Here is a 277052-nt window from a genome sequence, read left to right as displayed (position 1 = left end):
GTTGTATTGCTAACGATGACTTGAAAGACGTTAAATTGTTCCTGGTTTTTGTCGGAGCCCGCTAGAAAATCTCCGATGGATGACACTTTGTTATGAAGGACCGGAACCCGGGTGTCAGGCCAACCCGCCTCTTTTCGATCGGCGCTTCCGGTTCTAGAATTTAATCAGAAACGGCACGTGAGGAAACAAGAAATCGGGAAATTTCCAAGGAAGGCAGAGGCGACCTGCGGCAGGGGCGACCTGCGGCAGGGGCAAACCTGCGGCAGGGGCAAACCTGCGGCAGGGGCAAACCTGCGGCAGGGGCAAACCTGCGGCAGGGGCAAACCTGCGGCAGGGGCAAACCTGCGGCAGCGGCGACCTGCGGCAGGTGATTGGAAGACCTGCGGCAGGCAGATACATCAGGAGAATGTTCAACAAAAAGTTTTAAATTTAGATTTCGCGTTCTTATGTCGGTAGTTCACACACATGTAAAGATGATCCAAGTATGCAACCCGCTATAGTGTCACATGATCTCCTTGGCCAAACCGTCGGCGCTAAAAGCTATGTTTCATCTGGTTAGAAGGCGAACGTTGGACCTAAAATTCACTCAGCCTATCCATAGCCGACGTTATTGAATATATTGGACATAAAACTCTCCATTGGTTCCCGAGGGCACGTGACGCGATTTGACGATGGTCAGACATGCGCACTCCCATGGGAAACTAAAATGGTCATGCGAGAGAGGGGAGAAAAAATGCTGGAGCATTGATAAGCAATAAACACTGAGAAGAGCAACTAGGATAGTCACAGTGGTAGAGGCTGGAGTAGGTTGGTTTTTACAGCAAGATCAAGGAATACATCAATATTAGGCTGGAATAGAAGTTTCTTCCAGGCATCTCTTCGGGGGGTGGGCCCCCCGAAATTTTTTACCCCCCCCCCCCCCTAACGAAATGAAATTTATATAATTTATATAGAAAATATATACTTTTAACAGTGTCCGCCCCCCCCCCCCCCCCGGAGAAAGTCTACCGCCCCCCCCCCCCGAAAATGTCAAGTGCCCCCCCCCCCCCGGAGAAAAAAGTCTGGAAGAAACACTGAATAGAAAACCGTAGATTAGAAAATTTGGAGTTCATTCAACACGATGGCAAGGCGACGGCATTTTCAAAGACATACATATACGGTTTGCAATGGTTTAGTATATGATGTCCATACCCACACTGATGTGGTCTATAGCCCACAGACGGTAAACGGAAAAAAAGTCACAGAAATAAAGTCACAGGAAAAAGTCACAAAAATCTTATAAGAAATATTTTGATTTAATCGTAGAGAATTGTAAAACTTTGGGTATTTATTAATGTGGGTGTTGTTGTTTTTGGTAGCATAATCATACACTTTAAAAGCATTATGGTTTATAACAATAAGTAAAAATACTATAACATATTTTGCACAGCAATCTCCACTTTTGTTACGTATTTAGTTGATTACGCGGTAGAAAAAAATTATTGTTAGGAAAATTTGGGCACATTATTGCATAGGTTTTTTGTCGTAGACAATTCCTTGGGTGGCTTCTTCTCAGTAGGCCTTGTCCGTCCATAGTGTGTGTTGTTGACGTTTCTCGCCAATCACAGCCTTTGAATCGTGTCGGCTTTCTGTTTTTATCCCATGCTTTGTTATGTAATGAGCATGATAAATGTGGGCACGAAAGGTGGTTGAACTATTCCCTCTACGCCATTTCACGCTAATTTAAATTTGGTATAAAAAAACACGAAGAAAACCAAAAAGGTTGTAACATTCTATTAAATATTATAAGTATAACGGAATTAAAACCTACATACTTTATACTAAATATTTTTACGGGGCTCATACATATCTATACAACATACGCAGATAGATTCTATATCTTACGACTAAAATCTTTACATTACATTTGAATCGTATGATAATTTGCACTTTCTGAAAATTTAATACATAAAAGTATTAAATTGCGTATAAATACTTATTTGTGACTTTTTTCCCTGAGACTTTTTTTCCTAAAATCCCACACACATGCCTATAGCCCAAACCCTTGTCTATACCCCCACACATGATGTCTATACCCCCACACATGATGTCTATACCCCCACACATGATGTCTATACCCACACACATGATGTCTATACCCACACACTGATGATGTCAATCCCCCCCACATCTGATGTATCCCCCCCCCCCCCAGATCGCCAACTGACCACTGCAGCTAAGAGAACCCTTCAAGCCAGGCCATGTTTCCTGTAATCAGCAAGACATTCACAACAGGGAGGTCAAACTAGGGATTGAAGTGGTAGGGGTGGGGGAAGGGGTGGGGGTGGGGGGGTGGGGTGGTGTTTGTAGGGGTGGGGGAAGGGGTGGGGTTGGTTGGGTTTGGGTTGGTTGGTGACAAAATTTCCTGGTGTTCTGTAGGGTGGGGGATGGAGACATAGTGATAAAAAATGCTATGAGAATAAACCGGGAGTGATCTCCCCTAAACTTTCTCGAATATTCTTATAACTCGGAATATAGACATGATTTTAAGTTACTTAAACTTTTAAAAATAGAAAAGAATCTCGTAGAAAAAAGAATTGCGCACCAAGCGAACGCCAAAAGAAAATGTGCATAATATTGCGCCATATTATTAGTACTTTTAAAATTTACATGCGTTTTTTGAGAAATCGGAAATAGCGTAAATTTCTTCTTCCGGTCAACAGAAATTACTCAAAATTTGACAGAAGGTAGAGAATTAGATTTTTTACTTACATGTGAAATTTCATTTATCTATCTGAAATAGTACTCAAGTTATAGGCTTTTGAAAAATTCAAAGAAGAAAAAGTACCACTTCCGGTTATCGGAAATCGCTCAAAAGTTGATACGGATCTACGATTTTGATAAAATACTTATATATGAAATTTCATCAACCTAGCTGTAACGGTACTCAAGTAATCGTGTTTACACACAGACACACAGACACACAGACACACACACAGACACACAGACATACGGACAAGATTGCAAAATTATGTTTTTCCTTATCAGTGAGGTGTAAAACGTCGAGATTTCTAAAAATCTCGATTTTTTTTTGCACGATTACAATACTTTCTCTATACTTCGTATATACGAGAAAGTAAAAAAGGTGTGTAGACGTACATATATCTGACATGAATAACTGGGTGGTGACTTATTGGTTGTACACCATCTGGTGGTGATTGCTATGTAGAGATAAATTAGAGAAGAGCCAGACTAGAGCCAAACTAGTCAGACTAGAGCCAGACTAGAGCCAGACTAGAGCCAGACCAGAGCCAGACTACAGACTAGAGCCAGACTAGAGTCAGACTAGAGCCAAACTAGTCAGACTAGAGCCAGACTAGAGCCAGACTAGAGCCAGACCAGAGCCAGACTAGAGCCAGACTAGAGCCAGACCAGAGCCAGACTACAGACTAGAGCGAGACTAGAGTCAGACTAGAGCCAAACTAGTCAGACTAGAGCCAGACTAGAGCCAGACTACAGACTAGAACCAGACTAGAGCCAGACTAGAACCAGACTAGAGCCAGACTAGAACCAGACTAGAGCCAAACTAGAACCAGACTAGAGCCAAACTAGAACCAGACTAGAGCCAAACTAGAACCAGACTACAGACTAGAGCCAGACTAGAACCAGACTAGAGCCAAACTAGAACCAGACTAGAGCCAAACTAGAGCCAGACTAGAGCCAAACTAGAACCAGACTACAGACTAGAGCCAGACTAGAGCCAGACTAGAGCCAGACTACAGACTAGAACCAGACTAGAGCCAGACTAGAGCCAGACTAGAGCCAGAATAGAGCCAGACTACAGACTAGAGCCAGACTACAGACTAGAGCCAGACTAGAGCCAGACTAGAGCCAGACTAGAGCCAGACTACAGACTAGAGCCAGACTAGAGCCAGACTACAGACTAGAGCCAGACTAGAACCAGACTACAGACTAGAGCCAGACTACAGACTAGAGCCAGACTAGAGCCAGACTACAGACTAGAGCCAGACTAGAGCCAGACTACAGAATAGAGCCAGACTAGAGCCAGACTAGAGCCAGACTAGAGCCAGACTAGAGCCAGACTAGAGCCAGACTAGAGCCAGACTAGAGTCAGACTAGAGCCAGACTAGAACCAGACTAGAGCAAGACTAGAGCCAGACTAGAGCCAGACTAGAGCCAGACTAGAGCCAGATTAGAGCCAGACTAGAGCCATAATTCTGCAATGCCGGGAGAACAAAGGGAAAGTGTAAGCATAGGTTCCCCAATGATTATTGATTTTGTTTTAACCACTGGTTAATGTGTGGCTGGGTGTCTTGAGAAAATCGATGACAACTTAAGAACTGACCCCCAATGTCAAACGGTTCTGGGGATAAAACCTAGGCTTACATGGGTCGAGCTTGGCATTAGGGTAGGGGGGGGGGGGGGGGGTTAGAGGTGGAAGGGGTTTACTTTTAAATCTACGTTATTGGGTGGTGTTTTAAATTTTTGCGATTTCGTTGTATGCAAAGTAGAAGAGCATATGTAGGACATGTATGACATGTATGACATGTATGACATGTAGGACATGTAGGACATGTCGGAGTTTATTAGGACAACTGACCACGTTTAGGACATCGTGCTGATATCTTACCGGAAGTTGTCAATTTATCTTTCTGGTAATCCAACCCTTTCGTCTAGGTCACGGTTCAGTCTGTTTTCGTTTTTACAATCGTCATAATCTATTTCACGATCTATTTACCATCTATTTTATCTAGGTTTATTATAATCTACTTCAAAATCTATTGTTGCGAGCTATAATCTAGATCTACGTCACAGGCTATCGCTTCCAGCCATTAACAACTCTTCTACTTTAGGGGCAGGGGCGTAGCGGCGGGGGAGGGGGGTGCGGACCGCACCGGGTGACACCATTTAGGGGGGTGACACCAAGGCAAAAAATAGCAAAATATATAGAGTAAAACTTGAGGGGGGGGGGGTGTAAATCGAAAGTTTAAGGGGGGGGGGGTGCAAATCAAAAACTTGAAAGTTTGTCCCCGGGAAGGGTCGCTACGCCTCTGGGGGGTTACACCATTGATTGTAGGAAAAAAAGTCACAGGAAAAAAAAACACAGGAAAAAAAAACACAGAAAAAAAGTCACAGGAAAAAAAGTCACAGGAAAAAAAGTCACAGGAAAAAAAGTCACAAATATATATTTGCATGATACTTGTTAATACTTTTATGTATTAAATATTCAGAGAGTGCTAATTAACTTAGGATTAATTAAATGTAATGTAATGTGTGTAGGCTGTATACGCATAGGAATTTTTATAATTCATCTAAAAATATTTAGTATGAAGTATGTAGATTGTAATTATTTTAAACTTAAGATTAGTAGCATTTAATAGAATGCTCCAAAGTCCACGGTTTTAATCCTGTTTTTTTTTTAAATACCAACATTAAATTACCGTGAAATGGTAAGTTCGCCCTCAACTCATGGCCACAATAGTTATGTTTAGATGTTTAGTTCAACCACCTTTACTTCCCACATTTATCACGCTCATTACATAACAAAACTTAGGATCAAAACAGAAAGCCGACAAGGTTCAAAGGCTGTCATTGACGCATGACGTCAACAACACAAAATATGTTCGGACAATGCCTACTGAGGAGAGGCCGACCAGAGAATAGCCTACGGCGAAATGTGCCTAAATTTTTTTATAGTTAAATTTTCTACCGCGTTTTTAACTAAATACGTAACAAAAGTTGAGATTGTTGTGTAAATTATATTAGAGTATTTTTACTTACAATTGTTATAAACCATAATGCTTTTAACGTCTATAAATAATTTATGCTATAAAAATATACAACCCACAACAAGAAACATACAAAATTTTACAATTCTAAACAAATAAAAAAAATATTTCTAAAAATATTTTTGTGACTTTTTTTCTGTGACTTTATTTCTGTGACTTTTTTTCCAAAAAATTTTTTCCACTGTGACTTTTTTTCTGTGACTTCTTTTCCTAGCAAAAACTGTGACTTTTTTTCTGTTTTTTTTTTCCTGTGACTTTTTTTCCGTTTACCGACACCATTAAGTGCCGCACCGGGTAACACCCGACCTCGCTACGCCACTGTTTAGGGGCACAATGTTAACAAATGATTTCGAGTCACAATGTCAAATTTTGTTTTAGAGTCAACATGTTAACAAATATTTCAGAGCCACAATGTTAACAAATATATGAAACAAGGGAAGTGAAAGCTGGCGAAAGGGAAATAACTCACACACAAGTGTTTTCTACAGGGGAATGGCCAGCGAAATATCTGCCTAGAGGGGAATAATCGAGACATGGACGGGAGACAACTCACATAATGACCCACAACAAGTTAAGTCCCCTACACTCGCGTCCTGCCTAGAGCGTCTTCAGCTGACGTCTGCATCTGTCACGGCAAAGTCTGTCTGTCAAAGTCCGTCTGTCTCAGATGCACCCGTCTGTCAGAATCAGAAACTATGTGCGTGTATGTATGTGTGTGTGAATGTGTGTATGTATGTGTGTGTCAAACAAATTACCGGGCGGAGGGAGAGGGTCTTCGACTCAACAAATCCCCCCCCCCCCCCGGCCTTACACCCCAAAATCACACACTAACACCTACACTTAGTTCCTAACCCCTCCCCCCCAACCCGTAACACCCCTAACCCGCAAACCTCTAGCCTCTAAACCCCCCCCCCCCCCCCTACCTCCCCCCCCCAACACCCCCCTAACACTTCTCCAATTATTGGTCTGTACCCCAGTTATAGATTTGAACCCAACCCCCGCCCTCCCGCCCTCACCGTGATGTAAGTCTTTCGTCGAGTGACTCATCTTGTAAGTCATCTATACTTAGCTTATCTATAGGACAAACTTAGCTCATCTATAGGACAAACTTAGCTCATCTATAGGACAAACTTAGCTCATCTATAGGACAAACTTAGCTCATCTATAGGACACTTAGCTCATCTATAGGACAAACTTAGCTCATATATAGGACAAACTTAGCTCATCTATAGGACAAACTTAGCTCATCTATAGGACACTTAGCTCATCTATAGGACAAACTTAGCTCATATATAGGACAAACTTAGCTCATCTATAGGACAAACTTAGCTCATCTATAGGACCAACTTAGCTCATCTATAGGACAAACTTAGCTCATCTATAGGACCAACTTAGCTCATCTATAGGACAAACTTAGCTCATCTATAGGACAAACTTAGCTCATCTATAGGACACTTAGCTCATCTATAGGACAAACTTAGCTCATCTATAGGACAAACTTAGCTCATCTATAGGACCAACTTAGCTCATCTATAGGACAAACTTAGCTCATCTATAGGACAAACTTAGCTCATCTATAGGACACTTAGCTCATCTATAGGACAAACTTAGCTCATATATAGGACAAACTTAGCTCATCTATAGGACAAACTTAGCTCATCTATAGGACCAACTTAGCTCATATGTAGGACAAACTTAGCTCATCTATAGGACCAACTTAGCTCATCTATAGGACAAACTTAGCTCATCTATAGGACAAACTTAGCTCATCTATAGGACACTTAGCTCATCTATAGGACAAACTTAGCTCATCTATAGGACAAACTTAGCTCATTTATAGGATAAACTTAGCTCATCTATAGGACAAACTTAGCTCATCTATAGGACAAACTTAGCTCATCTATAGGATACTTAGCTCATCTATAGGACAAACTTAGCTCATATATAGGACAAACTTAGCTCATCTATAGGACAAACTTAGCTCATCTATAGGACCAACTTAGCTCATCTATAGGACAAACTTAGCTCATCTATAGGACCAACTTAGCTCATCTATAGGACAAACTTAGCTCATCTATAGGACAAACTTAGCTCATCTATAGGACAAACTTAGCTCATCTATAGGACAAACTTAGCTCATCTATAGGACAAACTTAGCTCATCTATAGGACAAACTTAGCTCATCTATAGGACTAACTTAGCTCATCTATAGGACCAACTTAGCTCATCTATAGGACAAACTTAGCTCGTCTATAGGACAAACTTAGCTCATCTATAGGACAAACTTAGCTCATCTATAGGACCAACTTAGCTCATCTGTAGGACAAACTTAGCCCATCTATAGGACCAACTTAGCTCATCTATAGGACAAACTTAGCTCATCTATAGGACAAACTTAGCTCATCTATAGGACACTTAGCTCATCTATAGGACAAACTTAGCTCATCTATAGGACAAACTTAGCTCATTTATAGGATAAACTTAGCTCATCTATAGGACAAACTTAGCTCATCTATAGGACAAACTTAGCTAATCTATAGGACACTTAGCTCATCTATAGGACAAACTTAGCTCATATATAGGACAAACTTAGCTCATCTATAGGACAAACTTAGCTCATCTATAGGACCAACTTAGCTCATCTATAGGACAAACTTAGCTCATCTATAGGACCAACTTAGCTCATCTATAGGACAAACTTAGCTCATCTATAGGACAAACTTAGCTCATCTATAGGACAAACTTAGCTCATCTATAGGACAAACTTAGCTCATCTATAGGACAAACTTAGCTCATCTATAGGACAAACTTAGCTCATCTATAGGACTAACTTAGCTCATCTATAGGACCAACTTAGCTCATCTATAGGACAAACTTAGCTCGTCTATAGGACAAACTTAGCTCGTCTATAGGACAAACTTAGCTCATCTATAGGACCAACTTAGCTCATCTATAGGACAAACTTAGCTCATCTATAGGACAAACTTAGCTCATCTATAGGACTAACTTAGCTCATCTATAGGACCAACTTAGCTCATCTATAGGACAAACTTAGCTCATCTATAGGACCAACTTAGCTCATCAATAGGACAAACTTAGCTCATCTATAGGACAAACTTAGCTCATCTATAGGACCAACTTAGCTCATCTATAGGACAAACTTAGCTCATCTATAGGACAAACTTAGCTCATCTATAGGACAAACTTAGCTCATCTATAGGACAAACTTAGCTCATCTATAGGACAAACTTAGCTCATCTATAGGACAAACTTAGCTCATCTATAGGACCAACTTAGCTCATCTATAGGACAAACTTAGCTCATCTATAGGACAAACCTAGCTCATCTATAGGACAAACTTAGCTCATCTATAGGACAAACTTAGCTCATCTATAGGACAAACTTAGCTCATCTATAGGACAAACTTAGCTCATCTATAGGACAAACTTAGCTCATCTATAGGACAAACTTAGCTCATCTATAGGACAAACTTAGCTCATCTATAGGACAAACTTAGCTCATCTATAGGACAAACTTAGCTCATCTATAGGACAAACTTAGCTCATCTATAGGACAATCTCAGATTAGACACGATAGGAGATGGTAGATAAGACAGAGGATGGTAGATAAGACAGAGGATGGTAGATAAGTCAGAGGATTTTAGATAAGACAAAGGATGGTAGATAAGTCAGAGGATGGTAGATAAGTCAGAGGATGGTAGATAAGACAAAGGATGGTAGATAAGACAGAGGATGGTAGATAAGACACAGGATGGTAGATAAGACAAAGGATGGTAGATAAGTCAGAGGATGGTAGATAAGACACAGGATGGTAGATAAGACAAAGGATGGTAGATAAGTCAGAGGATGGTAGATAAGACACAGGATGGTAGATAAGACACAGGATGGTAGATAAGTCAGAGGATGGTAGATAAGACACAGGATGGTAGATAAGACACAGGATGGTAGATAAGTCAGAGGATGGTAGATAAGACACAGGATGGTAGATAAGACACAGGATGGTAGATAAGACACAGGATGGTAGATAAGACAAAGGATGGTAGATAAGACAAAGGATGGTAGATAAGACAGAGGATAGTAGGTCAGACTACCATCAGACATAGAGGATGGTAGATAAGACAGAGGATGGTAGATAAGACAAAGGATGGTAGATAAGACAAAGGATGGTAGATAAGACAGAGGATGGTAGATAAGACAGAGGATGGTAGATAAGACAGAGGATGGTAGCTCAAACACATAGGGTGGTGGTCAGACACGACAGGGGATGTGAGGTCAGGTACGGTTATTCAGACCGTCAGATGAACAGACAGGCAGTGGGATAAATGAACAAACACAACCAAAACTAACGAATGAACAGATAGGCAGATAAGTGGACAGACTAAAGACATAGACATCCAACATCTTTAAGCTAGATCCAACAAATAGATGTGATGCATGTATCGAAAAAATAGAAAATTCTATTTATTAATAGACCACTTTTCCCTACCATCACAGTATCCATCTCCCCCCCCCTTAAATCGCCAACTACATGTCCCCACCCCACCACTCTCCCCACCCCACGTCTCCACCCCGCCTCCCGTCCCCACCCACCCAATGAAGTTATCTTTATTGTTGGACGGACGAAGGGCATTGTGGGATTGAATCGTCTTTATTGATTGGCTAGATTTGATTGTGTACAGTAGGGCTCTTTATAAACATTGCCCCTCCCCCTACGCCCCCCCCTGCCCCCACAACTTATAGGCCAGTTCTAGAGCTTTCTTGTTAACTTTCTGTTGACTTTCTTGTTAACTTTCTGTTGACTTTCGAGTTTCTGTCAATAATTCAACTTTTGCCTGTCAGTCAATACCTGCCTGTCAGTTAAGACCAACCTGTAAGTCAATACCTGCCTGTCAGTCAATATCTGCCTGTCAGTCAATATCTGCCTGTAAGTCAATATCTGCCTGTCAGTCAATATCTGTCTGTAAGTCAATATCTGCCTGTAAGTCAATACCTGCCTGTAAGTCAATACCTGCTTGTAAGTCAATACCTGCCTGTCAGTCAATATCTGCCTGTAAGTCAATATCTGCCTGTCAGTCAATATCTGCCTGTAAGTCAATATCTGCCTGTAAGTCAATACCTGCCTGTAAGTCAATACCTGCTTGTAAGTCAATACCTGCCTGTCAGTCAGTACCTGCACGTTTGCGACAACTGGCGGGGTTCACTGTGACACAGTTGAGGGTGATGTGGCAGACTGACTTAAGCAGGAGGACAAATACCCAGACATTTTGGGGTGGGGGGGGGGGAGGGGGGAAAGGGGGGATAGTATCACAGACATAGACAGACAATAGATGTCAGACCGGGCTAGACATTCAACATCTAAAGCTAGACATCCGACATCCAACATCTAAAGCTAGACATCCAACATCTAAAGCTAGACATCCAACATCTAAAGCTAGACATCCAACATCTAAAGCTAGACATCCAACATCTAAAGCTAGCATCCAACATCTAAAGCTAGACATCCAACATCCAACATCTAAAGCTAGACATCCAACATCTTTTCCCGCCGATAACTCAGCGGACGTGTCACGTGACATCACCAGATGTTGGTGGCGGGAAAATTCCCGCGCTTGTCTCTAAAGCTGGGAGTTATCGCTCAGGTGACGTCACCAGCTAAAAATAGATTCATCAAATATTCAACAACCATGCTGAGAAATGTTTTCTCCGCTTGATTCCCCCACCCCCACCCCCACCCCCACCCCTGCGTCCCCCACCCCTGCCACTTCTCAATCCCCCCCCCCCAACCACAAATGACCTCACTCAAACAATTACTCCGAAAATTTTCTTAAGACGAAAATTGCCAGTCTGCTAGCTCGAGCTAAACAGTAACCGGTTTAAGCTCTGTAGTAGCAGGTCTAAGCTCTGTAGTAGCAGGTCTAAGCTCTGTAGTAGCAGGTCTAAAATCTGTAGCAGCCTGTCTAAACTCTGTAGCAGGTCTAAACTCTGTAGCAGGTCTAATCTCTGTAGCAGGTCTAAACTCTGTTGCAGCCTGTCTAAACTCTGTAGCAGCCTGTCTAAACTCTGTAGCAGCCTGTCTAAACTCTGTAGCAGCCTGTCTAAACTCTGTAGCAGCCTGTCTAAACTCTGTAGCAGCCTGTCTAAACTCTGTAGCAGCCTGTCTAAACTCTGTAGCAGCCTGTCTAAACTCTGTAGCAGGTCTAAACTCTGTAGCAGGTCTAAACTCTGTAGCAGCCTGTCTAATCTCTGTAGCAGCCTGTCTAAACTCTGTAGCAGGTCTTAACTCTGTAGCAGCCTGTCTAAACTCTGTAGCAGCCTGTCTAAACTCTGTAGCAGCCTGTCTAAACTCTGTAGCAGGTCTAAACTCTGTAGCAGGTCTAAACTCTGTAGCAGGTCTAAACTCTGTAGCAGGTCTAAACTCAGTAGCAGCCTGTCTAAACTCTGTAGCAGGTCTAAACTCTGTAGCAGGTCTAAACTCTGTAGCAGCCTGTCTAAACTCTGTAGCAGCCTGTCTAAACTCTGTAGCAGCCTGTCTAAACTCTGTAGCAGCCTGTCTAAACTCTGTAGCAGGTCTAAACTCTGTAGCAGCCTGTCTAAACTCTGTAGCAGCCTGTCTAAACTCTGTTGCAGGTCTAAACTCTGTAGCAGCCTGTCTAAACTCTGTAGCAGGTCTAAACTCTGTAGCAGCCTGTCTAAACTCTGTAGCAGCCTGTCTAAACTCTGTAGCAGGTCTAAACTCTGTAGCAGCCTGTCTAAACTCTGTAGCAGGTCTAAACTCTGTAGCAGCCTGTCTAAACTCTGTAGCAGCCTGTCTAAACTCTGTAGCAGGTCTAAACTCTGTAGCAGCCTGTCTAAACTCTGTAGCAGGTCTAAACTCTGTAGCAGCCTGTCTAAACTCTGTAGCAGCCTGTCTAAACTCTGTAGCAGCCTGTCTAAACTCTGTAGCAGCCTGTCTAAACTCTGTAGCAGCCTGTCTAAACTCTGTAGCAGCCTGTCTAAACTCTATAGCAGCCTGTCTAAACTCTGTAGCAGGTCTAAGCTCTGTAGCAGCCTGTCTAAGCTCTGTAGCAGGTCTAAACTCTGTAGCAGCCTATCTAAACTCTGTAGCAGCCTGTCTAAACTCTGTAGCAGCCTGTCTAAACTCTGTAGCAGCCTGTCTAACCTCTGTAGCAGCCTGTCTAAGCTCTGTAGCAGCCTGTCTAAGCTCTGTAGCAGGTCTAAACTCTGTAGCAGCCTGTCTAAACTTTGAAGCAGCCTGTCTAAACTCTGTAGCAGCCTGTCTAAACTCTGTAGCAGCCTGTCTAAGCTCTGTAGCAGCCTGTCTAAACTCTGTAGCAGCCTGTCTAAACTTTAAAGCAGCCTGTCTAAACTCTGTAGCAGCCTGTCTAAACTCTGTAGCAGCCTGTCTAAGCTCTGTAGCAGCCTGTCTAAACTCTGTAGCAGGTCTAAACTCTGTAGCAGCCTGTCTAAACTCTGTAGCAGGTCTAAACTCTGTAGCAGGTCTAAACTCTGTAGCAGCCTGTCTAAACTCTGTAGCAGGTCTAAACTCTGTAGCAGCCTGTCTAAACTCTGTAGCAGCCTGTCTAAACTCTGTAGCAGGTCTAAGCTCTGTAGCAGCCTGTCTAAACTCTGTAGCAGGTCTAAACTCTGTAGCAGGTCTAAACTCTGTAGCAGGTCTAAACTCTGTAGCAGCCTGTCTAAGCTCTGTAGCAGCCTGTCTAAACTCTGTAGCAGGTCTAAACTCTGTAGCAGCCTGTCTAAACTCTGTAGCAGGTCTAAACTCTGTAGCAGGTCTAAACTCTGTAGCAGCCTGTCTAAACTCTGTAGCAGGTCTAAACTCTGTAGCAGCCTGTCTAAACTCTGTAGCAGCCTGTCTAAACTCTGTAGCAGGTCTAAGCTCTGTAGCAGCCTGTCTAAACTCTGTAGCAGGTCTAAACTCTGTAGCAGGTCTAAACTCTGTAGCAGGTCTAAACTCTGTAGCAGCCTGTCTAAACTCCGTAGCAGCCTGTCTAAACTCTGTAGCAGGTCTAAACTCTGTAGCAGCCTGTCTAAACTCTGTAGCAGCCTGTCTAAACTCTGTAGCAGGTCTAAACTCTGTAGCAGCCTGTCTAAACTCTGTAGCAGGTCTAAACTGTGTAGCAGCCTGTCTAAACTCTGTAGCAGCCTGTCTAAACTCTGTAGCAGGTCTAAACTCTGTAGCAGCCTGTCTAAACTCTGTAGCAGCCTGTCTAAAATCTGTAGCAGCCTGTCTAAACTCTGTAGCAGGTCTAAACTCTGTAGCAGCCTGTCTAAACTCTGTAGCAGGTCTAAGCTCTGTAGCAGGTCTAAACTCTGTAGCAGGTCTAAACTCTGTAGCAGGTCTAAACTCTGTAGCAGGTCTAAACTCTGTAGCAGCCTGTCTAAACTCTGTAGCAGCCTGTCTAAACTCTGTAGCAGCCTGTCTAAACTCTGTAGCAGGTCTAAACTCTGTAGCAGGTCTAAACTCTGTAGCAGCCTGTCTAAACTCTGTAGCAGCCTGTCTAAACTCTGTAGCAGCCTGTCTAAGCTCTGTAGCAGCCTGTCTAAACTCTGTAGCAGCCTGTCTAAACTCTGTAGCAGCCTGTCTAAACTCTGTAGCAGGTCTAAACTCTGTAGCAGGTCTAAACTCTGTAGAAGCCTGTCTAAACTCTGTAGCAGCCTGTCTAAACTCTGTAGCAGCCTGTCTAAACTCTGTAGCAGCCTGTCTAAACTCTGTAGCAGGTCTAAACTCTGTAGCAGCCTGTCTAAACTCTGTAGCAGGTCTAAACTCTGTAGCAGGTCTAAACTCTGTAGCAGGTCTAAACTCTGTAGCAGCCTGTCTAAACTCTGTAGCAGCCTGTCTAAACTCTGTAGCAGCCTGTCTAAACTCTGTAGCAGCCTGTCTAAACTCTGTAGCAGGTCTAAACTCTGTAGCAGCCTGTCTAAACTCTGTAGCAGCCTGTCTAAACTCTGTAGCAGCCTGTCTAAACTCTGTAGCAGCCTGTCTAAACTCTGTAGCAGCCTGTCTAAACTCTGTAGCAGGTCTAAACTGTGTAGCAGCCTGTCTAAACTCTGTAGCAGCCTGTCTAAACTCTGTAGCAGCCTGTCTAAACTCTGTAGCAGCCTGTCTAAACTCTGTAGCAGGTCTAAACTCTGTAGCAGCCTGTCTAAACTCTGTAGCAGCCTGTCTAAACTATGTAGCAGGTCTAAACTCTGTAGCAGCCTGTCTAAACTCTGTAGCAGCCTGTCTAAACTCTGTAGCAGGTCTAAGCTCTGTAGCAGCCTGTCTAAACTCTGTAGCAGCCTGTCTAAACTCTGTAGCAGGTCTAAACTCTGTAGCAGCCTGTCTAAACTCTGTAGCAGCCTGTCTAAACTCTGTAGCAGCCTGTCTAAACTCTGTAGCAGCCTGTCTAAACTCTGTAGCAGCCTGTCTAAACTCTGTAGCAGGTCTAAACTCTGTAGCCGCCTGTCTAAACTCTGTAGCAGCCTGTCTAAACTCTGTAGCAGGTCTAAACTCTGTAGCAGCCTGTCTAAACTCTGTAGCAGCCTGTCTAAACTCTGTAGCAGGTCTAAACTCTGTAGCAGCCTGTCTAAACTCTGTAGCAGGTCTAAACTCTGTAGCAGCCTGTCTAAACTCTGTAGCAGGTCTAAACTCTGTAGCAGCCTGTCTAAACTCTGTAGCAGGTCTAAACTCTGTAGCAGGTCTAAACTCTGTAGCAGGTCTAAACTCTGTAGCAGGTCTAAACTCTGTAGCAGGTCTAAACTCTGTAGCAGCCTGTCTAAACTCTGTAGCAGCCTGTCTAAACTCTGTAGCAGCCTGTCTAAACTCTGTAGCAGCCTGTCTAAACTCTGTAGCAGCCTGTCTAAACTTTGAAGCAGCCTGTCTAAACTCTGTAGCAGCCTGTCTAAACTCTGTAGCAGCCTGTCTAAACTCTGTAGCAGCCTGTCTAAACTCTGTAGCAGCCTGTCTAAACTCTGTAGCAGCCTGTCTAAACTCTGTAGCAGCCTGTCTAAGCTCTGTAGCAGCCTGTCTAAACTCTGTAGCAGGTCTAAACTCTGTAGCAGCCTGTCTAAACTCTGTAGCAGCCTGTCTAAACTCTGTAGCAGGTCTAAACTCTGTAGCAGCCTGTCTAAACTCTGTAGCAGGTCTAAACTCTGTAGCAGCCTGTCTAAACTCTGTAGCAGCCTGTCTAAACTCTGTAGCAGGTCTAAACTCTGTAGCAGCCTGTCTAAACTCTGTAGCAGCCTGTCTAAACTCTGTAGCAGCCTGTCTAAACTCTGTAGCAGGTCTAAACTCTGTAGCAGCCTGTCTAAACTCTGTAGCAGCCTGTCTAAACTCTGTAGCAGCCTGTCTAAACTCTGTAGCAGGTCTAAACTCTGTAGCAGCCTGTCTAAACTCTGTAGCAGCCTGTCTAAGCTCTGTAGCAGCCTGTCTAAACTCTGTAGCAGCCTGTCTAAACTCTGTAGCAGCCTGTCTAAACTCTGTAGCAGCCTGTCTAAACTCTGTAGCAGGTCTAAACTCTGTAGCAGCCTGTCTAAACTCTGTAGCAGCCTGTCTAAACTCTGTAGCAGCCTGTCTAAACTCTGTTGCAGCCTGTCTAAACTCTGTAGCAGGTCTAAACTCTGTAGCAGCCTGTCTAAGCTCTGTAGCAGGTCTAAACTCTGTAGCAGCCTGTCTAAACTCTGTAGCAGCCTGTCTAAACTCTGTAGCAGCCTGTCTAAACTCTGTAGCAGCCTGTCTAAACTCTGTAGCAGGTCTAAACTCTGTAGCAGGTCTAAACTCTGTAGCAGCCTGTCTAAACTCTGTAGCAGCCTGTCTAAACTCTGTAGCAGCCTGTCTAAACTCTGTAGCAGGTCTAAACTCTGTAGCAGGTCTAAACTCTGTAGCAGCCTGTCTAAACTCTGTAGCAGCCTGTCTAAACTCTGTAGCAGCCTGTCTAAACTCTGTAGCAGGTCTAAACTCTGTAGCAGCCTGTCTAAACTCTGTAGCAGCCTGTCTAAACTCTGTAGCAGGTCTAAACTCTGTAGCAGGTCTAAACTCTGTAGCAGGTCTAAACTCTGTAGCAGGTCTAAACTCTGTAGCAGGTCTAAACTCTGTAGCACGTCTAAACTCTGTAGCAGGTCTAAACTCTGTAGCAGGGCTAAACTCTGTAGCAGGTCTAAACTCTGTAGCAGGTCTAAACTCTGTAGCAGCCTGTCTAAACTCTGTAGCAGCCTGTCTAAACTCTGTAGCAGGTCTAAACTCTGTAGCAGGTCTAAACTCTGTAGCAGGTCTAAACTCTGTAGCAGGTCTAAACTCTGTAGCAGCCTGTCTAAACTCTGTAGCAGCCGTTCTAAGCTCTGCAGTAGCAAGTCTAAGCTCTAAGCTCTATAGGATCCGGGTAAGCTCTAAACGTGCCTAAACACAGCCGATGGTCGAGTGACAATTTTGGCGCCACTTTATTTTCTTTCGAATCAAACATAGGATACAGAGCAGAAGTTGTGAGATGGCGTCAGACACTAGTCACGTGACGCCCATATCCTGACCTGCTGAGTAGAGGTCATTAGTCCACCCTACCACCCCTCCCCCCCCCCCCCCGACTATTATGATGACCGCGTTCGCGCATCCCCCTCCCCATCTTTCACTTCCTGTTTGTCAACTTCTTGTTGCCGGAAGTCGGCCATGTTGTCGTGTCAGCCCAGTGGTCCCCACAAAACCTGGCAATGTCTTCCATTTTTTCCAGCAATATTCCACCAATCTGCTTCTCTCCCCAGTCCCGGCACATTACATAATCAATAAGATTTCTTTTGATACATCCTGCTAATGCAAATCTACGCTCATCAATCAGGCTGCGGGGTCAGGCAAGGAATGCGCAGGGGAGGGCAACACACAAAAACAGCCTCAATAAATAAGAAATTTAACGAATGCGAGTTTTTTTTCAAAATGTCAGTTTTTTGTATGTTTTAGTTTACAGAATGATATGTATATGATCAATGGGTAGTTATATGTCTATGTTGTGGTGTAGGTAGGTGGTGGTGTGGGTAGGTGGTGGTGTGGGTAGGTGGTGATGTGGGTAGGTGGTGGTGTGGGTAGGTAGTGGTGTGGGTAGGTGGTGGTGTGGGTAGGTGGTGGTGTGGGTAGGTGGTGATGTGGGTAGGTGGTGGTGTGGGTAGGTGGTGGTGTGGGTAGGTGGTGGTGTGGGTAGGTGGTGGTGTGGGTAGGTGGTGGTGTGGGTAGGTGGTGGTGTGGGTAGGTGGTGTGGGTAGGTGGTGTGGGTAGGTGATCGTGTGGGTAGGTGGTGGTGTGGGTAGGTGGTGGTGTGGGTAGGTGGTGGTGTGGGTAGGTGGTGGTGTGGGTAGGTGGTGTGGGTAGGTGATGGTGTGGGTAGGTGGTGGTGTGGGTAGGTGGTGGTGTGGGTGGTAGTGGCATGGGTAGGTTGTGGTGTGGGTAGGTGGTGGTGTGGGTAGGTGGTGTGGGTAGGTGGTGGTGTGGGTAGGTGGTGTGGGTAGGTGATGGTGTGGGTAGGTGGTGGTGTGGGTAGGTGGTGGTGTGGGTAGGTGGTGTGGATAGGTGATGGTGTGGGTAGGTGGTGGTGTGGGTAGGTGGTGGTGTGGGTAGGTGGTGGTGTGGGTAGGTGGTGTGGGTAGGTGGTGGTGTGGGTAGGTGGTGTGGGTAGGTGGTGGTGTGGGTAGGTGGTGGTGTGGGTAGGTGGTGGTGTGGGTAGGTGGTGGTGTGGGTAGGTGGTGTGGGTAGGTGATGGTGTGGGTAGGCGGTGGTGTGGGTAGGCGGTGGTGTGGGTAGGTGGTGGTGTGGGTAGGTGGTGGTGTGGGTAGGTGGTGGTGTGTGTAGGCGGTGGTGTGGGTAGGCGGTGGTGTGGGTAGGCGGTGGTGTGGGTAGGTGGTGGTGTGGGTGGTAGTGGTGTGGGTAGGTGGTGGTGTGGGTAGGTGGTGGTGTGGGTAGGTGGTGGTGTGGGTAGGTGGTGGTGTGGGTAGGTGGTGGTGTGGGTAGGTGGTGGTGTGGGTGGTAGTGGTGTGGGTAGGTGGTGGTGTGGGTAGGTGGTGGTGTGGGTGGTAGTGGTGTGGGTAGGTGGTGGTGTGGGTAGGTGGTGGTGTGGGTAGGTGGTGTGTGGGTAGGTGGTGGTGTGTGGGTAGGTGGTGGTATGGGTAGGTGGTGGCTGTGTAGGTGGTGGTGTGGGTAGGTGGTGGTGTGGGTAGGTGGTGGTGTGGGTAGGTGGTGGTGTGGGTAGGTGGTGGTATGGGTAGGTGGTGGCTGTGTAGGTGGTGGTGTGGGTAGGTGGTGGTGTGCGTAGGTGGTGGTGTGCGTAGGTGGTGGTGTGGGTAGGTGTTGTTGTGGGTAGGTGGTGGTGTGGGTGGTAGTGGTGTGGGTAGGTGGTGGTGTGGGTAGGTGGTGGTGTGGGTAGGTGGTGGTGTGGGTAGGTGGTGATGTGGGTAGGTGGTGGTGTGGGTAGGTGGTGGTGTGGGTAGGTGGTGGTGTGGGTAGGTAGTGGTGTGGGTAGGTGGTGGTGTGGGTAGGTGGTGGTGTGGGTAGGTGGTGGTGTGGGTAGGTGGTGGTGTGGGTAGGTGGTGGTGTGGGTAGGTGGTGGTGTGGGTAGGTGGTGGTGTGGGTAGGTGGTGGTGTGGGTAGGTGGTGGTGTGGGTAGGTGGTGGTGTGGGTAGGTGGTGTGGGTAGGTGATGGTGTGGGTAGGTGGTGGTGTGGGTAGGTGGTGGTGTGGGTAGGTGGTGGTGTGGGTAGGTGGTGGTGTGGGTAGGTGGTGTGGGTAGGTGATGGTGTGGGTTGGTGGTGGTGTGGGTAGGTGGTGGTGTGGGTGGTAGTGGTGTGGGTAGGTGGTGGTGTGGGTAGGTGGTGGTGTGGGTAGGTGGTGGTGTGGGTAGGTGGTGTGGGTAGGTGGTGGTGTGGGTAGGTGGTGTGGGTAGGTGATGGTGTGGGTAGGTGGTGGTGTGGGTAGGTGGTGGTGTGGGTAGGTGGTGTGGGTAGGTGATGGTGTGGGTAGGTGGTGGTGTGGGTAGGTGGTGGTGTGGGTGGTAGTGGTGTGGGTAGGTGGTGGTGTGGGTAGGTGGTGGTGTGGGTAGGTGGTGGTGTGGGTAGGTGATGGTGTGGGTAGGTGGTGTGGGTAGGTGATGGTGTGGGTAGGCGGTGGTGTGGGTAGGTGGTGGTGTGGGTAGGTGGTGGTGTGGGTAGGTGGTGGTGTGGGTAGGTGGTGGTGTAGGGAGTGTGGGTTGGCTGGTGGTGTGGGTAGGTGGTGGATGTGGGTAGGTGGGTGGTGTGGGTAGGTGGTGGAGGTGGGTAGGTGGTGGTGTGGGTAGGTGGTGGTGTAGGGTAGGTGGTGTGTGGGTAGGTGGTGGTGTGGGTAGGTGGTGGTGTGTGGGTAGGTGGTGGTGTGGGTAGGTGGAGGGTGTGGGTAGGTGGTAGGTGTGTGCGGAGTGAGGTCGGTGGTGCTGGGTAGGTGGTGTGTGGGTACGGTGGTGGTGTGTGGTAGGTGGTGGTGTGCGGTGGTGGTGTGTGTCTGGTGGTAGTGTGGTAGGCGGTGGAGTGTGGGTAGGTGTGTGGTGGTGTGGGTAGGGGTGGTGGTGTGTGGTAGGTGGTGGTGTGGGTAGGGTGGTGTGTGGTAGGAGGTGGTGTGGGTAGGCGTGTGTGGTAGTGGGTGGTGTAGGGAGGGTGGTGGTGTGGGTAAGGTGGTGGTGTAGTGGGTAGGTGGTGGTGTGGTAAGGAGGTGGTGTGGGGTAGGTGGTGTGGGTCGGGGTGGTTGGTAGGATGGTGGTGTGGGTAGGTGGTGGTGTGGGTAGGAGGTGGTGTGGGTAGGTTGTGGGTGTGGGTAGGTGGGGTGGGAGGGGTTGGTGTGAGGTGGGTGGTGTGGGTAGGTGGGTGGTGTGGGTAGGTGGAGGTGTGGGTAGGGGTGGTTAGTGGGTAGGTGGTGGTGTGGGTAGGTGGTGGTGTGGTGGTAGGTGGTGTGGGAGGGTGTTGTGGGAGGTGGTGGTGTGGTAAGGTGGTTGGTGTGGGTAGGTGTGGTGTGGGAGGGGTGGGACGGTTGGTGGGAGTGTGGGTAGGTGGTGGTGTGGGTGGTAGTGGTGTGGGTAGGCGGTGGTGTGGGTAGGTGGTGGTGTGGGTAGGTGGTGGTGTGGGTAGGTGGTGGTGTGGGTAGGTGGTGTGGGTAGGTGATGGTGTGGGTAGGCGGTGGTGTGGGTAGGTGGTGGTGTGGGTAGGTGGTGGTGTGGGTAGGTGGTGGTGTGGGTAGGTGGTGGTGTGGGTAGGCGGTGGTGTGGGTAGGCGGTGGTGTGGGTAGGTGGTGGTGTGGGTAGGTGGTGGTGTGGGTGGTAGTGGTGTGGGTAGGTGGTGGTGTGGGTAGGTGGTGGTGTGGGTAGGTGGTGGTGTGGGTAGGTGGTGGTGTGGGTGGTAGTGGTGTGGGTAGGTGGTGGGTGGGGGTAGGTGGGTGGGTGGTGGGTGGGGTGGTGGTGTGGGTGGTAGGTGGTGGGGTGGGGTGGTGTGGGTGGTGGTGGTGTGGGTAGGTGGTGGTGTGGTGGGTGGGGTGGTTGGTGGGGTGGTGGTGGTTTGGGTAGGTGGTGGGTGGGTAGGTGGTGGTGTGGGTAGGTGGTGGGTGTGGGTAGGGTGGTGGTGTGTGGGTAGGTGGTGGATGGGTAGGTGGGTGGGGGTGGTGGGGTGTGGGTAGGTGGTGGTGTGGGTAGGTGGTGGTGTGGGTAGGTGGTGGTGTGGGTAGGTGGTGGTGTGGTAGGTGGTGGGTGTGGGTAGGTGGTGGTGTGGTAGGTGGTGGTGTGCGTAGGTGGTGGTGTGGGTAGGTGGTGGTGTGGGTAGGTGGTGGTGTGGTGTGGGTGGGTGGTGTGGTGGGTAGGTGGTGGTGTGGGTGTAGGTGGTGTGGGTAGGTGGGTGGTGTGGGTAGGTGGTGGTGTGGGTAGGTGGTGGTGTGGGTAGGTGGTGTGTGGGTAGGTGGTGGTGTGGGTAGGTGGTGGTGTGGGTAGGTGGTGGTGTGGGTAGGTGGTGGTGTGGGTAGGTGGTGGTGTGGGTAGGTGGTGGTGTGGGTAGGTGGTGGTGTGGGTAGGTGGTGGTGTGGGTAGGTGGTGGTGTGGGTAGGTGGTGGTGTGGGTAGGTGGTGGTGTGGGTAGGTGGTGGGTGGGTGGGTGGTGGTGGTGGTGTGGTGTGGGTAGGTGGTGGTGTGGGTAGGTGGTGGTGTGGGTAGGTGGTGGTGGTGGGTAGGTGGTGGGGGGTAGTGTGTGGGTAGGTGGTGGTGTGGGTAGGTGGTGGTGTGGGTAGGTCTGGTGTGGGTAGGTGATGGTGTGGGTAGGTGTGGTGTGGGTAGGTGATGGTGTGGGTAGGTGGTGGTGTGGGTAGGTGGTGTAGGTGATGGTGTGGGTAGGTGGTGGTGTGGGTAGGTGGTGGTGTGGGTAGGTGGTGTGGGTAGGTGATGGTGTGGGTAGGTGGTGGTGTGGGTAGGTGGTGTTGTGGGTGGTAGTGGTGTGGGTAGGTGGTGGTGTGGGTAGGTGGTGGTGTGGGTAGGTGGTGGTGTGGGTAGGTGATGGTGTGGGTAGGTGGTGTGGGTAGGTGATGGTGTGGGTAGGCGGTGGTGTGGGTAGGTGGTGGTGTGGGTAGGTGGTGGTGTGGGTAGGTGGTGGTGTGGGTAGGTGGTGGTGTGGGTAGGCGGTGGTGTGGGTAGGCGGTGGTGTGGGTAGGTGGTGGTGTGGGTAGGTGGTGGTGTGGGTAGGTGGTGGTGTGGGTAGGTGGTGGTGTGGGTAGGTGGTGGTGTGGGTAGGTGGTGGTGTGGGTAGGTGGTGGTGTGGGTAGGTGGTGGTGTGGGTAGGTGGTGGTGTGGGTAGGTGGTGTGGGTAGGTGATGGTGTGGGTAGGCGGTGGTGTGGGTAGGCGGTGGTGTGGGTAGGTGGTGGTGTGGGTAGGTGGTGGTGTGGGTAGGTGGTGGTGTGGGTAGGCGGTGGTGTGGGTAGGCGGTGGTGTGGGTAGGCGGTGGTGTGGGTAGGTGGTGGTGTGGGTGGTAGTGGTGTGGGTAGGTGGTGGTGTGGGTAGGTGGTGGTGTGGGTAGGTGGTGGTGTGGGTAGGTGGTGGTGTGGGTAGGTGGTGGTGTGGGTAGGTGGTGGTGTGGGTGGTAGTGGTGTGGGTAGGTGGTGGTGTGGGTAGGTGGTGGTGTGGGTGGTAGTGGTGTGGGTAGGTGGTGGTGTGGGTAGGTGGTGGTGTGGGTAGGTGGTGGTGTGGGTAGGTGGTGGTGTGGGTAGGTGGTGGTGTGGGTAGGTGGTGGTGTGGGTAGGTGGTGGTGTGGGTAGGTGGTGTGGGTAGGTGATGGTGTGGGTAGGTGGTGGTGTGGGTAGGTGGTGGTGTGGGTAGGTGGTGGTGTGGGTAGGTGGTGGTGTGGGTAGGTGGTGTGGGTAGGTGATGGTGTGGGTAGGTGCTGGTGTGGGTAGGTGCTGGTGTGGGTGGTAGTGGTGTGGGTAGGTGGTGGTGTGGGTAGGTGGTGGTGTGGGTAGGTGGTGTGGGTAGGTGATGGTGTGGGTAGGTTGTGTGGGTAGGTGATGGTGTGGGTAGGTGGTGGTGTGGGTAGGTGGTGGTGTGGGTAGGTGGTGTGGGTAGGTGATGGTGTGGGTAGGTGGTGGTGTGGGTAGGTGGTGTTGTGGGTGGTAGTGGTGTGGGTAGGTGGTGGTGTGGGTAGGTGGTGGTGTGGGTAGGTGGTGGTGTGGGTAGGTGATGGTGTGGGTAGGTGGTGTGGGTAGGTGATGGTGTGGGTAGGCGGTGGTGTGGGTAGGTGGTGGTGTGGGTAGGTGGTGGTGTGGGTAGGTGGTGGTGTGGGTAGGTGGTGGTGTGGGTAGGCGGTGGTGTGGGTAGGCGGTGGTGTGGGTAGGTGGTGGTGTGGGTAGGTGGTGGTGTGGGTAGGTGGTGGTGTGGGTAGGTGGTGGTGTGGGTAGGTGGTGGTGTGGGTAGGTGGTGGTGTGGGTAGGTGGTGGTGTGGGTAGGTGGTGGTGTGGGTAGGTGGTGGTGTGGGTAGGTGGTGGTGTGGGTAGGCGGTGGTGTGGGTAGGCGGTGGTGTGGGTAGGCGGTGGTGTGGGTAGGTGGTGGTGTGGGTGGTAGTGGTGTGGGTAGGTGGTGGTGTGGGTAGGTGGTGGTGTGGGTAGGTGGTGGTGTGGGTAGGTGGTGGTGTGGGTAGGTGGTGGTGTGGGTAGGTGGTGGTGTGGGTGGTAGTGGTGTGGGTAGGTGGTGGTGTGGGTAGGTGGTGGTGTGGGTGGTAGTGGTGTGGGTAGGTGGTGGTGTGGGTAGGTGGTGGTGTGGGTAGGTGGTGTGTGGGTAGGTGGTGGTGTGTGGGTAGGTGGTGGTATGGGTAGGTGGTGGCTGTGTAGGTGGTGGTGTGGGTAGGTGGTGGTGTGGGTAGGTGGTGGTGTGGGTAGGTTGTGGTGTGGGTAGGTGGTGGTATGGGTAGGTGGTGGCTGTGTAGGTGGTGGTGTGGGTAGGTGGTGGTGTGCGTAGGTGGTGGTGTGCGTAGGTGGTGGTGTGGGTAGGTGTTGTTGTGGGTAGGTGGTGGTGTGGGTGGTAGTGGTGTGGGTAGGTGGTGGTGTGGGTAGGTGGTGGTGTGGGTAGGTGGTGGTGTGGGTAGGTGGTGATGTGGGTAGGTGGTGGTGTGGGTAGGTGGTGGTGTGGGTAGGTGGTGGTGTGGGTAGGTAGTGGTGTGGGTAGGTGGTGGTGTGGGTAGGTGGTGGTGTGGGTAGGTGGTGGTGTGGGTAGGTGGTGGTGTGGGTAGGTGGTGGTGTGGGTAGGTGGTGGTGTGGGTAGGTGGTGGTGTGGGTAGGTGGTGGTGTGGGTAGGTGGTGTGGGTAGGTGATGGTGTGGGTAGGTGGTGGTGTGGGTAGGCGGTGGTGTGGGTAGGTGGTGGTGTGGGTAGGTGGTGGTGTGGGTAGGTGGTGTGGGTAGGTGATGGTGTGGGTAGGTGGTGGTGTGGGTAGGTGGTGGTGTGGGTGGTAGTGGTGTGGGTAGGTGGTGGTGTGGGTAGGTGGTGGTGTGGGTAGGTGGTGTGGGTAGGTGGTGGTGTGGGTAGGTGGTGTGGGTAGGTGATGGTGTGGGTAGGTGGTGGTGTGGGTAGGTGGTGGTGTGGGTAGGTGGTGTGGGTAGGTGATGGTGTGGGTAGGTGGTGGTGTGGTTAGGTGGTGGTGTGGGTGGTAGTGGTGTGGGTAGGTGGTGGTGTGGGTAGGTGGTGGTGTGGGTAGGTGGTGGTGTGGGTAGGTGATGGTGTGGGTAGGTGGTGTGAGTAGGTGATGGTGTGGGTAGGCGGTGGTGTGGGTAGGTGGTGGTGTGGGTAGGTGGTGGTGTGGGTAGGTGGTGGTGTGGGTAGGTGGTGGTGTGGGTAGGCGGTGGTGTGGGTAGGCGGTGGTGTGGGTAGGTGGTGGTGTGGGTAGGTGGTGGTGTGGGTGGTAGTGGTGTGGGTAGGTGGTGGTGTGGGTAGGTGGTGGTGTGGGTAGGTGGTGGTGTGGGTAGGTGGTGGTGTGGGTAGGTGGTGGTGTGGGTGGTAGTGGTGTGGGTAGGTGGTGGTGTGGGTAGGTGGTGGTGTGGGTGGTAGTGGTGTGGGTAGGTGGTGGTGTGGGTAGGTGGTGTGTGGGTAGGTGGTGGTGTGGGTAGGTGGAGGTGTGGGTAGGTGGTGGTGTGGGTAGGTGGTGGTGTGTGGGTAGGTGGTGGTATGGGTAGGTGGTGGCTGTGTAGGTGGTGGTGTGGGTAGGTGGTGGTGTGGGTAGGTGGTGGTGTGGGTAGGTGGTGGTGTGGGTAGGTGGTGGTGTGGGTAGGTGGTGGTATGGGTAGGTGGTGGCTGTGTAGGTGGTGGTGTGGGTAGGTGGTGGTGTGCGTAGGTGGTGGTGTGAGTAGGTGGTGGTGTGGGTAGGTGTTGTTGTGGGTAGGTGGTGGTGTGGGTGGTAGTGGTGTGGGTAGGTGGTGGTGTGGGTAGGTGGTGGTGTGGGTAGGTGGTGGTGTGGGTAGGTGGTGGTGTGGGTAGGTGGTGGTGTGGGTAGGTGGTGGTGTGGGTAGGTGGTGGTGTGGGTAGGTGGTGGTGTGGGTGGTAGTGGTGAGGGTAGGTGGTGGTGTGGGTAGGTGGTGGTGTGGGTAGGTGGTGGTGTGGGTAGGTGGTGGTGTGGGTAGGTGGTGGTGTGGGTAGGTGTTGTTGTGGGTAGGTGGTGGTGTGGGTAGGTGGTGGTGTGGGTAGGTGGAGGTGTGGGTAGGTGGTGGTGTGTGGGTAGGTGGTGGTATGGGTAGGTGGTGGCTGTGTAGGTGGTGGTTTGGGTAGGTGGTGGTGTGGGTAGGTGGTGGTGTGGGTAGGTGGTGGTGTGTGTAGGTGGTAGTGTGGGTAGGCGGTGGTGTGTGGGTAGGTGGTGTATGGGTAGGTGGTGGTGGTGTGGGTAGGTGGTGGTGTGCGTAGGTGGTGGTGTGTGTAGGTGGTAGTGTGGGTAGGCGGTGGTGTGTGGGTAGGTGGTGGTGGTGTGGGTAGGTGGTGTGTGGGTAGGTGGTGGTGTGGGTAGGTGGTGGTGTGTGTAGGCGGTGGTGTGGGTAGGTGGTGGTGTGGGTAGGTGGTGGTTTGGGTAGGTGGTGGTGTGGGTAGGTGGTGGTGTGTGTAGGTGGTGGTGTGGGTAGGTGGTGGTGTGGGTAGGTGATGGTGTGGGTAGGCGGTGGTGTGGGTAGGTGGTGGTGTGGGTAGGTGGTGGTGTGGGTAGGTGGTGGTGTGGGTAGGTGGTGGTGTGGGTAGGTGGTGGTGTGGGTAGGTGGTGGTGTGGGTAGGTGGTGGTGTGTGGGTAGGTGGTGGTGATGTGGGTAGGTGGTGGTGTGGGTAGGTGATGGTGTGTGGGTAGGTGGTGGTGTGGGTAGGTGATGGTGTGTGGGTAGGTGGTGGTGTGGGTAGGCGGTGGTGTGGGTAGGTGGTGGTGTGGGTAGGTGGTGGTGTGGGTAGGTGGTGGTGTGGGTAGGTGGTGGTATATATTTGCCACAGTCTCGACTGATTGAAATCGCCATTTTCACTAATGAAACAAACTCAAATAATGATACACGCAAATTATGTTTTAATAATTATTTTCAAACATGAAATCAATCAATGATACATTTTTAAAACTATTTTATTTTTGTATACCTAGTTTAATTTTAAATGGTTAAAATAGATATTTAGTTTCTATTTTTGTTTGTAATTCTAGAAATATGACACATTTTTTTTTTCTATTTGGTTGTGAGAAAAACGTTTCGAAAAATAAATTCAAACATTTCAAGTTGGACATTTCAAGTTGGACATTTTAAAACATTTCAAGTTGGACATTTTAAAACATTTCAACTTGGACATTTCAAGTTGGACATTTTAAAACATTTCAACTTGGACATTTCAAGTTGGACATTTGAATTTGGACATTTTAAAACATTTCAACTTGGACATTTTAAAACATTTCAACTTGGACATTTTGTGAGAGGTTTATTGATTGTTTTAGTGGCTACTTTGTGAGAGGTTTATTTTCTGAGAGGTTTATTGATTGCTTTAGTGACTACTTTGTGAGAGGTTTATTGATTGTTTTAGTGGCTACTTTGTGAGAGGTTTATTTTCTGAGAGGTTTATTGATTGCTTTAGTGACTACTTTGTGAGAGGTTTATTGATTGTTTTAGTGGCTACTTTGTGAGAGGTTTATTTTCTGAGAGGTTTATTGATTGCTTTAGTGGCTACTTTGCGAGAGGTTTATTTTCTGAGAGGTTTATTGATTGCTTTAGTGACTACTTTGTGAGAGGTCTACTTTGTTAGAGGTTTATTGATTGTTTTAGTGGAGACTTTGTGAGAGGTTTATTGAATGTTTTAGTGGCTACTTTGTGAGAGGTTTATTTTCTGAGAGGTTTGTTGATTGCTTTAGTGACTACTTTGTGAGAGGTTTATTGATTGCTTTAGTGACTACTTTGTGAGGGGTTTATTGATTGTATGATTGGCTACTTTGTGAGAGGTTTATTGATTGCTTTAGTGACTACTTTGTGAGGGGTGTATTGATTGTATTATTGGCTACTTTGTAAGGGGTGTATTGATTGTATTATTGGCTACTTTGTGAGGGGTGTATTGATTGTATGATTGGCTACTTTGTGAGAGGTTTATTGATTGCTTTAGTGACTACTTTGTGAGGGGTGTATTGATTGTATTATTGGCTACTTTGTGAGGGGTGTATTGATTGTATGATTGGCTACTTTGTGAGAGGTTTATTGATTGCTTTAGTGACTACTTTGCGAGAGGTTTATTGATTGCTTTAGTGACTACTTTGTGAGGGGTTTATTGATTGTTTTAGTGACTACTTTGTGAGGGGTTTATTGATTGCTTTAGTGACTACTTTGTGAGAGGTTTATTGATTGCTTTAGTGACTACTTTGCGAGAGGTTTATTGATTGCTTTAGTGACTACTTTGTGAGGGGTTTATTGATTGTTTTAGTGACTACTTTGTGAGGGGTTTATTGATTGTTTTAGTGACTACTTTGTGAGGGGTTTATTGATTGCTTTAGTGACTACTTTGTGAGAGGTTTATTGATTGCTTTAGTGACTACTTTGTGAGAGGTTTATTGATTGCTTTAGTGACTACTTTGTGGGGGGTTTATTGATTGTTTTAGTGACTACTTTGTGAGGGGTTTATTGATTGCTTTAGTGACTACTTTGTGAGAGGTTTATTTTCTGAGAGGTTTATTAGTGACTACTTTGTGAGGGGTTTATTGATTGCTTTAGTGACTACTTTGTGAGAGGTTTATTTTCTGAGAGGTTTATTGATTGCTTTAGTGACTACTTTGTGAGAGGTTTATTGATTGCTTTAGTGACTTCTTTGTGAGAGGTTTATTTTCTGAGAGGTTTATTGATTGCTTTAGTGACTACTTTGTGAGAGGTTTATTGATTGCTTTAGTGACTACTTTGTGGGGGGTTTATTGATTGTCTGAGAGATTGGCCAAAGGTACCAACAGCACTTTGAGAAATAAACACGGGACGTTGGGTCATCTCATGGGCAATCTTCCACTAGACGCTAGTCAGTGTAGACAGGGCGGGGTGGGGGCTGGGGGAGGAGCGAGAATGGGGGTAAACCAAACACAATAGAGTTTAAGGCAGAAAGTCAAGAATAAACCCCAGGCTTTTTCACTCTATACACAACAGGTTGATTAGGGGTGGGGGCAGACTTTCTGGGGGTGGGGGCAGACTTACTGGGGGTGGGGGCAAACTTGGGTGGGGGCAGACTTACTGGGGGTGGGGGCAAACTTGGGTGGGGGCAGACTTACTGGGGGTGGGGGCAGACTTTCTGGGGGTGGGGGCAGACTTACTGGGGGTGGGGGCAGACTTTCTGGGGGTGGGGGCAGACTTACTGGGGGTGGGGGCAGACTTACTGGGGGTGGGGGGCAGACTTACTGGGGGTGGGGGCAAACTTGGGTGGGGGCAGACTTACTGGGGGTGGGGGCAGACTTTATGGGGGTGGGGACAGACTTACTGGGGGGTGGGGGCAGACTTGGGTGGGGGGCAGACTTTCTGGGGTGGGGGCAGACTTACTGGGGGTGGGGGCAGACTTACTGGGGGTGGGGGCAGACGTTTTAGTCGTGACAGAAAGACAGTTTTGAGAAAAATGTCTAAGCTAGTGTCTAAATGGTGTCATTAACAACAGCCTGTATAACAGCATATGTCACAGCCTGTGAATTTCACATCGTGTATAACAGCCTGTATAACAGCCTGTACAAAAGCCTGTATAACAGCCTGTATCACATCCTGTATAACAGCCTGTACAACAGCCTGTATCACATCCTGTACTACAGCCTGTACTACAGGATGTGATACAGCCTGTACAACAGCCTGTATAACAGCCTGTATCACATCCTGTAGTACAGCTAACAAAGTTCGCTATTTACCCAACGTGACCATGCAAGCTTGTGCATGTGTTTGTCTTATGTCACTCACTTCATATTTCCCTGTTTGGCAGCGGCCAGCAAAAAAATCTGGCCAATTTCAAACATTATACTCCCACCCCCCACCCCCTCCTATACTCCCAACTGCAACTCCCCCTCCCTGACTCCCTCCCCTAAAGCCAGCAGTTCTAGTCTGCCGTGCTACCCCAAGCTAACCGAATCCCCCCTAACCCCCCCCCCCCCCCCCCCCCCGCTCTACACAATTGAATATTCTGCAATTCACCCGCTTGCCGGAGTGCGTTCAAAAATTTCTAAACAAAATCATCTCCCATTATTCATTCATTCGCCATTTCTGACATTCTTTTGTCGGGTTCATTCTGTCTATCTATAACATTCTATTTTTATGTGTAGTCTCTCTATCTATAACATTATATATCTCGTGTCAGTCAGTCTATCAACATTATATTTGTCGTGTTAGTCTATAACTATATATATATATATATATATATATATATATATATATATATATATATATATATATATATAACATTCTATTTCCATGTCTTGCATACATCGATCCTCTCATTTTTATCAGCCATCGACATCTGGAATCTACACGCTCATCAATTCCCCACTCCCCACCTACACGCTCATCAATTCCCCACTCCCCACCTACACGCTCATCAATTCCCCACTCCCCACCTACACGCTCATCAATTCCCCACTCCCCACCTACACGCTCATCAATTCCCCACTCCCCACCTACACACTTATCCATTCCCCACTCCCCACCTACACGCTCATCAATTCCCCACCTACACGCTAATCAATTCCCCACTCCCCACCTACACGCTCATCAATTCCCCACTCCCCACCCATACGCTCATCAATTCCCCATCTACACGCTCATCAATTCCACACCTACACGCTCATCAATTCCCCACCTACACGCTCATCAATTCCCCACTCCCCACCTACACGTTCATCAATTCCCTACTCCCCACCTACACGTTCATCAATTCCCCACTCCCCACCTAAACGCTAATCAATTCCCCACCTACACACTCATCAATTCCCCACCTACACGCTAATCAATTCCCCACTCCCCACCTAAACGCTAATCAATTCCCCACCTACACACTCATCAATTCCCCACCTACACGCTCATCAATTCCCCACTCCCCACCTACACGCTAATCAATCCCCACTCCCCACCTACACGCTCATCAATTCCCCACCTACACACTCATCAATTCCCCACTCCCCACCTACACGTTCATCAATTCCCCACTCCCAACCTACACGCTCATCAATTCCCCACTCCCCACCTACACGTTCATCAATTCCCCACTCCCAACCTACACGCTCATCAATTCCCCACTCCCCACCTACACGTTCATCAATTCCCCACTCCCAACCTACACGTCCATCAATTCCCCACTCCCCACCTACACACTCATCAATTCCCCACTCCCCACCTACACGTTCATCAATTCCCCACTCCCAACCTACACGTTCATCAATTCCCCACTCCCCACCTACACACTTATCCATTCCCCACTCCCCACCTACACGCTCATCAATTCCCCACCTACACGCTAATCAATTCCCCACTCCCCACCTACACGTTCATCAATTCCCCACTCCCCACCTACACTTTCATTAATTCCCCACTCCCCACCTACACACTCATCAATTCCCCATCTACACGCTCATCAATTCCACACCTACACGCTCATCAATTCCCCACTCCCCATCTACACGCTCATCAATTCCCCACCTACACGCTCATCAATTCCCCACCTACACGCTCATCAATTCCCCACCTACACGCTCATCAATTCCCCACCTACACGCTCATCAATTCCCCATCTACACGCTCATCAATTATCTAGTTTTACAAATATTCAGTTTTTTTCAGAGGTTTTTGATACTGCGACTTTGAGCAACTAGATCTAACGCAACTTTCTCTAGTTGAGCAGCTAGATCTAACGCAACTTTCTCTAGTTGAGCAGCTAGATCTAACGCGAATTTCTCTAGTTGAGCAACTAGATCTAACGACTTTCTCTAGTTGAGCAACTAGATCTAACGCAACTTTCTCTAGTTGAGCAGCTAGATCTAACGCAACTTTCTCTAGTTGAGCAACTAGATCTAACGCGAATTTCTCTAGTTGAGCAACTAGATCTAACGACTTTCTCTAGTTGAGCAACTAGATCTAACACAACTTTCTCTAGTTGAGCAGCTAGATCTAACGCGAATTTCTCTAGTTGAGCAGCTATATCTAACGCGACTTTCTCTAGTTGAGCAACTAGATCTAACGCAACTTTCTCTAGTTGAGCAACTAGATCTAACGACTTTCTCTAGTTGAGCAACTAGATCTAACACAACTTTCTCTAGTTGAGCAGCTAGATCTAACGCGAATTTCTCTAGTTGAGCAGCTATATCTAACGCGAATTTCTCTAGTTGAGCAGCTAATTCTAACGCAACTTTCTCTAGTTGAGCAACTAGATCTAACGCAACTTTCTCTAGTTGAGCAGCTAATTCTAACGCGACTTTCTCTAGTTGAGCAGCTAGATCTAACGCGACTTTCTCTAGTTGAGCAGCTAGATCTAACACAATTTTCTCTAGTTGAGCAACTAGATCTAACGCAACTTTCTCTAGTTGAGCAGCTAATTCTAACGCAACTTTCTCTAGTTGAGCAACTAGATCTAACACAACTTTCTCTAGTTGAACAGCTAGATCTAACGCAACTTTCTCTAGTTGATTAGCTAGATCTAACGCTACTTTCTCTAGTTGAGCAGCTAGATCTAACGCTACTTTCTCTAGTTGAGCAGCTAGATACAACCTTTCATCAACATGCCTACTTGTGCATCAGTCATTGAAACTTTAGTAACGTTATAAATTGTGTTTGTTAATATTTCGACTCAGTTGCGGTTAGTTTAATTTATCATCGACCATAAAGTTTTCTTGGTTCAAATTGTAGTGATGTTTTATATATATATATATATATATATATATATATATATATATATATATATATATATATATATATATATATATATATATATATATATATATATATATATATATATATAAAATTGCTGTCCTGTCTACTTGCTGTCCTGTCAACAAGCTGTCCTGTCTACATGCTGTCCTGTCTACATGCTGTCCTGTCTAAACTAGACGCTCCACTGGAGAGCCATGTCCTGGATGGGAGAGAGACTTAATTGATAGCGCTAAACGGCGCTAAGAGTGTCCCTCCGTAGCCATGGCAACCAGAATCTCGAGGTGTCAAGTGTGAGTTAGACTGAACGGCTGGGACACGGGGTGTGTAGGGGGGGGGGGAGGTCGGTCTGTAGTGGACGGTCGGGACACGGGGCTGGGGGTCTCAAAACTGCAGGGGATGCGGGTTATGTGTGTTTTGGGGGGGGGGGGGTCTGTAGTGAACTGTCGTGACAGGGTGAGTGAGTCTGACGTGATCTATGTAAGGTCCACGTGATCTATGTAAGGTCCACGTGATCTATGTAAGGTCCACGTGATCTTCATGACAGTATTTTATACAAAATTTTGTCAATAAAACACATAACAACGTTTATAACAAAACAACAAAACATTTTCTTTTAAAAGCGCCATTCTATGCTCTTTTATATTAAAGTTTGGGTCGCTATATTGATTTATTTTCTTCTTTTTACTAAATCAATTAAAAACTTGGTATAATGGACGTTTTATAAATGAATTGTTTCACTTGAAATGACGCAGTCAAAGTTTAAAGACCTTATAACGCAAAGTTTTGAAGCCGCCCAGTGTGCAAAAGACAAAACAATACGCCCTATTTTACTATCGCTATTCTGTCAATCCATATCTGATGCAGCTATTGGTTATAATATATTTAAAATACCATCGAGCTCGCCATTTTTCTTCCAGCCTGTGATCGCGTTGTAATCTCGTGGTTGTGGGGGGGGGGGGGGGGGGGGGGGAAATCCCGTTCAAGTGTGGCGATCATTGCATGACAAGATGGCGGCCTGTTCGCACGACTCAGTGACGTGGTTGGTCGTCTGCTGGAGATGGTGATGCTGGCGTCCGATCGAATGGTAGTGGTGACTCGCGCCTGCGGGAGGTACTGAGTACCTCGACCTAAGCTATAGCAACTACAGTACCTCGACCTAAGCTATAGCAACTATAGTACCTCGACTTCAAGCCATAGACCTAAACTACCTCGACCAGGCACCCCCATCCCACTCCCCCCACCCCCCGTGTTAAATGAGGGTATTTTTACGTCTGCTTCTGTCAAAATTTCACCGCGGGAAAAATATTTGGCCCTTGAGGTGTATAATTATTTGTTTTGTTTGGTGTTGCGAGTGTTTGTTTTTAATTACCAGTTGTTAGTTTTTAAACTTTCCTCAGAACAATTTTAATTGCGCCTCCAATGTGGGGGTGTTGAGGGGTTGTGTGGGTGTTGATTGGTTGTGTGTGTTGAGGGGATGTGTGTGTGTTGATTGGTTGTGTGTGTTGAGGGGTTGTGTGGGTGTTTATTGGTTGTGTGTGTGTGTTGATTGGTTGTGTGGGTGTTGATTGGATGTGTTAAAACAAATTGGTGTGTATTTGGTGTATATGTTTGTGTTATGGGGGGGGGGGGGGGGGGGGTTGGTTTAGGTTATTGTGTGTTGGTGCAGGTTTGTGTTGGCTAGTCTAGAGTTATTAAAGTCTGTAAGTTGGCCTGGGTTGGCCTGGGTTGGCCCTGGTTAGCATGGGTTGGCCAGGGTTAGCATGGGTTAGCCTAGGTTGGCTTGGGTTGGTCTGGGTTGGCCTGAGCCTTGGTTGGCCCTGGTTAAAGTAGGTTAGAGTCACTTGGTATGAGTTGAAGTTTCTAGAACATCTTCAATACTCTCCACTCCAAAACTTCGCTTTCACTTAAGGAATCGATTGACCTCTCCCCCCCCCCCCCTACCACATACACTCACCACACCCACCCCGACCCCCGGGCTGTTGACAGTGAAGCCATGCCAGTGCCTGCTACTGTTGAAGAAAACCTTGCTGCCCGCAATAATCAACCAATGGGAAGACTTAGCACAGCATTTCCTTCAATTAGTTTCCCCCTAAAGAACAAAGCCACAAGTCAATTGAGGATTAAGCTAATCCTAATCTACCGTATCGAAACCCAGTAACAGTCAATATCTTAGTCAAATATTTTCTTCTTCCCACGCCCCCCCCCCCCCCTCATCATCGTCTACAATAGAATGTGGCGAGCAAAAAAACCTCGCTGGCAACTCGATTTAGCTGAGTGAATTTGGAGCCGGGAGAGAATTTTTTTTTATGAACACGGAGGTGAGTACAAAGGCGCGGGGGGGGGGGGGTTTAGGGGGTGGGATGCTAGACGAGGGATTTGTGCAGCTAACTCAACCGTAAAATTTATCTGGCAGGATATGCTGTAGACAGACTCCTTGAAGTTTAAAAAAAAAAACATAAAAATTTTCAATTCTAAAAATAGAAAGAATTTGCGCATTTAGGGTAGAGATTAGACGTGTGTTGATGACGTCAAGACGTGAGACGTGTGTCGTTTGTTAACAGTTGTGAATGGAACTCATTATGGGCCAAAGATTGAAAAATGCTTTGTGTGTTGATTTATTAAAAGCAAATAAGAAACACTGATAACCCTTTAAAATGGAACAATAAATCGTTTTTAAAATGATTTTAGTCAATATATTTTCACCGCAACATGAAGTTGAACCTTTCACCACAACATGAAGTTGAACCTTTCACCACAACATGAAGTTGAACCTTTCACCACAACATGAAGTTGAACCTTTCACCACAACATGAAGTTGAACCTTTCACCACAACATGAAGTTGAACCTTTCACCACAACATGAAGTTAAACCTTTCACCACAACATGAAGTTGAACCTTTCACCACAACATGAAGTTGAACCTTTCACCGCAACATGAAGTTGAACCTTTCACCACAACATGAAGTTGAACCTTTCACCACAACATGAAGTTGAACCTTTCACCACAACATGAAGTTGAACCTTTCACCACAACATGAAGTTGAACCTTTCACCACAACATGAAGTTGAACCTTTCACCACAACATTAAGTTGAACCTTTCACCACAACATGAAGTTGAACCTTTCACCACAACATGAAGTTGAACCTTTCACCACAACATGAAGTTGAACCTTTCACCACAACATGAAGTTGAACCTTTCACCACAACATGAAGTTGAACCTGTCACCACAACATGAAGTTGAACCTTTCACCACAACATGAAGTTGAACCTGTCACCGCAACATGAAGTTGAACCTGTCACCACAACATGAAGTTGAACCTGTCACCGCAACATGAAGTTGAACCTTTCACCACAACATGAAGTTGAACCTTTCACCGCAACATGAAGTTGAACCTTTCACCACAACATGAAGTTGAACCTTTCACCACAACATGAAGTTGAACCTTTCACCACAACATGAAGTTGAACCTTTCACCACAACATGAAGTTGAACCTTTCACCACAACATGAAGTTGAACCTTTCACCACAACATGAAGTTGAACCTTTCACCACAACATGAAGTTGAACCTTTCACCACAACATGAAGTTGAACCTTTCACCACAACATGAAGTTGAACCTTTCACCACAACATGAAGTTGAACCTTTCACCACAACATGAAGTTGAACCTTTCACCACAACATGAAGTTGAACCTTTCACCACAACATGAAGTTGAACCTTTCACCACAACATGAAGTTGAACCTTTCATCACAACATGAAGTTGAACCTTTCACCACAACATGAAGTTGAACCTTTCACCACAACATGAAGTTGAACCTTTCACCACAACATGAAGTTGAACCTTTCACCACAACATGAAGTTGAACCTTTCACCACAACATGAAGTTGAACCTTTCACCACAACATGAAGTTGAACCTTTCACCACAACATGAAGTTGAACCTGTCACCGCAACATGAAGTTGAACCTTTCACCACAACATGAAGTTGAACCTTTCACCACAACATGAAGTTGAACCTTTCACCACAACATGAAGTTGAACCTTTCACCACAACATGAAGTTGAACCTTTCACCACAACATGAAGTTGAACCTTTCACCACAACATGAAGTTGAACCTTTCACCACAACATGAAGTTGAACCTTTCACCACAACATGAAGTTGAATCTTTCACCACAACATGAAGTTGAATCTTTCACCACAACATGAAGTTGAACCTGTCACCGCAACATGAAGTTGAACCTTTCACCACAACATGAAGTTGAACCTGTCACCGCAACATGAAGTTGAACCTTTCACCACAACATGAAGTTGAACCTTTCACCACAACATGAAGTTGAACCTGTAACATTTGTTACGTCATTAAACATCTTCTAATCAATCAAAACAACCAAACGTCAAAGTATTTGTTCTCGTGGTGGCTAGTATGATACAAGAGTCAAACTGTATCCGTGTATGTACAGCAAAGGTATAACAATGTATCACACTAGACCAGAATGTATCGACTTTAGTGTGGGTTTAACATTGTGACTTTAGTGTGGGTTTAGCAATGTATCACACTAGACCAGAATGTGTCGACTTTAGTGTGGGTTTAACATTGTGACTTTAGTGTGGGTTTAACATTGTGACTTTAGTGTGGGTTTAACAATGTATCACACTAGACCAGAATGTATCGACTTTAGTGTGGGTTTAACATTGTGACTTAAGTGTGGGTTTAACAATGTATTACACTAGACCAGAATGTATCGACTTTAGTGTGGGTTTAACTAGACCAGAATGTACCGACTTTAGTGTGGGTTTAACATTGTGACTTTAGTGTGGGTTTAGCAATGTATCACACTAGACCAGAATGTGTCGACTTTAGTGTGGGTTTAACATTGTGACTTTAGTGTGGGTTTAACATTGTGACTTTAGTGTGGGTTTAACAATGTATCACACTAGACCAGAATGTATCGACTTTAGTGTGGGTTTAACATTGTGACTTAAGTGTGGGTTTAACAATGTATTACACTAGACCAGAATGTATCGACTTTAGTGTGGGTTTAACTAGACCAGAATGTATTGACTTTAGTGTGGGTTTAACATTGTGACTTTAGTGTGGGTTTAACAATGTATCACACTAGACCAGAATGTATCGACTTTAGTGTGGGTTTAACATTGTGACTTTAGTGTGGGTTTAACAATGTATCACACTAGACCAGAATGTATCGACTTTAGTGTGGGTTTAACATTGTATCACACTAGACCAAAATGTATCGACTTTAGTGTGGGTTTAACAATGTATCACACTAGACCAGAATGTATCGACTTTAGTGTGGGTTTAACAATGTATCACACTAGACCAGAATGTATCGACTTTAGTGTGGGTTTAACAATGTATCACACTAGACCAGAATGTATCGACTTTAGTGTGGGTTTAACAATGTATCACACTAGACCAGAATGTATCGACTTTAGTGTGGGTTTAACAATGTATCACACTAGACCAGAATGTATCGACTTTAGTGTGGGTTTAACAATGTATCACACTAGACCAGAATGTATCGACTTTAGTGTGGGTTTAACAATGTATCACACTAGACCAGAATGTATCGACTTTAGTGTGGGTTTAACAATGTATCACACTAGACCAGAATGTATCGACTTTAGTGTGGGTTTAACAATGTATCACACTAGACCAGAATGTATCGACTTTAGTGTGGGTTTAACAATGTATCACACTAGACCAGAATGTATCGACTTTAGTGTGGGTTTAACAATGTATCACACTAGACCAGAATGTATCGACTTTAGTGTGGGTTTAACAATGTATCACACTAGACCAGAATGTATCGACTTTAGTGTGGGTTTATTAATGTATCACACTAGACCAGAATGTATCGACTTTAGTGTGGGTTTAACAATGTATCACACTAGACCAGAATGTATCGACTTTAGTGTGGGTTTAACAATGTATCACACTAGACCAGAATGTATCGACTTTAGTGTGGGTTTAACAATGTATCACACTAGACCAGAATGTATCGACTTTAGTGTGGGTTTAACAATGTATCACACTAGACCAGAATGTATCGACTTTAGTGTGGGTTTAACAATGTATCACACTAGACCAGAATGTATCGACTTTAGTGTGGGTTTAACAATGTATCACACTAGACCAGAATGTATCGACTTTAGTGTGGGTTTAACAATGTATCACACTAGACCAGAATGTATCGACTTTAGTGTGGGTTTAACAATGTATCACACTAGACCAGAATGTATCGACTTTAGTGTGGGTTTAACATTGTGACTTTAGTGTGGGTTTAACAATGTATCACACTAGACCAGAATGTATCGACTTTAGTGTGGGTTTAACAATGTATCACACTAGACCAGAATGTATCGACTTTAGTGTGGGTTTAACAATGTATCACACTAGACCAGAATGTATCGACTTTAATTCTTCTGATGATTGGTTGGGGCGGTAACACCTTGTCTATCCACCAGTTCCACCTTAGATAATCCACACGTTCCACCTTATATAATCCATGAGTTCCACCTGAGATAATCCACCAGTTCCACCTGAAATAATCCACCAGTTCCACCTTAGATAATCCACTAGTTTTACCATAGATAATCCACCACTTCCACCTGAGAAAATCCACCAGTTCCACCTGAGATAATCCACCGGTTCCACCTAAGATAATCCACTGGTTCCACCTGAGATAATCCACCAGTTCCACCTGAGATAATCCAACAGATCTACCGAAGATAATCCAATAGTAAAACCTGAGATAATCCACCAGTTCCACCTGAGATAATCCACCAGTTCCACCTGAGATAATCCACCAGTTCCACCTGAGATAATCCACCAGTTCCACCTGAGATAATCCACCAGTTCCACCTGAGATAATCCACCAGTTTTCTTTACCCCTCGAGTGCATGGCCAAAATATACAAGAAAAACAATCAACTCCATTCTACAAATAGCTTGTAAGTGTAATTGTTTTGTAAGAGCCCCTCTCCCCCTCCCCCTCCCTCACCTCCCCTCACCCCCATCAATCGCACACCTGAGCAGGTAGTTTTAACATCTCTAGAGGATGGGAGCAGAACCTGGGTTATTTATTGTCTTACAGGTTAGTGTACCTGAGTGTCGGACACACGGGGTTAGTGTAGAGGTGTGTCGGACACACGGGGTTCGTGTACCTGTGTTTTTTTCTCAGGTAATCAAGTTTTTCTTGTCACTCAGGTAATCAAGTTTTTCTTGTCGTCACTCAGGTGATCAAGTTTTGTCACTCAGGTAATCAAGTTTTTCTTATAGTCACTCAGGTAATCAAGTTTTTCTTGTCACTCAGGTAATCAAGTTTTGTCACTCAGGTAATCAAGTTTTTCTTGTCGTCACTCAGGTAATCAAGTTTTTCTTGTCACTCAGGTAATCAAGTTTTTCTTGTCACTCAGGTAATCAAGTTTTTCTTGTCGTCACTCAGGTAATCAAGTTTTGTCACTCAGGTAATCAAGTTTTTCTTGTCGTCACTCAGGTAATCAAGTTTTTCTTGTCGTCACTCAGGTAATCAAGTTTTTCTTGTCGTCACTCAGGTAATCAAGTTTTGTCACTAAGGTAATCAAGTTTTTCTTGTCGTCACTCAGGTAATCAAGTTTTTCTTGTCACTCAGGTAATCAAGTTTTTATTGTCGTCACTCAGGTAATCAAGTTTTGTCACTCAGGTAATCAAGTTTTTGTCGTCACTCAGGTAATCAAGTTTTTCTTGTCGTCACTCAGGTAATCAAGTTTTTTTTGTCTCTCATGTAATCAAGTTTTTCTTGTCACTCAAGTAATCAAGTTTGTCTTGTTACTCAGGTAATCAAGTTTTTCTTGTCGTCACTCAGGTAATCAAATTTTTCTTGTCGTCACTCAGGTAATCAAGTTTTTCTTGTCGTCACTCAGGTAATCAAGTTTTTCTTGTCGTCACTCAGGTTATCAAGTTTTTCTTGTCGCTACTCAGGTAGGAAGTGAGTAGCATTTTAGCACGCGCTTGTGTCTTAAGGGTGAGCACTAGAAAAAAGTCGGTCAACCCAGAAGTAATTAGCACGCGCTTCTTGGTCCTGGCATGGGTGTGAGTAGAATGACCAGAGGTCTGGGTGTGAGTAGAATGACCACACACCCTGCCACCCTGCCCTGCCCTCCCCTCCCCAACACTCCACACTCCACCCACACTGACACCCCCATACATATGTGTATCACCTAATGTTCGACTACTCCTGTTTTCCTCAGTCATAAGTCAAGAACAAGGCTGAGAGAAATATTTCCAATTATCTGACGTCAGACAGACAGAGACACGAACCGGCTGGTGTCAGTCTCTCTCTCTCTCTCGTCTGTCAGGATGGTGGTGGGTGGGGGGGGGGGGGGCTGTGTTTAGTGAGGCTGTTTCGGTGCGGCTGTTTTAGTGCGGCTGTTTTAAGTGCGGCTGTTTTAAGTGCGGCTGTTTAAGTGCGAGTGCGGCTGTTTTAAGTGCGGCTGTTTTAGTGGGGCTGTTTTAGTGGGGCTGTTTTAGTGGAGCTGTTTTAGTGGGGCTGTTTTAGTGGGGCTGTTTTAGTGGGGCTGTTTTAGTGGGGCTGTTTTAGTGGGGCTGTTTTAGTGGGGCTGTTTTAGTGGGGCTGTTTTAGTGGGGCTGTTTTAGTGGGTCTGTTTTAGTGGGGCTGTTTTAGTTGGGCTGTTTCAGTGTTGCTGTTGGCTAAGTTCTGCCATGATTTACGTGTGTTTATAGAAATAAAGGGCCTGAGCGAATGTTACAATTTGACCAGATATTCCTCACGACACACTACACACAACGCACAATACACTACACACTACCCGCAATACTTTACACACTAAGCACAATGCACTAGACACTACACAAAATATATTATACTCTACACATTACACACCAGAAACAACACTACATACACACAACATGCACATCACTGAACAACCCCAGCACACCTGACGCCAACATAACGACATGTTTTTACACCTGTGTCAGCTGTGTGTTCTTTAATACGTCATCACATGGTCAAATACAAACTTCAGTCAATGACGTCATGATACAACATACACAGCAATTGCTTCAATAAGAACAATAGGTCAATGATACAGTATTATAAGTCGCTAGCTAATCCCTCACACATCCGCCCCACACAACCAGCTAATCCCTCACACATCCGCCCCATACAACCAGCTAATCCCTCACATATCCGCCCCACACAACCAGCTAATCCCTCACACATCCGCCCCACACAACCAGCTAATCCCTCACATATCCGCCCCACACAACCAGCTAATCCCTCACATATCCGCCCCACACAACCAGCTAATCCCTCACATATCCGCCCCACACAACCAGCTAATCCCTCACACATCCGCCCCACACAACCAGCTAATCCCTCACATATCCGCCCCACACAACCAGCTAATCCCTCACACATCCGCCCCACACAACCAGCTAATCCCTCACATATCCGCCCCACACAACCAGCTAATCCCTCACATATCCGCCCCACACAACCAGCTAATCCCTCACACATCCGCCCCACACAACCAGCTAATCCCTCACACATCCGCCCCACACAAACAGCTAATCCCTCACACATCCCCCCCACACAACCAGCTAACCCCTCACACATCCTCTTCACACAACCAGCTAATCCCTCACACATCCGCCCCACACAACCAGCTAATCCCTCACACATCCACCCCACACAACCAGCTAATCCCTCACACATCCGCCCCACACAACCAGCTAATCCCTCACACATCCGCCCCACACAACCAGCTAATCCCTCACATATCCGCCCCACACAACCAGCTACTCCCTTACACATCCGCCCCACACAACCAGCTAATCCCTCACATATACGCCCCACAAAAACAGCTAATCCCTCACACATCCGCCCCACACAACCAGCTAATCCCTCACACATCCGCCCCACACAACCAGCTAATCCCTCACATGTCTGCCCCACACAACCAGCTAATCCCTCACACATCCGCCCCACACAACCAGTTAATCCCTCACACATCCACCCCACACAACCAGCTAATCCCTCACACATCCGCCCCACACAACCAGCTAATCCCTCACACATCCGCCCCACACAACCAGCTAATCCCTCACACATCCGCACCACACAACCAGCTAACCCCTCACACATCCGCCCCACACAACCAGCTAACCCCTCACACATCCGCCCCACACAACCAGCTAATCCCTCACATGTACGCCCCACACAACCAGCTAATCCCTCACACATCCGCCCCACACAACCAGCTAATCCCTCACACATCCGCACCACACAACCAGCTAATCCCTCACACATCCGCCCCACACAATCAGCTAATCCCTCACATGTCTGCCCCACACAACCAGCTAATCCCTCACACATCCGCCCCACACAACCAGCTAATCCCTCACACATCCGCCCCATACAACCAGCTAATCCCTCACACATCCACCCCACACAACCAGCTAATCCCTCACATGTACGCCCCACACAACCAGCTAATCCCTCACACATCCAACCCACACAACCAGCTAATCCCTCACACATCCGCCCCACACAACCAGCTAATCCCTCACACATCCAACCCACACAACCAGCTAATCCCTCACATGTCCGCCCCAAGTCCAGAAAAACACAGCTTTCACTCAGGTACAGACCCTCTATACCCTCAGCACTACCAACTATCACAGCTCTACCAACTACCTCAGTTTACTACTACATCATTACCAACTTTCCCAGCCCAACAAACTACCCTAGCACTACCATTTACCCAGCACTACCAACTACCTCGTTTTACTACCTCAGCACTACCAACTACCTCAGTTTATTAGTACAGCACTACCAACTACCTCAGTTAACTATCTCAGCACTACCATTAACCACAGCTAACTACCACCAAGTCAACGAACAAGTGTTCTAAAAATAGCCTGTCACGTGGGACTGGTTTTACCGTTGGCACCGGCTGACGTGGAGCGCCAACTGAGATCTTTAGTCGCTGGAACACGTGACTAACACGTCACATTAGGCTCCTGTTAATTAGGGGGCGACCAACCTAATTAATCAACTTGTCTTCACTAGCCCGAGGTGTAATATGTTAGCACATATTGTCTTCATCAATACTAGGTGCCCCGTGTCTGCTTGTATCAATTTAAACATTACACTGCTCACACTGCGCTCACGTGCATGCTCGACCACACTACGGTCATCTATTCCACATAAACCTACCAATGTGACCCACATTTAACACCTGAATGTTTAGCACCTGAATGTTTAGCACCTGAATGTTTAGCACCTGAATGTTTAGCACCTGAATGTTTAGCGCCTGAATGTTTAGCGCCTGAATGTTTAGCGCCTGAATGTTTAGCACCTGAATGTTTAGCACCTGAATGTTTAGCACCTGAATGTTTAGCACCTGAATGTTTAGCACCTGAATGTTTAGCACCTGAATGTTTAGCACCTGAATGTTTAGCACCTGAATGTTTAGCACCTGAATGTTTAGCACCTGAATGTTTAGCACCTGAATGTTTAGCACCTGAATGTTTAGCACCTGAATGTTTAGCACCTGAATGTTTAGCACCTGAATGTTTAGCACCTGAATGTTTAGCACCTGAATGTTTAGCACCTGAATGTTTAGCTATAAAACCAGGCACCTGTGTGGCCAATTAATGAGCGCGCGTTAATGCACGCGCCAGCTCCCCCTTCCCCTCCCCCCCCTCTACCTAGCAGGAGACGTTATTGCAGCCCGCCTCTCATAAACCCAATTCGTATTCTTAACTCAACTTCAAAAGATAAACTGTAATTGGAGCGAATAAAACTTCAAGATGGCCGACCATGAGAACTAAAGGTGAGACTAGTCCAACAGTTCTAGTGGTAACTATGGTAACTAAAGGGGAGACTAGTCCAACAGTTCTAGTGGTAACTATGGTAACTAAAGGGGAGGCTAGTCCAACAGTTCTAGTGGTAACTATGGTAACTAAAGGGGAGGCTAGTCCAACAGTTCTAGTGGTAACTATGGTAACTAAAGGGGAGGCTAGTCCAACAGTTCTAGTGGTAACTATGGTAACTAAAGGGGAGGCTAGTCCAACAGTTCTAGTGGTAACTATGGTAACTAAAGGGGAGGCTAGTCCAACAGCTATATGGTGAGTTGCTGGTCCTAACAAGCTCTCCAGCATATTGTTTAATGCTAGAGTTACACTTGAACTCTCCACCATAGAATACAATCGGCACCTTTAGGGGACATGTAGAGTTGACCAACTAGGACATTTAGGGGACATGTAGAGTTGACCAACTAGGACATTTAGGGGACATGTAGAGTTGACCAAATGGGACTTTAATATGACATGTAGAGTCTAGCAATCCAATTGAAAGTACTATTCTCAACAAAGTCGACAATGTCTAGCTCACCCCTCCCCTCCCACCCAACCCCACATCACAATTTGAAACCGATCTAATCAGTTTTTATCAGAGATTTCCCCCACAATCCCCACAAAAGAACTTACCAGAAAAATCTAACCCTGCCCTGTCGAGATCTGTTTGTTTTGTTGGAGCCGCACAATGCAGAAAAAGCGCAGTAATTTTTTTTTTACGAGTTGACTTTAAAAACCATTATAGGACCTCACACGGCGAGCAACTTTTTGGACGCCGTTTTGTTGCTAACCTCGAGAGTACCGGATTTTAAGGCTTGCTGGAGTTATCGGGACTAGAGCAGATTTCAATACAAGAGTAGTTGCCCCTGTCTTGTAGTGACGAGATTGCTGTTCGGTTCAATTCGTTCTAGTAGAGGCGGTAAAACAATATCAGGAGCCGCAACTAGCCGCCTACGTACAGACCCAGCTAACGGCTTACGTACAGACCCAACTAACGGCCTACGTACAGACCCAACTAACGGCCTACGTACAGACCCAACTAACGGCCTACGTACAGACCCAACTAACGGCCTACGTACAGACCCAACTAACGGCCTACGTACAGACCCAACTAACGGCCTACATACAGACCCAACTAACGGCCTACGAACAGACTCAACTAACGGCCTACGTACAGACCCAACTAAAGGCCTACGTACAGACCCAACTAACGGCCTACGTACAGACCCAACTAACGGCCTACGAACAGACTCAACTAACGGCCTACGTACAGACCCAACTAACGGCCTACGTACAGACCCAACTAACGGCCTACGTACAGACCCAACTAACGGCCTACGTACAGACCCAACTGACGGCCTACATACAGACCCAACGGCCTACGTACAGACCCAACTAACGGCCTACGTACAGACCCAACTAACGGCCTACGTACAGACCCAACTGACGGCCTACATACAGACCCAACGGCCTACGTACAGACCCAACTAACGGCCTACGTACAGACCCAACTAACGGCCTACGTACAGACCCAACTGACGGCCTACGTACAGACCCAACTGACGGCCTACGTACTGACCCAACTAACGGCCTACGTACAGACCCAACTGACGGCCTACGTACAGACCCAACTGACGGCCTACGTACAGACCCAACGGCCTACGTACAGACCCAACGGCCTACGTACAGTCCCAACGGCCTACGTACAGACCCAACTAACGGCCTACGTACAGACCCAACTAACGGCCTACGTACAGACCCAACTAACGGCCTACGTACAGACCCAACTAACGGCCTACGTACAGACCCAACTAACGGCCTACGTACAGACCCAGAGGCCTACATACAGACCCAACTAACGGCCTACGTACAGACCCAACTAACGGCCTACGTACAGACCCAACTAACGGCCTACGTACAGACCCAACTAACGGCCTACGTACAGACCCAACTAACGGCCTACGTACAGACCCAACTAACGGCCTACGCACAGACCCAGAGGCCTACGTACAGACCCAACTAACGGCCTACGTACAGACCCAACTAACGGCCTACGTACAGTCCCAACGGCCTACGTACAGACCCAACTAACGGCCTACGTACAGACCCAGCTAACGGCCTACGTACAGACCCAACTAACGGCCTACGTACAGTCCCAACGGCCTACGTACAGACCCAACTAACGGCCTACGTACAGACCCAACTAACGGCCTACGTACAGACCCAACTAACGGCCTACGTACAGACCCAACTAACGGCCTACGTACAGACCCAACTAAAGGCCTACGTACAGACCCAACTAACGGCCCGGCCTACGTACAGACCCAACTGACGGCCTACGTACAGACCCAACTAACGGCCTACGTACAGACCCAACTAACGGCCTACGTACAGACCCAACTAACGGCCTACGTACAGACCCAACTAACGGCCTACGTACAGACCCAACTAACGGCCTACGTACAGACCCAACTAACGGCCTACGTACAGACCCAACCAACGGCCTACGTACAGACCCAACCAACGGCCTACGTACAGACCCAACTAACGGCCTACGTACAGACCCAGAGGCCTACGTACAGACCCAACTAACGGCCTACGTACAGACCAACGTACGACTTGAGACAGCGCGGACTCCCAAGAACTCACAAGTTATGTAAATGGGATTAGGGCGGACGAGCGAGCTAAAGCCAATGCTATCCCTCTCGGATAAAATCCTTCACAAAAAGCATCGCCTGCAGATAAAAGTGATAGTTTTTGCTGTGATGGCTTGCTCTGAAAATGTGGGTTGTTTGTTGTCGACTTCATCACAGACCCCCCCCCCCCCCCCATTACACCATGTACACATCCCCCCCCCCCAAACATCAAACAGATCACAAAAGTGAACAATATCAAGTGAATTCACTATTGTCATATTTTAGCGCCGTGTTACCTGGATCTGATAGATTGTATCATGGAAAAAAATCTTTACAAAATCAATATTTGTTGGGGGAAAGAAAAAAAAAGTAAAATCCATCTTCCATTTTTAGAGCGATGAGAAAACATTAAGCTGAAGATATGTGACGTAATCTTTCAATAGATGCTGCAGGTTGAAAGGTGACATGAATTTATTCACCTGGTTGAAAGGTGACATGAATTTATTTTACTGGTTGAAGGTGACATGAATTTATTCACCTGGTTTGAAAAGTAAAATGAATTCATTGATATTAATTAATTCTACTGGTTAAAGATGTTTGTACTTGTAAACTCTTACTGGACCTGAAGTATGACGTAGGCGAAAATTTGCTGACAATAAAATAAAGATCTGAAAGCTGTTCTATATAGCAATAAATTATGTGTTTGATTGACCCAATACAACAATAAATTATGTGTTTAACCCAATACAACAATAAATTATGTGTTTGATTGACCCAATACAACAATAAAATATGTGTTTGATTGACCCAATACAACAATAAAATATGTGTTTGATTGACCCAATACAACTATAAAATATGTGTTTGATTGACCCAATACAACAATAAAATATGTGTTTGATTGACCCAATACAACAATAAATTATGTGTTTGATTAACCCAATACAACAATAAAAAACACATTTTTATCTCACTACAAGCTGACACTATTGTCACGTGGTCTGCCTAAAATTTATTTACGTGTGTACCCTTGTCATAAATAGACCCCAACCCCCCCCCCCCCCCCCCCCTCTCGCCAGCCCACGTGGTTGTAAACTAGTTAATTATAGCCCAAGTTTCGCGCTCCGTGACGTACGTGTCAATAGCCTTTTTTTTATCCAACTCAACAAAGGCCGTTAACTCGACAATATTGTATGACAGAGTTGTCCTTTTGGATCTCTCTACCTGTCTGGTTATCTGCCGGTGCTAAATCTGGGCAGCCATTTGTTGATTGCTTGTAACACCCACCAGATTTTTTGGCAGCTGATGCCAGATTCGTTTGGTTTTATCGCAAATCTTTATTGGTACATGCGGGTGTCTGCCTAGTTGGTGTAGGGTGTTGGTACATGCGGGTGTCTGCCTAGTTGGTGCAGATCTTTGTTGGTACATGCGGGTGTCTGCCTAGTTGGTGTAGGGTGTTGGTACATGCGGGTGTCTGCCTAGTTGGTGTAGATCTTTGTTGGTACATGCGGGTGTCTGCCTAGTTGGTGTAGGGTGTTGGTACATGCGGGTGTCTGCCTAGTTGGTGTAGGGTGTTGGTACATGCGGGTGTCTGCCTAGTTGGTGTAGGGTGTTGGTACATGCGGGTATCTGCCTAGTTGGTGCAGATCTTTGTTGGTACATGCGGGTGTCTGCCTAGTTGGTGTAGGGTGTTGGTACATGCGGGTGTCTGCCTAGTTGGTGTAGGGTGTTGGTACATGCGGGTGTCTGCCTAGTTGGTGTAGGGTGTTGGTACATGCGGGTGTCTGCCTAGTTGGTGTAGGGTGTTGGTACATGCGGGTGTCTGCCTAGTTGGTGTAGGGTGTTGGTACATGCGGGTGTCTGCCTAGTTGGTGTAGGGTGTTGGTACATGCGGGTGTCTGCCTAGTTGGTGTAGGGTGTTGGTACATGCGGGTGTCTGCCTAGTTGGTGTAGGGTGTTGGTACATGCGGGTGTCTGCCTAGTTGGTGTAGATCTTTGTTGGTACATGCGGGTGTCTGCCTAGTTGGTGTAGGGTGTTGGTACATGCGGGTGTCTGCCTAGTTGGTGTAAATCTTTGTTGGTACATGCGGGTGTCTGCCTAGTTGGTGTAGGGTGTTGGTACATGCGGGTGTCAGCCTAGTTGGTGTAGGGTGTTGGTACATGCGGGTGTCTGCCTAGTTGGTGTAGGGTGTTGGTACATGCGGGTGTCTGCCTAGTTGGTGTAGATCTTTGTTGGTACATGCGGGTGTCAGCCTAGTTGGTGTAGGGTGTTGGTACATGCGGGTGTCTGCCTAGTTGGTGTAGGGTGTTGGTACATGCGGGTGTCAGCCTAGTTGGTGTAGGGTGTTGGTACATGCGGGTGTCTGCCTAGTTGGTGTAGATCTTTGTTGGTACATGCGGGTGTCTGCCTAGTTGGTGTAGGGTGTTGGTACATGCGGGTGTCTGCCTAGTTGGTGTAGGGTGTTGGTACATGCGGGTGTCTGCCTAGTTGGTGTAGGGTGTTGGTACATGCGGGTGTCTGCCTAGTTGGTGTAGATCTTTGTTGGTACATGCGGGTGCCTAGTTGGTGTAGGGGCGCAAGCATGAAGCAAGCGTAGGGCAAGCATGGAGCAAGCATAGCCCAAGTATAGTGCAAGTATTAAATTAGCATAGTGCAAACATTGTGCAAGTATTGTAAAACTTCCCAAACAATGACGTACTCTTATGTCACCATACACTCCTTCCATGTCACCATACACTCCTTGTGTGTCACCATACACTCCTTGTGTGTCACCATACACTCCTTGTGTGTCACCATACACTCCTTGTGTGTCACCATACACTCCTTGTGTGTCACCATACACTCCTTGTGTGTCACCATACACTCCTTGTGTGTCACCATACACTCCTTGTGTGTCACCATACACTCCTTGTGTGTCACCATACACTCCTTGTGTGTCACCATACACTCCTTGTGTGTCACTATACACTCCTTGTGTGACACCATACACTCCTTGTGTGTCACCATACACTCCTTGTGTGTCACCATACACTCCTTGTGTGTCACCATACACTCCTTGTGTGTCACCATACACTCCCACCATGTCACCATACACTCCTTGTGTGTCACCATACACTCCCACCATGTCACCATACACTCCTTGTGTGTCACCATACACTCCCACCATGTCACCATACACTCCTTGTGTGACACCATACACTCCTTGTGTGTCACCATACACTCCTTGTGTGTCACCATACACTACTTGTGTGTCACCATACACTCCTTGTGTGTCACCATACACTCCCACCATGTCACCATACACTCCTTGTGTCAAAATACGCTCACTCCATGTCACCAATCACAGCTACCACAAACCCACCAATCCACACCAACCAATATTCCACAAACCTAAAACTCAACACCAACCTCACCAAAAACCCAGGAAGATCCCCAACATCAATAGCACCAATAAACTCAACACCAACCTCACCAAAAACCCACCTAAAAACCACAAACGATCGACCGCAGAAGTTCGCACTGTTTACAGCAGGTGTAAGCAAACGTCGGGTAAGGCATGGAGCGTCTTCTGCCAGCAGCTTCAAGCAATCGTCTGCTCATTCGGCACTGAATTCAACTCAACAGTAGAGAAAATTTTCCCGTCATTTACAGATCGTAAACGATGTAAATTTCTCGCTATTTACAAATCGTAAACGATGTAAAGTTCTCGCTATTTACAGATCGTAAACGATGTAAAGTTCTCGCTATTTACAGATCGTAAACGATGTAAAGTTCTCGCTATTTACAGATCGTAAACGATGTAAGGTTCCCGTCATTTACTTATCGTTAACACTGTTTAAATTTTAAGAACCGCAATTTTTATCTTGTATTATTTAAAATGAAAAAAAATAGATCTACATATAAAACTTATTTACTTTCTTTAATAAACGCTTTTGTTGCTAGAATATGTAAAAGATCTCATAAGCGACAAAAGCTTTTAGGAAAGAAAGCAAATTAATTTTATGATCTTATTTTCAGTGCATTTAAAAGCTTGGCGCTATAAAGGTTTTATTTTCTACTTTTTAGTGATGTCTATGAAGTCAACACGACAAAAATGTTTAGCTTAAAACACTATCAATAGCTCGTGATGTCCGAAAAGTGATCACCTTCCCCCCTCCACCTTGAACCAGCCGTCCGTGACCACAGACTGCAACAAGTTGATCAAGCGAAAGACAGTTCTTAATCTTGCTATGTCCCCTAGTTTCACATCACTAAAGATAGTTCTTAATCTTGCTATGTCCCCTAGTTTCACATCACTAAAGACAGTTCTTAATCTTGCTATGTCCCCTAGTTTCACATCACTAAAGACAGTTCTTAATCTTGCTATGTCCCCCTAGTTTCACATCACTAAGGACAGTTCTTAATCTTGCTATGTCCCCTAGTTTCACATCACTAAGGACAGTTCTTAATCTTGCTATGTCCCCCTAGTTTCACATCACTAAAGACAGTTCTTAATCTTGCTATGTCCCCTAGTTTCACATCACTAAAGACAGTTCTTAATCTTGCTATGTCCCCCTAGTTTCATATCACTAAAGACAGTTCTTAATCTTGCTATGTCCCCTAGTTTCACATCACTAAAGACAGTTCTTAATCTTGCTATGTCCCCTAGTTTCACATCACTAAAGACAGTTCTTAATCTTGCTATGTCCCCTAGTTTCACATCACTAAAGACAGTTCTTAATCTTGCTATGTCCCCTAGTTTCACATCACTAAAGACAGTTCTTAATCTTGCTATGTCCCCCTAGTTTCACATCACTAAAGACAGTTCTTAATCTTGCTATGTCCCCCTAGTTTCATATCACTAAAGACAGTTCTTAATCTTGCTATGTCCCCTAGTTTCACATCACTAAAGTCAGTTCTTAATCTTGCTATGTCCCCTAGTTTCATATCGTTTAAAATCTATATTATTTGCCCTTAATATCCTTCACTAAGTCGACCGGCTCTACGATTGAAAACATTCTCGTGAACCACAGCTCATCAGTTATATCCCCTTAATTTTGTTATCTCCCCTTAATTTTGAAACTGTTTAATTAATTTTAATGACTAATTAAACATCTAATTAAATTGCAAAATAGATAGAGTTGTATTGTCAGCAAAGTGGAACGTGTCTGGAAAGTTTAAACGAAATAGCTGAATATAGAAGTTGATCAAAATTGAGTTACACACAGATGTGCCACAAACCAACAAATAAACAGAAGTTGTGAACTAAATAAAAGCGTGTTATAAAAAACTATTTCCTCATGAAAGAAATTATTTAACTTCAGACTTGAATGAGAGTCATGTCAACAGTTGACTTCAGCGGGTGATGGAGTCATGTCAACAGTTGACTTCAGCGGGTGTTGGAGTCATGTCAACAGTTGACTTCAGCGGGTGTTGGAGTCATGTCAACAGTTGACTTCAGCGGGTGTTGGAGTCATGTCAACAGTTGACTTCAGCGGGTGTTGGAGTCATGTCAACAGTTGACTTCAGCGGGTGTTGGAGTCATGTCAACAGTTGACTTCAGCGGGTGATGTCCATCTAGTACGGACGTTAATTTGACAACCTTTGACCCAGCTTAGTTGATGTCCATTCAGAACAAACCCACCAACACAACACACTGTACACATGTGTTCTGGGTCACACTGTACACATGTGTTCTGGGTCACACTGTACACATGTGTTCTGGGTCACACTGTACACATGTGTTCTGGGTCACACTGTACACATGTGTTCTGGGTCACACTGTACACATGTGTTCTGGGTCACACTCTACACATGTGTTCTGGGTCACACTGTACACATGTGTTCTGGGTCACACTGTACACATGTGTTCTGGGTCACACTCTACACATGTGTTCTGGGTCACACTGTACACATGTGTTCTGGGTCACACTGTACACATGTGTTCTGGGTCACACTGTACACATGTGTTCTGGGTCACACTCTACACATGTGTTCTGGGTCACACTGTACACATGTGTTCTGGGTCACACTGTACACATGTGTTCTGGGTCACACTGTACACATGTGTTCTGGGTCACACTGTACACATGTGTTCTGGGTCACACTGTACACATGTGTTCTGGGTCACACTGTACACATGTGTTCTGGGTCACACTGTACACATGTGTTCTGGGTCACACTGTACACATGTGTTCTGGGTCACACTGTACACATGTGTTCTGGGTCACACTCTACACATGTGTTCTGGGTCACACTGTACACATGTGTTCTGGGTCACACTGTACACATGTGTTCTGGGTCACACTCTACACATGTGTTCTGGGTCACACTGTACACATGTGTTCTGGGTCACACTGTACACATGTGTTCTGGGTCACACTCTACACATGTGTTCTGGGTCACACTGTACACATGTGTTCTGGGTCACACTGTACACATGTGTTCTGGGTCACACTGTACACATGTGTTCTGGGTCACACTGTACACATGTGTTCTGGGTCACACTGTACACATGTGTTCTGGGTCACACTATACACATGTGTTCTGGGTCACCTACACACATACAACCAAACCGCTGTGTTGTGTGTAGCCCGTCCTAATGTGTACCAGATGTGTTGCAGCTCGAGTTAATGAACTCTCTACATCAGTCAAATCCAGCGAATCTTGTTGACTTAAGTCAAGTGATTCCAAAATGGCGGTGACATCTTGAGAATGAGCACGACGCGAAACTCGCCCACTTCCAGAATTTGATGTGCAAATCGCAACAATAGTTGCCGCCCTTTGCTTATCGATTTCTAATTATGGGCCTTAGACTGGGTGAGTCATCCATGGGCGTTAACTCGCTTTCCAATTAGCAGACCTGTGGCGAGTTCTGGGACTTGTGGCGAGTTATGGGACTTGGGGAAGGGGGCGGCAGATATGGCTGTCTTTCCTTCTGTGCTTGGTATTGTATTTCTTTCCTTGGATAACGATATGTATTTCTTTCCTTCCCTGGCCATAGATATGTATTTCTTTCCTTCCCTGGCCATATATATTTAATTTATTTCCTTCCCTGGCCATAGATATGTATTTCTTTCCTTCCCTGGCCATATATATTTATTTATTTCCTTCCCTGGCAATAGATATGTATTTCTTTCCTTCCCTGGCCATACATATGTATTTCTTTCCTTCCATGGCCATAGATATGTATTTCTTTCCTTCCCTGGCCATAGATATGTATTTCTTTCCTTCCCTGTCCAAATATATGTATTTCTTTCCTTCCACGGTCATAGATATGGATTTATTTCCTTCCCTGGCCATATATATGTATTTCAGAGGCGTAGCGACCCTTCCCGGCGCCCGGGGACATACTTTCAATTTGGCGCCCCCTAGGGAGCAAATTTTCGATTTGCACCCCCCCCCCTCGAACTTTTTATTTGCACCCCCCCCCCCCTCGAACTTTTCATTTGCACCCCCCCCCCCTCAAACTTTCAATTTGGCGCCCCCCCTAAGGTCGGCGCCCGGGGACATTTGTCCCCCCCCCCCCGCCCCCCCCCTCGCTACGCAACTGATGTATTTCTTTCCTTCCCTGTACAAAGATATGTATTTCTTCCCATCCCTGGCCAAAGATATGTATTTCTTCCCATCCCTGGCCATAGATATTTATTTCTTTCCTTCCCTGGCCAAAGATATGTATTTCTTCCCATCCCTGGCCATAGATATTTATTTCTTTCCTTCCCTGGCCAAAGATATGTATTTCTTCCCATCCCTGGCCATAGATATTTATTTCTTTCCTTCCCTGGCCAAAGATATGTATTTCTTCCCATCCCTGGCCATAGATATTTATTTCTTTCCTTCCCTGGCCAAAGATATGTATTTCTTCCCATCCCTGGCCATAGATATTTATTTCTTTCCTTCCCTGGCCATAGATATGTATTTCTTCCCATCCCTGGCCATAGATATTTATTTCTTTCCTTCCCTGGCCATAGATATGTATTTCTTTCCGTCTGTTTCTGTCCCTGTGGGCAGGTCCAATTGAAAACTTTGGCCAGAGAAAGCTTGTTACGTCACAAATCAATGTCTGAGTCGGCGACTCCTGTCCTCTGTCTTTCGTTGGTCTGGTTTGGATGTCTGTTTTTTGTCTTTCTCATAGGTTTGGATGTCTGTTTTTTTATGTCTTTCTCATAGGTTTGGATGTCTGTTTTTTGTCTTTCTCATAGGTTTGGATGTCTGTTTTTTTATGTCTTTCTCATAGGTTTGGATGTCTGTTTTTTGTCTTTCTCATAGGTTTGGATGTCTGTTTTTTTATGTCTTTCTCATAGGTTTGGATGTCTGTTTTTTTGTCTTTCTCATAGGTTTGGATGTCTGTTTTTTTATGTCTTTCTCATAGGTTTGGATGTCTGTTTTTTTGTCTTTCTCATAGGTTTGGATGTCTGTTTTTCTGTCTTTCGTTGGTCTGGTTAGGATGTATGTTTTTTATCCATCTCATACGGTTGTATGTCTACACTGTCTGTCTGGGTGACCAAGGTTTCACTAAAACCTACAGTACTCAAGTTTGATCAAATTCACTGGTTTCCGCAGATGTGTGTGCGCATGTGCGCGTGTGTGTGTGTGTTTGTGCATGTAGCCGTGTGTGCGTGTGTGTGTGTGTGTGTGCGCGCGCGTGTGTTAGATTCCTTCAGTTTTTCCCAGAGAGTTTGCATGTAGAGGTGGATGCTAAAAAAACCTTCCATCAGGGCTCATTACGATTCATGGCACCATTCCTGGGAGTGTGGGGCGGTGCGAACGAGGAGAAATTTAATTTTATCAGCCGTCCTCCCCCACCCACCCCCCCCCCCCCACCCCCCACACACTTGAAGTTTATCGATCTCCTGATTTTTCCGATCTATTAAGTCCAGCTTAGGAAATGAAGAACAGACGGAATGATTCTGTTACGTCATTGTTGCTCTTTGGGTAGCGGGCGGACAACTCGAGTTGACTGATGCGTGAAGGAATGTTTTCATTCTGTGGCTTATCTCCCCCGCCCGCCAGCCAATCAGGGCTGATAACAACACGGGATTGGAGCCATCTGATTGGATGATTGGAGCCATATGATTGGAGGATTGGAGCCATCTGATTGGAGGATTGGAGCCATCTGATTGGAGGATTGGAGCCATCTGATTTGAGGATTGGAGCCATTTGATTTGAGGATTGGAGCCATCTGATTTGAGGATTGGAGCCATTTGATTTGAGGATTGGAGCCATCTGATTGGAGGATTGGAGTCATGTGATTGGAGGATTGGAGCCATGTGATTGGAGGATTGGAGCCATGTGATTGGAGGATTGGAGCCATGTGATTGGAGGATTGGAGCCATCTGATTGGGGGATGTGTCTCTGGTACTCGCGGGGACTGGGCTGACAGGGGGAGACAAAAATAAATTGTCAGCAACTTTTACCCCTCCCCCCCAGCCATGACACTCAACACTTGTCGTCGTAGACGTCCCCCCCCCCCCACAACCCTACAGACAACCACTCGATGGACACAGGTTTGCAATTTGATTGGCTAGTTGATAGGTTGATTAGCCAGTTGATAAGTTGATTGGCCAGTTGATAAGTTGATTGGCCAGTTGATAAGTTGATTGGCCAGTTGATAAGTTGATTAGCCAGTTGATAAGTTTATTGGCCAGTTGATAAGTTGATTGGCCATTTGATAAGTTGATTGGCCAGTTGATAAGTTGATTGGCCAGTTGATAAGTTGATTGGCCAGTTGATAAGTTGATAAGCCAGTTGATAAGTTGATTGGCCAGTTGATAAGTTGATTGGCCAGTTGATAAGTTGTTTCATATGTAAGTGTATTAATCTTAAACTTGGATTATTTTCAAGTTTTGAGTAGCTTCTGAACACCGGAAGTGGTACTTTATCCATTTCCGGTTTCTTCATCAATTTCTGGTTTCTAAATTACCGATTTATGTACCGCTGGTTGGTGAAAGAAAATATAGGTACATTGGTACTATATGTTATTCTATTTTTTCTTTTAAATTTAGAATGATTACCGGTGACCGAAAGTAGTACTTTACACTTTTTCTGATTTTTAAAAAGTGACGTAACTAGATGTTTAATTAACTTTTTAACAAATTACGTAATTTTTCCTTTATGAAGTACTAATTTTCCGCTTTATTATGAACACATTTGGCGCTCTATTATTGTTTTCTATTTTCTACTTAATTCTATTCGATTGAAAAAAGAAGCTATTAAAAATCAATTTAAAAAACAATTCTATAGCCCAATTGCCCTCCCCTTTTATGTATTATGTGTATATAAAAATATATATATATATATATATATATATATATATATATATATATATGTATATATATATATATATATATATATATATATATATATATATATATATATATATATATATATATATATATATATATATATATATATATATATATATATATATATATATATATATATACTAGAACGTATCGGGGAAATCACTCCCGTTTTATTTCACTTAATATTCCGCTTTTCTGTTGAAGTAAACTATACATAAATTGTTTATCATTCTCAGCCCTCAATCGGGTGTCGTTTGATTATTGGAGTTCCGTTTGCGTGTGAAGGCTGGCGGAAGTAGGTCAGGAACATAATCGTTTTTATTCCGAAAAGCGAAATCTTTTCGTGCTCAGCGATTGTTTTTTCGCGTTAAAAGGAAAAAAAATGGTTTAAAAAAATGATCGTTAAATGCTGGGATAGCATTACAATTTTTGTCTTAACCGATTTTTTTTTCATGTTATGAGTTTAGCTTAAAACATTATATGCTGATATATATATATATATATATATAAATATATATATAAATATATATATATATATATATATATATATATATATATATATATATATATATATATATATATATATATATATATATATATATATATATATATATATATATATATATATATAGGCTATATATAGGCAGACCTTAAACACCAACTATATTAACATCATCCACTCTCGCTTTCCCTCAAATTTAACTTCTCATTTCTGTTCTCCTTTCCCCTTCCGTCATCCCCTTTCCCCATCCCCTCACCCCCCCCCCCCCCTTTCTCCACGAGCAGGAAGATGAATATTAATACTCTTCCCTTCTATGCTGTGCTAGACGTTTTTACAAGACACGGCGCCTGCAGTTGTCCCCTTTGACATTGATCTGAGCATGAATCATTGTGCCCTGCATTGATTTCTGGTGGAGGGCGGTGGATTCAGTGGCTGGATTACTGGATGGTGGATCACTAGACCACTTGGATGAGTGGATCAATGGATTACTGGACAACTTGGATGCATTAAGACGAAATTGTTTTCCAAAACAGTCGGATCGAGGAAACAACTCTGATGTTTGTGTTCCTTACAGTCAGATCAAGGGGAACAACTCTGATGTTTGTGTTCCTTACAGTCAGATCAAGGGGAACAACTCTGATGTTTGTGTTCCTTACAGTCAGGTCGAGGGGAACAACTCTGATGTTTGTGTTCCTTACAGTCATCGACCTAACAGCGGGCACCAGAACTAAATGACACAACGATGTGATGTTCCCTACATTACTCTCATCCTATAGTTCCCCATTTCTTCTACGTCTATAGTTCCATTCATGAAGTCCTATAGTTCCCCATGTTCCCACTATTATTCTCGTCCTATTATTCCCCATGTTCCCTACATGATGTCCTGTTGTTCCCCATGTTCCCTACATGATGTCCTATTGTTCCCCTTGTTCCCATAAATTCTCGTCCTATAGTTCCCCATGTTCCCTAACTGAAATCCTGTAGTTCCCCATGTTCCCTACATGAAGTCCTACAGTTCCACATGTTCCCTCTATTATTCTCGTCCTGTTGTTCCCCATGTTCCCGCTATCACACAGCTCGGCTCCAGTTCTTTTAATTTAATTTCCACTCCAATTAGAGGGGAATCAATAGCCAAGCTTGGACAATAATCACATAATTAGGTAATTAGATAAAAGGTCAGCCTCGCTGCAACAATTCAATATTAGAAAACCAGGGGCTAGCATATTGCTGTCTTCTAGCTGTCATATTGCTTTCTTCTAGCTGTCATATTGCTTTCTTCTAGCTGTCATATTGCTTTCTTCTAGCTGTCATATTGCTTTCTTCTAGCTGTCATATTGCTGTCTTCTAGCTGTCATATTGCTGTCTTCTAGCTGTCATATTGCTGTCTTCTAGCTGTCATATTGCTGTCTTCTAGCTGTCATATTGCTGTCTTCTAGCTGTCATATTGCTTTCTTCTGTCATATTGCTTTCTTCTAACTGTCATATTGCTGTCTTCTAGCTGTCATATTGCTTTCTTCTAGCTGTCATATTGCTGTCTTCTAGCTGTCATATTGCTGTCTTCTAGCTGTCATATTGCTGTCTTCTAGCTGTCATATTGCTGTCTTCTAGCTGTCATATTGCTGTCTTCTAGCTGTCATATTGCTGTCTTCTAGCTGTCATATTGCTTTCTTCTGTCATATTGCTTTCTTCTAACTGTCACATTGCTGTCTTCTAGCTGTCATATTGCTTTCTTCTAGCTGTCATATTGCTGTCTTCTAGCTGTCATATGCTGTCTTCTAGCTGTCATATGCTGTCTTCTAGCTGTCATATTGCTCTATTCTAGCTGTCATATTGCTGTCTTCTAGCTGTCATATGCTGTCTTCTAGCTGTCATATTGCTGTCTTCTAGCTGTCATATGCTGTCTTCTAGCTGTCATATTGCTCTATTCTAGCTGTCATATTGCTGTCTTCTAGCTGTCATATGCTGTCTTCTAGCTGTCTTATGCTGTCTTCTAGCTGTCTTATGCTGTCTTCTACATTTCTGTCCCACCTGTGTTGTAGACACCCCCCTCCCACAGTGACACACCCCATGATGAAGCCACCCCCCATGGTGACGCCGCCCCCCCCCCCCCCCACTTCGTGACTATTGGTGACGCCACCCCTCATCGGACACCTCCCAGTCCCAGCGCCCACGGTGCACTAATTGCGGCCCACAGATGAGCTTGATTAGGGTCCGCGGCCCACAGATGAGCTTGATTAGGGTCCGCGGCCCACAGATGAGCTTGATTAGGGTCCGCGTGCAATCAATGACGGTGCATCATCTGTGTTTACCACCCTACTCAGCACACCAATCGATGCCGGGAGATTACAGGCCAGCCTGGCATGAGGTGTTCATTCAATGGAACACGACACACAAAAATCTGGCCGGCCACGTTCCGCTAGGCGTTCTAATAATAATTTATTAATGGCCAGCTTCCCTGTCTGAATCACGGTGCGCATGCGTAGAAATTGTGTGCGGTTTGATTGGATGAGAGTAATGATTGAAAACCAGCAAGAAAACAGGATGCCTGTAGAAACTACTCTCCATTGGATTTCTCAATGATTTTCAAAGTTTTTATAAGCTGACATCACGCACATAGCCGTGTAGTCAGATTAGATATTTTAAAAGTAATCAATTGTGTGTGTACGGGTGGGGGTGGCGGGGGGGGGGGGGGGTGGTCATTGCTTCTTGTTCTAAGATGTTGGTGTTTGAGAGGTTAAAGGTCATGTACAGGGCCCAGTCTGATTGTTACGTAACATCATTTTTTGGCTAACTAGAAGAGTTCCAGCCCCCCCCCCCCCATGCTCCAGGTAAAACAAGTCGAGAAGGTTGATTTATTGACTTCAAAAATGGCGGATATGTCTGTTGTCGCCTCACTTTCTTCAGGAGGAAGAGGGAGGGGGGGGGTGGGGGGGGGGTGGGTGGGGGGGTGGGGGGTGGTATGAGAAGCAGTCGAAGTTCAAGTAGTATATTATAAATATATGAGGGTGGGGGTGGTGTGGGGGTAATGTCACGGCTATATTGAATGTGGGGCGTTTAAGGATAATACAATTCATTGGGGGGGGGGGGTAAAACTTCAATAGCACACGTTGTGTGTGTGTGTGTGGGGGGGAGTAGACTAACATTTCAACAGTTGACTGTTGTATCATTGACAAGTTTCCTGCCGTAGCCACGGCCGGTCAAATTGCCGGCGCGGAGACCGGTGCAAGGCGATTACCGGCTGCTCCAAGTTTTCTATCGCCGCTCCACGCCACGCGCACTGTGAGCAGCGCGCGCGGGCACGTGAGCCAGTCAGTACTCACGTTCAGAGCGTGGATACAGTCCACTGGATAACTACTGGATAACTAGTGTTGGATATTGTTTGCTTTCCTCCTGTTTGTGTTATATAGTGGCTAAATATAGACACGGTCACGTGACAAGGGTGTTAGGCAGGAGTTTTATTTACTTCATTCATGTGGTGAATTCTCTATTCGCTAATTAGGACTAAACAATTAGACAGCCAATCAGCCTCAGAGAACTATCAGGTACGTTCAGTTTCCTCACACTCTAGTTCCTACATGTTGATAAACGATAACTTTCAAACTTGCAGTTTTAGAAAAAGTTTAAAGTATTGAACACTTGCTACATTTTATATATATATATATATATATATATATATATATATATATATATATATATATATATATATATATATATATATATATACATATTCATCGTATAACATTTTCGCAAGAACTCATGAATTATTTGTTTTCATCAAATGTAAATCAACAGACATCTACAAAAATATATTTTTCCAATTAATTGTCGAATAAACATTGTGTGTGTGTGGGGGGGGGGGGGGGGCAAGACTTCTCCATTGGATTTAATTTTACATTTTTAAACCCATCTCTGTTTTGTATTGTTGGCTACAATGGTTAGTGTAGTTTTTTTTTTCTAGAACTATCTGTACACATAATTTTAGGTTAATTAATTGTGTGTAATTAATTATCTGTAAACATAAGTTAATATTAATTAATTATGTGTAAACATATTTTAAGCTTTATTCATTTTCAGTAAACATAATTAAAGGTTAATAAATAATGTGTAAACATATTTTTAACTTTATTCATTTTCAGTAAACATAATATAAGGTTTCTAGTTTTTCTGTAAACACAATGTACTGTTTATAATTTTCTAAATACACAAGTTAAGATTTTTAACTTATCTATAAACATAATTAAAGATTTAGAATTTTTCCGTATACACGAATTGTTTTTTTTTTTTTTTTTTTTGTAAATACAATTTCAAGCTCATAATTTTTGTATATACCCAACTTAGGTTTATGTAAACAAAATAAAAATAGTTTTACATTAGTTACGAAAGTGGATGTCAGTTTGAAGATCGCACAAAACGTACTTTTAAAAAAACGAATTCTCAAAATTTATTGTAAACATCAGTTGTTATGTATACCCGGTGGTACAAAAATCTTTCTCGTCTAAACAATAAACACTAAACTTTAAACACTAAACTTTAAACACTAAACTTTAAACACTAAACTTCAAACACTAAACTTTAAACACTAAACACTAAACTTTGTAGAAATATTTAAACAAAAAACAGTAAAGTTTAAAACTAGAAAAGTATTTTTTTTAAATTTTGAACAGTATACTTTAGAAGTAGAACAGTATAGTTTTAAATTAGAATAGTGAAGTTTAGAAATAGAACAGTATAGTTTAAAATTAGAAAAATGTAGTTCAAAATTAGGACTATATAGTAGTCAAAAGTTTAAAATTAGAAATGATAGTATAACGTAAAATTAGAAATATATAGCCTAAATTAAAACTGTCAAGCATAATGTAAAATAAGAGCTGTCTAGTGTAGTTTAAAATTAGAACATCCATTTGAAATAAGATATTTCCAAGTACTAAATAAAAGACATCCCTGCATGTAATTTTAGGTCCAATGTAACCTTTCTGCTTTAGGTTCAATCAGCTTTAAGGCAAGGAGTGTGCTAGTATAGGGTATAAACTTTTTGTATCGTCTACAGATCAGAATTTGTCCCTAACCTAAACCCCACCCACCTCAATGTTAAATGGTTTGGTCCACCATAACTTAACCCCCACCCACCACAATGTTAAATGGTTGGGTCCACCCCAACTTAACCCCTAACCCACCACAATGTTAAATGGTTTGGTCCACCCTAACTTAACCCCTAACCCACCACAATGTTAAATGGTTTGGTCCACCCTAACTTAACCCCTAACCCACCTCAATGTTAAATGGTTTGGTCCACGGTACCAGTTGGTGTGTAGAGAATGGTCATAGCAAACTTGTTGGTGAAATACAACGTGAAGGTTCATGTGGTTTGTGTGGGTAAGGGTGTGGGGGAGGGTATGGGATAGGGTGAGGGGGAAGGGTGTGGTTTTTTTATATTGTTAGAGTTGTATATTATAGTGGTGGTGACAGAGGTAATTAGCTAACGATGTACGTCACTAATTAGTCTAATGACCTCTGTCGCTGCAGCTTCATGGTTACATAATATCGATGAGAACTAATTGATCAGATCTTATTGATTTAACATCAAGCCTGGCTAGTTTATCCTTTACATAAAAATCGATTTCTTCTTTAGGCATACAGCGTTCAATGCTTTTTTGTATGTTTGTATGTATGACTGTTTTTTTAGGATTGTACAGTTTCTGATTATGCTATTACACTTGTACAACATATACAAACATGTTTAATGTCAGAAATACACACACACACATACATATATATATATATATATGTATATATATATATATATATATATATATATATCTTTATTTCTGTATGTATGTGTTAGCATATCTGTGTGTACAAGAAGCAAGGCGAAACCCCAAACAAAACTAACGTGTAGGACACAGATGTGACGTGCCTGATGACAAGTGTAAACAGTTTCCAGTTGTCATCTGATGACAAGTGTAAACAGTTTCCAGTTGTCATATCTTTACGTCTGCTCGGATGAAATAAACACGCTGCATGTCACACAGGGAGCGCCCCTACCCTCACCCAAAATCTCCCCCACCCCACCCCCACCCCACCCCCTCACCCCAACTCCCCCCCCCCCCAGTATATTCTCGCCGTTTAAAATTTAAATCTGTTAGCGCTAACAAAATATTTTCAAGCTTTTTAAAAGCTTTAATTTAGTTTGCAACGTTTGTTTGTTTGTTTGTTTGTTTGTTTGTTTGTTTGTTTGTTTGTTTGTTTGTTTGTTTGTTTGTTTGTTTGTGGGTTTGTTTCAAATCTCGTAACTTAATTTTGACCCACATCTAATGTAACGATTTCGTTCAAACTTTCCAGATATGTTCCACTGCGATTACAATATAAGTCTATCTATTTTTCAATTTAATTAGATGTTTAATTATTCATTTAAATTAATAAATTAAATGGTTTCAAAATTGAGTGGAGGTAACACATTTAAATAAATCGATAAATTAATATATTCAATAACAGAAGGAAAGATAACTAGCTAGACGCGATCACCCTAACAGTCTGGTGAGCTGTGGTTCACGAGAATGTTTACAATCGTAGAGCCGGTCGATCTAGTGAAGGCTATTAGGGGCAGATAATTAAGTTTTTAAACGATGTGAAACTAAGGGGAGGTAAAAGAAATTTAAAAACTTGCTGTTGTCTGTAAACTATCGTCACGGACGGCTGCTTTCACGGGCAGATAATCGTCTCTCAAATATCGCCAACTACTGATTGTGTTTTAAAGCAAATAATTTTAGTTGTGTCGACTTCATAAATTAGAAATCACTAAAAAGTAGAAAATAAAACAAATATAAAAAAACCTTAATAGCAACAAGCTTTTAAATACGCTGAAAATAAGAAAATAAAACTAATTTGCTTTCTTTCATTAAAGATTTGGTCGCTAATCAGATCACTCACATATTTTAGCGACCAAAGCTATTATGAAAGAAAGCAGATTAGTTTTAATTTCTTATTTTCAGCGTATTAAAAAGCATGTTGCTATAAAATGTTTTTTTTTTAAATGTGTTTTATGAAATCCAGAGCAGACGCCAATTTCCTAGGTGGTGATTGGTCAGTTTTTGCTGATGTTCTAATTCATATTTCTGCTGTGATTTACTGAAATGTTAGTCTAGACATCCCCCTCCACACCCACCCCCTCCCCGTAATCTTTCCGGGGTTTTCACAAATTGTTTTAGTGTAGTTGGGTGTGAAAGAATCAAATCTTTACTGTAATATCGCATAGACATAACATATTTAATTATTTTTGTAAAAAAACAAATTATTTTTTATTAAAATTTTCTGAGAATAAAATCAAGAATCGGCGATATTTTAAGTCTTACTGTACCGACATAAGGTTATAGTTCAGTTATCGCTCTGTGTCTATGTCTGTGTCTTACTTAATGTCAACAAATATTGATACAGTCCACATCACGTGATACAGCCCACAACACGTGGGCTGAAAATAGGCTGACTTGTACTCACCCTACCAGCATTAGCTGAAAATATTCCGCCATTAGTGTCGTATCTCAAGGCACACCCCCCCCCCCGCCACCACTCAGAAAGATGTGAACAACCCCGCTGCTTTTAATTTGTTCAAAAAACCGTTGGGGCAGGAAGTGACGTCACGTTTGAAGTGGTTTTGACTCGTGTTGTAACACGTGACCCGAGTCAGTGGCCGCGGGCTGGACGTCTGAGATTGCCAAGTTAGACGTCTTAGGGCCAGAATATTGATGTTATAGTTGACGTCTTAGAATATTGATGTTATAGTTGACGTCTTAGAATATTGATGTTATAGTTGACGTCTTAGAATATTGATGTTATAGTTGACGTCTTAGAATATTGATGTTATAGTTGACGTCTTAGAATATTGATGTTATAGTTGACGTCTTAGAATATTGATGTTATAGGTAACGTCTTAGAATTTTGATGTTACAGTTGACGTCTTAGAATTTTGAAATTATAGTTGACGTCTTAGAATTTGGATATTATAGTTGACGTCTTAGTGCCAGATTTCTCATGGTGTGGTTGACGTCTTAGAATTGTGACGTAGAAGTGGACAACTCGCCACAGCATTTGTTAGAACAATGCTCGTGTGGTTTTAAACTCATCCGGAGCTAACTACACCCCCCCCCCTCCCAAACAGTCTCACCCCCCCCCCCCTCCCCCAGCCTGCAGACAAAATATTTTTAGCTCTGGTCTCTGGAGGGTTAATTCTAGCTTCACGTCACCAGTGACGTCATACGTGTCCCATAGATTGTGACGTCAACGTCTGTAAAGCCTTTGATTTAGTACGGTGAGGGTGGGAGTGGTGAGGGGGGGGGGGTGGTCAGATCATTAATTAACTCATTAACCCTCCAGTTTAAACTTAGATTTGTGGTCAACGGCTAAACATTGTTTTGTTTTGTTGGGTGAAAGTTTTATTATTATAATTAGCAAACATCCACACCACACCTCACACACACTCATACAGCTACACACACACACACCAGACTACACACAGCCATAAAACCTCCCACACATTGACTTGCCAGTTAACAGCCCCACATAAATCTGCCCACACACTGTAACCCCCGCTCACCCACACACACACCCACACACCCACCCACACCCCCACACACACCAGCTGCCTACAGTTGATGTTTATCCCACCACGTGACAGTGACGTCTGTCGTAAATGAAAACAAAAAGTGCAGACGACACTTTCATTTTTTGGTGGACATGATCAGATGGTAGGCCTACATCATCATAGGCTGGGTGACGATATTAGCCAACACACACACACACGCACACACACACACACACACTGACTCACACACTCACTCGAGCACGCACATCCAAGTCCAGAGATCTACCCAACGGTCGCTAGATCATGGACCCAACGGTCGCTAGATCATGGACGCAACAGTCGCTAGATCATCGACCCAACAGTCGCTAGATAATCGACCAAAACAGTCGCTAGATCATCGACCAAAACCGTCGCGAGTTCAAACACGTCTGGCACTGACCTACTTTCTAACACCAACATCCGGAAGTGGACATGACAGTTCACTTAACTCCTGTGTTTGGCTGTTTGAGTTCTTCGTTTACAATATCACCCAATTCCCCCCCCCCCCCCAGGGTAGTTCTGAGGCAGGAGGTTGTGACAAGCATAAGGTTTTTAGAGATAGGTCTACCAACATCCTAAAACTGTACCACCCCCCTCCCCACCCTTCTAGATAAATACTCCCCCCTGACTGAAGCAGCACCTGTAACTGACCCCCCCCCCCCGTCCCCCCGTCTGATTGAAGCATCGTGTCCAACTGACCCCCCTTGCCCCTCCCCCCCCCCCCCCCGTCTGATTGAAGCATCGTGTCCAACTGACCCCCCTTGCCCCTCCCCCCCCCCCCGTCTGATTGAAGCATCTTGTCCAACTGACCGCCCCCCCCCCCTACACCCCCCCCCCCACCCCCCACCTGATTGAAGCATCTTGTCCAATTGAAACCTCCGCCCCAGACAAACTATGTTTACTCTCTCTAATTGAAGCAGCTCACCAACTGCACCAAGAGCCACACGCAGCCACCCACAGTCACATTAACCACAGATTAAACCAGCCACACATCCAGTTAACGAATCACCGCCACAAATTTGAGTCAGACACCCGCAACGCACCACCTCAGCACCACATTGCACTATCGCACCATTTTACAGCCCAGCACAATTGCGCGCCAGCCGTCAAATTTCCGCGGCGCACGAATCACGCGGGTCCAATTTCTCGGCCGTAAAGATTTCCTTATCTCCCTTATCCCGGGCCGTGGTGTGGTTGTCGGCCCTCGTCATCACGACCCTCTGTGCTTGTCTTATCGTCTCAACACCACAAAGCCGGTCACCTACTTCAGACAGTCATAAAATACTTCAAAGTCTGAGGGCCTGCTTGACTTGGTCAATAATCTCATGGACACCCTTGGTCTAGACATGGACATACTTCCCACAGATGGTCAACCCAATTGACTGAGAGCTAAGTTCGTCAAACTCCAGACATCAACTGGCGCCGCTTCAACTCTGAGACAGGCTCGGCCTGGTCGCCACAGATCTCTGGAACTTTTAGACAAATTCTGGACATTTCCTGCCAGATGGTCAACTTATTCTCCGACAATTTCCCGATATGAGATGATGCGATGATGAGGTAAAAGATGAGATATCAGATAATGAGGTAATGAGATGATGAGGTAAAAGATGAGATATCAGATAATGAGGTAATGAGATGATGAGGTAAAAGATGAGATATCAGATAATGAGGTAATGAGATGATGAGGTAATAATATACGATATTTGATATGAGATATGGGGTAATGAGTTTGAGATAATGAGGTAGCATTGAGGTCTAACTTGTATTCGATGCCATACTTGTAGTCGATGCCACAATTTGATTCCATGATTACGAATCTGAGACAACATTGGCCCATCAAGCACCAGAACACGTGACCAGTTTGTATTTTTTTAAAGCCAAGTTTTTATTTTTTAGATAGGCCAACAGCTTTTACTCTCAATGTTTGTTTTCTTTTCCGTAGACCGGAAATGAGTAGTGACCTTCACCTTGGAGCATAAAATACCCACGCTGCGCCTATAATTGTTGTGAAATCGATCCTTAGGCCGGTTTTGTTTTTCCGTGAACCGGATTTTTTTATGTGGTAGCTTCTGCGGACAGTGTGGTGTGTGTGGGTGCATGTAGGTGTGTGTGTGTACGTGTCTAAAAGTTTATCTGTGTGCGTCTCAGGGCAGGACTCTAGTTTTTGCCCCCCCCCTCCACCTGTTTTCACACGCAGGTAAACAGCTGAGACGTTTCACATTCTGGCTGTCACGTGGCTTTAGGGAGGTTAATCTGACCTTTCCGGCGAGTCGATGACGCCGAGTCAAACGGTTAAAGATGACGCAATTTTTAGTCTATTACTGACGTCACAGAGATGGGTCCCATACGCTGCTCCCCTGTGTGAAGGTTCTGGTAATCACCCCCCCCCCCTCGACACCTGAGTGTCGTGTTTGTTATTGCTGGGGTCTGTTTTCGTTTTCTTCCATCTCCATCCGATGGGTTTGGTTTGGGGCAGGGGGGGGGGGCAGGGTAACGACATGTTTATCACCCCGTGGTGTTTGCACCCCGGCTGTACCACAGCAAACAGGAGCTGTCGGTGTCAAACAGGAACAGCAGGACTAACGTCCAATGCTGTATTGTGGGGGACAGCTCTTTAACAACCCACCCATATCTACCACCACCCACCTACCACCAACCCACCTACCACCAACCCACCTACCACCATACCACCTACCACCAACCCACCTACCACCAACCCACCTACCACCAACCCACCTACCACCAACCCACCTACCACCAACCCACCTACCACCAACCCACCTAACACCAACCCACCTACCACCAACCTGTGACTTTCCTGTGTTGTTTTTTTTCGTACCAACCCACCCATCTTTACCACCCATATGGACCCACCAACCCGACAATCCACCAACCCGACAATCCACCAACCCGCCAATCCACCAACCCGCCAACCCACCAGTCACTAATCCACCAGCCACTAATCCACCAGCCACTAATCCACCAACCACTAACCCACCAGCCACTAATCCACCAGCCACTAATCCACCAGCCACTAATCCACCAGCCACTAATCCACCCAGCTTCCGCCTCCACTTGGATTAAGCAGCTAATTAATACGATCCGGCTAATGAGATAAAAAGAGAATGACAGCCATGAATCGAGCAATATTTGATCGAGTTCCACCTCACGTCTGCTAACTCTCGTGGTTACGTCATCAGAGCACGTGCACGCGGGCCCTGGTGTGTGAGTTATTAAAGCCAATGGGAGGGGGGGGGGGTTATTTCCGTCAGAAACACAAACTATTTTTATAGGCGCATTCAGGTGGATGGGTTGTGGCGCCCCTAACACAAATATCAACACCTTTGCTGTAACCGGAAACTGAAAATAAGACGTGAATTATGGCCCTTGCTTGTAGAAGATTTTTTTTATACATCAGGATGTTGGTATTTTGTTCGCTGGTGTCATACATTTATTAGGTGATTAAATTAATGATTGGCCTGAAGTGCGTTAATTACATGATTAAATAAATGATTGGCTTGACATGCACTAATTAGATGATTAAATTGATGATTGGGTTAACATTATTAAAAAATTAGATGATCAATTTAATGACCAGCGTACTGACACAGCTGTCGTTATTTGGTGACGCAACTGTCAATATTTGGTGACGCAACTGTCAGTATTTGGTGACGCAACTGTCAGTATTTGGTGACACAACTGTCAGTATTTGGTGACGCAACTGTCAGTATTTGGTGACACAACTGTCAGTATTTGGTGACACAACTGTCAGTATTTGGTGACTTGAAATCCTGTAAACGACAGCTTCCCCTTCACTCGACCATTATTCCCACACTTGCCTTACACAGTCTATGTCCTCTGTCCTACAGGGTCCTATTGTAATGTCCTCATGTCCTCTGTACTACAGGGTCCTAATTTAATGTCCTTAAGTCATCTTGTCTTACAGGCTGATGTCTTGTTGATGTAGCCTAGGGGTAGGTAGAGTAGAGGGCTACAGGACATTACCCCCCCCCCCCCCCCCGGAGATCACCCCCGGAATTTCCCCCGTATTTACCCCCGGAGCAATTACCCCCCTGTCAATTACCATCCCCCCGGGGAATCACCCCCCCCCCCCCCTCTGAAATTAGAATCCTAACTCTGACTAGAATTCTATACCTACATATTACGTCATTCCTAACCTTAAGAAAAAGATCAAAGCCTAAGCGTCCACCTATGCCTAAAACACAAAAGCAAATCAACGCTAGACATTGGTTTAAGCCTAACCCTAACCTTAACCCTAACCCTAACCCTGTCCGGGGGGGGGGGGATTGGTAATGTCCTACTGGGTGGGGGGTAATTGATAGCGGGGGGGGGGGGTAATTAATCCGGGGGAGGGTAATGTCGGAGAAGGGATTCGGGGGGGGGGGGCAATTGTCGGGGGGGGGGGGGGAGGTTATGCCTTGTTCCCAGAGTAGAGTTGATTTAGCCTGGGGGTAGGTAGAGTAGAGTTGATGTAGGTAAGGCAAGTCGAGATAACATATACCAGGCGTGATAGTGGTTTAATTATACCTTGTCATTGAAATGCCCATGACCTTTGCGTGTGGGGTCTGTGCTGAAACTCTCCTTCGTTTCAACCCCCCCCCCCTCCTTAGCGCCATGAACCTGAACGGGCCGTTGGGAATTCCCCCCCCCCCCCTCTCCTCCCCCCTCCTCCCCACACATTGCCACAACAATCAGGTCGTCCCGGCATTAATGAGAAAAGCATGTTGGGGTTGGGGCTGGGAAGGTGTGTGTGGGGGAGGGGGGGGGGTGAGTAAGTCTAGAAGTTTTGGTTGCCACAGGTAGGGAAGTAGAGAGACAAATGTTGGAGCTTAACCTTAGCTCCAGTGTTACAGGAGCTTAACCTTAGCTCCAGTGCTACAGGTGGACTTGCTAGCTCCACTTGAATGTCTTCATCAGTGGATTGGGGCTCGGGGAATATCAAAGAAACTTGACACCCTGGAGCTTGGTGTGGGGGGGGGGGCTGGTTGGTACAGCAGGGGGTCAATTATTGTTCTGGTTTCACTTAAATAGATGTTGATGTTATATTTAGATGTTGATGTTATCTTTAGATGTTGATGTTATCTTTAGATGTTGATGTTATATTTAGATGATACTTCCTACCTGTTAAAATAAGGTCTTCTCTTCCAGATCACAGTGTGTACTTTTTAAGACCCCCATGTCTGACCCCTGTACCAGACCCCATGTCTGACCCCTGTACCAGACCCCATGTCTGACCCCTGTACCAGACCCCATGTCTGACCCCTGTACCAGACCCCCCATGTCTGACCCCTGTACCAGACCCCCCATGTCTGACCCCTGTACCAGACCCCCCATGTCTGACCCCTGTACCAGACCCCCATGTCTGACCCCTGTACCAGACCCCCCATGTCTGACCCCTGTACCAGACCCCCCATGTCTGACCCCTGTACCAGACCCCCATGTCTGACCCCTGTACCAGACCCCCCCCATGTCTGACCCCTGTACCAGACCCCCATGTCTGACCCCTGTACCAGACCCCCCCATGTCTGACCCCTGTACCAGACCTCCATGTATGACCCCTGTACCAGACCCCCATGTCTGACCCCTGTACCAGACCCCCATGTCTGACCCCTGTACCAGACCCCCCATGTCTGACCCCTGTACCAGACCCCCCATGTCTGACCCCTGTACCAGACCTCCATGTATGACCCCTGTACCAGATCCCCATTAGGGCCTGGGTTATCTCACTTGGCCACAAGACAAATGGTTCGTGACGTCACAGGTCAGCGTTAGATAAAAACTGATTACCAATAATTAATTAGTGGAGGTAAGCCTGGGGTATTCGGTCGTTTGTAAACAAATATTCCAGTCACTGATTTTTTGTTTTTGTTTAATATTCTCACATTGTACCTCACATTATCTCACACTTTACCTCACCCTTTACCTCACCCAATACCTCACCCTTTACCTCACCCTTTACCTCACCCTTTACCTCACCCTTTACCTCACACATTACCTCAGATTTTACCTCACCCTTTACCTCACCCTTTACCTCACCCTTTACCTCACACTTTACCTCACACTTTATCTCACACTTTACCTTACCCTTTACCTGACATTACCTGACATTACCTGACCCTTTACCTCACCCTTTACCTCACCCTTTACCTCACACTTTACCTCACACTTTATCTCACACTTTACCTTACCCTTTACCTCACCCTTTACCTCGCCCTTTACCTCACCCTTTACCTCACCCTTTACCTCACCCTTTACCTCACACTTTACCTCACATATTACCTCACCCTTTACCTCACACTTTACCTCATCCTTTACCTGACATTACCTCACACTTTACCTCACACTTTACCTCACCCATTACCTCACCCTTTACCTAACACTTTACCTGACCCTTTACCTCACCCTTTACCTCACACTTTACCTAACACTTTACCTCACCCTTTACCTCACACTTTACCTCACCCTTTACCTCACCCTTTACCTCACCCTTTACCTCACACTTTACCTCACCCTTTACCTAACCGTTTACCTCACACTTTACCTCATATACATGACCTACTTTGCTACCCTCACAATTATCACTGCACCCTTACCAGGTGCCCCTAGCTCCCCACCCCCAGCTCCCCACCCCCTGCTCCCCACCCCCTGCTTCCCACAATTACCCACAGACTTTTATCACCTTTACATCCATGACGTGAGAATTTCCCGTGAAACTCGGCCCCAATTTCTGTCATTGTAGGCAACAGTTTGTTCTACACTGGGCTTAGTGGTATCATCTCATTGTAGGCAACAGTTTGTTCTATGCTGGGCTTAGTGGTACCATCACATTGTAGGCAACAGTTTGTTCTATGCTGGGCTTAGTGGTACCATCACATTGTAGGCAACAGTTTGTTCGATGCTGGGCTTAGTGGTACCATCACATTGTAGGCAACACTCGCTCTACTCGCTCTACGCTGGGCTTAGTGGTACCATCACATTGTGTGGGTTGGTGCTAGGTTGTGTGGGTTGGTGTGAGGTTGTGTGTAAGCCAACCAGTTTTTACCAACCCTAAACAACCGAACACGATCCAGTGTGACCTTTCACCTTTCCGCTCCACCAAACTCACGCTTCTAGGTGAGTAAAAATGACGTCATAATTGTCGTGAGCGGACGTTTACAAATACTGGCAAAACATAGCGAGAAAAGTCTGACGAAGGTGCACAGAAAAATAAACAGGGGCAAATTGAATCTCAAACACATGGGGCACGGCTGGATGTGAAACACTTAGAACTGGTCACTTTTTTGTTCACTTGGTCTTCCGGCTAGGTAGCACATAGTGAATGTGGGATTTAGTCAGTGGATGTGATATTTAGTCAGTGGATGTGATATTTAGTCAGTGGATGTGATATTTAGTCAGTGGATGTGAGATTTAGTCAGTGAATGTGAGATTTAGTCAGTTGATGCCAGATTTAGTCAGATGATGTCAGATTTAGTCAGTGGATGTCAGATTTAGTCAGTGAATGTGAGATTTAGTCAGTGAATGTGAGATTTAGTCAGTTGATGTCAGATTTAGTCAGATGATGTCAGATTTAGTCAGTGGATGTCAGATTTAGTCAGCGGATGTTTGATTTAGACAGTGGACGTGAGATTTAGTCAGTGGATGTCAGATTTAGTCAGTGGATGTCAGATTTAGTCAGTGGATGTCAGATTTAGTCAGTGGATGTCAGAACTCAAATCTCAGTACATGACAAGGAAAACGCCCCCCTCCCCCACCCCACTGACATGACATCTTGATATGACATGCTGTTGATGTCAGGTGACAGAGGTGAAGTGACATGACAGCCAGCTGACATGTGGACAGAGTCACGTGATCGTCAGTCACGTGAGTGTAGAAAGCACGTGACGTGACGTTAGTGTGAGGCGTTCCTTGTCTGTCGCCAACTGTCACAACTCGCATCATCACCCCCCCCCCCCCCCTCCCTACATCATCATCAGTGTCATCAATTTTTGCATCACATTATTACACTTGTCTCCGTACGCCCATAAACCCCACACACCTATCACCCCACACATTTCATCCCACACACATTATCACCCTACACCCTTATCATCCCACACCACTATTAATTCCCCCCCCCCCCCCACCCCATCCCCCAATGTTTCTAGTTTGGCCAACTTGACGACGTGCTAATGTACCCACGGAGATGAAAACATCAGGCGACAAATTCCCGCCCATTAGGGCTCTGATGGCGGATAAAAAATTGATAGTTTTGCCGGATAAAAAATTGATAGTTTTGCCGGATAAAAAATGGATAGTTTTGCCGGATAAAAATGGAAGGTTTCCCCAGGGTAAAAAATTGATAGTTTTGCCGGATAAAAAATGGATAGTTTTGCCGGATAAAAAATTGCCGGGGTAAAAATGGATAGTTGTCCATGGTTTGGGGCTGACCCAAGTTTGCGATGGGCTCTGCCAGTGACCATCTGGAGTTAACGACCCTTGTTCCACACAAGATGGATGACACATATCAAAATCTGGCCATGCGCGAGGCCGTCTGCGCACACGACTTGCCAGTTTGGATTTGGTCAGATGGAGCAGAAGTCATTGTCCTGTGTGACGTCATCTGTTGTAGTTGTCTATACATTATTGTGACGTCTTCGATTGACCGTGAATTTTGTAAATCAATCTGGTAACAATGTTCTGGTACATTTGTGCCGTCTTGTGGATATGTGCACAATACAAGTCTCTGTATCATCTTCCTATAACATTGTAGGAGCCCTTTGTATAGGAGCCCGTGATGTAGGAGCCCGTGGTGTAGGCGCCCGTGATGTAGGAGCCCGTGATGTAGGAGCCCCTGGTGTAGGAGCCCGTGATGTGGGAGCCCCTGGTGTAGGAGCCCGTGGTGTAGGAGCCCGTGATGTAGGAGCCCCTGGTGTAGGAGCCCGTGATGTGGGAGCCCCTGGTGTAGGAGCCCGTGGTGTAGGAGCCCCTGGTGTAGGAGCCCCTGGTGTAGGAGCCCGTGATGTAGGAGCCCCTGGTGTAGGAGCCCGTGATGTAGGAGCCCGTGATGTAGGAGCCCGTGGTGTAGGAGCCCGTGATGTAGGAGCCCGTGGTGTAGGAGCCCCTGGTGTAGCCCGTGATGTAGGAGCCCGTGATGTAGGAGCCCGTGGTGTAGCCCTGGTGTAGGAGCCCGTGATGTAGGAGCCCGTGGTGTAGGAGCCCGTGGTGTAGCCCTGGTGTAGGAGCCCGTGATGTAGGAGCCCGTGGTGTAGGAGCCCGTGGTGTAGGAGCCCCTGGTGTAGGAGCCCCTGGTGTAGCCCTGGTGTAGGAGCCCGTGGTGTAGGAGCCCGTGGTGTAGCCCTGGTGTAGGAGCCCGTGGTGTAGCCCTGGTGTAGGAGCCCGTGATGTAGGAGCCCGTGATGTAGGAGCCCGTGATGTAGGAGCCCGTGATGTAGGAGCCCTGGTGTAGGAGCCCGTGGTGTAGCCCTGGTGTAGGAGCCCCTGGTGTAGGAGCCCGTGATGTAGGAGCCCGTGATGTAGGAGCCCGTGGTGTAGGAGCCCGTGATGTAGGAGCCCGTGATGTAGGAGCCCGTGATATAGGAGCCCGTGATGTAGGAGCCCGTGGTGTAGGAGCCCGTGATGTAGGAGCCCGTGATGTAGGAGCCCGTGGTGTAGGAGCCCGTGATGTAGGAGCCCGTGATGTAGGAGCCCGTGGTGTAGCCCTGGTGTAGGAGCCCGTGATGTAGGAGCCCGTGATGTAGGAGCCCGTGGTGTAGGAGTCCTTTGTATAGGAGCCCGTGATATAGGAGCCCGTGATGTAGGAGCCCGTGGTGTAGGAGCCCGTGGTGTAGGAGCCCGTGGTGTAGGAGCCCGTGGTGTAGGAGCCCGTGGTGTAGGAGCCCGTGGTGTAGGAGCCCGTGGTGTAGGAGCCCGTGATGTAGGAGCCCGTGTTGCGGAGCCCTACAGTAACGTAAAACCCCTCCAGTCGATGTTTACCTAGCAGATCGCGCATTGTTTTTTCCCCAGCCGTGCCGTAATGAGGTGAAGCCTCTTTGTCCCGACAATTTATTTTTCTTTGCTAGCGATGAGTGTCAGTAACACCCTGGGGTGGGGTGAAGGGGGAGGGGTGAAGGGGGAGGGGTGAAGGGGGAGGGGTGAAGGGGGAGGGGTGTCGACTTTCTGCGGAGCGCAAATAATAGCAACAAAAAATATAACAAACAATTGTCGTGAGCTGCATTCTATGACTAAAACATCATACGCTTGGGATAAAAACATCACACACTTGGGATAAAAACATCATACACATGGGATAAAAACATCATACACATGGGATAAAAACATCACACACTTGGGATAAAAACATCACACACTTGGGATAAAAAGATACATTTGGGTTAAAAACATCATACATTTGGGAAACATCATAAAGATACAAACACAAAGACAAAAACATCACAGACCTACACACATCATTCTAAAATGATCACAGACCTACAAACATCATTCTTCAAATCATCACAAATCTACAAACTTCATAGACATACAAACATCACAGACCTACAAACATCACAACACCACAAACCAACACCACAAACCAACACCACAACAACCACACACCACTTGGAAGAAGACACAGTTAACATGGTTTGTTGTCCTTAACACCACCAGCTCGACTGCCCACATTTATCGCACTCACTACATCGCACTTACTACATCGCACTTACTACATCGCACTCACTACATCGCACTCACTACATCGCACTCACTACATCGCACTCACTACATCGCACTCACTACATCGCACTCACTACATCGCACTCACTACATCGCACTCACTACATCTCACTCACTACATCTCACTCACTACATCTCACTCACTACATCGCACTCACTACATCGCACTCACTACATCGCACTCACTACATCGCACTCACTACATCGCACTCACTACATAACAAAGTATAGGTTCAAGTCTAAGTCCGACAGGGTACAAAGGCTGTCATTGACGCAATCATCAACGATACACAATGTGGACGGATGAGGCTGACAGAGGAAAGGCTTACGGCGAAAACATACATGACACAGTGATCTACCTACAATATCTTTTAGAATTAATTTTTTTTACCAGGTATTCAAATAAATATCTAACAAAAATTGGAGGCTTATAATATTTTTAACTAATAAGAAGATAAAATTCTGACTATAATAATAAACCATATTTTTTTAAAAAGTTTATAAATATCTAGCTAAGAAAAAAACCACACCTATTTATAAACGACCAAAATTTTACAATACTCAGTGTGTAAATCAAAATATTTCGTAGAGCATTTTAGTGCATTTTTTTGTGACTTTATTTTTGTGACTTATCCCGCTCACCGTTTAATAACTGTTGCCACAAAGATGTTTGAAAACAAATGTTATCCAAATGTTACCTCCCCCCTCCCCCCCCCTCCATAGCTCGAGTGGGAAGGGGGTGGGTTATTGTGAGTCTAACATAGGCGGCTGTTGTTGAGAGTCTGAGAGAGACTGAGAGACTGAAAGAGACGAAAAGAGACAGAGAGTCTGAGAGAGTCTGGGAGAGTATGGGAGAAACTGAGAGAGACTGAGAGAGACTAAGAGAGACTAAGAGAGAGTCTGAGAGAGACTGAAACTGAGAGAGACTAAGATAGACTAGAAGAGAGAGAGGAGAGTCTGAGAGAGACTGGGAGAGACTAAGACAGACTAAGACTGAGAGAGTCTGAGAGAGTCTGAGAGAGACTGGGAGAGACTAAGACTGAGAGAGACAGGGAGAGACTAAGACAGACTCAGACTGAGAGAGTCTGAGAGAGACTGGGAGAGACTAAGACTGAGAGAGACAGGGAGAGACTAAGACAGACTCAGACTGAGAGAGTCTGAGAGAGACTGGGAGAGACTAAGTCTGAGAGAGACTGGGAGAGACTAAGACAGACTAAGACTGAGAGAGTCTGAGAGAGTCTGAGAGAGACTGGGAGAGACTAAGACTGAGAGAGACAGGGAGAGACTAAGACAGACTCAGACTGAGAGAGTCTGAGAGAGACTGGGAGAGACTAAGACTGAGAGAGACAGGGAGAGACTAAGACAGACTCAGACTGAGAGAGTCTGAGAGAGACTGGGAGAGACTAAGACTGAGAGAGACAGGGAGAGACTAAGACAGACTAAGACTGAGAGAGTCTGAGAGAGTCTGAGAGAGACTGGGAGAGACTAAGACTGAGAGAGACAGGGAGAGACTAAGACAGACTAAGACTGAGAGAGTCTGAGAGAGTCTGAGAGAGACTGGGAGAGACTAAGACTGAGAGAGACAGGGAGAGACTAAGACAGACTAAGACTGAGAGAGTCTGAGAGAGGCTGCTGCTATCAAGAATGTGGTGAGCACAAAGAACTCCGTGTGCCGCAAGAATGTCGGCACGACACGCGCATCTATTGTCGACATTTCTCTGCGAGCTCGGCGTCTTCTGCAACTCTCAGAGGTCAGCCAGACCCCACCCCCCACCCCCTCACCCACCCCCTGAGTCGAGTATGTGGGTCAAAGTTACGTCCTAACTTTATTTTCCTGCCTGCCTGGCTATACAAGTTACATATCTCAAGGCAAAAGGTGACAGCCAGTTGGATTTTGGAGGGGGATCTTTACAGCAGACCAACTTTTGCCAGACCAACTTTTGCCAGACCAACTTTTGACAGACCAACTTTTGACAGACCAACTTTTGACAGACCAACTTTTGACAGACCAACTTTTGACAGACCAACTTTTGCCAGACCAACTTTCGACAGACCAACTTTTGACAGACCAACTTTTGACAGACCAACTTTTGACAGACCAGCTTTTGACAGACCAACTTTTGCCAGACCATTTTTCGACAGACCAACTTTTGACAGACCAGCTTTTGACAGACCAAATTTTGACAGACCAACTTTTGACAGACCAACTTTCGACAGACCAACTTTTGAAAGACCAACTTTTGACAGACCAGCTTTCGACAGACCAACTTTTGACAGACCAACTTTCCCCCGTAGTTTGAAGAATACATTCCCATATCCGCTTGAAACTCTCAATTAGAAACTAATTAACTAATTGCTTAAATTAAGAAGTTTCAAAATTTATTCGTCCTGTCCCTCCCCCCCTCCAGCCGTGCCAATGTATATGCGAGGTCGGGGCCATTTATTACATCAAGTACATCCTGCCATAGAGGGGGGGGGGGGGGGGTAGCGTGACGTGAGTTGGTGGGGGGGGGGGGAATCTTCTGCCAGACGACTCGCTTTTTATTGCAGGTTTAAGTCTGTCAAAGCTAAAGTCTGTGTCTGTCAGAGCTATTCTCTGTGTTTATGTCTGTTAAAACTAATGTCTGTGTTTATGTCTGTTAAAACTAATCTCTGTGTTTATGTCTGTTAAACTAATGTCTGTGTTTATGTCTGTTAAACTAATGTCTGTGTTTATGTCTGTTAAACTAATGTCTGTGTTTATCTCTGTTATAGCTAAATAGACGGAGCTTGTTAGGGGTGATAACATGACTTGGTTTCATACTTCAGACTGCTGGTTCACATACACGCACATACACACGCACGCACATACACACACACATACACACGCAGCACACACTGACATCTACACACACACATCCACATCCATCCGCATACACGTCACCTAACCACCACTACCTATTTGAAGTCACCTTACCCACCTCTACCTAGACTATATGACGTCACCTTACCCACATCTAGTTGTACCGAGGTCTTGACGTCAAAAGCACGTGATGCTGGCTGAGATAGATTGTATCATCAGATAGAAGCTAGAACAATAGATGAAAGAATCTGCTAACTGACTTGATTCACCCAAGCCAGATGTAAACGGTGTGCGGGAGGCAGGGGTCGGAAGGGGGGGGTGTGGTTCAGTGGGGGGGGGGGGGCTTTGCCTAAATTGACAGCTGTGTCAGTTGTTGTAGTATGAACAAACAGATTCTCCTCAATAGAGGGCTGGGGCTGTCAACTTCAACATCCACCCCGCAACTAGAGGCAGGATCAAAGTACAGTCCTGGGGGGGGGGGTGCTCGCAGGTCTGGGAGCTAAGGGGGAAGTGAGTCTACAAGTGGGGCAGGGGGGTTAAGATCCAGGAGTTAAAGAGGTGACGTAGTTTATCTAGCACATCTCGAGGGTTTCAAATGGAATCGTTGGCGGCAATTACACGCGCGTAAAACGTTTTAATACTTGGAGGGTGAGCACTGAATCACGTGCATTGTACGAGCATCCTTGAGTGTGTGTTTTACAGGCTGGGGTGTCGGTTAAATCTTTCTCAGCGGGCCTGTGTTTGTGTGTATGTGTGTGAGTTAATATTGTCATTGTGTTTATGAGTGAGTACAAGGCCACGCCTACAGTTTTCTAGTCACGTGACGTTGTCTTACATCTGATTGGACAAAATTTTCTGTGCCCCAACACGCACGCGCTGTGACGTCACGACGAGCAGGCTGGGAGACAGGCAATTTCCTGCCTGTCCAGTCGGAACCAGGAGAGGTTCCCGGGGGTCCAGGGGAGGTTCCCGGGGGAACCGAGCTGTTCCATCTCTTGTTTACTGCCCAAATATTTTCTTTTATCTCCACTGTAAGGTCCACCTTATCTCAGGACCTTAGGTCCACCTTAACACACAACCTTAGGTCCACCTTAACACACAACCTTAGATCCACCTTACTTATGATCTCCTGATGTTGAGGTGCGGGGGAGGGGGGGAGTAAAATTATATGTGTTTGTGTTTCTGTGTATGTTAATGTGTGCATATGAGTATGTTTGTGTGCGTATGTGTGTGTGTGTAAGTTTATGTGTGTTTGTGTGTGGATGTGATTGTCTGTGTGTATGGGCGAGTGTGTGTGTATGTGAGAGAGAGAGGAATTGTTCGTCGCTAGGAAACACAGATTTCCGATATTTCAAAATCTCGGATTTTTCTTGTTCCCTGTGACAACTATTTTTCTCAAGTGAGAATTTCTAGAACGTGAGTGGTGCCCCCCCCCCCCCCCCCCGGGTCTGAAAAATACACAATAAATTTTGGATGAGACGGCTAATTTTTCCGCCCGAGTGCTCGTAGAAAGGGAGGGAAGTGAATTATCTCCCATCGTTTGCTGCTGGCTTCATGCAGAAGATCCGGCTCTCGCTTTCTGGGACTACTCGTGGATACTAGCCTTGGATTAAGTCGAAACTCCTGGATTAAGACAGTTCTTTTGGATTAAGATACTTCTCCTGGATTATGAAACTTCTCTTGGATTAAGACATTTCTCCTGGATTAAGATACTTCTCCTGGATTAAGATACTTCTCCTGGATTATGAAACTTCTCTTGGATTAAGATACTTCTCTTGGATTAAGATACTTCTCTTGGATTAAGACATTTCTCCTGGATTAAGATACTTCTCCTGGATTAAGATACTTCTCCTGGATTATGAAACTTCTCTTGGATTAAGACAGTTCTTTTGGATTAAGATACTTCTCCTGGATTATGAAACTTCTCTTGGATTAAGACATTTCTCCTGGATTAAGATACTTCTCCTGGATTAAGATACTTCTCCTGGATTATGAAACTTCTCTTGGATTAAGATACTTCTCTTGGATTAAGATACTTCTCTTGGATTAAGACATTTCTCCTGGATTAAGATACTTCTCCTGGATTAAGATACTTCTCCTGGATTATGAAACTTCTCTTGGATTAAGATACTTCTCTTGGATTAAGATACTTCTCTTGGATTAAGATACTTCTCCTGGATTATGAAACTTCTCTTGGATTAAGATACTTCTCTTGGATTAAGACATTTCTCCTGGATTAAGATACTTCTCTTGGATTAAGATACTTGGATTAAGATACTTCTCTTGGATTAAGACACTTCTCTTGGATTAAGATACTTCTCTTGGATTAAGAAACTTCTCTTGGATTAAAATACGTCTCTTGGATTAAGATACTTCTCTTGGATTAAGATACTTCTCCTGGATTAAGATACTTCTCCTGGATTAAGACACTTCTCCTGGATTAAGATACTTCTCTTGGATTAAGATACTTCTCCTGGATTAAGATACTTCTCCTGGATTAAGACACTTCTCCTGGATTAAGATACTTCTCTTGGATTAAGATACTTCTCTTGGATTAAGATACTTCTCTTGGATTAAGATACTTCTCTTGGATTAAGACACTTCTCCTGGATTAAGATACTTCTCTTGGATTAAGATACTTCTCTTGGATTAAGATACTTCTCTTGGATTAAGACACTTCTCCTGGATTAAGATACTTCTCTTGGATCAAGATACTAGTCTTGGATTAAGATACTAGTCTTGGATGTAAATAATCCTTGATATCCCAGCTTCCAAATGGCTAGTGCCTACCACCACGTGCCATGCCCACAGGATAGGGCACCATGTGACATGCCCACATAGGGCAGCTGACATGGGAGGGGGAGAGGCGTGTCTGTTGATTCCCGGAAATCACGTGACAGGCCGAAGAGCAGGGTCAAGGTTTCCAATCTTTCCCCGCTGAGTGACGGGGGCCGGGATGTCAGTTGTCTCCTGATCTATTGGCCCTGGCCAAATGAGAATCTGGACCTTTAATCCCAGCCGCGGGCCATGCAAGAATTCAAAACTTTCTTGGCCCTAACGCTTCTGGCGCAAACTATCTTGGCCTAAACTTCCGTGGCCCAAATGTTGGCCCGTTGGAGTCAGGTGGATCAGAACCTGTAACATAACGTCCCAAATTCCGTGTGACTGATCATTGATGTAAGGATAGAGAGGTGTCAGTTCGGGGGGGGGGGGGGGTTAGCAAAACTATGAATCATTTGTAGGATCGTATTTTTTTTTTAGTATGGGAGGCGCGAATTTTTTGGACGTGCGCCTTTTTGGGGAGGTTCTTTTTTAGAAGTTCAGACAAGTTCTAGTGAGAAAAGTTTAACGGAAACAGGGCCTACAATCTTTACAACAATATAGATTTGTTATACTAAAGTTTGTCTCCAGATGACAAGATCAATATCCCATTTACGGCTACCCTATCACCGGGTGCGTTTGTTTGTTAAAAATAAACACTCAACTACACGATGTGTCAAGCTGTAGGGTATATACAAATTACAGTAAACATCAAGATACACAAAGTTACAAGCAATTCTACTTTACATGGAAGATGGAATTATCTTTCAAGTTTTTCAGGGGAAACACAGTGACAAAAAGTTTGAAACTGGCTGCCCCTGCCCCCACCACTCCCCATAGTACAACCGAATCCACGCTCCCCCCACACCCCCCCACACCCCGCCCCACCTCCAACCTCTACAGCCCACCCCACCACTTAGTATAATGTCGTGAGCACTAACGCGGCAAGACAGACAGGAACTGTGACGTAATGCATTTAGCTGAGGTGTCAAAAACACAGTCGGTTCAGGGGATTTTTATCCACACTACAGCTGGCAAGGAGTGGATGCTATGGATATCAAAATGGGGATTTTTGAATCACATTGATAAAAAAAACACAAAACTGACCACATAACACTGACCACATAATACTGACCACATAATACTGACCACATAATACTGACCACATAACACTAACCACATAACACTGACCACATAATACTGACCACATATGGTGACCTTATTTTTGATGACATGACTAAGTCTACCACACGTCATATTTCACAAATTATACGAAACACGTCCTTAAGACCCGATATCTCAATATTCTCAATAATGTCTTTGTTATAGAAAATGAGCGAAATATTGTTGCAGGTATAGCCATATAGCTCACCATTTAACATCACCTTAGCTCACCATTTGACATCACCTTAGCTCACCATTTAACATCACCTTAGCTCACCATTTAACATCACCTTAGCTCACCATTTAACATCACCTTAGCTCACCATCTAACATCACCTTAGCTCACCATTTGACATCACCTTAGCTCACCATTTAGCTCACCATCTAACATCACCTTAGCTCACCATTTAACATCACCTTAGCTCACCATTTAACATCACCTTAGCCCTTAGCTCACCATTTAACATCACCTTAGCTCACCATTTGACATCACCTTAGCTCACCATTTGACATCACCTTAGCTCACCATTTAACAACACATTAGCTCACCATTTGACATCACCTTAGCTCACCATTTAGCTCACCATCTAACATCACCTTAGCTCACCATTTGACATCACCTTAGCTCACCATTTGACATCACCTTAGCTCACCATTTGACATCACCTTAGCTCACCATTTAACATCACCTTAGCTCACCATTTGACATCACCTTAGCTCACCATTTAACATCACCTTAGCTCACTATTTGACATCACCTTAGCTCACCATTTGACATCACCTCAGCTCACCATTTAACATCACCTTAGCCCACCATTTAACATCACCTCAGCTCACCATTTGACATCACCTTAGCTCACCATTTGACATCACCTTAGCTCACCATTTAACAACACATTAGCTCACCATTTGACATCACCTTAGCTCACCATTTGACATCACCTTAGCTCACCATTTAACATCACCTTAGCCCTTAGCTCACCATTTAACAACACCTTAGCCCACCATTTAACAACACATTAGCTCACTATTTGACATCACCTTAGCTCACCATTTAACATCTCCTTAGCTCACCATTTAACAACACATTAGCTCACTATTTGACATCACCTTAGCTCACCATTTAACATCACCTTAGCTCACCATTTAGCTCACCATTTGACATCATCTTAGCTCACTATTTAACATCACCGTAGCTCACCATTTAACATTACCTTAGCTCACCATTTAATATCAGCTTAACTCAACATAGTCCATCACCTCAGCTCACCATTTAACAACACCTTAGCTCACCATTTGACATAACCTTAGCTTACCATTTAACATAACCTTAGCCCACCATTTAGCTCACCATTTGACATCACTTTAGCTCACCAGTTGACATAACCTTAGCTTACCATTTAACATCACCTTAGCCCACCATTTAGCTCACCATTTGACATCACTTTAGCTCACCATTTAACATCACCTTAGCTCACTATTTAACATCACCTTAGCTCACCATTTAGCTCACCATCTAAGATCACCCAGACGAACAAATGTAGCTTTGCCTGAAGGATATCGCCATCTTGTAAAATAATCTGCTTCAACTTTCCTTGAAATCGATAATTTGTTACAAGATTAAAACTAGAAATAAGAAACCATATATTGATCGCATTAAGATTTCTCTTTCCCAACCCACAAACAACGACAAAATAATGTTCAACAAAATATATCTCACAGAAACGACAAAATAATGTTCAACAAAATATATCTCACAGAAACGACAAAATAATGTTCAACAAAATATATCTCACAGAAACGACAAAATAATGTTCAACAAAATATATCTCACAGAAACGACAAAATAATGTTCAACAAAATATATCTCACAGAAACGACAAAATAATGTTCAACAAAATATATCTCACAAACACGACAAAATAATCTTATATCTCACAAACACGACAAAATAATGTTCAACAAAATATATCCCACAAACTACGAAAAAATAATGTTCAAAAATATATCTCACAGAAACGACAGTAAGGGTGTACAAAAATATGACACAGAAAAAAAAACTCCGACAAAGTTTAAAAACTGTACAAAAACGAAACAAAACAAAGAGATTATGTTCTACAATAACACTGTACACAGACAAAGTGTTTATAAGCTAATTTACAGCAGCAGCAAGTACCAACCATTGAACAACATGTTGATAAGCTAATAAACAACAGCACCAAGTACCAGCTGTTAACCAAAGTGTCGCTGAAATGTTAAAATTTTGTTACATTTTTTGTTTTTGTTTTTTACAGGCTTTTTGGGACTCTAAGCTCCTGGGTCATGATGACGTCATTGTCCATTTTCTTCTGACCCTCACTGGATCCCCTACACGACCCCACCAACGTGACCCCACTAGCACACGAGCAGACGACCCCAGTATGACGGCTGTGCTGTGCTGAGTTCCACTCCGTTATCATCCCTCATTCCCGGGCGTGTCGGGGTCAAAGGTCACCATTCCATCGAGACAGCTGAGACCAGGGATAACCTCGGCCACTCTGTCATAGCCCTCACACTGGTGAGTACTTAGTGAGTCTTGTAGTACATTAGTGTTGTCTTTCCTCTAGTACATTAGTGCTGTCTTTAGTACATTAGTGCTGTCTTTCTTGTAGTACATTAGTGCTGTCTTTCCTCTAGTACGTTAGTGCTGTCTTTCCTCTAGTACATTAGTGCTGTCTTTCTTGTAGTACATTAGTGCTGTCTTTCCTCTAGTACATTAGTGCTGTCTTTCCTTTAGTACATTAGTGCTGTCTTTCTTGTAGTACATTAGTGCTGTCTTTCCTCTAGTACATTAGTGCTGTCTTTCCTCTAGTACATTAGTGCTGTCTTTCCTCTAGTACATTAGTGCTGTCTTTCCTCTAATACATTAGTGCTGTCTTTCCTCTAGTACATTAGTGCTGTCTGAACAATGTCGGTCTCGACTTGTTATATTGATGTGACAGACACGCCAAATATGTCATAGTAATGTCATGTAGATGTCACATATACATATCACTCGGTGACCCAAATTCATCCATGCAGCAAATGTCGTGAGAACAAATCCACCAACGGACTTCGTACAAGGTTGAAATAGCTATCCAAATATGTGTGATGTACCATTCGAGAACTAATTAGTGAATTATTAATTAAGCCCGGCACCCCACCCCCCCCCCCCCCCCATGGCTCATTACTTCCTGCCACACCCCCGGGTTCCATCGTCTGCCAGTGTGGTTGTTTCCCCTGGGTAGATCTCCAGCGGTTTAAGAAAACACGAGTCTCCCCCCCCCCCCCCCAGTCAATCAGTTCACGACTTTATGAAGGTCAGACGAGGGCATGAACTCAACCGTGAGCAGTGTTTACACATTTAATTAGATGGCAAGTCTCTTGTGCCTAGAACCTGGTGCCTAAAGTTTAGTGCCTAGAACCTGGTGCCTAAAGTTTAGTGCCTAGAACCTGGTGCCTAAAATTAAGTGCCTAGAACATGGTGCCTAAAGTTTAGAACCTGGTGCCCCGCCTCTATTCCTCACAACGTACAATCACCCCCCCCCCCTACACTTATCCCCCATTACCCCCCTTCAATCAACCCGCCCCACCTAATCTGACACTAATTAAAATACCACTTCGGTTAGGCCGTACGGACTGATTTTAAATCGTTTACCATGGTCTACCACTCACAACATTCCAGCCACAACACCCTCCCCCAAACTCAACCCCAACCCCAAACTCCACCTCACCCCACCCCCAAACACACCCTGACATTACAAGACACACCATCAGTGGCTGTCAATATTAGAACACCATCTTCTCATCATGACAACAACAGTCTACATTGGTGTCGTGACGTAGCATCTGTATGTGTTGGTTTACGTGGTTAACATATGTATGTGTTTGTTTACGTGGTTAACATATGTATGTGTTGGTTTACGTGGTTAACATATGTATGTGTTGGTTTACCTGGTTAACATATGTATGTGTTGGTTTACGTGGTTAACATATGTATGTGAGTGCGTGGTTTGGCACCGGGTTGTAATCTGACCTTCACCTTCCTGCATATTTTCTAAAATTGTAACAATTGTTGGAGGGAGTGAAATGTAAGTGCATTGTTACTAAATTAGAACTGTAGTGTGTGTGTCGGGGTGGAGGGGGTGGGTGGGGGGTAGGAGGGTGTATGTTTATTTCAACATTACTTTGTTGGATCATACTAGGCCATTCTGAATGATGACTCTTTTAGCTATATAATATATATATATATATATATATATATATATATATATATATATGTTTATGTGTGTGTATGTATGTACGTATGTATGTATGTATGTAAGAATAGAAAGAGAGATGCAGGCACACTCGCACATAATTACAGAGATACAAAGACAGCTAAAAATAGAAAAGTGTGGACAGGTGTTGGGCCACCCGATGGGAGCGCTGATGAAGGCTGAAAGGCGAAACGTTGCTAATTCTCTCCCCTATTTCAAAAGGAGGAAAAGTTTATTTACCTCCCTTTCCTGATTGGCTTCAAGGGTTATTGCCGACTGGCGACACTTCATTGAGGAAAGATTTCGTCACAGGAATGTTTCACGTGCAAACAGACATGAGCAGGGGTGGGGTGGGGGGGGGGGGGGGGTAGAGCTAACAAAATAATCCTCACCCGCTTGCCTCTGATGTAATGAAACTCATCTGCCGCCGACTCTTCACTGACAGTTTTCATTAGGGTTAGGGTTGCAGGGTTAGGGTTGCAGGGTGGGGGTTTGGCTCAACACCGTTTAGCGTGCTGGGACTGGGTGCTACATCTCACCGCTTGTAGTGCTCACGTTGGCATTGTCTAGCGTATATCTCACATACGGAGCGTAGTCTAGCGTTTATCTCACATATAATGCATTGTCTAGCGCATATTTCACAGAGCATTGTCTAGCGTATATCTCACATATGGAGCGTAGCCCAGCGCATATCTCACAAAGCATTGTCAAGCGTTTATCGCATATATATAGAGCATTGTCTAGTGTATATCTCACATATAGATAATTGTTTAGTGTATATCTCACATATAGAGCATTGTCTAGTGTATATCTCACATATAGAGCATTGTCTAGTGTATATCTCACATATAGAGAATTGTCTAGCGTATATCTCACATATAGAGCATTGTCTAGTGTATAACATATAGAGAATTGTCTAGTGTATATCTCACATATAGAGAATTGTCTAGCGTATATCTCACATATAGAGCATTGTCTAGTGTATAACATATAGAGAATTGTCTAGTGTATATCTCACATATAGAGAATTGTCTAGCGTATATCTCACATATAGAGCATTGTCTAGTGTATAACATATAGAGAATTGTCTAGTGTATATCTCACATATAGAGAATTGTCTAGCGTATATCTCACATATAGAGCATTGTCTAGTGTATAACATATAGAGAATTGTCTAGTGTATATCTCACATATAGAGAATTGTCTAGCGTATATCTCACATATAGAGCATTGTCTAGTGTATAACATATAGAGAATTGTCTAGTGTATATCTCACATATAGAGAATTGTCTAGTGTATATCTCACATATAGTGTTGCCATTATCTCACCAATCAGAGCACACCTCATCTTTAAGCTTTAACTCCACCTCACCTGCTAGCGTCGTCTCACCTATTATCCTACTACCCACATTTAGCGTAACGCTTAGCGTGCTAGCACTCCGGCTAACGTCAGGACACTGCCGACACTTGTCAGGCTACAGCTGCTCTACGGCTCAGATGGATTCGTTCCCACGTCCTGCTCGTCAGGTATCTGGTGGGGTGGGGCTAGGGTTGGCTCTGGGGGGTCGGGCTGGTTCTTAGGGTCGGACCCCAACGTTCCTGAGATATTCACTTTGGGCATGGGATCTAGAGAAATAATGGTGGCCTACACAATACAATAATAGTATGGTTGTCATTACAGCATCAACATCGTTTGTTGATACGTGGTACTATGGTACTAGCTAGGGTATACGTATATGTGGGTGTATATGTGGGTGTATATGTGGGTGTATATGTGGGTGTATGTGGGTGTATATGTGGGTGTATATGTGGGTGTATATGTGGGTGTATGTGGGTGTATATGTGGGTGTATATGTGGGTGTATGTGGGTGTATATGTGGGTGTATATGTGTGGGTGTATATGTGGGTGTATATGTGTGGGTGTATATGTGTGGGTGTATATGTGTGGGTGTATATGTGGGTGTGTGTGGGTGTGTGTGGGTGTGTGTGGGTGTGTATGTGTATGTGGGTGTGTATGTGGGTGTGTATGTGTGGGTGTATATGTGGGTGTATATGTGGGTGTATATGTGGGTGTATATGTGGGTGTATATGTGGGTGTATGTGTGGGTGTATATGTGGGTGTATATGTGGGTGTATATGTGGGTGTGTGTGTGTGGGTGTGTGTGGGTGTGTATGTGTATGTGGGTGTGTATGTGTGGGTGTGTGTGTGGGTGTATATGTGGGTGTATATGTGGGTGTATATGTTGGTGTACAAGCAGCGTGGAGTGTCTTATCTCTGTTTCTTATCTTTTTAGTGTCCTTCCACACAACCATCCACACACTGATCCACACATATCTCCACACATACCTCCACACACACACCCAACCACACACCCATCCACACTACCATCGGTAAATCACAAGCCACGTCCTGACGTCCCAGTATGACGTCAACAGTGGCATGCTGGGTACCGGTGCTGACGTAGCAAGTGACAGGAAATAAAGCAGCTCAGTACGCGTGCCGCCATTAATAATTTCAATCCCATCCACTAGTGCGGCTGTCAGTACCCATTCAGACAATCATAAACAATGCTAACAATCATAAACAATCCTAACAATCATAAACAATCCTAACAATCATAAACAATGCTAACAATCATAAACAATCCTAACAATCATAAACAATCCTAACAATCATAAACAATCAGTCCCTAGTCCTCGCCACAAGCAGGAGTTTTGTGCTCTTTGTAGGCGGCTGGGAACTCAAGACGGTCAAGTTGGTGAATTTTGATTGGTCAAGTTGGTGAATTTTGATTGGTCAAGTTGGTGAATTTTGATTGGTCAAGTTGGTGAATTTTGATTGGTCAAGTTGGTGAATTTTGATTGGTCAAGTTGGTGAATTTTGATTGGTCAAGTTGGTGAATTTTGATTGGTCAAGTTGGTGAATTTTGATTGGTCAAGTTGGTGAACATTTGATTGGTCAAGTTGGTGAATTTTGATTGGTCAAGTTGGTGAATTTTGATTGGTCAAGTTGGTGAATTTTTGATTGGTCAAGTTGGTGAATTTTGATTGTTCAAGTTGGTGAACTTTTGATTGGTCAACATTTGATTGGTCAAGTTGGTGAATTTTGATTGTTCAAGTTGGTGAACTTTTGATTGGTCAAGTTAGTGAACTTTTGATTGGTCAAGTTGGTGAACATTTGATTGGTCAAGTTGGTGAATTTTGATTGGTCAAGTTGGTGAATTTTGATTGGTCAAGTTGGTGAACTTTTGATTGGTCAAGTTGGTGAACATTTGATTGGTCAAGTTGGTGAACATTTGATTGTTCAAGTTGGTGAACTTTTGATTGGTCAAGTTGGTGAACTTTTGATTGGTCAAGTTGGTGAACTTTTGATTGGTCAAGTTGGTGAACTTTTGATTGGTCAAGTTGGTGAACTTTTGATTGGTCAAGTTGGTGAATTTTTGATTGGTCAAGTTGGTGAATTTTGATTGTTCAAGTTGGTGAACTTTTGATTGGTCAAGTTGGTGAACTTTTGATTGGTCAGGGAGGTTGGAAAAATGTGATTGTTCGCTAATTGGTCATGGCGGTTTGATCAAAAGAGTTATTGACCAATAAGTTGTTTGGTGCAGACTGTATTAGTCTATTGTTTTGTGAAGACTGTATTAGTCTATTGTTGTGTGAAGACTGTATTAGTCTATTGTTTTGTGAAGACTGTATTAGTCTATTGTTTGGTGAAGACTGTATTAGTCTATTGTTTGGTGCAGACTGTATCAGTCTATTGTTTGGTGCAGACTGTATCAGTCTATTGTTTGGTGAAGACTGTATTAGTCTATTGTTTGGTGCAGACTGTATTAGTCTATTGTTTGGTGAAGACTGTATTAGTCTATTGTTTGGTGCAGACTGTATCAGTCTATTGTTTGGTGAAGACTGTATTAGTCTATTGTTTGGTGCAGACTGTATTAGTCTATTGTTTGGTGAAGACTGTATTAGTCTATTGTTTGGTGAAGACTGTATTAGTCTATTGTTTGATGAAGACTGTAGGAGTCTATTTAATAAAACTATGTTGTCTCAGAGGTTCTGGTGTTACTTCCTTACTTTGTCTGGTGAAACATGCTCATCTCACCTGGATGAAGGTTTTTATTTGGTCAGGTAAACTGTTCTATTTTTCTGAGTTTATTTTGTAACATTTATAAACTTGTGGTGTTTTTTTGTCTATGTTCTCCAACCAACCGTCCTAATGAGATAATTGACGTGACCTGCCACTGTAAACATCAACTGACGCATGCGTTTTGTGTGCAGTTTGGTTAATCGGTCGGAAGAAAGAAGTTCCGGTCAAAATAAAAACCCAACTGCCGAATATGTTTTAGTTTAGACCATGTGTCAACGCGTAGGTAATGAGAAAAGTAGGGGGACGATTAGAGGGGGGGGGGGTATGGTAGTGGGGAGGTATGGGATAGGGGAGGTATGGTAGTGGATGAATTGTGGGGAGGGGGGTTCTAGCAGAAAGGCGGAGCAGAAACAAAGTCGCAGATAAAATATCACAGAAATTTGCAAAAGCAGTTTGCTTGTTGCTAACTGTGAATCTCGCGCGTCAATAAATGTGTGGTGTTTTAGTTTTTGAAAGGAATTCAACTTGTAAACGTTGAAGACATTAGCATTAACTATTATAATCTGCAACCCACCTTTCTATGAAGTAAAAGTTACCTGAGGATAACAAACACAGCAGCAACAAATTATGCTGAAATCAATTTCGATAATTATATTATTAAATCTGGATTGGACGGTCCAAATTTTGTTTTGTTTGGGTTTTGCCGTCAATAGACATTTTACCTAGATCCTGTATTTTATGATGTAATGAGTATGTAAGCACTACCCTCCCCCCCCCCACCCCCCAACGTAATCAACCCATCTACATCTCACCCGGCGCCCCGGCGCACGGACACCATTTCACGCGTCTGATGACGCGGGTGTTGAGTGACGCGGCTTACGGCGTGACGCTGTACGCTGAATGTTTTCCTCATCTGTGAGTGGAAGTTATGTGGGGGGGGGGGGGGGATGTTTCAATAAACGAATGGCGTGTGTCGTGCTGGCCATAAAACTAAATGAGTTTTTGTCTCCCCCCACCCTCCTCCCCCTCCGGGTAGCTAGTTGAGATAGCAACCCCCCCCCCCACACACACACACACTTTCTCCTGGTACCTAGTTGAGTTAGCACCCCACCCCCCTTTCTTCGGGTACCTAGTTGAGATAGCACCACCCACTTTCTCCGGGTACCTAGTTGAGATAGCACCCCCCCACTTTCTCCGGGTACCTAGTTGAGATAGCACCCCCCACTTTCTCCGGGTACCTAGTTGAGATAGCACCCCCCACTTTCTCCGGGTACCTAGTTGAGATAGCACCCCCCACTTTCTCCGGGTACCTAGTTGAGATAGCACCCGCATGTAGCAGCCCCAGTTGCTGGAAAATGACAAGACAACTCGTGAAATTAGTTTCACCATCAAAGACCTCGTTCCATGCGGGTACACGCTACTCCCCCCCCCCCCCACCGCCACCTCAGCTACCTGCCGTCGTGATCACGTGACCAGTACTCACCCTGACCTTTACGCCAGCTCTGTCCCCCCCCCCCCCCCCCCCAGGATAAAATGGGAACAGGGAACAGAGCAAAGTTCCCCGTCTGATTGATCCTGGCGTGGCTAGATCCTTATCAAGCTATCTGTCGCACATGGTTCCCATTGAGAGAGGGCGCTGGTTGGATTAGGCGTACCATTGAGAGAGGGCGCTGGTTGGATTAGACGTACCATTGAGAGAGGGCGCTGGTTGGATTAGACGTACCATTGAGAGAGGGCGCTGGTTGGATTAGACGTACCATTGAGAGAGGGCGCTTGTTGGATTAGACGTACCATTGAGAGAGGGCGCTGGTTGGATTAGACGTACCATTGAGAGAGGGCGCTGTTGGATTAGACGTACCATTGAGAGAGGGCGCTGGTTGGATTAGACGTACCATTGAGAGAGGGCGCTGGTTGGATTAGACGTACCATTGAGAGAGGGCGCCGGTTGGATTAGACGTACCATTGAGAGAGGGCGCTGGTTGGATTAGACGTACCATTGAGAGAGGGCGCTGGTTGGATTAGACGTACCATTTGTTAGGACCTGAGGTATCTCACGCTCTCCTCAAATACTGACGCAGAAGTGGAGCCTCCACCCACAATCCATCCACCCACAATCCATCCACCACCGCCCTCCACCACCGCCCTCCACCACCGACCTCCACCAGTGCCATCCACCACCGCCCTCCACCACCGCCCTCCACCAGTGCCATCCACCACCGCCCTCCACCACCGCCCTCCACCAGTGCCATCCACCACCGCCCTCCGCCAGTGCTATCCACCACCGCCATCCACCACCGCCCTCCACCAGTGCCATCCACCACCGCCATCCACCACCGCCATCCACCACCGCCCTCCACTACCGCCCTCCACCAGTGCCATCCACCACCGCCATCCACCACCGCCATCCACCACCGCCCTCCACCAGTGCCATCCACCACCGCCCTCCACCAGTGCCATCAGTTCCCCCCCCCCCCCAGCCTCGCGTCCCGTGATCCAGCACAAGCCGACTACAGTAAGAGACAGCTTTCGTTGACCCACGGTCCAGCCTGGGCAGGGACAGGCTGTGTCTGTCACGTGATGCCCCCTCCACCCCCCCACTCCCCTGTTGTCATGTGACTGACACTGTCAGCTGACATTGGCAATCTGCCATGGCGATTAAATCTAAAAATAGACCTCTGTCGGTCTCCAGCCGTGACGTCACGTGACCGCTTGTCCAGTCGTGCAGGTTAGTATAAGGTCAAGGTTAAAAATAGAACGGACCTTTCTCTAGCAGCCAAGTCTACTAGGGTTCGGTAAAGTTCGGTAAAGTTCGGTAAAGTTCGGTACCTTCCGGTTAATGGATGACAGTGGAACAAAATGGCGCTGATCTTTGAAGGTTCTGCCTGCTGATGGTTGCAAAAGTTGGAGGATGATTACAACAACCACTGGCAGAAAGGTTGGCTAAATGATGTCTTTTTGTGAGAAAGGTTGGCTAAATGATGTCTTTTTGTGAGAAAGGTTGGCTAAATGATGTCTTTTTGTGAGAAAGGTTGGCTAAATGATGTCTTTTTGTGAGCCAAATGTAGCCCAAAATGGCTTTTGTTAGTCCAAACTGGCCCAAAATGGCTTTTGTTAGCCCAACCAATATTAGGTTGTAGAGTTTGGCCAGATTTCGATGCAATTGTTGAAAGAATTAGTCACACAAACCAACATTAGGTTGTAGAGTTTGGCCAGATTTTGATGCAATTGTTGAAAGAATTAGTCAGACAAATCTTGTTTGCCGCCAACATTTCTCGGCTTTTATTTACCGGTGATAAGGCTGACATTAGGGTTAACCCACAATTCTCTTCCCCCCCCCCCCCCCCCCCCCCCCACCCCCGGCCTATCGCGCTATCTGCAGATTGACTGCCCTGGATTTCTTTCTCATTGTGGACGTCATGAAATCGTTCAGGGGCGATTACCACGCGGCTGTGGTTATTGATGTCCAGACCCACTTGTAACGGTGTTATTCCCCTTGGTTTCTCAGAGTTGCAGTCCTTGTCGAGAGTGCTACGTCATCCACGGCTTGAGTGCCGGAAGCGACGATAATAAACGGCTTTCATCACGTTCATTACGTCATTAAGTCCGTTTTTGTAAATTATCATAATAAAAGCAATCTCGCCCTGGGGTGAGTTATCTTCTGCTAGCCAGGAACTGGCAGGCTAGCAGACGACACATGACCTGGGTGGGACTGGCAGTTATCTCTTCTGATAAGCCACGAGTGTCACAAATGTCTGTTGTTGTGTCACCAATGTCTGTTGTTGTGTCACAAATGTCTGTTGTTGTGTCACAAATGTCTGTTGGTGTGTCACCAATGTATGTGGTTGTGTCACACAAGTCTGTTGTTGTGTCACAAATGAGAGTGTTTACATTATGAAGTCTCGGTGGAAAGCAAACATGACAAAATGTGACCAAAAAAGTGAAAAATGGTTTTGTGTCCTTCCATACTTTTCGGCGGATAATCCGATTAGATGAGGAGATTCAGGGGGGAAAACTCGGCTCAGACTTTGTCTCAGGGCGGAAGTGAAACTTCATTAATGGCAATAAGAAAAGTAATCTGCATACATTACAGTGCCAGCTAGAGGGTGGGGATGGGGTGTCTGTCCCGTCCAGACATAGATTTTGTCAGGGGCGGAGAGATCACGTTTAGATGCTAGCAGCTGGTGAGGCTGAACTAAAATAACACGAGAACTTGTGCATTTGATGGGGCTGTCCTAAAATAACATGAGAACCCATGAATTTGATGGAGCTCCCCAGAATATCTTGAGAACACACGCATATCAAACCCCTGTGGTACACACATACGCCAAACACATGCCTAACAACCCCCTCCCCCCGTGGTACATACGTACGCCATACACAGGCCTAACAAAACCCCGTGATGCACACATACGCCCGACACAGGCCTACGAATGTACACAGGTCCCACACAGACCGGCGGCCTAGCGAGGGTGTCACTTACAGTGAGTGGAGATAAACTCGGCTGCTCACATCTCGTGTGTCACGTGAACAACAAACCTTTTGTATCCCACTCTGCCCCACGCCTGTGACCCTCATTCATCCCTCCCCCCCCCCTACACACACACAGAGCCGGGACTCCCTCACAGTCTAGCCCTTGAAACTTTAATTTTACAAACAACAGTTGTTATGGGTCGTTGTACAATGGATGTTGCCATGGCAACATATACACAAACAAGCCATCCCGTACACCACGCTCACCCCGCTCCCACGGTATTTCAATAGCAGTTGTTTCCCCTTGTCTGTGGATCACTCACTGTTGCTTTCCCCTGCCTGTTTGTTAACCACAGTCACCTCCCCTATTTATTAACTAAAGTAACCTCCCTGCATATTTGTTAACAGTGACATCCCTTGCCTATGTGTTAACCAGTTAACTCCCCTAGCTGTATACCACTGTTACCTCTCCTATTTGTTAACCACAGTGACCTCCCCTATTTGTTAACCACATTGACCTCCCCTGAATGTTAACCACAGTGACCTCCCCTGAATGTTAACCACAGTGACCTCCCCTATTTGTTAACCACAGTGACCTCACCTATTTGTTAACCACAGTGACCTCCCCTGAATGTTAACCACAGTGACCTCCCCTATTTGTTAACCACAGTGACCTCACCTATTTGTTAACCACAGTGACCTCCCCTGAATGTTAACCACAGTGACCTCCCCTGTTCCACAGTCAACGATTCCCCCACAAGATATCGAGCCCCGCGACGTTAAGAAACACAACTGCTATAAGTTGATTAAATATCGATCTATCGGAGGTAACCCCGCTTGGCCGTGCTACAACCACCGTACAATCGTCCATCTATGACCGTTTAGTGGGACCTAACTGTCGTGGTTTTAGTGGGACCTAACTGTCGTGGTTTTAGTGGGACCTAACTGGTTTTAGTGGGACCAAACAGTCATGGTTTTAGTGGGACCTAACTGTCATGGTTTTAGTGGGACCAAACTCTCGTGGTTTTAGTGGGACCAAACTGGTTTTAGTGGGACCTAACTGTCGTGGTTTTAGTGTGACCTAACTGTCGTGGTTTTAGTGGGACCTAAGTGTTGTGGTTTTAGTGGGACCAAACAGTCATGGTTTTAGAGGGACTTAACTCTCATGGTTTTAGTGGGACTTAACTCTCATGGTTTTAGTGGGACCAAACCGTCATGGTATTTGTGTGTTTGTCCAGTGATTGTCCAGTGATTGTCCAGTGATTGTGCAGTACATGCCTCAGCTTACAACTTTTGGAAGAACCTTCCGTTAATAAAACATTTGGAAGAACCTTCCTTTCATAAAACATTTGGAGGAACCTTCCGTTAATAAAACATTTGGAGGAACCTTCCTTTCATAAAACTTTTAAAAACAGTCCCGACCATATGTTTCCTGGGGTGGGGTGCCCGGGGGTGGGGTGCCCGGGGGTGGGGCCGCTGCAGAACGCTACACGGCCACGGCTGTAGAAACAACAAACAATGGCCTCCTGCGGCCACCTGGCCACTGGTCAGTGCCAGAACGGTCAGCGGCTCAAGCCCCCACCCCCACCCCGCTATCCCTGACGTCATCTGTCGGGAGATGGTCTTTTCCCGTCCGCGGGGACGGTGAGTACCAAGCCGGACCGGCAAACCGGCTAAGTGGACTCTCTTCATCAATTCTCTCCCCTTTTTTCGCTCGCCACAAGCCAGCGAATACCAAAAAAATCTCGTTCTGCGGGGGTCCTTGTCCCGTGATGTGGAATGGTGGGGGCTGGGGGGGGGGGGGAGGTAGGGGGAAGAGGGGGGGGGGGCGCTCATGTTGTGGATAGTTTGGGGCTGTGTGTTGTACGGGCAGCCTGCGGGAATACTGTGGCGGTACTAGACACAAGGAAAGAAAATAAACCGAAAATTCGCTCGTTTGATGAAACAACTGAGGATTGATCCATTCGTCTCCCCACCCCCCTTCCCCATCTGGACTAAACACCCATCTCGCGACCGGCTAGGTGTCGAAGAATGAATAATTCATGGCCCATCTGAACGCCGCCACCACCTAGCACCACTGGCCATCTCCTCTGGCCAGAGTTACAGCAGGCCAACCAAGAAGCGACACGGGATTATTAATTTTTTTCTCTCTCAGACACGTGGATTAATGGCTGGTCACTGCCGTGGATTAATGGCACCGGTCAGTGCCGTCAAGAAGGTAGGGACGCTTTTATTGCTCTGATTTATGTGGCCACGGTGGCACAATAATTGTGGCGTTAGTGGGCAAATAATAGTGACGTTAGAATCACAAGTTGTGTGCCGATATAAAGTTTGACATTTTATCAGATGTTAGCGGAAATAATGTGTTAAAAATCTGGTCATGTCAGTAACCGCAGTGACCCCCCCCCCCCCCCCCCCCGTCTATTTATTAAGAATTTAGCTAGCCTGGTAATGATAATAACACAAAAAAGCCAATGTGATATTAAAAGTTAAACAAGAATGTTCGTAATGTCATATAGTCTTGTCAGTATTTCATTGGTACATTTGTCAGTATTTCTTTCATTAATTGCTACAATTCTATCAGTATTTCTTTTATTTATGCAGTTATGTCAATATTTCATTGATACGTTTGTCAGTATTTCTTTCATTAATTGCTACAATTCTATCAATATTTATTTTATTTATGCAGTTATGTCAGTATTTCATTGGTACGTTTGTCAGTATTTCTTTCATTAATTGCTACAATTCTATCAATATTTATTTTATTTATGCAGTTATGTCAGTATTTCATTGGTACGTTTGTCAGTATTTCTTTCATTAATTGCTACAATTCTATCAATATTTATTTTATTTATGCAGTTATGTCAGTATTTCATTGGTACGTTTGTCAGTATTTCTTTCATTAATTGCTACAATTCTATCAATATTTATTTTATTTATGCAGTTATGTCAGTATTTCATTGGTACGTTTGTCAGTATTTCTTTCATTAATTGCTACAATTCTATCAATATTTATTTTATTTATGCAGTTATGTCAGTATTTCATTGGTACGTTTGTCAGTATTTCTTTCATTAATTGCTACAATTCTATCAGTATTTCTTTTATTTATGCAGTTATGCGTTATAATTTCATTGATTCAGGTAAGTTTATTATAGCTTCTAGCCCAATTTTGATCAGCTAATTAGTTATCTATATTTATAAGCACAGTCAACTAATGGTCATCTTTGAATCATTGTATAAGGCGGTAATACACGTGTGACCTCTCTAAGACATTCTGACGCCATTCACCGTTTGACGTCATAGAGTCACGTGAAAAGTTCACTTGACCAAATTTACATGGACAAGAATTCCAGTTTGTAATCTGCGTTTATTAACATGATACGACACGCTGGCAATGGCTTGGTTGGATGGGTGTGTGTGTGCGGGGGGGGGGGGGGGGGGGGGGAATGAAAATGTGTGTCTAGAAAGGCGCCAACTATGTGGGAGGGGGGGAATGATGAACAATTATGTGTCTCGAAGTGCACTAACAATGGAATCAATACCTGCCGTTTGCTAGTGATCTGAGCAGAAAGTGTTGGTCAAACTATTTTTTTCTGGCACATATTAGAAATAGATCTGGGATATATCAAATATATATATATATATATATATATATATATATATATATATATATATATATATATATATATATATATATATATATATATATATATATATATATATATATATATATATATATATATATCAAATATATATCGAGCGGTTGCAAATATATGATCCCAAAAAAAAATCCTAGTAACAAAATATCTCCGGACAAATTATTTCCAATTTGTTTTTATTCCTTAAGATTCCTCTGTCTCTAGCACTGCTCCTAGTTTGTTTTTATTCCTTAAGATTCCTCTGTCTCTAGCACTGCTCCTAGTTTGTTTTTATTCCTTAAGATTCCTCTGTCTCTAGCACTGCTCCTAGTTTGTTTTTATTCCTTAAGATTCCTCTGTCTCTAGCACTACTCCTAGTTTGTTTTTATTCCTTAAGATTCCTCTGTCTCTAGCACTGCTCCTAGTTTGTTTTTATTCCTTAAGATTCCTCTGTCTCTAGCACTGCTCCTAGTTTGTTTTTATTCCTTAAGATTCCTCTGTCTCTAGCACTGCTCCTAGTTTGTTTTTATTCCTTAAGATTCCTCTGTCTCTAGCACTGCTCCTAGTTTGTTTTTATTCCTTAAGATTCCTCTGTCTCTAGCACTGCTCCTAGTTTGTTTTTATTCCTTAAGATTCCTCTGTCTCTAGCACTGCTCCTAGTTTGTTTTTATTCCTTAAGATTCCTCTGTCTCTAGCACTACTCCTAGTTTGTTTTTATTCCTTAAGATTCCTCTGTCTCTAGCACTGCTCCTAGTTTGTTTTTATTCCTTAAGATTCCTCTGTCTCTAGCACTGTTCCTGGTTTGTTTTTATTCCTGAAGATTCCTGTCTCTAGCACTGCTCCTAGCGGCAGACGATCGCCTGCCAATAGCAGACGACGTAATCGTCCGGACAAAACTCTGGCTATCAAAACGAGCGGAAATAGTTGTAGAAGTGTCAGCTACATCGCGCCTCAGATCGGAGCGTCTCATGGAAGCAAACAAAAAACTATCGTCTGGTTAACAAATACTTCCTCCCCCTCCTCCCCCAGTCCTCACCGGTACTGAGACCCAGGTAGACCCATACTAGCAGACGTATCCAATCAAAGCCGCTCCAAGTTACCGCCAGTAAATACCCAGCTTCCGGTGACTTGCAGGAGCACGCAGTCAAAGGTCACAAAGGTCAAAAAGGGCTTTGACGCATGACCTTTTTTTGATAATGACAAGCGATACCAGACGGTTGAGGGCCAAGTTTTGGTGTTTGGTTGCTCGCCCCATCATCCTAGATGGTGTTGGCCCCATCATCCTAGATGTTGTTGGCCCCATCATACTAGATGTTGTTGGCCCCATCATCCTAGATGTTGTTGGCCCCATCATCCTAGATGTTGCTGGCCCCATCATTGTAGATGTTGTTGGCCCGATCATCCTAGATGTTGTTGGCCCCATCATCCTAGATGTTGTTGGCCCCATCATCCTAGATGTTGTTGGCCCCATCATCCTAGATGTTGTTGGCCCCATCATCCTAGATGTTGTTGGCCCCATCATCCTAGATGTTGCTGGCCCCATCATTGTAGATGTTGTTGGCCCGATCATCCTAGATGTTGTTGGCCCCATCATCCTAGATGTTGTTGGCCCCATCATCCTAGATGTTGTTGGCCCCATCATCCTAGATGTTGTTGGCCCCATCATCCTAGATGGTGTTGGCCCCATCATCCTAGATGTTGTTGGCCCCATCATCCTAGATGTTGTTGGCCCCATCAGATGTTGTTGGCCCCATCATCCTAGATGTTGTTGGCCCCATCATCCTAGATGTTGTTGGCCCCATCATCCTAGATGTTGTTGGCCCCATCATCCTAGATGTTGTTGGCCCCATCATCCTAGATGTTGTTGGCCCCATCATCCTAGATGTTGTTGGCCCCATCATCCTAGATGGTGTTGGCCCCATCATCCTAGATGGTGTTGGCCCCATCATCCTAGATGTTGTTGGCCCCATCATCCTAGATGTTGTTGGCCCCATCAGATGTTGTTGGCCCCATCATCCTAGATGTTGTTGGCCCCATCATCCTAGATGGTGTTGGCCCCATCATCCTAGATGTTGTTGGCCCCATCATCCTAGATGGTGTTGGCCCCATCATCCTAGATGTTGTTGGCCCCATCATCCTAGATGTTGTTGGCCCCATCAGATGTTGTTGGCCCCATCATCCTAGATGTTGTTGGCCCCATCATCCTAGATGTTGTTGGCCCCATCATCCTAGATGTTGTTGGCCCCATCATCCTAGATGGTGTTGGCCCCATCATCCTAGATGTTGTTGGCCCCATCATCCTAGATGTTGTTGGCCCCATCATCCTAGATGTTGTTGGCCCCATCATCCTAGATGGTGTTGGCCCCATCATCCTAGATGTTGTTGGCCCCATCATCCTAGATGTTGTTGGCCCCATCAGATGTTGTTGGCCCCCATCATCCTAGATGTTGTTGGCCCCATCATCCTAGATGTTGTTGGCCCCATCATCCTAGATGATGTTGGCCCCATCATCCTAGATGATGTTGGCCCCATCAGATGTTGTTGGCCCCATCATTCTAGATGTTGTTGGCCCCATCATCCTAGATGTTGGCCCCATCATCCTAGATGTTGGCCCCATCATCCTAGATGTTGGCCCCATCATCCTAGATGTTGTTGGCCCCATCATCCTAGATGTTGTTGGCCCCATCATCCTAGATGTTGGCCCCATCATCCTAGATGTTGTTGGCCCCATCATCCTAGATGTTGTTGGCCCCATCATCCTAGATGTTGTTTGCCCCATCATCCTAGATGTTGTTGGCCCCATCAGATGTTGTTGGCCCCATCATCCTAGATGTTGTTGGCCCCATCATCCTAGATGGTGTTGGCCCCATCATCCTAGATGTTGTTGGCCCCATCATCCTAGATGTTGTTGGCCCCATCATCCTAGATGTTGTTGGCCCCATCATCCTAGATGTTGTTGGCCCCATCAGATGTTGTTGGCCCCATCAGATGTTGTTGGCCCCATCATCCTAGATGTTGTTGGCCCCATCAGATGTTGTTGGCCCCATCATCCTAGATGTTGTTGGCCCCATCAGATGTTGTTGGCCCCATCATCCTAGATGTTGTTGGCCCCATCAGATGTTGTTGGCCCCATCATCCTAGATGTTGTTGGCCCCATCATCCTAGATGTTGTTGGCCCCATCATCCTAGATGTTGTTGGCCCCATCAGATGTTGTTGACCCCATCAGATGTTGTTGGCCCCATCATCCTAGATGTTGTTGGCCCCATCATCCTAGATGTTGTTGGCCCCATCATCCTAGATGTTGTTGGCCCCATCAGATGTTGTTGGCCCCATCATCCTAGATGTTGTTGGCCCCATCAGATGTTGTTGGCCCCATCATCCTAGATGGTGTTGGCCCCATCATCCTAGATGTTGTTGGCCCCATCATCCTAGATGGTGTTGGCCCCATCATCCTAGATGTTGTTGGCCCCATCATCCTAGATGTTGTTGGCCCCATCATCCTAGATGGTGTTGGCCCCATCATCCTAGATGTTGTTGGCCCCATCATCCTAGATGGTGTTGGCCCCATCATCCTAGATGTTGTTGGCCCCATCATCCTAGATGGTGTTGGCCCCATCATCCTAGATGTTGTTGGCCCCATCATCCTAGATGTTGTTGGCCCCATCATCCTAGATGTTGTTGGCCCCATCATCCTAGATGTTGTTGGCCCCATCATCCTAGATGTTGTTGGCCCCATCATCCTAGATGTTGTTGGCCCCATCATCCTAGATGTTGTTGGCCCCATCATCCTAGATGTTGTTGGCCCCATCATCCTAGATGTTGTTGGCCCCATCATCCTAGATGTTGTTGGCCCCATCAGATGTTGTTGGCCCCATCATCCTAGATGTTGTTGGCCCCATCATCCTAGATGTTGTTGGCCCCATCATCCTAGATGTTGTTGGCCCCATCATCCTAGATGTTGTTGGCCCCATCATCCTAGATGTTGTTGGCCCCATCATCCTAGATGTTGTTGGCCCCATCATCCTAGATGGTGTTGGCCCCATCATCCTAGATGGTGTTGGCCCCATCATCCTAGATGTTGTTGGCCCCATCATCCTAGATGTTGTTGGCCCCATCAGATGTTGTTGGCCCCATCATCCTAGATGTTGTTGGCCCCATCATCCTAGATGGTGTTGGCCCCATCATCCTAGATGTTGTTGGCCCCATCATCCTAGATGGTGTTGGCCCCATCATCCTAGATGTTGTTGGCCCCATCATCCTAGATGTTGTTGGCCCCATCAGATGTTGTTGGCCCCATCATCCTAGATGTTGTTGGCCCCATCATCCTAGATGTTGTTGGCCCCATCATCCTAGATGTTGTTGGCCCCATCATCCTAGATGTTGTTGGCCCCATCATCCTAGATGGTGTTGGCCCCATCATCCTAGATGGTGTTGGCCCCATCATCCTAGATGTTGTTGGCCCCATCATCCTAGATGTTGTTGGCCCCATCATCCTAGATGTTGTTGGCCCCATCATCCTAGATGGTGTTGGCCCCATCATCCTAGATGTTGTTGGCCCCATCATCCTAGATGTTGTTGGCCCCATCAGATGTTGTTGGCCCCCATCATCCTAGATGTTGTTGGCCCCATCATCCTAGATGTTGTTGGCCCCATCATCCTAGATGATGTTGGCCCCATCATCCTAGATGATGTTGGCCCCATCAGATGTTGTTGGCCCCATCATTCTAGATGTTGTTGGCCCCATCATCCTAGATGTTGGCCCCATCATCCTAGATGTTGGCCCCATCATCCTAGATGTTGGCCCCATCATCCTAGATGTTGTTGGCCCCATCATCCTAGATGTTGTTGGCCCCATCATCCTAGATGTTGGCCCCATCATCCTAGATGTTGTTGGCCCCATCATCCTAGATGTTGTTGGCCCCATCATCCTAGATGTTGTTGGCCCCATCATCCTAGATGTTGTTGGCCCCATCAGATGTTGTTGGCCCCATCATCCTAGATGTTGTTGGCCCCATCATCCTAGATGTTGTTGGCCCCATCAGATGTTGTTGGCCCCATCATCCTAGATGTTGTTGGCCCCATCATCCTAGATGTTGTTGGCCCCATCATCCTAGATGTTGTTGGCCCCATCATCCTAGATGTTGTTGGCCCCATCAGATGTTGTTGGCCCCATCAGATGTTGTTGGCCCCATCATCCTAGATGTTGTTGGCCCCATCAGATGTTGTTGGCCCCATCATCCTAGATGTTGTTGGCCCCATCAGATGTTGTTGGCCCCATCATCCTAGATGTTGTTGGCCCCATCAGATGTTGTTGGCCCCATCATCCTAGATGTTGTTGGCCCCATCATCCTAGATGTTGTTGGCCCCATCATCCTAGATGTTGTTGGCCCCATCAGATGTTGTTGACCCCATCAGATGTTGTTGGCCCCATCATCCTAGATGTTGTTGGCCCCATCATCCTAGATGTTGTTGGCCCCATCATCCTAGATGTTGTTGGCCCCATCAGATGTTGTTGGCCCCATCATCCTAGATGTTGTTGGCCCCATCAGATGTTGTTGGCCCCATCATCCTAGATGGTGTTGGCCCCATCATCCTAGATGTTGTTGGCCCCATCATCCTAGATGGTGTTGGCCCCATCATCCTAGATGTTGTTGGCCCCATCATCCTAGATGTTGTTGGCCCCATCAGATGTTGTTGGCCCCATCATCCTAGATGTTGTTGGCCCCATCATCCTAGATGGTGTTGGCCCCATCATCCTAGATGTTGTTGGCCCCATCATCCTAGATGGTGTTGGCCCCATCATCCTAGATGTTGTTGGCCCCATCATCCTAGATGTTGTTGGCCCCATCATCCTAGATGTTGTTGGCCCCATCATCCTAGATGTTGTTGGCCCCATCATCCTAGATGTTGTTGGCCCCATCATCCTAGATGTTGTTGGTCCCATCATCCAAGATGTTGTTGGCCCCATCATCCTAGATGTTGTTGGCCCCATCATCCTAGATGGTGTTGGCCCCATCATCCTAGATGTTGTTGGTCCCATCATCCAAGATGTTGTTGGCCCCATCATTCTAGATGTTGTTGGCCCCATCATCCTAGATGTTGTTGGCCCCATCAGATGTTGTTGGCCCCATCATCCTAGATGTTGTTGGCCCCATCATCCTAGATGTTGTTGGCCCCATCATCCTAGATGGTGTTGGCCCCATCATCCTAGATGTTGTTGGCCCCATCATCCAAGATGTTGTTGGCCCCATCATCCTAGATTGTTGGCCTTAGTTTAACCCTGGTTGCTGCTGACTCGCTTCACTGGGGAGGGTTTTGTTGTTTCTTTCAAACTCACAAATAGACCACACATCACACACACAAATATACCACACATCACACTCATAAATATACCACACAGCTTGGCAAAAAAGTATTGTGGAGCGATTGATATGTAGACGCGACAATCCACCAAACACACATAACCTTCCAATCCACTAGACATTACATTACAATTCCACCAAACAGACATCAGACAACCATCCACCATCCACCAAACAGACAACCATCCAGCTCCCCGCTCTCTAATCTATTGTGCCTTGAAGCCATTGAACCAAACCCCATATTTTCCTGTAACCCGACCAGGAGGTGTTTGGGAGGGGGGGAGGGGAGAGAACGGCGTTATCTGTAATCTAATTGTAAGGCCATGCGACCATGCGGCCGCTGATACTTGGGCCGCCCGCCCCTGGCCAGCCGGCCGAGAGGGTGGGTCAGATCAGGGGCTGTCACCGTGTTAGTTCTGCTTGAAAACATTGCCAGAGTTGTCTTCTCTTGCTGCCGGTGATGTCTGAAAGGTGGGGGGGGGGTGGGGGAGGGGGGGGATGCCGGTGGTCTAGAAAACACAGGACCCCCGCACAAGGGGTCAGGGTGCACCAGGACCCCCGCACAAGGGGTCAGGGTGCATCAGGACCCCAGCACAAGGGGTCAGGGTGCATCAGGACCCCAGCACAAGGGGTCAGGGTGCATCAGGACCCCCGCACAAGGGGTCAGGGTGCACTAGGCCTGTGGTACTAGACACGGGAACAAATTAATTTTGTTTTTAAATTGGGATTTCGCAATCATCACATTGAACAGTTCGCACTGATGGAAGTGGGTGTTGGGGCTGGGGAATATGCTTGGGGTTGGGTTGGGGAAATATATTTGTGGTGAGATAAGGGGTGGGGGAATATTGTTGGTGTGTGCTGTGAAATTGTTAAATTAATGTAAAGTTGGTGTGTAGTGTGAAATTCACGAGACCTCTACCTCCGGTTTAAGGAAACAACGAAGAAAAGAAATTTGGTCCTGTCTCTGTAGGTCACGCCCTCTGGGAGGTAGTGTACTCCCACCCTCCCTACTCTCTCCCTCTCTCCTTCATTATCCTCTCTACTCTCTCCTTCTCTCCTTCATTAGCACTCACCAAGAGGCCAGGCCTTTAATGAATTGAAGCGGCCATCTTGCCACTCCCATGGCCCCCGACAAGTGACTGGCCAGGAGCCAGTAGACGCTGCTTGCCGAGTGTGCCCCAACAAAGATTGGACCAATATTGATCGTCAAACGGGGCAAGAGCTGAACAAAGCATGCCTCACGCCAATACCCCCCCCCCCCACCCTCAACCAGAGAAATAGATTCTTTGGTTTGTAGTGAAATAGATTTTGTCTGGTGGGGGCCGGTGTGAGGGGGGGGGGAGAGGTCATAATTACTGAGCCCCATTTATCACCGCCGGGGTGCCGCCTCTGGAATAGTGTTGGAATATTGGAATAATTGAGTGCTGTGAAGACAGGGTGGATTTCTTTGGTCCGTCACAGCAAAGAAATCTGGCCACAGTAGACAGGAAAACTGGCCACAGTAGACAGGAAAACTGGCCACAGTAGACAGGAAAACTGGCCACAGTAGACAGGGAAACTGGCCACAGTAGACAGGGAAACTGGCCACAGTAGACAGGGATATTAGTCACTTAAACATTTAGGGCCGGTTTGTCGGCTAGACTGTAGGAGAAAGTTAAACCTCAACAATGGTCATATTTTTGTTCTAAATGTATTTTAGGACCATGTTAACCAGTGTATGCTGTAGGCTAAAGTTAACCAGTCTATGTTGTAAGCTAAAGTTAACCAGTCTATGCTGTAGACTAAAGTTAACCAGTCTATGCTATAGGTTAAAGTTAACCAGTTTGTTCTGTAGGCTAAAGTTAACCAGTCTAGAAATGAAAACTGCTAACAAGAGGTCAAAGTTCAGCAGTCGAGGTCATATTTTCTACCCTACACAGATACCCGCTCAAGGGGGAATCTTTTGAGTAACTCGGCCAACAGCGGGGTTATGAAATAAGACTGAACCCTGGAACCCCTCAAGGGTTCAGGGTTCGTGCACGCTCGTCACTTTGTCTCCCTCTAGCCAGGTAATGGCTGGTGTAGGTTAACTAGCGGTGGCCAGGTGAAAGGTCACAATACAGGTGAAAGGTCACAATACAGGTGAAAGGTCACAATACAGGTCAAAGGTCACAATAACTGGCAATTTGTTACAGCTTAGCTGAAAACGCCGCGGAAATGGCGGGAAATAGTTGCTCAATCGTTTGGTGTTGGGGGGGGGGGGAATAACCGGGTGTGGCACGATGTCAAGTAGTTACTTAGCGATGAATTTATTAAAGGGAGATGACCACTTGAGTGGAACATTGGCAGGGATGAGACAATTTGCGCATGGAAATACCAGCTAGATAATTTGGGGGGGGGGGGGGTCGACGATCGATTTGAGGGTGGCGCCACTGTATGCTCACTTTGATATCGATAAACACGTGTTAACACCAGGCTAACATAGATCAAACGTGTGCTAACATTTCGTCCATTGATTTACTTTGCCAGTCAGCGCTACAGTCAGTTTTTAACTGAGCTGGGTGGGGTATGGTGGAGTAGGGTGGGGTATGGTGGATCTGGGTGGAGCAGGATGGAGCAAGTTTGAGCTGTTTTAAACTGAAAACGTTGACACCACCACACCACCACACTACCACCAAGAAACCACCACACTACCACCAAGAAACCACCACACTACCACCACCACACTACCACCACCACACTACCACCACCACACTACCACCAAGAAACCACCACACTATAGCCACCTCCAGCCGCCTACACCAGGGTGTGGACATTTCTTGAGTTGATGTCTGCCAGCACGTGCTGTCATGTTGGTTGTCTCAAGACGCTATGACTGACCACAACTACTGCCACTAGACTGACCACAACTACTGCCATGTTTTATCAATGACTAGTTGTTGCTGGTTCCTTCCATTGACCATGAAATCTAGACGAGCCACCCCATCCCCCCGAACAGTTCTAGAAAATTCCCTTAACTTGAGAATAAATAACCCTGGAATGAACACGGTGGATCTGTGTGAGATGGATTTCTGGCATCTGAGATCTCGCGGAATCTCGTGGAATCTCACACAATCTCCCTCTCGCGTCCAGAGTAATCCAGCCACGAGTCGTGTCCCCTGCGCCAACCTACCCCCCCCCCCCCCCCTTTCCAGTCACAGTGACAAAGTTAGGTCTTTAAAATACGAAGCTGAAAGTTGTGATATAGAACCTTTTGTATAAATGATATAGACACCTCCAATATATGATAGATGATATAGACTGGTCCAGACGAATGCTATCTTTGGGTTTTAATGTCTGATGACGTAATTCCCACAGTGACACCCCTCTCTGGTACTTGCTGTGTATCAGTCTAATACAGCCATTTGGGACAGATGAAAGCACCTCACCCACACAACCTCACAGATGGATGAAAGCACCTCTCTACCAACCGCTACTCTTCATTTGAAATGGCACACTTGGAATGGTCTAATGTTTTGGTGCTCTACATTGCCATGTTCATGTGTCTCCACAATTTTCTTGTATCTAGACTAGACATGAGTCTACGTGTGTCCAACACGCACCAACAGTGTGTCCGACCACACTCTCCAGTGTGTCCTACAGTTTGTAGATGTGTCCTGTATGCAGACCGCCATACTGACACCCCCGGGCAGAGGGCGCGGAATTAACGAATATTCTATTACTCTATTTACATACACGTCCCCTTCTTACATTTACATAATTATCTTTTTATTGCACGCTCACCTCTCGGCCATGGACACAGCCCCCCCCCCCACATTCTTACTACTTCCAAACCCCCACACATCCTAGCTACTTCCCCACCCCACCCACCCCACACATTCCACCCACTTCCCCACCCCACACATTCCACTCACTTCCCCACCCCACACATTCCACCCACTTCCCCACCCCACACATTCCACCCACTTCCCCTCCCCACACATTCCACCCACTTCCCCACCCCACACATTCCACCCACTTCCCCACCCCACACATCATAACTACTTCCACACGCACGCACGCCTTCCACTCTATATTTACCTCCTGCCCCCCCCCCCCCCCCCATCAACATTCCATGCTACTAACATACTCCCCCAATCCACACAATTCTAAGTTTCCTGCAACAAAACTTTGTTATAATATGTAACCAGAACGTAACAAAACTGTAACATGACGTAGCCAGAACGTAACAAAGCTGTAACATAACAAAGCTGTAACATGACGTATCCAGAACGTAACAAAGCTGTAACATGACGTAGCCAGAACGTAACAAAGCTGTAACATGACGTAGCCAGAACGTAACAAAACTGTAACATGACGTAGCCAGAACGTAACAAAGCTGTAACATGACGTAGCCAGAACGTAACAAAGCTGTAACATAACAAAGCTGTAACATGACGTAGCCAGAACGTAACAAAACTGTAACATGACGTAACCAGAACGTAACAAAGACAACTCGAACCCCCTCTGGGACCTCCTGTCCTGCTTGATTTGTGTGTTACGTCACAAGACCGGGCTCATTTGAATGCTAAACTAATTTCAATTTCAGTTTTACGTGACCCGGGGTTATGGCCCCTGGTAGCTAGCTCAGAATCTACGATGGTAGCTCTAGCTACAAGCACCAGTGTGGTAGCAAATGCTGCACTTTGGTAGCACTAACTTGTAGCATTGGTTGATGTCGTGGTTGTTGTTGTGGTTGATGGTGTGCGGCTCTCAATGGTCAATCATCACCGGCAGGTGGTGTACCTAAGCGACACACAACCTGAGTCTACACTGTCTGAGGATCGAAACCACCCCAGTCAACACGCAGTCATGACGTCAAGGACGGCATTTTAAAGTTAGTCGGTATCGAAGACTGGTAAACATGAAATGTGTGAGTAATCATCAACGGTCGCCTCCGCCTGGTCCCAAGAACGGTCGCCTCCCCCGGCCCGCCGCCCATGATATTAAATTGTCTAGTCATGCGCAGAACGGGCTGCTACCAGCGGGAGATCACTGGGGCTGAAAAGGTTTAGTTGACGACGGCAGTACAAGGCAAGCCGAATTGTATTTCCTGTTTTACAAATAATAATTTTTTTTATAAAAAACTGCCGCTGATACCTGCCGATTATGCCGACGGCAAACGAGTGTTGGTAATCGCAGCATCACAACCAATCCCGGCTTGTCCGACAACTTTTTTTTATCAGCAGAATAATCGATCCTATCATCGTTCATTATTTTCATTTTTCCCCGAGTTACGCCCCTTTATCCCAGCTTTTCGTGGTTCTGTTAGCGAGCGCGCGGTGTCTCGCGCTGAATGTTTCTAAGATTTACATAACATTACTTCAACCAATCAAACACGCAAGCCGTAAATCTACGATACATTTGACACCAGGTGTTTTTAATCAATAGCGCACACCTTTACGCTCGCTCAGGTGTGGCTTGTACTCACGGGGTCTCCTACCAGCTGTAAGTTAGGGGGGGGGGGGAGGGGCAGCTTGATGAAGAATGTGGGTTTTGCGGTATTCGAACTTGAAACACAAAACAAGAAATTTAAAGGCTGAAAACACATTAAACTAAGACATACTGTACCAAGACACACTAAGACACAGCAAGACACTAAACAAAGACACACTGTACCGAGACACATTGTACCAAGACACACTGTACCAAGACACATTGTACCAATACAAATTGTACCAAGACACAGCAAGACACTAAACAAAGACACTGTACCAAGACACAATGTACCAAGACACACTGTACCAAGACACACTGTACCAAGACACACTGTACCAAGACACACTGTACCAAGACACACTGTACCAAGACACACTGTACCAAGACACACTGTACCAAGACATACTGTACCAAGACACACTGTACCAAGACACAATGTACCAAGACACAATGTACCAAGACACACTGTACCAAGACATACTGTACCAAGACATACTGTACCAAGACATACTGTACCAAGACACACTGTACACGACTTTCTGTGAAATCTAAACAGCTCGTCACTTAAGCCTGTAACCTTTAACCCTTCCACGACCGCTCCAACAGCCGGGTAATATGGGGATTATTTTAGTCGTCCGAGGGTTAATCGGTGCATGTTGATGTTGAACTGGGAGCCGATAAATCTGGCTCATTGTGTCTCACGGTGGCTCTCTGTCTCTGTGTCTCACTGTCTCTGTGTCTCACTGTCTCTGTGTCTCACTGTCTCTGTGTCTCACTGTCTCTGTGTCTCACTGTCTCACTGTCTCTGTGTCTCACTGTCTCTGTGTCTCACTGTCTCTGTGTCTCACTGTCTCTGTGTCTCACTGTCTCTGTGGAACTACACGCATGCGTGAGTGTATGGGGGGGGGTAACCCAGGGCTTTAGCAGGTTCTCCTGTATACCGCTCTCCATTTGCAAAAGTTTTTTTATTGGGAATGTTCATACAGCGGTCTGACTGAGGTGACAAAATATTCAAATGTAGTCCACTTTTTGTGTCAGACCACATGTGGTCAACATTCAGACAACTTTCAGACAACATTCAGACAACATTCAGACAACATTCAGACAACATGTTGACACAGCACAAATGGAGCCCCACATTCCACAAGTCTGGTAGGTCACGTGACGATGGCCATTTAAAATCCCATTGAACCCAGGAGTGTACCGGGGAGTTATGGCCCGGGCTGCTAATAAAATGGAACCCTTTTTATTGATTGGACGCCCTTGTTGCTCCTCATCTGCTAATCAATTATTCATGGTGTAATTATTGGTCCAACTTCAAAGCGGCCACTGACCAGAGGGTGTTGGGTGTATCAATGGAGGGGTGGGGCTAGGTGGGGGCGGGAGAATGTGCGTGTGCTGCGAATGTGTGGGGTGTTGAGCGTGTTTAAAATGTGCTGATGTAAGCAGATGTAAGCTAACACTCCCCCATGTGCTGATGTAAGCAGATGTAAGCTAACACTCCCCCATGTGCTGATGTAAGCAGATGTAAGCCAACACTCCCCCACAAAGTTTATGTCTCCAGATTGAACGTTTCCATCGCCCAATCCCCCATGTCACAAAAGCCCATTCTCCGATGTCACAGCAGCCCATTAAACACAAGCCTTGATGAGAGCACTTAGCCAAATGTGTCTTGTCACATTTATCTATTTTCTTTGCTCCTAGCTTAAGGAATATGTAAATCAATTTTCAAAGGCAATTTCACACCAATTGTTCTCGCGTGGTCGAAGATTGTAAAATCAATTTCAGCCAATGCCAGAGCTACAGAAGATGCGCCATCTACTGCCCCTGGCGTGTTGTCAGGGGGAGATACTCGTACACTCCTGTACTCGTGTACAATTTAAGGGGATATGCGCGGAAAAAAATCACAAAATTTCTTGTTTTTCGTCATGATGGGTTTCTTGCACTTTTGGATACTTTGTCCATTTTTGTATAAAGAAAATAATAACTTTAAAGAGAAAAAAAATTGTATGTGTTTGAATTACGATTTTTATGACCCTATTAATTAAAAAATAATAAATTTTTCCCAATCTTACAAGCTCTCTATGAAAAGTTTTATGACCGTCATCATATTGTATTTGACATAATTAGAATGATGGATTTCTCATGTATTTGATAATCCTAATTTCCTACATCTCGGAAACACCCAAAGCTTACAATCGGCTTTGCAGTTTACACAGATATGGTACTTTCCTGACCTACTTTTTGTTACTTTTGGCTGTTTTTCTCAGTTCGCAGGTTTTTAACACTAAAAAGCCTACTACTTTTTTATTTATTAAACAATCGCCACCATATTTTCAGCAATTGTTCTTCATGTAAAAATACAACTTTTGTCACGAGGGAATTGTAATGGCTTTCATAGAAAAAAAGTATTTGGTAATTAATATGCACATTTTAAAAATTTTGAATACCAAAAAGGGTACGATTTTTAGACCTTGTAAAAATCTTACTAGTAATTATTTCAAAAAGTTGTCGTGACAAAAGTTTTATTATATACCGAAATATAAGCAGTTGAAATTTGATTGCTATAGGTGCATAAATAAAAAAGCCTTAGTATTTTTAAAAGTACTGAAAAATTAAAAATGGCGGAGGTTTTTTTGGGTTTCCATGACAACCAAAATTGTTTTCGACCCTTTTTTTGCTGTTTAATACTAACTTTCATATGCCAATTATGATAAAAGTATTCAAAAGGCTTTAGGTCTTAAACTGTAAAAAATAGAAAAAAACATAGCATATCCCCTTAAAAATGAGAGTGCGGTCGATACTAAGCAATAACCAGTTTCATGTGAAAATTGGACTCGACTACTGGATTTATCGATACTAAGCAATAACCAGTTTCATGTGAAAATTGGACTCGACTTCAGGATTTATCGCCCCCAGCTGTCACAATATGAGACGGCGTCATTTTACAAACAGGATCATTTCGTGTTTATCCTCAAATTCTCTCCCCTCTCTATCTGCGTTTTTCAATATTTTTCAATAGCCAAGATTCAACTACCTCAGATATTTGTGTGTGTGTGTGGGGGGGGGGGGGGGAGCCGTAAAATCGCCAATCAGGTACCTCCCTCCGTTACCTCACCGAAGAGGTACCTCACATCATTATGAGCGAAATAAAGCTAAATGCATGCACAAAACAGACAAACAATAATAGTGGTGGAAATACCTTTGAGCCATAATTCACAGAGTAAGTTTAGCGACAGGAAGTTGTTATGTTGTTGTATGTGACACCTCCCCTTACCCCAAGACTCCCCCAGTGTCTCCCCCCCCCCCCCGACCATTAGGGTGAGTCACCATGAAGACAAACCTAGCCCTCAGCTCGTGAACGTCATTCGGCACTCAAGCACGTCAAGAGCGGAGCGACAAACCGACGAATGACGTCCACTCACTCGCCACCAAGCTCCCCCCCGGCTATGGAAATAACTTCATTTAAAATTTAAATCTGATTTCATGACAGTCAGAGAAAAAACAATAAACCTACATCTAACAAGGCTACAACACATGATGCTGTTGGTCCGTGCTGTACCAAGATATGTTTCCCCAGTTTTTTCCGCAATTCGTTGGTTCGGCCAAGGCGAGAGCGGCGACTATATTTACTCACTCGATCAATGAATTTTTCATTAACGTTTCCTTGACGGCCCGTCCTATGCTGAAGGGAAGATCCCTCATAATGGGACAAAAACTAAGAAAACTAAATCAATATCGCCGGCTTCCTCCGCCTACACGACATGGCCGCTTACGTCTAGCTGTGTCCCCCAACCTACGTTCTTCTACACGACATGGCCGCTTACGTCTAGCTGTGTCCCCCAACCTACGTTCTTCTACACGACATGGCCGCTTACGTCTAGCTGTGTCCCCCAACCTACGTTCTTCTGTCTATTACTATATTCCACGACATTTCTCCTTCTCGATGTTCGTTGTTTTAAGACAGTAATAGCCACTGTCCACTAGTAAGACAATAATAGCCACTGTCCAGTGGTAAGACAATAATAGCCACTTTCCACAAGACAATAATAGCCACTGTCCAGTGGTAAGACAATAATAGCCCTGTGCACGAGTTAATAATTTTTAAATTGCCGTTCAAATTGCGTTGATAATTTTTTTTCTTCTTTAGATGTGATCTATCTATCACATTACAGCCTTTTTTAATTTTTGTTTAGGAGAGGTCTATACCTACGTCAAAATGGCGGCCTTAATTTATTGATTTTGTATTTTTTTGCATATTGATCCTTATTTATCAATGCGCCATAGATTGATGTTAATTAAGCCTATCCCTTAATTTCCAGTACAGCCTATCCCATAATTTCCAATAAAGCCTATCCCATATTTTCCAGTACAGCCTATCCCATATTTTCCAGTACAGCCTATCCCATAATTTCCAATAAAGCCTATCCCATAATTTCCAGTACAGCCTATCCCATAATTTCCAGTACAGCCTATCCCATAATTTCCAATAAAGCCTATCCCATAATTTCCAGTACATCCTACCCTAATCTGTTGTACTGGGTGCCTGCTACCCGACTCCATTGTATGACTCCCCAGTGTAAAAAGGTGCTCCACTATTGATGTCAGAAATCCTTCAACAACGGAATACATTTGGGCTCGAACCTTCTTACAACAATTAGTCTATTAACATACGGCTACCTAGTTCGTGCTACTGGTAGCAAGTCATTCATACTCCAACCACCTCCTCACACCCACACCCACCTCCTCACCCCTCTAAACTCTGACTGACATTGCTCACCCAACCCTCCCACACCATAAACATAATGATGCACTGACTAGTAGAGATTGATTACTGTCATACATTTCCCATCTCAAAATATTCATAAATAAATCAGATTATTGCCCTTAGTTTTATGAACTAATCATAAGATTTGGATTATTGCCCTTAGTTTTATGAAATCATAAGATTTGGATTATTGCCCCGAGTTTTATGAAATCATAAGATTTGGATTATTGCCCTTAGTTTTATGAATTAATCATAAGATTTTGTACCTGTTAGTGTAAACAAGTTTTATCTTCAAATTTCTGCTGTCAGTTGCATGGTCATTGAGTCAGTCAATGTCAGGTTGATTCTTAATTCGTGAAGGACATCTTTTCAATCTGTCATAATGTAGTGTAGACATTGTTGTTAGTTTTCAATAAGTGAATGGCATAATATTGCCCTGATTAATGAGCATATGATTAATTTGATTTAATTAAAATTAAGGTCAGGATCTACACTTGGTGTTAACTAATTGTAGTTGTGTGTAGCCTTATGTTATTCAGGCTGTAAGGGAATAGAAGGGGTGGGTAGGGCGAGTACAGACTTCTTAAAATAACTGTCTCTACACACCAGCCCCTGGGACGACCCAAACCCTGCCCCCACCCCTACCTCCACCCAAACCTCCATCATTTCTTCAAGTATTTCGTAACCCGATCCTCGCCAGTCGACCAGGATGAACCGCAATTATTCCACGGGCATTAATTAACTTACGGCTTGCGGGTTGCACGAGTGACTGGTTGCTACAGGGGTGGGGGAAGAGGGAGGGAGGGCTTGTGTATCAGTCAATGGCACCATCACCGAAGTGTGCACTCAATTTTTTCAACCGCTGGCCAGATCACTTTGCCAATTTTAAGCCAAGCTAAAAAAAATAAATAAATAGAAGAAAAGCATGTGACGTCATAATATGTGTCTCCATCTTGTACTTAGCGACACACATCCTCATAGCTAAGGGTTCAGTCATGTTGAGCTAAGGGTTCAGTCATAAAAAGCTAAGGGTTCAGTCTTGTTGAGCTAAGGGCTCAGATGTCAAGATAAGGGTTCGGATCTGTTGAGCTAAGGGCTCAGATATGTCGAGATAAGGGTTCCGCGTGATGAGCTAAGGGTTCAGATATGTGTGAATAAGGGTTCAGATATGTCGAGATAAGGGTTCAGATATGTCAAGATAAGGGTTCCGCATGATGAGCTAAGGGTTCAGACATGCCGTGTCAACCATGTAATTCTCAGCTAGCTGCCATAGAGAAACGTTTGACTGCTGAAAACCAAACAAAAATGTCGCGCGTTAAGTCGAACAAAACAAATCTTGCAGCATTGATTTTAGTTTTCCCCTAGATCATAAATACACGTCACTCTGGGAACACGCCATTTTATGATATCGATTTTTCATCTAATTTTTGTTAGGCGATAGAATTGTCCCGAAGAAAAAACAATTCTAAATCGATTTTTTTTCTGATTGTGTACACTGTTTAATTATTAAAATGTTTTTTTTTCATCATTAGATTACACCTTAGTCGGTTCACCGCGGACCCCCCCCCCCCCCTTGTCGCACCCACCCCCCCCCCCCCACCACCTCCAAACTCTGGAGGACAAAGACTAAATCGATAATTGGGGTGGGGTAGGATAGAGGGGTGGGGGCAGGGAGTGTCACAAATTTAAATTGGTGCAGATGGCGATGACCTTCAGGACAAATGTCACGTTTTTAAACCGCTGGTAACTGTTATATTTATGGTAGGGGCTGGTCTGTGTGTGTGTGTGTATGTGTATGTCTGTGTGTTTTTGGTAGGGGTTTGTCAGTGTCTGTGTTTGTGGGTGTGTGAATCCTTTAGTGAGCGGCGTATGTTCTGGTTTATGTGTGTATGTGTATGTAACGATGTGTGATGTTATTATCACACGCGGATGTGACTGTTTTGTTAACGGATATGATGTGTTGCCGTAGGATCAAAATATCGAGATATTTATTTCAATTACCACTTCTACACCCTCTCCCACCCTCCCCACACAACTATCACGCTTCCATTTTATTCAGGAAGAAAAACATGTTTGTGCGGCGTTACGACCCATGGGGGGGGGGGGGGAGGAAGTTTTTTTTTTTTTTTTTTTTTTATGGGTGACAGTCGAGAAGCGACACAAATTTCGGGGCGAGTGTAAATTTGAGGGATCCGAGGCCGGGGCGAGTGGCATTAGTCACTTCTAGACGCCGTGCGTGTGAGCGGCCTGACCTCATTGTTCTCTTTGTCTGCCTGGTCCAGGCATCAGCCAGTACATGGCCAATTAAGTCCTGTTGTCAGAGGCGCCTTATCAGCGCGCCTGATTGGGATACAAGGGGCGGAACTCGTGTAAGTACTCATCTTTTTAGTTTATTTACATAACCAGCACGTTGTCACGCTAGCACCGTGTAAGGTCATGCTAGCACCCTGTGTCACGTTTGCACACCGTGCCAACAAACTGTGCCCTGTGTTATTATTCCTACCCCCCCCCCCTATTGACGATGTAAACAAAACTCACGTGTTGCGGGTCTATATTTTGATCATGCCGGGAGGTAGTAGAGTTATCTTTCTTGTCGTGATTGGCCGCTAGTCGTATCACTAGGTGTACCGTACTATCTCCAGTAAACGTGGTGTGATTGGCCGCCCGTGGTATCACTAAGTTTACCGTACTATCTCCAGTAAACGTGCTGTGATTGGCCGCCCGTCGTATCACTAAGTTTACCGTACTATCTGCAGTAAACGTGGTGTCGTATACACAGCTGGCCCTACAAGGATAAACACGACCAGAAGAAAAACGCCAATCTCAGCCGCCGATAAAGAGAAAATTAAGACGTATTGTTAGAGGCTTATGATAGAGGGGAAATAACCAAGACACAATCTGCCGATTAAGTCCCCTGCTAATAGGCTTGTTTGAATGGATTCGGTCACAAAGTTGACAATTTATCTGAGGAATAATTAGACGCTTGCAGATTAAAGGTGCGCGGTTGGATTATCTGTGTTCACACACGGATTAAGGGGATTTGGCCAAGATCTCCAGAGATTACATTAGGCCTACATGGAGCGTACAAGAACGCTAAGTGTGTTAACTATTATACAAATACCAGGTCAAATACATGTTACTGTGTACACCAGATCAAATACATGTTACTGTGTACACCATACGACTTCTGGGTGTGATGTAAAAATAGGGAGGAAAGAAATACACATAGTATTAAGTACCATACTGCACTGAGTACTATAAATCCCAAGACCAGACTGTACTGATTACTACAAAAGACACGTATCATACTGTACTGAGTACCATAAAAGTACAATCGTAGAATGTTGTCCATAATGTTACCGTACCGTTAAGAAAATTCAATGTGAAGGTCAATATGAAATTATCCCCAACCACCCTCCCCACCCACAGCATGCACGTGAGGGCATGAATACATGTCTGTGTGCTATCTTGACTCAGACGAGAGTGCTCATGACATCTAGAATCTAACTTGCTTCCCTCCCTTTGTCTTAATTGTTGGTTATTCGTGGATCCACCCTAATATTGGGCCAACTCCCCCCCCCCCCCACTCAACCCCTCACGTCCAGCGGCCCGTCCAAAGCAAACATTCCCGGGCCAGCGACGGGAGGGACTAGGGCGAGTTATTATCGGAGCTAAATTGTAGCGGCCATGTCCGCGGGCCACTGGGGCTATTGGAGTGCGCGCGCAGTTTCTTGTGAGTCGTCTGTTCAAGGCTCAGGTAACTTTCTTTTTATCTTGGTGTGTACAGGCAGTAGTGGCAGGGAGTAGTGGCAGGTAGTAGTGGCAGGTAGTAGTGGCAGGTAGTAGTGGCAGGCAGTAGTGGCAGGTAGTAGTGACAGGTAGTAGTGGCAGGTTGGTAGGTAGTAGTGGCAGGCAGTAGTGGCAAGTAGTAGTGGCAGGCAGTAGTGGCAGGCAGTAGTGGCAGGCAGTAGTGGCAGACTTTAGTGACAGGTAGTAGTGGCAGGCAGTAGTGGCAGGCAGTAGTGGCAGGCAGTAGTGGCGGGCAGTAGTGGCAGGCAGTAGTAACAGACTGATATGCAGTAGTGACAGGAAAAAGTGGCAGGCAGTAGTGACAGGCTGGCAGGGAGTAGTCAAGTATTTACAATCAACAATGTCATGCTTACATGGAACTAAAAAAAACAACTATTTGTTAGGTATTATAGTTTTTTAGTCAGATATTATTCGAAGAAACTTTATTTATCCGACGTCTATAAGTTTATCCCTCTCTCTCTCTCTCTCTCTCTCTCTCTCTCTCTCTCTCTATATATATATATATATATATATATATATATATATATATATATATATGTTTAAACATTATACCAATAACGCGTTTGCATTTCAATCTTTATATTCTAAAAAGTGCCTTGTTAAAACTAATAAAACACTACTTAAATAAATAAAAAGAAACAACGTATTCAGGGGAAGCAATTCAACTATTTACACGTTTGAATGTTTATCTTAAACTGGGTAGTTTCCCCTTGACTTTTTGTTTTGTGTCGTCTATACCTGCGTTTAATTCTTGTTTGGTCCAGTGGTCGAGTAGTTAGACGGTGGTTGTTACCGCACCTTTCATGCAGATAGATTAGATAGATAGATAGATAGATAGATAGATAGATAGATAGATAGATAGATAGATAGATAGATAGATAGATAGATAGATAGATAGATAGATAGATAGCTGGATGGATGGATAGATAGAGGGTAGTATTAGAATAAATTATAAATAGATCTATATCTAATAAATAGGAGCCTACTGTATTTAAACGTATTAGATCTAGTATTATAGTAGTATTAGATTAAATTAGTACCAGATCTAGATCTACAGTTAGATATTTTCAAATAAAATTGTGTCTTAATATCACCTGGGACAAGCTGGAAATATTTGTTATAAAATATTTTGTCTAGCACATCTTTTACAGGCATGAGAAAACAATATTTTATGTTCCCAAAACCTTGCCTAACTTATCGTATGCTTTTTTAAAGGCAGGGACTATAACTCTGCTTCCATTCTGGAGCTTCCTATAGGGTCGGGTGTTGGCGGTTAAAAATTCGAATCGAGGCTTCTAGACGTTGTGTAACTGCCCTGTCAGCAGACGTGTGGTTTGCAGCAAACAAAGCTGCATTCATTGGAATATTCCCTTACCCAGCTGTTTTTTTTAATATCACAACGAGATTCTAGATCTAGAAATTCAGGCCTACACAAATGACCATCTCAACCGACCGCTGGCCAACTTAGGCACTGGTCAACCAGCATTCACTGGGTCCCTAGTGTCTAGACTTGTAGAACTATATCTAGATCTAGATCTAGCTCTTAAGTTTAGCAACTTCAGTGAATTATAAACGTGTCTACTAGATCTAGATATAGATCTAAGTTTTTAACTTTTCCTAAACCAAAAAGAAATATTAAAATGAATCTAAGAAGAGCCCCCATTATATTTGTACCTGCAGATAACGACGTCAGGTGAATCTCTAGCGTGTTGACAATGGCGGACAACTTTTACCTGTGTGCGTTAGCCTCCCCTCCCTCCCCACCTGAAATGTAGCCGGCTCGTTAGTCGCCAAGCGCAGCCTAGACAGGCCCGACCTAGTTAGGCCCGACTTGCCCTTGTGTGTCATGTGTCAACGCTTTTTAAATTTTCAAACGGACAGTGCGAGAAGTGTGTAGTGATGGTACTACGACTTAGCAGAAGTGAACTTACCCTTACATTCTGGATTTATACTTTCTGATAGATTTTTTTCTGGATTTCTGGTATTTTCTAGGTGATTTGATTAAATGTAAATTGATTATTTATTTATAGCTGTACAGGTGACATTGTGTTTGTCATTGGTTGGAACACTTCTATCAGACGACACATTCCAGAATTAATGAGATACGAAGGTGTCATCGCTGTGGACTTGACAGTGGGACAACTTCTTTAGCTTTGGAGTTGTTGTTTTCTATTTTTGGACCTAAAAAACTTTGACAGAGAGTAATTAACATAATTATTGAATTAAGTGTTTTTAATCCCACTTCGTGCCTAGCCTTCAGTAGGCTAGTGAGCTGTCTTTACTGACTTTACCCTAAAAAAATGGCCTAAAATAGTAAAATGAAAACCAGACTAAACTTAATAAATAATAATGCTATTGTATTAATATTCTACTAGATCTAGATTCTAGATCCTTCAAGATCTATTTATCTAGATCTAGATCTAGATTTATTGAGTATTAGATTATGTACTGGGGCCTAAATTAAAAAATATATATGATAATTTCTATGAAGATTAATGATAAGCAGGTCTATTTTAACATAGAAAATCCAGGCCAAACTACAAGCTATCATTTTTATTCTAAACAAAATATTTGTGTTAAAATGAAAAATAGATCTAGATCAGGTCTACTTCTTTTCAAACTAAAACTTCCCTTTACAAACAGATGTTATATTGTAAAATACCTTTTTGCAAGGTGTGAAAAGCTAGTAGTTAGTAGTAGATCTAGGTTTACTCTAGGTTACTATATTCTAGGCCAAATCTTTTCAATAGAAAAAGTTCCTATTAAATTGTTGTTTTAGCCTATGGCAAATAAATGGGGAGAGCATGTCTGCATGAAAGAACATTCACCTGCTAACCTAAAAGTCTCGAGTTTGGGTCCCTGGCCTAGTTGTAGTATGTCCCTGAGTCCACCCAGCTTTAATGGGAACCTAGCTGACATTAGGGATAGTAAAGGCTGCTGAGCTTAGTGCTGACTACACTTCCATTCATATGCTGAGGTCACAGAAACAGCTGAACTCTACTTCACTTGCCCCATGGACAGCCAGATTAGAAAGTGAACGACTTACCTAACCAATGTGAAATAATACTTAGACATCATCAGGCTGATAATTTAAAAAAAATTTCACATAGGAACTGAAGATCAGTACCTGCACAGAAGACCTGCGGCAAAAGCCAACAGGTTTCACATCAATACCTGCACAGTGATACCTGCACAGTAGACCTGCGGAAAAGCCAACAGTTTTCACATCAATACCTGCGCAGTAGACCTGCTAAAATTCCATACTTTAGTTAGAGTAGTTTCAATAGTGGTTGTTACTACAAATTATCCCTGCAGGTACCCTAAAAGTGGGCCTCACAATATAGTACCCTAAAAGTGTGTCTTACACCATAGTTGGGGACCCAAAGAGTGGGTCTAACATTAAAAAGATCTACCTATCACATAACTTAAAAATATCTATCCAGAGGCATAGCGACACTTCCCGGCGACTGGGGACAAACTTTTAATTTGCACACACCCCCCCCCTCAAACTTTCAATTTGTTTTTCCAACCCATTTTGGCACCCCCTATGGTCGGCGCCCGGGGAATATGCCCCCCCCCCCCCTATATCTATCCAAATTTAGTAACAATTATTAGTGTGAAACATCTTGAAAATGCAATTTTAAATATTCCTGTACAAGTAAATTTTATTTGAAAAGTTTCCTCAAAGCTGTCAGAACCTAAAGTTTTGCTGAAATTTGTGTGTGTGGTCACTGACTGACCACTTGAAAACTGTGTTCACCACACTTTATAGTGTCCGGCTATATTTAGAATGTAATATAACTGATAAGCCATTTAACCAATTTGTTATAGAATATATTGATTAGCCACTTAGCTAATTAGTTTTATCAGGTGCATGGAGAGTTGTCTTTCCTACTACAGGCGTGTATCCAATTTGTTAGAGCTGTTTAATTAAAAAAAAATATTTCAATTCTTTTTTTGTAACAAACTTGTTTTAATCCCCTGTCTCAGTGGTCAAATTTTTTGTTCTAACTTCTGTTGTTAGACCTGCCAGTGGCCTGCTAAAAAATTGTGCCATCAAGTAGAAAGGAATGAAACAACAAAAACAAAGCTTGTGTATCTGTTGGTTGGTGACCTAATGACACAAACTTTGGTACACTTTCTTGTATCTAGTACAAGTCTGACAATAGTTCGGTGTACATGTTGAATGTCACATACCTGGCCAGACTTTGGTACACATCAACTGTACATGACAGATGTCATGCGTGAAAAATTATTTTAAAGGTTCCACAAGGAGATGCCATTTTGTTCCCTTCTCACCTGAGTTTTATTTCTGTCTGGCTGTGCATGATTTGGTATGTTCCAACATGTTTTGGTATGTTCCATCATGTTTTAGTATGTTCCATCATGTTTTAGTATGTTCCATCATGTTTTGGTATGTTCCATCATGTTTTGGTATGTTCCATCATCAAATAATTATTTTTGCAGGTGTCGCTACCAGTTTCCTTAACAACTGATCTCATTTAGAACAATCTCAATTCATTGCTGTCTTGCCTACAGTCATACATAATTCCATATACTTGCAAACAGTTTAAAATAGACTTGTGTTGAAAAACATTAAGTTTTATTTGATGTATGTTACTGAAGTATAGGGAGACTTTAAGACTTGTCATGTTGTAAATAAAAATGTGTTTAAAAAGTAAACTGTTAATTGTCTTCTCTTTCACAGATGTGAGCCTGTTAGAGGATTACTTCCCTTAACATCATCTCTCCTGGATTATCTACCTTAATTGGATATATTTTTACCTGAAAAAGTAATTCCTAAATTGTTTTGTGTGGATTACAAATAACACCTGAATTGTGCATTGGATTATTAATGGATCCCTAAGTGTGGATTACACTGAAATGTTGGATATTTGATGGCACTATTTAATGGACATTGTGTAAGTATATTTAGCTTTAAATAGACTTAAACATGACTGTTTTAATAGCTTGGACAGTCATTATTATTAGCCAACAGTTTACTTTGTTAATTAATGAGGCAATATTATTCAAAGATTATTAGTTTTTGTAATTAAATTAGAATTAATGAGTTAGGTTTATATAACTCTAAATGTCCAGCTCTAGACGATAAAACAAAAGTGTTTGTGTGTCAAATATTTAGATGTTGATCTTACCAACTGGGTGGCACTTACAAATTACTTGAGTTTTGTACTTTAGTGTTGTTGGTCCTACTGTCTTTTTGGAATGTTTTGATTAGGATTGTAAAAAGCTGCTTTAAAATACTTTTCAAAAGTTCACGAGAAATGTTATAATTACTTCATTTCTAACATATCACATGTTTTGTTGAGTACTTGGCTAGTGGTCAGTATGTCAACACTGGCTAGTGGTCAGTATTTCAACACTGGCTAGTGGTCAGTATTTCAACACTGGCGAGTGGTCAGTATGTCAACACTGGCTAGTGGTCAGTATGACAACACTGGCTAGTGGTCAGTATTTCAACACTGGCTAGTGGTCAGTATGTCAACACTGGCTAGTGGTCAGTATGTCAACACTGGTTGTCCCAAGTATTGGTGGACACAGTGAGCAAGACAAAGGGAATTGATCTGGCATTGACCAAGTCACACTGTTCCCATTATTCTCTCCCTTGGACCAAGCTGTCAGTGTCCACTCATATGGTCTAAGTAGCCTTGTGTGTACTCTGTCAGTAGGCCAACATCACATCTTTCTATATTGGTGTTTATCTTTTGTTAATAAAGTTACAGTATAAATAAAAGAACATTATTTGGTGCTTTGGATAAGTTATTCTCTTCTAAAAAAATATGGCGAATATTGAACAAAATCAATTCGAAATTTATTTTAAATTATTAGTCTTTATACAAAATGTCATGTTTAATAAAAAAATAAACTATATAAAGCAATAATAAGTCTATACATGACGATTTTTTTTACCAAACTTAGATCAGTATTTTTTCATCATATCAATAACATGCCACTTATTAAGATTTTGATGAAAGCTAAATTCTAGCTCCGAGATTTAGCATTGAGTAATTTTTTATTAAAACACAAAATGATGTGCAGCTAGATCTTTGTGATAGTCTCTTAGTGATCAAATAAAGGTGCAGTAGTCTATTATTGTGAATGAATGCATTAAAAATTGGTATTAATTGTCCTGTATTGGTTATTGCTTTAAACAGTACTTTCAAAGTTTACACCACAAAAACATTTTGTTAGTATGTTGTTGTGTCATGTACTTGACTTCATCATGGAGTAGTGATCTACATGGTCAGTAGAAATTGTTGGACACTATTCAGGTTTGTGATCACAACTTGAATATTTGGTCATAACTAAACTTTTGCTCATCAGCTAAACAATTTTTGCTCATCAGCTAAACAATTTTTGCTCATCAGCTAAACTTTTGCTCATCAGCTAAACTTTTGCTCATCAGCTAAACTTTCAACATTAGTTAATTTCTTAGACGCCATCTAATGTTTTGGCCCCTTGTGGGTAGTGTTGTCTGTTTCATCAAATTTGACCACTGAGTAGCCACTTGATATTTGTACACATGGATTCACTGGTCAGCAAAATGTAAACATCTGATATTAGGGGATCCAATCTATTGCACACTGTGTGTACAATATTGTACCTTGCCTTCTCTCTCTATAAATGTGTACAATCTAGACAGATACAACACTCCTGCAACAAACTCAAATGGCTGTTCTTCATCCTAGGCCACTCTACATACTAGACCAACCTACTTACTAGACCAACCTACTTACTAGACCAACCTTTCATACTAGGCCACCCTACATACTAGGCCACTCTACATACTAGACCAACCTACATACTAGGCCACTCTACATACTAGACCAACCTACTTACTAGGCCAAACTACATACTAGACCAGCCTACTTACTAGACCAACCCACATACTAAGCAACCCTACATACTAGGCCACCCTACCTCCTAGACCATTCTGTTTATCTTTTTCAGCTAAAGTTTTTTAATGATTACATATAATTAATGTGCGTGAATCTCTGAGATTAGACTGCTAACAATAGGTACTGTGACCAGCATTTCGACACAGTGACCTAGGACATATTGGACAAACTGACCAGACTGCTGACCTTAGTTGTCCTGGTGAAACTAACTAGGACATACTCTGGACAAACTGACCGGACAGTACCAGGACCAACACTGTCTCGGAGATTTAACAAAACCAGCTCCGAGCGGCCAAGCGCTTGTATGGACCACGGAAAGAAACTGAATAATGGCGGACAAATTCCTCCTTTCCCCTTCCCCGCTCCTACATCTACCCACCCATCTGTCCTACCCCCTCCAGTCGTCCCTACCCCCTCCATTCGTCCCTACCCCTCATCCACTCCAGCCATCCCTACCCCCGCCATCCGTCCCTACCCCTCAGCCATCCCTAGATAGCTGATCTCGCTATTGATTCATTTTTTCTCGTCATCTCACATTGCCTCCCCCCCTCCCCCCCCCCCCTCCCTCCGTGCAAGACTGGCATTTACTCTCCCTGACACACTCCTCCAGCCGCGCCCCTCCCCCTCCCTCCCTCCACCTCCCTCCCTCCACACGCCCATTGAGCTTTCTTTATTAATTCTATTGACTTTTTCCACTGCCGACTCCATCTCTGACAAACCCTGTAAACCGCCGATATTTTCTGATCCAGGCTCACAGCATATTCAACCCCTTCGGGGTCCTACACAACATATATTCGGGGTCCTACCCAACATGTTTGACCCCTCACTAAAGAGCAAAATAAACAACATATTTGGGGTCCTATGCAACATATTCGATCCCTCTCGAACGGGGTCCATCACAAATTTGACCCGTATCTAAACGGGACCTTGCGGGTTGTCTGACTCCATATTCAACCCCCTAGCTTATGTTGTTGTTGCAGTCAACCCGGAAGTAGACGTTGAGGGTAGTGTCATTACGCCTATCTGTAGAGCAAAGTATTTACTGCTGCAAGAATTCTAGACATACCGTCTGCTGCCAGTATTGATTTAACACGATGATGTATGCGGATGTGACGTCACTGTGCCGATACTGAAGGTTTACGTGTGTATTATTCAAAATATCGATTCCTTGGTATCGTGCCTAGAGGCGGAAGAATCGATTCCCCAGTATCGTGCCTAGTAGCGGAAGAAAAGGTCAATAAACAGGCTGGCTGATTTAAAAAAAAATGTTTTCTTCTTTTAATTTTCTGAGGTGATGTAAGACAAAGTGTATGCCTGTTGGGAAGGGTAGGGAGGGGGTTGGGCCTCGTTATGTAATATCAATCAGCCAGGAGTCAGCGTTGTTTTTAATATTTCACCTCCCGCCAGCAGCGTGAGACATCTCCCCTCGTCCATGCCAGCCCTCACATCTTATGGCTCGGTTTAAGCAATCATCTCGCGTATGCAAATGAGCTGTAAGGGGGAATAAATCGGTTGACGACTGGCTTTTTTCTAAAAGGCCAAACGATGACGCCATTAGCTCAGCTAGAGCCCGTATGTTGGCCAAAATGTTGGGGACATTTTGTCCTGCTGAACGTAATGTTGGGGACATTTTGTCCTGTTGGACGTAATGTTGGGGACATTTTGTAACGTCCAAGCTTCATTGTCTTTGTTTGACCCCCCCCCCCTCCGTTACAGTAAAGTTTTACGTGTCAACATGCGCCATACGACCCGTTCACTCCCGCTTTCAGTCTGCTTTTTCTGGATTCACTTTCAAAGTCTGCACATCCACGGACAGCTACAAGGCAGCAGTTGTAACTTTCGGAGTTTGCTGTCTCAGGCTTAGAGCCCCCATCTGCCCAACAGCAATCCTACCCGACCACATCAACCCAATGTCCTACCTGACCACACCAACCCAATGTCCTACCCGACCACACCAACCCAATGTCCTACCCGACCACACCAACCCAATGTCCTGTCTGACCACACCAACCCAATGCCCTGTCTGACCACACCAACCCAATGTCCTGTCTGACCACACCAACCCAATGTCCTACCCGACCACACCAACCCAATGTCCTACCCGACCACACCAACCCAATGTCCTACCCGACCACACCAACCCAATGTCCTGTCTGACCACACCAACCCAATGTCCTACCCGACCACACCAACCCAATGTCCTACCCGACCACACCAACCCAATGTCCTACCCGACCACACCAACCCAATGTCCTACCCGACCACACCAACCCAATGTCCTACCCGACCACACCAACCCAATGTCCTACCCGACCACACCAACCCAATGCCCAAGCAATATTGGGCAAGTTTTTATCTCAGTCAGGACGATTGAGGTTGTCAAACTTGTATGACACAACATTCTGACCGACATCAAAACATGCCCCTGTTGCTTGGACATTGGGGATGGCGTGGTTTGAGAACCTTGTTTCTCAGTAAGGATCAGCGCTGGTTAAATAGACTTAAGTAAACACATACATGTTTGTTTCAACCACTATCTCGTGGGTTGAACAACACCAACATTGGTGAAAACTTGTCTAGATTATAGTCAATTATGACTGAACCATTCAGGATTATAGTCAAAGATGTCTAACCATTGAGGAATATGTACTGTGTGCTTAAATGTTTAAACAGCTATTTAACTAAACTAGGCCGTTTTTTCTATGTGGAATTACCCTTTTTTGTGTCACCCTTTAGGATTGTACCATCTGTTGCGATCAGCGCTTGTGACGCCACTGTGTTGCATCATTGACCAACATATGATCCTTAACTCCCTGACCCCTACGAAGATCTTGACCCCCACTCTGGCCATGTTATGTACCACTCTGACCCTCGCACTGATTTATCCCCAAATCCCTTTTCCAATGATTAATTATCGATCCTACATCAGAGGACGGAACAATCCCAGAATCCGTTGGCCTGATCGAATGTCAGCTGATAGCTCATTTCTGTCCTGTCGTATGGAAATAAAAATGTTTCATAACCTGCTATCTGGCCACATAACCGGTTGGTTAGGGCTATGTGTGGTGGCCACATAACCGGTTGGTTAGGGCTATGTGTGGTGGCCACATAACCGGTTGGTTAGGGCTATGTGTGGTGTCCACATAACCGGTTGGTTAGGGCTATGTGTGGTGCCCACATAACCGGTTGGTTAGGGCTATGTGTGGTGGCCACATAACTGGTTGGTTAGGGCTATGTGTGGTGGCCACATAACCGGTTGGTTAGGGCTATGTGTGGTGGCCACATAACCGGTTGGTTAGGGCTATGTGTGGTGCCCACATAACCGGTTGGTTAGGGCTATGTGTGGTGGCCACATAACTGGTTGGTTAGGGCTATGTGTGGTGGCCACATAACCGGTTGGTTAGGGCTATGTGTGGTGGCCACATAACCGGTTGGTTAGGGCTATGTGTGGTGCCCACATAACCGGTTGGTTAGGGCTATGTGTGGTGGCCACATAACCGGTTGGTTAGGGCTATGTGTGGTGTCCACATAACTGGTTGGTTAGGGCTATGTGTGGTGGCCACATAACCGGTTGGTTAAGATTGACATAGGTCACGTTTGGTAGGGATGGTCAGATCTCAATAATGTTTGGTGGTGTTGTACTCCCTAAACCTCTGGTAAACATGGTCTACCTTTAGGGTTTAAACGTGGCTTTGTCCTTGTCTGTGGTATTTACTTCAAAAAATTGTTATTGGATTAGTGAAAGACTGAAACATTGAATGAACTGTAACCATCGGATAGGCTACTGCTAGACTGCATTGACCAGTCTGACCACTACATAGCATTGACCAGTCTGACCACTACATAGCATTGACCAGTGTCCGGTGAAGCTACTCAACGTCCACAGTTACACCAAACCCGCCTCCCCAGCCTAACCCGATTAGAACCTAATGAGGTCACATCCGGGTCAGATAAGGGTACGACCCTGGTGTCCGAGTTGTAAATTAGCCGGGCAGCTAATCACGTCAGGACTGGGCGCTTAATTCCAATCAACGTTTACTGGTTGGGCTGTGTCTGTTTTCTTCTGGACAAATTGAAACTCGTTAGGGCCTCGTTGTTTGGTTTATGGACTTTTCTTTACAGCTAGGTCGACAGTCAAAGTGGAGTCATGAACCAACTAGTGTACAGTGGAGTCATGAACAAACTAGTGTACAGTGGAGTCATGAACAAACTAGTGTACAGTGGAGTCATGAACAAACTTTACTAGTGTACAGTGGAGTCATGAAGGAACTTAACTATAAGTTACATAAAAACTCATGTCATGATGAGCAAACTTAACTAACCATCGTGCGTGGGGGTGGTGGAAGACACTTTTCTCGACAATTTGTCAATTATATCTCCATTGTTGCAGTTCTCTGGGTAGGATAATCAAGCACGGCTAGACTTTGTCTCTTCTCACCTCTTCACACACCCACTCGTGATTCCACCCACAGCCACACGTGATTCCAGCCACACCCACACGTGACTCCATTCCACAATGTTTTCACCACACGATTTGACCTTTCGTGACCAGCGGAATCGTGTTAATTCCCCCGGCGGTTGTTATTGGTCAGTTGGACCGAAACTGTAGTTGGGGTCAAGTGGTACAGTGGTCAACTCCTCAGTTTGCTAGAGTTGAAGTAAAACTGCTGAGCCGACAAGAATGTTGGGCAAACAAATATCATATTTTATTGGCCATGATTTGTCGACCATGTTTTGAACATGTTTGGTTTATGTACACGATTTAAAGATTTCAAGTTAATTTTCTGATTATTTGCATTTAACGCATAGGCTTGCATTTGGCTAATGTTTAACGTTTGGTCATTTCATTGGTCAGTATATAGCTTCTATTCAGTGGTCTTGAGCTCATAGTGCTGAGTTCGAAAAGTGTATTTGAAAAGCGAAACAAATCGACGTCAAACGCATCCATGTAATTTGTAGCTTGCTGACCAGACTTTGTAGCTTGCTGACCAGACTTTGTAGCTTGCTGCTCCCTTTAGATGACCTTTAGATGACCATATTTTGTAGCTTGCAGCTCCCTTTAGATGACCTGACCAGCACAGTGCCATTTCAAGTGGACAATCTGCGGGTGTTCATTCATTTTTTTAGCCTTACTTGAAGCCTGTGTTGAAAGCTGGATTAATATTACAGTTATGTCATAACTGGTTTTAAAACGTAATCCACTAAGTGAATATTTAATTTAGTTAATTAGGGTAATTAGAAGAGCGTCAGTGGAGGCGTGACAAGTCTGGTGCACTGTGACACGTTAGGTGCACTGTGACACGTTTGGTGCACTGTGACACGTTTGGTGCACTGTGACACGTTTGGTGCACTGTGACACGTTTGGTGCACTGTGACAAGTCTGGTGCACTGTGACACGTTTGGTGCACTGTGACAAGTCTGGTGCACTGTGACACGTTTGGTGCACTGTGACACGTTTGGTGCACTGTGACAAGTCAGATGCACTGTGACACGTTAGGTGCACTGTGACAAGTCTGGTGTCAGGTGCACCAGAAAACTTTTGCTAGATTCGAAGCTTGGAAGTTTAAAAACTTTGGTTGAGACTGTTAAACATTTATTGGTCAAACATAGTGACCAACGGTTGAGACCATTAAACATTTATTGGTCAAACATGATGACCAATACTGAACTATCGAGGCCAAACTCTCTGTACGAAACAGTAATGGTCAAGTGCTGTGACCAACACAGTAAACCTGGCCCTACTGGATACTGTAACTTCCAGAATGTTTTGAGAAAACCCCCTAGAGACGCCCCTGTGACCGCAGCGTTGTTTGATCCGGACAATTCCCAAGGACGCACCGACACAAACACAACTTTGTCCGGCGTGTCCACTGTTTCATTTTATTCCGTAAAAATTAAGACAAAATTTTTGCTTCTAACACAAGTTCAACGTCGTCATAAATAATATGGTAATCATCTCGTTTGAACCAGCTTTAGGAATTTTAGGAATTTAACTGAGTTGATGCCGCATGTCAGTTGTGGTTTTTTACTTATCCGTCAGCAGTGAGTGGGTAATGGGGGGGGGGGGTGTTAATTTGGGAAGAGGTGGGTAATTTGGGTAAAGTGGAGGGGGGTGTTTAGGTGGGTAATTTTGGGTAGGGGTGACCAATCTTTGTATTTACGGCTGATTGATAGAATCCTTGACCTCGAGGCCTGTATCTGAACTGCGCGTTAAACATCAACACACACTTGGAATGTTCTCGGTTGTCCAGCTGTTAACATTGACAACACTTTCTCCAGGTGAGGGAAATATTTTCCACGTGACTATTGCAGTCGGGAATCACGTGGGCTGTCCCAGCGGATTATTTGATGTATAGACGTGTAGGTGCTGTGTCATCACCTGTGGTCACGGCCTCTGGTTTTGACAAACTTGGCGACAGTTTTAAAATGGCTGCCGGCTCGCTCAGGCGGGATCTTTGTTCACGAGGGGTGTGCTAAAAATAGATCCCCTGGAGCTATAGACCCCCCCCCCTACCCCCGTCGATTAAAGTGTTTAAATCAGAGCGTCTCACAATGTCAGGCCAATCACTCAGTGACTCACCAGTCATGTCTGTTTGGATTCTGCCCACTGGTCATCATTCGTGCAGGAACTCTTGACATATTTGACCAACAGCCGATGTGTTTATTGGGGTGAGAGCTGCCGAAAGATGCTGTAAACCTGGTTTGAGAACCGTTGATCACAGTCTTCCCCCCTCCGTCTCTCCCTCCCCCCCCCCCCCCCACTAATGATGACGACCTATGTCTCAGCACATCCCAGTAGCTGTAGGCAATCATGTTTTATTGAAGCCATTATTTTAATCCAGGGGTCTCCAAACTACGGCCCGCGGGCCGGATGCGGCCCTCGAAGTCCTCTCATCCGGCCCGCGGAGATCTTTTTGTCCAAGGAAAAATCGTTTGTTGGTGATAGCTGAAGAACTTTGCCCAGAAAAATCAAAGACATGCCTGGAAGAAACTGGCCCCCGATCTGAAATTTGATAGTTAATGCGGCCTTCGGACTGAAAAGTTTGGAGACCCCTGTTTTAATCTGACGAGTAGGCGGTCACCTATGGCAGTCGTGTCAGGTCACCTCAGAGATTGTTCATTCCCCCCCCCTCTCTTGTCTGCTGCTCGTGTAGGTTGGGCCGGGAAACATGGTCTGCTCTATGGTGTTAGCAGCTAAAGGTGTCATATATGGGATCTGGTCTATGGTGTTAGCTACAGGTGTCATATATGGGATCTGGTCTATGGTGTTAGCTAAAGGTGTCATATGTGGGATCTGGTCTATGGTGTTAGCTAAAGGTGTCATATGTGGGATCTGGTCTATGGTGTTAGCTAAAGGTGTCATATATGTGATCTGGTCTATGGTGTTAGCTAAAGGTGTCATATGTGGGATCTGGTCTATGGTGTTAGCTAAAGGTGTCATATATGGGATCTGGTCTATGGTGTTAGCTAAAGGTGTCATATATGGGATCTGGTCTATGGTGTTAGCTAAAGGTGTCATATGTGGGATCTGGTCTATGGTGTTAGCTAAAGGTGTCATATATGGGATCTGGTCTATGGTGTTAGCTAAAGGTGTCATATATGGGATCTGGTCTATGGTGTTAGCTAAAGGTGTCATATATGGGATCTGGTCTATGGTGTTAGCTAAAGGTGTCATATATGGGATCTGGTCTATGGTGTTAGCTAAAGGTGTCATATATGGGATCTGGTCTATGGTGTTAGCTAAAGGTGTCATATATGGGATCTGGTCTATGGTGTTAGCTAAAGGTGTCATATATGGGATCTGGTCTATGGTGTTAGCTAAAGGTGTCATATGTGGGATCTGGTCTATGGTGATAGCAGCTAAAGGTGTCATATGGGATCAGGTCTATGGTGTTAGCCAAAGGTGTTATATACGGGTAGGCCTACTGGTTTAGGAATGGTGTAAGAAACAAATAAAGGATTCTATGGGTACCAAATGTATTATATGATTTCTTTAGACATTAGGGGTTTGTCCGTTACTCTACTGTTGTTGTTTTTGTTGCAAACATTTGATGAGGTCTTGCTCTCTTTACTGTTTGTAATGATGTGTTCGGGTCGGTAAAGCTCGTGGTTGCTAAACCGGAAAGTTCGTATCCCGTCAAATGAGGCTTGATACCTGGGGACAACAACCCATCTAGGAGAGACAGCTCCAAAATTAAGCAATTGCTGTCTTGTAGTTTGTTCTTGTTTGGACAAAGGAAGCAAATCCAGAAAGAAAAGCAGGCTGAAATCTTGAGTCAACGGCCTAAATATCTGGCGTCTAACATGTTGACGCGTAATTCTTGTGTTGGAGGGGAAAAAAGGTAACTTTGTCCACCGATAAAGACTAAGCCTCGTTTTCGATTAATTTACAAAGATGTGTTATCACTTCAAAGATAATACTTTAAATATTTTTTGCGATAATGAAGCTTTAACCTGCACGTGACATTTAACGTTGAGTATGAGCCTGTTTTTTTTTTTATTGTGTTCAGCATATGGTAGGGACGGAGTGGCCTAGCTCCAGAGAGCTAAACTGCTAACCCGTAAGTCCCGAGTTCGAATCCGGGTTCATGTCAGTAAACCGTCCCTGAGAAAAGAAAGTAAAGGCTGCTGGGCATAGTGCTGACCACATTATCCCTTCACTTGCCCCATAGACCGTCTTGTTTGGAAGAGGAACAACATATCAGGATCGTTGAAGTTGCATTTGTTGTTGGGTGGTGAGTTGTCTGCCTTGTGTTCTCATTTGTTGTTGTTGGATATTTAGTCTCTGTCTGAGTTACCACACATCCATAGCATAAACTCTGCCCAAACCCTCGACCCTGCCCAAACTTTCGACTCTGCCCAATAAAATAACTTGCATCTACAATTAAATTTTTGTCTTAAATCAAATTAGTCGAGATAATTTGACATTAAATATCTCGTTTTAAAGAAACCTGATTAAGAATATGATCTCTCTTTGAATATCCGATTTCAAGACGCGCCACATTTAAACCAAAGCTAATCTATGTCTGGGTAAACTGTTAAACCAACCGTTTCTGGGTAAACTGTTAAACCAACCGTTATCATCAGACCCAGTTGTCGGATAGGGTTTGAGTGTTGACAGGTGTCTCACCGCTCAGGTATGTCGAGGATTGTGTTACCTGTGCCCCGTAGAATGACCTAGTTTATGCTAATACGCCGGTATAATCTTACAGACAGGTATTAATCACACAGAATCACTGTACACCTGGGGGGGGGGGGGTTAGCGAAGGTTAAAACAATCTGTCTTACTCCCTGTATACGTGATATTAGTCGAGGATATGACAGCCGTTGTCATGGTCACCAGACCGTGACTGTTGCTGGGAATATGTCAGCCTAGAGTCAGTGCAGACGAGACAGAAGCAGTATATGGTGGTCAGTAACCTGACTGGACACAGTGTCCCAGACTGAAGGGATCAAACATCGCCGCCTTCCTTCAGACTGTCATATCACACGTCCTCCTTCATTTCTTTAAAATATTTCTTTCACGCGTTTTTTTTTTTTAAATTGACAAATATTTTTACAATAGGTCAAGTCCTTCTGTGTCCAACATCTAGCTGAAATGTGTCGCCAAATTTAAACAGTTGCAAATTAGTGTAGTTTTTTTTAAATTGCCTTATGACGTCACCCTAGAGCTGTATCGCCGAGTGGGGGGGGGGGGGCTTGATAACATGTAATGTTTAGCCCTTATCTTGATCAAACCACACAGATCGACAATTTGTCAAGTTTGGACAAACTACACATTCTCATGAGGTCAGCTTTGGTAAACATTGGCGTGTAGGGACAACATGTGTCGGTCGTGTAGGGACAACACGTGACGGTCGTGTAGGGACAACACGTGTAGGTCGTGTAGGGACGGTCGTGTAGGGACAACACGTGTAGGTCGTGTAGGGACGGTCGTGTAGGGACAACACGTGTAGGTCGTGTAGGGACGGTCGTGTAGGGACAACACGTCACGGTCGTGTAGCTAACTGCACGCTGCCCGTTGTCTCTCAAGACCTACTGTCTCACAATGTCTCACAAGACCTACTGTCTCATTATGCAGATGAAAAACTTGTCCAGAAATGTAAAAACAACGTTAGATGTTTTACCAAACAATAATATTATTTAAACATCTGACCTAGCCAATCGTATAAAAGCGTGTTTGATTCAACCTGCCCTGTGTTGTTATATTGACATTTAGATGTTTTTTATGATGACATCTCGACTTTCAGTCATGCTGACATTTAGTTGTTTCCTCTGATGTCATGCTGACATTCAGTTCCGTTTTCTCTAATGTCATATTGACATTTAGCTGTTTTCTTCAGATGCCGCCCCATTTGGGCCCCAGCATGACACGGTTGTTTACGACCGTTGGCATGACAACCGCATGTTTGGACCTCCATAGTCGGGAGGCTCCCAGACTCTAGTCTTGCCGGAACCCACGTGATGCCCGTCCGCCTCCCGGTGTTGTGTCCTACAGCAATGGTGGCCTGTCGTTAGAGCTGAGAAATCAATTGGTCAAGTAATGTCCATTGATCAAAATAGAAGCGCACTCTGCCATCTGCTGTTGATAAGGACGTTTTGATACGTGCACTTCGCCTATTGGTCGACCTTCGACCTTTGGTAATCTGGTCACTAGCGCTGATGTTGTCGGTAGCTGGTGCTGGTGGCGTGTCGGGTACTGGTGACTTTCTGGTGCTAGTGGCGTGTCGGGTAGTGGTGACTTTCTGGTGCTAGTGGCGTGTCGGGTAGTGGTGACTTTCTGGTGCTAGTGGCGTGTCGGGTACTGGTCACTTTCTGGTACTTGTGACTTTCTGGTACTTGTGACTGTCTGGTATTAGTGACTGTGATATTGTGACGTGTCCGGCAATTGTGATGGTAATTTAATGTCTAAGATATCTGTGTGGACGTATGATTCATGACGCCTGGCTATAAGCGGATGACATACAAGTTTTGGCATCACGTGATATCCGTCTGAGCAGTTTTTGTGTGCTTTATTGAAGGCTAGGTTTTTAAGTCCTTTGTTTATGATTGTCTGCATAGACAAGTGTCTACTTTAGACAAGTGTCTACTTTAGACAAGTGTCTACTTTAGACGCATGTTTACATCCGGTGATAATGCTCATAGTTTTCCACTTAATTTTTTTATTTTTGGATTACTTTACTGGGCCATGTCCATTGGAAAAACCTACACTTATAGATACACGTTGTCGTTTACATTTCTAATGTTAAACCGGGATCTATTATAGCAGTTAAATTTATGATAGGGGAAAAAAGGGGGGGGGGGGGGACTTTGGACCCTCCGGCAAGTGAGAAGATTTGTCCTACCCTTCAGTCCCTATTCTTCCCTCATCCTAAACCTTCCGTTGAGTCCCTAACTTTCCCCTGACCAGTAGGTTTGGATTATCTGTATGTTATATTTTGTTTAATCCAAGTTTTCCGACATGTACCCAACAGTCCCAAACATGAAATAAAATACCCCGCCCCCTCCCTTCTCCCCCCCCCCCCCCCTCCACCATACAGCTAGAGTTTACACCCCCCCTCCCCTCCCCATCATCACAACACTCATTCTGTAAGAGTTAAGGGGCATGCTCTCCATTGATTTGCCACATTGGTTATTTATTATTAAGCACATCAACCTTTGACCTTTGATTGTGAATGTTGGTGTCCCAGCCCTCGCCATTAAGCTCCAGCACGATTACATCCTCTCGTTCTGTTTGTCCTTGTCCACTCATACTCCTCTGTCCATATTTAGGTCAGTGGTATAATGCCGGTGGTCCAGTGGTATAATGCCGGTGGTCGCGCTAAAGAGTGGTCGCACCAAAGACTTGCCATGTGTCCACACAATTAAAAGCAGTAATGACCATTCCAAAAGCTAACGATCATTTTAAAACCAATGGGTTATTCCGAGCTAATGATCTTTTACAAAACTTACTCGAAAAGTTAATGATCTTTTTAAGTCCTTGGGACTATTCCAAAACTAATGATCTTTTTGAAAAGCTGTGATCTTTGATCTTTTTGAAAAGCTGTGATCTTTTCAAAACCTTGGGGACATTCCAAAATCCTCAGGTTATCCAATGAAGGCAATGATCATTCCAAAAACAACTGGACATATAATAAGTAGTGGTCAGTCTAAGAATTGCCTTAAGAACAATGTATACATCTTTTCAGCATTGTCCCTTTAAAACCCTAAATACTGGACTACTATCATTATACTCTCTAAGCGATTAATATTTGAAATCTCCAACCTTTTAAAAATATTAAACTTTTTTATAAATAGAAAAATGCTCAAATCTATATCCGAACACTCTAGTTTCCTCTTCGAATGTTAGACCTTTAAACCAGACGTCTTCCTTCGCCTTATTTAGTTTCCTCTTCAAATGTTAGATCCTTAAATCAGATTTTTTCTTCATCTGTAGCCTTGTTAGCACCATCTAACAAAATGTTGTCACCTCCCCACCCGTCACCCCCACCCCCAGGGATCAATGTCTACCAGGGACGTGTCAAGCCGCGAGCAGCCCCGAGCATAATTTCCCGTTTGTTTTTGCGAGAGCCGATACATCTGAGGAGCCTTTTTGTGAGTGGACACGGCCTTCCACCCTTGGTGAGACTAGCCCGGCCACGAGATCAGTAGCAACTGGACCCACGAGACGAGTGACCAACTGGACCCATGATTCCCCTAATGAGTCAGGCCGGATGGCAGCGTGGGTAGTGTGGCCGCTGCGACAGGAATAACCCGTGACCCGGCCATTGTTCCGTTCACCTTAAATCAAAGGGGAATAACTAATCTTGATTCTTTCAGCATCTTCTGTGAGAGGCGGCTGCGGTGTTTTGGACTTTAGATTTTTCACATGTTAAACTACCACGCACAGTGTTAGGTTTAAAGTTGTGGAGCTAGTTAGTGATTGGTTATTCATTGGTTGTTTATCACGAGTTCTGATCACGTTTTTTATCTCGGCCGTTCTGACGTGCGGACAAGTCGAGTTCGTGTTGTGCGGCATTTTGTTTTAACTCTTCTCGAGTTGTTTGCAAGTTTTTGTCTTCTATTTGTGTGAGCTTCGTGTGACAAAAAGTGCTAGTTCTGTGAGTGTTCAGGATGGGATGTTAAACTCTTGTCCAGCCGGATGGGATGTTAAACTATTGTCCAGCCTACAAAGTGGATGTACTAATTGTCTGTCTCGCCCCTGGTCAAGTGGATAATTCTTTAAGTGTGATAACTGGATTAAAATCGGTCAATTTTTATGTGCGAGATTTTTTTTCCGTATTTAGTTGCGTTACTTATAAGTGCGTTTATTTTTCGTTAATGCGTTATAAGCGCAGGCTTTATTTCGTGTTACTACCTTTTGCTTGACCCGAAGGAATCGTGATAGGAATTCTAGAGCTGGCATTTAGGAGCTATCGGTACACTCTTTACTTTTTAAAACATACTTCTGGATTTTGGATAAACTCTGCCTCACCTGCACTGTGTAGGATTTGTTATTGTTACTGCGTTGATGTACAGGTATCTGTAAAGATGTTGTTTGTGTGCTCTCTCCAGGTAAGCAATTCTCTAGTTTGACCTCCGCCGGACCAGGTGAAGATGGGGGGCCTTGCCTTGCTAGTCGCCCTGTCCTGTCTGGCAAACATCGGAACTACCCAGGCTGTCGGAAGTGAGTACACATTTTTATATATTTTTTTATCAAACGAAGAGAAATATAGCTACCCCACTGTCCCAATACTATTGAGAACCACTGGCCGCTCTGAAGATGAGCTAAAAATGCCTACAAAACATTTTCTTTAAGACCTCTCTTTCGGGGAGGGGGGGGGGGGCGCAAGCAAATCCACGCCCCCCAGCCACCCGCACCCGATTTTTTTAAATATAGAAAATACACTATACACGAAGGAATAAAGAAACAGTCAACCCCGTACACGTTGCTCACAAAACTACAGCTGTGTAAGGCAAAAGTTTTATACAACTCTAGAAGAGATTTGACTCAAATTTTAATGATCCCACCAATTTCACATCTGACTAAAACTAGATGGTTCCACTAGATGGACACGCCCACGGAATAAATGCTCACGTGAGCCAATAACGGTCCTCCAACTACCATCTCACGTTGAACCCCTTTTTAAAGTAATTCGTTTCATAAAATTTAGTCCTCTGTAGAAATCCTTGTTGTCATTCATATACTTGATTGAATTTACTCCGGGGTTTGTAATTGACAATTTTAGAACCTTCAATTTTCACTATTCCCTTTGGGTAAACTCTCACTGATGGCGAAGGTTTACACATTTTATTTTTTTGAGAACCTGCGATTCCCATTATTACCTATTAGTATACCTCCGCGTCACCCAACAGTAAACCCCGTGCGTCATGAGACGCCAATTTGAGAACCCCGTGTACCTTCGACACATTAGCTCCCTGAGGCCGGGGTCGTTAAAACCCAAAGTTGGAACCCCTCTTGTATGTTACCGTTTTAAGCATCGCATCAACTCAACTCCAATTTCGTCAATAGAGAAATCAATAAGAGCCGGCTCCTATAGGAGACCACAGGGAAGATTTGAAGGGATTTCTCAGACAAGGCTTTGATTACCTATTTAAGTGGGGGGGAGATGTACACATAGAAGGGACGACAAGAAACGGGAAATTTTTAAATCTACCACACAGGTAGTAGATAGGAGGAGGGGGCGGGGTCGGTATATAGTTGATAGGGGGGGGGGGGTGGTCGGTGTGAAGTCTATAGTTGATATGGGGGTAAGTCATGATGGGGGGGGGGGGAGTCGGTATATAGTCGAAATGGGGGGTCGGTATATATAGTTGATATAAGGGGTCGGTATATATTTGATATAAGGGGTCGGTATATAGTTTATATGGGTGGAGTCGGTATATAGTTGATATGGGGGGGGGTCGGTATATAGCTGGTATGGGGGGCGGTATATAGCTGGCATGGGGGGGGCGGTATATAAATGATATGGGGGGTCATTATATAGTTGATATAGGAGGTCGGTATGGGGGAGTCGGTATATAGTTGATATGCGGGTAATTTAGGATGGGGTAGGTGGTTACATGGGATGAGGGTCGGGTAAGGCTGGGTTGGGCATCAGGTGTGTGTGAGATTGAAGTAGAGTTGGGGTACTGAGGTAAAGAAAGCTATACGAGAAGGGGGGATTATAGTTTAGGGGTGGATTAAGCTATCAGGGGAGATCCTATCTGGTTCCTGTTAGTGACCGATGTTTTTTTTTCCATCCGGGTCCCTTGGGCGACCTGGTCATTTGCAATCCTCCGGTTGACCTCGTCATTTGCATAAATAACAAGAGGCCAAAAGTCGCAAATAGCGGAGTCCCGTGGCAGTAGCTCTGTTCCAGGGTTGTGGGCCTTGCTTTTATACAGATTGAAGTATTTTTTTTATTAATAAATCCCTCAAATTATTCCCCCTGTCGCCTACTCCGGCCTCATTGAAGATGTCGGTTGAAATCCAAGATGTCAGTTTATCTGGGGGGGGGGGGGGGGGGGGGATGGGGGGAGGGGGGCTCAAATTAAAAGATGTCAGTTTATCTGGGCATGGTGGGGGTGGGGGCTCAAATTAAAAGATGTCAGTTTATCTGGGCATGGTGGGGGTTGGGGGGGGGGGGGGCTCAGATAAAAAGATGTCAGTTTATCTGGGCATGGTGGGGGTTGGGGGGGGGGCTCAGATAAAAAGATGTCAGTTTATCTGGGCATGGGCATGCTCACGCTAAATGCTAATGTGCATCTAGGCATTGGGGTAGGGGGTGACATTTAAAGATATCAGCAGAACATGGGAAAGCTGATGTTAAAAGATGTCAACTCACATTAAAATTTGTCAGTTTATCTGGGGTGGGAGTGGGGGCGCACATTAAAATATGTCACCTGGACATGGGTGTGCAGACGTTAAAACTGCCCCACACAGTTATGGCGGGAGCTTGATGTAAACACCCGCCTGTATAAATATGCATTGAATTGTCCAAGTTGGCACGCACCATTTACACGTGTCTACAGTAATGGTGATCAGGGTAATGGACGGTCCAGCCGACCCGGACTGTTGCATGAGTCATCATGATTCACGGTCTAACCTCATTCCCAGATCACGTTGGTGGGGGGTGGGGGATAACGGGTTGACCACGAAAGATTTACGAAGATTTATTTCTTCTTCATATTTTTATCCAACCCGTCTTTTTTAAAAATGTGAATTAGATCTATCTAGACTGTATTGCTATTGAGCGACTGTGACAAATTTCATGAGATTGTTGAACTTACTCATGTGGGTATTTTTTTTTAAAGTAATATTTTTACTGTGATCATACACAGTTTTTTGTTTGTGGGGAGTGTGGGGGGGGGGGGGGGCGACATTGGGTAGCCATGTTTGATCCATCAAAAGTTTTAACACATTTTAAAGTGTCCAGTCTGGATGATACACGTTTGAACTTTGTGTACAGTCTGTATGATACAAGTTTGAACTTTGTGTACAGTCTGTATGATACAAGTTTGAACTTTGTGTACAGTCTGTATGATACAAGTTTGAACTTTGTGTACAGTCTGTATGATACAAGTTTGAACACTGTGTTCGGATCATACAGGGCTCAACGTTCTTAACTAAATACAGGTTCCGGTTTAAGGTGAAAACGGTCGATCTGTTGGAACCAAATAACGGTCGATCTGTCAGAACCAAATTGACTTTCCGCTGAAGCGATTTAGTGGCGAGATTAATGGGACTTTCTCTGAGACTCTGATCATCGTCTAACTGGCTCTTGGATCAGATTAAAGTAAAGGCTTTTTTTGTCGCACTAGGTTTGTGGGTGGGGTAGATCTATTTTAGTCGAACTAGGCATGGTGGGGGGGGGGGATGATCTGTTTTGGGTCGAACTAGGTACGGTGGGTGGGTAGGGGGCGATCTAGTTTGGTCCAACCAAATTTTTTTGGCGGGATTGATCTATTTTCTTGTTAGTCAAACTAGATGGGGGGGGGGGGGGGTAGATCAAACTACGAACAAAATTCGTAACTATGTTTTTCCGACTCAAGGGAAGTGTAAAACGTCGAGATATGTGTGAAAATCTCGATTTTGATTTTTGATTTTTTGCACGATTACAATATTTCCTCTTTACTTCGTATACGAGAAAGTAAAAATTATGCTTGAAGTATTTTTAAAACTTTAATATTTTAAGCATCTAGGGCCTATATTAAAGCTACAAATGTAGACAATTTGAAAATAATGTTTTTGAGTTAAAGGCTACATTTCTATTTATTTTCGTCAAGCCTAAAAGACAAACAATAATTGTCAGTATTTTAGTCATTTTTGGGTGCATTCATTAACACGCATTTTTAGACTTAACACTAAAGGGTAATGATTGTAATCAAAAATATAAAATGTTTATGCCTCGCTTTTTTTTTTAAATCTATGCATTAAAAATGCATAAAAACGTTTTACTAACAAGCTTTTTTAGCAGTAATTCACTAAAAAGAAGCAAATAAAAGATTTTCTTTAAATGTACAAAAATACACCACTATTTAAATAACTATAAAGAAAAGCGTGGGTCGCTATCAATTGGATACTTTTAATAATATTTAGGAAGAGACCCACGCTTTTCTATACAGTTATTTAAATAGTAGTGTTACTATATAAAGAAAATCATAAGTTTTGAAAAAGTACTTCTCATTTATTTTCTCCTTTTTAGTGCATTATATCATTAATGCTTACGAGAAAAATGGCCCGTTGAGGAAGGGTACAACGGGCGCTAGGCTGATAGTGCTGTCTCTTTTCTCTAAACTAAAACCAACCCACCCCCCCACACACCACCCCCACCCCACCCCCCCACCCCCACACACCACCCCCACCCCCCACCACACACCACCCCCACCCCCACCCCTCACCCCCACACACCACCCCCTCCACACACCGCCCCCCCACCCCCCACCCCCCCAAAAAAAACATGTCTACCGTCCCATTCAACGAAATATAATTATATACTTTTTCCAGTGTCCGCCCCCTCCCAGAAAACTCTACCCCCGCCCCCGAAAATTTCAAGTACCCCCCACCCCTCTCCGGGGAGGAAAAAGTCTGAAAGAAACACTGAAACCAACCCACCCCCCACACACCACCCCCCACCCACCCCCCCACCCCACCCACCCCCACACACACACCCCCACCCCTCCACCCCCCCCCCCCCCAAAACATGTCTACCGTCCCATTGCAAGAAAACCACTTTTTAGATTAGACACATTAATTAGGCGGTAATTTTATTATAGAGTATCGATGAGGAAATTTCTTTTGAGTTGGGGAGGGGGGGGGGGGCTCAGACGTTCTTACGCGGGGGGTGGGGCTTCGCCCCTACCCGAAGAATTGTATGCAAGAAACTCTTCACGCAAACCATTTAGATTAGACAAAATTTCCTTTTTATTCAATGTTTACGCGATAATCAATGACGTCATTATATTACTGTGTGCACTTTCTGCATGTTTTTAATTTCCTTGTGTTTTCTCTAGAGCGTTCTTGTCAGACAGAGCGTTCTTGTCAGACAGACAGCGAAACTATTTTAATGCTTATTATTAAAACATTTTTATGCATTTTTTGCTGGTTCCAAATGGTTCCAAATTTTTGTTGCCAAAAAGCCTATTTTTCAACCAAAATTGAATATTTTAAAACATCTATGTAACAAGTACAAAATTACTTCCAGTTTTTTAAGGCTAGAAATAGTCAAAGAAATAATTACTAATAATATAGTAGTAATTTAGCTAACACTTTTATTTTTTATTTGGATTAGTAGAGTGGGTGTGTCGTAGTGGTTGGGGTTGTTATAGTTTTTAATATAAATACAATACTAGCTATACACCATAGATCACTATTGTGTATTTTTTATCATGGGAAAACAATTGTTTTAACTTTTATTGTTTTACTCTCCCTGGCATTCTCGTTGACTTCAAAGAGAGGTTGAGGGGAGTTTTTGAAAATATTTGAAATTCTTAAATAATTCTAAATGGCTTTTATTTGATTCAAAAGTATAAAATGAGTGTAATCGATAGTTTCCAAACGGCTTTAATTTTTACAAATTATAATTTTATCGCTTGCCATATTTTAAAAAAAGATTTTTTCAAAAGTTTAGTTTGATTACATAGACTTTTCATGCTTTATTGAGTTGCATGACTAAAAACTATTGCGCACCAAATGAACATGCGCGTATAATCACGCAATAGTAGTAGGACACCCAGCTAATTTCAGAAAATTTTAATTAATTCATAAAAATTTAATTAGACATCTAATTAAGTCAAATCTGATGTCAGAATGCATCATCTTCAGGTCTTGACCCTCGTGCCAACTTTGAAACCAATCTGTCAGATGTGCCCGAAATTTCGCTTGCCCGTTTCGATCTATGACGACTTAAAGGAAGCACGTTAAATAAAAGCCTGTAAAAACGATTTTCTTTTAAATGCAATTCTATTTAACTAGATCTATAAATTAAACAGTTAGTCTTTCAGAAATAATTTTTTTTAAATATTTTTAACTAAATATAAAAATGCATTTTACTCATTATCTAAAAATTAAATAGGGTTAGTATTTAAGAAAATTGGAAATTTGCAATATTGTCTTTATAATTTTTTTTAAAAACTTTTTTTTTCCATTTTAATACATTACTAAAAGCCTGTCATTATATACGGGTTTAATAATGCATAGCCTAATATTCTAGATATAGATCAATATCACTGTCGTCTGCTTAGGGCGCCAAACAAGGAGTTAGGATAAATATTCGGGGGCCTTTTTTTTTACGACTTCAGTGATAAATTTTACTAGCAAATCGAAACAAAATAAAAGCTTCTAACTAACGTTTCGGTGTTGGTGAATTGGGTTGCTGCGATGCTATTCTTGTCCCCCCCCCCTTCCCCACATACCATTCCTAAACACTCGTCTGGTAGATATTAATACAACAGAAAAAATTAGGCCGCACATATAGGGGTCAACCTCCCGACCTGTCACCATATTCATTTACCTAATACCCGCCTGACCACCCACCTAAAATGACCAAACATCGCCTAAAATAGTTCCCTATTATTTTTATCCTTTACTAACACAAAATAGATGCAAATGTCAATGTTAATTTTGTGTATACGCCATGACCAGCCTATAGTCAGTTTAAACAGTCGTGCCTCCCCAGTTGTTTTAAACCTAATGTTAGCGGCCATCACCACACAACTGACTTTCTAAATCTGGCTAATTGTTTTAAACCTAATGTTAGCGGTCAGCACCACACAACTGACTTTCTAAATCTGGCTAGTTGTTTTAAACCTAATGTTAGCAGTCAGCACCACACAACTGACTTTCTAAATCTGGAGCCACATGGTGCAGCTAGCTCTAGGATTTTTTCTTGTGTATATTGATCTGGCAAACTGAAGCAGGCTTGATTGTTGTAGCTGTAGCCGGTCTTGTTAATTAATTGTTGTAGCTTTAGCCGGTCTTGTTAATTGCCCATGTTGGGTTACACTTTAAAAACGTGAAGTGATTAACGGTGCTATCGTCCGGTCAACAAACCCATTCTACATTGTAATGGCCCTGCAGTTGTGCTTGTTCTACTTTAGTAAGCGATGCTGGTCCACGCAATACGACTGGCTGCAGCTAGACAGCATGGCTGGCCCTAGCAAGACGGTCGGCTGTAGCTAAGTGGCATGGCCGGACCTAGCAATATGGCTGGCTGCAGCTAAGTGGCATGGCTGGACATAACAATACGGCTGGCTGCAGCTAGACAGCAAGCCTGGCTCTAGCCAATGATCGTGACATGCCTACATACCACCAATCTTCAGCAGGCCCTCAAGAGCCGTACCCAGCTACTAACTTTACCTACGACTTCCGGTTGCCGGTTGTACAGAGTAAGTAATCCTGGCATAGACTGCTGGGAGGTTTCCGGGGCTGTATTCATGTCGGAAAACCACATTCACACAATACATTCACATACCACATTCACTCAAGACATTCACATACCACATTCACACAAGACATTCACATACCGCATTCACACAAGATATTCACATACCATACTCACATACACTCATTCACACAAGATATTTACTCAAGAATACACAAACCACATTCACACAAGACATTCACTTAAGTCATTAACACACACCATTCATACAAGATTCACATGCAAAATTGTGACACAAGACATCCACATACCACATTCACACGTCACATTCTCACAAGACATCGAATATTCACACAAGAATTTCAGTCGACCTATTGTACGCTACTCAGGATAACAAACACATCTGACTTAGCGTGTAAAGGCCCGGGGGTACAGCTCGTCCCCGGGAGGTTCAGGCGGTGCAGACCGTCCCAGTTCACGTCTAACTCCCGTCTCTGTCCATTCCAGGTCCACCCAAGATCACGATGGCCCCTAAGAGTACCAAGGTCGCTGAGGAAGGAACGGTCAGTTTTTTCTGTCGAGCGTCAGGTAACCCCGCCCCCACCTTCCACTGGGAGAAGGGGGGCAAGCGGATCAACCCCAGCAGGAACAGGTACGAGCTGAACGACGCCCCACATGTCTCCGCCCTCCGGATCAAGCCGGTCAAGGCCGGGAAGGACAACGCCACCTACACCTGTGTGGCCAACAACGGCCTGGGTGAGGCCCGGGCCGACGCCACCCTCAAGATCTACGCCAAGGAGGAGGACACAGGTAAACGTTTACACCTGCTCACGGTGCCGGTCTTTCATTACCATCAGCAACCCCCACCCTTCCCACCCTCTGTCACGACGCTGCACCATTCGTTGCTTTCATGGCTTCATGTGTCTGTCACGTGACTTGCTCGCGACCAGCTGTCACTGGCCGACCTGTCACTGACCAGCTGTCACTGGCCGAGCAAGTCAAGTGACCTGATCCATCAGAAAATTTGTCAATTAAATTATTTCGCTTGTACAGGTTGGAAGGCACGCGAGCGTTCATCCCCTACGTCATCACCTCACACTCTGCGCTCACCCACGCCTCACATTTCTACCTAGTAGTGAATCACCTTTAGTTGACTTTCGGACCTTTTGCTCACGTTCCATCATGATTCTGCTTATTCATGTCATAATTAATAAAAACCTACCACTGCCCAGTTAATTAAACCTACCACTGCCCAGTTAAACCTACCACTGCCCAGTTAATTAAACCTACCACTGCCCAGTTAATTAAACCTACCACTGCCCATTTTTTTAAACCTACCATCTGCCAGTTAATTAAACCTACCATCTGCCCAGTTGATTAAACCTACCACTGCCCAGTTTATTAAACCTACCATCTGCCTAGTTAATTAAACCTACCATCTGCCTAGTTAATTAAACCTACCATCTGCCCAGTTAATTAAACCTACCACTGCCCAGTTAATTATACCTACCATCTGCCGAGTTAATTAAACCTACCATCTGCCCAGTTAATTAAACCTACCACTGCCCAGTTAATTAAACCTACTACTGCCCAGTTAATTAAACCTACCACTGCCCAGTTAATTAAACCTACCACTGCCCAGTTAATTGAACCTACCACTGCCCAGTTAATTAAACCTACCACTGCCCAGTTAATTGAACCTACCACTGCCCAGTTAATTGAACCTACCACTGCCCAGTTAATTAAACCTACCACTGCCCAGTTAATTAAACCTACCAGTTACGAATCAATGAGTGTTCAGCGCTTTACGGCTATAGTTAACATACTTTAACAACGGTCACCGGTAGAGGGACATCAACAACGGTCACCGCTAGAGGGACATCAACAACGGTCATCTGGCCATAATGTGACACCATTGGTTGGTCATCTGGCCATAATGTGACACCATTGGTTGGTCATTTGGCCATAATGTGACACCATTGGTTGGTCATCTGGCCATAATGTGACCCCATGGGTTGGTCATTGTTTGACACCATGGGTTGGTCATTGTTTGACACCATGGGTTGGTCATTTGGCCATTGTGTGACACCATGGGTTGGTCATTTGGCCATTGTGTGACACCATGGGTTGGTCCTCTGGTCATTGAGTGACACCAGGGGCATGAGAAGGTGCATGTGCTCCGGTCAGTTAGAAGAAAAGTCGACCTCAGGTCAGTTAGAGGACAGTAGCCCATACTAAACCCAAGCTTGTGAACGCGTTGAACACCTTGGAATAGCTGCAGCCACAGATCCGCCTACCGTCCCGCCGTTTGCGGAATCTTTCCGCAAAATCAAAATAAAAAATGTCTTGTTTAGCCATTTTATGTCCGCCACTGCATATTCCGCTAACTCAAAAAATAGGCGAAAATATGAACTTAAAAAAATTGTAATGAAAAAAGCGGGGTAAATGTGATTATTTCCCTTAGCTAATATTTTCTTTTTCCACGTATACTCACCAGGCCTACATGTTTATACGGCGAAAATTTTCAGGTGCTGAGATTGGGGCAACTACATCTTCAACTTTAAAAAATAAACACAAAAAAATATAAACAAAACGTTTCATTTTGTTAAGCGATAAAGAAATACAGGAACAAAAGTTCATTTTGGCCTTATTAATCGTGCGATATAAATTGATAAAATATGGATGAAAATCGATTGATGGCAAGACTCAACATGTGTTCATATAACATTTGTTCATATAACATTTGTTCATATAACATTTGTTCATATAACATTTGTTCATATAACATTTGTTCATATAACATTTGTTTATAAAACATTTGTTCATATGTTAATATCATATGGCTAGTTAAGTCAGAACTTCAAGACAAAAATACTTTAGAGATAGCTTCATGTTGTTGTGATGTTGTAGCATCAACTACTCTTTAACCAACAAAAACGATGGTATCAACTCAAATAATTTAGATTAGCGCATCATCTTTATTCACGACCTGTACCGCTAGCAGATGTGAACGTCTTAGAGTGTGTGAGTGTGTGTGTCCCTAGCAGCCTGTGTGTGTGTGTGACAGTGTGTGTGTGTGTGTGTGCCTCTCCCAGCCCGTGTGTGTGTGACAGTGTGTGTGTGTGTGTGCCTCTCGCAGCCCGTGTGTGTGTGTGACAGTGTGTGTGTGTGCCTCTCGCAGCCCGTGTGTGTGTGCCTCTCGCAGCCCGTGTGTGTGTGACAGTGTGTATGTGTGTGTGTGCCTCTCGCAGCCCGTGTGTGTGTGTGACAGTGTGTGTGTGTGTGTGACTCTCGCAGCCCGTGAGTGTGTGCCTCTTGCAGCCCGTGTGTGTGTGTGACAGTGTGTGTGTGTGTGACTCTCGCAGCCCGTGAGTGTGTGCCTCTCGCAGCCCGTGTGTGTGTGACAGTGTGTGTGTGTGTGCCTTTCGCAGCCCGTGTGTGTGTGTGACAGTGTGAGTGTGTGTGTGTGTGTGTGCCTCTCGCAGCCCGTGCGTGTGACAGTGTGAGTGTGTGTGTGTGTGCCTCTCGCAGCCCGTAAGATGACTCATCTCTGCCAGCATTGATCGACCACTGATGCCGGCACGCTCTGGCCTCGATCGAACTGTGTACGGTTAGCCTATCCCCGCATCAGCAGCAAAACAATGCCGTGTACGGTTAGCCTTATCACACCGTGTACGGTTAGCCTATCACACCGTGTACGGTTAGCCTATCGTCTGGTGTGTCAACCAGTGTACGGTTATTAACCAACAAATGCCGGGTTTCCAATTGTTTAACGCCTAGCGGTTGCCTCAGCATTAGGGGCCTCCAACAAACGCCTTCCTCAGCACAATTCTCACGGCCCTAGTCTGGCCAATCAATGTTTGGCTCGACCGCCATCTTTAACGGCTGTAAACAGTGACCACCTCACGGCTGTAAACAGTGACCACCTCACGGCTGTAAACAGTGACCACCTCACGGCTGTAAACAGTGACCACCTCACGGCTGTAGACGGTGACCACCTGACGGCTGTAGACGGTGAGCGCATCGATAATATCAGTTGATGTTGAGACCATGCCTTGATGACCGAGATTTGAACAACTCGTGTCGGGCCGAGTAGATGCACTTGAAGAGAAATGTCAGAAGGCCTGACGCCATAAAGAGCGACGTTACCCGGCCCTTGCAAGTTTAATGAGCACACCCGTGTGGACCCTACTCACGCTCGATGGTGGGGGGGGGGTGCAGTATTGATCGGTCTCCTAACAAAACAACACAGCTGAGGGCACATACACCAGAAGCAGGGCAGTGCTACAACAGGACATGCCATTAGGGGCAGAGCGACAATTCATGACAATACAGTGTTGGTGCCATTACACCAGGCGGGGGGCATGACATAAACAAAGCTGTCAGTATCACGTGGTACACATACAGGTCGTTCAGTGGATAAAGTGTGTCGTGGCCGTCCATCTGATGACCACTGTAGGTGTCGTGGCCGTCCGTCTGAGGACCACTGTAGGTGTCGTGGCCGTCCGTCTGATGACCACTGGATAAGTGTCGTGACCTAAGAGCCCCTCCACTTAGACAATTCTAGCTCTGATCGAGCAAAAGTAGAGGGGTGGGATGAGGTTGTCTTTTAGTGAATTTATTTTCTTCCACGACCCCCATCCCACTTTCCATCTTCCCTCCCCCCCCCCCCCCCCCCCCACTATGTTCTACTGAATAGAAATGAACGTGAAGAGGAAACATTGAATTGTTGTCATGGTAACTGGCGAGGAAGCGGCGGATCGATCGACTGGAGCTGTATAATGAACTCTGAAAATTGCATGTTTCTTTGGTGAGGTGGAACCAACACAGCCGACTTCTTGTACGTTCGCGCCGTGCCAACCCACGCAGGTCAACGTGTGTCTAGCTTTACACGCGTTAAGGTTTAAACCACGACCCTAACCTTTGTCGTCACACCACTCACGTTGACGTGTGTGTTTACAGGCTCTGAACACTATTGATTCGCATTCCCTCCCCGCCACGTTTAGCGCACCGCTATACGTCTTTTTTCATTTTGTGTATATGTTACGGTCAAAGCCCGAAGTCGGCCAATGCTAGGATTGGCCGGCCAATCCTAGCATCGGCCAATATCGCCTCCCATAGATCGGTCAAAGTCCGAAACTTTGCTTGATTTCGGCCTTTGGCCAGCCAATCCGCAGACTGGCCATGGTGGACCGGCCAAAGTCTGAAATAGCTCTTGATTTCGGCCTTTGGCCGGCCAAAGTCTTAATTAGAAGATCATGAGCAGATTTTTTTTTTATGCCATAAGGATCATGAAATTAAGTCTTTATTGATTATTAATTAAAGTAAATAACAGAAACATTCCAAATTTTTATTGTGCTATAGTGTCAATCTATCAATATCATCATTTGTTTAAACAAGTTGAACTTTTATGGCATTTAGAATTACATAGCAGCTTGTTATTTTTACACTTGCAGCGATTTGTTGTGCACTTAGTTGTGCAATTGCAGCGAGTGTAGCCTTGGCCCCCAGTCAATGATTGTGAAGATGCGATGGTTCGTAGTGATTTTTCCTCAGTGCCAACTGATGACAATAAGAGCAGTTTTTCGTGAAGAATTGAAAACTCACTTTTAGCATACAGTTGTTTTAGAACACCATGTTCCGTTCCTAATTTGTAGAAACCGCCCTCGGCGCTCATGACAACTGCACTCACGCTTCGGGGATCACCGTGACCTCCGTCAACATCTGGAACACGGATGCGTACATTGTCACCCACTTCAGCATCTTTAAATTTTGTATTTGATGTTTTAAGCATCTTAGCAGTAGCACCTTGATTTTGCAAGCCAGTATGAGCTGCTGACCTGTGTTCCATGATGTCTTGTTTATTGTGACACAATCTGCAGGTAATGTTCCCTCCGTACCCTTCGTCTGCTTCATTGGATATTCCACAAATAGCATGGACATCGTTGACACAGGATCCAAAAGAACAAGATGCACTACAATGTTTTTCACAAAGTACATAGAATCTGTTGGCCACATTATTGTCACGTAACTGGTCTGGAGTTCCGCCACGGCAGCAGATGTGTTATCTGAGGATGTCGTTGCATTTATGGCAACCTTCATTTCTTGTTCAATGTTCTCAAGATCTTCCTCAGTAACTATTTTATCGAGAGCCCATATATGGAAACTAACATGGATTTACATTTTTTTTCTTTTGACAGCCATCTGCTATGTCTTTCTCATGGTCTGACGGCCCTTTTGATCCATGTCGCCTTGCATATAGAATGCTATACAAACAAGAGCTAAACAATACGTTACTCTCAATGAAAACGCACCCAGAATAATGAAAATGCAATCACAACTTAGTCTAGATAGAACATTGGCCAGGACATCCGGCCAATGTACAAAATACGCTGTCAAGTTTAAGCGCTTCGGACTTTGGCCAGTACGTCCCGGCCAGTGCGCGCATTGGCCGGCCAATGTACGAAATACGATCTTAGTGCTAAGTTCTTCGGGCTTTGGCCAAGAGAGCCGGCCAATGCGCGGATTGGCCGGCCAATCCTAGCATTGGCCGCACTTCGGGCTTTGACCGTAACATATACACCATCTTCTCATCCCTCACACAGTTCTCATCCCTACACCCCCCCCCTCCACAAGATATTAATCTTCAGGGTGGGGCTGGCTAGTCTCAGTCAGCCCTTCCCCTGGGTCAATCCAAATGTGCTCATGAATGTAACGTGCATGCCAGTCTCATAACTATTCCAATGATCACGTTATTTGTGTCTTTTGTCCATCTTGTTATACTGACCTGTGTCCAGTTGTTTTTGTACGGGACATTTTTATGTTCCGTTTTACCAGGGGACTTGTAAAGTGCTGGATGTGTGTCTAATGTGGCTTCGTGTCTGTGTGTCCTGTGTTACTGTGTGTGTCCTGTGTTGCTGTGTGTCCTGTGTTGCTGTGTGTGTCCTGTGTTGCTGTGTGTGTCCTGTGTTGCTGTGTGTGTCCTGTGTTGCTGTGTGTCCTGTGTTGCTGTGTGTGTCCTGTGTTGCTGTGTGTCCTGTGTTGCTGTGTGTGTCCTGTGTTGCTGTGTGTGTCCTGTGTTGCTGTGTGTGTCCTGTGTTGCTGTGTGTGTCCTGTGTTGCTGTGTGTCCTGTGTTGCTGTGTGTGTCCTGTGTTGCTGTGTGTCCTGTGATGCTGTGTGTGTCCTGTGTTGCTGTGTGTGTCCTGTGTTGCTGTGTGTGTCCTGTGTCATGTGTGTGTCCTATGTCATGTGTCCTGTGTTACCTTGTGTGTCCTGTGTTGCTGTGTGTGTCCTATGTTGCTGTGTGTGTCCTGTGTCATGTGTCCTGTTTGTGTGAGTCCTGTGTTTCTGCGTGTGTCCTGTGTTGTTGTGTGTGTCATGTGTTGATGTGTATGTCCTATGTTACTGTCTGTGTGTCCTGTGTGTCCTGTGTTGCTGTGTGTGTCATGTGTCCTGTTTCTGTGTGTCATGTGTTGCTGTGTGTGTCCTGTGTTGTTGTGTGTGTCATGTGTTGATGTGTATGTCCTATGTTACTGTCTGTGTGTCCTGTGTGTCCTGTGTTGCTGTGTGTGTCATGTGTCCTGTTTCTGTGTGTCCTGTGTTGCTGTGTGTCCTGCGAGTGTCCTGTGTTACTGTCTGTGTGTCCTGTCGGACAGAGAGAGTCTTGTGAGTCCAATGTTTTAGTCTCACTCTCTGTCAATCCTCAGGTATTGCCTCATGGGTGGTTAGGTATAAAGGTAATCATTTCTTGTCTTGTCTGACACTTAGCAGTTCTTTGTGTGTACACCTGGCTATACACGGTCTTAGCACCTGGCTATACACGGTCTTAGCACCTGGCTATACACGGTCTTAGCACCTGATGTACACGGTCTTAGCACCTGTTCACAGTGTTAACACCTGTTCACGGTGTTAGCACCTGTACACGGTGTTAGCACCTGATGTACATTGTGTTAGCACCTGATGTACATGGTGTTAGCACCTGTTCACGGTGTTAGCACCTGATGTACATGCTGTTAGCACCTGATGTACACGGTGTTAGCACATGATGTACATGCTGTTAGCACCTGATGTACATGCTGTTAGCACCTGATGTACACGGTGTTAGCACATGATGTACATGGTGTTAGCACATGTACACGGTGTTAGCACATGATGTACATGCTGTTAGCACATGATGTACATGCTGTTAGCACCTGATGTACACGGTGTTAGCACATGATGTACATGGTGTTAGCACATGTACACGGTGTTAGCACATGATGTACATGCTGTTAGCACATGATGTACATGCTGTTAGCACATGATGTACGGTGTTAAGCTCCAGATGTATACAGTGTTAGCACCTGCTATAATATGGTGTCACCAAAGAAAGCCTCCCACAAACTGTCTGTGCTTCACCTAGTTCTGTTGTGGCTAGCTGACGGTCAGTGGTCCACATTACTGGCGGTCAGTGTTAGACTAGCACAGTCGTGTCCCCTAGTGTGTCTCGTCTCTCACGGTGGCGCTGTGTCGCGCCTCTGAGTGGTCAGTTCTGTGTCGTCTGTTCACCTGGCTTATGTCACCTGTATTACCTGAACCCTGTAAACCTACCTGCTGTTGAAGCCACACGGCCATTTGTCCTTACCTGACCACAATTTTCTGGCCAGGATTTGAATTTGCCCGATAACGGGATAAGTACACATATTTTAAAAAGATGAGGGAAATTGTGACCCCCCTCCCTCCCCCTCCCCCCCCCCCCCCTAAACAAATGGTCGTGTTTTGTTTCAAATCTTCAACCTATACCACCTCTTGCTTGTGGCTTTCTGTGTTGTTTTACACCTGATTTTTTTAACATCCGCAGCCGTAAACTGGGTAGGTGTGTACACTGTGAGGTTGTAGTTTAACACGACACTTTTATTGAAGTTACCCAGTGGACATGGCATTCTGTTTAATGGGGACAGTTAAATTTGTCTATCATTTTTCGTTTGGCTTCTTCCGAACGAGCATTTTAGTTAGCCAACTCAGTAGAGTGTGATTAAAGGGAAACAACCAATACAAAACTCTTGAAAATTTAGAAGAAAAAACGTAGTTACCGCCCTTAGGCCATTTGTTAATTTTCCTCCCCCATTCCACCCCTTCCCATTTATATTGTATCTTTTAACGATTTTTGTTGCTTGCAATTTGTTTCAGCTATGGTCCATAGAGGCAATTTTTTACGCATTGGGTGTGTGACTCATCGCTGTTTGTTTATACAAAAACAATTTGTAAATAATCTCGTTTCCACCACCACCACCATTACACACCATCCACAGGTTCAACCACAGGTTCTTAAACACATTGCGTCAGATATTTTAATGTCGGTAAATTACTAGTTTTCAACAAACCTCAACATTCTTTTGTTACAAAATTGCGTTAATTCCCTCGCTACAAAAAGGGAAACAAATTAAGTATAATAATAGTTTCCATCGTAGCCTACACATTGTAGCAGACGGGTATTGATAAACTTAGCGGGTACATTGTAGCAGACTGTATTGATAAACTTAGCAGGTAATGGGGATGGAACTTTAGCATGAGCCCAGAATACACTCAAGGTGCAGCCTACACATTTTCTTTTACTGTCGCGTAAAAACATTGTGGAATAGAAAAACTAGATGCGTTTTAATCTTTCATATACAGATTCTAAATTATTATGTATGTTTCATGTTGATGATCATTTAGATAACTACACAGAAATTGAGGATAGGAGGGGCTCTTGTTAATGCTAATTTAGATAACTACGCAGAAATTGTGGGAGGGTGATGTACAATTAAATTCTCCACACAGTAACGAAAATAAAAAACAAACGTTACCGATCATGCACACTGAAGTATTGATTTTTTAAGTAATATTTGCATGGCTGCGCCGTTATGAGGGCTGGGATGGGGAAACTCCGATGCCACAGATCAAAACATTACTGCCTAGAGAGGAGGCCTAAATCATTAGGTAATGGAGGCCTTGATTATACATCTTGTCACAATTTGTAGACAAGTTTAATCTATGATACGGAAATATGTCTCAAAGCACATTTTCTTGACCTTTTTCATCCATGATACGGAAATAAGTGGCAAAAGAGACAAAAAACGGATATGTAAACATGATTTTTTTCGCTAACTAGTCAAACTAGTCTTAACATTAATTTCTTTTCTATTAAATTTTGATATATTGACTCTGTCACATGTAGACACTATGTAGGCAGTATGAAGACAGTAGGTAGGCCGCTATGTAAACAAAACGTAGGCAGTAGTTAGGAAAAATGTAGGCAATAGGTAGACAATAGGTACGCAGGATGTAGGCAATAGGTAAGACAAAATGCAGGTGATAGGTAGACAACATGTAGGCAGTATGTAGGCAATAGGTAGACAATATATAGGCAATAGGTACGCAGTATGTAGGCAATAGGTAGGCAATAGGTAGGCAGTCTGTAGGCAATAGATAGACAATATGTAGGCAATAGGTATGCAGTATGTAGGCAATAGGTAGGCAGTATGTAGACAATATGTAGGCCTATCTTTAAAGTGTGAGACTTGTCAGAAGATAAAGTGGACAAAAACATTTTTTTCACGTCGTTATTGATCGGGTCCTTCGTGGCCAACTTTATAGACAGGTTTTTCTTTTCCTTGGTAGCATACTCACATGGTAGCATACAAACATGGTAGCATACAAACATGGTAGCATACAAACATGGTAGCATACAAACATGGTAGCATACAAACATGGTAGCATACAAACATGGTAGCATACAAACATGGTAGCATACAAACATGGTAGCATACAAACATGGTAGCATACAAACATGGTAGCATACTCACGTGTGTGGTAGTACACTCACGTTTAGCGCACACAAGAAGGGTAGCACACACACACACACACACACACACACACTCGCCCATGTAATTAATCGACGTATGTGAGGTATTTAAAGAAAAAAAAACCCTGTATGGGGTCATTGACCGTTTTCTGGATCACGAAAACCTTGACCAGTCTCGACGCCTGCTTGAGCTTAAAAACTAGGACACAGTGACAACATAAGCCGTTTTGGTTTTAAATTAATAAAACAATCATTTACCTAATTAAATTCGTACAAAAATATTTAAATTTATAAACCAATCAATGTATAAATGAAAGCCGCACACTTCTTAAAATGTTGTATTTAGATTAAGTTAATCTCCACAAAGTTTAACTCACGTAAATGTTATTTTTGTTGTAATACCCTCCTATCACATTAGCTGAGCTTAGTCTAGTAGACCACCCTTTTACCACCTTTTTTAACCACTTATTCCACATATTTACCACTCCCCTTCCCCATTTTAGACAAATATTTTTATTGTGTTTTCTATTTATAGTTTGTTATATTTGTCACTAGTTTTCTTAAATAAAAATAGTTCAGTAATAAAACCTAATCATAATTAGCTTAATAAGTATACCATTATGATTTGTTACCTACCATGTCTAACGTGTGTAAAGATTCGTGGTGTCTTTGATCCAAGTTGCCTGTCCAAGTTTTGACCCACTCCATCTCTCTCACAGACCTCCCCGCGGGATTCCCAAAGATTGAAGTCAACCCAAAGCTCAAGTCGGTGGAGAAGGACAAGCAGATCAGTTTAAACTGTGAGGTCAGTGGTGACCCCACACCCACCGTCCTCTGGCTCAAGGACAACCTGCCCGTGGACACAACTGACCCCCGGGTGTCCGTCTCGGAAACAGGTGGGTTACTTCATATGGTACTTTATATGTTACTTCATGTTACTTCATGTTACTTCATGTGTTAGTTGAGTTGGTACTTCATCTGTTAGTTGAGGTGTTACTTCATGTTACTTGACGCGGTACTTTATATTTTACTTGAGATGGTATTTCACGTGTTACTTAGGGTGTGACATTCTAGGCCACTGCTGGTTCTCATCCAACCTAGTAATGCTTTAATCCATCACGATAATCTCTAATCTAATGGCTAATCTACTCAGGTAACCTCGCCCATCAAAGTAGATCTACACTTCAAGCCATCGGGCAATCCCTTATCCATTCATTTACTACCTAATCTAACAATGTACTACATAATCCACCACTATATTCCCAGATCCACTCATGTATCCACACTTAGCTAATCCACTAAGTTAATCCACTCACCCTATTCCACCTCAGTTGGCCTAATCCAGTCACTAATCCACTTAGCTAATCCATCCAGGTACTCTCAAGTTCAGGTGTATACAAACCCACCATACTACCCTAATCAGTTTCTGCTCCACACAGGTAACCTAATTTACCTGTTTGATTCCTTCAGGTACCCTAATCATTGAACACGCCCAAGAATCTGATGAAGGCACCTTTGAATGTGTAGCAGAGAACGAGTTTGGATCGACCTATTCATACCGTGCTATGCTTTACATCAGAGGTAGGTTATGTTATCCTTGTGCTAAGCTTTACATCAGAGGTAGGTTATGTTATCCTTGTGCTATGCTTTACATCAGAGGTAGGTTATGTTATCCTTGCAGCGGGTGGCTACAGGGGATGGTGAGTAGAGGGGGTGGGGGAGTGAAGGTGTTGGGCCGGCTACCTAGGTATGATCTCACAGGGTGGGGAGGTGCGAGGTTGGACCAGGCCACATCTGACGGTTTAACTCAGTAACTGAGATCTAGAGAGGAATTTTTAAAAAGTTCGTTTTGACGATGTAAATCATCACATGCTCACACCGATACAATCCTTGCTACAGTACAGCTATGTATATCTAGACTAGCCTTGTCTACCGTAACTAGCCTTACCTACCTAAGGATACCTTGACTAAGTTTTCCCACCATGACTAACTTTGACCAACCTTGCCCGTCTGGCTCTCATGTTGAACACTTAACTCCCATCACTAGACGAACAAAAAATGTTCTGGGTGTGTGGGGTACCAACATGGGCTGTGTGTGGGTGAAAGGTTGTGTGAGTTACAGACTGGTTGGTGTGTGTGTGGGGGGGGGGGGGGGGGGGGGTGGGTGTATTGGCATGTAGACGTCTGAGGCGAGTGGGTATAACAATTTAAAAATTCTGATTGGTCTGCAATGCGTAAAAATGCTTTCATCAATTAATTAACTGATTATTTCAAACAATAACTTAATCACTGCAGTAAAGAATATGCCAGTCTCAGATAGTTTTAAAATCAATTCTTGGAAGTTTTGTATCGAAATGTTGTCCGTTGCTGTTGTGTCATAAACTCCCCTGTGGTTGCTTGCTTTACTAGCTCAGTCAGCCATCAATCAAGGGACCTTATCAAAAACTTTTAAGGCTGAATTCATCACACACGCCATATGTGTAGAACTGGTCATCACACACGCCATATGTGTAGAACTGGTCATCACACACGCCATATGTGTAGAACTGGTCATCACACACGCCATATGTGTAGAACTGGTCATCACACACGCCATATGTGTAGAACTGGTCATCACACACGCCATATGTGTAGAACTGGTCATCACACACGCCATATGTGTAGAACTGGTCATCACACACGCCATATGTGTAGAACTGGTCATCACACACGCCATATGTGTAGAACTGGTCATCACACACGCCATATGTGTAGAACTGGTCATTACACACGCCATATGTGTAGAACTGGTCATCCCGCGCGTGGATTAAAAAAATGACCGTTAAGACTGAGATTGGAATTCCCGTTTCACGTGAATAAAACATTCCGTGACGTCTGTTGTTACCAGAATAATCGTTCACTGGGGGGAGGGGGGGGGTAGCGCTGGTGAGCGCTTCTCGCCACTTTAAGTAGGTCACATAGATAATCTTTATCTGAGCTTTTCGTGAGGGGAGGGTGTGCTGCACGTCGAGGGAAACGTATGGTAAAAGGTTCTGATAAAATTCATCACTTGCTTGGATACTTTTATTTTAATATCGATAACAGCCTAGGCTGTTTAGATTAGTTACAGGGAGGGTTGTATGTTGGTGTAGTTACAGGAATGGTTGTATGTTGCTGTAGTTATAGGAATGGTTGTATGTTGCTGTAGTTATAGGAATGGTTGTATGTTGCTGTAGTTATAGGGATGGTTGTATGTTGCTGTAGTTATAGGAATGGTTGTATGTTGCTGTAGTTATAGGAATGGTTGTATGTTGCTGTAGTTATAGGAATGGTTGTATGTTGCTGTAGTTATAGGGATGGTTGTATGTTGCTGTAGTTATAGGGATGGTTGTATGTTGCTGTAGTTATAGGGATGGTTGTATGTTGCTGTAGTTATAGGGATGGTTGTATGTTGCTGTAGTTATAGGGATGGTTGTATGTGGCTGTAGTTATAGGGATGGTTGTATGTTGCTGTAGTTATAGGGATGGTTGTATGTTGCTGTAGTTATAGGGATGGTTGTATGTTGCTGTAGTTATAGGGATGGTTGTATGTGGCTGTAGTTATAGGGATGGTTGTATGTTGCTGTAGTTATAGGGATGGTTGTATGTTGCTGTAGTTATAGGGATGGTTGTATGTTGCTGTAGTTACAGGGATGGTTGTATGTGCCTGTAGTTATAGGGATGGTTGTATGTTGCTGTAGTTATAGGGATGGTTGTATGTTGCTGTAGTTACAGGGATGGTTGTATGTTGCTGTAGTTACAGGGATGGTTGTATGTGCCTGTAGTTACAGGGATGGTTGTATGTGGCTGTAGTTATAGGGATGGTTGTATGTTGCTGTAGTTATAGGGATGGTTGTATGTTGCTGTAGTTATAGGGATGGTTGTATGTTGCTGTAGTTATAGGGATGGTTGTATGTTGCTGTAGTTACAGGGATGGTTGTATGTTGCTGTAGTTACAGGGATGGTTGTATGTTGCTGTAGTTATAGGAATGGTTGTATGTTGCTGGAGTTATAGGGATGGTTGTATGTTGCTGTAGTTACAAGGGTGGTTGTATGTTGCTGTAGTTACAGGGATGGTTGTATGTTGCTGTAGTTACAAGGGTGGTTGTATGTTGGTGTAGTTACAAGGGTGGTTGTATGTTGGTGTAGTTATAGGGATGGTTGTATGTTGGTGTAGTTACAAGGGTGGTTGTATGTTGGTGTAGTTACAAGGGTGGTTGTATGTTGGTGTAGTTATAGGGATGGTTGTATGTTGGTGTAGTTACAAGGGTGGTTGTATGTTGGTGTAGTTATAGGGATGGTTGTATGTTGGTGTAGTTACAAGGGTGGTTGTATGTTGGTGTAGTTACAAGGGTGGTTGTATGTTGCTGTAGTTATAGGGATGGTTGTATGTTGGTGTAGTTACAAGGGTGGTTGTATGTTGGTGTAGTTACAAGGGTGGTTGTATGTTGGTGTAGTTATAGGGATGGTTGTATGTTGCTGTAGTTATAGGGATGGTTGTATGTTGCTGTAGCTATATGGATAGTTGTATGTTGGTGTAGTTACAGGGATGGTTGATACAGCATGTTGCTGTGTTTTAGAGGTGTAAGAAAGTACAACATAGTTGGTGTACAAAGGTACGTGATACACAAATGACCATATGCTCAGGATGAGATGTTTAGGGCTAGGTAAAATGTCGTCAGTCAGTGAAATGTCAGGCTTATCATTGGTCAGTTAATTATAAGACATTTCATTGGTCAGTTTCTTATAAGACATGTCATTTGTTAGTTTCTTGTAAGACATATCATTTGTCAGTTAAAATGGTGTCAGGTTTTAATCTTCGTCCAAAATCTAACAAGTCGTGCCATGGGGGAAGTGACCAGTGACGTCATGTATTGACCCCCCCCCCCACCCAGGCACCATCAACTCCCGAGGGGCGTGGTTTTAAATTGTGCCCACGTACAACACCCTGGGGATATTAATTGAACGTCTAGATCAAACACGTGTGGTCAACGTGAGGAACATTGTCACATCACGTGATCGACTGTTTTGGTACGTCGGGGTTGAAGCTCCAAACATGAATTAGTGGGGGAGTGTGGGGGGGGGGGGGGGGGGGTCATTGGTGGCTGATAGTGGTGTTAAAGATGTGAGTTGGTCGTGTTAAGTGAAGATGTGAGTTGGTCATTTGAAGATGTGAGTTGGTCATTTCAAGATGTGTGGGTGTTGAATAACTCAGCAACTCAAACATCTTCCACGGCAACACTCTGCTGCATCACAATGTAGGTATGGCTAATCGATAACGGTGGAATTTAAACAGGTTGAATAACGATTTTCTGTCCTGATAATATGTGTTTATAAGATCCAGTCGGTACTAGCTGTGACGTTTCGTGACTTTAGCTGACACGATTGTAGTTTGACTTTAGTCAGACACGATTGTAGTGTGACGTTTCGTGACTTTAGCCTGACATGATTGTAGTTTGGTGCAGGGTGTGTGTGACGTATCGTGATAGTGCTTGTTGACTGCAGTGTGATGTTGGACTTGAGTGTTGTACTATGTTGATGCCGTCTGTATGAGTAACCAACCCGTTGTATGTATGTGTTACCAACCCGTTTTATGTATGTATGGTCAACCTGTTGTATGTGTGACCAACCCGTTGTATGTGTAACCAACCCGTTGTATGTGTGACCAACCCGTTGTATGTATGTAAGACCAACCCGTTGTATGTATGTGTGGTCAACCTGTTGTATGTGTGACCAACCCGTTGTATGTAAGACCAACCCGTTGTATGTAAGACCAACCCGCTGTATGTAAGACCAACCCGTTGTATGTATGTAAGACCAACCCGCTGTATGTAAGACCAACCCTCTGTATGTATGTAAGACCAACCCGTTGTATGTATGTAAGACCAACCCGTTGTATGTATGTAAGACCAACCTGTTGTATGTATGTGTGATCAACCCGCTGTATGTGTGACCAACCCGTTGTATGTGTGACCAACCCGTTGTATGTAAGACCAACCCGTTGTATGTATGTAAGACCAACCCGCTGTATTAAGACCAACCCTCTGTATGTATGTAAGACCAACCCGTTGTATGTATGTGTGATCAACCCGCTGTATGTGACCAACCCGTTGTATGTGTGACCAACCCGTTGTATGTATGTGTGATCAACCCGCTGTATGTAAGACCAACCCGCTGTATGTATGTGTGACCAACCCGCTGTATGTATGTATGACCAACCTGTTGTATGTATGTGTAACCAACCTATTGTATGTATGACCAACCTGTTGTATGTATGTATGACCAACCTGTTGTATGTATGTGTAACCAACCTATTGTATGTGTGACCAACCCGTTGTATGTATGTATGACCAACCTGTTGTATGTATGTGTGACCAACCTATTGTATGTATGACCAATCTATTGTATGTATGACCAACCTATTGTATGTATGACCAACCTATTGTATGTATGACCAACCTATTGTATGTATGACCAACCTATTGTATGTATGACCAACCCGCTGTATGTATGTATGACCAACCCGCTGTATGTGTGACCAACCTGTTGTATGTGTGATCAAACCGCTGTATGTATGTATGACCACCTCCCCCTTGTTTGTTGCATTCACTCGTCTAATTGATGACAACCCGTTGTATGTATGACCAACCCGCTGTATGTATGTATGACCAACCCGCTGTATGTATGTATGACCAACCCGCTGTATGTATGTATGACCACCTCCCCCTTGCTTGTTGCATTCACTCGTCTAATTGATTAAACAACTGCACCAGGGTGTCAAGGGAATTAATCCATTGAAAGGGAGCTAATCAGGAAATGAGAGCAACTCCAGATCCCATTTTTTTCACCATCTCCAGCTATTTTAGTTAGTGTATCGCTAAAGACACAGTTTAGTCATAGTTTAGTGGGGACATAGTTGAGTCTTATTTCCTTCACATTGTACGACTCACTGACCATCAACTACACGCTGACCTTTCTACTACCCACTGACCATCGTTTGTGTGCTACTCACTGACCGTTGCCAACACACTGACCTGTGTACTACTCACTGACCATCAACTACACACCGACCCTCGTACCACGAGAGACCCGTGTTAAACCAAGCACACATAACAAGCCGAGCCAAATGAAAAACTTCCGTCTCTCCTTCTAAGATTTCTCCAACCTCAGTTCTTGGCATAGGTCAATCCGCCCGTCTAAAAGGCAAGGGTCGAGTTCAAAGGTCAGAGGGTAGTTAAGTAGTCCCCACTTAAGTTCCACTTGCAGGCCAGTAAACCGTTCCCTCGTCACGTGATCGGGACTACAGATAAACAGTCAAGGCCACACTTGTGTGAGCAGACAAAGAAACTCTCTAAACAGCCTTGTTACAGAAACTCTCTAAACAAACAGCTTTGTTATAGGAACTCTCTAAACAAATTGCATTGTTATAGGTACTCTCTAAGCAAACAGCTTTGTTATAGAAAATCTCTAAACAAATAGCTTTGCCGCTTTTTATTCACCCATATCAACATTAACTCAACAGTCTAACGTTTTATTCACTCAAAAGTCTAACGTTTTATTCACTCAATCACTCATACAATCACTAAACAAAATAGCACCACCTGACAGTCCAGACTAGTTCGGATATTAATTATTTCACAACTCCAGCTTTTATATAAGGGCCACTACGATACTTATCGTCCGTTAATGCCACTACGATACTTAGCGTCCGTTAGTGCCACTACGATACTTAGCGTCCGTTAGTGCCACTATGATACTTACAAACCGTTAGTGCAACTACGATACTTTTTAACCATTAATCCCACTATGATACTTATAGACCGTTAGTGCCACTACGATACTTATCGACCTTTAGTGCCACTACGATACCTATCGACCGGCCCCTCACGACTGTCAGTTAAGTCAAGCTAGAGACTACCACCTGTTCCAAGATGGCTTCCCCTGTCAGCTCATGTCAGGGGTTAAAGCCACGCCTACCTGGTGGAGAAATAAACTACTCACACGCTGAACAACAAACTACATTCAAAATGTGAACAAACTACATTCAAAATGTGAACAACAAACTGCATTCAAAATGTGAACAACAAAACTGCATTTAAAATGTGAACAACAAAACTACCTTCAAAATGTGAACAACAAACTACATTCAAAATGTGAACAACAAACTACATGTAAAATGTGAACAACAAACTACATTCAAAATGTGAACAACAAACTACATTCAAAATGTTAACAACAAACTACACTCAAAATGTGAACAAGCTACCTTCAAAATGTGAACAACAAACTACATGTAAAATGTTAACAACAAAACTACCTTCAAAATGTGAACAACAAACTACATTCAAAACGTGAACAAGCTACCTGACCTTCAAAATGTGAACAACAAACTACATGTTAAATGTTGACAACAAACTACATTCAAAATGTGAACAGCAAACTACATTCAAAATGTGAACAGCACGTCCAAACCCATACGCCACCCTTGAGACCAACATTTACATCCACCCATTAGATAGACCAACATTTACAGCCGCCCCCCCCCCATTAGACCAACATTTACATCCACCCATTAGATAGACCAACATTTACATCCACCCATTAAATAGACCAAAATTTACATCCACCCATTAGATAGACCAACATTTACAGCCCCCCATTAGATAGACCAACATTTACAGCCACCCATAGACCAACATTTACATCCACCCATTAGATAGACCAACATTTACAGCCCCCCATTAGATAGACCAACATTTACAGCCACCCATAGACCAACATTTACAGCCCCCCATTAGATAGACCAACATTTACAGCCACCCATAGACCAACATTTACATCCACCCATTAGATAGACCAACATTTACAGCCCCCCATTAGATAGACCAACATTTACATCCACCCATTAGATAGACCAACATTTACATCCACCCATTAGATAGACCAACATTTACATCCACCCATTAGATAGACCAACATTTACAGCCCCCCCCCCCATTAGATAGACCAACATTTACAGCCCCCCCCCCATTAGATAGACCAACATTTACACCCCCCCCCCCCATTAGATAGACCAACATTGCCTCCACCGTTTGTGTTTGTTTCCTGTGCTACCTACGTCAGTGCCCTCAGACGTCAAATTCGTGGCATCAACCTGTGACGGTTGGTATGCTCAACCTGTTTGTCGCATCACTCCTATCAGATGCCTGCCCTCTATAAAATGCAGTCAGAATAGCTCGTAAACTTGTGTTTATAGTTTTGTGGTCTGGTGGTCCCAGGTAATAGTTACCTGCTTGTGGTCCCAGGTAATAGTTCTCTGCTTGTGGTCCCAGGTAATAGTTCTTTGCTTGTGGTCCCAGGTAATAGTTACCTGCTTGTGGTCCCAGGTAATAGTTCTCTGCTTGTGGTCCCAGGTAATAGTTCTCTGCTTGTGGTCCCAGGTAATAGTTACCTGCTTGTGGTCCCAGGTAATAGTTGCCTGCTTGTGTCCCATAGTTACCTGCCTGTGGTCCCAGGTAATAGTTACCTGCTTGTGGTCCCAGGTAATAGTTGCCTGCTTTTGGTCCCAGGTAATAGTTACCTGCTTGTGGTCCCAGGTAATAGTTACCTGCCTGTGGTCCCAGGTAATAGTTACCTGCTTGTGGTCTCAGGTAATAGTTACCTGCTTGTGGTCTCAGGTAATAGTTGCTTGTGGTCCCAGGTAATAGTTACCTGCCTGTGGTCCCATAGTTACCTGCTTGTGGTCCCAGGTAATAATTACCTGCTTGTGGTCCCAGGTAATAGTTACCTGCTTGTGGTCCCAGGTAATAATTACCTGCTTGTGGTCCCAGGTAATAGTTACCTGCTTGTGGTCTCAGGTAATAGTTACCTGCTTGTGGTCTCAGGTAATAGTTGCTTGTGGTCCCAGGTAATAGTTACCTGCCTGTGGTCCCATAGTTACCTGCTTGTGGTCCCAGGTCATAATTACCTGCTTGTGGTCCCAGGTAATAGTTACCTGCTTGTGGTCCCAGGTAATAGTTGCAAGTGTTGTTTTATTATCACTGTGGGGGGGGGGGGGGGGGGGGGGTCAGCCCCGATCACCTACCAACAAACCATACGTCTCTCTCGGCTCCGTAGACCGACAGAATTTGACGTCTCCCGCGCGATAGACGGGACACGGCCATCTGATCTGCGCTACCTGACATTTTAAACAGTTTTTTATTTTAGCTAGGATGTTGGTTTTTATAAAAATGTAACGGTTTATTTGCAGCCCAAGAAATGTAGAAGAAAAAATATTATTGAAAACCGAAATAACTCGTGTCGGTGTCTGGGTTGTTGTGGTTCATGGATTGGTGGTGGGGGTAGTGGTCCTTGGATGTGGGGTTTAGTGGTCCATGGATGTGGGGTTTAGTGTTCCTTGGATGTGGGGTTTAGTGGTCCATGGATGTGGGGTTTAGTGGTCCATGGATGTGGGGTTTAGTGGTCCATGGATGTGGGGTTTAGTGGTCCATGGATGTGGGGTTTAGTGGTCCATGGATGTGGGGTTTAGTGGTCCATGGATGTGGGGTTTAGTGTTCCTTGGATGTGGGGTTTAGTGGTCCATGGATGTGGGGTTTAGTGTTCCTTGGATGTGGGGTTTTGTGGTCCATGGATGGGGGTTTAGTGGTCCATGGATGTGGGGTTTTGTGGTCCATGGATGTGGGGTTTTGTGGTCCATGGATGGGGGGTTTAGTGGTCCATGGATGTGGGGTTTTGTGGTCCATGGATGTGGGGTTTTGTGGTCCATGGATGTGGGGTTTTGTGGTCATGATGGTGTGTTTATTGGTTTCTGTGACTATAGTTTCTCGGGTACGTTTATTGAATATGCCAGAGGCTGCACAAAGTCCAACTAACTTACGCCGTCAGATTACCACTGTGATGAACCTTTGTTAGCGCCCCGTCTGTTCCCGTGTACCCTGACACCAATGGTTTACTTGTAAACAGAGCCACGAGGTCGTGTTTTGCTCCTCGTTATGACAGGTGACTATTTGCCGTGCGTCTACCTGGTCTAAATCATCTCAGGTAGGCTAATTGGTTACCTCGGGTGGTACCGGTGGTACGGGTCTGTTGATGAAATTAGGGGGAGGGGATACAGGTAAACGGGACAGGTTGCAGTATCCTGCTACTCGACTGGAACTCTGTGGGGGGGGGGGGGGGGTATGGGTGTCACAGACTCCTGGATATCTGATAGTCACGTGACAAATAAGTTGTTAGTTGTATTCAAATGTAAGCTAACAAAGCTTGTCTTGTGTATTCCATCAAATGTTTCATCAATTATGTTGACTAACCCTGTTATTTTCTCCCCCCCCCCCCCCCCCCCACCCTAACAGTGAGACGAGTGTCCCCCAAGTTCTCGGGTGCCCCCAGCGACGTGAGAATCCCACCCGGCAACGACGTGAACTTGACGTGCGTGGCCGTGGGGTCCCCCATGCCGTACGTCAAGTGGCGGTCTGGCGCCCAGGACTTGACCGGAGAGGACCACATCCCTATCGGCCGGAACACGCTGATCCTGACCGACGTCCGGATGTCCAAGAACTACACGTGCGAGGCGTCGTCCGACCTGGGCAACATCGAGCACCACGTGCAGGTCATCGTGGAAGGTAAGCCGACACCTGTAGCTAGCAGCCGACACCACTCTCAACAGCCCTCTCTCTTGGTGCAGGGGTCGGGACAGCCTTAAGCTCTTCAGGTTAAAATAAAAATCTCGGACCGGTAAGGAAACCAAGAGAAAATATATCTTAGCACAATGGACGTCTTCGGCACTTGGTTGTTTCAATACTATTTTTTGAAATCCCATCATTTGTAGGGGGTTTAGTCTAGAACAGTCTATCTAAACGATGTATGGTTCGGTGGGGGGGGGGGGGGTGAGCTAATAGAGAGTGGGGGGTTGGAGTGTTGTTGGGCCACGGACAGCTTTTAGATCCTGCCTGCCTTCACGCCATGTTATATAACCCTTAGATGTCCTTCAACTTGCTCCTCACATTTCGATTGGTCGCCCAGAACTTCTGCAGCGCCACCTCTCTAGCATGTACTTTCCGCTTGCAGAGAATGCTCCACCGTCCACTCCACTCTCCACTCCACCAACTTGAGGCGCACCCACACTTTTCCACTACCTGTTTCTGCATTTCTCTGCGTTATTTTTAACCTGCACCTTCTTTCAATACAAGCATTCGATATTTCCCCAGTACCTACCCACACCAACACACCCACACCAACCCACCCACACCAGGCCCACACAGCCCATCCACACCAGGCCCACACTAGACCCCCCACACCAAGCCACCCACACCAGGCCCACCCACACCAACCCACCCACACCAACCCATCCACACCAGGCCCACACAGCCCATCCACACCAGGCCCACACCAGACCCCCCACACTTGGCCCACACCAACCCATCCACACTTGGCCCACACAGCCCATCCACACCAGGTCACCCACACCAATCCACCCACACCAACCCACCCACACCAGGCCCACACAGCCCATCCACGCCACCCACACCAACCCACCCACACTTGGCCCACACCAACCCATCCACACTTGGCCCACACAGCCCATCCACACTTGGCCCACACCAACCCATCCACACTTGGCCCACACAGCCCATCCACACCAACCCACCCACACCAACCCATCCACACCAGGCCCACACAGCCCATCCACACCAGGCCCACACCAGACCCCCACACCAAGCCACCCACACCAACCCATCCACACCAATCCACCCACACCAGCCCACTATAGAAGTGGTCTCAAAACACTGCCGATTGAACATGTTTTGCTTTTAGTGTAGTTAGTAGTGCTACAAATTCGTATTAATAAACCTTCCCATCCTAACTCACTTGTAATATGCTACAAGCAGCAATTGTGTCATTAGGAAATTAAAGTTTTGTATCATTAGGTAATTAAAGTTTTGTATAAATAGGTAATTAAAGTTTTGTATAAATGGGTAATTAAATAAAATTGCGTTTACAACATCTGTGCCAACTTTTTTTTTAAAAGCAAGGTAAAAATACACGGCTAAAATTACTTACAAAACTTTTATTTTAAAGGTGTATTTGGTACTGTCCAAGTTCTAAGACAGAGTTTGTAACAGTTTTTATTTTGTTTGTTACAGTTAATTTATCCAAGGTTTATTAATACATATTTGCCTGACAATTCCCCCCCCCCCCCCCCCCCCACTTTCCCTCACACAAATCCAACAGATTTTTTCTGGGCAATCAAATTTTCTTCTCATTGTGTGTGGTTGTGTTTTGAACCCGAACCCTGCTCCGTAGTTGAACCCTGTGTCGCTTACCCAGATATTGTTCACCGTACATGTCTTAGACTGCTTGAGCCACTCAGCTCCCCCTCCCTGCCTTAGAAACAACAAAAGTCTGGCCATCCTAGCGGCCGTTTATTTTTAGCCTTTGACGCTTTGACTTTGAAAGCCTAGAGGCCTAGTTTGTTTGATCGATATATCGATACGCTCTACGCCCCAATGAACTAATTGTTCTTATAGATTTTACAAGTCGTTGCATTTTCGATTTCCAAAGGGTATTTTTTCTTAGTTTAGAAAAATGTTCTGATAGCGTCCGAGCTAATGCCAATGTCCAGGCCCAATTTTCAGCACTAGTGCCACATTTAGTTGGCTGTTTGGTGGAAAGATGACGTCGTTAAGTAGGACTCAACTTACGTCATCGGTTAGGTGCCACCTAATCGAGAGGTACTCCTCAGTGAAGAGATAATACCTCAATCGAGAGGTAACTCCTCAATCAAGAGGTACCTCATGAGTGAGATATTTGACGTGGGAGTTTTCACTTGAACTACATAACCTCGCGCCTCACAAAAAAACACAGCTGTTGAAAATGTTTCGTATAAACTTTTGTTTATCTATTCATGTCCCCCCACCCCACCCCCTTCCGTTCAGCCTTTTTATTGTCACATTTTGAATGGGCCTTTTTTTCTCTATTTAACTCGATCTGTTGTTCTATATTCCTCTCCTTCCCCCCCCCCCCCCCAGCACCATTGTGTTGTCAGCTTTTTGATTCCCAATTCCAAATAACTGTCTCCAGTGTCGACACACATCTACACAGATGACGTCACTGTCCTGTTGTTTGTGTCTGGACATCTTACGTAATGCCTCACCCCCCCCCCCCCCGCCACTCCCCCAGATTGCCGTTAATTGACTCGTGTTGGCCCGTCGTGTCCGTTGATTTTTGTCTGACCGGATTGTCTGGCCACAGTCTGGAACCAACTGGTACACACACACACAGACACACATACACTGGTACACGGTTTATCTAGTCGTGGGTGTTCACACACACATACGTATGCGCACATACGCACACATATACACACACATACACACGCACATATATACGCACACATAAACACACACATATATATATATATATATATATATATATACACACATACACGCCCATATATACACATACACACATATATTTATATACACACACTCACCCTACAGACACTAAAAAATGTACAGTTGCCACAACAAGAAAACTATTTATAAAAATCACAAATAGCTCAAACGGTACCACAAACACCAGATATAACAGAAATAAAACTGTATCCTATAGCAGAGGCGTAGCGAAAGGGGGGGGGAGGGGGTACATATGTCCCCGGGCGCCAACCTTAGAGGGGGGGGGGGGCAAAATGGGTTGGAAAAACAAATGAAAATATTATTTTAGCTGCATTTTAGCTTTATGAGGGGGGGGGGGTATTGCAAATCTAAAGTTTGAGGGGCGCCAAATTGAAAGTTTGTCCCCGGGCGCTGGGAAGGGTCGCTACGGCTCTGTCCAATAGTCCCCACTCATCCCTCGTCAGTTATTGGCAGACGACACATTGTTTACACGTAAGGCGTGCACACACCCACTGATGACCGTGAAACTAGACCACTGCCTCTATATGCCCTCTGCCCCCCCCCCCCCCATACACAACCAACACAAGTGAGAAGCTAAGCAGAAAATATTGCAGGAAGTCGACCATTTATTGCCCCATTATATTTTCTCCCGGGGGGTGATCAAACCATTGGCTCCTCTAATGCGTTTAGTCAGCTTACATCGATGTTGTCCTCCTATTTTTATCTGGCTAGTGTTGCCCAGAGTTTCTAGAGCGAGGCAGCAAGTCATCCCGCCCTCGCTACACGCCCATTGTTTGTTTACCTCCGCCCCTCTCGCTATCTACAGCCGCCATGTTTGTGTGATGAAATTAGATCTGGGATTTCCCGCTAGGGGCACGATAAAAGAGTCGACGTTTTGAAGGAAGAAAGCAAAATGTGGCACGTGATGACGTGGGATAACACCCGAAACCTGCCAGTGGACTAAATGTAGCAAGTCTCCAGCAGACGACCGATTGTCCAGCAGACGTCCCAATGTAAAGTAGTTTTTGCTGTCTAAAATGAATATTAGAGCCCTTGTCGGCTACTACACCGCCCTGTCCGGTTGCTACACCGTCCTATCCTATGGATGTCCAGCCGTTTGGCCACTTAGTTTTGCCGGAACCTTCCAAAATTTTCTAGCTCGTTTCCCTCCGCCTTCCTGGTGAAAGAAAAATTAATGAGCATTAATTAGCACAATTTTTAGAATTAATTATCCCAAAAATTGTGATGTCCTGGAAAAAAAGCCGTTATCAGCGTGTGAGATCTAGCATTAAATGAAATGAGATCAAGTTTTTTGGGGGATTATAAAAGTCAGATACATCTACACCGGCAGATTTTCGTTGAGGGGCTTTCACAGTTTGACGTCCTGACAAAAAATATAGGCAAGATTTTAAATTTACGTCAGTTGGAGAGTTTCTTTTAAAGCCAGTCTTTTGTCTGGCTTAGCTGCTAGAGATACCAACACTGACCCACACACCAGCACTAACCCACACACCAACACTTACTCTCACACCAACACTGACCCACACACCAACACTGACCAACACGCAGCAACACTAACCCCCACAGTTACCAGCACCGACCCCCACAGATCCATGGGTCAACTACCCTGTAGGATCGTGTTGTATCTGACCAGTTGACCGGTGTACTCATTAGATCAGTTCTGTAAGTCCAGGTTGGAAAAATGAATTTCTGGCATTTGATGTCGTCCCTTGTTTGACCATCAGCACTTGACCATAGCAGATTGTTACATAACTCCAGACTGTAGAGATGGCCTTCACTACCCGATACATTAGCGCTTGACCATAGCAGATTGTTACATAACTCCTTCACTACCCGATACATCAGCACTTGACCATAGCAGATTGTTACATAACTCCTTCACTACCCGATACATCAGCACTTGACCATAGCAGATTGTTACATAACTCCTTCACTACCCGATACATCAGCACTTGACCATAGCAGATTGTCACATAACTCCTTCACTACCCGATACATCAGCACTTGACCATAGCAGATTGTTACATAACTCCTTCACTACCCGATACATCAGCACTTGACCATAGCAGATTGTTACATAACTCCTTCACTACCCGATACATCAGCACTTGACCATAGCAGATTGTTACATAACTCCTTCACTACCCGATACATTAGCGCTTGACCATAGCAGATTGTTACATAACTCCTTCACTACCCGATACATTAGCGCTTGACCATAGCAGATTGTTACATAACTCCTTCACTACCCGATACATTAGCGCTTGACCATAGCAGATTGTTACATAACTCCAGACTGTGAAGATGGCCTTCACTACCCGATACACACCAGCTCAGACACGTACGTGGTTTATTTATAGAACGGAACTTCCCTGCCCCCCCCCCCTCCATCATATCTTAGCCTATCTGTCTGTACCTTTCATCACCCCACAGGCTCCCAGACCTGGCTCAAGTTACCCTGCCCATCTCCCCTTATCTACCCTCCTACCCAGGACGCTTTATGTGCTGGGGTCTAGATAATACTGGGGAGGGGGGGGGGCACAGTTTGAGAAGCGCTGAAATGGGGGGATGGGGAGGGGCACAGTTTGAGACACTTTAAGAGGGCATCTACAAAACTCCAAGTTTTAATAGACGCAGGGCAAAACGTCTTTATAGCTAAGCCTGGGTTGATAGGGGGAAAATTAATTGAGCAAGATAATGGGCGTGATTTGGTAGAGACTTGTAGACGCCATTTAGCCTGTTTCTTTCATCGGGAGTTAGTGCCCGTTTTAAAAATATATCAATGAGTTATCTTCTCATTTCTCCTTCACATGGTGCCCCTCACAAAGTTAAAACCCAAGTAAATCTGTTAGATCTCACCGCTTGTACTCAATAAGGCTTTGGGGTGAAACATTTAAAATTCACGGCACTCTGATTCTTACGGTAGTATTTCATTCGTATGGTGGTATTTCATTTGTATGGTGGTATTTCATTCGTGCGATTGTATTCCAGACTTGACCTGAATTCTCGTAAACACCAATCAAATGACGTCATTTTCCCCTCAGTACGGATTAATTAATCCGCGTCCGACCGTGTCTAATTTGTCCGTTATATGAAGACGAATCCAGGGCGCACCAACCTTGCCTACGGGCACGCCTGCTACGTTTCTGGCACCGAGGGTGGGGGGGTGGGGGGCGCTGCGCGCGGCACCAGCCGGCTGGCGGGGAGTTGAGTCCTTCGTGAGATGGTCGAGTTGAACCTGAGGAATCAAGGTGAACACAGAATCATGCTCGCTTCCGTGCAAGTTAATCGTCTGTGTATTCACGTGTGCCATTCTTTTCTCGGATCTCTCGCTCTTACTGTTGGAATACCTGGCTTTATTCATTAAGTGAATTCCGTGGGATCCAGGTAACAAGAGGATTAGCTAGAGCAACTCACTACGGATGTTGACTCGCATCGCACGAGTTTGCTAAAGAAAACAGCAACTTTCCTGGGAACACATTTGTTTCCCGTCCTGGTCGTCACTCGCTTCAAGTGGCCAACTTTCGAACCTCGGCTTACCTTCGTCCTGTCTCTGTCTGTCACTCGTTATGTTGCTGGTTTGAGCCGGTGGTTGTCTGCGCTTGGTCAGCAGTTTGTCACGTGACTGGTTGTCACGGTCAGTAATACACGGTCAATAGACCGTTGTATCCAAGTCAACCACCGACACGAACTGACCAGTGATTCTAGAACCACCGACACAAACTGACCAGTAGGTCTGTAGTTCTAGAACCACCGCCTCAACTGACCAGTAGGTCTGTAGTTCTAGAACCACCGCTACAAACTGACCAGTAGGTCTGTAGTTCTAGAACCACCGCCTCAACTGACCAGTAGGTCTGTAGTTCTAGAACCACCGCTACAAACTGACCAGTAGTAGGTCCGTAGTTCTAGAACCACCGCCTCAACTGACCAGTAGTTCTAGAACCACCTTCTCAAACTGACCAGTAGCTAGTTAAGGTTTTTTTCTTTCACATTTGTGTTGTCCACTCTATAAAACGCTGCACCATTTTTTCACATTTTTTTCACATTGTTGTGTGTCACATTTTGTGAGGCGTTCTTCACACTCAAGTTTTCTCAATTTTCCACTCACCCTACACTCGGTGTTTTGTTGTATTTTCTCGCTTGTATCACGTGTCTCGGAGCTCATTTGGTAGACTGCAGAGCTGTGAGGTCTTCAAGTAGCCGTTGTATACAATGTTTTAGTCAAACTTGTACACAATGTTTTAGTCAAACTTAATGCAACCGTTTTACCTAAAGATACAATGTTTTGGTCAAATATTTAATGCAATCGTTTTACCTAAATTAATTTAAACGCAGTTTTAGTCAAACTTGATGCAACCGCTTTACTCCAATTTAAGTACACGCAACTTTTAAAGTCACACTTAATACAACCATTACAACTTTTAGACAAACAAAAAATTATAACACTAAATGATAGTCGGCCACAAATTGAAATCGAGTTAAGCCTTTGGTTGCTGGCTAAATGGTTAACACACGAGAGAGTTTAGACGTACTGGCTAAATGGTTAACACACTAGACAGTTTAAACTTGCTGCCTAAATGGTTAATACACTAGAGAGTTTAGACTTGCTGGCTAAATGGTTAATACACTAGACAGTTTAAACTTGCTGCCTAAATGGTTAATACACTAGAGAGTTTAGACGTACTGGCTAAATGGTTAACACACTAGACAGTTTAAACTTGCTGCCTAAATGGTTAATACACTAGAGAGTTTAGACGTACTGGCTAAATGGTTAACACACGAGAGAGTTTAGACGTACTGGCTAAATGGTTAATACACGAGAGAGTTTAGACGTACTGCCTAAATGGTTAATACACGAGAGAGTTTAGACGTACTGGCTAAATGGTTAACACACTAGACAGTTTAAACTTGCTGCCTAAATGGTTAATACACTAGAGAGTTTAGACGTACTGGCTAAATGGTTAACACACGAGAGAGTTTAGACGTACTGGCTAAATGGTTAATACACGAGAGAGTTTAGACGTACTGCCTAAATGGTTAATACACGAGAGAGTTTAGACGTACTGCCTAAATGGTTAATACACGAGAGAGTTTAGACGTACTGCCTAAATGGTTAATACACGAGAGAGTTTAGACTTGTGGCTAAATGGTTAACACACTAGACAGTTTAGACTTGCTGCCTAAATGGTTAATACACGAGAGAGTTTAGACTTGCTGGCTAAAACACCCGCGACTGGGTGGCTACGGCTTCACAGCTCTGCCCCACAGCTCCGTCACGTTCACAGCTCCTGTGTGTGAGCACCTCCCCACTTTCATCTATTTTGTTTGTTTGATGTGTGCCTTGGTGATTGTAAATATTGTTGATGATGACATAGGATTGGGACGAAGTTGGCCGGATGGCTAGTGGCCTGGTCAGACTTTAACGTTTGTCACGTGACTCCATTGCTCCACCATGGTCACTGACCCTAAAAGCTGCGGCCGCCACAGACTTTGGGAGATTGTTATCTCATCCATCTTTTTCCTCTCCCTGGCTCTGTCCACGGATGCAGCTGCGCCCGACCCCCCTAAGGGCATCCGGGTCCTGGAAGTGACGGCGTCGACGGTCAAACTAATGTGGGACACGGACACCTCCCCCGAGCCTGCGCGCTCCTACACCATCGAGTACCGGAACCAGAGCCGGAGCAAGTTCGACCAGTTCAGGACCAACATCCGGACCAACGTCTATACGGTCACGGCATTGAAAGCCCACACGGCCTACTCGTTCCAAGTGGTGGCCGAGAATCTAGTCGGCCGCAGCCGGCCAAGCAAGATGGTAGAAGTGACCACTGGAGAACTAGGTCAGTACCACAGGTCCCACATGCATGCACTCTAGCACACTCACACTGCACTCCACCCTCACTCTGGCCCCGGTCAAAGTTGAATGTTTACCATGCTGTGCTTGTGTAGTTGTCTCTAACCCGTGCTGAGATCCCGGTAGAACACGCCCCACAAAATCTTACTCGTGCTGCATCTTTACCGAGCCAGCCGGTGAGAACACTGTTGCATGTCGTGTCCATACCACATCCCTTGCTTTACACGAATGTCTGACACGATTCTCAACACAGTTTGAACGTGTAGTGAGCGGGTATCTGTAGTGATCTCCCCTGTTTAATGAGCTGGGGGTGTAGCCCCGGTTAGCTCCCTTGATATCCGACTATCTTCAATCGGCGCTGAGCAGCATGTGTCCCGTACCCCGGTCTAAGGCCCAGCCGCCTAGATCAGGGGCAGGAAACTTGCTGCCGCTTTCAAACGGTGCCCAGATTATCTCCGCTCTTTCAATTGCTTCTTGCCTACTGTCAGATGTGCACAACACACACACACACACATTCTTGCCTGCAACACACAGGACTAAGTGCTCACACACACAACCTGTTTCTATTCAGACTCACACATCTCTCTAAACCGTTCAACACTCACACCCACACCTAACTGACGGCGTTACTTGTCAACTTGAGATCAAGTTGTTGAACTAAAGAGAAACTTGTTTAAGCCCTCGACCAGCAGCTCGGCTGATCTGGGAGCGTCACGGCGTTTTAACCCGCCACCCACACTCGTATTGAGCGGAGAATTGGTTTAGTTCGGTTCCGTGTTTATAAGAGCTGTTTATCAGTGCTGTTTATCAGAGCTGTTTATCAGAGCTGTTTCTGTTATTGTTCTACTTGAGTTTGTGTGCTGGCTGCAAATTAAATATCTTGGTGGTGGTGGGAGTCTAGCCTGACCACCTGTGTCGATGAATTAGCGTCCAGCGTCGTGCCGTAATGGGGGCGCAACAAATCTTTCAGCCGACTCCGCTGGCACCGAACCTGCCACTGGCGCTACAGCCGTGCAGCCGTCTTAAAACAGGGCTGTCCCAATTACTGCCAGGCCCTCGTGACCCTGTCAGATAAGGGCTGACAACTCGACGTGATTAGCTCACCCGGCCAAACGGGGAGGGGAGATAATTGCTAATTAAAGAAAAATTAATGCTCGGGTAAACGGTCGTAACGAGGTGTCACGTGACTGTCCGAGAGACGTTGGTTCATTCATAAACAGACACGAGTTTCCGTGGTACTCGGAAGTCCAGCGATACCCCTATCCCCACCCCCTCACACTCACACAGCTGTTCAAAGGGGTCCAGTAAGGTGCATATCTGTGTTGTTGTGTGTGTGTGTGCGTGCCGACCGCCAGTGTAGGGAACAATGTCATTATTCTCGTGTACAATGTGCGTCTTTGTCGGCACAGACCGGTACAACAGCCAAGTGTGCGGCTTGCAGAGTTCTAGAGATCACGTGACCAGAAGATATTCGTCTGCTGCCTACAACGGTTAAACAAGATCAACTCGAATTGATGGCCCTCGCTCGCTCCTCGCTCACGTCTCCATTCAATCGCTTTTTTCTTTTCAGCACATCCAATAACATACGACATAACTAGCACACCACATCAACATACAACACAACCACCACACCACATCAACATACAACACAACCACCACACCACATCAACATACACACCACAACCACCACACCACATCAACATATACCACCACTAGCCCTAGCTCATCCCACCCCATTCAAACTTTCGGCGTGATAATATCTCCATGTAAACCCCCTCCCTCCGATATCACACCAAAATGGCTACCATTACGGCTACCGTGCATGTGGACGGTGTTGTTGCCTCCGTGTATCCATGTCAATGTTTACCTGGCCAGCCCACCCGGGCGCCACGTGACCGTCCCACGAGAACGGTTGATCTAATGTCATCACACGGGAACAGCTGACATTGTATGCCTCACCGTAACACACCAACTGACCACTGTGCCAACACCATCACCAACTGACCTTTGTAGCAACATCATCACCAACTGACCTTTGTAGCAACATCATCACCAACTGACCACTGTAACAACATCACCAACTGACCACTGTACCAACATCATCACCAACTGACCACTGTACCAGCATAATTATCTGACAACTGTTAGTACACCATCACCGCTACCTCATCAACGCACCAGCAACAAAACAACCACTGCCGTGTTTTGTGTACTGTTATTAAGCTAAAATAACGTGAATCGCCCCAGGGGTGGGGGTGGGGTTAGGGCTGAAGTGTGTAGCTTACAACTCAGTACCCTTGTGTGGGGGGTAGGGCTGGTGTGTGTAGTTACACCACTCCCACCCACTAAATCTTGTATTGGCTCACGGTGTATTGTATCGATACTAGCCAAAGCGTGTGGCGCCCACACGATTACGCCCTGGGCACGTAGAGTGTATGATATCGATACAGTCATTAACCGGATCGAATTATCTTTTGTCGTCCCCCCCCCTCCCGTGTGATGTGTAGTAAACGGGGCACTGATTGAGCCGTAGATTGCTGCTATAATTAATCTTAACCCCCTACCATCGGAACCCGCTGTCACATCAAAGGCTTTTTTTCTGGTTCGGAGAGGGTTAACTTGTGCTAGAGTAACAGTCTCTCAACACTGTAACTGGCCATAGCTTCATGTCCCTATAGCGTTGACCACTGGTCATCATGTCATGTAACTAACGTTAAACTACACCAGCGTTTAGCAGTTATTTAATACAAGTATCACGTGGACACTTCTATCAATGCTTACACACGCGTGTATTGTTTGTTTACATCACGTGCTATCGTGTGACGTCATGAACCAAGTGTAAACATTCGGTGTGTTGATGGGACATCCAGCCAACGCCCCTTTAACGGTCTCGTCACGTGCCCAACAGAGTACAGATGTAAATACTGACTTTAAATTGTCACGTGTTTACTGCAGTAGTCCGCATAAAGCCATTCAATACAAACATAAATAAAAGGTCTGATCCTTGTTTGATTGTCTTGTATAGTACACCGACAGTTGTTTTTGTCTTGCCCACACCCACAGGCTTGAAACTGACCACCCAATGACCGTTTCACTCCTCATTCTACCTCACTCAGCGTCCAGTGTGACGTCAACTTTGACCATGAGGATGAGTTAAAATAGATTTTGTCATGAAAAAAGTGGACCAACATATTTCAACGAGACGGGAGGGGGGGGGGGGGGTGAACTGGAACTGTTTTAATAAGAAGAGAAAATGAAGATTTGTGTGTGAAGAGAAATGGACGACTTTAATGTGACTTCATGGCTTTGAAACGACGCGTTTTGTCAATAGGGGGCAAATTATCTGTGACGTCGGATAGCGAAAGCTCTTAGAGTTAATGTCAAAGATTTTCTGGGCAAGTCTTTTTTGGGTTTGTCATTGTTGGTAGCTGGTCTTTTAGACTAGACATTTAGCGTCTGTCTAGCTGGTCTTTTAGCATCGTCTATCTGGTCTTTTAGCGTCTGACTAGCTGGTCTTTTAGCGTCTGTCTAGCTGGTCTTTTAGCGTCTGTCTAGCTGGTCTTTTAGCGTCTGTCTAACTGGTCTTTTAGCGTCTGTCTAACTGGTTTTATAGCGTCTGTCTAGCTGGTCTTTTAGCGTCTGTCTAGCTGGTCTTTTAGCGTCTGCCTAGCTGGTCTTTTAGACTAGACATTTAGCGTCTGTCTAGCTGGTCTTTTAGCGTCGTCTAGCTGGTCTTTTAGCGTCTGTCTAGCTGGTCTTTTAGCGTCGTCTAGCTGGTCTTTCTGCGTGTTGATCCGTCTATTGTGCGTGTAGACCCGTGTTTTGTACGAGTAGACCCGTCTGTAGTGTGTGTAGATCCGTGTGTGTGTAGCATATTGTAGACCCAGCTATTGTTCCCCCAGCCCAAGTAGGCGCCGGTACCAAACCTATGTAGCCTATTGTTGCGTGTAAATGTCGGCAGGTTGACATTTGGGAAGGTGTAGCCTGCACGTGTTGTATGGTGCACGATCCCCGGCCAGATATCCCCGGCTATTTATAGACAGCTTGCATCGGTTGTACACTTGGTGTACTCATCTACCACAAGACTACAGCGAGGGCGATAATTGAGCTACAAATTAGAAATCAGGACGAGACCACCGTTGGGGTATCACTGTCAGAGCCGTGACATTTTCGTTGTAGTTGTTGCTTGTACCTCCAACTGATGGCGTACCAGCCACCCCCTAGGCCACCCATGAAGATTTCAGCCACCCCTATGCCACCCGTGAAGATTTCAGCCACCCCCTAGGCCACCCGTGAAGATTTCAGCCACACCTAGGCCACCCGTGAAGATTTCAGCCACCCCTAGGCCACCCGTGAAGATTTCAGCCACCCCTAGGCCACCCGTGAAGATTTCAGCCACCCCTAGGCCACCCGTGAAGATTTCAGCCACCCCTATATCCTAAGGTAATTTTCGTGGCCCAACAAGAAAAACGTTCTTATAGCTGAACTTGTCTGTTTACAGTCTTTACATTAAACTGTCTCAAAACTAACGTCTTACATTCAACTATGTCACAAAACTAACGTCTTCACGTCTTACATTCAACTATGTCACAAAACTAACGTCTTCACGTCTTACATTCAACTATGTCACAAAACTAACGTCTTCACGTCTTACATTCAACTATGTCACAAAACTAACGTCTTCACGTCTTACATTCAACTATGCCACAAAACTAACGTCTTCACGTCTGCCATCTAGCCCGCCAGTTTCACCAGCCGATACTGACATCTACAAAAGTGGCAAAGTAAAACCTAATTGACGGCCCAATCAATAATTAGTGACAGTTGTTTGTCTGGTCCTGTGGTCATCCCGCCCTGTGTTACTGGTGGCCAGGCGACAACTGGCCTCTTGTGTCTTCTGGCATGGTGAACTAACTCGAGACAGTCGTTGATTAGCACGAGGTGGTCATTGATTAGCACGAGTGCCGGTAGGGAGGATCGAACCATGGACGTTAGCCGTGGAAGTCACCTGTTGTTCATGACATGTGCAACATCTTCTAACTCTGCCGTGTAACTGTGCTGGTCGCCTCACAACAAAATGTGTGACAGTTTGACAATGTTCTCATGACCAACCCTGTGGCTGTCTGATGTTGTGTCATTGAAGACTCCCGTGCTAGCTGCTGCTAAAGCCGTTTACCGGCGATGTTTTCCTCCCAGCAGATCCTCGGCTCGTGCCTTGCTAAACATGAGCTCACTCAGCCCTCGACCCACAGCTCGGGAAATATTCACCCAAATTCCCGCCGAGCTGTTCCAGCTTACAGGCCTGCAGCTCGTAGATTATCATACAGCAAGTCGTCAGCCTAAGACACGAGTAGGTCTTGTTTATTTCTCGTGATATAGCAAGTCATCAGCCGTCCTAAGACACGAGTAGGTCTTGTTTATTTCTCGTGATATAGCAAGTCGTCAGCCGTCCTAAGACACGAGTAGGTCTTGTTTATTTCTCGTGATATAGCAAGTCATCAGCCGGCCTAAGACACGAGTAGGTCTTGTTTATTTCTTGTGATATAGCAAGTCGTCAGCCGGCCTAAGACACGAGTAGGTCTTGTTTATTTCTCGTGATATAGCAAGTCATCAGCCGTCCTAAGACACGAGTAGGTCTTGTTTATTTCTCGTGATATAGCAAGTCATCAGCCGTCCTAAGACACGAGTAGGTCTTGTTTATTTCTTGTGGTATAGCAAGTCGTCAGCCTAAGACACGAGTAGGTCTTGTTTATTTCTCGTGATATAGCAATTCGTCAGCCGTCCTAAGACACGAGTAGGTCTTGTTTATTTCTCGTGATATAGCAAGTCGTCAGTCTAAGACACGAGTAGGTCTTGTTTATTTCTCGTGATATAGCAAGTCGTCAGCCGGCCTAAGACACGAGTAGGTCTTGTTTATTTCTCGTGATATAGCAAGTCGTCAGCCGTCCTAAGACACGAGTAGGTCTTGTTTATTTCTCGTGATATAGCAAGTCATCAGCCTAAGACACGAGTAGTTCCTGTTTATTTCTCGTGATATAGCAAGTCGTCAGCCTAAGACACGAGTAGTTCCTGTTTATTTCTCGTGATATAGCAAGTCGTCAGCCTAAGACACGAGTAGTTCCTGTTTATTTCTCGTGATATAGCAAGTCGTCAGCCGTCCTAAGACACGAGTAGGTCTTGTTTATTTCTCGTGATATAGCAAGTCATCAGCCGGCCTAAGACACGAGTAGGTCTTGTTTATTTCTTGTGATATAGCAAGTCGTCAGCCGGCCTAAGACACGAGTAGGTCTTGTTTATTTCTCGTGATATAGCAAGTCATCAGCCGTCCTAAGACACGAGTAGGTCTTGTTTATTTCTCGTGATATAGCAAGTCGTCAGCCGTCCTAAGACACGAGTAGGTCTTGTTTATTTCTCGTGATATAGCAAGTCGTCAGTCTAAGACACGAGTAGGTCTTGTTTATTTCTCGTGATATAGCAAGTCGTCAGCCGGCCTAAGACACGAGTAGGTCTTGTTTATTTCTCGTGATATAGCAAGTCGTCAGCCGTCCTAAGACACGAGTAGGTCTTGTTTATTTCTCGTGATATAGCAAGTCATCAGCCTAAGACACGAGTAGTTCCTGTTTATTTCTCGTGATATAGCAAGTCGTCAGCCTAAGACACGAGTAGTTCCTGTTTATTTCTCGTGATATAGCAAGTCATCAGCCGGCCTAAGACACGAGTAGTTCCTGTTTATTTCTCGAGGCCAAACGCGAGCTAATGTGAAAAACATGAGCGTACCACACTAGGAACGACAAGATTCCTGAACGGAGCCGCAGATAAAGGTGAAATCAGGTTCGCGCCAATCTGCGCAATAAAAATTTTGATTGAATTTCCATGGCCCTTATAGAGCCGACAAAAGGCCGCTAAAACTCGGCTGGAACAACACGAACGGCAGCCCCGAGCCGTCGCTCGACAAAGTTTATTTTTCTTGCTACTAGCGTGAAATACCAGGCGGGGACGGCCCTCGTAACTCCGCCTCGCCTTGTGGGTTCACGAGCTACACACAGCCCCAGAGTCCTGGATCATTAGCCATAAGAATCAATTTGCCCTCGCTCTAATCCTAGACATGATGGAACGATTCTTCTCCAGCTAGTTCGCCTAGGTAGGGTTAACCCCTGTATCGGCCCCTCATCCCCCCCCCCCCCACTATTGGGAAGTAATTGTTCCCGGTAACCGACCGTTGGTATCGCGTTTCCGTCTGGTTAGACACAACCTCAGCCATCTCACAAAGCAATGAGTTATCTAACCTTGTTTCACAAAGCAATGAGTTACCTAACCTTTTATCACAAAGCAAAGAGCTATCTATCTTTGTTTGACAAAGCAACAAGTTATCTGTCTTTCAAAACATGACGTTTCATGCTCTCACTTTGGCCCTCACACAAAATGTATTATTTGAAAGACATGTTTTAAATAGAATTTTTCATCCTGCTCTGAAATCTTACCTTTCCTCTACTATATGGGGGGGGGGGCTAATTTATTTCCTGTCATTTTTAATGTATCAATTACATCTTGCTGATGTTGTTAAATATGTAGACAATACAATTTCACGTTGTTTATGATCATACGCCGAAAAAAACGTAGTTTAAAATATATTTTAAAAATCAGTAGTAAATTACACAAAACAAAAGGAAAATAAAGGATAAAAATTGATGAGTCTGTGAATTTGAATCACTTGTCTATAGTCCATTGTATGAGACAACTGCCCCAGCCGTTAGTTCAGAGCAGACGATCAACAACACAGGGGGACGTCCAGTACAGCAAACCTCCACAAAGACCAGGGTTCAAATACCATTCGGTGAGGCAAAGACGTCAAACAACCACCCTTACATTTAGCAGACATTCTGGCCTATATTTTCTCAGTGGACGGACATGTTCACTGGGTGCAGCTGGACATGACCACAGACCTACACACGTGACCACAGACCTACACACGTGACCTTAGACCTACAGCCATTTACGACTCTGATTATTGTCCCTAGCATTTGTGCGGCCGTACAAGTAAACAACGTGACGCCACCCCATTTAGCTACCTGACGTGCTACCTGTATTTAACCCTCCCACCTCTAGGGCTACCCGGGGTTTCACGTTTGTTTTTCAAGTTTTCAGATGAATTATTGAAATACCTTTAAAAACCGATCATCACCACCCATTTTTGTTTTCGTTTTTTACCCACATTTAAAGAACTCGAATATAAAGTTTCCACGTTTTTTAGCCCCGACTGTTCTAAAAACTGTTTCCTCTGAAAACAAATATTTGTATGGGTAAAGTTCGACAACAAACACCTCTTTGCTTCATCTTCCTCGCGAGTTATCTGTCTGGGGAAACGTTTTGTTTACTTTCGTTCCTTGGTGAGGGTGGTGGGAGGGCCTGACGTAACACCCCATGGGGGTGGGGAGAGAGGTGAGACTCATAAAACTTTGGTTTTGGCGCCCTGTTAGGCTGTGTCTTATCTAAACCCCCTGTAATCTGATTCAAGCAACCCCGGCCTAGTTTAGTATCACTTTTGAAAGTTAGGGAGGAAAAATTAAAATTTATTAAGTTTTTTTTAGCCACCAGTCGCTTGTGCCTGTCTTTGATAGCACCGGTGCTTGTATTCCATGGAGGATAGCACATGTGCTGTAGCAACAATATAATTAGAGCCAGTTCCTGCCGCTAGGCTCACAGCACCAAACACACTACTTTATAGTCCGGAATGTCTATTTTTAGCTTCAAACCTGTGGGATCTAAAAATAGATCCAAACAAGTAGCATGAAACATTTTGTGAGATCCCCCACCCTCACCCCTTCCTCTGATTTGTTTTAGATCTTGATGTTTTTAGGGTTAGTCGTTTAAAGACTCAACCCTCGGCCGCCCCCACCCCACCCGCAGTGGCTTTTAGCCGCTCGACACGATTCAAAACTTTCTAATTATTTCCCCTTTACCTGGGTTGTTTCCCATTACATTATCTCCCCTTCATCGCTCCAGAGCTTGGCGAGTCCATGTTCACACTCTGTGGGGGGGGGGGGGGGGGTATGGACATCCTGCTGTTTCATAACACAGTGGCCCATCTACACAGTGGCCCATCTACACAGTGGCCCATCTACACAGTGGCCCATCTACACAGTGGCCCATCTACACAGGCATGGCCCATCTGTTGTGGAGTTGGTTCAAACGACCGTCCATATGGAGTGGGTTCAAACGACCGTCCATGTGGAGTGGGTCCAAACGACCGTCCATGTGGCGAGGGTTTAAACGACCGTCCATGTGGCGCTCCTTTAAACCAGCCGCCCTATCTGTTTCCGGCTCTGCTTCCCGCCTTATAAATGGACGTTGTCGTCTGCCGTCGTGGGATCCATCACTGCAATTAGGGATGGATTAATTAAGTGGATGGATTAATTAACTGCACCCCGCTCTAACTTACTGCAGGTTCCTCGCTCTGCCATGTCGAGACATCCTGGTAGGAGATGGTGGGGTTGTCTTCACTCCCCCTTACTGTAATGAGACGGTGGGGTTGTCCCCCCCCCCCCCTTACTGTAATGAGACGGTGGGGTTGTCCCCCCCCCCCTTACTGTAATGAGACGGTGGGGTTGTCTTCACTCCCCCTGCTGTAATGAGACGGTGGGGTTGTCTTCACTCCCCCTGCTGTAATGAGACGGTGGGGTTGTCTTCACTCCCCCTGCTGTAATGAGACGGTGGGGTTGTCTTCCCCCCCCCCTGCTGTAATGAGACGGTGGGGTTGTCTTCACTCCCCCTGCTGTAATGAAACGGTGGGGGCTGTTGTCCCCCCCCCCTACTGTAATGAGACGGTGGGATTGTCTTTCCCCCCCCCCCCCTACTGTAATGAGACGGTGGGGTTGTCTTCCCCCCCCCTGCTGTAATGAGACGGTGGGATTGTCTTCCCCCCCCCCCTACTGTAATGAGACGGTGGGATTGTCTTCCCCCCCCCCTGCTGTAATGAGACGGTGGGGTTGTCCCCCCCCCCTGCTGTAATGAGACGGTGGGGTTGTCCCCCCACCCCCTTACTGTAATGAGACGGTGGGGTTGTCTTCCCCCCCCCCTGCTGTAATGAGACGGTGGGGTTGTCTTCCCCCCCCCCTACTGTAATGAGACGGTGGGATTGTCTTCCCCCCCCCCCCTGCTGTAATGAGACGGTGGGGTTGTCCCCCCCCCCCTGCTGTAATGAGACGGTGGGATTGTCCCCCCCCCCTGCTGTAATGAGACGGTGGGGTTGTCCCCCCCCCTGCTGTAATGAGACGGTGGGGTTGTCCCCCCCCCCCTGCTGTAATGAGACGGTGGGATTGTCCCCCCCCCCTGCTGTAATGAGACGGTGGGGTTGTCTTCCCCCCCCCCTGCTGTAATGAGACGGTGGGATTGTCTTCCCCCCCCCCCCTGCTGTAATGAGACGGTGGGATTGTCTTCCCCCCCCCCCCCTGCTGTAATGAGACGGTGGGGTTGTCCCCCCCCCCTTACTGTAATGAGACGGTGGGGTTGTCCCCCCACCCCCTTACTGTAATGAGACGGTGGGGTTGTCCCCCCACCCCCTTACTGTAATGAGACGGTGGGGTTGTCCCCCCCCCCCCCTGCTGTAATGAGGCGGTGGGGTTGTTCCCCCCCCTCCCGCTACCATGAGATGGTGGGGTTGTCCCCCCCCCTGCTGTAATGAGATGGTGGGGTTGTCCCCCCCTGCTGTAATAAGACGGTGGGGTTGCCCCCCCCCCCCATCTGCTGTAATGAGATGGTGGGGTTGTCCCCCCCTGCTGTAATAAGACGGTGGCGTTGCCCCCCCCCCCCCCCCATCTGCTGTAATGAGATGGTGGGGTTGTCCCCCCTGCTGTAATAAGACGGTGGGGTTGTCCCCCCTGCCGCTCCAACCTTCTGATAATCGCCCCTGTCTCCCAGCTTTACACCAAATGACGGAGAGAAACACCAGATGGCTAGCAGCGGGGGTGAGTCGTTTTAGTCCCCCTCTGTTGGCAGGCATCTTCTCCCTCACTTCCTGCCTCCCTCACTCCCTGCCTCTCTCACTCCCTGCCTCCCTCACTCCCTGCCTCTTTTCTTCAGTCTGCCATCCCTGTCTACCCTTACCTCAACCCTTGATCATGTTCTTTGTCTTCCCATCACCCCACCCACCATCCCCTGCCATTATCCCCACCCACCATCCCCACCTATCATCCCCACCCATCACCCCCACCCACCACCCCCACCCAACATCCCCACCCACCATCCCCACCCATCATCCCCACCCATCACCCCACCCACCATCCCCTGCCATTATCCCCACCCACCATCCCCACCTATCATCCCCACCCATCACCCCCACCCACCACCCCCACCCATCATCCCCACCCACCATCCCCACCCACCATCCCCACCCATCATCCCCACCCACCATCCCCACCCATCAACACTTCTCTACTCTCCCGTCATTTGCCCCCACCAAAAGAGGTCCAAACTTAGGACAGCACAAAAGTTTTGCTGGTACATGTACACGTAGACCGCAATCACAGGGTGAGAGGGTTGTCACATACGACTTTCTTTAATAAACATTTGACCACTATTCTCATCAGGTCTCCAGCTAGTTAGGGTGGGTCACGATGATGTTTATAGCGGTTGGGTCACCATGAAGTGTCCAGCTAAAGTTTGATTGGGTCACCATGAGATGTCTAGCTAAAGTTTGGTTGTGTCACCATGAGATGTCCAGCTAAAGTTTGGTTGTGTCACCATGAAGTGTCCAGCTAAAGTTTGGTTGTGTCACCATGAGATGTCCAGCTAAAGTTTTGTTGGGTCACCATGAAGTGTCCAGCGGTTGTGTCACCATGAGATGTCCAGCTAAAGTTTTGTTGGGTCACCATGAAGTGTCCAGCGGTTGTGTCACCATGAGATGTCCAGCTAAAGTTTGGTTGTGTCACCATGAGATGTCCAGCTAAAGTTTGGTTGTGTCACCATGAAGTGTCCAGCGGTTGTGTCACCATGAGATGTCCATACTACCAGTAGGACCACCACGAGCATGTTCAGACCCAGCCTGCTTACACTGTGGGAAAAGCCCATCACTAAGTGTTGTGTTCACTGACGACAGCTACCGAGGTCGTGAGCGAGGGCCCCCGCTGTGCTGTGGCTCTTTGATTGCACGTGCAGCCGTAGAGCCCAAGTCTCGTGAGCCGCGTCATATCATATTACCCGACACAATAATACAATGTTCGCTTATTTGATTAGCGGCCTGGGTAGATTCTGTTCCTGGGGAGCTATGGATAGATGTAAATAGAATCGATCATTCTATCATAATGAAATCAATAACGTTATCATACACTACAGTACAATCGATTATTGTTCCACAAATGAATTAGTCATCGAGTATTCACTCTTTTATCGCGTGTTTGAATTAATACATCCGAGTACATCATCCAAGTAGTCGATTTCGAAATGTTTCCTCCCTCTCCTCTCCACTCCTCCACACCATCTTCTCTACCTCTCCACGCCACGCCTCCCTCTCTACCCCCCTCACACACTCCACCCCTCCACGCCACGCCTCCCTCTCAACCCCCCCCCCTCCCCCACACTCCACCCCACGCCTCCCTCACCACCTCACCCCTCCAGACAACAAATGTATACCATTAATTCCTAATCAGACTCCCCACACGTTTCACTCACCAGCTCGTGCAGGTTTCAAAAAAGTTGCCATCAAATGTCATAAATCCATGACGGACACAAAAAAGTTGCCATCAAATGTCATAAATCCATGACGGACACAAAAAAGTTGCCATCAAATGTCATAAATCTCAGACAGGTGAAAACATGTACCAACATTAAGGAGCAAAACTTGTCACTTTCACGGAGGGTCATTTTTTGCATCAAGCAAACTTGTCACTTTCACGGAGGGTCATTTTTTGCATAAAGCAAACTTGTCACTTGCCTAAAGATGTAATCTCAATACGATATGGGGGATGTGTTAAGTTCCAGGTCTGACACAAAAAATTTCCAGTTGAAGTTTGTGTGCCGGGGGTTAAAGTTCAGACTGTTTCAGCTCTTTCTATCCTTTCTTTGTTTACTTTTGAAACATCCTCGCGCGTTTATTTTTTATTTTTTTAAACTGCGGGTTTTTTGTGTTCAAGATGATTTATATGGATGTCATACGGCTGGGGGAAAGGTGCTGACGTCTTTTGATAACCCGGGTATATTGGCGGTCGGGGTTGTTTACTAGCGGAGTTCTTGGGTAGATGTGGTTGTTTACTAGCGGGTATACTGGCGGTTAGGGTTGTTTACTAGCGGAGTTCTTGGGGAGATGTGGTTGTTTACTAGCAGAGTTCTTGGAGAGATGTGGTTGTTTACTGGCGGAGTTCTTGGGGAGATGTGGTTGTTTACTAGCAGAGTTCTTGGGGAGATGTGGTTGTTTACTAGCGGAGTTCTTGGGGAGATGTGGTTGTTTACTGGCGGAGTTCTTGGGGAGATGAGGTTGTTTACTAGCGGAGTTCTTGGGGAGATGAGGTTGTTTACTAGCGGGTATACTGGCGGTCGGGGTTGTTTACTAGCGGAGTTCTTGGGGAGATACTCCAAAGCTTAGTGGCTTGTGAGATATTCTAAAACTTAGTCGTTAGGAGATATTCCAAAATGTAATGTCTGGGGAGATATTCCAAGCCCCAGATTTGCACAGGCCCGCTATAAAGGTGCGAAAAAAAACTTTCTGCCAAGTTCCTTATCGCTAGCTGAAAGGATGAAAGCCGGCAAAATTTTGCCAACATTTCCCAAAGGCTGATATCCGCCGCAGGTGAGATTAGGTACACGGCACACCTGTATCGATTGTAATTTATTTCCCAAACTCCCCGCGTGGATCAGATGAAAACATCACACTACGACGTGACCGCGGTACCCGACTGCTCGCCTACCCAATTTCATTTCTAGTAGTTTAAACATCCTCGCTCAGTTTATTTTCAATTTTAAATCCACCCCGTATCAACGGTCTCTTGTTATCACCAGCCCCTCGCTCGTCTTCTGAATGCCATTTCCTCTACCCCTTCAAGATTTCATCAAACTCAAATCAAAGGATGACGAAGTCAGCAGCCGACATGTATTATTAACTCGTACTTCTGCTACTTCTGTGACGTCATTTGTTTCGTGATGTCGGCGAGCAGATTTTGTTAACTCAGTGCGTTGGGTGTGCTGGATTATTCATGGCTCCTGCCCACACACTTACCACACACTTACCACACATACCACACACCTACCACACACTTACCACACACATACAACATACTATGGGATTTTATCTAGTGGCCATTCTGCTAGGTGGGGGGGAGGGCTCATGTAGTGGGCCATATGTGGTAGTGGGCCATATGTGGCTGTGGCAGTGAGCCATATGTGGTAGTGGGCCATATGTGGTAGTGGGCCATATGTGGTAGTGGGCCATATGTGGTAGTGGGCCATATGTGGTAGTGGGCCATATGTGGCTGTGGTAGTGGGCCACAGGTGGCTGTGGTAGTGGGCCATATGTGGCTGTGGTAGTGGGCCATAGTTTGGCCAGTTCCTGTTGGCCAGTTGTGGGTGGTAACGGTGTTGATGTCATCACTCACTGATGTGTGCTGCCCTCACTCACTAACTGGGGTCCAATATTGATGTTAAGCACGGGTAAATAGACTGGTGTATTTCATACATGGTACGGGTCACCTTCAGACACCTTTCTCATTACCTGGATGTACCTGTATTTTCTAAGTTTACCTGTGTCGTACGTACCCACACCAGCTCATTTAGACTAAAAGATGTTCCGTGTTTAAGATAGCTGTGGTTTGCACCCCTGACCAGAGCAGCTGACCACCATGACTGTAACTGAGTGACCTCAGGTAGTCTGCTGGACAGTCTAAAGTACTTCCTTACTTCCACTCTGTGTAAAATTGGACGCGCATTTTGAAATAAGGTAACACCCAACAATAACTAATGTGGGAGTATTCGATTCTCCTCTCTGTGTTATAAGGTAACACCCAACAACTAATGTGGGAGTATTCGATTCTCCTCTCTGTGTAATAAGGTAACACCCAACAATAACTAATGTGGGAGTATTCGATTCTCCTCTCTGTGTAATAAGGTAACACCCAACAATAACTAATGTGGGAGTATTCGATTCTCCTCTCTGTGTTATAAGGTAACACCCAACAATAACTAATGTGGGAGTATTCGATTCTCCTCTCTGGTTGTACAAACGAATCGATTACTTTCGAGCGAAGGCAATCGGCGTGTGACGAAAGCAGAAAAATGATCTTCGGTAGCTACGTGTCAACCAGTGTACACGTATTATCTAGTGGTCAGTCTTTTCAAATGGTCAGTTGACACATTACATCAAGGCCGATGAAAGCAGAAAAATGATCTTCGGTAGCTACGTGTCAACCAGTGTACACGTATTATCTAGTGTTCAGTCTTTTCAAATGGTCAGTTGACACATTACATCAAGGCCGATGAAAGCAGAAAAATGATCTTCGGTAGTTACGTGTCAACCAGTGTACCACGTATTATCTAGTGGTCAGTCTTTTCAAATGGTCAGTTGACACATAACATCAAGGCCGATGAAAGCAGAAAAATGATCTTCGGTAGTTACGTGTCAACCAGTGTACCACGTATTATCTAGTGGTCAGTCTTTTCAAATGGTCAGTTGACACATTAGATCAAGGCCACCTGTCACATGATACAGTCCAAAGGTCAACGGAAACCCAAATGACCCAGCGCCCAAGGCATTGTCTAAATTAAGCTTGTTAACGTTGATTGTTTCTCTAACCCAAGTGAAGATTCGGCGATAACAAAGTAATTTGCCAAGTAAGCAAAGTCGTCGGTTCCCGTTACCTTTGTTCCCAAGTAACTCTAGCATTCTGTTCCACTCAGGCAACTCACGCCGGTAATTGAAATTTGTTACCGATAGCCCCAACGCTTACCTCCCCTCGCACGATTGAAAATAATCAAAACGTTAGCAGTGTTTGATAAAAATTCAGACATGCGCAGAGATGCGCTATCTTCAAGTCTGGCAATTTGATAATGGGTTAGGATTTACCTGTGAAGTGTTGGTGGAGGAAGCTCACCTGAGTGAAACAACAGCTCACCTGAGTGAAACACCTCAGAGAAACAGCTCACCTGGATGAAACAGCTCACCTGAGTGAAACAGCTTACCTTAGTGAAACAGCTCAGAGAAACAGCTCACCTGGATGAAACAGCTCACCTTAGTGAAACAGCTCACCTGAGTGAAACAGCTCACCTGAGTGAAACAGCTCACCTGAGTGAAACAGCTCACCTGAGTGAAACAGCTCAGAGAAACAGCTCACCTGGATGAAACAGCTCACCTGAGTGAAACAGCTCACCTTAGTGAAACAGCTCAGAGAAACAGCTCACCTGGATGAAACAGCTCACCTGAGTGAAACAACTGCTCACCTGAGTGAAACAGCTCAGAGAAACAGCTCACCTGGATGAAACAGCTCACCTGAGTGAAACAACTGCTCACCTGAGTGAAACAACTTACCTGAGTGAATGAACAGCCCACCTGAGTGAAACAGTTCACCTGAGAACGTGTTGTAAAACATAGATTGGCTCAAACTTGAGGAACACACGAGGGTGAGAATTCCCAGGGAACACACGAGGGTGAGAATTCCCAGGGAACCAAAGGCTCGATTTGCCAGGGGATAAAACATCAATGCAAAAAATAACCGGAACTTTAAATAATTTAACTTATCACTTTTAGTCCTTTTAATTTTTTTTTCATGTTAACATTTTGGATTGGGACGAAACATTTGTTTTCTTCTTTCGTTTTTAAATTCAGTCCTCCTTTGTAACAACACATGGTGCCCAAATTGGGTGGGTTGTTGAAGGTTGGCACCCCGTCCTGAACTGGGTTGTTGAAGGTTGGCACCCCGTCCTGAGCTGGGTTGTTGAAGGTTGGCACCCCGTCCTAAAAGCTGCCCCTGAAAGAAAATAAATTGAAAATGTCGAGAGTTGCTCACCTTTATCTTATCTTCCCTGTCCAGACTCACCTGCATGCTCTCGTCTGTCTCTCTATCTCCGTCCGTGTCTTTCTCTGTCTCTCTATCTCCGCCCGTGTCTTTCTCCGTCTCTCTATCTCCGTCCGTGTCTTTCTCCGTCTCTCTATCGCCGTCCGTGTCTTTCTCCGTCGCTCTTTAGATCTAGGCCCTGCCCGTACCTCTATAGATCTAGGCCCTGCCCGTCGCTCTATAGATCTAGGCCCTGCCCGTCGCTCTATAGATCTAGGCCCTGCCCGTCCCTCTATAGATCTAGGCCCTGCCCGTCCCTCTATAGATCTAGGCCCTGCCCGTACCTCTATAGATCTAGGCCCTGCCCGTACCTCTATAGATCTAGGCCCTGCCCGTCGCTCTATAGATCTAGGCCCTGCCCGTCGCTCTATAGATCTAGGCCCTGCCCGTACCTCTATAGATCTAGGCCCTGCCCGTACCTCTATAGATCTAGGCCCTGCCCGTACCTCTATAGATCTAGGCCCTGCCCGTCTTTCTCCGTATTATTGTAAGAGTACATACCAGGTTCTAAGATCATAGTGCAGCAGAAGAAAAAAAAGACGCGCATGTTTTGATATTACTGCGCAGAAATGAATATATGTAACATATTTCATGTAACATATTTCAACAAAACTTGACAGCAGAAGTGAATCTAAACCAAAAAAATGGATTTGAGTGAGAAAAAAAATTGGCAGCTAGTAGCAAGGTAGCTTTTGGATGCAGCCATCTCCGTATGCTATCGGGGGGGATCCCTCAGGACGGGAGATAACTCCTTATCGGATGTTATTTTTGGTGGGCTGGATGTTTCTCACCTCCCCAGCCCTGAGTCCTTTATTTATCTAATCATTTCGTGTATCTTTGAGCCACTTCCTGCCGTAGAACACACGTACCTTACGCACGCGGCTCTCTCAGACCTTGATGCTGAAAACATTTTCAGACTGATCAATTTTAACTTGATGTCGAATTCAGCAGGGTTGAGGGTGGTGTGGTAGCACGCAGTTGTTGGAAACATTCGCTGGTCATCTGATGTTTTTGTGTAGTCTTTGTCCTATTGTCCCATGTAGTCTTTGTCCTATTGTCCCGTGTAGCCACTGTCCTATTGTCCCATGTAGCTACTGTCCTATTGTCCCATGTAGCCACTGTCCTATTGTCCCGTGTAGCCACTGTCCTATTGTCCCATGTAGCCACTGTCCTATTGTCCCGTGTAGCCACTGTCCTATTGTCCCGTGTAGCCACTGTCCTATTGTCCCATGTAGCCACTGTCCTATTGTCCCATGTAGCCACTGTCCTATTGTCCCGTGTAGCCACTGTCCTATTGTCCCATGTAGCCACTGTCCTATTGTCCCGTGTAGCCACTGTCCTATTGTCCCGTGTAGCCACTGTCCTATTGTCCCATGTAGCCACTGTCCTATTGTCCCATGTAGCCACTGTCCTATTGTCCCGTGTAGCCACTGTCCTATTGTCCCATGTAGCCACTGTCCTATTGTCCCGTGTAGCCACTGTCCTATTGTCCCGTGTAGCCACTGTCCTATTGTCCCATGTAGCCACTGTCCTATTGTCCCATGTAGCCACTGTCCTATTGTCCCGTGTAGCCACTGTCCTATTGTCCCATGTAGCCACTGTCCTATTGTCCCATGTAGCCACTGTCCTATTGTCCCGTGTAGCCACTGTCCTATTGTCCCATGTAGCCACTGTCCTATTGTCCCGTGTAGCCACTGTCCTATTGTCCCATGTAGCCACTGTCCTAGGTAGCCACTGAATTGGTGTGCTATTGGACCGCCGCCTACCATTGTGTAGTGAGAAGGAGCCTGGTAAAAATGATTTCATGAATTATTTAACACATCAACTATAGGACCGGTGTCTTTCACAAACAACCTCACAGACACTGGGCCTGGGTAAAATATGGACCACAGGTGAGCGGTCAGCTCTAGGTCATCTAGGTGCCAGATCTTAAGCAGCACACCTGGCCATACCGGCTTATCTTCTGATGGCAGGGGGTGGGGCGGTGGCTGGGGTAGGGCAGTCGTTGGTTGTGTAGCGGTGAACTTTACACATCTAGTTCAATGTGTCTTTATGTTTCAAATTACAATCTGGTTAGATCGAGGTATCAGGTCGTTCTTAGGACATGGCTGACCAACTAGCCTGCTCTACAAATAGCTGTCGTTTCTGTCGTCAGCAAACTAGCCTGCCTGTATTTGAGTGAGTAGTTAGCCTGCCCTAGTTGAGCACTACTGTAGCGTCACCTTCTGCTAAGTAAACAAATCCATCGCTACATTTTTAATGGACGGCAAGAGAACACGAGACGCCATAGGACGCCATGTTTTTAGTCAGCTCGTTGTTTTCCTTCTGGCTGGCGAGACGGCCATCTGTTGCCAGGCGAGGGTTCTTTGTTTCATCTGAGGGTGTACCGGCGCTCACTGGAAGCACTTGGGTATTAGCTCCTCGTTAAACCCTCGGCGTGGTGGGGCAGACGACTTAACGGCCGACTTACGATCAAAAGACCTATAGATGAAATGTTTTGACGATTAAATAGGCATTTGGACTTAATTTTCTTAAGTACTCAAGCAACTACTAAGTTTATATCATACGTTTTCTTACCGTTGTGGGGGGGGGGGGGGTCAACGAAAACCGTTTATTGATGGACGAATTGACTCGTGATTGGTTTACGCCGACTTCATGCGCAGTCGCTGTGTTCAAATAAACCACTGCCAGGCTAAGCTAGATGGTCCACATTTACCTCGGGACGAGAAAAACACGTGCGTGTGCTATAAGAGTGGTCTGTGTGGGTTGTACTCACTGTGTGTGTTGTGCTTGGTGTGTGTGTGTGTTGCATTCACTTTATTTGTTGTGCTGTATATTCAACCTCTGATGACGTGTGTCAGACATTAAACGATGACGACGTGTGTCAGACTCTGAACGATGACGACGTGTGTCGATTACCATCCGAATTGATTTGTGGGGGGGGGGGGGGGGGAGGCTGGGCCGGAAATTGTTTTGTTTACCGGGTAAAAAAACAAAAGATTTTCGTTATGTTGGTTGTTTCCCCTTACCTAATCGATCTGATGACGTCACTGGTGTCCTAACGTCTGGGGTACGGCTGTTAATTGCGGTACCCAGGTATTGGTGGGGCCATGTAGGCTTCAGGTATCCATGTCATGTAGGCCTAGGGTTCAGGTGTCATGGTGTCATTTAGGCCTAGGGTTCAGGTGTCATGGGGTCATGTAGGCCTAGGGTTCAGTGGTCATGTAGGTCTAGGGTTCAGGTGTCATGAGGTCATGTAGGCCTAGGGTTCAGGTGTCATGGTGTCATTTAGGCCTAGGGTTCAGGTGTCATGGGGTCATGTAGGCCTAGGGTTCAGGTGTCATGGTGTCATTTAGGCCTAGGGTTCAGGTGTCATGGGGTCATGTAGGCCTAGGGTTCAGGTGTCATGGTGTCATTTAGGCCTAGGGTTCAGGTGTCATGGGGTCATGTAGGCCTAGGGTTCATGTGTCATGGGGTCATGTAGGCCTAGGGTTCAGTGGTCATGTAGGCCTAGGGTTCAGGTGTCATGAGGTCATGTAGGCCTAGGGTTCAGGTGTCATGTAGGCCTAGGGTTCATGTGTCATGGTGTCATGTAGGCCTAGGGTTCAGGTGTCATGGGGTCATATAGGCCTAGGGTTCAGGTGTCATGAGGTCATCGCTAAAACAATAACAATGACCATTTATGGCATATCAATCGGAAATTCTCTTTTTTTTAACTAATACAACAGCTACACCCAACCTTAACAAATAAACAAGTTTTTCCCCTTGAATCTTGATCGGTAACATCTACCGTAACACCATTGTTTGATTACATTGAACCATGTTACTGTAACACATTTTTTTGTTACATTGAACCATGTTACTGTAAAACCTTTGTTTTGTTACATTGAACCATGTTACTGTAACACCTTTGTTATGTTACATTGAACCACGTTACCGTAACACCTTTGTTTTGTTACATTGAACCATGTTACTGTAACCCCTTTGTTTTGTTACATTGAACCATGTTACCGTAACACCTTTGTTTTGTTACATTGAACCATGTTACTGTAACCCCTTTGTTTTGTTACATTGAACCATGTTACCGTAACACCTTTGTTTTGTTACATTGAACCATGTTACTGTAACCCCTTTGTTTTGTTACATTGAACCATGTTACTGTAACACCTTTGTTTTGTTACATTGAACCATGTTACTGTAAAACTTGTTTTTTGTTCTCCAGCTCCCGGCACAGCCCCAGAAAATGTTGTAGCCAAGGCCATCAGCCCGACCTCCATTATGGTGTCATGGGACGAGCCCAAGATTCCCAACGGTGTCATCATGGTCAGTTGTTTCTTTCACCTCTCACTCTACTTCAGCTGTCATATGTCTCTCTACTTCAGTTGTCTTATGTCACTCTACTTCAGCTGTCATATGTCACTCTACTTCAGCTGTCTTCCTGTCATATGTCACTCTACTTCAGGTGTCATATGTCACTCTACTTCAGCTATCATATGTCACTCTACTTCAGCTGTCATATGTCACTCTACTTCAGCTGTCATATGTCACTCTACTTCAGCTGTCATATGTCACTCTACTTCAGCTGTCATATGTCACTCTACTTCAGCTGTCATATGTCACTCTACTTCAGCTGTCATATGTCACTCTACTTCAGTTGTCATATGTCACTCTACTTCAGCTGTCATATGTCACTCTACCTAAGCTTTCTTCCTATCATAAGTTAAACACTGCACTACTGCCATCTTCATTTAAATGTCTACATCAGTTTTATTTACCAATGGTATTTTCATTTGTCAACAATGTCTTGACAACTAGAGAGTCTTGAGTTTGGATCCGGGCCCAAGTTTTTAAGACAACCTGAGTCCACCTAGCTCTAATGGGTACCTGACTCGTGTTAGGGAAAGTAAAATCAGTAGGATATAGTGCTGAACATGCAGAGATTACAAAGTGAACTCTACTTCCTCTGCCCTATTTACCGCCAGGTCCGACATGGTGCCTTTACCCATGTCATTGTATACTGTACCGCTGCCGTACACCACGCCAGTTGAGCCTGGACATTACACTGCCTGTGGTCAGTCAAGTTCTGACCATGTCTATAGGCCCTACTCCACCAGAGACACTGCCTGCAACCATTACGACAAACCCCAGGGGCTCTCATGATGTAACTGTACCCCAGGGGTTCTCATGATGTAACTGTACCCCAGGGGTTCTCATGATGTAACTGTACCCCAGGGGTTCTCATGATGTAACTGTACCCCAGGGGTTCTCATGATGTAACTTTACCCCAGAGGCTCTCATGATGTAACCGTACCCCAGAGATTCTCATGACAGCTGTACCCCAGGGGTTCTCATGATCTAACCGTACCCCAGAGGTTCTCATGATGTATTTGTACCTACAGGGCTACAAGATTTTCTACACCCTCAAGCCAAACGACCCCATCTTTTTCTGGGAGCAGCTTGAGATAAAGCAGGACAAGCGAGTCTACACCATTGACAACCTCGTCCCTAACGCCACCTACACAGTCTGTCTCCTGGCCTTCTCTAGCGTGGGGCAAGGACCAATGTCTTACCCAGTCCAGGTGCTAACTACACAAGGAGGTGAGTACATCAGCACTCCGCCAAACTGACCACTAACACTATTCATGCCCTACATCAGCTGTCCACCAAACTGACCACTAACACCATCCATGCCCTACATCAACTGACCACTAACACCATCCATGCCCTACATCAGCTGTCCACCAAACTGACCACTAACACTATTCTTGCCCTACATCAGCTGTCCACCAAACTGACCACTAACACTATTCTTGCCCTACATCAGCTGTCCACCAAACTGACCACTAACACCATCCATGCCCTACATCAGCTGTCCACCAAACTGACCACTAACACCATCCATGCCCTACATCAGCTGTCCACCAAACTGACCACTAACACCATCCATGCCCTACATCAGCTGTCCACCAAACAGACCACTAACACCATCCATGCCCTACATCAGCTGTCCACCAAACTGACCACTAACACCATCCATGCCCTACATCAGCTGTCCACCAAACTGACCACTAACACCATCCATGCCCTACATCAGCTGTCCACATACACCAAGTCCACCCCTACACCAATACGTACACCATCATGTAATTATATTGGTGCACATCACCTGAATCTAGATCCAACCATAACAATTATTGTAAGAACTGCTAACCAACCTTATAAATAGCAGGTGGACCAAACATTACTCACCTTTTAATGTTTTGTTCCAAGGCATAAAATAGATTTGTGGAAAAAGATTCTAGTCGTGTCAAATACAAAACAAACAAAAAATAGGAATAAATAATGTAAATCCATTCCCTTTTAAAACTAATGTACATAGCAGTTTCTAGACCAAGCTTTGATGGTAGAATATTTTTAGCATCCTATCTGGTATGTTAACAGACCAAGTTTTGATGGTAGAATATTTTTAGCATCCTATCTGGTATGTTAACAGACCAAGTTTTGATGGTAGAATATTTTTAGCATCCTATCTGGTATGTTAACAGACCAAGTTTTGATGGTAGAATATTTTTAGCATCCTATCTGGTATGTTAACAAATCCTAAGATTATTGTACCAGATGTGGCTCTATAACCACGTCAATCACCGATCACATGGTTCTTCTACCTGGTTAGTCGCCAAAAAAGTTTTATCATGCGTGATGTAAAACAGGTGAAAAATTGCATGCACACCTTATGCTGGGAGTGTAGGCTCCTTGTACTACCAAAGTCTGGCACTTGTTTGCTGGCACTTGTTTACTGGGACATGTCTCCAGCACAAATCTTTGATACGAAGTTTTAAATGCATTACAAGTTTTTGTGTTTGTAAATTTGTTAAACATTGCATAAAGTAATTTTGTAACGATGTATTTTACAAAGTTTCAACCCTTTATGAATGAGCCCTTTGAACCCTGCTGAACCCCCCAAAACCCCCTGAACCCTGAGACCCCTGCACGGCTGAAATGTTCATGGAATGCTGCGTCTGCTCCTGCATGCTCGTCTCTACCGTCTGGTCATGCATGAACGCGACCTTGACCCTGCATGCTCTCTTGACCACCAATATGTGTCATTTGTTTGACATGTGTTGATGACCTTTGCCCTCTCTAAAGCCTGCATCATCTCTGCTTGAAAACAAATTCTGATTGCATGCCATCCTCCGTAATAAATAACCTTGTCTTTTCAGGTCGACTGGAACTAATTTCTATTCTCTGTGTAGAAAGGGAGATAACTGGCGCTGTAAGCTGAGAATGTCAGTCATGTCATGGGGAGATAACTTTAAACCTTTTAAAATAAAATGGCCATTAGGTGGGGGGGGGGAACCTAATTACATTCTGTACTCTACTGGGGTCTGGATGACCATGTGTGACTGACATGACTTAGCCAGCAACCACTCCCCCTCCCCTCTCTCTCTGCTTATGACTCCTTCCCCCCCCCCCCCCAGTGTCTCCCCCGCCCCCTGTGTTGGCCCCCACCCCAGCTAACCGACCTTACATCCCACAACTTGAGTTCACCAACCAGCTTACCTTACCAATTTTGTTTGTTTGAAAACTTTAAGTTTGACTAGTTTTTTATTTCATCCCACCCTCCTGTCTCCCTCCCTCTTTGTTTACACAGTTATTGGTGTTGTCATTCCCCTCCTTTCCCCCACCCCCCACCCAGGAGATTGAAGCTCCCACCGTGGTGTTGTGCACGTTTCATACCATTGTATTGAATTTCAGCTGGGAGAGGGGTCAATGCTCCAACCAAAGTCCCTCAGTCAATATTTGACGGTAAGTTCCCCAGCAGCGCCTCACCCTGGAGGCCGGGCCACCATGTGTTTTATCGTCTTTCTTAACCTCTTCACTGTTTGACCACCCAGATATTAGAGAACAAACTTTCTCATATCTTTGTGTTTTTTTCTTGCGCGCTGCGCCAGCTTTTAGAGCCAATGTACCATGACGCACACGCGCGTATATCACTAACCCTACCTAAGTGTTTTTATTTCTCCAGCCCGGGTCACTGATCTTCACTATTTCACGTTTAGATTTTCTTTGCAGGTTGCATTTGTCATTTTGCTCTCACTCAGATGGGGTGGGGGAAGGAAGCACTTGTGTGTTTGATGGGTGGTCAAGTGACCTCCAAACTCTATTGGTCAGCCAATGACCCGGGTCGTCTGGACCTGGGAGTTTGGAGGTGGGGACGTGAAACTTGTGCTTCCCTCCCCCACCCCAACCTCCCCGCACCTTTAGCTCTTGCTTCAGCTAGCGTTTCTTTGCTGCGTCCTGTCAGCGCGCACCGCCTCGCTTCCCACCTAGCCTGGCTCCCCAACGGGCCTGGCTCCCCAACGGGCCTGGCTCCCCAACTTGCATTACTCATCAGGGCCGCCCTGCATGTGGCTCCAATATTTGCATGCTGCGTTTTATTTTGGCATGTCCTGTTATTTTGGCATGTGTCCACTACCTCCCCAGCGCATGAAGTGGCCATCTTGTTAAGTGACCATCTTGTTACTGATGAATGCCTGTGGTGTTGTCTCTCTTAGCCCACACAAACCAGACTCGCCCGACAGCAGGCTCCATATCTTACATACACACCTCCAATTTTGATCTACACACCATTTTTAACAGGCAATAAAATCTAAAAACCTAGTCAAAATAAACATGTAGAGATTAACCCATTCTATCCCTAGCAATGAACATGTAGAGGTTAACCCCTTCCATCCCAAATGTAGAGATTAACCCATTAATGTCCAAACCAGTCGTGTGTCGCCAAGTCTGTGTGTGGCTAAAGAATAAATGACATCATCCAAATCTGTCGACTTTTGTTGCACCTCAGCACTTTTTCCTGTCAAACTAAAATCTTCTTGTATTCATCTTTAACTCATTATTATTCATGCTTGAAAGTGTTAATTAAATCTTGTTGTATTCATCTGTATCTAATTACTTTTCATGCTTGAAAGTGTTAATTAAATCTTGTTGTATTCATCTGTATCTAATTACTTTTCATGCTTGAAAAAGTTTGTTTCATCAAACACTATTTTTAAATTTATGAATTTTTTTTTCTTGTAATTAAAATATGAATGTTCTAAAATATGCACCATTTAAATTTTTTAAGAAATGGATGTCTTAAAATATGTGCACCGTTCAGATTTCTTTGAAAATGTATGTTGTAATATGTGCACCATTTGATACACTGGTTTCTAGCTTCACGCTTTGTGTTGTCACTAGTTCCATATAACACCTGTATAACATTGGCTGGTAGTTCACACGTTTTACCTGCAGTCAACTGTAACTCACATTGGAAGATTTCATGTTGACACTGGCTTAATTTTGTTAAATATTTTTTTAAATCTCAAAAAAATAAAACCGAGAGGTTTTTGCCTAGATGTAAGCTCTATGAGAATTAGCCTGATTGAAATCACTGCCATCTTGGCGTGTGTGGTTCACCCTAACACCCTGAACATAACTTGATCCAACAGTCAAGTTGTATTACTTCCCTTCAAGTCGTATTACTTCCCTTCTAGTCGTATTACTTCCCTTCATTGGACAGAATAGCTTGATAGAAGGACAAGAGAATGTATATTTTGTAACAGAACTTGTATTGCAATATAAAAACATTTGAAACAGAATTTTTCTTCCAATATAAAAACATTTTTTTAAAAAGTGATTTAACTGCATGTGTGTTTACATGGTTGTACATTACAGTTGACCATTAGATGAACATGTTCCTTAATTAAAACATAAATAAACTTAACATAATTGAATAGCCTGAGCACACGCTCTGCTGCAGCTGTTAATTTGGCCAGTCAGTGTGTGTGTGTGTGTCCATCGTTCTAACCAGTTTGTTGCGCGCGATCGTGTGACGGGTGTCCTTGGGTAGTTCCATGCAGCCATGTTGGTGGACCCACACCCTCTTGCTTGTACTAATGACGTGTTTCTTGTTTTTCATCTGTCCACGGTACTGACTACAGGGCAACCAGGTGAGGGATGCGATCAGCATTTACTTTTATTGTACATCATCTCACAAAGATTCTTTCGCTTATTTTACTCATCATTTTACAGTTTCACTTCAGTTGTTTTTTTTTTGGTTTTTTTTTAATTTGCAATTTTAATTACAGCTTTTTATTTCTTGATTTATTTATTCTTTCCTTGAGTAAACTAAAGCACTTAAATTAAATATCTGTACTAACTCCTGAGTTTGTTCCCTTGTTTTTTGATGTTGTTGTACAAATTGAAGATTAAGATTTAATTTTATAAATTTCTGTTGTCCTCATTTCTTATGCCATTGGTTGTTGTAAAAAAATTTGTGATCTTAATTTCTTGTAACAATTTGATTTTTGTGATGTTAATTTCTTGTAACAATTTGATTTTTGTGATCTTAATTTCTTGTGCCATAATTTACTGTCCCAGTTATCAATTAATTTGACATCTGTTTCAGTTGTAAACTTACAATCAGTTTGCTTAGATTGCTCATCATGTCAAATAATTTCATGTGTGAATCCTGTGTGAGCATGTCAAATAATTTCATGTGTGAATCCTGTGTGAGCATGTATGCCAGATGACTGACACAGTACCAGTTTGTGCTACTAATATAGAGCTTGTTGTGTTGATATGATACGGTGTATGAGAAGCAAACATCTTGTCCAGTACCCCCCTGGTGTAGTCATTAGCCTATCACTGGCTGTATAAACCTGCTTGTGTTTTCTGGCTGTCTCACCATGCTAGCACTGGTCACAGCTTGACCCTTGTCTACACACTGCCGGCCTCTCTCACAATGCGCTCACTATTTTTTTCTTTGCCGGCCCAGCGGCCCCAAATGCGGCCCCACATACGCATGGCGCAGAAGTGCTGCTAGTTCAGGCCCTGCCGCGCCCCCAGGCATGCGTTAACTCCTGCACCACTCACTTGCGCAGCGTTGCGCTTTTGTGTGCTGGGTACTCGCTGCGGCTGAGCGCATTTTTTGGCCTTAATATATTGTATCCATTTCTTTCACAGAAGCTTCTCTCCTGGAAGTCGCATGTTCTGCCTTGATCCTGTCTTCTGTCTTCTGTCTTCTGTCCTGTTTCTCTTCTCTCATGGACACATCTATTTTTAACTGACCTGCTTATAAGAGTACTCACTTGAAAATCTCAGTGCCTCAAACTATTTAACCCCAATTATCTGCTGTCCAAGAATGTCCCCCATTTCTCCAAAAGTTTATGGAGCTGAAGATTCTTGTGATGTATGAGTGTCACTAAGGAAGCCCCCCTTATGAGACCCTGTGAAGAGAGTACATGTATCATCCCATATCTAGCCCTGCCTGAAACAAAAAGAACACTCTCTAACCCAGCTCTCTTGTATTTCAGTGCCTTACCAGCCCATGAACCTCAAGGCCCAGGCCATCTCCCCTACGGTCATCGTTGTGTCCTGGGACCCCCCGCTTGAGACAGACACCGTCAAGAGCTACGAGCTCTACTACAATGACTCACATTTCAGGCAGACTAACCGCTGGACCATCCAGCCTCCGGTTGCGACCTACAAAATTATAAACTTAACCCCAGACACTACCTACAATATTCAGGTAAGTTTACTAATGCCTAGCACCACAGGTAAGTTTACTAACACCTAACACCACAGGTAAGTTTACAAACACCTAACACCAACTTTGAAATACAACCTGTGTTGTATATATACTCTGTAGATATCCACCATATTAACCTCATTGACTTTATTTTAATGAAATAAATTGACCTATAATGATAATAAATCTGTGTTTGGATCCACCAAGGTTTCTGCCAAGTCAACCCGCGGGGAGGGGCCAAGGACCCCCACCGTACAAGCCCACACCCCACCCTACAGTGAGTATAGTGTTGTCAACCCACTGCACCGGCCTTTTATTAAAGCTGTTGAAAAAGTTTCTTGTGTTTTTAAATGGACTGTCAAATTTTTAACTCTTGTTGTTGTCTTTCCCCAATCACCTGATGTACCTGACCCCACCCTGTATGTGTAACCTTCACCTTGGTCTGTGTATGTGGGTCTCACCTTTTGCCTTGAACTCTATCACCCAGTAGACCAACCAACCTGTATTTTCAGTCAGCCATTTTGTTTTTCTCAATGAGCCTGATGTGAGATCTAGATCTGCTAACTTTAATGAAAAATGGTTGCAATAAAATCCTAATTATAAAAACAACTGGTGTTGATGTTCTATAAATATTTTCATAAACCTCATGTCAACTATCAATACACAAGTTTTTTTTAATAGAACAAAATTTTTGTTTCATTAGTCAATTGGCTATGTAATGCTTATTACAAGTTTTGATTTTTTTGTGCTTTATATGATATACTTGAATTTAATTGTATGTTCTGCTTGCTTAGACCTGAGAGTATACGTAGAGCCATTATGTTGTTAGACTTCCCTCTCTTTCTTTGTGTTTTCCAGTTTTGTGTTTCTGTTTAATGTGAGGATAAAATATCAATGCTAATCCACAGATTTAAAGATGGATGGAATGACACCTACCTTTAATAGCATGCAACTGTTTATGTATAACAATAGCACACTAGGTCAGTAGGTCATATCATACTAGGTCAGTAGGTCATACCATACTAGGTCAGTAGGTCATAACATACTCTGTCAGTAAGTTATCATAATAGGTCAATAGGTCATATCATACTAGGTCAGTAGGTGATACAGGGTCTAGGATATTACCCCCCTGTCAATTACACACACACACACCCCAAGTTAGAATCCAGACTTCAACTCCAACTCTGTACCTTTATATTACCTTAATCCTAACTTCAAGAAAAAGACCAAAACCTAATAACCTAAGCATTCAACTATCACTAACCAACCTTCACCCTAACCTTAGCCTTATAAAAATTAGGTCAAAGGTCACCTCCAGCACAGAATAATTTTTTTTTAATCGCCAGATTAATTTAAACTTGATTAGTGGTTTACTCAGCCTTGGTTAAACTTTCCTACAGTCAGGCTAATGATGTACTCAGCCTTGGTTAAACTTCCCTACAGTTAGGCTAACTGATTTACTCTGCCTTGGTTAAACTTCCCTACAGTGAGGCTAACGATTTATTCAGCCTTGGTTAAACTTCCCTACAGTTAGGCTAACTGATTTACTCTGCCTTGGTTAAACTTCCCTACAGTGAGGCTAACTGATTTTTTATCCACAGTTAAAGCATGTCAGTCCCCCCATCATCTGCTTTTGTCTTGTCCCAGCTTGTTTCATCAACTCACTAACCCAAGACATCATTTTTATGTTGCTAATTTTTCTTGTGTACATTCTTCATCCCATTTCTGTCATATCACACCCACTTAGACCCAGAAGCACCCCCAGAAAATGTCACTGTGGTCATGGTCAGCGAGAAAGAGCTAAAAGTGACGTGGAGGCCACCCCGTGAAAAGTTAAATGGAAAACTGCGAGGGTTTAAGGTCTATTACCTGGAGCTGGGCTCTGGCAAGAGTGATAGGGACGCAGACGTGATGAGCTTTGGTGACAGTCAGCTGTCAACTGTCATAGGTGGCCTCAAGACCTGGACTGATTACAAAGTGTGGGTGTCAGCTTTTAACATGGCGGGGGAAGGCCCAGGATCTGCTCCAGTGACCGCCAGAACAGATGAGGATGGTAGGTAGCCCCGCTGGTTCTCCCATTTGATTGGCTGGTTGATTGGATGGCTATAAATAGCTCTTGGATGCTGGCTGTTGTCTACCTCCCATTCAGGGATCTGCTTGGTCCATCCTGGCATCTGGTCTCTCCTTGCATCCGGTCTCTCCTTGCATCTGGTCTCACCTAGCCATTGGTCTAACCTAGCCATTGGTCTAATGTTGGTTGAATCCACTGTGATCCCTGTCCTTTTAGGGTCCACTTTTGTGCAGTGCTAGTATTTGTGTGGCCCCACTCTATGTCTGCCTGTTAATTTTTAACCTTTCTGTGATGGTTGGAGCTACTAACTTTGGTGTCAACTAAATTATTTTATTCTTTCCAATTTTTTTAATAAATTCTCACATCTGTTGAAAGCTGCATTTTATTCAATAAAAACAATCTGGAAATTTCTTCTGATCAAAGCGTAAATATTTGAAACTTTTAACTGCACGCACGTTGGCATGTCTGCCGTCCCGCAGGTCAATGAACTTCCTGCTAATGAAGCATGTTTTGACCCTGTTTTTTTCTCAGTGCTCAGTGTGATGTACATCGTGTTTGGGGCCTCATGTGCGCTCACCTTACTGACACCATTTCAATCTGAGCTGTGGGTCCAGCCCTCCTAAACTTTCATGACAAATTGAAACCAACACTATAATCATTGCTCCAAAACTGACATGTTACACAAAAATATAACTGCTTGTGACAGTGAACTATTGACAGGAGACTTTCTTAGCATATCTTGAAGGATCATCATTCTGTGCGGTCATTTCATCATTCTCTGCAGTCATTTCATCATTCTGCGCAGTCATTTCATCATTCTGTGCAGTCATTTCATCATTCTGTGCTGTCATTTCATCATTCTGTGCTGTCATTTCATCATTCTGCGCAGTCATTTCATCATTCTGTGCAGTCATTTCTTCAATCTGTGCAGTCATTTCATCATTCTGTGCAGTCATTTCATCATTCTGTGCAGTCATTTCATCATTCTGTGCAGTCATTTCATCATTCTGTGCAGTCAGGTTACTCATTTCATCATGATCATCCACTCATGGAAATTCTCATGTCCCAACCATCCTTCAGTTGTTCATCATTTTTCCATTCTTTAGTTCTTTACAAAGTTTCCTGTTTGTTTCATGCACAAAACATTTTGAACTTTTTATTTTTTAAGTTGCCATTTTCTGCGTACTGCCGCTTTCGTTCAAATTAGTTGCATTTTGCTTTCATTTTTCTATTTATATCTATTATGCTTCACTCATACATCTTAAAGACTAAATATGAAAATCTCTGCCAAAAACTTTTTTTAATTTATTCTCCTTGAGAAATGGAATGATTTGATTGGTTAGCTCTCACTGTAAGCCTGTCATGGCTCTAACAATTGCGTAAGTATCCAATGGTATCCATGTTTGATGCAGTAGCTTCTGTGTATTAGCTGCCCCTGCTTTCTATTGCTGTTATCTGGTTCATGTTGTGATAATATATTGCATGTAATCTTCAATGTTCACTTTTGCTTGTTTGAGCACTCTTCTAAACACCATGAACTTCAGTGTTGTATAAACACCATGAGCTGTAATGTTGTATGTTGGATAAACACACTGTAAACTGGAATGTTGGATGTGATGGAATGTTGGTCATTAGATGCAAGTTACCTGATGTGTAGTTAGAATGTTGGATATTATGAACATTTCAGCAACTAATCTCTTGAGCTCAGTTATAAAACATGAACAAAGAGAATCCTACTGGTGGAGTGGGAAGTCAAAAATATCATTTGGTAGTTTGAGATGGGTTTTTTTTTTTTGTTTTTTTTTAATACTTTCAGCATATTGATGGTCCAGTGTTATATAAGGACATTAGACAAACTTAAACCATCAATGTAGTGAGTGTAGGACCTAAGATTTGAACTTAAACCATCAATGTAGTGAGTGTAGGGCCTTAGATTTGAACTTAAACCATCAATGTAGTGAGTGTAGGGCCTTAGATTTGAACTTAAACCATCAATGTAGTGAGTGTAGGACCTAAGATTTGAAGTTAAACCATCAGTTTAGTGTGTTAGGACCTTAGATTTGAAGTTAAACCATCAGTTTAGTGAGTTAGGACCTTAGATTTGAACTTAAACCATCAATGTAGTGAGTGTAGGGCCTTAGATTTGAAGTTAAACCATCAGTTTAGTGAGTGTAGATCCTGACCCAGCTGGTACATAGTTTATCAGCCAATAGGTTGTCTGCCCTTGTTCATCAGCCCATGAAAAGAAATGCTCACTCTCTGACTTGTCTCAAATAGTACCAGGTGAACCCAAGCGTGTGAGAGTGGAGGCTGTCAACTCCACCAGCCTCATGGTGGAATGGGAACCTCCACCACCTAAAGAGCAAAACGGCGCCATCAAAGGCTACCAGGTACAGATCTTTTAGCTCCAACACTCACATTATGTTGTCAGTCTTCTGTTTGTCTGATTCACTGTTTGTCTATCTGACATTAGTGTTATGTTTGTCTGTCTAATTCACTGTCTGTCTAATTCACTGTTTGTCTGTCTAATTAACTATTTGTCTGTCTAATTCACTGTTTGTCTGTCTAATTAACTATTTGTCTGTCTAATTCACTGTTTGTCTGTCTAATTAACTATTTGTCTGTCTAATTCACTGTCTGTGAAGTGAAGTAAAAGACATCTGATACATGGATGCATCATCTTTCTTATTAAATATTTGATCAAGCTATTTTAAACTCTGATTAAAAAGGTTAAAAAATCTGTTGAAAATATAAAGAAGCAATCCAATAATCCTGATATTTAACCTATTTTATCTCATTAACGTGTGTATTAAATTAGCCAAGTATACAATGTATGGGTGTCTCCACCATTACATTGTGTTTTAAATTAGCCAAGTATACAATGTATGGGTGTCTCCACAGGTCCATTACATTGAGGTGGACAGTAACGACGAGCCACTTTCTGGAGTCAGAGAGCAGAGCTACGATGTCTACACAGCATCAGTCACCAGCGCCATCATCACCAACCTGAAGCCAGAGACGCGGTACCTGGTGCAGGTGGCGGCCTACACCAAGAAGGGGGACGGGATGAGGAGCAGGGCCAGGGTGCTGACCACCAAGGGAGCCGGTAGATACCTGTTTGTTGAGGCAGTGCTTAGAGAGATGTCACAGGAAATGACTGCATGTGTCTAGCCGTAGCCCGTTGCATGCACTAGACAGTTTGTTGTGGACAATGATCAGACACACACATACAATTTCTGGACAGTTTTTTAATCAGCCTAACACTGGAATAACTCATGACTGAACAAATTAAACAGTGAACCTTGTAACTAACTTGTAACGTTTGAAGAACTAACTGTCAAATCTTTAGGGGGAAAATTTTCCCATTACTTATACAATATCTAACACCTAACCCGTTATTTTTAAATCTGAAAAGAAAATTTGATAACGCTCCCACCCCCTTTTTTTCTTCATAGTTCCATCCCCCCCAAGAAACCTGAACGTGGAACTTGTACAAGAAGACCCACCCAGTGCCAAACTGACCTGGCAGCGCCCCGCTGAAACCCACGGCGATATCAAGAACTACAAGATAATTTGGGGGCCTCGCGGGGAGAGATATGAGGAGAATATTCTCAACCCAGAGATCTATTCCTACCTCACAAACACACTAGGTAACCTCCCCAGTAGTTAGACCTGACACCCCTCAAACTAGCTGAACATTCCTCCATACAATATGAAAAGCCATTGGTCCAAACTGGTCAGTCCACATCCATCATCCATAGAGGGGGGGGGGGGGACAGGTTCATTCTAAACCAGACTGTATAGAATGGAAGTTTACATGGAATTCTCCACTGGGGGGGGGGGGGGGGGAAGAGATGAAGATTGAATACAGACTGAAAGTTCACATACAATTCTCCCCTAGCGAGGGGGGGGATGACAACTGAATACAGACTGTTCACATGCAATCATGACCCATGACATTCTGTCACTAGTTGTGTCACCCACCTGACTATGGTCAGATCTTGTTTGCACTGTCCAGCAGCCAGCTAGCCTTATGTCAACTGATGTTACCCACCCAATCAACTCATTGTTTTTTATATTTGATGTATTCTTTTATTTTCTACCTCCTAACATAAGTGGCTTTTCATATGTTTAACTTTGTCAATTTTATAGCCAGTATTTTTAATAAAAATGTATTCTATCATAGTATTGTTAAATTCAACATCATTCATGCTAATATTGTACACTGAACATATTCCATGGTAGTGTTGTGTTATTCAACATCATTCATCCTAGTGCTGTATCATAGTTTCCTATGTCCATTTTGATGAAAAGAAAAATAAAAGAATTTTTTGCCTATGTCTTACAGTAGTTGCTTGAAGATACACTATCAGTGCTGTGCACCTTTGTAAATTCTATTTCCACTGGTTCAAGTCTTAACGAGCTAATTTTTTTTTAAAAGTTGTACAAATGTGTTAGTCCTAACGGCTGCCCGGACATGAGCTGTAGCGTTTTGTTTTTCTGTTTGCAGACAAAGGCACAACCTATGAGTTCAGAGTCTCAGCTAAAAATGAAGTGGACTACGGTGACCGGGCAGTGACCACTCTCATCACACCTGATGGAGGTTGTACAACACTTCATTCGTTTGTTTTAATGACATACAACACTTCATTCATTAGTTTTATTGATATACAACACTTCATTCGTTACTTTCCTCTACTTGCAGCCCCCTCTGGTGCCCCACAAAACTTCACAGCCACTGGCCTGACAGAAACCTCCGTCAGACTCACCTGGGACCTACCTGCCCGTAACCTGCGCAACGGTGACATTGTCATGTACCAGATAGCGTACCACAAGCTATCAGAGCCAACCAGAGAGGAAGACTTGAACTGCACTGATGCCTTCATTGACATAGTCAGTCTGGACATGAACACGGACTACATCTTCAAAATCAAAGCCTACACCACCCGTGGTGCTGGACCCTGGAGCAACAAACTGCACTTCCGCACATTTGGCAAAAGTGAGTGCTTTCTCACCTATAAATCTTTTAGCCAGCTTTTTTGTTCAACTGTTGAACCTATAACTGGCATAACTTAAATATCTGACCACTATCTGGACTGATTTTTTTCTAATTTTCTGAGTTTTGTAGGTCAACAATGTGTTTAAGTTCATACACGTACTATCATTTAACTCCTGTAACATTTGATTCCATTAGATGTTAACTACACATTGACTATTTAAAGTGTACACATTCAGTGTACACATTCAGTGTACACATTCAGTGTACACATTCAGTGTACACATTCAGTGTACACATTTAGTGTACATATGAGCCTGACCTCAGCGGTGTATGTTGGTCACAGAAACCTGACTAAGAAATGTAACTTACCTCTTGTAGTGCCACCCCCACCAAAGAACCTGACTAAAAAATGTAACTTACCTCTTGTAGTGCCACCCCCAAAAAAAGAAACCTGACTAAAAAATGTAACTTACCTCTTTTAGTGCCACCCCCACCAAAGAACCTGACTAAAAAATGTAACTTACCTCTTGTAGTGCCACCCCCACCAAAGAACCTGACTAAAAAAATGTAACTTACCTCTTTTAGTGCCACCCCCACCAAAGAACCTGACTAAAAAAATGTAACTTACCTCTTGTAGTGCCACCCCAACCAAAGAACGTGACTAAAAATGTAACTTACCTCTTGTAGTGCCACCCCCAAAAAAAGAAACCTGACTAAAAAATGTAACTTACCTCTTGTAGTACCACCTTCACCAAAGAACCTGACTAAAAAAATGTAACTTACCTCTTGTAGTGCCACCCCCACCAAAGAACGTGAAAGTGCGCCGGACATCAGACTCCACGCTGGAGGTGAGGTGGGATGACACGGAGGCGCTGGTGTCTGGGTACAAGATCTACTACAACCTGTTTGCCACGCCCGCCATGTACGCCTGGCAGCAGAAGGAGATTGGCCCGTACACAGTGGCTGACATCACAGGAGTGGAGGCGCACTCGGTCTACGCTGTCCGTGTGCAGGCCAAGTCTGTTGATGGTCGCTATGGCAACATGTCAGAAGTTGTTACCACGGATGTCAAGGAGACACGTAAGTACAACTTAGTTTAGATTGTATGGAGACTGGGAATAAATATCTAGAACAGAAATTAACCCTTCTACTGCTGTTAGTGTAGTTTAGGACCGGACACCAAAAGGAAAACATATCTAAGCGCTACCATATATGAATGTCACGTGTTGATGATTTCTTTTTGTCAAGATTTCTTGTCCACTGTCTTTCCTGTACAGTATGATGTGATTATGTTTTATATCATTGCGTAACAAATCACAACACTTACCAGTGTGTAACATATCACAACACTTACCAATGTGTAACAAATCACAAAACTTACCAATGTGTAACATATCACAACACTTATCAATGTGTAACATATCACAACACTTACCGGTGTGTAACATCACGACTCAATGTAACATAGTTCCAGCCTTAATAAAATACAGCTGAGACTAAATATAATGAACGAAAGGACGTGACTAAATGAATGAAAGGACGTGACTAAATGAAATGAATGAAAGGACGTGACTAAATGAAATGAATGAAAGGACGTGACTAAATGAAATGAATGAAAGGATGTGACTAAATGAATGAAAGGACGTGACTAAATGAAATGAATGAAAGGACGTGACTAAATGAAATGAATGAAAGGACATGACTAAATGAAAGGAATGAAAGGACATGACTAAATGAATGAATGAAAGGACGTGACTAAATGAAATGAATGAAAGGACGTGACTAAATGAAATGAATGAAAGGACGTGACTAAATGAAATGAATGAAAGGACGTGACTAAATGAATGAAAGGACGTGACTAAATGAAATGAATGAAAGGACGTGACTAAATGAAATGAATGAAAGGACGTGACTAAATGAAATGAATGAAAGGACGTGACTAAATGAAATGAATGAAAGGACGTGACTAAATGAAATGAATGAAAGGACGTGACTAAATGAAATGAATGAAAGGACGTGACTAAATGAAATGAATGAAAGGACGTGACTAAATGAAATGAATGAAAGGACGTGACTAAATGAAATGAATGAAAGGACGTGACTAAATGAAATGAATGAAAGGACGTGACTAAATGAAATGAATGAAAGGACGTGACTAAATGAAATGAATGAAAGGACGTGACTAAATGAAATGAATGAAAGGACGTGACTAAATGAAATGAATGAAAGGACGTGACTAAATGAAATGAATGAAAGGACGTGACTAAATGAAATGAATGAAAGGACGTGACTAAATGAGATGAATGAAAGGACGTGACTAAATGAGATGAATGAAAGGATGTGACTAAATGAAATGAATGAAAGGACGTGACTAAATTAAATGAATGAAAGGACGTGACTAAATGAAATAAACTGATGATTTTTGTCTGGCAGAACGTGAGGATGCCGTCCAGAAGTTCCGAGCATCCAGCGTCTTGTCCAAAGAAGTGACCCTACAGTGGGAAAAACCTAAGCTTGGTGACGTGTCCAAATATATTGTAAGTATGTCGTTTCCAAATATATTGTGTGATGTGTCCAAATATATTGTAAGTATGACGTGTCCAAATATATTGTAAGTATATCGTGTCCAAATCAATTGTAAGTATGTCGTGTCCGAATAAATTGTATGTTTTGTCCTAATATATTGTGTGTCCAAATATATTGTAAGTGTGAGGTGTCCAAATATATTGTATGTTTTGTCCTAATATATTGTGTGTCCAAATATATTGTAAGTGTGAGGTGTCCAAATATAGTAAGTTTGTCGTGTCCAAATATATTGTAACTGAATTATACTAGATTCATTTTTGTTTCAGCTGAACTACACTGGGTTCAAATCCTACAGAGAGGACAACAATAGAATAACCTCCGACGACTCAAAGGATATCACCATTGCCGGCCACTTAAACACTTTTACTGTGGAGAACCTGAAACCAAAGATGAAATATGAGTTCAACATCAGCGCCATATTTGCCTCATCCAAAACCAGGGGTTCTGTTCAACATCTGGTGACAGAGACATTGATAGATGGTAAGTTGTCCAACTTCTGGTGACAGAGACATTGATAGATGGTAAGTTGTCCAACTTCTGGTGACAGAGACATTGATAGATGGTAAGTTGTCCAACTTCTGGTGACAGAGACATTGATAGATGGTAAGTTGTCCAACTTCTGGTGACAGAGACATTGATAGATGGTAAGTTGTCCAACTTCTGGTGACAGAGACATTGATAGATGGTAAGTTGTCCAACTTCTGGTGACAGAGACATTGATAGATGGTAAGTTGTCCAACTTCTGGTGACAGAGACATTGATAGATGGTAAGTTGTCCAACTTCTGGTGACAGAGACATTGATAGATGGTAAGTTGTCCAACTTCTGGTGACAGAGACATTGATAGATGGTAAGTTGTCCAACTTCTGGTGACAGAGACATTGATAGATGGTAAGTTGTCCAACTTCTGGTGACAGAGACATTGATAGATGGTAAGTTGTCCAACTTCTGGTGACAGAGACATTGATAGATGGTAAGTTGTCCAACTTCTGGTGACAGAGACATTGATAGATGGTAAGTTGTCCAACTTCTGGTGACAGAGACATTGATAGATGGTAAGTTGTCCAACTTCTGGTGACAGAGACATTGATAGATGGTAAGTTGTCCAACTTCTGGTGACAGAGACATTGATAGATGGTAAGTTGTCCAACTTCTGGTGACAGAGACATTGATAGATGGTAAGTTGTCCAACTTCTGGTGACAGAGACATTGATAGATGGTAAGTTGTCCAACTTCTGGTGACAGAGACATTGATAGATGGTAAGTTGTCCAACTTCTGGTGACAGAGACATTGATAGATGGTCAGTTGTCCAACTTTTGGTGACAGAGACATTGATAGGTGGTAAGTTGTCCAACTTCTGGTGACAGAGACATTGATAGATGGTCAGTTGTCCAACTTCTGGTGACAGAGACATTGATAGATGGTAAGTTGTCCAACTTCTGGTGACAGAGACATTGATAGATGGTAAGTTGTCCAACATCTGGTGACAGAGACATTGATAGATGGTCAGTTGTGGTCAGGTAATTCAACTCTCAATACAAGACGTCTGACACATGAAATAGTTTGAGAAAAGTTGCTTGATTCAAGTATAAAAAAAACACTGAATACCTTCCACAGCAGTGGTTTTATGACTTTTTTTTTTGTTAAAAGTTTTTATTTCCGAGTTTTAATTCAACTCATAAGATGGGAGGCACTTTAAAACTGAAGTGTCCATAGCATATGTCCAGTAGTCTAAAGCTGAGCTTGTCCACAGTCCCCCCACCCCTGGAGAGACCAGAGCCCATCAGCATCAGCAGAGGTCACCCTGTGCTCAAACTGAAGAGAGCGTCAGAGAAGAACGGCCCCATCAGCCACTACCACATTGTGGTGGTGCCCAAAGTAGGGCCACTCAGGTCTACATTTGACTACACCATAGAACAGGTGAGGATCTTTAGCTCATCTTGATGGATCTTTAACTCATCTTGATGGATCTTTAACTCATCTTGATGGATCTTTAACTCATCTTGATGGATCTTTAACTCATCTTGATGGATCTTTAACTCATCTTGATGGATCTTTAACTCATCTTGATGGATCTTTAACTCATCTAGATCATGCTGGATCTTTAACTCATCTAGATCTTGCTGGATCTCATAGCTATAGTCAACTAAACTCGTACATCAAACTTAATACAGCAGTCAAAGCATTGTTCAAATTGTACACATCTAACCAAATTGTCCTCACTCAGACTAAGATTTCTAAAAGACATCCCAGCCCCCTCACGTGATGTTACATCCCAGCCCCTCATGTGATGTGTTACATCCCAGCCCCTCATGTGATGTTACATCCCAGCCCCCTCATGTGATGTGTTACATCCCAGCCCCCTCATGTAATGTTACATCCCAGCCCCCTCACGTGATGTTACATCCCAGCCCCCTCACGTGATGTTACATCCCAGCCCCTCATGTGATGTGTTACATCCCAGCCCCTCATGTGATGTTACATCCCAGCCCCCTCATGTGATGTGTTACATCCCAGCCCCCTCATGTGATGTTACATCCCAGCCCCCTCATGTGATGTGTTACATCCCAGCCCCCTCATGTGATGTTACATCCCAGCCCCCTCATGTGATGTTACATCCCAGCCCCCTCACGTGATGTTACATCCCAGCCCCCTCACGTGATGTTACATCCCAGCCCCCTCACGTGATGTTACATCCCAGCCCCCTCATGTGATGTTACATCCCAGCCCCCTCATGTGATGTTACATCCCAGCCCCCTCGTGTGATGTGTTACATCCCAGCCCCCTCATGTGATGTGTTACATCCCAGCCCCCTCGTGTGATGTGTTACATCCCAGCCCCCTCATGTGATGTTACATCAAAGCCCCCCTCATGTGATGTTACATCAAAGCCCCCCTCATGTGATGTGTTACATCAAAGCCCCCCTCATGTGATGTGTTACATCAAAGCCCCCCTCATGTGATGTGTTACATCCCAGCCCCCTCGTGTGATGTGTTACATCCCAGCCCCCTCATGTGATGTTACATCCCAGCCCCCTCGTGTGATGTTACATCCTAGCCCCCTCGTGTAATGTGTTACATCCCAGCCCCCTCATGTGATGTGTTACATCCCAGCCCCCTCATGTGATGTTACATCCCAGCCCCCTCATGTGATGTTACATCCCAGCCCCCTCATGTGATGTGTTACATCCCAGCCCCCTCATGTGATGTGTTACATCCCAGCCCTCTCATGTGATGTGTTACATCCCAGCCCCCTCATGTGATGTGTTACATCCCAGCCCCCTCATGTGATGTTACATCCCAGCCCCCTCATGTGATGTGTTACATCCCAGCCCCCTCATGTGATGTGTTACATCCCAGCCCTCTCATGTGATGTGTTACATCCCAGCCCCTTCATGTGATGTGTTACATCATGTGATGTGTTACATCATGTGATGTGTTACATCATGTGATGTGTTACATCCTGTGATGTGTTACATCCTGTGATGTGTTACATCCTCAGCTGACCAAGGATAAACCTGACAACGACCAGCCTTACATCGCTGCCAGATTCGACTCCCAATCTCTGCCGTCTGAGTTTACGCTGGGCAATGGTCAGGAGTACGGCTCTTTCATGAACAAACCACTGTCTAAAGACAAAAATTACCAAGTCTTCCTACGGGCATATTCTGTGGACAACGTACGTCGCTACCTTGTACATATTGGAGAGGGAATTCTCTTTACTAGTTATTTTATTGTAGAAGTCAATATTAGGAAGTTGACATTGAGATGAATAACTTGGGTCTAATCCATGTCTGACTAATTGAAATTCCAGCGACTGTCCACATCCAGTGACTTCTCTGTTCCTGTTACCATCAACTCCACACCCCAGGGGCCAAACCCACCCAGCGGACCAACCAACAGTGATGCTGTTCCTGTCAATAAAGCTGATGAGGCTGACACCAATGCCTTGCTGACCATAGTCACACCCACCTGTGCTGGAGCTGTCATTGTCATTCTCATCTGTGCCCTCATCTGTTTCCTCTTCATGAGGTAATCTCTCATCTATCTCAGGTCTGACTCAATGACATGACTTATCTCAGGTCTGACTCAATGACATGACTTATCTCAGGTCTGACTCAATGACATGACTTATCTCAGGTCTGACTCAATGACATGACTTATCTCAGGTCTGACTCAATGACATGACTTATCTCAGGTCTGACTCAATGACATGACTTATCTCAGGTCTGACTCAATGACATGACTTATCTCAGGTCTGACTCAATGACATGACTTATCTCAGGTCTGACTCAATGACATGACTTATCTCAGGTCTGACTCAATGACATGACTTATCTCAGGTCTCACTCAATGACATGACTTATCTCAGGTCTGACTCAATGACATGACTTATCTCAGGTCTGATTGAATGACATGACTTATCTCAGGTCTCACTCAATGACATGACTTATCTCAGGTCTGACTCAATGACATGACTTATCTCAGGTCTGACTGAATAACATGACTTATCTCAGGTCTGACTCAATGACATGACTTATCTCAGGTCTGACTCAATGACATGACTTATCTCAGGTCTGACTCAATGACATGACTTATCACAGGTCTCACTCAATGACATGACTTATCTCAGGTCTGACTCAATGACATGACTTATCTCAGGTCTCACTCAATGACATGACTTATCTCAGGTCTGACTCAATGACATGACTTATCTCAGGTCTGACTGAATAACATGACTTATCTCAGGTCTGACTCAATGACATGACTTATCTCAGGTCTCACTCAATGACATGACTTATCTCAGGTCTGACTCAATGACATGACTTATCTCAGGTCTGACTGAATAACATGACTTATCTCAGGTCTGACTCAATGACATGACTTATCTCAGGTCTGACTCAATGACATGACTTATACTATGTAAAGCTTCACTAAAGTAGAAGTGTTTCTTGTATAGAGTCCTTTCATATGACGTCACGTCCGTTCGTGATACCTACGCCCGCCGCCACAGTGGTGTACACCAGACGTAAACACAATCAGCTGTTCGCCAGCGCTGGACGTGTTCACCAGCGCTGGACGCGTTCACAGTATGTAAAGAACCGCACCCGCGGAAAAGGAAAAATACGTTAAAAAACTTGAACTCTTAGGAATTGAAGATCCTTATACTGTTATTGACAGTTTCGTATAAATAAATATGTGGACAAAATTTCTAAATAAAAATACTGTTAGCGTTTAGAGTTAAAGTAGCCGAATCTGATCAAATGCAGTTCTCGATACTTTGTTTCAGGTAAGGACAGTAAAATAATAAACTTCATTTTAATTATAAAAGATAACTATTAATAAAACAAATATGCTCGACCTTCACAAATACTAATAGTAAAAGACAAAGTCAAAAGTAATAATAAGAATAATAAGATCTAATAGTAGGCCTAATACCTGGCTCCGCTGGGTAGACATAGAATCTAGAATCTACTTCTTTACTTAAATTTAATTACTTTAGATCTACATTCGATTCAAAATACACCCATAATAAATCAAAAGTAGTCATAATAGGCCTAATAAAGCATTTAATTGTCTCTAAGATCTAAAATCTCGCTCTATTATCTAATCATTTTTTTAGCAAACGAAATTTTCTGAAATTGAAATAGATTGTATGACTAGACTTAGATCTAGAATCTGCTACTTTAATTAAATTGTAAAAACTTTATACAAGCATGTAGTTGATATTATTGTAGTAGAAGGCTTTAATAAATTACTAAGGCCTACCTACTTTGTTGTCTTTTTACAGCAATATGTATCTGATACTGGACTGAGTTTAATTAAATTCAAATTCATATATAGTAATTGGTCTACTAAGTTTTTGTAGCCTAGTAGTACAATCTAGATCATACCAGCCAACAACAAATAACCACATTATTATTATTTGGTTAATGATTAGGCTAATTTTTTTTTTAAATCCACTGTTTATAAAAGAAACAAATCAAGCTAGAAACATTATAAGTGAGATGGTTTAGAATAATAACAATGGACCCAGTCTACAATTGATACAATTGCAGGTCTACATAGGGCCTACAGTCTAGTAGTTTACAGTAGGCACCTAGTGTGTAGCTAGTATACTAGTGTGTAGCTGTCCAGAGTTAAGATTCTTAATGCCTTAATGCTTTCCCCTGATAAGCCGTGTGTGCTATAAATGACATAACATGACACCAAGGTGAGAAGTGTTTAGGGGAGAGCAGTGGGACTTTCCCCTTTGTTCTCCCTGCTGGGCCCTGAGGGTCAAAATTATATAAGAAATACTATCTCTGTGGGGCTGGGTATCACGGAGGTGAGACATTTTCAGGGGAGGGCAGGGCAGACTCCTCTTAGGTTTTATTGTGGGCTAGATACAGGTGGGGGCAGCCATCATGAGGGTTGAACGTCAGTATTAATGTGGATTATAAGGGTCTAAAATTGTATAACATGCTACCCAGATTGGTTATTACCCATGGATTATATTAGCCGTTGTAGTGTGGGTTTTGTAGGAGTTAAGTGGTCTCACGTTTGCTACAGTAGATAACCTATAATATATTACTGCATTTGATCGGCTTCGTCTACTTAAACTCTAAACGCAAACGGTATTACTAACAGTATTTTTATTTAGAAATTTCGGCCACATATTTATATTATCCACGAAACTGTCAATAACTGTATAAGGATCTTCAATTCCTAAGAGCTCAAGTTTTTTAACATATTTTTCCTTTTCCGCGGGCGCGATTCTTTACATACGGTGAACACGTCCAGCGCTGGTGAACACGTCCAGCGCTGGCGAACAGCTGATTGTGTTTACGTCTGATGTACACCACTGTGGCGGCGGGCGTAGGTATCACGTGATTTAGGTCACGTGTTTGCAAGGACTCTATTGACCACTGTGTCCTGTATTGACCACTGTGTCCTGTATTGACCACTGTGTCCTGTATTGACCACTGTGTCCTGTATTGACCACTGTGTCCTGTATTGACCACTGTGTCCTGTATTGACCACTGTGTCCTGTATTGACCACTGTGTCCTGACCACTGTGTCCTGTATTGACCACAGAAAAAAGAATAAGTCTAAGGGCGACTTGATGGAGCCTGAGTCAAAAGCTCTGATGATTGAACCCGCCCCATTTTCTATTGACCCAGTTGAGATGAGACGCCAGCACTACCAGACCCCAGGTGAGATACACATTTCATCTACCTACTGAGATACACATTTCTTCTACCTACTGAGATACACATTTCTCCTACCTACTGAGATACACATTTCATCTACCTACTGAGATACACATTTCTCCTACCTACTGAGATACACATTTCTTCTACCTAATGAGATACACATTTCTTCTACCTACTGAGATACACATTTCTTCTACCTACTGAGATACACATTTCATCTACCTACTGAGATACACATTTCTCCTACCTACTGAGATACACATTTCTCCTACCTACTGAGATACACATTTCTCCTACCTACTGAGATACACATTTCTCCTACCTACTGAGATACACATTTCTCCTACCTACATAGTTGCTTTTTTACTGCTGCCACTATTTTACTTTAAAAATATTGACAATTTAATTAGCGGGAGAAGCCAGTAAGTAAATTAGTTATGTGTTTACAGCCATGATAAGCCACCCCCCAATCCCCACAGTAAGTAAATTAGTTATGTGTTTACAGCCATGATAAGCCACCCCCCAATCCCCACAGTAAGTAAATTAGTTATGTGTTTACAGCCATGATAAACCACCCCCCAATCCCCACAGTAAGTAAATTAGTTATGTGTTTACAGCCATGATAAGCCACCCCCCAATCCCCACAGTAAGTAAATTAGTTATGTGTTTACAGCCATGATAAGCCACCCCCCAATCCCCACAGTAAGTAAATTAGCTATGTGTTTACAGCCATGATAAGCCACCCCCCAATCCCCACAGTAAGTAAATTAGTTATGTGTAATTACAGCCATGATAAGCCACCCCCCAATCCCCACACTCAGTAAATTAGTTATGTGTAATTACAGCCATGATAAGCCACCCCCCAATCCCCATTGAGCGCCTGTCTGAGCACATGGACTCACTGAAGGCCAGCGACAACTTCAAGTTCTCCCAGGAGTACGAGAGCATTGAGCCAGGTCAGCAGTTCACCTGGGACAACTCCAATCTGGAGGTCAACAAACCCAAAAATAGATACGCCAATGTCATCGCTTACGACCACTCCCGTGTCATACTCCAGCCAATGGAAGGTGTTCCGGGCAGCGATTACATTAATGCTAATTACATGGATGGTTACAGGAAACAAAATGCTTACATAGCTACACAGGTTAGAGTTTTAAATATACTTACATGAACTCATTTGCTGCTGGCTGTATCTTAGTTAACTATTTTACACTTTTTCTCTTGTGACCTAAGTGATTGTTTGAAAAGTTGAAGATGCCACAAACTGTTTGACCAACATGTCATGTCCATTTCTTGACTCCCAGGGTCCACTGCCGGAAACATTTGGTGACTTCTGGAGGATGGTCTGGGAACAGAGGTCAGCTACAATTGTCATGATGACCAAACTGGAGGAGAGATCTAGGGTAGGTGCTCATCTCTATTAACATCAACATCTATCACAAGACTAGTGTCATATGTAGCTGTTGCTATGTTGAGATGTTCAGATAATGTTGAGATGGTCAGATAATGTTGAGATGGTCAGATAATGTTGAATTGGTCAGATAATGTTGAGTTGGTCAGATAATGTTGAGATGGTCAGATAATGTTGAATTGGTCAGATAATGTTGAGATGGTCAGATAATGTTGAGATGGTCAGATAATGTTGAGATGGTCAGATAATGTTGAGACGGTCAGATAATGTTGAGACGGTCAGATAATGTTGAGACGGTCAGATAATGTTGAATTGGTCAGATAATGTTGAGATGGTCAGATAATGTTGAGATGGTCAGATAATGTTGAGATGGTCAGATAATGTTGAGATGGTCAGATAATGTTGAGATGGTCAGATAATGTTGAGATGGTCAGATAATGTTGAGATGGTCAGATAATGTTGGGATGGTCAGATAATGTTGAGACGGTCAGATAATGTTCAGACAGTCAGATAATGTTTAGATGCTCAGATAATGTTGAGATGCTCAGATAATATTGAGTTGGTCAGATAATGTTGAGTTGGTCAGATAATGTTGAGATGGTCAGATAATGTTGAGATGGTCAGATAATGTTGGGATGGTCAGATAATGTTGAGACGGTCAGATAATGTTCAGACAGTCAGATAATGTTTAGATGCTCAGATAATGTTGAGATGCTCAGATAATATTGAGTTGGTCAGATAATGTTGAGTTGGTCAGATAATGTTGAGATGGTCAGATAATGTTGGGATGGTCAGATAATGTTGAGACGGTCAGATAATGTTCAGACAGTCAGATAATGTTGAGATGCTCAGATAATGTTGAGATGCTCAGATAATATTGAGTTGGTCAGATAATGTTGAGTTGGTCAGATAATGTTGAGATGGTCAGATAATGTTGAGATGGTCAGATAATGTTGGGATGGTCAGATAATGTTGAGACGGTCAGATAATGTTCAGACAGTCAGATAATGTTTAGATGCTCAGATAATGTTGAGATGCTCAGATAATATTGAGTTGGTCAGATAATGTTGAGTTGGTCAGATAATGTTGAGATGGTCAGATAATGTTGAGATGGTCAGATAATGTTGAGATGGTCAGATAATGTGTGTACTTCTCCAGATCAAATGTGACCAGTACTGGCCCTCCCGTGGAGCGGAGACCTACGGCCTAATGCACATCCAGCTGGTGGATGTGACAGAACTTGCCACCTACACCATTCGCACCTTCCACATGTCTCGGGTACATTTTTCATTTACAGCTAGTTTTACTTTTTTTTATTTACATCTAGTTTTACTTTTCTTTAAATTTACAGCTACTTTTACTTTTTTCATTTACAGCTACTTTTACTTTTTCATTTACAGCTACTTTTACTTTTTTCATTTACAGCTAGTTTTACTTCTTTTCATTTACAGCTAGTTTTACTTTTTTCATTTACAGCTAGTTTTACTTATTTCTTACAATTTTTTCTTTACTCACTAGCATTTACAAGTTTCCATTTTGTTTAATTTTCATCTAATCATATTTATAAACTGTAGGTTTTATTCTTCCCTATGTGTTTTCCAGTATGGTATATCAGAAAAAAGGGAAGTACGGCAGTTCCAGTTCACTGCCTGGCCTGACCATGGAGTACCTGACCACCCCACCCCACTGCTCATGTTCATGAGGAGGGTCAAGGCCAGCAACCCTCCAGACGCAGGATCCATCATTGTACACTGCAGGTCAGTTCTCTCCCTTGTCACTAAACATTGACCAACTGCCCTAAACATGGACCAACCTCAAGTTGCCTTCACGCTATATTGATAACTATTTCTACCAGATTTAGTTAATAAATAACTGAATATTTTTAAAATGTTTAAAATTTAACTTCCCCCCCCCCCCCCCCAACCCAAACCTCAGTGCTGGAGTGGGCAGGACTGGGGCGTTTATTGTTATAGATGCCATGCTGGAGCGCATCAAGCATGAGATGACCGTGGACATTTATGGTCATGTGACCTGCCTGCGGGCCCAGAGAAACTACATGGTGCAAACAGAGGACCAGTACATCTTCATCCACGACGCCCTGCTCGAAGCTGTCCAATGTGGCAACACTGAGGTCCCCGCCAGAAACCTGGCCGCTCATATACAGAAGCTGACGGCCCCAGAGCCAGGCCAGGCCATCACTGGGATGGAACTAGAGTTCAAGGTCAGTTTGTTGTGGTCCTTACCTGACATTTTGTCTAGCACTTGTTGTCCAGCACTTGTTGTCATGTATCTGACATTTTGTTTAGCACTTGTTGTCATTACCTGACATTTTGTCCAGCACTTGTTGTCATTACCTGACATTTTGTTTAGTCCAGCACTTGTTGTCCAGCACTTGTTGTCCAGCACTTGAACTTGTTGATGCTAATTCTTGCCTTTGTTTACCCAGAGACTGGCCAATGTCAAGGCCAGCCCCAACAGATTTGTCAGTGCAAACTTGGCTGTCAATAAATTTAAAAACAGGCTTGTCAATATTCTACCATGTAAGTTTATCTTATTGGCTTGTCAATATACTACCATGTAAGTTTATCTTATTGGCTTGTCAATATACTACCATGTAAGTTTATCTTATTTCTCACAGGAAAGGCTGCTATCATTTCAAGTTTGATCAAACTTTTGTTAATATTAATAATGTTCAGTTATAGTTTTCAAATAACTATAAATGTATTTAATCAACAAGATAATATTGTTTAAAATACTCAAACATTATTTAATCAACTAGAATTTTTGCAATGAAATAGTTTTAAAATAATTAAAAAAATTATTTAACCAACTAGATGAATTAGTTTTAAAATAATTAAAAAATTATTTATCTAATCACCTAGATGAATTAGTTTTAAAATAATTAAAAAATTATCTAATCACCTAGATGAATTAGTTTTAAAATAATTAAAAAAATATCTAATCACCTAGATGAATTAGTTTTAAAATAATAAAAAAATTATTTAACCAACTAGATGAATTAGTTTTAAAATAATTAAAAAATTATTTATCTAATCACCTAGATGAATTAGTTTTAAAATAATTAAAAAATTATCTAATCACCTCGATGAATTAGTTTTAAAATAATTAAAAAAATATCTAATCACCTAGATGAATTAGTTTTAAAATAATAAAAAAATTATCTAATCAACTAGATGAATTAGTTTTAAAATAATTAAAAAAATATCTAATCACCTAGATGAATTAGTTTTAAAATAATTAAAAAATTATCTAATCAACTAGATGAATTAGTTTTAAAATAATTAAAAAATTATTTATCTAATCACCTAGATGAATTAGTTTTAAAATAATTAAAAAATTATCTAATCACCTAGATGAATTAGTTTTAAAATAATTTTAAAAATATCTAATCAACTAGATGAATTAGTTTTAAAATAATTAAAAAAATATCTAATCACCTAGATGAATTAGTTTTAAAATAATAAAAAAATTATCTAATCAACTAGATGAATTAGTTTTAAAATAATTAAAAAATTATTTATCTAATCACCTAGATGAATTAGTTTTAAAATAATAAAAAAATTATCTAATCAACTTGATGAATTAGTTTTAAAATAATTAAAAAATTATTTATCTAATCACCTAGATGAATTAGTTTTAAAATAATTAAAAAATTATCTAATCAACTAGATGAATTAGTTTTAAAATAATTAAAAAAATATCTAATCACCTAGATGAATTAGTTTTAAAATAATAAAAAAATTATCTAATCAACTAGATGAATTAGTTTTAAAATAATTAAAAAATTATTTATCTAATCACCTAGATGAATTAGTTTTAAAATAATAAAAAAATTATCTAATCAACTAGATGAATTAGTTTTAAAATAATTAAAAAATTATTTATCTAATCACCTAGATGAATTAGTTTTAAAATAATTAAAAAATTATCTAATCACCTAGATGAATTAGTTTTAAAATAATTAAAAAAATATCTAATCACCTAGATGAATTAGTTTTAAAATAATAAAAAAATTATCTAATCAACTAGATGAATTAGTTTTAAAATAATTAAAAAAATATCTAATCACCTAGATGAATTAGTTTTAAAATAATAAAAAAATTATCTAATCAACTAGATGAATTAGTTTTAAAATAATTTAAAAATTATTTATCTAATCACCTAGATGAATTAGTTTTAAAATAATTAAAAAATTATCTAATCACCTAGATGAATTAGTTTTAAAATAATTTAAAAAATATCTAATCACCTAGATGAATTAGTTTTAAAATAATAAAAAAATTATTTAACCAACTAGATGAATTAGTTTTAAAATAATTAAAAAATTATTTATCTAATCACCTAGATGAATTAGTTTTAAAATAATTAAAAAATTATCTAATCACCTAGATGAATTAGTTTTAAAATAATTAAAAAAATATCTAATCACCTAGATGAATTAGTTTTAAAATAATAAAAAAATTATCTAATCAACTAGATGAATTAGTTTTAAAATAATTAAAAAATTATTTATCTAATCACCTAGATGAATTAGTTTTAAAATAATAAAAAAATTATCTAATCAACTAGATGAATTAGTTTTAAAATAATTAAAAAATTATTTATCTAATCACCTAGATGAATTAGTTTTAAAATAATTAAAAAATTATCTAATCACCTAGATGAATTAGTTTTAAAATAATTAAAAAAATATCTAATCACCTAGATGAATTAGTTTTAAAATAATAAAAAAATTATCTAATCAACTAGATGAATTAGTTTTAAAATAATTAAAAAAATATCTAATCACCTAGATGAATTAGTTTTAAAATAATAAAAAAATTATCTAATCAACTAGATGAATTAGTTTTAAAATAATTTAAAAATTATTTATCTAATCACCTAGATGAATTAGTTTTAAAATAATTAAAAAATTATCTAATCACCTAGATGAATTAGTTTTAAAATAATTTAAAAAATATCTAATCACCTAGATGAATTAGTTTTAAAATAATAAAAAAATTATTTAACCAACTAGATGAATTAGTTTTAAAATAATTAAAAAATTATTTATCTAATCACCTAGATGAATTAGTTTTAAAATAATTAAAAAATTATCTAATCACCTAGATGAATTAGTTTTAAAATAATTAAAAAAATATCTAATCACCTAGATGAATTAGTTTTAAAATAATAAAAAAATTATCTAATCAACTAGATGAATTAGTTTTAAAATAATTAAAAAAATATCTAATCACCTAGATGAATTAGTTTTAAAATAATTAAAAAATTATCTAATCAACTAGATGAATTAGTTTTAAAATAATTAAAAAATTATTTATCTAATCACCTAGATGAATTAGTTTTAAAATAATTAAAAAATTATCTAATCACCTAGATGAATTAGTTTTAAATAATTAAAAAAATATCTAATCAACTAGATGAATTAGTTTTAAAATAATTAAAAAATTATTTATCTAATCACCTAGATGAATTAGTTTTAAAATAATTAAAAAATTATCTAATCACCTAGATGAATTAGTTTTAAATAATTAAAAAAATATCTAATCACCTAGATGAATTAGTTTTAAAATAATAAAAAAATTATCTAATCAACTAGATGAATTAGTTTTAAAATAATTAAAAAAATATCTAATCACCTAGATGAATTAGTTTTAAAATAATAAAAAAATATCTAATCACCTAGATGAATTAGTTTTAAAATAATAAAAAAATTATCTAATCACCTAGATGAATTAGTTTTAAAATAATTAAAAAATTATTTATCTAATCACATAGATGAATTAGTTTTAAAATAATTAAAAAATTATTTATTTAATCACCTAGATGAATTAGTTTTAAAATAATTAAAAAATTATCTAATCACCTAGATGAAACAACAAGAGTCTGCCTGCAACCAATCAGAGGAGTGGATGGATCAGACTACATCAATGCCAGTTTTATAGATGTACGGTTGGATGTTGACATTTGTCTTTGTTAAATTAAATAAATGACAAACAACTGACTGTATTTCTCGAGGGCTGACTAACAAACTGACTAGTTCTTGAGGCTACCAACTGACTGTATTGAGGCTACCAACTGACTGTATTGAGGCTACCAACTGACTGTATTGAGGCTACCAACTGACTGTATTGAGGCTACCAACTGACTGTATTGAGGCTACCAACTGACTGTATTGAGGCTATCAACTGACTGTATTGAGGCTACCAACTGACTGTATTGAGGCTACCAACTAATTGACTGTATTGAGGCTACCAACTGACTGTATTGAGGCTATCAACTGACTGTATTGAGGCTACCAACTGACTGTATTGAGGCTACCAACTAATTGACTGTATTGAGGCTACCAACTGACTGTATTGAGGCTACCAACTGACTGTATTGAGGCTACCAATTGACTGTATTGAGGCTACCAACTGACTGTATTGAGGCTACCAACTGACTGTATTGAGGCTACCAATTGACTGTATTGAGGCTACCAACTGACTGTATTGAGGCTACCAACTGACTGTATTGAGGCTACCAATTGACTGTATTGAGGCTACCAACTGACTGTATTGAGGCTACCAACTGACTGTATTGAGGCTACCAATTGACTGTATTGAGGCTACCAACCAACTGACTGTATTGAGGCTACCAACTGACTGTATTGAGGCTACCAACCAACTGACTGTATTGAGGCTACCAACTGACTGTATTGAGGCTACCTACCAACTGACTGTATTGAGGCTACCAACCAACTGACTGTATTGAGGCTACCAACCAACTGACTGTATTGAGGCTACCAACCAACTGACTGTGTTGAGGCTACCAACCAACTGACTGTGTTGAGGCTACCAACCAATTGACTGTATTGAGGCTACCAACCAACTGACTGTATTGAGGCTACCAACTGACTGTATTGAGGCTACCAACCAACTGACTGTATTGAGGCTACCAACTGACTGTATTGAGGCTACCAACCAACTGACTGTATTGAGGCTACCAACCAACTGACTGTATTGAGGCTACCAACTGACTGTGTTGAGGCTACCAACCAATTGACTGTATTGAGGCTACCAACCAACTGACTGTATTGAGGCTACCAACTGACTGTATTGAGGCTACCAACCAACTGACTGTATTGAGGCTACCAACTGACTGTATTGAGGCTACCAACCAACTGACTGTGTTGAGGCTACCAACCAATTGACTGTGTTGAGGCTACCAACCAATTGACTGTATTGAGGCTACCAACCAACTGACTGTATTGAGGCTACCAACTGACTGTATTGAGGCTACCAACCAACTGACTGTATTGAGGCTACCAACTGACTGTATTGAGGCTACCAACCAACTGACTGTATTGAGGCTACCAACCAACTGACTGTATTGAGGCTACCAACCAACTGACTGTATTAAGGCTACCAACCAACTGACTGTATTGAGGCTACCAACCAACTGACTGTATTGAGGCTACCAACCAACTGACTGTATTGAGGCTACCAACCAACTGACTGTATTGAGGCTACCAACTGACTGTATTGAGGCTACCAACCAACTGACTGTATTGAGGCTACCAACCAACTGACTGTATTGAGGCTACCAACCAACTGACTGTATTGAGGCTACCAACCAATTGACTGTATTGAGGCTACCAATTGACTGTATTGAGGCTACCAACTGACTGTATTGAGGCTACCAACTGACTGTATTGAGGCTACCAACCAACTGACTGTATTGAGGCTACCAACTGACTGTATTGAGGCTACCAACTGACTGTGTTGAGGCTACCAACTGACTGTATTGAGGCTACCAACCAACTGACTGTATTGAGGCTACCAACTGATTCTTGTACCCACTGTTTCAGGGCTACCGTTACAAAAAGGCGTACATCGCCACCCAGGGCCCACTGGCTGAAACAACGGAGGACTTCTGGAGGATGTTGTGGGAACACAACTCCACCATCATTGTCATGCTCACCAAGCTGCGGGAGATGGGGCGGGTTAGTTGGACTCACACACACTCACTCACTCCCTCACAACTCACTCACAACTCTCACACACACTCACTCACACACTCACAACTCACTCACAACACACTCACTCACAACACACTTTTCTCTGTTGAATTTTCCTGAATTCAACTTGTGTATCAAATATATGTTCCGTTTTACTAATAAAAAAAAACTATTCCTCATTAGGAAAAATGTCACCAGTACTGGCCAAGTGAACGGTCAGCAAGATACCAGTACTTTGTTGTTGACCCCATGACAGAGTACAACATGCCACAGTACATTCTCAGAGAGTTCAAGGTCACAGATGCAAGGGTAGGTTCTTTTCAGTGCTACTGGTTGTAGGTCAGTGCACCAATTGTAGGTTGATGTCTACTTTCAATAAGAAACTGGTCTCTTCTTTTGTGAAATTTCCAGTTTTTTAGCACAAGGTGCAATAACACGGTCCATGAACCATGGGCAGCCTACCCTAATGGGCAGCCTAGCCTAATGGGCAGCCTAGCCTAATGGGCAGCCTAGCCTAATGGGCAGCCTAGCCTAATGGGCAGCCTAGCCTAATGGGCAGCCTAGCCTAATGGGCAGCCTAGCCTAATGGGCAGCCTACCCTGGGAGGGGCTGATGATAGAACGTAGATGTTTTGTTGATGTTTGTTTGGTGTTTGTTTGATGTCTGTGTTTTCATAAGCAACTCTCTACTGCACAGGATGGTCAGTCGCGGACAATTCGCCAGTTCCAGTTCACTGACTGGCCTGAACAAGGAGTGCCCAAGTCTGGGGAGGGCTTCATTGATTTTATTGGCCAGGTGCATAAAACAAAGGAACAGTTTGGTCAGGAGGGTCCAATATCTGTACACTGCAGGTCAGTACTCACAGCAAGGTACTTGCTAATTAATGCTTCATCAAGGGCAGCTCATGCTTGCTAATTAATGCTTCTACTCAAGATTTATTTATCCACACAATTAATTCATAATCAGTACACTAATTCATAATCCCAAAAGTTATCCATAATCACAATAATAACCCATAATGACATGAAATAGACAAATACAAGGATCCACAATGTGATCCAACTAATCCACAATGTGATCCGACTAATCCACAATGTGATCCGACTAATCCACAATGTGATCCGACTATGTTTTGTCTGTCTGCCAGTGCTGGAGTTGGACGTACAGGTGTGTTCATCACACTCAGCATTGTCCTGGAGAGGATGAGGTACGAGGGGGTGGTGGACATGTTCCAGACTGTCAAGATGCTCAGGACCCAGCGACCTGCTATGGTTCAGACAGAGGTCAGTTTTTTCTTGCTATGGTTCAGACAGAGGTCAGTTTTTTCTTGCTATGGTTCAGACAGAGGTCAGTTTTTTCTTGCTATGGTTCAGACAGAGGTCAGTTTTTTCTTGCTATGGTTCAGACAGAGGTCAGTTTTTTCTTGCTATGGTTCAGACAGAGGTCAGTTTTTTCTTGCTATGGTTCAGACAGAGGTCAGTTTTTTCTTTCTATGGGTCAGACAGAGGTCAGTTTTTTCTTCTATGGGGATCAGGACTTTACTTTCTATGGGGATCAGGACTTTCTACTGGGGATTGGGAATACTCTTTATATTGGGGGTTAGGGTGAAATCACCAGTTTTCTGTTTCTATTATCAGTGATTTAAGTCAGTGATTAAAAATAACAGGTGTATTTGAATATTTACTATTATGATGGACTTCAAAGAAAACTAGGGACCCTTACAGCACAGAAATTGTTACAACATAAAAATTGTTACAACACAGAAATTATCTTCAAAACAAAGTGTTGATTACTTACATTCAAATTTTGATGATCATTTAGTTTTATGTGAATCATATTTATTAAATGACTATTTTTATGATCTTTCAATTAGCTCAGTGTTTATCTTAATTACCAAATTCCTGATGATGATGTAATTAGTTCTATGACTGACTTTCCACAGGATCAATTCCAGTTCTGCTACCGTGCTGCTCTGGAGTACCTGGGATCATTTGATCATTATGCTAATTAATTTCTGGTGCCCGCTACAAGTCTCCAGTGGGCTTGTGTTTACCTGAGGAAACTTTAAGCCCATGTTTTATCTGTGAATTCTTTGTGGATTTATTTTCTCTACACTGGATTGAAGATTTCATATTTAGCAGTGCTAAATTTAGATTGAGTTTTTTTTGTTACGCCCCAAGGGGCCAGTGACTCATTTTGGATTCTGCATTTGACAGTGGATTAGAGGCAATGTCATTTGACAGTGGATTAGAGGCAATGTCATTTGACAGTGGATTGGATTAGGGGCAATGTCATTTGACAGTGGATTAGAGGCAATGTCATTTGACAGTGGATTGGATTAGGGGCAATGTCATTTGACAGTGGATTAGAGGCAATGTCATTTGACAGTGGATTAGAGGCAATGTCATTTGACAGTGGATTGGATTAGGGGCAATGTCATTTGACAGTGGATTAGAGGCAATGTCATTTGACAGTGGATTAGAGGCAATGTCATTTGACAGTGGATTAGGGGCAATGTCATTTGACAATGGATTGGATTAAGGGCAATGTCATTGATGGAGTGTAGTCAAGAGGTTTTGTGGATCCAGTCAGGATAAAAATGAGCCACTGGATATCACAAGGCCTGGCTGATACAGTGCTAGACATTCTGTGGAGCTAATTCCCTACTGGTTGAGTGACTTGACAAAGTTGGATATAACTCTACTCTACTTTTTACATACATTTTATCATGGTGATTCTGTTGGATGTAAGTCAAGCAGCCAGAGCTAGCGATAGACCTGGGCCCACTACAGGGGACCCAGTGAGGTGGGCCTGCTACAGGGGACAGCACTGAAACTTTTATCCATGATGTCTCAATCCAAAGTTTTTAGCTTTTCCTTTCTTTGGTCGAAGCATGTCTGTCCATTGAGTATTGTGGATTCAAGCATTTGATGAAAATATTTATCACTGTGTACAGTTGTCTGTTTTTGTTTTCAAACTGTTGGGAGAACATTAAATCTTTTCTCAAGTTCATGGTGTCAAGATGTCACTAAAGATGTTTTTCTAAGGCTTTGATTCAGCTGTAACTTTATATTAAGGCCACAAGACTGGGGAGAAAAATTTGTTTCCAAACTCATTTTAATTGAAGTAACATTAATACTTGAAAGAACTAGAGATATACTACAAATTCCAAATTGAAGATGTTAAAATTGGGAAAGCACTCTTATTGTAAATTTATAAATAAAAGTAAATATTTTTTGTGTGTGCATATGATAGCCCTTTAGCTACATTAACAAATATCTCTCATCAAGAAAAAACTGATCAATATGATATATATCAATTATTGTATGGTGAATCTTTTCTTCTCTTTCAAACTTGATGACAACAAACAATTTTTCTATCTCAGTGTTTTCATTATTCCCCCCCCCCCCCCCCCCAACCAAGAGGGTAGAGTAGTGGAGTAATTTATTCAAGTGTTTCAAATTCTTCACTCAGCTTCAGATGAAAAAATTAAATTAAGAACTAAAAGTTGGCAAACCTACTCCCTTCCCCCCACCCCTCTTAAACCTAAACAGAACTTAATGATTGAATGTGTGGATGTACGTACAAGTTAGTAAATATATCCAATGTATTTCAGAGATGTGCAATATCATTCAGTTCCAAGTTGGCTATTCTTAAGTTAACCCTCAATTAGTTATAAATACTGTATTAGTCATCAAGTAGCTACTTGTACTTATAAAAACATTTCTGTCCACGTGATGAAAGCAGGAGTTTTCCTTTTGTCTTACTTTTAATTTATGGTGCATGAATGTTGGACTCCAGTGCTAGTGCACATTTTTTATTGTGTTGTGGAATACTGCACTGCACTTTATTTTAGGAAACTTTCCCTTCTAGGTTCCAACAACATACAGGTTCAGTCGTTTGTCTTTTAGAATTCTAAAAACAATTTTGTCAGAAAAGTGGATCTTTTATTTGAAGCTCAAGATATGACCATTTTTATTTGGATCCTCATGTGCAGTTTGAAATTTGCTTTTATTTTCATGAACTACTCTCTTTAAGAATTGCTATTTTAATCTGCATATAAACATGCTTGAAATGGTCATTAACATAATGAATGTACACAATCAACCCTGACCAAGCCCACACCAAGAATTGCAATGCAATCTCATTTTTTTCTCTCACTTAATTTGCTGCTTGTTTCATGGGCAGACAACACTGACAGGAGTTTGATGTCACTTTTGAAAAAATCTTCTTGAACAAAGGACACATTTGGTGTTGTCATTTAGAAGTGGGTTCAATAAAAAAAACTGGGATCATATGATCAATAGACTTGTGGGCTTCTCTGCCATCATCTGTCTTTATATTCCACCTTATTCATGAATGGCCAGTTTACTTTAATGACAAAAAATCAAATCTTTTTAGAAAATATCACTATTAATCAGTCCATTATTGATCAAAATATTTTTTGCTAAATTTGAGGGGCGCAAAGTACTTTTGGTAACAAATTTTAGTCTGTTGAGCTGTATATCAAATATTGTTCAATGAATTTTTTACTTGTTTTTGTATATTGAAGAAATTTTGTTACCATTAAATAATGTATTCATGTTTAATGTCACCATTTTTCTAGTCATGTGACCACATTCAGCTGCGCCCAAATGTATCATTTGCTGGCACTATCACTAGACAGTACAGAAATCACATTGTAATGGCCCTGTTGCTAGCACAGAAATCACATTCTAATGGCCCTGTTGCTAGCACAGAAATCACATTCTAATGGCCCTGTTGCTAGCACAGAAATCACATTCTAATGGCCCTGTTGCTAGCACAGAAATCACATTCTAATGGCCCTGTTGCTAGCACAGAAATCACATTCTAATGGCCCTGTTGCTAGCACAGAAATCACATTGTAATGGCCCAGTTGCTAGCACAGAAATCACATTCTAATGGCCCTGTTGCTAGCACAGAAATCACACTCTAATGGCCCTGTTGCTAGCACAGAAATCACATTCTAATGGCCCTGTTGCTAGCACAGAAATCACATTCTAATGGCCCTGTTGCTAGCTAGCACAGAAATCACATTCTAATGGCAATGTAGCTAGCACAGAAATCACATTCTAATGGCCCTGTTGCTAGCACAGAAATCACACTCTAATGGCCCTGTTGCTAGCACAGAAATCACATTGTAATGGCCCTGTTGCTAGCACAGAAATCACATTCTAATGGCCCTGTTGCTAGCTAGCACAGAAATGTGGCCAAAGATGTAAGCACAGTATAAAATGTGGCCAGCAGACAGTGAATCAGTATCAAATGGCCATCATGCAAGCAGAATACAGTTGTTATTCTTAGCAGTGAAACGATTGGTTAAATAAGAACTCGTGCATATTCAGTTTGATAAAAAAAAACAATTTTTTTTATTTTATTTTTGTGGCCAGTAGAATGGTCAAAACTGTGACCAAATTTTGTTTACTGTACGAAGCAAGAAGTAGGCCAGTTTAATTTGGGCAACATATCTTGACAGTTGTCGTTAGACCAGTTGTCACTAGGTCAGTTGTCATTTACATTTTTTCTCATTGTCATGTAAAGTAGCTCCAGATCAATTCTGGATGATTTTTTTTGTTTTCTAATGATATTTTTTGTACCATTTAATTACACATCCATTGATTGATGTTGTCATCACATGCTGGGCTGCTTGCGTATGATTGGTTTATTTATTTATCTCTATCTCTGTGTATACTATTTATAACTCTGACTTGATCTTCTAAGAAAGTATTCATGAAGTTTTCATCTAGTAATATGTGGTGACCAAACATGTGGTGACCAAACATGTGGTGACCAAGTGTGTGGTGACCAAACATGTGGTGACCAAACAGATGGTGACCAAGTGTGTGGTGACCAAACATGTGGTGACCAAACATGTGGTGACCAAACATGTGGTGACCAAACATGTGGTGACCAAACATGTGGTGACCAAACATGTGGTGACCAAACATGTGGTGACCAAACATGTGGTGACCAAACATGTGGTGACCAAACGTGTGGTGACCAAGTGTGTGGTGACCAAGTGTGTGGTGACCAAACATGTGGTAACCAAACATGTGGTCACCAAACATGTTGAGGACCCCAATATTAGCTCTCACAGATCAACATGAAAGCCACACATTATTTTTATTGTATGATGCTATTAGAATAGACAATGTACCTTCCATATGCTTTGTGGTAAGTGTTGTTATGGTTTTTCTAAATGTGTTTTTGCTACAAATCATTGGCGCTAGAGATTTAAACACCCCACTGAGGACCAATAGAACATATTTTGCATAATTGTCAGTTTCATTTGAGTTGTATTCTACGTCAGGAATCTTGTGGTATTTTTATTGTTAAACACATCAAGTCAGAAGCAGGATCTGTGTAAAGTTCATGAGATCAAATTGTGGGTCAAGCTAATACGCTTTTGATTTAGCTGTTGACTGACATGTTTGGTGACCCGTAGGTGACCCCTACAGTAGGTGACCCCTGTTTTATTTGAGGGTGACCCTTGTATTTAGACCAAGAGTGAGTTAGCAGAAGCTCAATTAGAAAGTAGAAACCAAAGAGGCAGTAGTCAGCACATTTCATCCCTTCAGTGGCTTATCAAGCCATCAATTTTGTTTCATTATCCCATTCAAATCATTGAATTAACCAAGTCAGCTATTTATCATTGTTTGATGTATTAACACCTGCTAGGAGTGGTAAGTCTGTTCTACTTAAGCCAGTCCTGGTTGTGGCCCTTGTTTCTCTTGGCTTGTCCCAGTAATCTCAAGGTTGTTTTTTTTCCAGTCAGAGATTTTCAGCCATCTTTGGTTCTCTCTACTCCATGTCAGAGGTCTCCAGATATTCTATAACTTTGGTTGTCAGGGTCCCCAGATATTCTATCTTTGGTTTTCTCTACTAAATGAGTCTTGCCAGAGCTGTTTCAAACAAAACTCAGATTTTTTAAAGTTCATCTCCTTGTGTACCTTGAAGCCAGTGAACCAGTTTATTTGTTTCTTCATCACCCCGGCTGGTTGGTGCTCATTACATTTTCAGTTTATTCGAGTGAAAGTTTTGGCGTAGTAGTCGCCACGTCCGACTGATTGACTCATTCATTTCAATAATAAATATAATTCATGATAAAAAAAACTGTGTTGTTTTATTTTCAATTTAATGTTTTTGATTGTGAAGAGTTTCCATTTCTTAAGAACAAAGTTAGTTGCCAGCTAGACAGAAATTTTTTTTTATGACATCAAAATTGTTGTAAGGGAAAAAATCTATGGCTAACAGGAAAGATGGGTCAGATATCTGACCATCTCCACTGAACATGGCCAAGGGTACTCACCCACCATGTCAGGAGTTTACTGTCCAGTGCTGATGGCACAATCTGAATGGGTTTTAAACAAGTAGGATCATTATAATAAGGTTCAATCTTTGGACATTCAAAGGCTTGTCAAAATCTTGTATTCATATAATCAACATCATATTCTATATGAAGAATCTACATCAGTAGTTTTTGTACATGTATTAATTTCTTTCATCAAATAGAGATTTATCCGGCAATAACATGTTATTGAAATTTTTATATTTTAACAAAACTGCTATTTAACCAACATTTATTACAGCAAATTAACCTAACAAAAATATTAATTAACTACAAACTTAATAGTTACTGGAAATTTTTAAACAAAATTGCTATTTAATTAACAAACAATGACTGGAACCAAACATCATTGCTGTATGATCACATTTCTGGAAAATAAAGAGGTTGATTTAAGAAACGAGAATCTCTTGCAAGCATCTATTATTTTTTTTATGATGAGGTCCAATGTTGAATTAAAACACCAAGTTGAGAGAACAAATCTTGTAAAAAAAAGATATTTTGTATTCATGTACTAGAAGTCACCTGTTTAACACCTCTTGGTATCTGAAGAATGAAACGTATGAAATATACATTAGAAGTCTATATAAAACATTATTTTAAACCAATGAAATATACATTAGAAGTCTATATAAAACATTATTTTAAACCAATGAAATATACAACAGAAGTCTATATAAAAAATTTTTAAACCAATGAAATGTATACATCAGAAGTCTATATACAACATACTATTTTAAACATATTACATATACATCAGCTCTATAAAACATAACATTTTTGTTATCTGTTGACTATCCCTGTAAAATAACTACCAAAACAGTATTGAAGTGCTCTGACTATTCAATGGCTACTTGAAATCAAAAATGTTTAACAATAATTTGAAAAAAAACAAAAAAAATGTAGCTACGACTATTTGAAAACCACCATAAACATAGAAGCGCCCCATAAAACTATCTGTAGTTTATAAAATTTGTAATTGATTTAAATGTTTGACTTTTCTGTAAGATACATACCATAGTTGTATGATACATACCATGGTTGTATGATAGGGCCTATACACATACTTAAGTCATATGATACATACCATAGTTGTATGGTACATAACAAAGTTGTATGATAGGTCCTACATACATGATGATACATACCAAAGTAACAAAGTCCATTATCACAATCAGGGTTGGTGGGGCCACACAAACTACACTGACCGGCACTTGTACGCTGGTAGGGTTGTTCGGTCAGGACATTCCCTCTGGAGAGTGTACATGTGGTAGTTGAGTGCGTACGTGTGGGGGGAGGGGTAAAGTAAATATTAGTGTACCTACAGGCTTAGGTTAAGAGAAATAAAATAAACATTATTGTCCTTGTGCCTGTTGTATTTTTCCCTCAATGGGCCAATTATCTAAAAATAGACCATTAGTGATTGGTAGCACTTAAATGTTGTAACGAGTTTCCTTGTATTTTCTTTCTTCTGAGATCATAGCAACACGCTGCTACTACGTGCTGCTAGTACGCCAGTATTGCATAAAAGTGCTGTACTTACGGTGGGTAATAATAGCAAGCCATGAACCAAGCATTTGTATAGACAATTTCTCCGGTCAGTGTGGCACATTTTTTCATAGCACAGCCCACATACTCAGTTCTGGCCCACACAAGCTGAAGCACAGGAGATTTTTTTTTTTTCATAGAGGCCTATATGCCAGCTAAAGTTTAGAGGCTTATATGCCAGCTAAAGTTTAGAGGCTTATATGCCAGATAAAGTTTAGAGGCTTATATGCCATATAAAGTTTAGAGGCTTATATGCCAGATAAAGTTTAGAGGCTTATATGCCATATAAAGTTTAGAGGCTTATATGCCAGCTAAAGTTTAGAGGCTTATATGCCAGATAAAGTTTAGAGGCTTATATGCCATATAAAGTTTAGAGGCTTATATGCCAGATAAAGTTTAGAGGCTTATATGCCATATAAAGTTTAGAGGCTTATATGCCAGATAAAGTTTAGAGGCCTATATGCCATATATCATATAAAGTTTAGAGGCCTATATGCCAGATAAAGTTTAGAGGCCTATATGCCATATAAAGTTTAGAGGCTTATATGCCAGATAAAGTTTAGAGGCCTATATGCCAGATAAAGTTTAGAGGCCTATATGCCAGATAAAGTTTAGAGGCCTATATGCCATATAAAGTTTAGAGGCTCATATGCCAGATAAAGTTTAGAGGCCTATATGCCAGATAAAGTTTAGAGGCCTATATGCCAGATAAAGTTTAGAGGCCTATATGCCAGCTAAAGTTTAGAGGCTTATATGCCAGCTAAAGTTTAGAGGCTTATATGCCAGATAAAGTTTAGAGGCTTATATGCCATATAAAGTTTAGAGGCTTATATGCCAGATAAAGTTTAGAGGCCTATATGCCATATATCATATAAAGTTTAGAGGCCTATATGCCAGATAAAGTTTAGAGGCCTATATGCCATATAAAGTTTAGAGGCTTATATGCCAGATAAAGTTTAGAGGCCTATATGCCAGATAAAGTTTAGAGGCCTATATGCCAGATAAAGTTTAGAGGCCTATATGCCATATAAAGTTTAGAGGCTCATATGCCAGTTAAAGTTTAGAGGCCTATATGCCAGATAAAGTTAACAAATGGGGGGAGGGGGGGGGGGGGTTAAACAACTTGTGTAAAATACAAGAAATGGGAAGCAATCAGTTTGTGTGACAGTATAATTAGAAGATAACTAACTTGTATACAAAAATAGTAGGTAACAAACTTATGTGAAATACAATCTATGGGAGGTAACTAACTTGTGTGAAATACAATCTATGGGAAGTAACTTACTTGAGTGAAATTTTAAAAATGGGAGGCAACTAACTTGTACAAAATACAAGAAATGGGCGGCAACTAACTTGTGTGAAATGACAACATGTCTTCTTTGTCTCTGAGCAGCAGTCCACATACCCCGAGGGACTTTGTTTGATGTTGTAGTGCTCCAGATGCCAGGCCTGCATGCCGCCGAAGATGGTGTCCAGGGGAGTGATGGCGTCGGTGCTGCGGTACAGGTTCTCTCCCCATGACGAGTTCTCCTGGTGTCGGAAATCACATTTCTCCGTGTGGTTGGCGGCATACGCCTCCAGTAATGGCGACCAATCCTTGAGACACAGGAGAGGAAAACATAAAAACTCGCAACCACGGCAGTAGAAATCCTTTCATGACAGCATCTTACATTACGTGGTTTCACCCAAACTAGGTCTGCTTATAGGTGGCATACTGTGAGCCTTTTTAGTGAAACTGGAAGCAAGCGGGATTTAGTTAGGGTGTGTGTGTGTGTGATCACACTGTCAAGGTACATGTAGGTACCTGACTCCAGCTCACCTCCACTCCCCCCCCCCGTACCTTGCCTTTCATATCAATATTAGGCCAGCAACATAAGACGTAATGGTATAAGAGCTTATCATTCCTATGATGATATAGATTTTTCTAATCTCAATTTTAACGATACCTAATAAATGTATAAAAAGAAAATTTTGTAACGTTTCTTGGAATTCCCTATTAAAATAAAAGTTCACACGCGTCCGCGTGGAACATGTCAATTCTATTACATGTCGTGTCCCCCCGCCCCCCCCCCCCCCCCCTCCTCCCGTGGACGTACGTCATAAGTGGATGAACCCTAACGTAATATCAAACTGCCAAAATTTTCGGGCTCCAATTAAAGGGAAGGAAATCTAGATTGAAAACTACATAGTTTAGAGTTGCTCTTACCTCCCTTGAAACTACAGCGGAAAAATACACATACACAAACATATTGAATATTTTAATGTTTGGTCACTGGTAGCTTCTTTAAAAAGGAAGAAGGACATTCAGGCTGACACACAAACAGGAAGACGGACAAGCAGGTTGACAGGCAGACAGACAGGCAGGCAGAAAGACGAGCAGACAGGTAACAGACGACATGCAGGTAGACAGACAGGAAGACTGGCAGGCAGACAGGAAGACGGGCAGACAGACATACAGACGCACCAGTTTGTTCATATCTCCAGCCTCGTATTCGTCCTGCCTGTACTCGTTGTTGAGGGTCAACATTTGGGCTCTCAGCTGCTCATCGAACCCGCTCTCTGTTGTCATGACGACACTGGCCGTGGGGTCAAGGGTCGACTGGGCTTCTGACTGACACGTTAGGACCAGGCTAAGCACAATCTGGACCAGACTCATCAACGCCATGTTTTATGGACTGGATAATTTATTCCGGCGGCATAGATTTTATGACGGAGTAGAAGAAAAGATTTATATATAGTCTACATATATAATAATGTGTATGTATAATTGTCAGTATCTTGATAAGTCATGACAGTAGTTTAGAATAAGCTTCAAATACCGTATGGTCGATTCTGTTTTTAAAGATCGAATGTGTTGATAGCACTGAGGATTAGTGTCTGGTTCAAAAAGAAGTGTGATTAAAGAAGTAGTGTTGAACTAGTGTAACCTAGAGAGAAACTCACCTTGATATCGCTAGTCACTGTGACGGTTATAGAAACTCACCTTGATATCGCTCGTCAGGATGACGGTCCCACAATGCTGGTACACCTGTTGGCTCACCCGCCCATATACCTGCCACACTGGCTATAGGGTATCACGTGATCTCTGCAGCTTACCAGTGCTCCATAAGTTATCAGCGGGGGGGGGGGGACGACGACACGATCCTAACCCCCCTCCCCCTGCATACACAACACCCAACACCAGCCATGTCTTTGTGATTAAGTGAGTGGCCTCCCTTATAATAAAGTTCTCTCATACTGCCCAAGGGGATAGGTTTATACATTGTCGTCAACAACTGTTTAATGGCTTCCACACTCAACAAATATATGGCCATAAGATGGCCTCGCTTCAAATGTTATTCTCAACCTCAATATATGGCCATAAGATGGCCTCGCTTCAAATGTTATTCTCAACCTCAATATATGGCCATAAGATGGCCTCGTTTCAAATGTTATTCTCAACCTCAAAATATGGCCATAAGATGGCCTCGCTTCAAATGTTATTCTCAACCTCAATATATGGCCATAAGAGGTGGCCTCGCTTCAAATGTTCTTCTACCCATCTCGCTTGTACCGGTTGTCCCATCCTAATGTGTAGCCTAGTCGGAGTTTTTGGTACAGTTCAAAAGTTGGGTCCGTCATGTTTCTTTACACAACATATTTTAGCTCGTCATACATTTGACAAGATGTATTTTTAAATGACACATTATAGATAATTTATTCTTCATACAATTTTACATTAGTTATAGCTACATTTTGGATCATTTATTTCAATTTGTGACACATCACATGATACACGTATACTAAATTACTTTTACGCCTTCTTGCTGCCGTAGGGTGATTAAGCTAACAGGAAACTGATAGGTTTTTGGCTCAAATGAGCAGATCAATCACTCACGTGACAGGTAATAATAAAGTTTGACAAAGCTGTTGTTTAATAGATCCAGGGGAAGTAACTATACCATTGGCCAACCCTGTAGAAAACAAACTCCAACCAAACTAGTCCCCCCATAAATAAGCAAGGTAGTTCATCTTGCCAGTTTAGCAGCTCGAGGTTCCCTATATTTAAATATGTAATCGAATGACAATGTTATTGTAATCTACACAAAAGTTAACTAGACCTTGCTTCTCATCTGTCCACTGACAAATCAGCTGTTTGTCAGCTTTATGACTGACATTTTCTACTGGCAGTCAGTGGACTACATTTGTCAAAGATAAACTTCTAAAAGGAATTGTAAAAACCTGGGTTATCTACCATACAACAAGGTACAAGTCAGCTGGTCAAGGGGGACAACTTGCTATTGATGACCAGTGTTTATTCAGTAGCTAACATTCTTTTATTCTCACTTACATGAAAATACATTAAAATCAATTAATTAACTTACAATAAATAATAATTGCACTTTTAAAATTATTGCATTCAATGACAATAAAATGTAATCAATTAAATGAACTCATCTCAAATATATTATTTCTCTGTTTCTAAAACTTACATTTAAAAAATTTAAAATTAGTTCATCAAGCTGCATTAAATTAATTAAAAGCTTTACAATAAAATACATAAACCAACACATGTAAAAGAAAAACTTTACCATAACCAGATATCCAGTGTATGAAAGCCCATATATAAAAAATGTAACAAGACAAGCTGCTCCAGAAAGATCCAGAAAATTCTGGCACAACAAAGTATGTTGGGAAATATTCAGGGGTCGTGTTAGTTTCAAGTCATGAACAACAGCATAATTTAAGTTACAATAACTTACAATTTACCTGCTGTACTATTTAAATCACGTATTGACATTTACATGAACATATAAAGTACACGCTCACTCTTTCAGCTATTCATTAGCAGGGGTCACTGACAGAACCCTACCACTGCAGGGGTCACAGACAGGACACTTCCACTGCAGGGGTCACTGACAGAACCCGACCACTCCAGGGGTCACTGACAACATAAACCACTCCAGGGGTCACTGAACCCTACCACTACAGGGGTCACTGAACCCTACCACTACAGGGGTCACTGAACCCTACCACTACAGGGGTCACTAACATGAACCATTGCAGGGGTCACTGACAACATAAACCACTACAGAGGTCACTAAACCCTACCACTGAAATGATGTGAGAAGGAATGACAGGAGGATAAAACAAATCTAGTTTTATCAAAACTTTAAAAAAATTGAGGGTTATTTTGGTCTAACCTTCAAAGTTAATCTCAAAAAAGCCAGTTATTTTGGCCTGATCTTATATCCTAAAGAAGCCGGTTATTTTGGCCTGATCTTATATCCTAAAGAAGCCGGTTATTTTGATCTGATCTTATATCCTAAAGAAGCCGGTTATTTTGATCTGATCTTATATCCTAAAGAAGCCGGTTATTTTGATCTGATCTTATATCCTAAAGAAGTCGGTTATTTTGGCCTGATCTTATATCCTAAAGAAGCTGGTTATTTTGGCCTGATCTTATATCCTAAAGAAGCCGGTTATTTTGATCTGATCTTATATCCTAAAGAAGCCGGTTATTTTGGCCTTATCTTATATCCTAAAGAAGCCGGTTATTTTGGCCTGATCTTATATCCTAAAGAAGCCGGTTATTTTGGCCTGACCTTTGACCTGAGGCAAAAGGCGTCTCCGACATGACTTAGATGACTTCCCCTGTTGGTGACCAGCTCTGGATGACTTTGGGGAGTCAGTCAACACGAGCGTCTGCTGACAGGGCAGCTTCGCCTTGCTTGCATCCTGTCCAGGGTAGAGAGTCAGGTTTTCCTGATCTTTGGAGGAGACAATACATCGTTTACTTCCCTTGGCATTGCGTACAACAACCGAGCTGGTGGTGGTTTCTCGAAGGCTTGTTGTGGTAACGTGATCAGGGCGTGGATGTGCGATGGTCTTGCTGCAAAATTTGCATGAGCTCGTTAGCAATAAACAATAACATTTTGTCTGAAACAAACATGGGGAGACAACTACCAAACTTGGGGGATTACCTAGGGAGACAACTACCAAATGTGGATGTGAATTACCTGGGGATAACATCCACAGAGCTTAGTGTCCCTTGTGACAGCACTGCATCTTGATCAGCATCAATGTACAGAGCAGCAGACACCTGGGTTAGATATAACATCCTTGACCTTACAAGTGTTACACAACATCCTTGACCTTACAAGTGTTACACAACATCCTTGACCTTACAAGTGTTACACAACATCCTTGACCTTACAAAAATTATACATACAATAGTAAACCGTTTATGTTTTGGCCAGACAAATACAAAAAAAACTTACCACTGCCTTCTTTGGTCCTCTAGGTTTGGTGGAGACACTGTTCACTTCACTGGGTGCTTCTTCTTCTGTGTCCATAATGGCTGGTGATCTACACAGCACATAAAGCTTTTATGTCATGTTCATATACACACCATAACACAAAGCTTTTACATCATGTTCACATATACACCAAAACAAGGCTTTCACATCATGTTTACATACACACCACAACACAAAGCTTTTACGTCATGTTCACATATACACCACAACACAAAGCTTTTACGTCATGTTCACATACACACCATAACACAAAGCTTTTACATCATGTTCACATATACACCACAACACAAAGCTTTTACGTCATGTTCACATACACACCATAACACAAAGCTTTTACATCATGTTCACATATACACCACAACACAAAGCTTTTACGTCATGTTCACATATACACCACAACACTTAAGGCTTTCAAGTCATGTACACATACCTTAAAAAGCCCACAAACTGGCAGTACACACAAGAAAGAAGTTACCTGAACTGTGTCAGCAGACAAGGAATGCGTGTGGGGGTCTGAGAGGAGAACCTGATGTCCGACATCATCTGCTGGTCTAGATGGGAGCTGACCACGGCTGTCTGGTCCAGGTAAGACTGTAAGACACAGGTACATCTGCGGCCAGACATGCTCCCTCCACTACTGACAGGCTGGGGGAAAGACAGAATTCTTAAGTCATGACTAGCTATTGATAATAGACACACAACCCCCTCTGTTATATTTCTTATTTACTGCATGTTTACAGACATTTTTAAAAAGTTAAATTATAGCCTAGAACAGCTGTTCCTCTAAATGACATACCTTATCTGGACTTCCCTGTTCAGCAGTGTTACGTCGCTGTATGATGTCAGTGAGTATGTTGTATGTCCTCTCTGACACTGGCTCAACAAGGTTACGGAGAAATTTTCCACTCTTGCACCTAACTAAATTTGTTTTTATGATCTGTATAATTCTCCTGCATGCCATGCTGCAAACAAAATGTATAACAGACAGTTAGCAACACAAATATTGGATACAAACTCAATCACAAGCATCCACATAGATTTAACATCAACTCTCACACCAGCTAGACTCAAATTTCAGCAGTACCTGAGGTCTGTTACTTCCTCAACAATAGTCTGTAGCTTTTGGGTCAAGTCTAGGAGTGACCCGAGGCCTTTAACATAGGCCAGAAGAGGACTGTCTGTTGCTGGGGCGTATCCACTGCCCCCCAGGTGTATCCTCAGCATGTAGGATGACAGGGTCTGAAAAAATGAGAAAACAAGAGTTAAAGAGCTTTGATGAACACTGTAATCAGGGTCCTACTAAGTTAACAGACTAAACTTTGGACAACAATTTTATTCAGTAAAAAACTGTAAAGAATTTTGGTAATACTTTATAAACAATTTTTTCAAAAATGTTGTATCACCTTTTTCAACAAAGTGGATGTTTTTATACAAAATTGGATGTCATAGCACTTACATGTTACCATGACAAGCCAAGTGTCACATCACTCACTAGATACAATGACAAGCCAAATGTCACATCACTCACCTGATACAATGACAAGCCAAATGTCACATCACTCACCTGATACAATGACAGGCCAAATGTCACATTACTCACCTGATACAATGACAAGCCAAATGTCACATCACTCACCTGATACAATGACAAGCCAAATGTCACATCACTCACCTGATACAATGACAGGCCAAATGTCACATTACTCACCTGATACAATGACAAGCCAAATGTCACATCACTCACCTGATACAATGACAAGCCAAATGTCACATCACTCACCTGATACAATGTCAGGCCAAATGTCACATCACTCACCTGATACAATGACAAGCCAAATGTCACATCACTCACCTGATACAATGACAGGTCAAATGTCACATCACTCACCTGACACAATGACAGGCCAAATGTCACACCACTCACCTGATACAATGACAGGCCTGTACTCTGAGCCTCATGTTTGAGGTGAGTGAAAGCCGTGATATCTAAACCTCTTTCTGGAATGTTGAACACCCTGGCTAGAGCAAGCTGACTTCGAGAGTTGACCAGTAAGTGTAAGTAGGACCGGAAAATGTCCTCAATCAAAATCTGAGACAAAATTTTTAGTGTTAGTAGGGCCAGAAAATGTCCTCAATCAAAATGTGAAATGATTGCTAAACCGAAAAGCCAAGAGTTCAAACCACCGAGCAGATAAGGCTCGATAGCTGGGAACAGCAACCCATCTAGGAGAGACAACTCCAAAATCAAACAGCTGCTGCCTTGTAGTTTTTCTTGATTTGACATAGGTTATAGAATCAAATCCAGAAAGAAAAACAGGCTGAAATCTGGCACATAAAAGGTTGACATCTTTTGTGTTGGAGGAAATCCCATCCAACATTACAGTTAAGAACCAAGAAGAAGAAAATCTTAAAATTTTTGACAGTTTATGGGGTATACCTAAAGCCTACAGTAACTTATAATTTTAACTTAAAGGCCTGGGAGATTATTAGCACTGATTAAAGTTACCTTCTGCAGTTCCTTCCTCTCACACTGGGGGTAGGGGGTGGTGGGGGAGACACCTGGCACTTGCTGACTTTCTTCACCTCTTGCTGTTGTTAGAACACTGGGTGTTGATGGTGTATGCCCTGTGGTCTGAGAACCTTCACACAGAACTGTGGGTGTTGATGGTATATGCCCTACCATCTGAGCTTCTTCACAAACATGGTCTATAGTTTCTGGATCTGTCTCACCCTTATAGGCTTGCTTCAGTATTTCAATGACCTTAAGCTGGTTACAGATCACAGAAAGTTAGCTCAGGCTAAAGAATCAGTTTCAACACTATAAATTATCTCAGGCTAAAGAATCAGTATCAACACTATAAATTATCTCAGGCTAAAGAATCAGTATCAACACTATAAATATCTCAGGCTAAAGAATCAGTATCAACACTATAAATATCTCAGGCTAAAGAGTCAGTATCAACACTATAAATTATCTTAGGCTAAAGAATCAGTTTCAACACTATAAATTATCTCAGGCTAAAGAGTCAGTATCAACACTATAAATTATCTTAGGCTAAAGAACTTAACATCAGAAATATAAATTATCTTAGGCTAAAGAACTTAACATTAACACTATAAATTATCTCAGGCTAAAGAACTTAACAATTACACTAACTTAGCTCAAGCTACAGAATTCAGTACTGTAAAGAAGAAGTAACCAGCTACCTGCAGAGAGCTGAAGTCATCTACATCTGGTTTCAACATCAACACCTGTCTGTTGCTGCTCAGTGACACATACAGCTCAGACTTGGGGTCAGCCAGAGCTTTTAGGAAACTGAGAAAAGTGTCTGCAAGTGACCAGTGATTGCTCGTGGTTTTGTATTCTTGGTACAACACAGAAACCTGGCTCATAAGCTGGCCGTCTTCTTCAAAACAAGGCTCACTTGTAGCCTGGATAGTTTTTTTCATTCTTACATCAGTAGTTTCCACACTCTTCTTAATAAATTGTATTTGCTCCTCAATCTTGTGACAATCAGATGATTTTATATAGTCTAAAATTGTGAGAACATCTTTAGGGTCTGCATCAAATTCTTCATTTTTCTGGGTAAAGGTTAAAAGTAAAGGTTACGGTCAGAGAAAACAAAATGACTTGTATAAGAGAATGTGAAAACATCAGAATACAAGCTTATATTATTATGCTACTAAAATTTGAGAAACATTAGACAACTTCCTAGGAATTACCAGTTTATTGTAGCAGGCCAGGCAATACTGCACAATTTGCATCTCATCAGCTTGACTAATGAGAGTTGTTCGTTCATTAGGAAACAGGCTAAATTTTCTACACTGCTCTATAGTAAACAACATCAAAGGCACTTGCTGTTTTTCTGCCATCATCTGTATAGTTTTATTAAAACAATTTTTAAAATTTTAAATTTTATTACAATAAAATAGAAATTATAAAATTAAAACATTGTCAATGAATATTTAAATTCTATGATTCTAGATCAGTGGTTCCTAACATGGTAAATATTTACATTCACCAAACCCTTCTTAATAGGAAAAATAAAACACGTTTTTCAAATTCAAAAAATAAGTAGGCCTATATATTATGCTGGAGCACAAAATTAACTATGCACCAACATCACTGTGTTCAAAGAACAAAAACATTCATATCTGACTTTCTCACAAAACAAAATGAATATTTACTGCAAATCAATGTGACTTATGCTGTTGCATTTCAGACACCAATCAGAGATGCGCAGCCAGTTGTGCTCTTGGATTTTCCATCTCCGTGCTGCTTAGTTTTGTAGATGCTAGACTAGAATTGCTCAACTTTGCTCTTGGCATTGCAAATCATGCAGCAAGGATGCTGACTCACATCAAATTCTGTGTTGCATGAGAATCATTATTGAACTTGTTCGTCCGACCACTTTCTTTTTTTTGCTCAACATAGTTAATATGAAGCTATTAAGAAAGAGATCACACAACGTACCATCCCGACCGTGATAAGTCGAACACTGGGACATGACAGATAAATAAAATGTATGTTTGTCACAGCACGTATAGTCTGTATAGAACATATACACGATCAATAGGTAAAACCTTAGTTAAGCGTCGGTTATTATTCCGGAATCGTATAGCAGTAAAAAACAGTAAAACAATGCCAAAGTCTGTCACACACTTCCGGAATTCACCGGAAGTACTGTAAACCATACTTTATTTGGCGTCATCTTTTATTTTTATACAGAATGTTTAAAATTTTGATAGATTTATTTTTGTAATCATTTTCACATTTTGTAAACATTTTTACTATTTTCGTAATCTAGATTTTTTTACTTTGCCTAGCAGCTAGATATCTAGCTAGATCTAGATCTAATTAAATAATGGTCGCAAATCCGCTGCAAGCCAAAAACATTAAATTATTACATTTGACTTCATTATTTATATTAATAGGCCTATATGTTTTTTTTTTTTATTTTTAGATCTACTAATTTAAATCTACTATTATATTTATTCTTGTTTCCTTTTGTCGATTAAACTTAAAAATTAAAACATTAATTTACTACAATCGACTTTCAATTTATTTATATTTCAATGGTCAAATAAACCATGGTTTACCATAACTCTAGTTACCGAAACTCAACAAACATTACCCGATAATTTCCGACGCTAAACTAAGGTTTTACCCGATCAATATGCACTTGTACAGGTGGCGTTGGCATGATTTGAGACATATATACTATAGATAGTATATAGTATAGTATAATAGTATATTTAAGTATATAGATCTATGTCTTGACATCACGGGTTCCAGATAGAGAAATATCAGGATATGGGATAGGTGTTATCTGGCTTTGGCATACTTTTTTATTTATTACTATGTTCAGTATGTTGAGCTGTTGTATTTGAACTGTCATTGGCCATGGCCGCTAGTTTTATTGACCGCACTGACACTCTAATCTGCAAAGCCCTGAGGCTCTGAGCCCTGAGAATATGAGTAGATTATGAGATTTCTCAATGACCCCAAAAAAGGGTTCGATTGAGGTTAAGAACCACTGTTCTAGAATCTAGATCTAGACTAGATTTGTAGATAGATTTTAATAAAATGCTAAAATTACTATATTCTATTAACTTACTTAATACTTATAGATCTAGATCTACTTATAGAGTTAAGAGATGTTGAGATTTAGAAATCTAGGTTTAACAATTTTTATAATTTAAATATTATGCGATTTCGTTCCAGCTGTTTATATAAAAACTACAACTCAAAGTTGATCTGTAATAAGAAAAAAAAAGGCCTACGAATTACGAAGCATCCTAAAAATAAAATTTAAATATTCATAGAAATTCGTTTGATTGTTTTAAAATAATTATGTTTAAACTAAGACTTGATAATATCTAGATCTATAACTAGACTAGTCTTTAGAACAGATCATAGATCTACTAGATCTAGATCTAGATCTAATGCCTGCTAAGATCAACCTAACTAAAAATAAAAAGCACTAGCAAAACTGGAGAACATTGGATTGACCTTTCAACTTTAGTTTACAAGTTCGAAGATCAAAGGTCATAGTAGTCATATTTCAGCAACCTAGACCAGCTAATGTACTAGTCAGTAGACTTTTTAGTGGACCATTATTTAATTATTATTTATTAAACCTAGGCCCCTGTTTTTAAATAATAAAGTTTAGTTTAGTTTAGGACTTAAGTAAAAAGTCTAAAAGGTCAGCTTCAAATGGAATCATTAAAAGGAAAAGTCATTACAGGTTAATTAATAATTATATATTATATTTTTATTAGGAATATTATATAGGCCTACCCCTAGGCCCTATTCATTAATTAACTTACTAGATCTAGTACTTAATCTTGTTATCAAATCAGTTATCTTTAGCTAAAAAATTAAATTAAAAATAATCTTCCATTGTCTTTGGAAAGTGTCTGGAAGTAAGATTAGTAAGAACAGCATTGTTGCATTATATTTATAAATATAAGTGGGTCAAAATGAAGTAACAATAATTGCACTAACACATTGATTGACAGTATGAGTATAAGCTTTTTAAAGAAATAGTATCTGTGCTTGCTAATGTACAAAAGTATTGATATTAAATGATGATGCCATTAAAATTAAATTCTTTTTAAAAATATTTGGACAAAATATTTATTGAGAAATGGTAGACCATAAGCAGCTGGTAAAGTTTTAATGAGTTAGTACTCTTCCTGCAAAGCAATGACTGAAAGTTCTGAAACAGAAAAATATCAGTACTTAGAGCCAGAGGCGTAGCTAGGGGAGGGCGGGGAGGGCGGCCGCCCCGGGCGCCGACCCTAGGGGGGCGCCAAAAGGGGTAGAAAAAAAATTAAAAGCTCATTTTAAGATGCAATTTTGAATTATAAACAGTCAAAGTAAAGAAATGTCTACCTTTGTTGTGTAACTGTAAAACGTATATCTTTAAGAAACAGTGACCGGAAAAACCGCTTTCCAGCTTTACTAGATGGGGAGGGGGGGCGCTTTTTCGAACACTAAAATCGGAAAAATTCACACCGGATTAAGGAATAAACCGATATCACCCAGAAAAGAAACCCATTGAACTGAAGCGTATTTTACGATTGTGTAACATAAAAACGAGTTAGCAGACTGTCGGAGCGGGTGGATGGGAACAGAATTTCTTCCAGGCATCTCTTCGGGGGGGCAAAGCCCCCCCGAAAATTTTTTACCGCCCCCCCCCCCCCCCCCCCCCCCCGAACGAAATGAAACTTATATAATTTATATAGAAAATATATACTTTTAACAGTGTCCGCCCCCCCCCCCCAAAGAAAGTTTACCGCCCCCCCCCCCCCTCCCCCGAAAATTTCAAGTGCCCCCCCGGAGAAAAAAGTCTGGAAGAAACACTGGATGGGAAGCGACACTCTTTGCCAAAATTTTAAGAGAGAAGAAAATTAGTATATTGTACTGATTATTACTTTGTTCAACCTAACTATTAATTCAAAATTGCAATAAGGCTTGCACCTTCTACAAAATACACTCTAAAGCAGTGGTTCTTAACTTTTTGGAGTACCGAACCCAACCAGTTTCATATGCGCAATCACCGAACCCTCCTTAATAGTTGTATCGTCCACATCGACAAAATCCGATCGTGAATCCTATGAGTCGGGTGTGTGTCTTGACCTCCGCAGAAGCCTTGAGACTGCATTACCAAACCTCTCGGGTTCGATGGAGCCCACTGTTCTAAGTTCTTTTGATTTTCTACTTTTTATTCGTTTCGGCATCTTAAAGTGAAATTTAATTGGCGTCCAGTGAAGTTTTAGGGAATGACAATCAGCGTAATTGTTAATTTTTTTCCAGACTGTCACTCACACAAACACAGACGCATATATATATATATATATATATATATATATATATATATATATATATATATATATATATATATATATATATATATATGTATATATATATATGTATATATATATATGTATATATATATATGTATATATATATATGTATATATATGTATATATATATATGTATATATATGTATATATATATATGTATATATGTATATGTATATATATATATGTATATATATATATGTATATATATATATATATGTATATATATATATATATGTATATATATATACATATGTATATATATATATATATGTATATATATATATATATATATATATATATATATATATATATATATATATATATATATATATATATATATATATATATATATATATATATATATATATATATATATATATATATGGGGGGGGCGCCAAACTGAAAGTTCGCCCCGGGCGCTGGGAGGGGTCGCTACGCCTCTGCTTAGAGCAGGCATTGTCAATAATTTTACCTATGTCAAACCGATCCCTGCTTACACTAACCTTTGTAAAGAAAACTTTCCTTTTTTTGTTTCTAGTTCAAGGTTTAAGAGAAGCTTCAGATCTTGGTGTCACATTGACCCATGAACATTTGACCATTCAAATTCCTTCCTTCTACACGCCACCAAAAGAAAAGCTTGCTGAGAAGTTGAAAGATGTTGCTTTTGAAATGCAATATTTAGGCTGGATCAGACAAAATCCGTAAGTCCACAACTAACTACAAACATTTAGTTATTCCAAATTAAAGAGTTTGGAATCCGCCAATTGTTTTAATTGTCAGATATAATTATAATATTTACCTCTAAAACATCCAAAGGCAAAATTAGGAATTTTAAAAATGGATGCCAACTTCAATGTGTTCTTGGTTTACATTAGGTAAATCACCACTCTACTTCAGTGATGGCTGCTAGTTTATACCAACCATATGACCATGCTGTGCATCCCAAGGAATGCTGACCCTACTTCGACACCAGAGGTTGATCCATAGCTGACCCTCCCGGCCATGACAGACTTTATATGCCAGAGGATCCAAGAAAGAAACATGTGGTGTGCTTATCATCTTATGTGTCATGGAAATAAAAAACACATACTCAACAATCAAGCAGATTTAGTGTTTATCCATACACAAACCATTGCTGAAGTACAACCCCACAATCACCACTGACAACAATTACCACGTGGTAAAACAAAGTAAATTTCTTAGATATTGCTATTTATATTTATATTAGCTACTGACCTTAAATTTTGTTTCAGATACACTCACATAGCCAACTTAACTTTAGAAGGGGAGTATGATGCTATCAAAGAGGAACTTTTGTTTTTTAAAGTAGGGAATTTTTTTTTCTTTTTTAAGTTAATGTAATTTTCTAACTTTTGTAGATCATTTTAAATTTGTTTCTATCATCCAAGGAAAACGGTGGGCAAACAATTGTTGAAAATACAACATTGGGAATTTCTCCAAATCTACCATACTTAAGAAATCTGTCTGAATCAACTGGTATAAATATAATCTGCGGAACAGGTAAGATAATTGTTAAGACCAGAGACAGTGTTGGTTTTTGTCATTTTAAAATAGATAATTCAATAAACTTGTTTTCTTTCAATATTCTCAACGAAATACATTGCAAAACAATTATTCATTCATCACTTTAAATACTTTAATAACTATTATTATACTTAGATCTTTAAGTCCTATCTTAACTGTTTGTCCATATATAAATTATTGTAAGACTGTAATACAAATTGAGTAATTGACTTGGAATGTAATGTTTCCTCCTAGTCCTACCTTGTTACTGTAGGTTTCTATGTGGATGCAGCACAAACTGACACTGTCCTGAACTTAAGTGAGGAGACCATGGCCGAATCAATGAGGCGTGACATACTAGAGGGTAGAGAAGGCATTCGGAGTGGAATGATTGGAGAGATTGGCACGTCTTGGCCTGTTACAGGTAGATCTGGAAACTTGTGAAACCCCAGTTAGTGTTGTAATTATAATTCTAAACAATGAGTACTTAATAGATCATTGTTCCAGATTTTGAAAAAAAATCTCTGAGAAGTAGTGCTGCTGTTCAGGAAGATCTAGGATGCCCTGTGATAATCCATCCTGGCAGAAATCCTCAAGCACCTGGTGAGGTACTGAGGATACTGCTAGAAGCTGGGGGTAAAGCCCAGAACACAGTCATGTCGCATTTAGATCGTAAGTTGGGGCAGTCATTTTATTTTGTCACATTTAGGATGCCTTATTTTTAAGCAATAATAACCATATATCATTTAAATGAACTTATTTGTGTTAGTTGTAGCCTCCCTTGTTTGTAGCGGGGTATCAATCTGTTTTCTTTTTACCATTTGTCAAATGTTATTTTACTTATAGTTATAGTATAAAGCTGTTTGTTTAAAATCATTATCATAACAAATGTTTTAGTCACAATAAACTAGGCTTTGCGTTTTTCCTAAATGGCTTACATAAATTTGAAATTATTTGCTTTTTTTTTTTTCAAATATTAAAGTTTATGAAACTACTTAACAAACAGAAACAATCTATACAGTATACAGATATACACATTTAAAGCAAAGTAAATACGATTCATTTTCATAATAGTTAGTACCTAAAATTTTCAACTCTTCCCAGGGACAATCTTCAATAAATCAACATTACTGGAGTTTGCAGAGCTAGGCTCATATTTAGAATATGATCTGTTTGGGATTGAGGTGTCACATTACCAACTTCAGGAAACGGTTGATATGCCCAGTGATGCCCAGCGTGTGCAGACAATAAAGGCACTGTTGGATGAAGGGTATGAGGACAGGGTAGTCGTCAGCCATGATATTCATACCAAGCATAGACTGGTGAGTGTCACTGGGGTGGAAGGTGCTGTGGGAACTGTAGAGCTTGCTTGACAAAGGACTGCTAGAACAAGGGAACTGGTGGGTTCTACTTGACATGGGACTGGTGCAATAAAACTGATGGGGTCACATGGACAGATAACAAATATTCTTTCCATTCATATTTATTTTCATTATTTTCCAGATGAAGTATGGTGGTCATGGCTATTCTCATATCTTGCTCAATGTGGTACCAACAATGCTTAAAAGGGGGATAACTCAACATCAAGTTGACAAGATTTTGAAACATAACCCACACAACTGGCTGAAATTTTTTAAGTAGTCTGTAATTGTCTGATAAGAAAAATTCATGTATTACTATTTTACATTATAAATTCATTATTTGTTTAATTTTAGGTTAAATTCACTTTTCAAGCTAATAGTTGATCATCAACTCACGGGTGTTGTGAATTATCATTTTATACAAGCAAATCAATTATTTTATATTATATCAAGAATGCATTTTTCTAGTCTCTTAATTATAGTAATATTTTAATTGTGATTTCTCTATTATTTGTCTTACTTATATACCTTGTTTGATGTTCAAACTTCATGTCCAAATTTTTTATTTTAATTGACAGTGATATACACTTATTGTCAATTGATTTATAAATAAAACTTGAGCAACTTTTTTTTGTGTATTTTAAAAATTAAATAGTCAATGCATCTTTTTATATATAGAACTAGAAAACAAAACAGAGGTGGTAATAATAATAAAACATTTTAAAATATGCCAGTCTAGACTTGAGTGGGACATAACTCTTGTTCTACTAATGCTTTGCAATATAACTATTATTATAATATAACTATCTATTCTAAATTCATAAAAATTCTATCTAGCAAAACAATTGCTTCAAACCTAATGTTTTTTATCACAATTGCATGCGTTTATTCTACAAATGCTTTAAGTAAGCAGTACATTTATTATCAATCAGTATTAATCAGAACAATGAATAAATCATCTTTTCCTGTTCATCCCCAAGAAACACTGGGTAGATGCAGTAGAGTTTGTCTGTTTTAATTACCTCAGCATATGAAGTGATAGTATGGGCAGCACATGAGTCAGGTAACCATCAGAGCTGGGTGGACTCTACAGACTTGAATTAATGACCAAAACTTGAGATTTAGGAATAATAAATACTTATTGCATTTTAAATCACTAAGCAAATTTAATTTTACCCCAAAATGTTATGTGCTATTCTAAGTTCTTTACTGAAACAGAGTGATTAAATTGGAAATGGGACGTGAAGTTCAATTTATATACATTAAAAAATTATACAATGCTATTTTTAAATGTATTTTTAAACAGATGGTGCATGTTTTATTAAAATTTACATTTGGAGACAAATAAAATTATTTTATTAGTCATTTTTCTGTTGTTACCTATTTTAATAATGATTTTACTTCTTTTCTAATCCATTTATTTAAGCATGAAGCAATCTACCTAGAAAAGTGATACTATGACTACTTGGTATTTAATATAATCTGAGGATGTAGGTGCAGGTTCCACCTAAAATTGCAATTGAGTAAAGGTTTAAAGCAGAAACATTCAGTATGCAGCTCTTATTCAACAGATTTTTCCTGAGTGCTGGATTACCTTCAAAGTGACTATATGTGAAATCACTATTATGCAATGTGTAATAAACCAATTGGTGATATGTGTTTTAAATACACTTATCTAAAAAAAAAATGATAATTATGTACTTGAAATTATCTTTTTAATCAAATGAGCAAAAACATTGTATCACTATATGAAAGAAAAAAGCCAATTTACAAATATTTATAAATTCAAGTTAATTCTTTAATGAGCATTTTAAAAAAATAGTTTGATATTTACAAGTTGTTTCCTTTCAAAACTGTTTGACCAAACTTATCTTGCTAGTTACACAATTTGAAAACATATCTAAAAACCTGCATTACATAAATTCAAATCAAAGAGGCACAATTAATGGTTAATAATAGTGAAACAGTCTAGCAAACATGTTAAAACTGGTTGATATTCTCTTGTCAACATTGAATTGAGTTACTTTTTTTTGTTAGATATTTATACATATTGACCATGAATTAAAACTATTACAATACTACAATAAAAGCTATAGAAAGTAACAATAAAATAACAGCTTGACATGAGCAATATCATGTCTGCAGAGTAATATGGGGGCTTTTTGTTGTTTGATAATACAATACATAAATATCAGTATATAATTATTCTTATAATAATCTTATAAAATAAAGAATCAGTATGACATTATTTTTAAACAGTGTTTCATGATTTTTTTTTATGTTGTCAGTACCTTAATAAAGCTTAAAAAATAAAAGTACACTTGATTCTTTGCCGCTGTTTTATTTTACCAGAACTATGACAATATTAAACATGATTAATTGATTATGCATTTTAAGGAGAATTATCCCATTGCATATGTTTATTCCCAATACTATGGGCACAGTGGGTTTGTCCTAAATCTGGATAACTCATGTTTATCTTGAGGTAAGTGTTCTGCAGTTTGTTTATAAACACATGTGAATGAAGGCAGTAGTTTCTCTCCAGTGCTCATGCATATCTTTTTTTGGCCATAATTATATTATATACCTGTTGCAGTTCAGTAACAAAAATCGTACATGCTCATATAATTGTCAATCCTCTTATGCTAATTGTGACAAAGTGACAGGTTTTGATTTTTTTTAATTAGTCAGCCTGTGATTGTGGTACAGCAATTTGTTTTCAAATAAATGTTATAATATTATAGCCTCTTTTAGACTAGAGTTACTAAACTGTAGTTGACAAACAGGTATATGAAAGTTGTACTCAGTACAAACCTACATAATAATTTCATTTTCATTTTGCCTTTACATTTAATTTACAAGAATAGAAGGCCAGAGGCCTAAAATAAAAAGTAAAATTTGGATCACAAGCTTCTTCTTTACTTCATTTAATATATATTGTCTAGTATTAACTTCTAGGTGGTCGAAGTTTTTCCTTAAGTTTAATAAACAATTTCTTGTTCCCTTCATTTTCGAATTCTTTAAGGCTTTGCTCTGACAATGCTGAGTTTAAATCATTGTACGTTGACCCTGTCGCGTTTGAATCCACGGCTCTCGCCCATCTTTTTCTGCTGAGGTCATTGACAAGTTTCTGAAGACTGACGTAAGTAACATCACATTCTGCTTCGTTGATTGTTGAAGCCTCGCCTTTTGGAAACTTTTCTAATATCCTTTTTCTAATAAGCAACCCGAGATCTCGGTTTCCTATAGATTTGTCCAGAGGCCACTGCTCAAAAAGATGCAGAAAATTTCTATACCTGGAGGCGGCCATTTTGGTAATCAGAGAAAGATAACTCTAAAGTACGAGCTAAAATTAAACACACGTCATAATCTTTTCCTGTCAATGCCCAGGACATATGGGGCTATCACAGAAAGTTCTTTACACCTCTGTCAGAGTTTCTTCCACGCATCCTTTCGGCCCCATGTGACCACCCATGTAGTAGTAGTGACCACCCATGTAACAGTAGTGACCACCCATGTAACAGTAGTGACCACCCATGTAACAGTGGTGACCACCGTGTAGCAGTAGTGACCACCCATGTAACAGTAGTGACCACCCATGTAGCAGTGGTGACCACCCATGTAACAGTGGTGACCACCCATGTAACAATGGTGACCACCCATGTAACAATGGTGACCACCCATGTAACAGTGGTGACCACCCAAGTAGTAGTAGTGACCACCCATGTAACAATGGTGACCACCCATGTAACAATGGTGACCACCCATGTAACAATGGTGACCACCCATGTAACAGTGCTGACCAACCAAGTAGTAGTAGTGACCACTCATGTAACAATGGTGACCACCCATGTAGTAGTAGTGACCATCCATGTAACAGTGGTGACCACCCATGTAACAGTTGTGACCACCCATGTAACAATGGTGACCACCCATGTAACAATGGTGACCACCCATGTAGTAGTGACCACCCATGTAACAGTTGTGACCACCCATGTAACAGTGGTGACCACCCATGTAACAGTGGTGACCACCCATGTAACAGTGGTGACTATCCATCGAACTTTGCAAGTAGTCGTGGACTTGTGACTACTGATCGTTACATCAGATTCGAAGGATCCTTAACCATCGATTAGGGCGTTTTATCAATCTTGTAAAATATGGCTAATGATTTCCTGTTTTAAATATTTTAAATATTCCCATCTAATTTTTTTTTTCATATTGGTCTTATAGTAATTTCAATAATTTTGAATAGAAAATAACGAGAGCTAATACATAATTAGTTTTTTTTTCTTTCCACTCAAATACATATAGAGTTAAGTCGTTTTAAGGAAAATAACACAACAGCACCGATGTAACTGTACTATTATAATACCGAAAAGCCATTGTTTATTTCTATGACTAATGAAAAAAAATCTGTTACTCATTCCCTTATTATCCCCGACACATTTTTCAAACAGAAAAGAAAAACAAAGACGTTTTACAAAACCGAATAGTTTTAAGAAAAAACTTCCAATCCTTGCAATGAAAAAAAAAAGTCCACATGCGTGATTTGTGATTTTACTTGAAAGACTGTTTCGAATAAAGCTGGGCCAAGTTCTGACAGACGTTTGCCGACATGTGTCGGACGTTCGAGTCGACCTCGTCCAGCGTGTCGTCGTGCTGCTCCAGCACCTGGTTCAGGTACCTGTAGTCCTTCCACAGGACCAGCACCATGACGATCGTCCTCTCCAGCTCCTCTCGCTGCTTCTCTGTCTCCAACAGCTGCAGCAGCATCGCGTCCACGTCCTGCTGGTCAGCGATCACGTCATATATCAAATTGTTTTCTAGTCTGCCCGAACTGGATCGTTTTGTCCAACGGCCGCCTTCGTCTGAGTAGGGTTTGATCTCGGAGAGTAACCTCTTGAGCTTGCGGATGTTGAAGATGAGCATGGTCATGTAGCTGTTGACCGTGGCCACGAGATCCTTGACGAGCTTGATGAGCTCTTCGTTCCTCTCCTGGCCACGGTTGACCAGCTTGGCGTGCTGCTCCAGGTTCCTGGTCAACTTCTGGACCAGGGTCTGGTTGCTGTGGGTCATGGCAAGCAGCCTCTGCTCCATCGTGGTCGTGCTTTCCTCGGCCTCCTCGTTCATGAAGATCCCGTCCACGGCCCGAGCCAGGCGCTGGACAGCAGACTTGAGGTTGGCGCAGTCTTCCAGCAGCTCGCCCATCTCACACAGGTTCTCTGCCTGACGACCCCCGAGCTCCGAGGAGCTGAACATCTCCGAGCCCTCGTGTTGGTGTGACGAGTGAGAGTTCCCCATTGTGATAAAGTTCATGCAGAAACCAGGCGACCTGTAGACAGTGTTGGATGAAGCGGTCTACCAACTCCAGTCTATGCTCTGGTCACAACATTCTGTCTGACTTGCTTGGACATCTGTCGTTTACCAAGGGACATCATTCTGCTGATTATATATTGGACGACCTTTAATATATATATATATATATATATATATATATATATATATATATATATATATATATATATATATTGTTACGACTCCCTTCTCTAATCCTTTCGAACTAGTCAGGGAATCGTAAACAAGAAGAAAAATAAAAATAAATAAACGCCAACTTCAGTGATCTATATTTATTTCCACAAATTACAACACTTAAAGTTAACCCGCCACCAAAGTACAACAATCAGAAATATACACAACTAGCTACACCAACTAAAGTTCTTAGTACGACTACCCTACTTGTCCCTAACTGTCTAACTAGCCTAGGTCTACTGCAGTACAGGCATCTCTTGGCTGTCAACTAGCTCACAGAGACGCCCCATGTCTGTCTCCTCTAGACCTAGCTATCCGAGTCCGTCTCCGTGTGTGAGTCCCTTGTGAGTCTCCTCTCTGAGTGTCCCCCAGGCCAACTAGATACGTGTCTTCTACACCTACCCCCATTGATGCCGTCGTCCGTAAATGTGACCTAATTCTTACACGTGCCTCGTTGATTGTCTCCATCTAGACCTGTTCAATCTGGGTCACGTCTGTTGTCAACCCTACCCCTGCTATATACGTCCCCAGTCTGCTTTTCCCTACATTTACATACCAGCCCAGGCGATTCAAGTGAGAAAGGGGGGGGGGGGGGGTAACCCGCTAGCATCAACAATAACATCTCACCCTTTGTCTCTTTCACGACCTGCGCCAGTCCGTGGCATCTCTCATTACGGGCTGGCCCGACCACGAAAAAGGGGGTTCACGTCGAGAGTTCCCCCCATCCATAAATCTCTAGGTGACACCCTAATTAACCCACGTTCAGCCATGTCCAAAAAAGGTAAGATCCCCCCCCCCATGGGATCGTAACAATATATATATATATATATATATATATATATATATATATATATATATATATATATATATATATATATATATATACATATATGTGTGTGTGTGTGTATATGCAAGCTTATTGTAAAATAATAGTTCTTTTTGAAAAAGCGGAGCATGTTATCTGTTATATTTCTAACCTATTTTTCTAATCTATTGCCCCTACTACCCTCAGTGTTAATAAGACTGAGTGATTGATTGATTGAAGGTCTCCAAAGATACGAGCTTAAAACAAGTGAAGCGACTCAGGCAGATCAAATGTAGATGAAAATATTTCCGATGAATGTCAACATTTCTAAACGAATATGCTGACAGAACAGTTTTCAAAGAATCCTATAAGTTGTTTGCTATGAATTTAGATTATAATTTAGGCCTATATAGATCTACTGTCAACTTTACATAATTTGGTGTCACTGTCAAAATTAAATAATTTGGTGTCAATGTCGACATTAAATAATTTGGTGCCACTGTCAACATTAAATAATTGGTGTCAATGTCAACATTAAATAATTTGGTGTCACTGTCAATACAGTCATTAAGAACGAATTAATAAGGGAGAAAATAAAACAAATATTTTTTTTAAATTATAATTTTTCAAATGCTTGAAAAAATATACTAAAAATAAACGTGCTTCCTTTAATAAAAGCGGTAATAGTCAAAATATGAACCACAAATGTTTTATAGGAGAAGAAGCAATTTTAAAAAAAAATCAGGTTTTTTTTTTTAATTTATTGTAATATATGTATTTTTAAATATTTATTTTATACTGACAGGGTATACTGCTTTGTGTCAAGCTAAGGGCGATGTTTAGCGAGGTCCCAGTACAAAGTTGAGAACATTAGTTTTGACAGGGTACATTAAAAACCAATCGATACTGAGAGTTTATTCAATGATTCATTGGGAGTTATCTTTCCTTGGTTGATAGTTATCTTCCCTTGGCTACCAATCAAATGAAAGTGTTGTGAAATAAAGGATAGACAGCTGGGTACAGGCTACTGAGGCTACAGACACCGGCTCATCGATAGATCGATCACCAGCGGTTGGATCACTATGACATGAGAACATTTGGTCGCTACACGTATGTTTAAAACACGCACACACACACACACACACACACACACTTATACACACTAACACAGGCACGCACACACTCAAAAACACAGACAACCACACAACAGATATATCACATAATGACCAAGCACACATGCAGACTTACACATATAAGTAGGCCTACACACAGTGTTCCTTTTGAGCAGAGAATGAAAATTATAAAAGGTTGTTTTAATAACAAATACAAACAATGTCGTTTTGTTGACTTTATGAGTTGTCGCACCTCAGGTATAAGTTTTAAGCTCAAATAGAAACTAATGGGGGGGGGGGTGACAATGGTCGCTAGGCGGGGGCGTAGGGTGCGGTCAGCGCCAGGTGACACTATTTAAGGGGTGAACTAGATCACAGAATGTACTATCAAGACAATATTTTATTCACTTAAAATAAGATTAAAACGGGGGTGACACCAATCACAAAAAGTAAATTTACTGTATGTGGGACCGCACCGACTGACACCATTACCTACCGCAACGGGTGACACCCGATCTAATGACGCCCGATCTAGTGACTCCCGACCTAGTGACGCCCGATCTAGTGACGCCCGACCTAGTGACGCCCGATCTAGTGACGCCCGACCTAGTGACGCCCGATCTAGTGACGCCCGATCTAGTGACGCCCGACCTAGTGACGCCCGATCTAGTGACGCCCGACCTAGTGACGCCCGATCTAGTGACGCTCGACCTAGTGACGCCCGATCTAGTGACGCTCGACCTAGTGACGCCCGATCTAGTGACGCCCGACCTAGTGACACCCGATCTAGTGACGCCCGATCTAGTGACGCCCGACCTAGTGACGCCCGATCTAGTGACGCCCGACCTAGTGACGCCCGATCTAGTGACGCCCGACCTAGTGACGCCCGATCTAGTGACGCCCGACCTAGTGACGCCCGACCTAGTGACTCCCCTGCATCTCTACCTGATAAATTCAAATATGGTCACTGTCTTTAGATCTTCACACCTCACCAACCTACCATTCTTGTGATGGTGTTCAATAAGTCGGGTCTTTAAATTTAAAAGCTATCGACCATGTTCTCTATGTAATCCCCCAGTAAATGAAAGCAGTTGATGAATGAAAAGTAAGGGTAAATGAAAGAAATTGATGAATGAAAAGAAAGGTTAAATGAAAGCAGTTGATGAATGAAAAGTAAGGGTAAATGAAAGCAGTTGATGAATTAAAAGTAAGGGTAAATGAAAGCAGTTGATGAATTAAAAGTAAGGGTAAATGAAAGAAGTTGATGAATGAAAAGTAAGGGTAAATGAAAGAAGTTGATGAATAAAAAGAAAAGGTAAATGAAAGCAGTTAATGAATGATAGAAATGGTAAATGAAAGCAGTTGACGAATGAAAAGAAATGGTAAATGAAAGCAGTTGATGAATGAAAAGAAATGGTAAATGAAAGCAGTTGATGAATGAAAACAAAGGGTAAATGAAAGCAGTTGATGAATGAAAAGAAATGGTAAATGAAAGCAGTTGATGAATGAAAACAAAGGGTAAATGAAAGCAGTTGATGAATGAAAAGAAATGGTAAATGAAAGCAGTTGATGAATGAAAACAAAGGGTAAATGAAAGCAGTTGATGAATGAAAAGAAATGGTAAATGAAAGCAGTTGATGAATGAAAACAAAGGGTAAATGAAAGCAGTTGATGAATGAAAAGAAATGGTAAATGAAAGCAGTTGATGAATGAAAACAAAGGGTAAATGAAAGCAGTCGATGAATGAAAAGAAATGGTAAATGAAAGCAGTTGATGAATGAAAACAAAGGGTAAATGAAAGCAGTTGATGAATGAAAAGAAATGGTAAATGAAAGCAGTTGATGAATGAAAAGAAAGGTTGAGACGACTGTGCGAGAGATGAAACGACTTACCCGCACCATTACACACCACAGCCACACATACTGCTGACATAATCCACATCCGCAGCGATTAGTTAACCAATTCACGCTAACAAGCATGCGAAAATTGCGCACAATATTTCCTATTTATACCGAGATAGTGAGATAAGTTATCTCATCATGTGGTGATTTAACCAACGACTTCAATGACTGAATGACACAGGGTATACAACAACATACAACAACACACAATGTTTACTTACCTGCTCGGGTTCACAAGGTAGTTGTCGTGTCTGGGTGCTTGTGTTGGCGTGTGTCGCCCGTGTGTCGCCCGTGTTATAGATGCACTATGCTCACCATGAGCCATTAAAATTCGTCACTCACGCTGAACACCTTCATCTATAGATAAAAGACAACACGCGCACAATGTGGGACACTTTACAAGGCTTCTGGTTGGTGAGTGACCTCACATAACCTGCACGGACACACGTTTGTCTAAATGGGATGTTTCTTACTTCTACACATGTTGCAAGGTCTCAGTCTTCACGTGACAAACTCTAGGTCTTCACGTGACAAGGTCTAGGTCTTCACGTGACAAGGTCTAGGTCTTTACGTGACAAACTCTAGGTCTTCACGTGACAAACTGTAGGTCTTCACGTGACAAGGTCTAGGTCTTCACGTGACAAACTCAAGGTCTTCACGTGACAAACTCTAGGTCTTCACGTGACAAATAATAGGTCTTTACGTGATAAACTCAACGTCTTCACGTGACAAACTCTAGGTCTTCACGTGACAAACTCTAGGTCTTCACGTGACAAACTCTAGGTCTTCACGTGACAAACTATAGGTCTTCACGTGACAAACTATAGGTCTTAACGTGATAAACTCAACGTCTTCACGTGACAAACTCTAGGTCTTCACGTGACAAACTCTTGGTCTTCACGTGACAAGGTCTAGGTCTTCACGTGACAACAAAGTCTTGGACTTGACGTGAAAACGTTTATTCTTCATATGACAAAAATCTAGATATTCACGTGGCAACAGCCAAAGTATAGTTCTTGAACTCGAAAGAATATGACTAATATAATAGACCAACCAATTGTTGACATTTATGGTAGGGCCTAGTTCATACAGGTGGGCCCAGGTGAGGCGTGTGGTCGATAAGCACTCTGATACAGGTCACAATATAAGACAGATTACCTCATTAATGAACCATATAAGCCAGATTACCTCATTAATGAACCATATTGATATAAGCCAGATTACCTCATTAATGAATCATGTAAGTGATACAAGACAGATTACCTCATTAATGAACCACATAAGCCAAATTACCTCATTAATGAACCATATAAGCCAGATTACCTCATTAATGAATCATATAAGCCAGATTACCTCATTAATGAATCATGTAAGTGATACAATACAGATTAACTCATTAATGAACCATATAAGCCAGATTATCTCATTATGGAAACGATTAATATCATCGGCTCTACATATACCACACTCACTGCCCCCCCCCCCCCCCTCAACCACCCACCCCCCGACTGTATTGCCTCTCCCCCCCCCCAATCGTGTCCAACTAAACGAATTAAGATAGTAAATTTATACTTAAATGTTCAAGAGATAATTTATGGCTTACTAAATAAGTATTTTAAAGTATTTTGTATTCCAATCAACATAATTATGGAAAAAATATTGTGCCCCCACCCCCGCCTCCTTTTCCCCCCTCAATGCTCGAGGCAGACCGCTTCATTGAAGTTGATGGTCAATCCACCAATATCTCTGGTCGTATTGATAGTTAATCCACCAATATCTGTGGTCGTATTGCTATTGATTCTGAAGTTGATAGTTAATCCACCAATATCTCTGGTCTATGTGCTGTTCTCCCCCCCCCCCCCCCCCCCCCCCCCCCCCCCACTTTCCGTCAATCCAAAACAAGTGCTTTAAAGATTGAAATCCTGTGTCGTGTCGGCTCCTGCTACTGCCTTTGTATTTAGGTGGAACTAGAACGGTACAACTTTATGCACCAACTCTAGTTTTGTGAACCTACACATTAACACAGTGCAGAACCACGCATGCGCGGTTCAGCGCTTTACAAAGAAAACAATTGTTTGCTGACATTTCTAAGCTTGAAAAAAACAAAAAACAAATAGAATACGGTAAGTACAATAAAAGGCTTGAGAATTAAAAATAAACTTCAAATAAAAGAGTTATAACTATGTTATTGTAATGGGGTAACAAAAACAAAATGTCTGGAGGGTTTGTTTACATTTAGTGTAACGCGCATATCTCCATAGGCTGGTGACGTCACAAATAAGGGGAGAACACTTCGATTTACACATTCGGCAAAGTCAAGTCGCTTTTGTGAGCTTAACAAAATGTTAGCGCGCACGTGGGGGGGGGGGGGGGGGTGCGATAGTTTAAATTAGGCCACTAAAATCTGGCCGCACGAGAGCGCTTGTAAATAAATGAGGTTTGTTGTGAAAAAATAAAGCATACAGTTTTAGGAATCTGTATACCTAGTCGGACTTAACAAGACCGTTTGTGTTTTATTTTGGCTTATAATATTATATACCCCTGATGACATTTTTTTTAATAAAACGTCAATATACGATTCATAGAGTGCATTTTTCCCCCCATTTTTCCCATGGGATTTTTAAAACTAGTCCGCACATAAACCTTAATTTTTGTTAAAAACTAAATCGAAAACAGTAAAAATTACATTTCGATATGGACAAATGTTTGTGGGAGGGGGGGGGGGGGGTGGTGGAGGAACTGACATCTCAGTTGACTTTAAAAAAAATATCTGTAACAGATAGTTCTCACAATCACACATTAGTTACACTTTGATTAGTTGTAGATCCAGTTCAACTTTCGAAGGACTGTAACCATGTCTAATACAAGGACAGTAACCCTAATACAAGGACAGTAACCCTGTCTAATACAAGGACAGTAACCCTGTCTAATACAAGGACAGTAACCCTGTTTAATACAAGGACAGTAACCCTGTCTAATACAAGGACAGTAACCCTGTCTAATACAAGGACATTGGTCAATACACACAAAACACACAGCAAGAACTACACACCGATTAGAAGCCTTACACGCTAAGCTCTGCTAACAATAGGACACATTTAACGTGTGTCCAATGTGTCGCATTATCGTTTCATCAGAGTGTGTCATCTTTCAACAAATCAACCAGGAAATAAGAAACTCACCACACACAAAAAACGCCGAGCTAACTCTCTTGACACTTGGTTTCACCATGGGTTGAAACAACATACAAGCTCAAACAGCCCGCCGTCATTAAAGATGTCATCTTTAAACCCATCCACCCTAGTTAGTACACGAACCACCCTCGCATATATCCCGTCACACCCATGGGATTATATGCCTTTAAAAAAATCTTTTGCCATAAAAACTTTTCTTTTTCTCTACCGTTTGCGTGTGTGTTTTTAACTTTTCCTTTAGATTTTTTAAACGGTTTCTATTGGTTTTTTAGCCCTTACCTTTAAAAAAATTATGCTAATTAACTTAGTCGTGCAACTTTTTGCCATGCAGCCACCGTGAAGATCCACCATCTAGACCCTCTTCTCTATACCAAAAAAATATATTTCAAGTGCCCCCCCCCCCCCTAGGGAGTTATAAATTTTAACCCCCCCCCCCCTCCCCTCTCCAACTTCCTACGAGAAAAACGCCTGAAAGATACCCTTATTGTCTCAAGTTACATCAGTTACATCAGTTGGTACTTTTAATTTAGTGTCTTGATTGGTGCTTGTCTTTCACTATTTTGATAGCTGCTTTTGTTGTGATGTTTTTAATTTTCATCTTGAACTAAAAAGTAGACAAACGTTGTTGTTGTTTTTTTTTTCTTGTTGTAGCGTTCTGTACAAACAATGTATGATTTTTTTTTTCAAAACTTCGAAACACTCTTCAAGAAAAATTGTTTTTTTTTTTTTTTATATTTGTTTAACTTAGGCCTGGCTATCGCGACGTAGAGAAACACGCAACAGGGCTAAATATAATGCCATTTTGTCTTCTTTTTTCCCCTCTCAACTTGATTTTTTTTAAAGTATTTTTAACGAGAGAGATTACAAGTGTTTTTATAATAGTGACCTTTAAATACCGTTCCTTGTCCAATTTTTAAATAAATTCGACGTCTCGCTACAGTTACTCCCAGTAACACAGCGCCACGTAACACGCGAAGGTGTGTAGGCCCGCTACACCACGTCACTGCGCTCTCGCCTCTTTTCACAGCTGCGCGCTGCGAAGATTTAGACCCATAATGCATCAAAGAGCGCTGGTACGCATGCGCAAAGCGTATCTGGGCGTCCTGGTCCTAGCTTGCGACGGGGAAGTGTCGGGAGAGATATCAATATTTTTTTCTAAGCGAATGTGTAAGCGTGTGACCTACTTAGAGTTAACAGTCATTTGACTGTGATCGACTTGTAAAAATAAGCCTGCGATTCTCATCATGAATTCTAACGCTAAACACACGGAGTGGATTCTGGAGACGATCGACCACCTCAGGCGCAGAAAGGCCCGGCCCGACTTGGAGCGCATCTGCCATGTGGTGAGGCGCAGGTTCGGGCTGAGCGCCGCTGAAACGGAAGCGAAACTGGAAAAACTTGTGGACTCGGAGACGGTGATCAAAGTGGACTACAAGGGCAGCACCAGCTACAGGAATGCTGCCAAGTGGAGGAAGAGCGTGCTGGGGTGCGCCGTGCTCAACTCCACCACCGTCTCCATCAAGATAATCGAAGCCATCCTGGACATATCTAACTCACAGATCCACGCGCTGGAGCAGGGCCAACAGGAGCAGGGACAGCAGGAGCAGGGACAACAGGAGCAGGTCGAGCCTGAGCAGGCGCTCAACATCAAGACCAAAATATCCCAGTACGCCACCGAGGTGGGGGTGACCTTGGAGAGCCTGAACAAGTGGTTGAGGGATAGCTGCGAGGGTTTCGACCACCTCAAGAGTCCGCTCACCGTCATCCTCAAGCGGGGAGATTGACGCGGGGCGCATCAAGCGGCTCATGAGCTGCAACTACGTCATCACGCCTGCGCAGATGGAGCAGGTGGACGACAACGGCATCCGGCCGCTCAAGACGGTCCGGAAGCCGGAGAGCAAGTCGGACGCCTCACCGGATGGGCCGGGGTTCGGCGCCGGCCTGAGCGACGAGTCCAGCAGTGACATCAAGGTGTCACGTGACCCAGTGACGTCAGAGGGCTCGCACCACGCGCTCCCCCAGCCGGCCAGGCGGGGACGGCCCCCGAAGAACAAATCCCAGACGACACCTGGGACGTCCAGCGGCGGCACGTCAACACACCTGAAGGTGAGCATTACCTCCCCTGCTTTCCTTATCCTGTTACACTCTCCAATCTTTTCATAAGACACCCTACTCTCTCTCTCTCTCTCTCTCTCCGCCCCTCTCTCTCTCCCCCCTCTCCCTCTCTCCTCAATTAAAAACACCTGATTTTATATATTTTCAACGTCGTCTTGTCATGACACATATAGAATAAAATAAATAAGCTGACGTCACGGTACACATCAGCAGCACACACGGGCATCAGATCTTGAGATGGGCGGGGGGGGGGGGGGGTAGTTGCGCTTCTTAGATCTTATACAAGTTCTACTTAAGTTATCGTGCTATGTAATCAAGACTGACCACTATATTAATGTGTTTTTTTTTAAAGGACGGGGCACTTTATTAATGTGTTAGTTAATCAAGACGGGCCACTTTATTAATGTGTTTTTAATCAAGACGTACTTTGTTGATGTGTTGTGTGCAGCCAAATAAAGGAGGGCGAGAAAGAAAGAAAAGAAGGAAGACAAGCTTATCAGATTGCAATAAACAGTCTGCATCGTTGGTACACAATCTTATAATATATATATGTGGGGGGGGGGGGGGGGGCTACATCGTTGGTATACAATCTTATAAGGGGGGATCCAGTTTTAGTTTGGCAACAATGTGTTGTTTTTCACATGTTACACACGTGGTCAAGCTGGTGATTGGTTGGTTTGCTTTAAGTCTAAGTGTGTGTGTGGGGGGGGGGGGGGGGTGAGTAGTATTTCTTTCAGACATTTTTTACTTTGGGGCGGGGGGGGGGGGACTTGAATTTCCGGGGTAGTGGACACTGCTGAAAGGATATATTTTCTATATGAAATATATTTTTCTGTTTCGTCCGGCTGGTGATGGGTGGGGGGGGGGGGGGGGGTGGGGGGGGGGGGAAAGGGGGGGAATTCTGGGAACTTTGATGAACCTGTGACTAACTTTTTTCCTAAAGATATTTTTACCAGCATCTGACGTGGGGGTGGGGGGGGGTGCAGCTCAACCGTCTCCTTTAATTAATTAGTTAGACAAAAGTAATGGCGCTTCTCTTCAATTGTGTCTTGCTGGTTGAGGTTTTATTTAACAGAAGTTTGGATTAATGGCAGCTTAATGGTGTGGTAGTTTGAAACAAAAGTTGTGTTCAAGTTCCAGCTTAATGGGGTGGTAGTTTGAAACAAAAGTTGTGTTCAAGTTCCAGCTTAATGGGGTGGTAGTTTGAAACAAAAGTTGTGTTCAAGTTCCAGCTTAATGGTGTGGTAGTTTAAAACTAAAGTTGTATTCAAGTTCCATGTCATTTTTTTTTTAAATTGAGTACCAGAAAAACTGAGTCACGTGACTAAACGATGAGATTAAGTAAATCAAACCGTTGGGAAAACTCAGCAACCTTTGTGGGAAAAATAGATGTAACGCAATAAGAAATGCGACGAATCTATCCAATCTAGATCTTGTAAATCTACTTACACTCAGCAAAAAATAAAGTCAGCACGTAATCGTAATCGCCGCTGTTTTAAAATAGGTCATCAGTAAACTCAATACCGATTACCTCCTCTAATAAATTCTTTTAATTTCAGGAAATTGAAACTTATTTTGTTTACTTCATGCTTCCCTATCATTCGTTAACATTATATCCTC

General features: G+C 43.3%; 7 protein-coding genes and 1 pseudogene across 34 annotated transcripts; 4 read left to right on the top strand and 4 right to left on the bottom strand.

Moving 5' to 3' along the window:
* Positions 1-61307: 61307 nt before the first annotated feature.
* LOC131941618 (tyrosine-protein phosphatase Lar) lies at positions 61308-241953 on the top strand. 22 transcript variants are annotated; one of them, XM_059300948.1, is made up of 41 exons: positions 61308-61526; positions 86450-86712; positions 125735-125948; positions 141501-141612; positions 148752-148814; positions 149318-149620; positions 156518-156547; positions 160356-160532; positions 161107-161217; positions 171003-171272; positions 179615-179902; positions 201172-201272; positions 202349-202547; positions 208307-208521; positions 208729-208798; positions 209430-209501; positions 210269-210574; positions 212870-212982; positions 213494-213698; positions 214048-214242; positions 215103-215195; positions 215298-215591; positions 216384-216671; positions 218025-218128; positions 218444-218657; positions 219931-220097; positions 221679-221855; positions 221991-222208; positions 225254-225372; positions 226218-226516; positions 226677-226775; positions 227942-228061; positions 228386-228540; positions 228719-229004; positions 229230-229323; positions 232675-232751; positions 234654-234788; positions 234987-235112; positions 235500-235654; positions 235951-236086; positions 236746-241953. In XM_059300948.1, the coding sequence occupies exons 4-41, from the start codon at positions 141543-141545 to the stop codon at positions 236812-236814; spliced, it is 6213 nt and encodes a 2070-aa protein (XP_059156931.1). In that variant the 5' UTR covers positions 61308-61526; positions 86450-86712; positions 125735-125948; positions 141501-141542; the 3' UTR covers positions 236815-241953. The 22 variants fall into 22 exon arrangements, with proteins under 22 accessions (XP_059156931.1, XP_059156937.1, XP_059156932.1 ...); XM_059300954.1 differs by lacking the exons at positions 61308-61526; positions 86450-86712 and adding an exon at positions 99184-99207; XM_059300949.1 differs by lacking the exons at positions 61308-61526; positions 86450-86712 and adding an exon at positions 119472-119585.
* LOC131941612 (serum response factor-binding protein 1-like) lies at positions 79010-79667 on the top strand. The gene is made up of 2 exons (XM_059300939.1): positions 79010-79080; positions 79277-79667. Exons 1-2 carry the CDS (start codon positions 79010-79012, stop codon positions 79665-79667), a joined length of 462 nt encoding a protein of 153 aa, XP_059156922.1.
* LOC131941621 (peptidase inhibitor 16) lies at positions 241943-246788 on the bottom strand. 2 transcript variants are annotated; one of them, XM_059300972.1, is made up of 6 exons: positions 246701-246788; positions 246182-246392; positions 245071-245313; positions 243713-243825; positions 243318-243421; positions 241943-242715 (listed from the first exon to the last, which is right to left on the bottom strand). In XM_059300972.1, exons 2-6 carry the CDS (start codon positions 246380-246382, stop codon positions 242699-242701), a joined length of 678 nt encoding a protein of 225 aa, XP_059156955.1. In that variant the 5' UTR covers positions 246383-246392; positions 246701-246788; the 3' UTR covers positions 241943-242698. The 2 variants fall into 2 exon arrangements, with proteins under 2 accessions (XP_059156955.1, XP_059156953.1); XM_059300970.1 differs by having other exon boundaries at positions 246661-246774.
* Positions 246789-247495: 707 nt separating this feature from the next.
* LOC131941610 (PCNA-interacting partner) lies at positions 247496-253892 on the bottom strand. Its single transcript, XM_059300936.1, has 10 exons — positions 253740-253892; positions 253224-253598; positions 252523-252783; positions 251941-252105; positions 251101-251255; positions 250813-250978; positions 250492-250661; positions 249978-250065; positions 249717-249799; positions 247496-249589 (listed from the first exon to the last, which is right to left on the bottom strand). The coding sequence occupies exons 1-10, from the start codon at positions 253890-253892 to the stop codon at positions 249268-249270; spliced, it is 1938 nt and encodes a 645-aa protein (XP_059156919.1). The 3' UTR covers positions 247496-249267.
* Positions 253893-256084: 2192 nt separating this feature from the next.
* LOC131941626 (phosphotriesterase-related protein) lies at positions 256085-262112 on the top strand. Its single transcript, XM_059300989.1, has 8 exons — positions 256085-256264; positions 258427-258589; positions 259142-259214; positions 259298-259409; positions 259687-259836; positions 259920-260084; positions 260517-260734; positions 260916-262112. The coding sequence occupies exons 1-8, from the start codon at positions 256234-256236 to the stop codon at positions 261051-261053; spliced, it is 1050 nt and encodes a 349-aa protein (XP_059156972.1). The 5' UTR covers positions 256085-256233; the 3' UTR covers positions 261054-262112.
* Positions 262113-263720: 1608 nt separating this feature from the next.
* LOC131941611 (ubiquinol-cytochrome-c reductase complex assembly factor 2-like) lies at positions 263721-264083 on the bottom strand. Its single transcript, XM_059300937.1, has one exon. The coding sequence runs from the start codon at positions 264081-264083 to the stop codon at positions 263721-263723; it is 363 nt and encodes a 120-aa protein (XP_059156920.1).
* A 1064-nt stretch (positions 264084-265147) lies between these two features.
* LOC131941604 (uncharacterized) lies at positions 265148-270638 on the bottom strand. 6 transcript variants are annotated; one of them, XM_059300929.1, is made up of 2 exons: positions 270345-270638; positions 265148-266238 (listed from the first exon to the last, which is right to left on the bottom strand). In XM_059300929.1, exon 2 carries the CDS (start codon positions 266090-266092, stop codon positions 265334-265336), a length of 759 nt encoding a protein of 252 aa, XP_059156912.1. In that variant the 5' UTR covers positions 266093-266238; positions 270345-270638; the 3' UTR covers positions 265148-265333. The 6 variants fall into 6 exon arrangements, with proteins under 6 accessions (XP_059156912.1, XP_059156907.1, XP_059156911.1 ...); XM_059300924.1 differs by having other exon boundaries at positions 265148-266218; XM_059300928.1 differs by having other exon boundaries at positions 265148-266215.
* A 3779-nt stretch (positions 270639-274417) lies between these two features.
* LOC131941628 (uncharacterized) lies at positions 274418-275423 on the top strand (annotated as a pseudogene).
* Positions 275424-277052: the final 1629 nt, after the last annotated feature.

The sequence above is a fragment of the Physella acuta genome, unplaced genomic scaffold, assembly GCF_028476545.2.
Source record: "Physella acuta isolate Inbredline_101_S28 unplaced genomic scaffold, ASM2847654v3 ptg000367l, whole genome shotgun sequence".
NCBI classification, from domain to species: domain Eukaryota; kingdom Metazoa; phylum Mollusca; class Gastropoda; family Physidae; genus Physella; species Physella acuta.
This window is presented reverse-complemented; position numbering and strand designations above follow the sequence as displayed.

Coding starts and splice junctions, on each gene's coding strand:
- LOC131941612 (XM_059300939.1), top strand. CDS start 79,010: ATGTCGGCACGACACGCGCATCTATTGTCGACATTTCTCTGCGAGCTC. Junction 79,081..79,276: donor GTCTTCTGCAACTCTCAGAG/GTCAGCCAGACC, acceptor AACTTTTGCCAG/ACCAACTTTTGACAGACCAA.
- LOC131941618 (XM_059300948.1), top strand. CDS start 141,543: ATGGGGGGCCTTGCCTTGCTAGTCGCCCTGTCCTGTCTGGCAAACATC. Junction 210,575..212,869: donor CGCCAGAACAGATGAGGATG/GTAGGTAGCCCC, acceptor TGTCTCAAATAG/TACCAGGTGAACCCAAGCGT. Junction 236,087..236,745: donor CTGCTATGGTTCAGACAGAG/GTCAGTTTTTTC, acceptor GACTTTCCACAG/GATCAATTCCAGTTCTGCTA.
- LOC131941621 (XM_059300972.1), bottom strand. CDS start 246,382: ATGGCGTTGATGAGTCTGGTCCAGATTGTGCTTAGCCTGGTCCTAACG. Junction 245,314..246,181: donor CTGGAGATATGAACAAACTG/GTGCGTCTGTAT, acceptor CTGTGTCTCAAG/GATTGGTCGCCATTACTGGA. Junction 243,826..245,070: donor CATGTTGTCATTTCACACAA/GTTAGTTGCCGC, acceptor CCTGTGCTTCAG/CTTGTGTGGGCCAGAACTGA.
- LOC131941610 (XM_059300936.1), bottom strand. CDS start 253,892: ATGATGGCAGAAAAACAGCAAGTGCCTTTGATGTTGTTTACTATAGAG. Junction 253,599..253,739: donor TGGCCTGCTACAATAAACTG/GTAATTCCTAGG, acceptor ACCTTTACCCAG/AAAAATGAAGAATTTGATGC. Junction 250,979..251,100: donor GAGGAAGTAACAGACCTCAG/GTACTGCTGAAA, acceptor TTTTGTTTGCAG/CATGGCATGCAGGAGAATTA.
- LOC131941626 (XM_059300989.1), top strand. CDS start 256,234: ATGGAATCATTAAAAGGAAAAGTCATTACAG. Junction 258,590..259,141: donor GGCTGGATCAGACAAAATCC/GTAAGTCCACAA, acceptor ATTTTGTTTCAG/ATACACTCACATAGCCAACT. Junction 259,837..259,919: donor CACGTCTTGGCCTGTTACAG/GTAGATCTGGAA, acceptor TCATTGTTCCAG/ATTTTGAAAAAAAATCTCTG.
- LOC131941611 (XM_059300937.1), bottom strand. CDS start 264,083: ATGGCCGCCTCCAGGTATAGAAATTTTCTGCATCTTTTTGAGCAGTGG.
- LOC131941604 (XM_059300929.1), bottom strand. CDS start 266,092: ATGAACTTTATCACAATGGGGAACTCTCACTCGTCACACCAACACGAG.